A 288358-nucleotide genomic window follows, 5' to 3' on the forward strand; every position below is an offset into this window, starting at 1 on the left:
TGGTCTGAACCACGAAGCCTCTCGGGCTTGCCAATCAGAAGGTCGGTGGTTCAAATCCCCGCAATGAAGTGAGCTCCCGTTGCTCTGCCCCAGCTCCTGCCAACCTAGCAGTTCGAAAGCACGCCACTGCAAGTAGATAAATAAGTACTGCTGTGGCGGGAAGGTAAACAGTGTTTCCATGCGCTCTGGTTTCTGTCACAGTGTTCCACTGCACCAGAAGCAGTTTAGTCAAACACCGGCTCCCTTGGCCTGAAAGTGAGATGAGCGCCACAACCCCAGAGTCGCCTTTGACTGGGCTTAACCATCCAGGGGTCCTTTACCTTTACCTTTTACCTCATGACTTGGTTGGATGTCGTCCCTCCACCCCAAATATTTGCCCTCTTCTCATTTCATTTTGTATATTTCCTCCCCCCAAAAGGCAAAAAGAACATTGCACAGTACCATCTAGATAAGTATTCTCCAAACTTGACAAGCAGCAGCTATCCAGGGTTTCAGAGAACAACCGAATTTGGGACCGCAGGAAATTGAACATGGGGCATTGTGCGTGCATAGCATGCGATCTACCAACAGAGCTCTGACCCTTTCTTTAAATATACAGCTGCTCCTATTTTAAAGTGCTAATGTAACCTGCTCCAAGATTACTTTCAGCAGAGAATAAACATTTTAAGTAAATGAAATACTTGTACATAAGTAGAGGGCCTAATATAGGACTCTCAGGTTGTGGACAGAGAGAGAGATTTCAGAACTTGTGCAGATTTGAGCATGCATTCCCAGGTTAAACATTTTCACATTTCACGTGAGGAATCCATTTTTACCCTGCTACCCAGTGGTGGTGCCCAGTGCCCATTGGGAGTGATAAAGCAGAAGGAAGGGAGGCCAACATTAGATGGAGCCAGAGCCCCCACTGGCTGGTTGTAGGTAAGAAGATAGGCTGGTGGTGGCCAGAGAAGCGGTGCCTCATTTACCCTCATGCACCAGCCTCCATTTCTTCTCCCCTAAATGTAAAATAAGTGCTACCTGATGTTCTACCACTCTCTTGATTTTTCCTATTGTTGAAAATTTGTTTCCTCCCAAAATATTCATTTCCCTGCTTCTAATAGTTCGGGATACATTGCGCCCATCGGTGCTGCAGTTCTGCCTGCATTTATCTGATCTTCTGAGAATCTCTGCCTAGTCCCATGAGTGGCTTTGTGAATGCTCTATAAATGTGCGAAGAGGTCCTGCGTTTGTTGGTGTGGATGCTATATTTGCTCTAGAGAATCAAGCCCAATAGAAGGGACTAATAGGTACTTAATTTCATGTAAGTAAGATATATTGCGAGGGACGTGGGTGGCACTGTGGGTTAAACCACAGAACCTAGGGCTTGCCGATCGGAAGGTTGGCGGTTTGAATCCCCATGATGGGGTGAGCTCCTGTTGCTCGGTCCCTGCTCCTGCCAACCTAGCAGTTGAAATGTACGCAGTGCAAGTAGATAAATAGGTACCACTCCAGCGGGAAGGTAAACGGCATTTCTGTGTGCTGCTCTGGTTCGCCAGAAGTGGCTTAGTCATGCTGGCCGCATGTACATGTACATCAGCTCCCTCGGCCAGAAAAGCAAGATGAGCACAACCCCAGAGTCGCCCGCGACTGGACTTAACTGTCAGGGGTCCCTTTACCTTTACCTTTAAGATATATTGCAGGCCTCATCACAATGCAGATTGGAGTATGCCAATCAGTTCTATTTTCCTAGAAAAATAGGTGCTGGAGCTCACCACGAACTTCTCCCTTGTTCTCTTAGAATTGCAATGGTGCCCACCTGAGAGGTGCCAGAACTGAGCTCTGGTGAGCTCCAGCTGAAGAAAAGCCCTGATGGCAATTAGTGCCATGTAAGAGGTTGTCCACGCTGTTGAGACCCTCCAAGTCTCCCTGTTTTCCAGGGGCACTCCCAGATTTACAGAAGCCGTCCCAGTTTCTGATTTGATCCCAGAATGTCCCGCTTTTCCTTAGGACGTCCCTATTTTCATCAGAGAAATGCTGGAGGGAATGGAGCTAAGCTACCCCCGAGCCAAGGAGACAAGTAACTACACAACCTTTAGAAAGTATCTGAAGGCAGCCCTGTATGGGCAATTTTTAAAATGTTTAAGGTTTTATTATGTTTTTTATTTGTGTTGGAAGCCACCCAGAGTGGTTGGGGAAACCCAGTCAGATGGGTGAGGTGATAATGATGATGATGATGATGATGATGATGATGATGATGAATAGGATATCCCTATTTTCATCAGATAACTGTTGGAGGGTATGAAAGTTACAGATGTCATAGAAATGTTAAAATGGACATGTGCAGGACATTTGGCAAGAGACGAATCGGGTTGATGGAATAAAGCAGTGTTAGGATGGAGACTCAATAATTTCAAAATCCAAGGGGACATCTACCTATGTGATGGATGGTTGACATGTATTTAAAGAGAGATGTGAGATGTTGCAGGGGAACTCCACTAGGGGGCAGCATTCCAATAAACGACCTTTGCACACAGTGGTGTTTTAAGACTATATAAAAATGTAAATCTGGGAAGTCTACTTCTAAGAGGAGGCACACATTAAGCAAAATGCTGCAAGCAGGTGAAATCTCCCCAAGATATGAAGTGTGAACTTCCTACCCCTTGTAGTAAGTAGGATGTGGATGTCTGGATGAGCTATTCCACTTTTATGAGTGCCGTAAAATATTTACCAGGCCTACATCTTTGTGGATTTTTCTCTATGAATTCCGCATGCAAATAGTATTGTCATGGTCAGTTTATTCCTATGCTGCATTCTGTACTCAAAACAGTTCACGAAAAGTCTAATACAACAAAACATAATAAGGCATGTAATGTACCATGGCAGCATATCACTAAAAATTAATAATCAACAATTAATAGTTCATTTAACATATATAAACATTTAAGTAAGCATACAGCTTACTAAGAGGTCAAGTCAAAGTACAGTCATACCTCGGGTTACAGACGCTTCAGGTTGCATTTTTTCGGGTTGTGAACCGCCAAAACCTGGAAGTACCAGAACGGGTTGCTTCCCGGTTTCGGCAGTCACACATGCGCAGAAGCGCTAAATTGCACTTTGCGCACGCGCAGAAGCACCGAATCGCAACCGTGCATGCGCAGATGCGCAGACGCGGGTTGCAAATGCTGCGGGTTGCGAACGTACATCCCGCACAGATCACATTCGCAACCCGAGCGTCCACTGTATCCATTAAGCAGTTCGGAAGGGGAAAGGTAGGTTTGCCATATTTCAAAAAGTAAAGTTCTTGAGCTTTTAGGAAACAACCGCCAAAATTGTTGAGCTTTCTTGGGGGGAACCTAACCCCAAAATTGTGATTTTAAGCTTTTTGAGCTGTTTTCACTGCGTTGCCATACATCTGGGTTTTCCCTGACATTTTGCCAAGTTGAAAAGTGTGGAATGAAGTTATCTGACAATCCCCCCCCAAGCCGTCTGAAGGCAATCCTGTATAATGATCAGAGTGCTGGGACAACCCCATACAATGTGTGGGGCATAAATAGTAAAATTATCTTTATGGAATGGGACCTCCCTATTTTCATCGGAGAAATGTTGGAGGGCATGTGGGTGCTCTGCTGCTAAAATGTGTGGCCCTGCCCCTTGCGCAAGTCAGTCAGGATGACCGTTTACTACAGTAAATAAGTCCTGCAACCTCTGGAGGGCCACTTCCTTATGCATCCGCTTTTCTGCATGGAGATTGTCCATGTGGGGAAAACTGTTGTGTGTGACACAACCTTGAGGACTGAATCTTTCCTTACACCTAAGAACTCAGGACCAAGCAAGGGAAATTATGACGCTTCCCATCCCCTCCACCCCCCTTTAGCCACCAGCTAGATTTCATTCATATTCAGCATCAGCAAGGAAGTGCACTCCAGGCATCCAAAGCTACATACCCAGGTACCAGTTTGTGATTTGATTAACCAGCTTAATCCCATTAGAAACTGATCTTTTAAACAGCAGGAAAACTGCTGACAAAATGCCAACAGGAACATTAAAATTCCATCCGTGGATGGAATTTAATATCACAATTAGCTGCTGCAGTGCACAAGCATGGCAGGCGTTTATTTGTATTTAGCTGTTGGCTCAGTCAGTTCTGGGGTGGAGGAAAGGGTGCCTCTGGTTTTTTATATCTGCTCGTTGTCCAACAGAATTGGAGGATTTTAGAACTGGAAGGAACCTCAGAGGTCATGGAGCCCAACGGCCACCCTAGCGTAGGCTCTAAAATGCCAGATGCAACTGCAGCATCCTTGACAGGGCATTCTGGATTTTCACACAGTTGAAGGTCCTGTCTGAGTGCCTGGAGGTGGTTGGTGGATGGATGGTGGCTAACAGATTGAGGTTGAACCCTGACAAGACAGAAGTACTGTTTTTGTGGGACGGGGGCGGGTGTGGAGGATTCCCTGGTCCTGAATGGGGTAACTGTGCCCCTGAAGGACCAGGTGCGCAGCCTGGGAATCATTTTGCACTCACAGCTGTCCATGGAGGCGCAGGTCAATTTTGTGTCCAGGGCAGCTGTCTACCAGCTCCATCTGGTATGCTGGCAGAGGCCCTACCTGCCCGCAGACTGTCTCACAAGAGTAGTGCATGCTCTGGTTATCTCCCACTTGGACTACTGCAACACGCTCTACATGCCACTACCTTTGAAGGTGACCCGGAAACTACAACTAATCCGAAATGTGGCAACTAGACTGGTGACTGGGGGCGGCCGCCGAGACCACATAACACCGGTCTTGAAAGACCTACATTGGCTCCCAGTATGTTTCCAAGCACAGTTCAAAGTGCTGGTGCTGACCTTTAAAGCCCTAAACGGCCTCAGCCCAGTATACCTGAAGAAGTGCCTCCACCCCCGTCATTCAACCTGGACACTGAGATCCAGCGCCAAGGGCCTTCTGGCTGTTCCCTCACTGCGAGAAGCGAAGTTACAGGGAACCAAGCAGAGGGCCTTCTCAGAAGTGGTGTCCGCCCTGTGGAATGCCCTCCCATCAGATGTCAAGGAAATAAACAACTATCTGACTTTTAGAAGACATCTGAAGGCTGCCCTGTTTAGTGAAGTTTTTAATGACTGATGTTTTAATGTATTTTTAATCTTTTGTTGGAAGCCGCCCAGAGTGACTGGAGAAACCCAGCCAGATGGGCGGGGTATAAACAAACAAACAAACAAACAAACAAATTATTATTATTATTATTATTATTATTATTATTATTATTATTATTATTTTCAATAAATACCTCTGGTGATGGAGAGCCTGTCACCACAAGAGACAGACTTGCCTAACTGTTGAATGGACTTTACCAATAGGAAATTTTCACCCACTGCTTCTAGCCCTGTCCTCTAGAGCCAGAGACAACAAAATGCTGAGCTGCTGCCAGGCCAAGTCTGGGGTGATGTTATGAGCATATAATGCAACCTTGGGGGCTGCAGGAAGGGAGTCCAGGAGGGCATCTGGGTGGTGAACATAGTTTGTTCCTGGCTTTTCGCCTACCCGGGTGTTCACTCTTGGCTGACCTATGCTGGTGCCCTGGGTCAGTGCTGCCTGCAAGGGTGCAGGGAGCTAGTCGAACCAGAGCCTATGCAACCACTCACATTCTGTAATCAATAAAGTTGTGGCCTAAATTCTGCCGAAAACCAAAACTGAAATTTGAGTCATGTGTGAATTTATTTAGAGGGGAGGTCTCTGGGTCTGAACACACAACTCCATGAAATGGAAACTAAAGCTCCCATTATTATTTGGGAGAAGTCACATACTTCAAACAGGCTTTAAATGTATGGGGTGGCTCTGCCCATTGTCTCCTTGCTTTCATTCATGGAGCTCAGTGCAGCATACCTATGGGACAGCGCTAATGCAATCATGTTCTGCATGCAGGCTTTCCATAGGAACCTGGAGAACAGAAGGTGAGAACAGAATGCTGGACACCTTGGACCTTTCATTGGATTAGCAGGGCTCATCTTACATTGTAAGGCAAGTTAGACTAAGGATCTCCCAGTGGGATCCATGATTTAGCAAGGATTTGAGTCCAGGTCTTCATCTTTTAACCCTCTGGGTAATACCCAGTGTTCGTCACACGCAGAGTAGATCCATTAAAATCTATGCATGCAAGTAACTTAAGCTCATTTATTTCAGTGGATTCTACTCTGAGTAGGACTTAGTTGGATACTACCCAGATTCTTACAAGTCTTATGGCCCTTTAACAGCAAACTAACCGAAACATCCCTCAATCAGAATCTTTGCTTTGTCAATAAATGGAACAGGGAAATACAGACCTAAACCTAAAACTCAACCTTACAGCTTTAAAATAGGAAGCATCTTTCTGTTTTATTGAAGCATACGTTCTGTGCAATACACTTCTTAATGCACAGCACTGAATTATATACCTTTGTTTTCTTAACTAGATTTTTCATAATGGGCCCTGTAACCGAGACCAGGAGCAGAAGAGAATAAATCAAGCAGCTTCTGAATATGCATACAGACCTCCTTCAATGCATGTGGCTTCTTAGAAAAATGGGACTATGGCCTTGGAAGTGTGTGTATTCTGTAGAGCCCTGAATATAATTTACCATGTCTGTACATAAACATTTTTATGCTTATAACGTTGCACTGCAACCACCTGAGCTTTTGAGAGCTCTTTTTTTTTATTATTAAAGAGGAAGAGATATAAACCACACATGTAACCTATTCAGTGCCGGCTACTAACAAATCTAAAATATCTGCAGGTCATTTACTGCCCTCTTTTGGATCAATAATACGAAGTAGGGAATTAATAAGCCTCAATTCATCAACTGTTAATAAACACTGCATATTCAGGCTAAGCCAGGGGTCTGCAACCCGCGGCTCCCAAGCCGCATGTGGCTCTTTTACACCTTTGCCGCGGCTCCGGGGCAGATACTAGCGAGGGGAGGAGGCGCATTGTGCGCCCCGACACTCCCCACTGTGGAGGGCGCTGTACTGGCTGTGACGTCGCATGGGGGCGGTGTGTGCGTTAGTCACGCACCGTCCCAACGTCACCTTCCCGCCCGCCCGCTACATTGTAAGGGGCATGTACGCTGGTCACTGCATTGAAGGGGAGTGAAGAACACACACACACAAAAAGGTAACTTGTTAATTTAACATTTATTTCTATGAGGAGGAGTAATTCTGAGGGGTCAAACAAAGAAATAATAAAAAAGTGACAAAAAAGTTATTTTTATAATGACGAGTTTTGCGGCTCCCAGTTTTTTTTCCTTCGGAAATGGGTCCAAGTGGCTCTTTATGTCTTAAAGGTTGAAGACCCCTGGTTTAAGCCATAGTATTCTATACAGTAAATTGATCGCTCTTGTTTAGTTACAACAGCACTTCTCAACCTTCCAGATGTTTTAGACTGTAACACATCAGCCCCAGCCAGTATGGCTGTTACAGTCAAAAACATCTGGATAAGTATGCTGTATAGTTATGGGCTTAACAGCCCCAGCCAGTGCTATTTTTCTAGAAAAAGAGGTGCCGGAACTCACCATGAACTCCTCCCTTGTTCTCTTATAATGGCAATGGTGCCCACCTGAGAGGTGCCGGAACTGAGTTCTGGCTGAAAAAAAGCCCCAGCCCCAGCCAGGAATGATGGGAGTTGTAGTCAAAAACGTCTGGAGGGCCCAATTTTTGAGAAAATAGTTGCACATGCCACCACAGAAATCTTAAAACCAGTTGCATAAAGTGCAAGTGTCATGTACACACAGAGATAAAGTCTAGAAGTTCATTTTTAGGAGGCTATGCTGTCTGGGCCAATAGTTTGCTAACACGCACTAACATAAAATCTAACTCTTTTGCAATGGGCTTCCAGAGAATTGCAAAAGTATTTTGCCCTGACAGGTCCCACCAAGGTAGCAGAATTTTCCATCCAAAGAGTTACAACACGGTTACTGTAGCGGGCATAGGATAGGAGATATTGCAGAAAATCTTCAAGTTTTGGGAACAATGGCCAGTCATTCCTGAATAATTGTCCCTTCTGAACTGGAGCCAATGGATGAATTTTAGTTTAGGAGGAAAAATTAGTCATAAAGCGGGATTCCATATCAGAATATAAACTGCACGCTTTGTTGCCTGTTTCTCCGCAAGGAGAAAAACATTGGCCTGCTTGCCAGAAGATCTATTTGGGACACTAGAAGGAGAATAACAGTAATAAGTTAGGACGCTGGCCAAGGACACTGTGATTAATATCAGCAGCTCAAATTGCCCATTAGGCCATCTTGCAAGAGCCTGTTTTGAAACAACTGCATTTCTAAATTAAGGAGATTGTGCTACAAAGGACAGCTTGCTAAAGATAACATTATTGTGTGCTTAAGGAAAGGCTGTTTGGGCCACTTCTGAGCCACCGTGTGGTGCATAGGTTCAAATGGAGTGCTGGACTGTCCAGTAGAATCTGTTATGCTCCTTGTTGTGGGGAAGAGGGGAAGAGGAGAAAGCATTATCTACGTCTTCCCCTGTTTTACAGCTGCCTAAGCATTTCCTATATTTCTGTCTTTTATCCTAAACAATGAGTTCAGGGGCTAGAGTCACAATCTCAGGAGATATAAGCCTCTTTGCAAAAACACTTGCCAGAAAGGAGGAGTTCACAGGAACATCACAGTCCAAATGAACCAATGTGAAGCATAAAGAATCATAGAACCCCAGAATGGATCCCCAGGGTCATCTAGCTCAACCCCCGGCAATGCAAGAATCTATATAGAGCATCCATGACAGTCTTAAAACCTTCAGTGAAGAGTCTACAATCTTCCAAGGGAGTCCGTTCCACTGTCAGACAACTCTTACTAAGAATGTTCAGTGTAAGTCTAAAATGTGATCCAGATACAAGATCATTTAACAGTTCCAGATCAATATCACCCAGAGTTCAGGAATCATACAGGACTATGGTATCTGTCGTCTCAACCAGCAGGAGACAAAAACCTATGTTATTTCTACCAACTGGAAGGTTCAAGAGAGACCTTATATGGTCTGGCCTCCTTTAAAAAAAAAATAATTAATGTATACTTTTTATTTATATACATTACAACACTTATTCAAACATAATTCTAACATTTCAAACTTTGACTCCCTTCCCCGTCTTTTTGCGGTACTTTACATTTATTTTCATCCTTTCCTGCATACTCCAAATTATCTTAATTTGTTTTTTATTCACCTATTCTCATATGTATCTCATATGTGTTTTTAAAATTACAGGTTCCTACAATACTTCTGCCAGTGTCTTAATCTGTTTACAGCTTGTTTGTAAATACTCAATAAACCATTTCCATTCCTTTCTAAACAGCTTGTTATCTTGATTTCTTATTCTTCTGGCAAGTTTTGCCATTTCTGCTTACTCCATTAATTTCTGTAGCCCTTCTTCTCTCGTCGGGACTTCTTCTTCTTTCCAGTTTTGGGAATACAACATTCTTGCAGCTGTAGTTGCATACATAAATAAATTTCTAAACTGTTTAGGTAGTTTTGATCCCATAATTCCCAAGAGAAAAGCTTCTGGTTTTGTTTTGCTTTTTATAAATGTTATCTAAAAAATCTTTTTCGAGGTTCAAGAGAGAGACTTATATATCCAGTGGTCTCCTGGATCACACCCTAACTACAGCTGATGGCGGTGAAAGCATTTAAGGGATTGCTTAAAGGTAAAGGTAAAAGGACCCCTGACCATTAGGTCCAGTCGTGACCGACTCTGGGGTTGCGGCGCTCATCTCGATTTATTGGCAGAGGGGGCCGGCGTACAGCTTCCGGGTCATGTGGCCAGCATGACTAAGCCGCTTCTGGCGAACCAGAGCAGTGCACGGAAACGCCGTTTACCTTCCCGCTGGAGCGGTACCTATTTATCTACTTACACTTTGATGTACTTTCGAACTGCTAGGTTGGCAGGAGCAGGGACCGAGCAATGGGAACTCACCCCATCGCGGGGATTCGAACCGCCAACCTTCTGATCGGCAAGTCCTAGGCTCTGTGGTTTAACCCACAGCGCAATGAAATCCCTTACTTATAATGACTCAGGGTCCTTGGATGTATGCTTGTCATGATTCTGTGGCCCAGACCCAGACTTTTTGGAGTTGGTGAGGATGCTGAGCATTAGGATGGGTGCTCTTGCAATCATGTCCTGCTTGCAGGTTTCCTACAGGTACCTGGATGACCACTTTTGATAACAGGATGCTGGACTAGATAGGTCTTGGCCTGATCCAGCAGGGTTCTTTTCATGTTCTTATACACGTACCATGTGATTTTCATCATGAAAAAAGAGCTAATCCTAGTTGCTTCCCAGAATCTTCCCCCCATCTCTTGTAGCTACCATTAACGCAGGTGGCACTGTGGTCTAAACCACTGGGCCTCTTGGGCTTGCCGATCAGAAGGTCGGCAGTTCGAATCCCTGCAATGGGCTGAGCTCCCGTTGCTCTGTCCCTGCTCCTGCCAAGCTAGCAGTTCGAAAGCACACCAGTGCAAGTAGATAAATAGATACCACTGCGGCGGGAAGGTAAACGGCATTTCCATGCGCTCTGGTTCCTGTCACAGTGTTCCATTGCACCAGAAACAGTTTAGTCATGCTGGCCACATGACCCAGAAAGCTGTCTGTGGACAAATGCCAGCTCCCTCAGCCTGAAAAGCGAGATGAGCGCCGCAATCCCACAGTCGCCTTTGACTGGACTTAACCATACAGGGGTCCTTTGCCTTTACCTTTTACCTATCCCATAAGTTGTCGTTCTATGTATATGTGCCTCTCTCTCTCTCTCTCTCTCTCTCACACACACACACACACACACACACTATCTTGGCTTGAGTTTGCTTAATATGGAAATGCATTCCTCGGGTTTTCAGAATATTTTCTTCCTTTTCCTTTGTGTGTGCATTTTTAAAATATCACCTTTAGAGGAAACAACTGGAAAAAGACCCCAATCTTAAGAAAAGGAAGTGATTATCTTGTGCGAACTAAGGTCTCTTCTTTGGTTGCACAGCATCATAGCTCTTTCATTGCCATTCCCAGGCTGCGCCTTTTTTTAAGAAAGAGGACATCCATTGTCTTTCAAAGAATGTTAGAACTAGTGCTACTTTATCACATGTATAGTCAGTATAAACCCTATAGTAGCTTGTGGATACTCAAGGGGTTAAGATAATAGGAGAGAGAGAGAGAGAGAGAGAGAGAGAGAGAGAGAGAAGGTGAACCACAGCTGTCAGCTATTTTATGCTCAATTCTAGTTTCCATAAGGGGTTTCAAACTGTCACTGTGATCAAAGGCTTGCCACTTAAGGCAGCCCCTCTGCAGCAGAAGGAGAGCAACACTGATCTCTTTAGTGTCTTCTCTATCAGAACCCATAATCTAGAGGTGGTGCATAACCTTCATCTTAACAGCATTTCCATATTGGAAATAAAACATATTGGCAAATGTATGCCTTGCCACAAATATGCACTTTTCCTGCATCAGCAGAGTAGCAGCAATATGGAATTATAGCTCAATATAGTGAACAGCTGCCATTTATGCAGGTATGGGCTCAGCCCATCATCTGTGCTCAGTGCGGAGGCGAAGGGAAAATGTGTGACACTATCTTTGTGTTCCACTAATCCTGGAAATAGCCATTACCCAGCCATAAATCTAAGCTGCAACTTTCCATTTTTACAATGTGTGCCTGCTTTGGAAAGCCATCGCTCAGTTAAGCCTGCTGCTTTCAGAATGGTACTGCTACCCAACGGGACAGCTGGCTGAAGTTAGATACAATGCAATGCAAAGGGGGGAGGGCGGGAGAGAGAAAAGGGTGCCAAACAACTGGTATATTGTAATAGCTACAGGGATGTCTTTGTGCCAAAGGCACAAAACCTAACAAAAATGAGATTGTGAAAGTGGATCCAGCTCTCACCTAACTCGGACTGAATTAATTCAGACTGCAGAGGAAAGTCCTTTACTGAGAGATACTGTCACCTCAAGCATTCCGTCAAATGTCCCATAGTACTGAGGTTCTGGAACTAAACCTTGAATTAATCCCTGCCAAGACAGCCTCGTGCACTATGGATAGCCATAGTGAACTATAATGGGTAGCCAATGATCTTCCACCAGCAAGGATACAGAGATGACTGGGCTGGTGTGAAGTGACTCAGCAAAAGCAACCTTCTTGGAGCAGTGCCCAATTTGCTGGCCCAGTCCCATGGCTTGGGATGCCAACCACACAAATGACTGTGCCCACCTCACTCTTCAAAAGGAAAGCTTTGAGGCCATGTCAATTATTGGATCAACATCTTGAGAAATGACATGAGAGCCATTTTCAAATATCTAAACAGGCCTTTGGCTGTTAAACAATCTATGGCCTTTTGAATGTGTGTGTTGTGTTATTGTTTGTTGTTATTATGTTATGCATTTTGTGTTTTTATGTTGTAAACTGCCCTGTGCTCTTTGGATGAAGGTGGGTATATAAATGTAATTAATAATAATAAACGGCTGTCACGTCGCAGTGCCGGATTTACATATAAGCTAAACAAGCTATAGCTTAGAGCCCCACTCTCTTGGGGGCCCCGAAAAAATTTAGAGGGAAAAACTGGATGTACATTTTCAAAATATAAGATAAAAAACAAATAAAACCTACATACAGTTAGAGCTTAATAATTATTTCACTATTAATATACTTATTAACTGTACAGTTCTTCACTATTAATATACAGTGGTACCTCGGGTTACATACGCTTCAGGTTACAGACTCCGCTAACGCAGAAATAGTACCTCGGGTTAAGAACTTTGCTTCAGGATGAGAACAGAAATCATGCGGCTGCGGTGCAGCAGCAGCGGAGGCTCTATTAGCTAAAGTGGTGCTTCAGGATAAGCACAGTTTCAGGTTAAGAACGGACCTCTGGAACGAATTAAGTAGAAGAAGAAGAAGAAGAGTTTGGATTTGATATCCCGCCTTTCACTCCCCTTCAGGAGTCTCAAAGCGGCTACCATTCTCCTTTCCCTTCCTCCCCGACAACAAACACTCTGTGAGGTGAGTGGGGCTGAGAGACTTCAGAGAAGTGTGACTAGCCCAAGGTCTCCCAGCAGCTGCATGTGGAGGAGCGGAGACGGGAACCCAGTTCCCCAGATTACAAGACTACCGCTCTTAACCACTACACCACATTGGCTCTCAGTACTTAAGCAGAGGTACCACTGTACTTCTTATTAATTGTATTTCAGTTCAACAATTACTTTGATAAAATACCTATTTTGTTATGTGCAAATGACTTTAGATACCTATTAGGTCCATAAATTACCACATAGCATATATTCAACACAAAAAACAGCGACAATTTGTTGTTGACAAAGGACAGCTGGACATATAAAGGGCCCCATTACCTTCAGTAACTTAGGGCCTCACCAAACCTAAATCTGACCCTGGTCACCTGGAAGATGGAGCAAGCTTGTTTTCCTCCGCTCCAGAGGGTAGGACCCAAACCAAGGGATTCAAATTGTAAGAATGGCAATTCCAACTAAACATTAGGGAGAACTTTCTGATGGTAAAAGCTATTCAACAGTGGAATGGACTCACTGGGAAAGTGACAGACTCTCCTTTCCTGGAGGTTTTAAACAATGGTTGAATAGCCATCTGACAGGGACTCTCTGGCTGTGGTTTGGACTTCCAGTGCTACAATTCTATGATTCTATTATCTTAGCTTAAGCCTAGCCATGTATTTAGACTGCTGTCACACCTGTAAACCTGAACAGCCACCCCTGACTCAAACTGGCCTACACATTAAAGTTGGGAGGCAAAGTACTACACCCACCAGTGAGGGCCAGGACAACACATCTGTACTTGAAGCATGTTTGAAGATCAGGGCAGATGGGAACAAGCCAGAGAGTGCACACAGTGCTTTCATATAAAGAAACACTAGCCTGTGAGTGCTCCAGTTGGAGAACAGCCTTTACTAAAGGTGTCATGGGCTTTGAAGACAATCGAACTCAGGATGCAAGGGAGAAACGTGCTAAGAGGAAGGCACGCTTGGCAAATCCACACCATGATCAACTCCCACTCAGAAACCAATGTCCCCACTGTGGAAAGACGGGTGGATCCAGAATTGACCTCCACAGTTACTTATAGACTCATTGTTAAAACCGTGTTTATGGAAGAAAATCTTACTCGGCTACGAGTGATCGCCAAAGAAAGAAGAAGATAAAGAATCAAGAATCCCTGAGAATTCCTGCACATCTAGAATTAGGGAAGAGCTAATTGACTGCACACTTTCCAGTCTGAAGATATGAGTTTTAAGTCCTCAGCACTAAGAATGGGCAGATCAATGTATTTGCAGTTCATGCCAGTTTTGCATGTTCAATCATCAGTCCATCCCCTCTTATTTAACTGCTTTTCTTTTGTTTTGTTTAAAGTGCATGGAAATCTGCATTTAAATAGCATGCATTCCCCCCTAAAAGTAGACCATAGTGATCTACTTTACAGGATTGTGAAAGGGATGTTTGTGTTAATGAATGTGAAGTTTGTCACACTTGATTCAAAATGGCGCCTGGCATCCCAATGTACACAGATACCACTGCCTCTGCCTTGGGAAGCCTCATACCAAGATTGCTGCTAATATCGTGAAAGGTGTTTATAGCCACAGACGGACAAGCTGCTTTATAAAATATATAGCTGATTAATAATAATACCTTGTGCACATCATGGTGTTTTGTTTCCAGAATTCTAAATGTTTTGTTATGTGGGGGGTGGGGTGTAGACTGTAGAAGTAAGAAGTTTCTGGTTCTCTTTTGGGGAGAGGAAAAATGTCCCTTTTTATGGGAGGGAGGGAATAGCTCAGGCCGCTGACATTTCAAGAAATTGCTGCTCACACTGAGAAGGCCTCCTGCCTTTGTTAGGCAGTGACATTACTGTCGCAGCTTGGCACTACAATATAAAGAAGATGTGCTATTGACATCTTCCTTTGAAGTGAAGTCCCAAAGCTTTAATGCTGTTGGGGGTAAAAACAAAAACAAAAAAACCACCCTCGCTGAAGTGTCACTCTGGTCCTGTTTCCTGTAACTCAAATATATATAGTCTTCTCCACAAATCTATCAAAGCCCTGGTAGAAATCCAATAAAAGATGTTAAAGGCTGCTAAGACTATTTCAGTGCCGTTCTAGTCTCTCTCTCCTTCCTTCCTTCCTTCCTTCCTTCCTTCCTTCCTTCCTTCCTTCCCCTCCCAACTTTTGAACTGTTTTGTACAAGTTTGCAAGAGCTAAGTGCTATGGCACTTCATGTCATCCCCTGATTGGCTCATTTCTGTCGTGCTACGCTAGATGGAATGTGACAGAACTTTCCATAGCATTAGAAGACAACAAGGCCCCATGGAACTCGGGACATAAGCAACTTCGCTTCAGTGCTTCTTATTTTCTACCCTCCAGATAAAAGTTTAGCGAAGCTTGTCGGACATCATCAGTCAACTCAAATGAGTGATTTCATGACAACGTCCGGCATAATTCAGCACATCTGGAACTAACAGCAAGTAGTTTCAAAAACAAATGCACTGTCTGAGGTACAGGCGAGAACGTATCACACAAATGGAATGGTATTGGTAATATGCACTTCAGACTGGGGCATGAGTGGGTTACCATGGTTGGTACCCCAATAGTGGACCCCACTGGGTCTGTAACATACAGGAAGAGGAGGGAAATCACCACAAGAAATCAAAACAGAAAGGAGAACAGGCTCTGGTGCTTGCTGGTACAATAATTTTATTTTAGCTCTATGCATTGCAGAGTGAAATGTTCTTTCTCCAGATGCTTGAAAATCTTGCAAGTCGTGTCCTCCATCATGGAAGGCGCGTGTTGCGGTGAGATCACCAAAACTGGCTCCTGGTTGTTGGGGTGGGACCATATGGATAGCCTCAACACCACATTGGACGCCCCTCGGTTGCTGGGGCAGAAATTTGGCTTTGGGGAAGGCTATTGGCTACCAAGGGGCTATTTAGGCAGCTGCATGTCGCGTGGAGCTTCCTCTTCGTCGTGATGTGTATCAGATCACCTGCCCTCCTCTCCCTATATTTAGGGTTGTTTTCTGGCCTTGCTATGCCTGTCTAGGGGTCATCTGTTTTGGAGCAGGGACCCGGTAGGAATTTTGCCATTTGGCTGATTGGCTGGTGCCATTTGGTTTTTGCCTACCGTGTAGCAAATCGTCACAACTTTGTAAGGTTGGCGGTTAGGCATTGGTTCAATGTTTTGTGGAGGGGAAGTGGCTGGCTGTGCCTGCCCCTCCATTGCTGCTGCTAGGGAATTCTGTTAAAGGAATCCAGGGGCTCGCCTTGCTTTCATCCGAACCCTGTCACAGGGCTAGAGCCACAGCAGAGTCTCTGATAGCATCTGGGGTGAGCTGGAAGACTGAAGCCAGCTTTGGGCTCCCTCAGAATGTTTTCCCTTACTGGCATCTGGAGGTGCCCAGTTGTCAGTGCTGACCTGCTGAGGTCAGGTGCAACTAGTCGGGAACCATTGCCTAAGCAACCACTCACATGCTGTAATCAATAAAGTTGTGGCCAAACTAATGCCAAAAACCTTAAACTAAAATTCTGTGTCTCTTTTGTATTTATTTGGGGGTGGTTTTAGGGGTCTTCACACACAAGTCATTTAAATTCAGAAGCAGCTTGTTCTGAAAATCTAAACTTTGAACAAATTGTGAGGCAAACCTTTCTTCTCTCCTCATGAACTCAGTGGAAAGCTGTTAGGGACTGGAGCTGTTCTCCACTCTTTCTGACGTTCCTCTCCTGCTCCCTTTTGCCACTGCCACCTTCCCCCTCTCTCCTTCTCTCCTTCTCTCTCTCTCTTTCTTGAACCCTGGTTTCCCCCTTCTTGCTAACCACATGAAATTAAGCCAATGACTACATGGAAATGGGCTGAGGCTGAAATTTCAAGTTGCCCACCTGTGATTTAAAACAGCCCTTACCATAAAATAACATAATACAGTAGTAATGGGGGGAGGGGGAGAGAACAAGCACAAACAAAAATCAATAAATGAATTACAACCAATTCACAAACCAAATACCTTTCCAATGAGAAATATTAGTTCCAGATTGCAGAAGACTATTAAAGAAGAGGGCTTCTTTAATAAAGGGGCAGCCATCTTTATATTATACTTAAAATGATCTAATTTTATATCACCTTAGCTTATTTAATAAGGCCATGAAATCATTAAAATAATGTATTTTTAAAAGCTACACAGTCTTTGGGATTGCCAACATAATGCCATATAAACTGATTTGGACCCTGAGATCCTCATCTGAGGCACTTCTTTGTGTGCCGCCTCCATGAATGGTCTGGAGGGTGGCAACATGAGAACAGGCCTTTTCTGTGGTGGCCCCCACTTGCAGAATGTTCTCCCCAGAAAGGCTAACCTGGTGCCTTTGTTACATACCTGTAGGCACCAAGCAAAAACATTCCTATATGGGTCCATCCCACCCCTTCCTTATCTCTTTGTGTTCTTTTGCTTGTGTGCAAGGTGTGTGTGGGGGGAGTTAGGTAGCTCTTGCCATTCATGGCCTTGTTTCTGGTACTTTATCGGTCTATCAACAATTTACATTATTAGTTCAGGGGTTCATTCTTGATGTGTGTTTCGGTGGAGGTGGAGGGATCAGGAATCAAAAGTTTTGTGTCTCTTTTGTAGGAAATGTATACTTGTTTGTGCATTCTGCAATTTCCAGTGAGGGTGGAAGCATGTTGTAAAATTAATGGGGGGAAATGTCAGTAGAATGTTGCTGTTGTTGTTGTTTAAAAAAAGAATGGCTTGTAATTTAATGCTGTCTGAAAGACAAAAGCTGGCCACAATAGCATTCTATAGATTTTGTTTGTTTGTTTGTTTGACGTATATATACTGCCCATCATCATAAGATTGCAGGGCAGTTCACAAGATAAAAAAATACAAGGCAGGGGTGCCAACTTGAATAAAATATTGTGGGGGCCCAGGTAAGCCCCCACACCACATAACTGATCACATGACACAGTGCACACACACCATTTGAATGAGGATGCCCATCAACTTTGTGGGGGCCCAGCCCCCTGAAATACTTTATTGTGGGAGCTGAAGTCCCCAAGGCCCCTAGGAATTGGCTCCTATGTTACACGGGAAAAGCACAAATAAATAAATGAAGCTGTGCTAAATATATGTGAACAAATATGCGCCTTTTTTTTAGCATCTCCCTATAACATTTATCATGTTAATTAACTAACTGCAAGAAGAAAGAAAAAGTCAAAGAAAAAGAGCATGTGCTCATCAAGCGGCTGATGACTGCAAGTTACTATTTGTACTTTTTCTGGGGAACTCTCTCTCTCTCTCTCTCTCTCTCTCTCTCTCTCTCTCTCTTATTATGATTACCATTATTCACACCCAGGGCCGGTTATGACTGTACTTCAAATTACAGTAAGAGACAAAAATGGAAGAGGTCTGTGGAGTCGTTCTGCGGGAAGAACATTGTGTCATGCAGCCCAACAGCAAAATAGAAAAATTGCATGTAATTATTTCCGAAGCTGAGCTTGATGATGATGATGATGTGCATGGGAAGAACTAATGGTGATGCACTCTGCTTGTTAGACACCTTCCTTCCTGGCACCTCAAGGTTACAATAAGTGCACTTTGCGGGGGCTATTCCCCCGCCCTTCCTGCTACAGCCAGAATGTCACATCCACAAATAAATTCTGCATAGAGGGGGTTAATAATAATGTCTCCAAGATATTCTTAAAAATAATTTTAACCAAAGTCTGGTGCAATGCGAGGCTGGCAGCAATTCCTCCTCCTCCCCGCCTCCCCCTTTAACTTCAGGCATCCTGTATTGATTGATTAATTATTCTCCCAATGAACTAACAAATATTGACCTCATACAGTTGAGCAGCATTTAGCCAAAAGTCCATAATCTACATTGATCACTTAATGGAACATCAAAGCTCAGCAGCTCTGACAGTTTTATGTCATTCAGCAAAAATCCACCCAGGCCTAGACGATACCCTGACCTTTCCTGTTAGGCATCCTTCGCAGTAAACTCAAGCAGTGTAATAAAATTAAGGATTGTTGTGGCTAACGCTTTGTTGCAGGGATAGGAGCTGTTGTTGCCCTGATCCCATTGGCCATCCCAACAGATTTACCACCAAGTTAAGATCACGGAATTTGCGTAAGCAGGCAGCGACCACCCCAGCCCCCAGGGACCACCAGAAAGAAATAATGACTCGTGAAAACGTGTTGTGGAATTAAAATCTGGCCACAACTTTATTAAACTTTCAAAGGTAGGAAGAGCTTGGCTTAGGCAATGGGCATGTATCCCTCCCAGCCCCCGAGCCGGGAGAACTGGGGCTCCTCAGTGTAAATGGGATATGGGGGTGTCCTGCAAGACGCATGCGTACACAGGCAGCCCACCCCCATATCCCCACACACAGGGTAGTTCGCTGACAACCTTTCAGTGTATGGCCAGTGACACCCATATTACAACCCCTTTAAGAGGGGACCCTGGAATCACCGCCATGGGGTGTGTGTGTCACCACTTTACGCCCGCCCCCCCATTTTAGGGAAGAAAAGACAAAAGGATTCCACCCAAGGCCTTAAACCATCAAAGTTGTGATGAATTGCTACAGGGAAGATAAAACCTGCCAATGCAGGAAAATTTCTTCCTGGTTCTTCAACAGCAACCAGTCGAAAGACCGTAGCAGCGCCCGCTAAACAGGAAGAAAAAAGGTTAAGAAATTTTATTTTTAAGGAAGGGTTGGGTGGGTGAAACTCCTGAGCTGACTGCTCCTATTTATGTGACTGGCTCCAACTCCCAGCCGTGTAAACTGACCTCCAAAGAATAATACTGAGAGGCAGGCCAGCCCATACAATCTGTAAGTTCCCTGTGGTCTGAAGCGCCGTGCGCGATCCTGCAAAGGGCACCCACGGTGTAAAGTGTGAGTGCTCATTATCTTCAGACAATGTTTCTCTCCCTGAAAGTGGGAGGGTTTTTAAAAAGCAAAAGGCGGAAGGAAATCACTGAAATTTTGAGTTGGAAAGGACCAGTCAGGTCATCTTGTTCAGCCCACTCCTCAGTGCTGGAATGTAACTACACTGCCTGCGACAGGCGGCCACCCAGCTTCTGCCTTAAATGAGAGGACGGGACAAGCAGAGCTCATCTAGTGCAACCCATCTTGGAATGACAAAAATGTTTATAGGCTGAGTTCTTATGTGGACTTAAATAAGAAGCATGGGTTGAAGTGCTGTATACAGGAGATCTAGTTTATGCATTCTTTGGAATCACAAGTTGCACCAAGCTGGGCTGCTGGTGGGTCACATTTTAAAAAATAATAATCTGTGTATAGGAAACGAAAATCCTCAGGAAAAGTGGGACATTCTGGTATCAAATCAGAAACCGGGACGGCTTCTCTAAAGGGACGTCGCTGGAAAATAGAGACAGTTGGAGGGTCTGTGACTGATTGACTGCATGTATATACCACCTTTGATTATACACACACACACACACACACACACACACACAACCACACACACCACTTTTCTGTCAAGGCACCCAGGGCAATTTACCATTTAAAAATACTAAAACACACACACATACATATATAAATGTAAAGTGGGTCTGGGGGGTGGGCACAGCCCAACTGAAAGAGGCCCTAATATTGCCTGGCCTCTTCCTTGCTGTCCTCTTCCTTCCCACAGGGCAAATTATAACCTTCCTACTCAAATCTCCCTCTCTCTCACCCAACTAACCTGTGAGTCTCTATCCTACCCAGTCATCTGCGCAACTTGCTACTCTTGCCTTGACTCCGGCTCTGGAAGAAGAGGGGCCTTTCTCTTTCCTCCTCTCCCAATCTCCCAAAACTTACGGGACTCCCATAAGGCTTACTGCTGAAAGTTCATGAAACAGTTTAAACAGTCTAAAGCATTAGATAAAGCGTGTTCTCATTAAAGGAGAGCACGTGTTGCGGCTGGGGCTAGGCAAAGCACCCTGTAGTTGCCAGGCAAAATTGAAGGAAAGGGCCTGGCAAGGATTGGTGATGGTGTTGCTGGGGCAATTTGTATGTTGCCACTTTGGGGGTGGAGATCAGAGGATATTTAAGGAAGGCCCACAGAGAGTTGCTTTCTCTTTCGCTGTGGGCATCGGATCGAACACAGCTAAAGACCGGTTGTATAAATCTATATCTCATTCCTCATTTTCTCCTATTTTATTTTATTTATTTATTTGATCTTGGCCTTTTGTGTTTATCTCCCCAAAGTCTACCCCCCCTTCTTTAATTTATTTTCCAGGTTCTTTGTCTTTAGTTTTCAATTTTTATTTGTTTTTGTTCTGACTCTTGTTTCCATTTTACTAGCCTTCCCCCCCCCAACTTTCCTCGTGGGCTTTTGGTCCCGTGGGGCTGCTGGGGGTGGCCGGGAGGGGGGGGCGGACCCTAGGCCTTTCGGCCCGGTTCGTAGCCGAGGCGCCGGGGACGGGGCTGGTTGACCTTCGGGCCCTCGGAGCTTTACCATTCCCCCCCCCCCCACTTCGTAGGGTTACTAGAGAAAAAAGCGGGTGCTTACCGTAGTCCTCCCCTGGCCTCTCACGGCGGCGGCCCCCTTTTCGCGCGCTTCGGCGCGCTCTTACTAGCCGGGGCGGGCCGGCTGGCGCGGAGGCTCCGCGCAGGCGCCGTTGGAGCCGCCGATTCGCACGCGGCGCTCGGCGCTTGCTTATTCGGCCCTGTTCGGGCCGGGCTTGGGGAGGCTTAGTCAAGCCTTTCCCCTCTTGGCCCGGGTATAGCGGGGAGTGCCTGGGGGAGCTGGGGGAGGCCGTGGGACGTGCCTTGGGCTCGGGGCCTATTTGGGCACCCCCCCCACCCGGCTCCGAGCGGTAGCGGCTTTTGCCGCGCTTCGGCGCCTGCGGCCTGCGGAGTTGGGCCGTTTTAGGCTGCGGGGGGGCCCTCCTCAGACGTTCCAGCTTTAGCCGGTGGCGCTTAGCGCGCACAGCGGCTTTGGTGGTTGGAGGCCTGCTTGCGGCCTGCTTTGGGCATTGGGGGAGGCCTTCTGCCTGAAGTCAGTTGGGAGGCCTCCATTTTGGGGAATTTTGGCGGGAGCTCCATTTTCTACTGCCTCCTCATTGCGTGCTGGCCTCTAGTGGCCGTTTATTGAAACGCAGCTATACCATTGGCCTTGATTACTGGCTGCGCCACCTGCTGGTGAGCCATATAGTTGCACCTATCGGGATTGATTGTTTTTCAGGCTGATTGACTATTCATTATAACAAAGAGCACTGGTGTAGCCTTGCATTAATTCTATTATTTGTCTTTTTTACTAGTAGCAGGTATGGCTCCAAAGAAGAAGGTGTCACGGAGGCTTGATCTCGCTTCCTCAGCGAAGCGGCCCATAAAAGGCCCGTCCCAAGCTTTGCGTTCTCCAGTGCCACAGCGATCTTTGAGACGCCTTCAGTCCATGGTCACTGGCTTGGCCAGTGACCCAGTGGTGTTAGCACGTGTTGAGGCTGAAATGGATGGTTTGATTCAACGCTGCTCGACTCCGACGACTTCTTCTGCTAGTCCAGCTCCGCCTGTTGACGCACCTCCTTCGGTGTCATCTTCGGCTGAAGATGAGGGGGAGGATTTGTTAGCTGGGGGTCTTTCGCGTACTAATCAATTGTCCCAGTCGTCGGTCTCACCTGTCTCCCAGGCTGCAGCGCCAAGGGTACGGGGCGGCCCCAGGGGTCCGACCAGGCGGAGGTCATCCGCCCGGATTCGGGCGGCACGGGGTTCAGTTGTACAGTCCTCATCAGTGGTGAGGTCTGTTCCTGGTCATTCACCTGTAGTCTCTTCTCAGTCAGTTCCAGGCGTTGTGCTGCAAGGCGACGCATCTGAGTCTTCGGTGGAGGACAGCCTTCCTCTCCCTCCAAAGTCCTCTTCTGGTGGGCTCCGTCGCCGGAAAAAGAGTTCCAAGAAGCGTGCTAAGAGGAGACGGAGAGACACCTCATCCTCTTCCGCAGGTACTTCGTCTCAAACCTCCAGTAGTGATGAGGAAGCTTCGCTTTCGCTATACTGGGGCTTTGGGGAGACATCGGGACTTCCAAAATGGGCTTGGGAGCGGAGGGCAAACTCTCACAGGGCAAAGTATGGGGCGGTGCAGGACTGTCTGGAAGGGGTCCTCATGCCTGATGTGAAAGTTTCCACCAACTCAGCTAGGGATATTATACCAGGTGCCCACTTGACTACAAAGCTGCGATCTAGGATTCTGGATGGCCGTTACATTGATATATTTAGCTTGGCACCCCCTCAGGAGTGTCAGGACTCCCAGGATAGAGGTTTGGCAGCCACGAAAAAGAGGGTGGTTTTGCCAAAGGTTGAAAGGACCTTCGAGCGATGGCTGGATAGTTTCCAGGTGTTCGCTGGAGTGGTGGCAGCGGCCTACCCACGGAGGTCCATGCATTTATGGGTTTATTTGTCCATAGTTCGCTCAGCATTTACGATGGCTGGAGCGTCTGCTGCGATTTCTTATGATGAGAATTTCAGACGCAGGGCTGCCAAGATCCCCACTGCCCGCTGGGACCGAAAGGATTTAGATGTATGGACCACTTATGTGGCTCCACGTATTGACAATAAGATCCCTGAATCGCAAAAAAACTAGGATTGTGCCAGCTAAGACGGGTCGCAAGTTCTTTTGTTGGGATTTTAACAAAGGAACCTGTCAGCGCCAATTCTGCAGATATTCTCATAGTTGTGAGAAGTGTTCAGGGAACCATCCAGCTTCTGCCTGTGCAGGGGTTCGACGGCCCTTTCGGAAGGGGTGGGGCTCACAGCAGCCCCCGAAAGCCGCGCCCCAGGCTGCAGCCGCCGGTGCAGGAAAATAGTGTACTTTCCTCCTTAGCTCATACCCCGGTTAGGCTACAGCCGTTGTTGTCATTGTTACAGTTATACCCTCTTAGCATCTTATTTGCGTGACGGTTTTTCCCTGGGTTTTCGAATCCCAGTGGCGGCAAATCCTGTAGCTAGAAACCCTTCAAACCAGAAGTCTGTGAAGGATATGCCTGACGTGGCGCGTAAGAAAATTGGGAAAGAACTGGCTCTACGCCGTATGGCAGGCCCTTTTGCCGTTCCACCCTTTCCTAATCTGCATATTTCACCCTTAGGTATGGTTCCTAAAAAAGCTCCGGGGGAATTTCGCCTGATACACAACCTTTCACACCCTAGGGGCACATCAGTAAATGATGTTATTCCCCCGGAGCTTTGTTCGGTGAAGTATGCCTCGCTTGATCAAGCGATCAAAATGATAAGAAAATTTGGACAGGGTGCCCTGCTAGCCAAATGTGACATTGAGTCTGCATTTCGGCTGCTTCCAATTCATCCTGATGACTTCTGGTTGCTGGGATTTCAGTTCGACGGGGAATTTTACTTTGATAAGGCCATGCCCATGGGCTGCTCGGTAGCCTGTGCGGCCTTCGAGTGTTTTAGTTCATTTCTGGACTGGGCTCTGCGCAAAAGAACTGGTTTGGGCGGAGTCACTCATTATTTGGATGGTTTTTTATTGGCCTCAGCTAGCGATACGGGGAATTGCGTGGTGTTGCTGCAGGCCTTTGCTGCCTTAACCGAGGAACTGGGCGTGCCGTTAGCTGCGGAGAAAACTGAAGGTCCTTCTACGCAGCTGACTTACCTGGGTATTTCGTTGGATACGGTGGCGCAAACTTCCAGTTTGCCGGCGGATAAGATACTCACGCTGAAGGGCGTCATCGCTGAACTCATTCCCATGAAAAAAGTTACTCTGCGGCAGCTGCAGTCCTTGCTGGGCCACCTAAACTTTGCTTGCAGGGTGATCGCCCCAGGGCGACCTTTCTGTTCCCGCTTGGCCAGGCTTATGTCAGGTTTGAGGTCCCCGAGGCATAGGGTGCGCCTGTCAGCTCAGGTGCGTGCTGACCTTCGTATTTGGTTGGAATTCCTGGAGGAATTCAATGGGGTGTCTCTTTGGCAGGACACCTTGAACCTTTATACCGATTTTCAGGTGCACTCTGATGCTGCGGGGTCGTTGGGTTTTGGTTTGTATTGGGATGGCAGGTGGTGTGCCGAGCGTTGGCCTTCAGCTTGGCGTGGGGAAGCTATAACTCGGGACTTAACTTTTCTTGAGTTTTTTCCCATTGTAGTGGCAGTCCATTTATGGGTCGAGCATTTCAGGGACCGTCGTGTATGTTTTTGGACAGATAACCTGGCGGTGGTGAACGTGCTAGCCAAGCAGTCTTCACGATCACCTAGGGTATCAGCCCTGCTGAGGGTCTTTGTTTTGCATTGCTTACGTTTTAACATTGTATTTTCTGCTCGTTTTGTTCCTGGAGTGTCTAACGAGATTGCTGATGCTCTGTCCCGTTTTCAGATGCAGCGGTTCAGGTCCCTGGCGCCAGTGGCTCGAGACCGTCCGGAATTTTTCCCGGATCATCTCTGGAACCTTGGCAGCACTTAGTTTTACAGGGAGTAGCTGCATCTATTGCCCCCTCCACATTGAGGTCCTATAAGAAGGCTTGGACCGATTTTTTGCATTTCACTGGGCAATCCGTGGTAGGGGGAACATGCACACCTCATTCTACTGCACAGGTGCTCCAATATTTGGCGCATCTATTTCAGATGCGGAGGGCAGCCAGGACGCTGAGATTGCATGCGGCTGCAATTTCCTTCTTTAGCAAAGTTTATTTTAATAATGATCCATGTGGGAAGTTCGTGGTGCGCAAGGCTTTGGAGGGGTGGGGGAGGCTTTGCCCCTCCAGACCAGCTACAAGGAGGCCTATAACGTTTGGATTGTTGACCAGGATGCGAAGTAAACTAAAGGGCATCTGTTGGTCCAGGTTTGAGGCGCGGTTATTTTCCGCAGCCTATCCGTTAGCCTTTTTTGGAGCCCTGAGGGTTGGGGAGGTGGTGTGTGAACCTAAGCAGGATGGAGGTTCGAGAGGTTTGTTGCTGCAGGACGTGAGCTTGTCTCAGTCAGAATTGCAGATCCTTGTCAGGAGTTCCAAAACTGATCAACTGGGTAGAGGGGCAGTTATTCGGCTCCCAGCAACTGGGCTAGGGGGCCCTTGCCCAGTCAAGGATCTCCAGAAATATATGGCGTTGCGGCCTCCTGGGGGAGGGGCCCTGTTCATTCATGAAGATGGGCGTCCATTGGCACGCCATCAATTCACTGGTGTTTTGCGCAGGGTCGTTGCTGCTTGTGGCCATGCAGCCTCTGAGTTTGCTCCGCATTCCTTCAGGATTGGGGCTGCAACAACAGCCGCCCATTGGGGCTTGTCGGCAAGGAGGATTAAAGACCTGGGTCGCTGGAAGTCGGACGCATATAAGGGTTATGTGCGGAAATGGTGTTGATCTCGTGTACTCACATCTTTTGTTTTACCCTAGGTCTACCCACTGTCCGGGTTTGGATAGTGGGGCACAGTATTGTGCATTGGGCCGCTTGCAGAGCTCGGCAATCTGAACTGGGAGTTGGCCTCGGCCTTCCGCAGCACGTGCGAGTGTCCTGGATCTCCAGAAGGGGGATGCGGTGGAAGGAGTTCTTACCGCTAATGCAGAGGCGTGTTCTTCTGGAGGGCCCCCCTACGGCGATTGTGGTGCAGCTTGGGGAAAATGATATGGTTTCTTTTTCCTGTTATGTTTTACGTGCTGTTATTTTGCAGGATTTGAGGGACCTGGCGGCCTTGGTGCCCGCTACTAAGCTAATTTGGTCACAGTTGCTTCAGCGTTGCATCTGGAGGGGTAGTCCCTGCCCTGCGGCCACCGAAAGGGTGCGAAAGCGTATTAATTCAGCTGCGAGCAAGCTGGTGTCTGATCTGGGTGGGCTTGTGATTCCCCACCCAGATATTAATGTTAAAGCCACTGATTGCTACAGGTTTGATGGGGTTCATCTTACCTCTGTTGGGAATGATGTATGGTTGAGGTCAGTGGTGGCTAAGTTGAGAGTGTGTTTAGGTTTGTGAGTGGTTGGCGGTGAGCGTAAGGGCTCAGGTGGCGGTTAGGCATTGGTTTAAATTGGTTGGTGGAGGGGTATGGATTGGCTGTGCCTGCCCCTCAGGTGATGCTGCTGCACGGGAATTCCGTTAAAGGAATTCAGGGGCTTACCATCCTTTCGTCCAAACCCCTGGAATCGGGTTTGGGCCGTGTAAGCCCCTAGGAGCATGTGGGGAGAAGCTGAGGGTCTGTGTCGCAGCTCCAGTTATCCCCTGATCTTGTTCCTCCACACTGGCTTTCGCTGGAATCCGGAAGTCAGTGCTGTCCCCATGGCGGGGGGACAGCTAGTCTTAACCAATGCCTAAGCAACCACTCACAATTTTGTATGATAATAAAGTTGTGGCCAAAAAATTATGCCAAAAACCTTAAACAAAAATTATGTGTGAAGTGTGAGTTATTTGGGATAAGGGTGTTTTGGGGGACCTCAGCACGCAAAGCGTGTTCTCATTAAAGGAGAGCACGTGTTGCGGCTGGGGCTAGGCAAAGCACCCTGTAGTTGCCAGGCAAAATTGAAGGAAAGGGCCTGGCAAGGATTGGTGATGGTGTTGCTGGGGCAATTTGTATGTTGCCACTTTGGGGGTGGAGATCAGAGGATATTTAAGGAAGGCCCACAGAGAGTTGCTTTCTCTTTCGCTGTGGGCATCGGATCACCCGCCCGCCCTCCCTTGTTGGGCTTCCGCTTGACCTTGCTATGCCTGTCATGGGGTCGTTTGCATTGGTGCGAGGGCCTGGTAGGAATTTTGCCATTTGGCTGATTAGTGTGTGCCATCTGGTTTTTGCCTACCGCGTAGCAAATCGTCACAACTTGTAAGGTTGGCGGTTAGGCATTGGTTTAAATTGGTTGGTGGAGGGGTATGGATTGGCTGTGCCTGCCCCTCAGGTGATGCTGCTGCACGGGAATTCCGTTAAAGGAATTCAGGGGCTTACCATCCTTTCGTCCAAACCCCTGGAATCGGGTTTGGGCCGTGTAAGCCCCTAGGAGCATGTGGGGAGAAGCTGAGGGTCTGTGTCGCAGCTCCAGTTATCCCCTGATCTTGTTCCTCCACACTGGCTTTCGCTGGAATCCGGAAGTCAGTGCTGTCCCCATGGCGGGGGGACAGCTAGTCTTAACCAATGCCTAAGCAACCACTCACAATTTTGTATGATAATAAAGTTGTGGCCAAAAAATTATGCCAAAAACCTTAAACAAAAATTATGTGTGAAGTGTGAGTTATTTGGGATAAGGGTGTTTTGGGGGACCTCAGCACGCAAATGCTAAGATGGTGACAATGATCCCACTCGGATCAACTTATTTTATTTCCAGAGGACTCAGCTTTCATTAATCTTCTCGGGGACCATTTCATCGTATTTAGCACATGTGAAATTGCAGGCTATTTTCAACACCTGGAATAAAGGACATTGTTTGTAAATCACCTGCACAAAAGGCACAAATGACCTTTTTGCATGCTGCTGCTGCTGCTGCTCAAGTGCGTCTTTTGTATTTTCTGCAGGTTGCAACCCCAACACAAATCTGTTTGGGGGTGTGTGACTAATTTATGTTTGCCCAAGTTGCAGTCTTGAAAATGGTACATTCTGCTGCTGCCTGATGACATCCAGCAATCAGTGTCAATTACGCGTGGTTGCCATGGTGACTAGAGAGCCAACAGTTCTTAAATCTTCATTGGACCACGAGTTTTACAAATACAGTGCCATTACGAAGGGCCTGCTTACAATGGGCAGGAATAAAATTGCTCCCAGGTCTTTCGCACGAAGTTTAAGAAACTGCTTTGTACAAATAATTCTATAAATAACGCCATTCATTTCTCGAATAAAAAGGATCACACTGTGTTGCCTCGAAGATAACTGATGGGTCATCATCCCCCCACCTTCCCAATGAATGAAATAAATACCATTTAATTTTGTATTTTAGGGTATTGTAGCTTAAGAAGGTATCAGACAGACAGACAGATATTAAGAGTCAGTTTTGAGAGTTTGGGCAGTGTGACTAAGAAAACGAATTCTGTATGGGGCTATGCAGATGCAAGTGTTAAGCAATACAGAGAAGATCAGGCTCAAATTGCAATCACTTATATGGGGAGGAGTAACCTGAAGTGTAGGTGGGTTCAGGCATTCAGCTCAAAAAGGATTTATTGGAACATCAGGAACAAGAACAACAAGAACGACAAACATGGGCACTTGCCCATTATATATACCTTAAGCCGGCCCAGGCAGATGGGATGATTAACAATAATCTAGGACCATCACCTCCTGGCAAATAGAAGGGGAAGAAATGGAGGCAGTGAGAGATTTTACTTTCTTGGGCTCCATGATCACTGCAGATGGTGACAGCAGCAACGAAATTAAAAGACGCCTGCTTCTTGGAAGAAAAGCAATGACAAACCTAGACAGCATCTTAAAAAGTAGAGACATCACCTTGCCAACAAAGGTCCGTATAGTAAAAGCTATGGTTTTCCCAGTAGTGATGTATGGAAGTGAGAGCTGGACCATAAAGAAAGCTGATCGCCGAAGAATTGACACTTTTGAATTATGGTGCTGGAGGAGACTTTGAGAGTCCCATGGACTGCAAGAAGATCAAACCTATCCATTCTTAAGGAAATCAGCCCTGAGTGCTCACTGGAAGGACAGATCGTGAAGCTGAGGCTCCAATACTTTGGCCACCTCAAAGGAAGAGAAGACTCCCTGGAAAAGACCCTGATGTTGGGAAAGATGGAGGGCACAAGGAGAAGGGGACGACAGAGGACAAGATGGTTGGATAGTGTTCTCGAAGCAACCAGCATGAGTTTGTCCAAACTGCGGGAGGCAGTGGAAGACAGTAGTGCCTGGCGTGCTCTGGTCCATGGGGTCACGAAGAGTCGGACACGACTAAATGACTAAACAACAACAAGAGGAACTGAGAAACACTTGAGAGAATAAAGTATTTATAATGTGACCTATTGCCATCAATAACATGGCATTCCTGTCTCCTTTGTTGTTTGTTTGTTGATAAGGGGCTTTTTCTTCTGTTCTTCTTACTGATCTGCTCAAAAAATGTGTGCTTCACAGTGGGTTGGTGTATAAAACATCATCTACATGCTAGGTATTCTTTTATTTGTCCTGAACTTACTGCCAAACTTCATTGGATGGTTTCCAAATTCTAGAGTTCTGAAAGAGAGACGTACACAGAGAATTATTTCTTCCTATTAGCGCTGCCATACCGTTCAAGGATGCACACTAAAAAGAAAATAGCCTTCGTTAGGATTCCCCTTGATTTCTTTCTTCCCTTGCCTGCAAGTTGTAGGCAAATACAATGGCAAGGGATACATCAAAACCCACTAAAAGGCTCCGTAGTGCAACCATTGTCAAACCACTTTAAGGATTTTCTAATACGCAGCTCCTATTTTTCTCAATTGACATCATAGTGGGTGCAGCTAATGGAAGGAGACATGGGACATAATGGACCAACTAGCTCCTGGCTGGGAAGAAGCAAATGGATCATGAATCCAGCTCTGCTCACTAAAACAGGCCTAACGCTGAATAGGAGAGAGGATAATTCCCAGCCCCCCGCTCCTGCCAGCCACATTCCCTTCCAGACAGAAACCAAAAAACTGCCTCAAAGTGTTTTGCTTTCCTCATTATCCACCTCCCCACTCCATCATAAAAGCCAGCCAGGCAAGCTCAAGGCTGTTTGCTTTTAAATGAATCATAGCAGTACAATAAAGATGCAACACAGAGATTAAATATAAATCAATGACATAAGCTGATGCTCATATCCAAATGTACCAAAGAGCAAAAAATAAATAAATGCTCACAGTCATGAAAGGTTCACCCAATAATGTGCCACAGAGGTGAGCTTTGAGTAGTATGGTGTGTCCTGTATCAGCCCTGCTGCTCCTACGACATGATTAAGGGACTTGTGGGGATTTGGTCATGTGATCCTGTTAGCAGTTCACAACATTTCCTGCCCAACATGGAGACGTGATAGCTGTTTAAGGAAGACCATGAGTTCTCATTAGCTCAGGTAATTTGGACTCTGTGCAAAAAGACCTCTCTCAAAAACACACCAATCATGGGCAGAAGAATCAGGGTGTGTGGCCGAGGGAACAATTTCTCTGAATTTTTCCAGGGGGTGGAGAATTCGTTTGTTTGTTGGTTGGTTTGCAGCATTTTTTAAATAACATTTTATTTAATTTTCCAAAAATAACAAAAATAAAACAGTAACAATAACAAAACAAAACAAATTGACTTCCCTCTACTCCCTTCCTTGGTTCCATTGTTTATCAACATACTGCATATCTGTTGTAAAGTTATAAACCATTGTATTACTTATTATCCATTCAAAATTAAATTACAAGTAGTATTAAAACCCTGCCAATGTACATTGCTTTTGACTATATGCAATAAACTCCTTCCAGTCTTCCTTAAATTCGTTGTCGTCTCTTCTTCTTAGTTTCATTGTCAATTTTGCCATTTCAGCATATTCCATTAATTTAACTAGCCAGTCTTCTTTAGTTGGGACACCTTCTTCTTTCCAATGTTGTGCTGATAATATTTGTGCGGCCGCAGTTGCATACATAAATAAGTTCTTTAGTGATCTTGGTAAAGCCACTCCAGTAATACCTAGTAGGAAAGCTTTTGGGGGGTTTTAACAAAAGTTGTTTTAAACATCTTCCTCGTTTCATTATAAATCATTTCCCAATATTTCTTTACAATTTTTCTATTTCACCACATAGAAAAAAGCCCCTTCTGTTGTTTTACATTTCCAACACTTACTTTTATACAATTTTGCTAATTTCACTGGAGTTAGATACCATCTACACATCATTTTCATATAATTTTCTTAATGCTGCAAACAAACAAACAAAATTATATGTTTGCAGCATTTATACCCTGCCCTTTAACCAAAAGGGCTTCCAAATGGCTTGCAAAAATCTTTTCTAAGACTGTTCCTCCCTTGAGGCTCGTGGCAGGCGAGGAAAAAGGAACAGGCGGGAGAAGGAGGGGAAAGCAAGCTCAAGCTTATAGCTACAGGGTCAAATTAAACATTGTGCTATGACAAAAGTTCTGTCTGCACAAGCATTTCATCTTTCCAGACAAAATAAGCCCCCCAACCCACCACACCACATACTGTTCTTGGGGTTCTTCTGACATCCCCAGCACCACCACCATGAGAGGCACAGCGTAAGGAGGGGGGGGGACCCACTGCACAAGTGGAAGTCCGTACACAGGGCTCACACCGACATGCTTGTGAGGCGAATCCTGCCCACAGTTCTTGAAATCACAGCCGATGTCAGTGATGGTTCTGCTTGCCTTCCCTTTGATTTGGCCTGTGTCATGTTTGGAAGGTATGCGGTCCTCCTGCCCACCATTCAGAGTGGCTCATGGCCATAAGGCTGGCCCTAGCATGAGGTAGGGGCATGTGGCTGCCTCTGGTGGCAGCATATTGATGGAGGGTGGGGAGAAATGGGATGGTTTTAGAAAACATCTGAAGGCAGCCCTGTTTAGGGAAGCTTTTAATGTTTAATAGATTATTGTATTTTAACGTTCTGTTGGAAGCCACTCAGAGTGGCTGGGGAAACCCAGTCAGATGGGCGGGGTATAAATAATATATTATTATTATTATTATTATTATTATTATTATTATTATTATATTGTACCATTTGGCCTCTTAGCCAGCCTGCCTTCAGGCATGGTGAAGGACACTAAGCATGGCCAACTGCAAGAGTAGAGCCCTGCCTTTTGATAATACTAATTCTTGATGGGGGTGCAGGTTTTGTCCCTTCCCCCTTACTACCCTCCTTTTAAAATTGCCCAAGCTCTGAATGCAATGGTTATCCCTTTAAGACCTGAAAGACTTGTACATATATCAGCCCTCACAGTGAACTTGCCACATGCTGCCACAGAGCTTTATTAGCCTGCTTTTCGACAGCCTTTAGCCAGATATTCAGAAATAAGAGTCCCTGCCTTGGCAAGTAATATGTAGCCATCTAGGTGGTATGCCCTGATTTACATTTGGCTTACTCCATATTTTCCATGAGCGCATAACTCTTTTCTAGGTTTCCCTGAGTAAGTAAATTTAACTCCTACTGAAAGCTCCAGTAACTGCTTTAAGCAGGATGGATTTAGCATTTGCAAATGTTACCTTTACAGCACTTTTTGCAGCCTCTGCATTCCTGAAATTTGCGAAAGGACAGTGATAATGGTTGCCGCAAAGATTTTTCAATAGCAGATTTTTACTAGTTTCTTCCTCTGAAACCGTCAGTAACAAATGATTCAGTAATAATAGATGCTTGCTCTCGCCGTACCCTCTTATGTTGATTTCTTGTATGGTACACGCAGCTTTGATTTCTTGGGTGCCTTTAAAGCACATTTCTTGTAATTGTTTTCTCAGAACGACACCAGCAAGATTGTCAGATAAAACAGTGGCCTCGTCCTCCACCATTTCTTTAAGGCCAGAGGTGGGGCAGTGCTGTGAGGTGGGGCGGCTGCAGAGCTCTGGATAAATGTTAAATGGTAAGAAATGTTCACATACCCTGGGCCACCTCACAGCAATAAGGTAAGCTGAAGTTCAACCCCATGCCCGCTAAAATTATGAAGAAATAAAGTGCCCTGTAAATGATGCAGAAAAAACAGAAACATCTTTTGTGGGGAAGAAACCTTTAGAGAAATTAGATAAAAGGTTTTGGCACAGCACCGACACACATGGTAGACTGGCCATGTCAACAGTTCATTATAAGCCTAGATCACAGGCAAATTGTTTACTCAGACTAGAGTTTCACTAAAGACACATTCAGTCCATGCAAATGGAACATGTCAGCACCAGTGGTGGGGGTAGGGATGGGGTGAAATTTCAATTCCGTTTGCCTACCTAATTTGGACTTTCCAAAACAATAGGTGAACCAAAACGCTGTCATCCTTCATTATTTGCATTTCTCTGACTTTTGCAATACAGTTCTCCAGTCAAGTAATGTGTGCAAAAATGCATAGACTGCAGTTGAGTGTCGGTGAAAATGCATATATTGGTGCAAATAACATGCAAAAGTGCATTAGTTTAGGGGAAATTGTTTTACCAAAAATGTTTATTTTAGGCAAAATTGCATAGAAAGAAAATCGTGGACTTTTCTCTAAAGGAAACTGATGGGGGAATGTGAAGAACTGGATTTAGGACTGGAAAAATAAAATAAAAAGTTCATGCAACCAAAACTGACAGATTCATCCATCTCTAGATGTGTGCATGGAATCCATAATACATACTAAGGAGTACCAATTCTGATGGCTTTAAAAGGAATTTAGACAAACCCATGCAGAAAATGGGCTATCAATGACTATTAGTCTGTATTGCTTTCAGATATCTTTATGTTGCTGTACACTTCCCCTCTGCAAGAGGGCAGTACATAAATACTTACATATATGTTTATGTGTGTGTGTGTGTGTGTATGTGTGTGTGTGTGTGTAATATATATATATATATATATATATATATATATATATATATTAGTCATGATGGGTTTGTTCTACACCCTGTGTCAGAGGCAATATTTCTCTGGGAATCAGAACTGTGGAGACTTCTACTGCACTTTGGTCCTGCTTCTGGGCATCACCACTGGTGGAGGAAGAGGAGTGCAGGGGGAGCGCACCACCCCCGGTAGCGCAATCCCCAGGGTGCCTCCCCCGCCCGCACTGGGTGCCCCGCCCCCACAGGTGGTGCGCCAGCCCCGCCCCTGCCTGCTCTCCACCCCCAGTGCCGGAGCATGAAGCTCTGCCTGTTCTGGCTTCTGGGATAGCTGCGCAGCCTGCATTCGCTCCATAAGACGCACACACATTTCCCCTTACTTTTTAGGAGGGAAAAAGTGAGTCTTATAGAGCAAAAGATACGGTATTTGTTTTAATATGGATTAAAACGAAATTGTTGTCTGAGTGCAGTTTTATCTACCATCTAGAGTTCTTCTCTGCACTTATGGTCAACAGAAAACTGACTACGTTTCTCACCAGTTATGATAGCTATTCCATAGTGTCTCTCTTTATTTTCTTGGGAATTAAATCTCCTCTTGGGAAGTGCAGTGGTCCACACGGAAAGTCAAGGCATACGGCTCTCCAGCTTGTCAGTGAATACAAGACTAATTTCCTCTGAGTATGGAAAACCTTATCAGATGAAGGTAGATTCTCTGCTCACAAACCGAGGAGGTGGGGAAAACACCTGCTAGGTAAATTGGAGTCATATTATTAATACATAAATTTAAAATCCAAGCAGAGAGTTTCTCCTTGGGAAATTAACATTGCCATTTTACTTAAAGTAAAATGAATGGCATGAGGTTACTCTTCTGCATATCAGATGCATCGAACACAGGAAGGGGGTGGGAAAGAAACTCATTCCTTGTTCCACTGAATACAGAGAAAACCCTGAAGTCACCATTGGGTCAATTGAATCAGGGATGATCCGATCGTCAGAGATAAAAACAAAACAAAACCACATTAAACAAATGAGGGTCTTTTACAACCGGCTGTGTGATTTAAAATTCACCTTCTCCCAACTCAAGGTGAAACATGTGGTTAGGGGTTGATTAGACGAGTTGTCAGATTTATTAATAAAGCATTGGGTTTTTCAGGTACCATTCAGGACCAAAGGAAACTGGACTTTAACAGCAGTTGTGCAAAAACTGAAATAGCACTGCCCATTTAAACAGATGGTTGTTGGTTTATTTTGCTAATTATGCTTAGTATTAATGGTGGCCAACAATTTGGTGTGATATATTTTTCGTTTTTTACCAACAACAACTATTCCTATCTGGTAGAACCTCCATTCCTACCTGGTCGAGCATATTGGGTTGAAGTCAGTGTCACACAATTACAAACATTTGCTCTGCACAAGCATTTCCCCTCACCAGGTGGAGTGAGTCCTCCTTTCCTCCCCCTATGTGCTGTTCTGGAGGTTCTTCCAACCACTCTAAGCTAATTTCAGCTACTGCAGGAGAGAGGGGCAAAACCCCATTGAGCTCTGTTAGCTGCAGATAAGTAAGGACTGGCAGGTGGGACCATTAATGGTGACCAGCAAGCCAGAAGTGTTACTGTTCCTGTTCTAAATGCATCAAAGGCTCTGTTGATCTCAAGGTGTTAGAGCTTCAACACTCCTTTTATATGATTGGCTAGGGCCAGTTCTTACACTGTAGGATTGCCAGGATTGCCATTTCCCCTTTCTAGATACAACCCACATCATATACACTCCAACATACCAGGACACATGTCATTCATGACTGTGCTCTTGTGGCAGCCAGTTGACTCATGCGAGAGCACGGTCCCCAAAAATAGGTGTCTTTGGGAGCCGTGCTCTCATGGGAGCCAAAACAGGACAATCAGAAGCAGGGGTGGCTTCTGTAATTCCAGCATGTCCTGCTCAAAGCAAGGCAATAGATGGGCTAGTCATGTTGATATTTTAAGATGGGTGTGGGACCTTTTTCAGTCTGAGGGCCTCATTCCCTTCTGGGCAAGGCCAGTGGGGCCAGAGGCAAACGTGGGTAGAGCAAAGAATGTAAATGTTACCTTTGTGTAGCAGGTTAGCTTCTATATGCACCCCTCTGTATCCTCCATACAGGCAAGCAAAGGGCATTATCAGAGTTTAGGGACACATTTCAGCCACACACAAATCTTCCAGGATGGTATAAAGCAGGGGGAGTGAAGGATGTGACCTTGGAACACGGGACGTGGCATGGGAAGATTTCCAAGGGCCCAGTGCCCTTATGAATGGTCATTGCAAGGTGGTGGTGGTGGTGGTGGTGAATGGGTGGGTCAGTGCAGTGCAGGCAAGTGACTACTTAGCAGCCAGCACTAACTTTGTGATAAATAAATACGGTAGAGGGAAAGACAGACAGAGAATGTGTCCCACTCATACATTGTCATTGGTAGGTGGCCAATAAATCCTTCCCCCCAAGGGAATGAGGTCCTCAACTCCACAAAGGTACAGTTGGAGATGATCATAAAATTTATCAGTGGGGAAATTGGCTGGCCAAGGGCTTAGTTAGTTGTTTTCTTTGTCTAGCAACAACCACAACGTCCTACTTTCTTACAACGGCCATCCCAGCATATAGGAGCGTGATAAATCCTCATAGAAGGTGAGTGTTATTTTCAATAACAATGAAATATGGTCTTCCCACTTCCACCCCCAAACCAGCTAGATTCCTCATAAATATTATACTTCCATGCTCTTGCATTTCGTAACACTTGGTAATCTAGAGCACATTGCTGTGGAGATGCAACACCTCCCTCCCCAAAGCTCATATGTAAATGCATGGCACTGCTGAAATTTATGAAGGTGCTTTAGGCTGTCTTGAAGTATTTACTTGGAAGGAGACCAACAGAGATAAATTTAGTTGGTACTTTCTCTCAAAAATGGAGTTATTTGTTACCCAAATAAGCAAAACTTTGGCCAGAAGTGGACAAAGTACTTCAAATTTATTACTTATGCATGAAGTGTGACTTAACTTATATTTGGGGGGGGGGTTCCATAGATGTTCCTGGTTTTTAACTTTTTAACTTGCTTTTTTTTCATTGCGTTCTAATTGTTATGGTTAAGAATGGCCTTTTGGGGGTACAGTTTAAAGAGAAACTTGCAAAGAAATGAGGGTTTAGGCCATCAAAAGTTTAATTTGGCAGACGTCAAGGGAAAGATAACCCTACCACAGCAAACAAATAATTATTCAAATGCATAGTTTGAGCATCCTCTTACTTAGTCATTGTATATCCAGTATTGTAATTAACGCTCCTATAGGGCAGGATTCAACTAATGAGTCCCTTTCAGTGGAAGCCCTGTAATTTGTTTGCACAATGGGGTTCCCCCCTTCTCCTCTCCAGCGTCCCCCTTGCCACCCCCCAAATTGGGAGTCAAGAGAACCCCAGTGGGGGGGTGGGGAGGAATCAGTTCATCCAGCGAACCAATGACAGAACCATTGCCTTAGCACAATGTTCAATTCCTCCCATAATCCTTCGTGGCTGGTTGCTGCAACTTACCTCAATTTAGCATAGAGTTGCTCCCCTTGAACCATGAGTCCCAACGCACTTCCTGGAGTTTCTGTATTTATTCATTTATTTCCCTTCTGTTATGTACTGAAGTTCTCACCCTGGGCCAGCAGGGGGATACTGTGGATAGTTTTCACTCAGGTCCACATATGCAAATAAGGGATTGAAAGTGACATTCAGTGATTGGATAGTTACAGAAAGTGGTTACAGTTACGTTGTACTGGAGCTCTATATAAGCAGGCTGGCTGAACCCTTCAGTTCAGTTCTTTTCTGGCCTGTGAATAAACAAGAGCTTTTCGAAGAATCGCTGTGTCGTCTGATATGTCCACCCACAACTTAACACCTTCTTCCCAAGAGCTCAGGGTGGTGCACTTGCCCCTCTTTTATTATCACAACAGCCCTGTCAGGGAGGCTAAACTGGGAGGAAGTGACTGGCCAGAGGGTTTAAATAAGGACCTGCCTACTTAAGCTCAGCACTCTTAACAACTGCACCACGTTACACTGCCTGATTAGCAAATGCAGACTTGAGCCAACCTCAAAGGAACTGAAAATGTCATGCCCTAATGTGTGATACATGTGACATATTTTCCTGAGTTCAGTCCCAGAGCCCTGCCCTGTACATAACAGATAATAGAAAAGCAAATTTTATGTATTATCACACATTTAATTATTAAGGTTTCCTAAGTTTCCAGACATGATTTCCAAATCATGCACAGCAGTGATCGCACAACTGGGGGGGGGGGGGGAATAGCATGTAAATCAGCTCTTTGTATCTGAATTCTTGGAAGGATTTACAGTAAATGGAAAATCTGCTGGGAATTACGTACGTATCTCAATTCCCAGTACAAGCACTAATATAAAGTAGTAAAAATGCAGACCGAAATTCCAGAAGAAGTTGACTAATACAATGAGATATGTAAAAGACTTCTTTTATTTGCCGTAGTTCGGTTTTTCATTTCCTTACTTCCCTGATTGTTTCATTCCTGACTGTCATTATTAAGTCCCAGAGTGGAACTTAACCTTTGAAATTATTTGCACAGACCTACAGGAGCTGTAGCAAGTTATAGATGCACAAACACTGGTGGAGCACTGTACTTCCTCTGTGCAGAACTCTTGAGTTTCTCTTTGAGCAAAATATGTAATTCTGTCCCTGTCTTTCTCAGTTCTACCTGGAAATACCCTGGATTGCACATGATGCCTTTTGCATACAAAGTGTGCTCTCTGCCAGTGAACTATGGGCCTCCCTTCAAAACATCACATAACTATCAAAGACAGCATCATAATCAAACTTAACATCTGCATAATGCATAGGTCTAGTGTCAAAACAGAATCCAGAGCCCAAGCAAAGTCGTCCTTAATATATTTTACTCTGTAAAACTAATACCAAGTGCGAATGCATTTCTTTAAAATCTGGCTCTTGCAAAATCTTTTTATGGTGCTCATTGGAACAAAACTTTCCATTGGAAATTGTCAGTTTTAATTACAGCTGGAAGGGCAGCTGCAGGACTTTTTATAGACCAGCAATGAAAACAGACTAAGCCACCTACTTAGGCAGAATGATTACATAAAACATAGAATATACTGAAAACAGTAAACGACCCTAACAGGCCAGGCTAAGGCTGCAACAGCAAAACGAATCAGATTTGGGCAGGAATGATGACAGCGTTACACATTTGTAGGAGAAGAAAAGCAGGAAAAAGAAAATACCAAATGATAATTAAGATGAGGATGGTATCTCATTCATATATATATATATATATATATATATATATATATAATCAGTGGGGAAATAAATTGAAGGAAATAAAGAAAGAGAAAAGGATGAAGTGCTTGAAACTGTCATAAGTGCAATATATGGGTATATAAGTAGTATGATTATTCCAATGAATATAAAATTATTAACAAGATGATGATGGTATCTTAACAGGAGGAACGCCACAACATGTCTCTCACATGGGTTAATACTTAAGAAATAAAATGATAGGTAAAACCAAAATATGAAGATGTGAGTCCTGGTGAAATAAATGGGGTTCAACTTGCTCCAGTCAAGTTTATTTGCCTAAAACTGACCTGGAAATAGATCAGTACAGTATAATGTTCATCATAAAGAACTGCATTTATGATGGAAACCTTTCAGAGCTAAAACAGCCCAGTGCCCCCTAATCTGAGACAACAATCTGTCTTATTTATTTTCCATTATATAACAACCGGCACTGCTCTTATCTTGAAGCAATTAGCTTCAATTTCTGATACTAAATCCCTGCATTAGGGTTTTGAGGCAATCAGAAGGGCATATGGGAGCTGCCAAGGTTCCTGTGAACAACATGATGCTGTGGTGAGGATATATCTTTAATCACAAGCACCTGATCTGTGTATATGAAATAGTACATGTAACCAGGGTTAGGGATCAGCCTTAACTTAACTACTGAGTTGAAAAAAGGTTGTTTATATGAAATTAACCAGCATACAAAATGAGACCCAAAGCTGTGAATATGAGGTATTGGGGTAGGAAAGGAGAGGTCAACAGGAGGTAATGTCCTTCACCTTTTCTTTCCTAGCAAAAATGCAAAACAGATGCAGTACAAGGTTGTTGTTTTTTCCTTAATGTTGTTGCACCCTGAGGCCCCCAAGCCCTTCCCCAAGTAAATAACTTGACACTGACACGCAATTTTGGTTTAAGTTAATGGAAAAAATTTAGGCCACAACTTTACACCAAAGTGAGTGGTATTGGCTTAGGCACTGGCAACAGACTATAACTGACTCCTGCCTCTCTGGCTGCCCTCCGGAAGCTTCGGGTTGCCTTCACTGAAGGCGACTGAATGCACCTTGAACACACTGGACACACCTTGTTTTAGAGGCGGAGAACAAGAAAAAAAATCTCCCCCTCTCTGCGCAGCATCCCTTCAGCGAGGAGGCAGGAGAAATGGAAGGGGCTCCGTTTCTCCTGCCGCTTCGCTGAAGGGGCGCTGCGCAGAGAGGGGGAGAATTATTTTTTTCTTGTTCTCCCCCTCTAAAACAAGGTGCGTCCTATGGTCGGGTGCATCCTATAGAGCGAAAAATACGGTATGTATGCGACCACTGCTGCTTGGATGTTAATCGCCCAGAGAAGGAAAGAAGATAAAGTCTCTACCAGAGAAGAATGGCAGATTAAGTTGATGGATTATGCTGAATTGGCAAAAATTACCAGAAGAACCATAATAAATAAATAAATAGATTTGTATACCACGCTTCATCCATAAATCCCATTATGCCTCTGTAAAGCAGTTGCTGGCAATTGCAAATCTGGAGAGCACTGTTGTTCTCAGTCCTGCTATCACCGTCATCTTAGCAATACCCTTGGTGCCTTACATATGGCAGAACATGGAGGCCAGTGGGGTTCGAGGATATGCATGTTTTAAGTCAATATATACAGTACTGTAATTTGGTGGTTCTGACCTGATCAAGCTTTTCCCCTATCAGCCCACCTCTTGCACTGAGAGCCCACTTATGTCTGAACCGCTTATGTATTGCCAGTTTTTTAAATAAAAAAACCTGAATAATTATTTTGTGTGTGTAAAATTTTGCATAGAATTTTGCATGCATAGAAGATTTACATGTATATAATGCATATGAAGGATTCAAGCTGCATGCATAACTTTAGAAGTATTAACATACGTATTATTGCCAATTATATGCATTGTTGTATGCATTTGTTTATGTGCTTCTACTTTGGGAAACCTCAAGTAAGTATGCTTATAACAATGTGTATTATATACATAATACATATTATAAACATATAAAAATGGTTTGGATTTTTGGTAGAAACGGTGGGTGGGAAACCTCATTTCTCTTCAAGTTCAAGGAGCAAGAAAAAATTGCATGGATAAGCTCAACATCAAGATTGCTCAGAAAATTCTATCTCTAATTATCAGCATGGGAAACAGTTCCCTGTATGGTTGTCAAGAATCATGGATTGCAGTAGGAGACTTGTCTATGCATGCAGCTCTGAATCAAAACTCCAATGTAGTCATCATTTTCTGGTATGAGATCTAACGTTTTAGAGAAAAAGTTGTAATTCCATGATTATTACATGCAAAAGCAGGCAACAAGATGTCACAGCATGGAACAAAGGAACATTGTGACATTATTGGCAGGTTCTTGGGAGAAATGTATAATCTCCTGTTTTTGTTATTATTTTCAAATCCTCTATAAATCAGAAATCCTCTATAAATCAGAAAAAAACTGGTGATCTATGAGTATTTCCACTTCTTAATAAACAGCTTCCTGTGTTCTGCGTACTTCCTGTTTCAACCCTTTTAGGCTGAATTGTCTATTATTATTTTTCAGTGTGGATTTAATTGGGTCATGCTGCTATCAAAAAGTGGGTCACTTTCTCCTATACCGAATCTGTTTTGTGCCTGCCCATTTATAGTTCAGTGGCTCTATTGTTTATTGGCCAAACTCTATTGTTTGTTGGCACTGTCCTCTAGCTTAGCCAAGAGGCACCGATGTCCCCAAAGAGCAGTATATGGATTGTCACATATTGAGAAAAGGGTATGTTTCAAACATGCCGAAGACTTGTGCATGTTATAGGACAACCATGAAACATGGACAAATCAGAATTTGCTCCAGGCTGACCCCACAACACCCGCTCTCTTTCAGTATAACACAATGCATCATCTGAAACAATGCCTCCCTAGATTGCCAGGACCAATGGCAATGAGCTCAGTTTTAGGTATATCTTGATGTGACTTTGGCTTTGCTGTGACTCCCAGAACTTCCAGACATGCTCAGCCAAACCACAAAATTGGTAATAAGCAACTTAGTCCTTCTGATGGGGAACCAGTGTGCCTATTCTTTCTGCAAAATACTTGCCTTTTTAGGTGATGAAGACAGAAAGACATATATTATTATTTGGAATACAACTAAATAATACAACACTAGGTCCCAGCCATGCTCAGTCTTGCACCAAACTCCCTTCCAATTCTTGTTTATGTAACAATTCTGGTTTTTTTGGAGGGATGCTGGAGGCTGGCATAAAACCACAACTAACAATAAACCACAGAGACTCAGCTGCTGTTTGGTGCCCTTTAACTCAGGGCAAGGTACATCATCATCTTTGTCCCAGCTCCTGCCAACTCAGCAGTTTGAAAGCATAGTGGCGCTAGTAGATAAATAGGTACCACTGCAGCGGGAAGGTAAATGGTGTTTCCATGTCATCATGGTATTTTGTGCACCAGAAGCAGTTTAGTCCTGCTGGCTACAGGACCTAGAAAAGCTGTCTGCAGACAAATGCTGGCTCCCTTGGCCTGAAAGCGGAGATGAGTGCCACACCCAATACTCAAATTCAACTGGACTTAACCATCCAGGGGTCCATCCATCATCTACTATTTAATATCCATCCTCCATAACAAGGTATTTGTATCTAGCTGAAAGGATATCTGGTAATCAAATGGATTCTTCCCACTGTGTCTGCTCTCTTCTGACCTTCAACAGACCTTAACCTTCCTGTATTTTCCGCCCAGACTCGACACCTCTGGTGCTCTGTAGCAGGGTGGAGAGGAGCCAGTCAAGAGCCATGGCAGTGAAGTATCCATGTAAATTGGTCAGTCTGCCACAGAGTCTTAGGACAAATATTTATCACAAGGATGGGGAACTCCAGATGTTGCTGGGATACAGCATCCATTATCCCTCACCATTTGATATGCTGGCTGGAGCGGACAAGAGTTAGGGTACAACAACATCTGGAGGTTTATGGAAATGTCATGTTCCACAGAAGCTTTTGAAAAAGAAAAAGGTTTCCATATTGATAGAGGCTACCATTAACCCAAAATTCAGGTTATATATCTATTTGCTTAACATCTTACTATGGGAAATCATTTTAATAGTACTTTAAGTCAACAACGTTATCATGCTTTTATGGACTGTTTGACTGACATAAGCAGCAACTCTAGCTTGAAACTGAACCCACTTTTTCAAAAGCAGTATAAATCATCAGCTTTTACAACTTCTTGATTACCTCCTAATGTTCGCAGAAAACAAAGATAAAAACTAAACAAAAATCACCCTCTGATGAAAGCCTGCTGAGCACTCGAAAGAAACTTTTATTAAACAATATCTAGTTAGCAACACCCTATTGGGCCATCAGTGAAGAGTGGTGATTATGGAGTGCTTTTCTGCATAAACAGAATACATTTCATAAACTGTTGATGAAGGCTCTCTGGTGTATCATATATTACCAACTTGCTCCCAGTAACAGAGGGAAATTTGATGCAGTTTGTTGCACTTTTAGGACATGCAGTAGCATATAAGAAAAACCCTGCTGGATCAGACCAAAGGCCAGCAGCAGACTTTGGTAATAGGACAAAATTTGGTGCCCCCGCAACTTTGAGTAGGTACTCATATAAATATGGGTAGTAGTAGTATGATGCACCCCCTCGATTCGGCACCCTTTGTGGGAGAACCACCCACACCAACCTAAATTTGGCAATGCCAAAAACCCATCTAGTTTTTACAGCAGCCAAACAGATGCCTATGCAAGCAGGACCTGAGTGCAGAACTCTTCCCACTTGCTGTCCAGCAGCTGATATTCAGAAGCCTTCATAATGGATATGCCACTCAGGGTAGAGAATTGCACAAGAGAGATCTTCCTTGGACGAGTGGCTGAGCCACCAGCAGTCCTCTTTATGGAGGGCTATCAAAGGACATCACTCTAGTTAAAGGCGTTCTCTTTTTGAAAGTTTGTCTGGTTTGAGGATAAAGAAGAAAGGGCAAAGGCATGGAAGTTGCCCATCCACAATTAGAACCTGGGCAGCAAACTCATCAGGCACACAGATCAACAGGTCACACCTTTCTTTCCTCAGTATGGCGAGATGTATTTTTATTTAAATTACAATAAATGTAGAAATTATCTCTAAACTTGCGTCTCCTTACATAAAATAGCATGTGCATATATTATGCAAATCACTGTCATCTTGCATTATGCATTTGCTCTTTGAGAGGGCAAGTGGCAACCCTACAGACAGCTAAAGCACATATTACATTTGCCATGGGAATGCCACCTAAAACCACCTCCTTTTGGTGACTGATCCACGCCTCCATAACTTACAAAAGTTGTCACCATGTGAACCATGTCCAGAGTGTGTGTGTGTGTGTGTGCGTGTGCATCCGCACGTCTTCAACAATTGCCTGGAACATGGAACAGGTAAGTGGAGATTCATAATGTGAACTAGATGGTGAGAACTTCCATCTATTATAGCAAGGAGAAGGTCAGTCATCCTAGAGAGACTGTTTTCCTCAGCATAAAATCACAAGGAAAGCCCTGGAGGATCAAACCATAGATCTATATCATCCTGCTTCCCACAGTGATCAACCAGCCACCTTTGGATAGCCCAGAAGCAGGTTGTGACAGCAATACCTGCTTTAGTTCCCATAAAATGATATTCAGAGATAAGCTGCCTCTGATCCTGGAGGTAGCATAAAGCCATCGTACGTAGTAGCCTCAATAATTTGGCTTACCCCCTTTTGTAGGTTTGCACTGTATGAAGAAGTGCTTCCTTTTGCCTTTTAGTTCTGGATCTCCCACCATTCAGTTTCACTGGATGACCCTCAGGTCTTACAATATGAGGGGCAGGGGACTTCTCTCTCTCTCCACTTTCTCTGCACCTGCCTCCCCCAATTTGGTGCGCTCCAAATGTTTTGAAATACAACCAGGAGTGACTCACCCAGTGGGGCAGATCCACAGGTTGCAATTTATAAAATTATTTAACCCATATCTGCTTCGTAGTACCATTTTTTAAAAATTCAGTTGCACAACTCGGATGAAACACAAAATCCATACCGTGGAAATCAACACTTGGTCCTTAGAATACTATCCAATGGGTCCTAGACTTGTTTGCTCCAAGTCATATCCTACTGAGTTCAGGAAGACTTATTCTAGTTCTTAGGACTGCAGCTTCAATTCTTACTAATATTCCTCCACTGACTTCTGTGTTACTTTGGCACGATTCATGACTCTGCACAACACCAGCCATATAATTTAGCAAAGAAATATGTTGGTGGATGAGATGAGAATGGACAGAGTCCAACCTGGGCCTGCAGAGGTATGCAGAATGTAAAGGCCTGATGTCCTTGGCTGATGTGGGAAGGCACAGTACAGAATAAATGCTTGAAAAAGCAGATCTATCCAAGGAGAAGGTGTCATTGCCCCCAAAGCTATTGTTTCTGGGTTAGATATTGATTTAAAGGACAGCTGATAATCCAGCACCAGAATTTCGTGGTTACTGAAATTACAAATGATGCAATATCCCCATAAAAGCTGGAAGCTGCAGTGACTCCAGAAAGGTCACCTTATTTTTATAGAAATACAATATTTATTGTATGGTAATACCACCTGTCATTCTGAAGCCCATATTTCTTCATTCTCATGTGCTGGATCCATGCCTAGTTTTTGTTTCTATTGGAGTGGCGAAAATATCAGGTTTTCATCAGAAGCATCTGAAGGGGGAAGGCAAGTTACTCTAGGCTTGAAGTTAGCAGGACACACAGGAACAGCAGGAGAATGTGAATTCGGCCTATTTGATCAGTCCCATAAATTGATTCTGTACCTTGTCACTGAATTGACCAGTGCCCTGCAGTATTTGCTTAAAGGAAATCACTCTACTTGAGATGGGAAGAAGAGGCAGGGAGTTATTTTTGCTGGAGAATTAACTGCATACCATGAGTGATCCAGGGTTCAGGAAGGACTCTGATCGAGCACTGGTCTGTTTGACAATGATAGCTCCCATGCTTCAGCCCTCCACTGCTTCTGAGGCATTGGTATTTTACAACAGAACTTTTGCAAAACATAGTGCTATATTATTTACCAATGTCACTGTCTTTATATAATATTTACTCTCAAGCACATCCTGCTCAACAAAGTCCCCTTCCAATGTGAATTAAAGTTGCCTGTTTTCAGGTCCTGCTTACAGAAAACACTGGACTGCGACATTGTTTTCTAGAGGCGAGTGAGCAAAACAAAAGTAATTTCTGAGCAAAGGGCTTGTGTGGAATCAATAAGAGCAGAGGTGGGGGAACATGCTGTATTGTTATTACTATTAATATTGATTAGATTTCCCACCCAACCTTCACCATAAGATTCCAGGGTGGTTTACACAACGGTAAAATTAATATGAGTCAAAACAGTTTACAACCAAAAGATTAGGGTGGGATAAAAATACCAGGTGTCAAAGCCAGGGTAAAGAGGTGCGTCTTCAGCATATGGCAAAAGCTATATGATGAAGGTGCCATTGGCACCTCTGTGAAGAGGGAATTTTATAGTTTAGCTGATGTCCTCTCTGGACTGCCACCACCACCCCCAAACATCTGAGAATGGCCAGAGATGATGGAAGTTGCAGTCCAACAATGTATGGAAAGATACAAATTCTCCATGCCTGAACAGGAGAGGCCAACGAAGAGCTCCTACCAGCACAATCCTTGGCAAAGTTGGCACAATGCACATTGCCAACTTTGACCTCCCAGTGCTGAAACAGTGCTATTGTCCTCCATAGTGCATCCCATGCCTATTTACATGTTTAGAAGAATGCAGTCCTAACCCACTCATCTGGGAGTAAACCCCACTGAATTCAATAAGACTGATTAAACATTCTGTATCTATCTCTCTATCATCTGTCTATCTGTTTGCCACCCATTTGACATGGTTGCCCCATCCACTCTGGGCAGCTCCCAACAAAATATTCAAAACACCATCAAACATCAAACATTAAAAACTTCCCTCTACAGGTCTGCCTTCAGATGTCTTCTTAGGATTGCTTTAATTATGTCCATTGGGTCTAGTTAGGGTTTAGACTGCTGCGCTATATATTAGTTGTCCTCTGTGGCAGCTTAGAACTTTGAACAACTTGCTTGCCTTCCCTGTCAGATGATCCTATTTGAAACCTGATATTTTAGTCACTCCAGTAGAAACAAAGGCTAGGTACACACATTTACTCCCATTTACTCTACATCTCATGTGCTCCCACCACTGGTTTGGGAAGTTGTGCATATGCAACATTACCCGCAACTCATATCCTTCCTGTATCCTTCCTTTTGTTTCTTATGGAACACTGTGTTTTGATGTGTTTCCCCTCCCAAACCAGCTTCAATCCGAATTGAGTAAAAGAACATCCTAGTTGCCTTTTTAGACGGTAATGTGTACACATCCAAAGTCTAGGCACAGATGCAGTACATGAGGTTGAAGAAATGGGGGCCTCAAAATAACAGAAGCCATCACCAGACAGCAGTTTCATGTGCTGACTTCCTCAGCAACCTGTTAGCAAGAGGCTTCTATCTGTCTCAGCAAGACTCTGCAACTATGTATGGAGATTTTAGCAGGGGGTCAAAAAACACCTCCCGTTCTTCTTGCTTGCTTGCTTGCAATAACAGGGGGCTTTCAAGAAACTGGTAGGCCATAATTTGATGGTGGTGGGATGTTTTCAGCTTGATGGTTCACGAAGTGTGCAGGCCTTTGTCTGAGGGATTGTTATAAATGTGCCCAGCAAGCTAGCTTAGAGCGTAAGAACATAAGAAGAGTCTTATGGATCAAGCCATTGGGCCCATTGGTCCAGCGGCATCCTGTTTTCACAGTGGCCAATCAGATGTTCCAATGGGAAGCCTGCAAGCAGGAGCCAAACACAAAAGCAGTCTCCTCTCCTGCAGATTCCAGCAGCTGGTATGCAGAAGAATTACTGCCTCAAGCTTCTTCTCAATGGTCTCTTTTGCCTGAAATTTCCTGCTTTCCCCAGGTCAGCCTTTGATCCATCTCAAGTAACCGTTAGCTTTTACCATTTGTTAGACTAGCTGCTGCTATTAACTAAGAAGACATGCTTTACTGATTTGTATTGGGAGAATCTAATTAGACATTATTGTGTCTGCATTGATTTTAGCTAAAGTAGTGGAGCTCAGTCCCTCTCTCTTTTAATCAGAGCCTAATCTAAACAAATGAATGCATCATTACTTCAGGTGTCTTTGAGAAACAAACTAATTTTGTTTGTTTTATTTAAAAAAACTAAACCCACCACCGTTTAGCATTTAGCACTTGAACCTTAGTGCATAGCAGCACTTTTCAAAGGGTGTGCGTTTCTTATAGATTACTAGAAAGCAATTGCGTAATTCAGAATTATATAGGCTGTGATTCATATGCCCACGAGCATGTGAGTTCCAGCTGTAAAAAAAAGCCCTGCATTTAGGGCTTTAAACACTGCTATAAGCACCTTGAATTCAGCCTGCAAACAAGCAGGCAATCCATGCAGCTGTTTTAGAACAGAGACTACTATCATCATCATCATCATCATCATCTCTCTCTCTCTCTCTCTCTCTCTCTCTCTTTCTTTCTTTCTTTCTTTCTTCATATTGATTTTATATGCTGCCCTATACCCGCAGGTCTCAGGATGGTTTACAGAATAAAATCAAAATATAAAACCACAAAATCCATAATCAAAATAAAAACAACAACAACCCAATACCCCCCCCATTTTTATTTTTTTTAAGGCATGTCAATCAAATCAATCAAAGCTTGGTTAAAAAGGAACGTTTTTGCCTGGCACCTAAAGGTGTATAATGAAGGCACCAGGTGAACTTCCACAGATGGGGAGCCACTGCAGATAAGGCCCGTTCTCGTGTTGCCACCCTCTGGACCTGCACAGCTCTGGCTATGTGAAGTTTCCAAAAACTTTGCTTCACAATAGATGAAAAACCCTTCCGTTTTCAGAAGTGCCTTAGTAAAGTCCCTCAATTTCTCATCCAAGACCTTGTCACTAAAAGGAAGTCTGCAAAAGCCCTCAGATATGACTGTCACAGAGAGTTGGGAAATTTAGGGTTAAGTTACAGAAAACACCTAAATATTTAAATCCTATCGTAAGTAATCTGTGGATAAAGCTTACTGAGAATATATAAAGGAGTGTCACCTAAGCTTTAGCTCAGACAGGAGCTTTGTCAGACAAACTCAGGGATTTCACAGCTCCTTTATGCTCAAGCCTGAGGCACCGTCACTAAAATGTGCCCTGTAGGCTGACTCAAGGACTACATCATTTACTAGAGCCTTAAGAATCAGCCTTTAGGGGCTTTTGCACAGCTCTTCACTGTGATTATTACTTTCCAAGATGAAAGGTGCTCAAATCTGTCAATTTTGGTTTTTCTCGGTGTCTCATTTTTTCCAGTCATAAGTTCAGTTTTGCACATTTCCACATCAGTGTGATTAAAACTTCCTCAGGAAAATTAATTTGCGAATTTATCCCGATATGCACATTTTTGTGTGTATGCAACTTGGCCTAATGTGCACATTTTAGCAAAGCATACTTCTCTAACCTAATATATAGGAATGTTGTTCTCGCTAACATACACTTTTTTTGTTCACACTACATTCATTTTTGTACACATTACGTGGTAGAAGAACTGCATTGCAAAATTCAGAGAAACTCACATTTGGTTCGCATGCTATTTGGAAAGTGTGGAGTAGGTGGGGATATCTTTAAATGTGAACTGGGTTGAATTTCTCTCCCACCCCTATCCAGGATTTGGATAAAAAGGAGGTGTACACTTTAGATTTGTGTGTGTGTGTGATTTGATTTGCTGTTCTCTCTCATCAAACATGAATGTGTTGGCATACAGAAGAGAGAGAAAAGTGAAGTGCACAATATTTGGCTCACCTCTAGCACAAATCAAACTTCATTTATGAAGCCAGTATAATTTCTTGGACTCTTAAACAATGGCATGTGCTAGTTTGGTTTGCTTCCCTTTTAGCCCTGGTAGGTCCTGTCTGAATGTTCATTTCAGTTGCCTTCATATTAAGCACTGGCATGATGGCAGCCTCTTTAAATAAATGCTGGCCCTGCTTTTCCACCTGACTGGAGATTACTCAATGACCTCTTGCGAGCACATCCAGCTCTTCAGACACACAAATCCTATTAAAAGGAAACAGAATTTATGTTTGTGCTGCACACAGACTTCTCTGCAAAATATTCACTCTGCATCTGTGTGTCTGTGTGTGTGTGTGTGTGTGTGTGAAAGCTTACAGCTTGCAATCCTAAGCGCGCGCGCACACACACACACACACACACACACAATCAGGAGAAAGTCCTACTGAATATATTGGAACTCACTTCCAAGTTAGCGGGTACTGAGCTACTTCCAGCATCTTATTGCTCAGAAAGCTGAATGCAGCTGAGCTTTTTGCCAGGATTTGTAATAAATAGTGCTGAATTAGTAACTTCCAGAAAAGGGGGGAAGAGAATCTCCTTTAAAGCACTCCACCCTTTCTGTGAACTCCTTGCTTAATAACACAGTCTCCATCCCCTCTTATAAGCATTTTCATTTCTTGCTGCTCTTCTTTCTCCTGACCCTCCTATTCCCTCCCATCTTCTATTCTCTCCCCATTGTTAAAATGTATGTTGGTTGTAAGGGCCAAACTGGCATGATATGGGAGGTGTGGTCGTCAAAATTCTTTGTGTTTGTAAAACAATAGCAGCTGACCTCTCCCGCTTCCCACTACAACAATGCATACCTTCCAACATTTCTCTGAAGAAAATAGGAACATCCTATTCCATAATGGTGATGGTGGTGATGATGGTGATGATGATGATGATGATGATGATGATGATGATTTTATTTTATTTTATTTTTTTATACCCCACCCATCTGTCTGGGTTGCCCCAGCTACTCTGGGCAGCTTCCAACATATATAAAAATATTTTTAAAAAACATTAAAAAAAACTTTCCGCATACAGGGCTGCCTTCAGATATCTTCCAAAGGTTATATAGTTACTTATCTCCTTGGCTGATAAGTCACATAACTCCATACTCTCCAGCATTTCTCAGATGAAAATCGGGATATCCTAAGAAAAAGCGGGACATTCCAGGATCAAATTAGAAACTGGGACAGCTTCTGTAAAAAAAAAAAAAAATGCATTATAAAAGGGGGGTTTGTTTTAATTTTGTTTCTTTAACAACATTTATATGCCACTTGATAGCGGTTTACTAGAAATGTTTAAATTATCAGTAAAAAGCATCGCTTTTTTTTTTCTGTGATAAACAGTGTGCAGGTTGTGTGGATAGTGAGAAGAAGCTCTGAAAAGGTTAAATGCTTTCTGGCATAATTATATTTATTGAAAAGAATAGCTAGCACAATTTCCTCGGTTCAGAATATGGACCATTTCACGTGAACTCCCAGAACATAACACCTGCACAAGGTCCCTTCTTCGTCCTGCCATCAGTCACTTACATGGCACAAAGACTGCAACTTCAAAGGTCGATACTCCCACCTTGTGGCTGATGCAAGTAAAGTATATGTTAATAAAAGTCCTGAAATGAGCAATATCACTGCAAGCCACGGATTTCTATTGTTTACCATTAGGATTGCATGAAAAGCAAGAGGTGGGGTACTATAGCTGTCAAGAACATTGGTTATGAGCTATAAAGTCTCTTTGTTCAAGAAAGCCCTCCTGGTGTGTGATCTAGTCAACCATGGAATATTGTTTGCATATATGTAAATATGGTTTTATCGCTTTTAGAGCTTTTTAGAAGTGATTATATTTGATTTTTTTATTTTTGGGTGCTTTATACTATTTTTACTGCGACGCGGGTGGCGCTGTGGTCTAAACCACAGAGCCTAGGGCTTGCCGATCAGAAGGTGGGCGGTTCGAATCCCCGCGACGGGGTGAGCTCCCATTGCTCAGTCCCAGCTCCTGCCAACGAAGCAGTTCGAAAGCAAGTCAAAGTGCAAGTAGATAAATAGGTACCGCTCCGGCGGGAAGGTAAACGGCGTTTCCATGTGCTGCTCTGGTTCGCCAGAAGTGGCTTAGTCATGCTGGCCACATGATCCGGAAGCTGTATGCCGGCTCCCTTGGCCAGTAAAGTCAGATGAGCACCGCAACCCCAGAGTCGTTCGCAACTGGACCTAACGGTCAGGGGTCCCTTTGCCTTTTTATACTATTTTTATTTTGTACACCCCACTGATGGCCTAGGACCATGAAGCAGTCTTTATATCTGTTAAATAAATGCAAATGTAAAGTGTCTTCTTCTATCTCACCTTAGCCCTAAACTCACTTAGGCAAGACTCATTCAGTTTACCATGCCCTCCGACATTTCTCCAATGAAAATAGGGACATCCTAAGGAAAAGTGGGACATTCCGGGATCAAATCAGAAACCAGGGCGGCTTCTCTAAATCAGGGACGTCCCTGGAAAATGGGACACTTGGGGGGTCTGATAGCAGTGTAAGTCACAGCTTGGTTTGCTATGTTACTTAAGGGCATTTATAGGATTCTTTCTGAGTTCAATTGCTGAAGAATTTCTGCATAAAATATCACTGGGAAGCAAACCCTTGATTTATCTCCAGAGCACTTTCAGAGCACAGCGGTGTCTCGTCCTGCCAGTGTGGCCTAGCTATCTTAGAATATATGAATCTCTGTCAAACTAATGAATAAGTATCATGTAAGCACCTGAGTTGGAGAGCCTTTTTTCTACTTAAAGTGTTTTCATATTTTAAAATAAAAGGAAGCATTTGAAGACTTGAAAATGAAGACATACGTATAACCGGATCCTCCTGCATGTTTGCAGGAACTGAATTCTTGAGGAACGTACAGAAGTCTACTTGCTATCTCAGCTGACAGAATATTGTTGACCATAACTTACATAGTGTATTGGCAAGGCAGCTACAGCAATGGCTCACCTCTTCAAAAGGGGATGGGAGAATGCAATGCTCATGTTCAATACCACGATGAAGGTCAACCAGACTTGGGTGTTGAGCACGCTGCTTCATGGAAGTGAGTCGTGGGCAACTTACAACAGTCAGGAGTGACGCCTCAATGCCTTCAACATCAGGAGGATTTTGGGCAGTGCCGGATTTACGTATCAACTAAACAAGCTATAGCTTAAGGCCCCACTCTCTTGGGGGCCCCAAAAAATTTAAAGGGGAAAAAACTGGATGTACACTTCCAAAATATAAGTTAAAAAACAAATAAGATAAAACCTATATACAGTGACAGTGTTTTGTGTTGTGTAGGCTCCTATGATGTAAGTAACGGGCACTACCTGCTCCCTAAAATATCACTGGTTTGCTCATTTCTATATATACGGTGCCTACATTCTGCATGTGCAAATGGCTTTAGATATCTTTTAGGTCCATAAATTACCACATAGCATATATTCAACACAAAAAACAGCGACAATTTGTTGTTGACAAAGGACAGCTGGACATATAAAGGGCCCCATCAAACCTAAATCCGGCCCTGATTTGGGGTTTTACATGACAGGACAGAATTTAAAACAAAGATGTGCTCTCCGAAGCCCACATTCCTAGCATGTTTGCACTGCTGCCTCAGCAACTTCTGTGCTGGCTTGGTCATGTCCAAACCTTGGTCGAAAAAGAGCTCTGCCTTGGGCCCAGGGAATATTTGCCACCTCCAATAAGACTGAGGTGATTAGCATCCTGTTGACCTCAGTCCTCCTCAAAGGCATCTGAACAGGGGCTCTCACTTTTGCAAGAGCCCCATAGCAAACGATCGCAGCATCCCTAGGATAAAAAGCACCTAGAGGGCAGACTACAGGAATAAGGGCAGTGGGTCCAGCACCCAATTGGCCTGCAAAAGAACAACTCGCCCTGGTTTCACCTGCCTGAAGGGCCTGCTGTCTTCACATGCACCTTAGGCCTATGGAAGGCTGAAGGCAAGAGAAAAAGAGCTCCACTTTGAGCTGCCAGTCTCTTGTCTGCTAAGAGAACACAGATGAAGGACCCGTTATTAGGATTAGTCCCAGAGCCCAGATAACATGCTGAGACATACACAATGACCCAATTACAGCACCAAGACCGAATAATTTCAGTACACGTCGTGCCTGGAGAATTACACTGTTACCATTTTACACTGAGAGTAGAATTGCACACTTGTTAATTAGCATTCCTACTCTTCTTTTTCACATATGCAATTATAACATATTTTGTACTCGGGTTGAAAGAGGCATGCATGGTGTGATATGGGAATGGCCCATGCCAGTCTAATTTTTGTCACAGTGTTTGCATAGCAGGCACAGGAAGGAGGCATGACATGGGCCAGCTGCCTGAAGACACAACTGTGGAAAATGCTGAACTGGTTGAATTTTTTTGCCTGCCATTCAGCTGTTAAAGACATCACCTCTCTAGAAGAAAATGAAAATGTGACCGCCCTTTTTTGTTACTGTCCTTCAACTACAGAAGGTCAATGGGTAATGCACACTATATACACCTTAGGCTTTCTTTTTTTTAAAGGAAGGTTTAAAATCTAGCCTTGGTGGAATGTCTCTGTTTATACAGAATCATAGAACTGTAAAGTTGGAAGGGATCCTCTGAGCATCATCATTCTAGCCCAACTCCCTGCAATACAGGAATCTTTTGCTCAACATCAGGCTCAAACGCACAGACCCTGAGATTAAGAGTCTCATGCTCTACCGACTGAGCTATCCATAATTAGGCAAATTGAACATGGAGAACAAAATGGTCATGGGAGAAGGAGGAAAAAGAAATCATGTTGTGGAGAGTACAGAAAGAACCTACAGACTTTGGACTAGCAACAGCTCCTCTCCCAACCTGTTGCCCTTCAGATGCTATGGACTAGAACTCGTGTCAGTCCCAGGCAGCATATCTGGAGGGCACCAGATTGCCAAATGTTGTTCTACAACATTGTCTTCTCAGGTGTGATTATAGTTCAGCAGATATTAATGCTAGAGTCTGTGTATCACATAGCAGGAACAGAAACCAGCTCTTCCACTGACTTAACCTTGCAGGTTAAGTGCCACCTAGTGGCTCATCTCTAACTGATGTCACATCTATTTAGGACCGTTGAACACAATCTTTATCTATATAAGGACATGGTTTCTAAATGTAAGGGATAAAACCATAGTTATTTTGAGGTAGGCAGGTATTCAAACCATCAACTTTATTTTAATCGCATATACCAAATATATGTGGATCCCTAGTTGTGACAGCAGATGTCACAGAACATGTGCTTTATTCATTCAGATAGGATAGTTCCTCCTGGCTCCTCCTTTATGTTTGTGTGCCACTTAAAATGCTGAGAAACTAAGATGGGACAATCTTTTGATGGAACTGTACCAGCTCCAGATTTTTTTTTGTTTAAGGTGTTGGAGGTTAGGTGTTTCGAAGCATGATGCCACAGGAATCTTTTTTTCAAATCTGCAACCATTTCCCACACCAACATTTCCCACCTGATGCTCTCCTGATCCATGGTTGCATTAGCTGGAGCAGATGGGAGTTGTAGTCCAAAATATCTGGAGAACATCGGGTTGAGGAAGGTTGTCCCACACAGACACATGGAGCAGTAGCACTTACCGTACTTTACGTTATAGGTGAAATCATAACTTTACGGTTTGTGCCCAGAGAGAAACCAACAATAAAATCAAACATCCCCTACAAATAATAGTCATTCCAAATCAAACTGTTCTTAAAAGCACTCAGGTTAAATGTTCAGGGATTTGTTTGATTGTTTTATATCCCAATCCTTCATAAATTGCTCTGCACACATTTTCCTAAACGTGGATAAATGTCATCCAGGTTCACACTGAGGACTGGGAAAGAGGAAATTGTAGCTCTTTGAGAGGAATAGGGGTCTCCTAACAAAACCCGGAACCCTTAACAAACTACAGCTCCCAGAAATCTTTAAGGGAACCCATGACATCACATGTGTAGTGTGAATGTAGACAGTGGGCCTCTGAGATTTCACAAATCAAACCGAGGACACATTTACTAAGGTGAAAAGGAAAACGACATTAGTTCCTAGAGATGGTTGGACCAATATTGTAATCACATGCAATATTAAGCACGGATCTTTCCCAAATGCTAAACTAGAATGTGTGTGTGTGTTGATGTATGTTGACAGATGTACAGAAAAATACAGAGCGATGATAAATATGCAGTCCACATTGCAAGCTCAGTGTAATTGCTATGGTCGCACTGCAAAGAAGCTCTTCCACCTGAGGACAGATCACTCAGTTCTTCCTTTACTGGCAAAGAAAAGATCAACATGGCTTATTTCAGTATTAGTGCAATAAACACAATATCCTAAGGAAACTGGCTGGGCTGCCATCTGGATAACAGGTGTGCTGCCATTTATACAGTCCCTTGGCAGGGGTACATATGCTATGCCTATCTCAACTTCCATTTCAGATAGCTTCTGCCCTGTGTCACCTTGAGCTCAAGAAGGTGGTACTTAGTTTCAACAGCTGGATCTTGTTTCCACTCCACCAAGAGCAACTTCTAGGAAGTACAGAATTTGCTTCCTAGTTTTAAAAAGTAACCATTTATATCCTACTTGAGGAACAAACCTATTGACATGTTGTGTACATCATATATTTAACACAGAGAGAGAGAGTTGTTCTTCAAAACAGTAGTAATATCCTGAAGAAGGAAGTGATAAATAATGGGGATTTCCTCGGCCTCTTTTAAACAAGAGCTTCCATGGCTGTCTTCTTAATAAGTTTCAGGTGCAGCTGATCCCTGGAATCTGCCAGAGGAAGTGAAAGCTTTTAAGATGCCTGCAGATAAAACACGCCAGGACAGGAGAACAGATGTGCTTCTTTCTTGTGGTTGCATTGGGAGATGCCGTAAACATAAAGTGCAAGGAAAAGATGAAGCATCATTCATTGAATCCGTATGACCTTCCACGGTCACACCCTTCAAGTTTGGTTGAAACATTGCCATCCTATTTGGTGATCCAGTCAACACAGAATCAGAAGTATGCATTTGATTCATCAAACTTGGTTTGGTTTGCTTGATTATTAGTGCAACTGACAAAATCTGTAGGCTTGGGGTGGCATTCAACTACCGCATCCCAGAATAGGATGCTGGATTAGATTGGCCTGACAAGGGAAGTAATAGTGCCACTGTATTCTGCTCTGGTCAGACCTCACCTGGAGTATTGTGTCCAGTTCTGGGCACCACAGTTCAAGAAGGACACTGACAAACTGGAACGTGTCTAGAGGAGGGCAACCAAAATGGTCAAAGGCCTGGAAACGATGCCTTATGAGGAACGGCTAAGGGAGCTGGGCATGTTTAGCCTGGAGAAGAGGAGGTTAAGGGGTGATATGATAGCCATGTTCAAATATATAAAAGGATGTCATATAGAGGAGGGAGAAAGGTTGTTTTCTGCTGCTCCAGAGAAGCGGACACGGAGCAATGGATCCAAATTACAAGAAAGAAGATTCCACCTAAACATTAGGAAGAACTTCCTGACAGTAAGAGCTGTTCGACAGTGGAATTTGCTGCCAAGGAGTGTGGTGGAGTCTCCTTCTTTGGAGGTCTTTAAGCAGAGGCTTGACAACCATATGTCAGGAGTGCTCTGATGGTGTTTCCTGCTTGGCAGGGGGTTGGACTCGATGGCCCTTGTGGTCTATTCCAATTCTATGATTCTATGATTCTATGACCCAGCAGAGCTCTTCTTATGTTCTTAATAATGCAATCTGTATTGATCTGTGGTCCCTGCAGCTGCTCCCAGTTACCAGTCTAGCTGCCGCATCCTGGATTAGTTGTAGTTCCTGAGTCACCTTCAAAGGTAACACCACGTAGAGTGCATTGCACTAGTCCAGGCATGGCCAAATTTGACCCTCCAGCTGTTTTGGAACTACAACTCCCATCATCCCTAGCTAACAGGACCAGTGGTCAGGGATGATGGGAATTGTAGTCCCAAAACAACTGGAGGGCCAAATTTGGCCATGCCTGCAGTAGTCCAAGCGGGAGATAACCAGGGCATGTACCACTCTGGTGGGCCAAAACTAACAAAATGGATTTCAATACAGTCAAATGTAAGGTTCTACACACAGGCAGAAAGAATCAGCTGCACAAATATAGAATGGGGGGACCCCTGGATTATCAGTAGTATATGTGAAAATGATCTAGGGATCTTAGTAGACCACAAGCTAAACATGAGTCAACAGCAGAAAAAAAAGTGCTAATGCTATTCTAGCCTGCATAAACAGAAGTACAGTGGTACCTCGGGTTACATACACTTCAGGTTACATACGCTTCAGGTTACAGACTCCGCTAACCCAGAAATAGTACCTCAGGTTAAGAACTTTGCTTCAGGATGAGAACAGAAATTGTGCTCCGGAGGCACAGCGGCAGCAGGAGGCCCCATTAGCTAAAGTGGTGCTTCAGGTTAAGATCAGTTTCAGGTTAAGAACAGACCTCCAGAATGAATTAAGTTCTTAACCCGAGGTACCACTGTATAGTGTCCCAATCAAGAAAAATAATGGTGCTGCTCTATTCTGCCTTGGTCAGAATACACCAGGAGTACTGTGCCCAGTTCTGGGCACCACAATTTAAGAAAGATATTGAGAAGCAACAACGTGTGTAGAGGAGGGCGACCAAGATAATTAACGACCTGAGAACCAAGCCTTATGAGGAACGATTGAGGGAACTGGGTATGCTTGGCCTGGTAAAGAGGAGACTGACAGAAGATATGATCGCCATCTTCCAATATCTAAAAGGCTATCATATGAAAGATGGAGCAAGCTTGTTTTCTCCTGCTCCAGAGGCTACGTCCCAAACCAATGAATTCAAGTTACAAGAAAGGAAATTTTGGCTAAACTTCAGATGTTAAGAGCTGTTTGACAGTGGAACAGGCTCCCACAAGAGGTGATGGACTCTCATTCCCTGAAGAGGTTGGATGGCCAACTGTCATGTATGATCTAGCTGAGATTTCTGCATTGCAGAGGATTGGACTATATGATCTTTGGGGTCCCTTCTAACTCTACAATTCTATGATTCATGATGTACAGGCTCCAGGATCAGACGTACCATGCCTCGGAATACCAGTTGCCGGAAACACAAGCGAGAGAGTGCAGTTGCATTCATGTGCAGCTTGTGGGCGACCCAGAGACATCTGGTTAGCTATTGTGAGAACAGGATGCTAGGCTATGTGGGCCTTTGGTCTGATCCATCAGGACTCTTCTTATGTTCATGCATCCATATGGTGAGCAGGAAGTTTGTGAGGGAAGCCAGAAATATATCCAGTTACAAAGGATGAACCCTAGGAAATGGATATAACAATAAACATATGTTCAAGGTACACCATCAGTATATATGAGAAACTTCAACAGATATCAGACTGCTATACAAAAGACTTGGCCCCAGGAATACATTGTTTAATATCTGTTCTATTGTGCATTTCTTGTGGCACATTAAAGGCAAGAAACACAGGGACTTAGGTGGTCTCCCACTGGCCAGATTCAGACCTTCAGCAAGGTTCCTGTATCATGGGCCTTCAGCCCATACCTTTAAAATACATAAAACAATTGTCAGAATGGTTTCTCCACTTCACCACTTGGTTTCTTTATGGATTTGAACAACTTCTGATTGCTCAGTTGGGTGCTGATCATCGTAGGCACCTTAAAATCATTGTAATCATGAGTTGGTAGATTAAATCAGGAGTTTATCTGAGGTGGCACTAAGCTTAATATGTCTTTCACAAACATAATGGTAGAAGTCTGCTGAAGCCTATGAACCTGTCAACAATAGTTGCCTCTTCAAATGTATAAAGTTACAGAAAGCTTATTATGGAACCACTCAGATACGCCTTACAAGGTATAGGTGTATGCAACTGAAATAGAGTAGACCCATTGAATTCAATGCATCTACTCTGAGTAGGACTAACATTGGTTATAACCATTTGTATAATGAGGGAAGAAAAGTGAGTGTAATGGTTATTATAGACTTGGGCTGTTCTTGTTTTCTAAAAAAGATATTGCATCCTTGGGTGTTGTTTTGTGCATCCTTGGAGTTCCCCCAAGCCTGCTGCCACCTCCCTCTTGTTTCTAAGTGTCCCCATTGTGGCCCCTACCCTATCAGCACTACAACTCACATTCACTACGAGAGGGAGCAATATTGCGGATGAAGGCTGAGACTTAGAAAGTACGTCTTGCCTAAAAAAACTACTAAATGAGTCTGTGGCTAGCGTAAGACTTTCTGCCTCACACTCTTAGCCACTATAGACTGTATAGCATAAGACATTCACTCTGGATAGCTTTAATTTAATGTTTATGCTTTTTTTACAATGTGGCATTACCAGCATGAGCCTTCAAGAAAGGGTTAAAAACCTGACTTTCATAGATTCTGATGCTGAAGGTTTGGCAAGGAGTCAAACGCAGAGATACATATTAGATGGAAGGGAAATTGTCTTCAGCAATTGGGCTTCTGAGTTTGACATTTCACTTTACAGCCACCAGATAGCAGAAGAACAGTTGACTTGATCTGAATTCTGGATGGAGCAGGAAAAGTTTGATTCTAACGCAAAGTGAAACAAAACATATCCCAGACATTCCTGAGTGACCTGCATGCCAATATTCTGCTGTGCTTGGAAATACAGTGGTGGGAACCTTGAACATGGTCTAGGTTACTGTGTTAATCATAGGAGCACTTCACTTTACTACTTCATAATCCCCACGTTGCTGTGTCATTGCCATGTAACACAGCATATGTTTACAGTGGGGAAGGAATTCCATTCTCTTTGAATATGGATTGAAATGCAAGTTCAAAAGAACTCATCAATTATCCTTCTGCATCCATCCTGGAATGAGCTTTGTGTCCTGATGACTGATACATAAATGACACCTTTACTGGATCTTTCACCTGTGTTTGTTTTTAGTTCAGGGTTGGGGAAGGTTTTTTCAGCTCAACAGCCACATTTCCTTGTGATTGGCTTGCCTGCCTTTTCCACTAATTGGTTCTAGTACTGCCCTCTAGAGCAGCAAAGAACAAGACTGTTCTCTCTTCTGTGTGTCGCAGCCCTTCATATGTTTGGTCCTCATCCAGCCTATCATTCAGACACTGTGTGCAGCTGAAGACGGAGAGGGGAGTTCCTTACCAACCATTTGTCAAAGAGAAATAAGTGCTTTGTCTAATACAAGCACACCTGAGTTCTCTCCCTAAATCACACCCCACCTATGTGTGAACTGTCCTGCATCAGTTTTGTATTAGATAGTCCTATGTGGCAATGGCATTGCAATGGCCCTACAGTATATTGGGGGGGGGCTGAAGATTGAACTGTTAGGGGAGGCCCTTCACAACCAGCAACGAGGTCTGGGTAACCACTCTTCACTTCTTCAATGGGGTTGTTCCATGACAGATATTGTTATGTACTGAAGTTCTCACCCTGGGCCAGCAGAGGGATACTGTAGATAGTTATGCAAATAAGGGATCGAAAGTGACGTTCAGTTTTAGAAAATTGTTACAGTTACGTTGTACTGGAGCTCTATATAAGCAGGCTGACTGAACCCTTCAGTTCAGTTCTGTCCTGGCCTGTGAATAAACAAGAGCTGTTGAAGAATCTCTGTGTCGTCTGATATGTTCACCCACAACTTAACAGATATCACCACAAATTTTGTGTGAATTTGTATTTTTGTGAACTCGTCGTCATTCCTCTAGGGTCTTGACCTCTGTTAAAAAGGGGAGGGATACATTAGCCACAGCAGAGCAGCCAAATTACTGCAACACTCCACCTTTACAACATCAGTGCTACTGACAGATGCTACTGACAGTATTTTTGTTGTTGAAATAAATACTATATATATATATATATCAGTCAGACTAGACCCCCAAAATTTAAGCAATGTGGATTAAAGTCATCTCTGGAGCCCCTCCAGGATTAGGGGCCCTGAAGCTTAAACTTCATTAGTTTCATAGTAGCTCTGGCCCTGATTGCAACTGATATGCCACATATTATGAAGGAAGCGTCCCAGTGGCTTCAGATTGGATGCTTATGCAGTCAATGATGAAGCATGTTGCTGTTGGCACTGCAGCAGCTACAAAAAAACTCAGGGAGAACATTTGTTATATTTTCCCTTCCCGTTTAACACACAAATGTAGCTCTCCCTTACTTCAAAGACAAAAAGAACACTTCTAAGGCTTACCCAAGTGCAGCATGACACAGGGGCCATGAAACAGAAAGTCTGAAACCTTGTTATGGTGTGGGTGGGAGATTACAGCAGCAGTAGCTGAACAGTTACACTGTCCAGTCCCGGAAATGAGGAAATGACGTTTAATCAGATGCAGATGGCAAGCAAATGCACCGTTTCCAACTATAAAGCACACGATTCTTCTCTTCCCCTGGAAACATGTATGCTGGCGCTGCAGAACCTCTCTTGCAAAAGTTCCAGGGAGGGGGGAATTGCAATGTGGGTGACCGTTGCCAACAGCGTAGGTCCAAATTAAGAAGCAGTGAACTGTGTTCCCAGTATCGAAAGTATAGCACAGCTTATTCTACGTTGGGAGCGGGGAACCTCAACCTCCCCAAACAACTTTATGCTTACCATGGGAAGTCAGCTGTGTCCTTCTGATCCAGATTGTAGAGATCATTGTTTATTTATTCCACACAATTTATACACTGCTTGACTGAATGCTCAGTACAATGATGTACCGTATTTTTTGCTCTATAAGACTCACCTTTTCCCTCCTAAAAAGTAAGGGAAAATGTGTGTGCATCTTATGGAGCGAATGCCGGCTGTGCAGCTATCCCAGAAGCCAGAACAGCAAGAGGGATTGCTGCTTTCACTGTGCAGCGATCCCTCTTGCTGTTCTGGGTTCTGAGATTCAGAATATTTTTTTTCTAGTTTTCCTCCTCCAAAAACTTGTGGTCTGGTGCGTCTTATAGAGCGAAAAATATGGTAATTGATAACATGCCATTTTATAGATTCTGCCCCAGCAAAGAACTCTGTGTAAAATGTATACTGCAAGTCTCATTTTTCCACAAGCTTTGGAGAGAACCTGTAGCTTTGGGTGAAAATGTCCGGTGGTTTTTCTATTCTTGTGCACTTAAGAAAACACTCCAATAATCTGCCACAAAAGGTTTGGGCCTTGAACCAGAAATGCTGGTATAACAGAAACACTCATAAGTATTCATACAAGGAGACTCAGATGCTCCAGAAGGCAGGACTGGAACTAAATGGGTGGAAATGACAAGGAAGCAGATTTCAGCTGAACGGTAAGAGTTGTTTGCCAGTGGAACAGGCTACCTTTAGGTGAGGGTTTGCCTTCCTCTTAGCACATTTCTCCCTTTTCGTCCTGAGTTCAAGCATCTTCAAAGTCCATGACACCTTTGGTAAAGGCTGTTCTCCAATTGGAGCACTCGCAGGCCAGTGTTTCCCAATTGTTGGTGTTTATGCTACATTTTTTTAAGATTTTCCTTGAGAGAGTCTTTAAACCTCTTTTGCTGGCCACCAGCATTATGCTTTCCATTTTTAAGTTCAGAATAGAGTAGTTGCTTTGGAAGAAGAAAATCAGGCATCTGTACAACATGACCAGTCCAACAAAGTTGATGTTGGAGGATCATTGCTTCAACACTGATGATCTTTGCTTCTTCCAGTACACTGGCATTAGTTCACCTGTCTTCCCAAGTGATATGTAAAATTTTCGGAGACACTATTGATGGAATCTTTCAAGAAGTTGGAGATGGTGTTTATAAGTGGTCCATGTTTCACAAGCATGCAGTAAGGTTGGTAGTACAATAGCTTCGTAAACAAGCATTTTGGTTTCCCTGTGAATGTCCCGGTCCTCAAACACTCTGCAGAGTTCTGATGTGTAGCCTTGATATGACAGGTAGATTTTACTTCTAGCATTCATGTGTTACATTTGTACTCTCAAAGCAACATGCAGAATATTAAATAAAAATAAAAATCACAAGGAAACAAATGATCAAAACAGGTAATAAAGGCAACATGGAAGCATATAATTCATCAAAGTGATCAGTGGAACTGTCTCTCTCAGTGGCTGTGGACTCTCTGTAGTTGGAGGTTTTTAAAGCAGAGGTTGGATGGCTATCTGTCATGCTTTAGCTGAGATTTCTGCATTGCAGGGGGTTGGACTAGAAGACCCTTGGGTCCCTTCCAACTCTATAATTCTGATTCTGTGATCAATTACATCATACAGATGACTTTAGAAAGAAAGTTTGCTTTGGATCAAAATCACATGTGGAATGGTCAAACCGAAGGGAGATCCAAAGGGTAAATGTTACAACTGCAAAGCCCCCACTGTTGACCCCCTCCTTACTATTGTAACCAGACTAGAAGGAAGGTACATCAAAAATCCCAAAAGGTAACTCAGATTAATGTCTGGTGAGATCCCCAAGTCTTCTTAATATACACTTAAATCAATAGGTTCTACTTCTAACTAGCCTCATGCATGTTTGTGTGTCTGTGTCCTCAATGTATGTGTGTTCTCTATATGCATATGTAGGAGCTCCTTGGGTGCTCAGTGTCTGAAAACAATCAATAAGTAGGAGAAAGTGTGTTAACACAGATGCTTTGTTAGGCAGATTTATGGGAGAAAACAACTTTCTCATAGATACTCAAGACACAAAGGGAAAGGAAGTGGAGGAAGCTGATGAAATCAGATCCATCGTAGCTTTGATATCTCATTCAAAAACAGAACTGGCTCAGTTTCAGAGGCAGGACCTTATGATTCCATGTTTCCTGCTTCACTGGAATCATTGACAAAGGACAATGACTATCTATTCCTTAGAAGCAGGGGGTGGAGCAGAGAGCCATACATGGGCCATCAAGCCAATAAGAAAACAGAAAAGAAGCAGAGAGACTAAGCCCAGTAATTTCAACAAACCATGCTGGATTCTAAATGCAGGCAGCTGCTTTTCATTCATCCACCCATTTTAATTGCTTCAAAATCTACCTATTTCTTAGCATGCCAGGGGCTGTGTCGATGCCATTAAAAAATACTTTCTAGATCACCACACACACTTAGTTGTGTTGAGTTCAGTAAAACTGCACTCCACAGATGTCTAGAAAAGCTTTAACTCAACAAATGTGGTAGTGTTGTATTGTCTTATTTATGCAAATTGATTCTTGCTGGAGTTAAAGATCTGACTGGGACAAACCTTGCTATGTTGAGCTCGTATTTTGCACAATTTGTATACGGTGTCTGTGTGACAATGTGTTGTTTGCTATGCCTAATAAAGGATTAAAAAAAATGTTAAAAGGCTAATGCAGCTTCTTGATCCTCTGCTATCAAGGTGTTTTGAACTGTAACTCCTACCAATCCCAGATAACTGTAGTTGTAGCCTAAAATACCTACAGTAGAAGGAACTAGGTTGGGGAAGGCTGGGTGAATGGTTTCTCCTCAAGGATTAAAAAAACAACAACTGACTTCATGCAAACTTTATGGTAAGAAGCATAAATGAGCATAAATGAGCCTGCATAGGGTATATGTGCAGTGCTTTGAGATAAAGGACAGATTGGATTTGAGTTAACAGCTGGAATGCCTGTGGAGAAAAAGCAGAGGGGTTGGAGAGTAGTCTTCTGCCAGATGCCAATGAGAAGGAAGTGATAAAGGGGAAATCCTAGGGAGAACCAGGACCACAAGAATTGGTCATGGTAGAAGACAGTCTTCAGCAGCCTAAAACACAGGTGAAGGGAAGGTGCAGGAGCAAGACATAATAATATTTAATGCTGTATTGTTTTTCACTTGATTGGAAGCCGCCCAGAGTGGCTGGGGAAACTCAGCCAGATGGACGGGGTATAAATAATATATTATTATTATTATTATTATTATTATTATTATTATTATCAGACTGATTGGTAAGCAGCAGTGAGGAGTGTCTTTGTCACAGTCCAGGTTACAGGCAGTCAGAGTCCCGGCTTCGTACGTCGGGACCAGAGTAGAGGTCAGGAAGCGGGAAGCAGCAGTCTAGGATCAGCAGTCCAGGAGTCAGGAAGCCAAGAGTCCAAGGGTCAGGAAAACAGTGGTCAGGAAGCCAAGTGTCCAAGAGTCAGGATACCAGGAGTCAGGAAGCCGAAGCACAGCTAGATGGGTAGTGTGTTGCTGTGGCAAAGAGCCAGAGGGAAATGCTGGTCTTATATACTCCTCCCGGCCCTTGTCAGCAGGTGCTATGAGTCTTCTGTCAAGCTTCACCTGTGCAGCCACCGACCCTTGTCCTTCCAGGCCAAACTCAGGAAGGCCCCAGTCCTGTGAGGCCCTACCAGTCACAGGGCCTAGCTCCTGCACATACTCCTGATAGTCTTCAGCATATTGCAAGATGTGATGAACCTCAAATCATGAAGAGCAAAGGATATTCCAACTCCAGGTCTCCAAAGAAGGGTTGGAGACCCTTCACTCTATTCATCTGATCATTAGGAACCACTGTCTCCTTTAAAGTACTCAAAGCCCACCATGCTACTCAGCATAAAAGAGGGCTATTTCACTCATGTCCTGCTTTAAATGTAAAATAAAAACATCAAATATTAGGCACAAATGCCTAGACTTTCTGGAGAATTATTTAGCCTCATTTATGTCATCTCTCTCCTGCCAACCTAGCAGTTCAAAAGCACATCAAAGTGCAAGTAGATAAATAGGTACCGCTCCAGCGGGAAGGTAAACAGCGTTTCCGTGCGCTGCTGTGGTTCGCCAGAAGTGGCTTAGTCATGCTGGCCACATGACCCAGAAGCTGTATGCCGGCTCCCTCGGCCAATAAAGCGAGATGAGCGTCGCAACCCCAGAGTCGTTCGCGACTAGACCTAACGGTCAGGGGTCCCTTTACCTTTACCTTTATGTCATCTTTACTAGGTACGAATCTGAATGCTTGTTTGCATTGATTTCCAATTTGTTCTATTTGTCCCATTCGTTTGCCTTTTTCTTTTAGTTAGATGTTCATGAAAATGCCATGAACTTGCCATAGACTGAAAAGCTTTCACAACTGCATGACTTCTACATATGCATATAGAGGACACATATGCATAGAGGACACATACACACAAACATACATGAGGCTGGTTAGAAGTAGAACCCACTGATTTAAGCATTTATGAAGTCTCAAAAAGACTTGGGGATCTCGCCAGACATTAATTTGAGTTACCTTTTGGGATTTTTTATTTACAGCTATGTGAAACTGTGATTCACAGAATTTTTGCAATACCCACCTCTCTTTTTTTAGTAATTCTGTGCTTATTAAGAAAAGGTTTTGATCTATTTATCTATATATTCTTATTAAAATCAAAAACTGCTTCTGATTCTACTATCATTTCTTTTCATTTGTAACAAAGTGTCCAGGAGTGTGGTGCTTACAAAAACCACATGCTACAGAATAGGTCCAGGATTTGGACATAGTCTAAACAGGAGCAACCAATGTGGCGTTCTCCAAAGAGGGGCAGATCTAATATCATATATTATCAATTAAATCATCACATTGTGCTGAGCATTCATTTACTCAATACATATCTATTACAATATGCAAACTTCAACATGGAAATAATAATGTAAATGTAAATCTACTGCCAAAAAAGGAACCAACATCACGGGGATCATTTGGGAGGATACAGAATGGTTCATAACATAAAGCGCTAAGCCCAAGTTCAGACCTTCCCCCAGAGCTGCCATTCAATTTGCATTGATGAGCAATGTGGGACTCTTCTATCCTCCAGACACTGAATATCAATGGTGAACTAGACTGCATAAACACCTGATTCTGTTGATGAATCAGTCCTTCAAGTGGAGTTTCTTATTCATGCTCAGTGTTAGGTGCATACTAAGAGGGAATGAACTTGCACTGTTGCTCCATCACACAAATGGAACGGGTGAAAAAGGGGCATGTGTAGCAAACATGGCACCCTCCAAATGACTGCAACTCCCATCAGCCCTAGTCATCACAGCCAATGGTCAGGGAAGGCAGAAGTTGTAGTCTACCACCATCTGGAAGGTGTTGCATTGGCTGGTCCAAAGGTACAAGCAAACTTGTGGGAATTAAGCAGGCCTAGGTCTGGTCAATGTCTGGATGGGAAACTACCAGAGAACGATATGTGTTCCATTATGACACAAAAGAAATGTAATTAACAATGCATAGCTTCCAACTTTTGATGGATAGAAGAAATTCATGGTCAATTTTTATTACCAATTTCTTGGTGTAGGTGTATGCAGTCAAAGATCATTTGAAACATTATCCTCTAAGTGTACACTTCCCAGTGGATTTTTGCATATATTCATTTCATTAAAGACAAAAATGCTTGTACATATTTAGTGTCCTTTAACACTCTAGTTTAAACATGCTGAGTTCTCAAGGAAAACAGAAAGTGGTGTGCCATCAAAACTAGCTTGGTGACTAAACTCCAGTATTAGCTACAGCTTCAGAACATTCAGAGCCAGTGTGGTATAGTGGTTAAGAGTGGTAGACTCGTAATCTGGGGAACCGGGTTCGCGTCCCCGCTCCTCCACATGCAGCTGCTTGGGCCAGTCACACTTCTTTGAAGTCTCTCAGCCCCACTCACCTCACAGAGTGTTTGTTGTGGGGGAGGAAGGGAAAGGAGAATGTTAGCCGCTTTGAGACTCCTTCGGGTAGTGATAAAGCGGGATATCAAATCCAAACTCTTCTTCTTCTTCTTCTTCTTCACCAACTGATGCAGCCAAAGATAAAACATGACCTGAGCAGCTTAAATAAGTAAAGCATGACAACATGAGGATGGATCCTGAATTAGATTGTGTCACATCCACTGCAAGTAGTTTCAGCTTCTTATGGGGTTAAGAGATTCACCAAGCATCCCCAAAAAATGAAACCAAACATCCAGATGAGCAAATCCTCCTCCTCCTCCTCCTCCTCCTCCTCCTCCTCCTCCTCCTTCTCCTTCTTCTTCATATTGTATGTGGCTTAGAGCCATCTCTGTGAGGACCTACAATGACTCCTCTTTAAAAGAGAAGATCCTCGCAGAGAATTTCTTTCCCTTTTGGCCCACCACAGGAGGGGCCAATCACACCCATGTTTAGCTTGTTTGTGTTATCAAACCATCTGTAAAAACAGCACAAAGTTCAGAAAAGGACTCTGGGGCTCGGTCACTTGGAGACATTTCCTGTGCAACACATTTCCTTTGGGTAACAGCAAGCATAACATGGGAAACAGTTTGTTTACCTATTGTGACTCCCCGTGAGGTTATAGCAGCCTTCCCCACACTGATGCCCTCCAGATGTTGTTGGAGTACAATTCCCATCATCACTGGCCACTGCTCGTGCTGACTAGGGCTGATGGGAGTTGTAGACCAACAACTGGAAGGCATCCCATAGCAAAAGGCTGAGTTTTAGTAACTGAAGCTGAACACCTCAGGAAAGGTACTGGGTATTCTTATGTGTTTGGTGCAACAGTCAGTCACCATGGAGGGCAGTGACTATCCTAAGAACAACTTCAGTAGCTCAAGCCTTGGGTCTCAGTGATAATACTGTAGATAGAAGCTCTCCACACATTCTGCTGATGGGTGAACTTGGAATCACCTTAGCAATACCAACTTTCTTGCTTTTTTAAAAGATTTCATGAAGGTATGCAAAATACTGCAACAAACATGAAATAATGCCATGTTCTATCACTCAGGTTCTATCACTCAGATAGCATCAAAGCATATGGCTATGTCAACGGGAGAAGTCTTCAGATGTCCATACTTCATGCATTGGGAAATTGAGAGAGTTATGGAGATCCTTTGAAGTCGTGCAAAAAATAGTCCCACCGTGCAGCCTGGAAATGCTCTGTGTTTTGTAGTCCATTAAAGACTCTCATATTCTGCATTGTTCTTTCAGCAGTTTCTAGATTCCAGATGTTCTCCTATCACAACAGTATTTGCAGACCTTACAGCACCAACAACTTTCTCAGAGAATTCTTGGGCAAAGCTCAGCTCTTTTCCAGGATTATGCTCCTCCCATCTCTGAGTGCTTCTCCCACTTCAGGGTTGATGGTGCTGTGCACATGTGGCTAATCATATCACACAGTGAGCAATTTACAATGATACACCAAAAGCCAACTGAGACTAAGGGTATGTTCACATCACCACTTACTCAACATCCAGCACGCTCCTCTGCTCGTTTTTAAAGCAGGCATAGGCAACCTTGGCCCTCCAGATGTTTTGAGACTACAATTCCCATCATGTTAGCTAGGGATTCCCAGGTCCTGTTAGCTAGGGATGATGGGAGTTGTAGTCCCAAAACATCTGGAGGGCTGAGGTTGCCTACGTTTTAAAGCTACATTCAAACAACATTAGCCACAGTCCATATAGATCCTGTAGTTTATTGAAAATAGAAACATTTTCTTTTTCTCAAGCCAGCATCAATCCGACCAGAAAACTGAATGTGGCGTAAGTGGTAAAGTGAACATTTGAGACAGCCATCACACGTGTGTACATGAGTTCGAATGCTCAGATGACAACTCCATAAATAGAAATTCAGGGTGTGGGGTGTGCAGTGGAACCAAAAGGGTCATGCCGTTGGGTGAAGACATCCCCACCCCCTCTCTGGTGAACAACAGCATGTACATGCAGCTTGAAATGCAGTGGAGGGAAATGTGAACATACCCTAAATTTAAAGATATGACAGTGGCATAACAAACACTCTGTTACCATAAAGCACCAATGCTGCAGCAAGCAAAGGCTCTAGCAGCTCAGCCAGCTGCTTGTGGCTGGAAAGCCAGACAGGATGTTTGTGACTGTTGCCATGGGAACAAAGGGGCAGTCCATTCTGTACTGAGCACCGGATGTTAGCTCAGTGTGTGTGTGTCATATGACCCGTACTGGATGTACTTGGGAGGAGTTTCTTCTTGCTGTTGTTGAGTGCAGACATGATTCTCTGTACTGATGTAAGAGGCAGAAATAAATGATGTAAATAGTTTTCTGTCTGCTTCTTTCCCCTCCCTGGGGACACCAAAGGGGAGAGAGGAAGAACGGTGTGTTCCTCTCATACATCTGAGAAGAATCGCCGGACCTCGCCTGCTTATCAGCATAGGTTGGGAGACGCGGGGAGGTCGACAGGAATATCTGCCGGTGCCTACGCTGTGGCACATTCCTCTGACCCAAGCAGAATTCCAACAGTGGCAGCCTTCGGATGGTTGCGCTTCATCGGACATCTGCATGATAGGCTGGTGGATTGTCCTCCTCTGCTCCAAGGAGGAAGAGAAGCGTCTGAAAGCAGCCAAAGGCTCAACAGACAGCTGGTGGAAAGAAGAGGTGTTTTTCCAGAGCAACGGAGCTCAAGGTATGCTGCATTTCGGGCTAAAAGTGTGAACGCAGGAAGATTAATTCCCTGGTTCACGGAGCTGCGTTTCAAAGAAAACAAAAGCTCCGGAGGAAGAGGCCTGCAGCTTGAAGGCTGAAGCCTGCATTCCACAAATTTTTGTGGTAGATAAGATGTCCTATTGAAATGCATTGTTGCTAGGTAACGGTCCTGGAAAGTTACTGGCAAAGGGGCTGGACTCTGAGTGTGAGCCTGGGAAAGCGAAACAAAACCAGAGAATGTTTTGGCTACAAAGTTTACGTGCTCTTGGAAGGGACTTTTCATAGCAGCCAGAGTTTAGCTGCCAGGTGCAAAAGAACGTAAACAACTTGCAGTTTGCTGCGTGAGAAAGGAAAAAAACGACTGTTGGATTTTACAGTTTGTTTGACAGTGTGAGCTGGAGGCTTGGATTCAAAAAGGATGCCAAGAAGGGGGAGACTTGCCTGTTCATCTCCCCTGACCAGAGACAGTTATTCATCAGGGTCTGGATGGATAACTACCCCAGAAGGGGTGAGCCAAGATGATGCTAAGAGCTCAACGAAAGCTGAGGAGAGCTTTGACCCCAGAGGGGAGAGTGCAGGAACTGTGGCTGTTGGAACTGTTGGTGTTCCTGAACAAGGTGCAATGGGTGTTGCTGACAGGGGGAGGGAAGAACGGAGTTCAAATCTCCCCACTGCTGATGCTACTGGAGAGCATGGTGTAGCATTGAGTGCTGTCCGATGCTACAATTGTGGACAGACTGGGCATCTACAGCGAAACTGTAAGAAGCCGCGCCAGTCAAGAGGAGCAAAGAGCAGCTCTACGAAGCCTCAGGCGTCAGGCAAAAGCCGTACCAAGTGCCAGGTGAAACCTGCAAAGGCTATGATGGCGAAAGGAACCACGCCAGATGTTGGGAACTCCTTCATAATTGACACGGGCACGACGGTTCATATGTGCCCACACAGAGGACTATTTTCGACGTTGAGGAAGCAAAGCTTCACTGTGAAACAGCCCAACGGTCAGGAGTTGGAAGCGACTGGAATTGGGACTGTGTATCTTGAGAGTCTGAACTTGACTATAAGTAATGTTTACCTGGTTCCAGAACTGAGATTTAATCTGCTGAGCGTGTCGCAGATTGCAAAGAAAGGACTGAAACTGTCCTATGATGCTAAAAGCTGCAAGATCTACAAAGATGGAGAACTGTTTCTTACTGCCAAAGAGAGAGATGGACTGTATTTGTTGACTTTTGATCAAAGTGATTACATGAAATGTAATTCTTCTGATTCTAACGAAATCTCTCTTGCAGGTGTGACCAGTGTGAGCACCAGGAAGGTGACTAAGACCAAGAAGGTCGACAGAGCATTTCAGCGGGTGTATGCTGATGTGATTGGTCCTCTAGAACCATCTAGAGGCAGTGCAAAGTATTACCTTTTGTGTGTGGATTGTTTCACTAATTATTCTTGGGTTTATATGATGGAGAAACCGCAAGAAACTTTAGAAAAGTTTCAGGAGTTTTGTGACAAGGTTAAAAATATGCATGATGCTAACATTGATTGTCTTTTCACAGATGACAAACAAGTTTTTCTGTTACAGAAGTTTCAGAAGGTCCTGGATGGAAAAGGGATAGACCACAAAGTGGCAGTTTCGCAAGAAGCGTGGAACAGGGGGGTCTGTGTGAGAGTGAACAAAGAATTGCAAAAGGGGATGAATGCGCAATTGCTGAGTTCACATTTGCCACATGAATATTGGGCCGAATCGCTAGCGTCCTATCTTCATGTGTGGTTGAGAAAGGTCTCAACAGAGTTGGGATGTTCTCCTTTTGAGAAGCTGTTCAATAGAAAACCTTCTGTTGCCTACTTTAAGGTTTTCGGGTCTCAAGTGAGAACAGAAGCTCCAGGTGGTGTAAAGAATGCCAGAGGCATTTTTGTGGGATATGAAAAGGGTCTCTACAGAGTAATTTTGTCTGAATCTGGTCAGGTGATTCTCACAAAGTTCCTAGAGAGTGCTCCAGAGCGAGAGCGGGTTGTAGAACAAACTTTTCCCACAGGAAACGATTCAGATGATGATGATGAGTTTGATCTTATTGAGTTCAGTAGTACTGATGATGACAGCGATAGCTCAGTTAGCTCAGTTGTCACAGTCATTGAGAGGAAATCTCACATAATGACTAGACCCTCAGAAGAGGAGGATGAACCATTGATTAAGCTTAGTACTGGTTCTCCAGAGAGTTCAGAGGCTGAACCAGAAAGCAGAGAAGAGCAGCAACTCATACGTAGGTCTGAGAGAGCAACGAAGGGTGTACCACCCAAGAGGTATTCAAAGGAGTTTGCTAACCTTGCATATGTTGCTATTGTAAACGACCAAGGACAGATTGAAGCTGTGTCTGAGTCAGAGACAAAGGCACAACAGAGAGGTGTTAGCCAAGGTAATGCGAAGTCACACAACCAGAGAGATACATTGGTTAAACCAGTGGCGGGTAGTTCCAAGGGTGGAACTGAAACAACAGGGGAATGTTATAAATATAACAACTGTTTGTTTTCTTCTCTGGATGACGCTTTGCTCGCGGCACACATTGATACTTTAGGGGGAGTATGTTACCATAAAGCACCAATGCTGCAGCAAGCAAAGGCTCTAGCAGCTCAGCCAGCTGCTTGTGGCTGGAAAGCCAGACAGGATGTTTGTGACTGTTGCCATGGGAACAAAGGGGCAGTCCATTCTGTACTGAGCACCGGATGTTAGCTCAGTGTGTGTGTGTCATATGACCCGTACTGGATGTACTTGGGAGGAGTTTCTTCTTGCTGTTGTTGAGTGCAGACATGATTCTCTGTACTGATGTAAGAGGCAGAAATAAATGATGTAAATAGTTTTCTGTCTGCTTCTTTCCCCTCCCTGGGGACACCAAAGGGGAGAGAGGAAGAACGGTGTGTTCCTCTCATACATCTGAGAAGAATCGCCGGACCTCGCCTGCTTATCAGCATAGGTTGGGAGACGCAGGGAGGTCGACAGGAATATCTGCCGGTGCCTACGCTGTGGCACATTCCTCTGACCCAAGCAGAATTCCAACACACTCATCATGGTCTAGTTTTCTTCCTGTGGTTTCTAGAACCACCCGTAGTGTAGTTCAGCTTAGCTTAGTCATTGCCCACAGGCTTTCGGGTAATGTCTGTGTCCATGGATAGAGGCAATGCCCTTGAACTCCTTGTAGATGCATTAAATAGAATATAGCAAAAAGACTAGGCATAGGCAAACTCGGCCCTCCAGATGTTTTGAGACTACAATTCCCATCATCCCTGACCACTGGTCCTGTTAGCTAGGGGTGATGGGAGTTGTAGTCCCAAAACATCTGGAGGACCGAGTTTGCCTATGTCTGGTCTAGACCTTGGCAACTTTTGACCCTTCCGTGGGCTAATTTCATTCAATCTAGATTGACTATTGGCAAAGAACTGCAAATGGTCAAAAGGGAATTTGTAGTGAAAGTCAATCCAGGCTGAATTCCACTTATGGTGAGGGCACATACATAACCACTTCATTGTGAGGCGATGCAGTTGTGAGCCTGTATGGACCTGTATGTTTGCTGCAGCCATGATAGACTAAAGTGGCTGTAAAGATGAGGCCATAACTCATTCTGACTTAGAATGTACAAGGAGGGGCTTTCTTTGCTAAGACTGCCATTAAAGAAGTGCAAAATAAGACGGCCTGCCGCTGTGCAACCCATATATAACCACCTCAGCTTCTCCACTGTCTTCTTAAGGTGAGCTCTCTTAAATTGCTTAACAAAACAAAACCTTTCAGTACTGGCAAAAAAATAAATAAGGAAATAAAACTGCTCCTATTCCCTCCTCTGACACTCCCCCAAGGGTTTTTATTCATACCCAAACAGCATGGGATTTATGGCTGACACAAAGGAGTTTTTTCTTCCAAATGAATTTCATTTTTATTATTCTGCCTCTGTTTTCTTCTCCCTGTCAGGCTATTGCTCAGCTAAATCTTCATTTTATTACCTAGGGAAGTTGGGCTCTATGGTGGCCTATCTGCTCCAATATCGAAAGAGAATCTTTCCCACCCACCCCCCTCTCTGTTTTGAAAACTCATTCATCACAATGGAGACGGCTCCATAACGAATCCTTCAAGCAGCTATCACCACAGACATTAAATGTGCAACACAAGCCTTAAAAGGCAGGTTCGGATGCACTTTGATGCTTTGCTATAATCGTTTTATTGGGCCTGCAATGGGTGTCCAGATAGCTATCATGGGGATCTCTTCTGGTTGATGCACTGCTACCATAAAACTGGCATTTAGTTTCTATGAACTAAAAGCATTTGGGAAATTTAGGCAGCATGTCAGGCCATCAGGAATGCCGTACAATAAGGAAGGATACACTATTGTATTTTTCAGCAGAAATATGTCTGGTGCTATTTATGTTTTTATTTAGGCACATGACAAAACAATGTCCCTAGAATCCTTCCCCAATGTAATTTCACATGTGGCATGAAGCATCATCTATAGTGCGAGAGACACCCGAGCTTGTCAGATGCATGTCCTTACATTCTGAGGTCAGCCAAGAAAAAGTGTGAGAGATAGCATTCCTGGGTCTTTCAAAGAGTGGGAAATCTGGAGACTGGGTTTTCCCTACTTTCCCAGGAGAAAGCATAAATATTAAGCCAGCCTATTTGAGAGACAGAAACAAACATCTGGAGTTTAAGAAGAGCACCGCTGCTTCACATGTTGGCATGAAATAGAGCAGCCTTCCCCAACCGGGTGCAATCCAGATGTTTTGGAACCACAACTTCCATCAACCCCAGCTAGCGCAACTATGTTGGCTGAGGCGGATGGGAGCCGTAGTCCAAAACATCTGGAGGGCACCAAGTTGGGGAAGGCTGCATCAGAGGTTTAGATGCTTCTGTTTGTTGCCATAGTTGTCAACATCACCACCGGCATTGGCTTGGTATCAGCAAATGACAAGTGTCAACAGAACTGTGTCACCAGGGAATGGCATCTACTGTTCTTTGGGAGTTCTTTGGGAGAAGTCATGTGGTTTAAAGCTGTATTGGATGTGCTATAAATGTGTGGTGTGGACCCACCAAAAGGAGATGGTAGGAAGTTTGTTGTCCTAAGCAACTGGTTTCCAAAGGCAAATGGGCACAATTTTATATTAAGGGAACCATAAAGTTGTTGCAGAGGAAGAAGCACCTTGAGAAGCTTCTATTTTCCTTTTCTTTTGAAGGGCAAAAAGGATGCATTGATGTTCCTTTCTGAAAACATTTCAAAAGTCTGCAATGAGGATACAAAACTTCATTTCATTAAGTAAATTCCGGAAGTAACATTCATATCTATGGGTCATAGTGGTGTAATAAGTTAGTTAACCACACAAACTATTATGTTTAAAACAAGAAATCCACATCTTTTTTCGTATGATCCTTGCTTTGTGATAGAAGCAAATGTTCAGACATAAAACTAAATACTCTTTTAGTAAGTAATTAAATCCAGCAAGCCAAATTAAATTATGTAGTAAATGCAAGATTGCCAAATAACTGTTCTTCCAGTATCTTTAATATGGAGCGTTTAAAAAACAACAACTTGATTTCAAAACTTAAGATGAACATTAATTCAGTTTTCATTTTCTTAAGCTTTTAAGAAGAAAAAATGACTCAAAAAACTTGAGTGCTTTGAAACCACAAGCAGATACAACTTGTATACATGATTCACAAATACATTTTGGCTTTGAAGGTTTTCGGGCTGCAAATTCTGCAAACACTTTCCACATGCCTGCTAAATCAAACTCAGTTGCCTAAAAGAAAAAAGGAAAACACATGGGTACTTAGAGGGGACTTAGAACTCAGAATGAATAATTTCCGCAAACACATTTCATGTTCCAAAATTTCATCTGGTTACACAAGCCTAACAGACTGTGGCTGGTATGCACATTTCATCGCAACCAAGTTACAAAAAGGACCAGCAACACTTTGCGTAATTTGGGGGGGCACTAATGTTTTGCATAAACATCAAAATGTTTCCATAACTTCTGGAAATGTATCTTACGCGATGTTTAGGAAATCATTGATGAACAAGACATTATGGGAGCTAAGCTATTGCTTTCCATTGTATTTCTCCTTAGCAATAAGAAAACATGAATTCAGGTTCTCACCTATCTATGAACTCTGCAAGATATGAGCTTTAGGCTGCAACAGTCCCACTGAAATTATTTATTAATCACTATTATTTATATCCTGCCTATCAGGATCCAAATCCTTCCAAGGCAGCTTAGAAAAAAAAATAAACTACATTAAACACACACCCCAATTTATTATTAGCATTAAAAAATCATCAGCATGCTTTCCAGCAGGATACTTAATATGTGTCTTATTTTTATTTCTTTAAAAAATTGCCTACTCCCTCTTTGGAGGAGAGGAGTGATGATTTGGTCGCATCCTGTTTGGGAGGATATGAGCTGTTCACCTTTCCTTCTCACCTTTACTATTTTATAATAGATTGCTACTTATTTTAATAAGCTGACCAGTTTGATCACTAGGAGATTTAGTTTTGCCCTGCCATTACCTTCCATGTAGTATTTTGTGTGTTCTCAGCTGCACGTCTGCTTTGTATCTCTTTTTGGCGGGTGAAACGCAGAAGAAACAGGAAAGGCCAGTCAAATTATGGATGTTTTAAGAGGTCAGTGTAATGCCTTTCAAGGCATGTGGAGGAATTTTAAGTATATAAACTCATTTCATGTTCTGTTATGGGTAACTAAAACAGAAAGGAACATGACATGACCTCTTAGTCTTGCAGTCAGTGACACTCTGGAATGAGAAAGAAGACAAAATTTTGGATAATATCACTGTGTCCATAATCCCAGCCTTGGCTGCTGGCTCAGTCTCAGTAGTTATGCAGTAACTAGCATATACCTAGGGAAGGGAGAGAAATTTGTTCACTCTTCCCAAACCAACATGTTAAAGAAAATTCAGGGTGTAAGACCCATTCAACTGTGTAAATAGCTAGGTTGGTTGGTTAGAGCATCGTGCTTAGTGCTTTTTTTGCTTGGGTACTCAAGGATCTGCAATAGCGGCACTTTTTTTGTTGTTCTTAAAAAGTGTGGCACTTACTGTAACAACTTCATGGTGAGTACCAGCACCTATTTTTCTAGGGGGGAAGCACCGATCGTGCTGAAAATGCCACGGCTGCGGGTTCAATCCCCATAAGGAACAGCTGCATATTCCTGCACTGCAGGGGGTTGGACTAGATGATCCCTGGGGTCTCTTCCAACTCTATAATTCTATGATGCTAGCTTTCCTCTGAGTAGATTGCACTCTCAAAGACTGTGTTCTTTCATCTTTCATCAAGCCTTTTAGCTCTGCATGCTTTCTTAACACGAAAACCAGACATTTCTGCTGTTTACTCCCTCTTTGATCCACAGCAATGCTGATCTGTGGGGCTGAATAGCTACTTTAATTACGAACTATAAATAAATCTTTAGAAAGCCGTACAAAAATGCAATATAATCTTAATTGCCACTGCAGATACTAATAACTGCCTTCCAGGAGAGAATATATATCATCTTCAGCAGAGCATACTGTAACTGGTAGTTATGGAGCAAAATGAGATGTATTGGAGAGCTAAATGAGCATTTCCTCTTATTGAGTGCTTGCCGCTGCTCTCTGAAATGAAGCATTTACTGAAAAAGAAGCAGATGAAGGAAGCTAGAGACCTAACATTATGCAGCAAGAGACTGGCAGTCTCATACTGATCAGGTGTTCCAGATCACTTCTTATTGTACCTTCCTAACCTGAGTTCACAAAACATGTGTAGGAAAAACACAGTAAATGGCCTCCTTTCCCTCTACAAAAGTACATGTAACTGCATGTTAAACACAAGGAGAACCCTCTGTGTGTTCAGGGAAGGCCCAGCTTCAATGCTTGGTGATAGGAGCACAGTGACTGGAAAAGGAGCCCTAAGTGGGTGGAACAGCTCATGGTTTACATGCAGGCTTCCCAGGTGGGCTGGGCTTTGCATTCTCTTCATAGGGAAGTCCACAACCACATTTCTTAATTTGCTGAGGTTAATCTGGTGCATGTGAAAAGTTGCCAAGAGGCAGTACAGTGGTACCTTGGGTTAAGAACTTAATTTGTTCCGGAGGTCCGTTCTTAACCTGAAACTGTTCTTCACCTGAGGTACCACTTTAGCTAATGAGGCCTCCCGCTGCTGCCGTGCCACCGCTGCGCAATTTCTGTTCTCATCCTGAAGCAAAGTTCTTAACCCGAGGTACTACTTCCAGGTTAACGGAGTCTGTAACCTGAAGCAGTTGTAACTTGAAGCGTCTGTTACCTGAGGTACCACTGTATCTGTGACATCAAGGTAGGTTTGCCACAGACTCAGGATCTCATTGCCCTGAAATCCCAGGCCAACGGTCCATGTCTCCAGGCTGTCATTCAGACATATGGACTGATGGTTTCTTCTTGAGATGCAGCTTGTGAGGACATTGTTGGAGACTTGCAGGGGGCAGGGAGAAAGCCAGCCCTGGAAAATGTGAGCTCAGGAGAGTGGGGTGGTCCATCATGCACCTACTACCAAGCAAGAGGCGCCGTCACAGTTTGAGGACACATTGCAGCAGAGGAAAGCAGTGGAGAAGGGTGCAAAGTAGAGCTGGGGTGGGGTGTGTTCTAGGTTGAGAGCATGGCCATGGAGAATCCCAAGGGCCCTAGAAAGGCCTGAAGGGTTGCACTTGGCTGCTGTGCCTGACATTCCCCACCTCTGCCTTACCATAAAATATAAATTGCCAGTGTGGTGTAGTGGTTAAAAGTGGTAGTCTCGTAATCTGGTGAACTGGGTTCGCTTCCCCACTCCTCCACATGCAGCTGCTGGGTGACCTTGGGCCAGTCACACTTCTCTGAAGTCTCTCAGCCCCACTCACCTCACAGAGTGTTTGTTGTGGGAGAGGAAGGGAAACGAGAATGTTAGCCACTTTGAGACTCCTTCAGGTAGTGATAAAGTGGGATATCAAACCCAAACTCCTCCTCCTCCTCCTCCGGACTAGTCCTTTTATTCTAGGCGATAAATTGAATTCTTGTACACACACACAATAGTTGTAGAATAGCGTCTTAGAGCACTTCCTTCCATGTTCTGGGTCAATTTTAACAAAAGGAGCATTTGTATCCTGCATTTCAGGAAAAGGAGTGGCTGGCTTTCGGCACTAACTTTCAGCAACTGCTGTTTCCTAGGACTTGCTTTTTAGTCACAGTTGCCACAAAAGAAATGTTGAATGCCTCCTCCACAGTTCTTCCGAGTGTATAGAATCCGTCTGTCTTGTATTTCCTGCAGCCAAATAAGAAAGACGTGGATTCCCTGAATGATATTGCTAGCATGTGAATAATCGTTATATGAATCATGTGATAAATTCAAAGCCAGCCAAGGCACATCCTAAATGAAAACTGTAGTTTATTTCGTTTTCGTTAGCATGACTGTGCTGTGTCTGATGGGAGAGAACAAGATTAGAATTTCTCGTTCTTTATGTATTTGGAAATATTTATAAGCTGTTCTTCATGTAAATCAGGTGTGGGAAACCTTTGTCCCTCCAGAGTTGCTGAGCAACAACTCCCATCAACCACAGCTAGCAATGAATGCTGGGAGCTGTAGCTCAGCAACACCTGGAGGGGCAAAGGTTCCCCACACCTGATCTGAATAATACCAGAGCTGTTGCGTGTCGAGGTCCCCAGGGCCACCCCAATAACTCACACATCACACAGAATTTTTTGTTTAAGATTTTTGGCATAATTTTGGCCACAACTTTATTAAAATACAAATTTGTGAGTGGTTGCTTAGGCATTGGTTGCGACTATCTGCCCCCACCATGGGAGACAGACTGACATTCCGCACGATGCAAAAGTCAGAATAGGGGAATACACTTGGGGTAGCGATGAAGCAGGGAACCTGCCCTCACCCCAAATGCAACCAGGAGCTCATTGCTATGGCCCGAGCCCCCTTGACAGAGTGGACAAGCAATAGTTAGCCCCCAATTCCTTTAATGGAATCCCTTGCAGCAGCAGCATTAGAGGGGCAGGCACTCAACCTACCAAGGGCAGGCACTCAACCACTGCCCCTCAACCAACCAAACCATAAACCAATGCCTAACCGCAACCTTACAAGTTGTGACGATTTGCTAGGCAGTAGGCAAAAACCAAATGGCCCCAGCCAATCAGCCAGATGGACAAAATTCCTACCAGGCCCCTGCCCCAAGAGCAGACGACCCCATGACAGGCATAGCAAGGTCAAAGCGAACAACCCTAATTCTAGGGAGGGGGGGACGGGCAATCCGATGCACGGTCGAAAAGAGGAAGCCCTAGCCTCGTGCAAGGAGTTTTAGCATTTCTGGCTGTCAATCAACGAATGGCAACATTAACTTCTTCCCAACAACAAGGGAAGCCCCAATCGCATCAGTGGCCAACGATCAATTAGCCCACCCCCAACTTTGGAGTGTCCTGGCGGCCCCCACCGCAACACGTGCTCTCCATGAAGGAGAACACGCTTTCACAAAATGAAATAGGATGAAATACGCATTAAAGCCAATTTGATCAAATCGTATTGATTTTTATTACCAATAGCGCAATGATGCCACATACTTAAACCAGAAGACCTGCTTTCAGAAACCATAGTAAGTTAGGCAGATTCCAGAAAACTGAAAATCTACGTGTAGAGAGCTGACTCATTGCTATGCTTGTTTCTATGCCCTTATTTGCTCTAACAATTATCTGTTCAAATCCTAACTGGTATTTTATTATATGTTTTCCTTATACTGTCTGTGACTGTAATAAAGTTAAGAGGAAGAAGACTCATTGCTAGATTGAATGTGGGTGTACAAGCACCACCAATCGTCGTTGTTGTCACTGGCAATTTTTTTAATATATCACATTCTCCACAAGTAAATCTGTGCTCAGAGCAGTTCACACAAAAATCTAAGTCTAAATACAGGAACACAATAACAAAACACAAGACAATCATAATGTTTAGGGAAGCTTTTAATATTTGATTAATTGTTGTATTTAATATTTTGTTGGAAGCCACCCAGAGTGGCTGAGGAAACCGAGCCAGATGGGCGGGGTATAAACAAATTATTATTAGTAGTATTAGTATTAGTATTAGTATTAGTATTCTCTCTGCCACTAGAGAGGTCTGGGTGTCTGGCTGACTTATGAACAGCCATGTACAGGTTTGGCAGGAACACTGAGTGGCCACCCATCCCATTTGGGCTTCCATTCATGGTTGCCATGGCAGCTGAGCCATGTCTCCCTATATTCTAGTTTCCCTCTCAACTAACCTCAGTTCTGCCTTTGCTGACCAAGCAACTGGAACATGGTTGGATTGTTGTTTTTTTTAATAAGATATTTATTAAGGTTTTTTGAAATATTACAGTGAAAATGAAAAAGAAAAAAGAAAAATACAAAATAAAAACAATTAAAAACACACATATTTTCTATTACTTATTTTCCTTTAGCTTGTTTCCCGGACCTCCTCATACCTCCCTTTTTTGTATTCCACTTCAATTTATTGGTTCAGCAAATCCTTACCATTAGATTTTAACCCATTTATAACCCTTTTTTCATATTCTCTTAAAGCATTACAGCTGGAAACCGCTTAATTACTATCCAACATCATTCTATCATTCATTAATTTTACAATATTTCTGTAAATAGTCTTTAAATTTCTTCCAATCTTCTTCCACCGACTCTTCTCCCTGGTCTCGGATTCTGCCAGTCATTTCTGCCAATTCCATATAGTCCATCACCTTCATCTGCCGCCAATTTTCTTATCCAAATTATATGCCTCCATTATCTGATAATAATGAAGCCAATCTCTCACTTTGTTTTTTAGTTTCTCGAAACTCTGCAATTTCAATTTGTCTCCTTCTTGTTCCAAAATTTCCCAATATTTCGGCCATTTGGCCTCCATATTGAGCCTTTTCAGAGCTTTCGCTTCCGTCGGTGACAACCACCTTGGGGTTTTATTTTCCAATAAACCCTTGTATCTTATCCAAACATTAAACAGTGCTTTCCTGACAATATGATTTTTAAATGCTTTATGTGCTTTGATGGAACATGGTTGGATTGAATCCTTCTCCTATTGAACCATGAGGGTGGTCTTCTGCATGATCACTGGCTGACCATCATTAGAGTCCTAGCAGGAAACTTCTTGCTGCATCCCTGCATGGCTCACTACTCTGGCTTTCTCTCTTTGCAATTGGGTTCAACAGAAGGTGAGTAACTCTACCGTCACTCTGCATCAGTTTTGAATGGAACATTTAAGCACGTCAGACTGGCTGTGCATCTCTCATCGCGTTTTCGACCATTGCTTTTCCAACCAGGACGCATTTACGGAGCACTAACTCACACAGAATGCAAGGGGTGTGCTTTTCTTAGGGAAGGGCTCTTACCAGTTCCACATGCTAAAGTCAACACTGGAGATGTTAGCAATGAAAAGTGCTGCCAGTTATCAAGGCTGATCCTGATACATTCTGGTGCCCTTCTCCCAAGCCAAGGTACCTTAGTACCTAAGGCTAGTCAAATTATTTTGGTACCTTAGCGGAAAATCCTCACAGGTGCTTCTCTTCAGTGGACAGTAAAAATATACAGATATTAAATTCCTAACAATCTCCTTCCCTTTCATGATACCCGAAATAGCTGCCTGCAGTGGCCACCTCATTCTGCAGAATGAAAAAGGAAAGGAAAGAGGAAGAATGCCTGCTTCAGTTATCAGAAAACAGGGGAAACACTAGGTTATTGTCTGTGACAACATTAGTGGATAACAGTGCAGTTTGCTTGCCTCTGTGGACTTCTTTTTTCTCATTTTCATGTCCTTGGTGGCTGCCCCAGCACTTGAGGAATTGAGTCTCTCCCACCACCACCAACGCTTACAAAGACCCTTAGTTCCTTCTTGTCGTTCCTTATTTCATTTTTGTCCTTGGTGCCTTCTTGTACTACAATAACGGAGCAAAGTGGTGGTTCAACCTTACCTGCCTATTTTCTGATAACTAATATTAGCACACTTAACAACCACTCCAAAGAAACTTGAATGCAGCAATTCAAGTTTCTGCTAAGCCGCCTACATGCAAGTATTTGGAAAATTGTAGGTGACCTCTCAAGTCAGCTCTCATCTCACCGCGAGTCATACGTATTGGCAAAGCCTGAATGTTGAAGGTTAGACTACCAGAGCGAGTGGAGGGACCTAATGCTTTTTCCTACAATGTGAAGAGCAGAAGTGTGCCGTGCTAATAAGCTTTGTAGATCACATTTTCCCCCATAATTTTATTTTCCAAAGGTAAACAATATTCAGTTAGCAATAACAATACAAAATAATAACCAAACAAAAACAAAAACAACTCATGTGGCTTCCCTCCCCCAATACTCGTCATCTCTTAATCTTTAGATTTATAACATTGCGTCTTTTGGTCATCCTTAATATCCTTAATATATTACTTTTTTTCTAGTTCTGCTTTACAAATTTAGTCTATACAGATCAACATATTATCCTTAGAACAGTGTTTTTTCATGTAATCCTCAAAGCATTGCCATTCTGACCTTAAATTCTGATTAGTCTGATGCCTTATGGTTGCTGTTAACTTCGCCAACTCTATGAATTTGCTTAATTTACATATCCAATCTTTGTGGGAATAATATTTCCTTTCCAGTTCCTTGCAAGTAGTAGTCTAGCATATAATGGCATATAATGTGAAGAGCAGAAGTGTGCTGAGCTAATCTGCTTTCTAGATCACATTTTAGCCCCCCTTTTCCTAAAAGTACCATAGAATGCTTCTCATCCTCATTTTTATGACTTTTCATAAGAACCTAAGAAGAATCCTTCTGGATCACGCCAAGGGTCCATCTAGTATAGCATTCTGTTCTCACAGTGGCTAACAAGATGCCTGTCAGAAACCCATGAGCATAGGGTTACCTTGAGCTTTTGGGGGCCAAAGTTGTTGAGTTGGTTTGTTTGTTGTTGTTGTCGTTTGCAAAATCTCCCCCCAAAAAGAAGTTTTTGAGCTATTTTGGGGGGAAATCCACCAACAAATCTTTACTTCTAATGTGGGCTGCCTATACATTTTAACCAGTTTTTGAACATTTCCCCCGGATGCTATTTTCGACAGACGAATCCTAGATATGTCCTGGAAAATCTGGACGTATGCCAACCCTACATGAGCAGGAAATACAATACTTCTCTCACACTCACCCAAGCAACTGATGTTCGGGATCAAACTGCCTCTGACATTGGATGACAACATAGCCAGCAGCCTTGAAGCCATTCTCTTTCATAATTTGTCTAATGTCGTTTTTAAGCAATCCAAGTTGGTGGCCATCCCTGCATCCTGTCACAGCAAATTCCATAGTTTAGGTGGACACTGTGTGAAAAAGGACATTCTTTATCTTGGATCTTCCAACAGCCAGCTTCAGTTTCTCTCTCTCCATTTACTCCACACCACACATGATTCTATACCCCTCTATCATGCCACCCCTGACCCTCCATGGCTTTTTTCACAGTGAAAAGGCCTCAGATGTTGGAACCTTTAGGATGCTAAAGGAGTTCCTTTCTAGGACCTTCTTCATGCAGTGCAGATGCTCTGCCATTGAGTTACAGCCCTTCCCTAATGTCTGCCCTAAGTTCTCCCACCATTTGCCTTCATTGAATGGATAGCTCCTTGGGAGCCAACTCCTAGGGTCTGAGCTCCCTTCGCCCCCCCCCCCCAATAATATATTTGAGGGGGCCAGCAACCCCCCCAAGTTGATAGGCACTGACACTCAAATGGTGCATGTGTGCCATGTCTTGTGATCAGTTATGTGTAGCGGGGCTTACCTGAGTCCCCCCCAATATTTTGTTCAAGTTAGCACCCCTAGATAGCTCAATCTATGATTCCAGGCTCTGGTATTTCTCTCCCTGTCCATTATGCATATTTCTATAAGCCAAAAAATCTATTTTTATTGTGGTTTGTCAATTTGGGGTCAGGGGGAACACACACCATGTTTACTTTGGCTCTACAATTCTACGATACTTCAAATCAATGTCATCAAGCCACAAATATTCACAAGCTGAATGCACAGTCTGGGTTTAGGGTTAATGAATAGCTAACCATAATTCCTAAAACAGTTTAAAAAAAAAAAAAACATCAATGCTACGTACTGATTTTTAAACCAAATATTGCATGTATATTAACAATGGGCAATTTCCCCCAGTCTTGGAATGATCTGACAGCCCTGAATGAATATGGATAGACGTAAGAGCATTCATTTCTCTGTACCTTCTGGCAGGGTATTGCAATTTAGTCTTAAATAGTTGCAGATTCCTGAAAATTGCCTCTTTTGGAGCACTGACATAGAGAAAGTAGGTTCAACATGTTCTCACAAAATCCAAGACCGAAATAGCAGCTACATTTTAACTAGTGCTTGCAGTCATTAGCAGCCGTTTTTTATTACCCTCAAAGGAGAAGAGGAAAATTCCATGAACTTCCGATTATTCGCCAAAATCCTGGCTCCAGCTCAGGAGGGTGTGGGTGAAGAGAGTCATTACTAATCCCAATATCTCCAAATATTTGAGATAAGTCTGGTTTGAGCTGCATGCTTTTGCAGCGCTGCAAAAAGATGTGCTCTTAGCTCCTACTGTTTTGCAAACAATAATACAATGAGATCAAAAGCTGAACTGCAAAAGAGGCACTTTGAAAGGAAAGTGATTAGAGAAAGGACTGTATAGAGAAAGTTTGGGTGGGGGAGAGAGAATTGCAAACTAGAGAGCTAACATTGTGAAGCAAACATTTAAAAATGGCCAGAACATGATAACAGCTTAGGAGTTTAATGCTAGCAGAATATATGGAGAATTTCCAAGAGGAAGGGTTTAAAGGACCCTGAAAAGGAATCTAAAATCTGTATACTGAGTTGAGTTAAGTTTTGGTTTTTGCTTTTGTCCACACTGCAAAGCATGTCAGAATAAGAGCAACTATCTCTACTGACTTCAGGGTTTGGGGGGCCCTAAGCTGAGACATGGGTGGCGCTGTGGTCTAAACCACAGAGCCTAGGGCTTGCTGATCAGAAGGTTCAAATCCCCACAACAGGATGAGCTCCCATTGTTCGGTCCCTGCTCCTGCCAACCTAGCAGTTCAAAAGCATGTCAAAGTGCAAGTAGATAAATATGTACCGCTCCGGCGGGAAGGTAAACGCCGTTTCCATGCACTGCTCTGGTTTGCCAGAAATGGCTTAGTCATGCTGGCCACATGACCCGGAAGCTGTCTGCAGACAAATGCTGGCTCCCTCAGCCAGTAAAGCGAGATGAGCGCCGAAACCCCAGAGTCGTCCACGACTGGACCTAATGGTCAGGGGTACCTTTACTTTTACCTTTAAGGTGAAAGAAGTTGCAAACTGAGAACTCTCTGAAGCTGTATCTGATCTCCTTGAACAACCTGTGCAAAGTGGAAACAGCACTCTGAAGGCAGTGGGCTCACTGTGGGTTTTGGGGTCCTGGCACATGCCCAACCCTATCATCCTCTAGAGCCAGCCCTGGCAACTGTGGGTAATGCTGGATAAGATCTGGGTTTCAAACACTATATTCTCAAGTTGATTCTTCAAATGGCTCTGGGCAATGTATTGTTAAGCCCAAGGATAGCACTGCCCTGTTTAATTACTTTTAGATGAGAGAGATCTGGAGACTTAGGGTGTCTTTGTTATATTTAGGTTTCTTACATTCAAAGCTGGAGAAAGTTAATAAATCATATATCCTTAAATCTCCCAAAGCAGCAGGAGCTAAGGCAGCAGTTATGACTTGCCCTGCCTGTCCCCCTTCCCCAGACATGTAAGCAACCCCTTCCCCCAACCTGCTATAACTGATCAGGCATGGAAGCTGTAGAGAAAGGCTGCATGAGACTTACTGCAGTGCTTCGTTCCCTGCCCCTTTCTCTGTTCTAGGTCCATTATTTAATGTATTGTCTAACATCAATGAATTTACCAATGTGGTTACAGCAAAGTGTAGACATTCTCTCTTACTACCGAGAGCCCTAAATATCTGTGCCAACCCCCCTTTTTTTCCTGCTGCCCCCAAAGGCAAAACATTTGGCAAGCTAAAGCTTGCAATTCCTAGGCATCCCAGTGCTCTATTGCTGGGAGCATTGAGCACCACCATCCAAACACATTTCCCCATGCAGAGTAAATTACTCCACACTGGCACAAATATCTCAAAAGGGTGCCAGCAAAATCCTTTGTGGTCGGTTTTTGAGGCAAATGCATATTCCCCCTCCCAGGCTTTTGCTATCGCCAGTCCCCTGAAATGTATCTTTGTTCCAGTCGATAACTTCTCGTTTGTCTCAAATGTCAGTTTATGATGATTCTAACATACCCCATTTAAATCGGGTGGGGAAGGGTTGTGTTCACCCAGTACTATTCCCTTGATGAGCTTTGGCTTCTCTTCACTTTTGTCCTTTGGCTGAATAGAATTGTTGTATGCTTGTGTGTGATTCCTGATGCTTGGCAAATGATCTCTGGCTACATTTCCATCATAATCATCTAAAAATTCCAATCACATTCTCAGTGAAGTGGTCTTTGCCAAGGTCTTCCATCATGCGTCGCAGCAGGCATCTCCATATGCCCCAAAATCACAGGACTCCTCTCACCTACTCCGAAAAGGGTACCTCTTTCTTTCTCCTGCTGCTCCTGAACTGATTCCCAAGCCAATCTAACTCATACCCTAAAACCAGCTGTAGATCTAAGGCAGCCTTCTCAAAAACCGGTGTGTCCCCCAGATGTTTCAGCTACAACTCCTATCAGCTCCTACCAGCATAGTCACAAATGATGGAGGTTGCAGTCCCAAACCTCTGACATGTGCCAGGATGAGGAAAGTCAATCTAAAGCCTTGAACAATTCCTTGCCCTGGGGTATGCTGTGCCCGACTAGCAGACCAAGTCCATTCTGTCCAAGCAGCTGCAAGTAAACTCATTTTCTCTCCATTGTCCCAGTCCCTAAAGGGGCAAGGGTCTCTGCTGAGGAAGATAGGCTTTGGGTCTCATTATTCTTGCAAAATTCATGATTACACGAAGGCGAGATACCAGCTCAGTTCTGTTCAGAAATGCGCAACTGAAATCAATTGACTTAAGTTATTTAAGTCCATTCATTTCAGAGGGTTTGCTCTGAGTATGACTGACACTGGATATCACCCTAGGCACCTGCCAGTATACATGAGTTTTAGGGAACTGATCCCACCCACTAAAATACTCAGAGGAAACAACTGGATTAAAAAAAAAAAAAATTCTATGTGGTCTCTTTCTTCAGCCAGGTCTGCAGTCTGTAGCTCAGAACTTGTGGCTCTCCAGATGTTGCTAGACTATAATCCCCATTGTCCCTGACCACTGGGCATCCTAGCCAGAGTTGTTGGGTGTGAATCCAACAACATATGGAGGGCCACAAGTCACCCATTTCTGGTCAGCTGGTCCCTTCTTCCATGCTATTCCCTTAACGAGTGGGCTGCTAATCATTTATCTCTTCCTGTACTTTGATTTCCTAGCAGCTTCCATTTCTTGGGATTCTTCCACCACCTTTGCATTCCCACCACTGTTGGCAGTCTCCTGATTAGATACTGCCTGTAATATTCCACAGTCCAAGCCTATCAGTTGCTGATCCACCTCCTGGAATTCCTCAGCCAGGCACAACTGGAATCTCTCTAGCTAGATGTTCACCCTTCTCTTTAACCCCCCCTATTCTCCTTCACTTTTATTTGGGGTTCTTCCTCAAGTGCCTTACTTGCTTGGTTTCTCAAGGATGCTCAAATTTATGTTGACTGCTGTGATTCACTCCATCCTGCTGCACACACCTGCTCAGTTACTTTCCAAGGTTCCAGAGCTATGTGATCCACAATCCCCAGTGGTAAGAAGGACTACGTTGCTTGTTTTGAATTATTTACGGATACAGTATACAAGCAGTACATATTGGAAGTGCATAAACAGACTATCCATGTGCCAGATTTTCAGGCAAAGATTCTGAAAAAGACAGCTGTGTTGATCCATAAGGGACTCCACCCCCACCCCAAAATCCATAGTTGGCCCATATCTTTATTAGGTCCAACAAAAATGTCACACAATAGTTAGCAAGTTTTTTAGTTCACCAGACTTCTTCCTCACATCTAGCCTCAGGAATAGATCTGGACAGTTCAGAAGCCTGCTTGCTGTTTTGGTTGGTTCCTTAATCCCAAGGCACTTCATCTGAAGGCAAATCACACCTCTCTGCCCATCTCTCTGCCAAGAGGGTGCCACCTTCACAAACACTAGTGTGTTTTTCATTCTAGGCTGTGCAGGGACTCCAAGCTGTCAAAGAACACTGAAGCAATACTATGGCAAAATCAGAATGACAAATTGGTACAGAAGTGGATTGAACATTGCTGGTCACTGAACAATTCAGAATATATGGGCTGTCATGGGGGGTGGGGGTGGGATAGTAACCAAACAGGAGACTAGAATTTTCATTAATGATATAGCACTTTACTTGGTCTTACTATAGCTCTCTGAGAACTGTCTCTGTTTTTCCCAATTTACAGCTAGGGTAACTGAGGCTGAAAGATAGCAGCTTGACTGCAGATTTAAAACTGTATGTGACAAGGCCTGTAGAGCAATTTATGGTAACATGAATGATCCAAATAAGCAGTAGGTGTTAATCTTAAATACAAATTGCATGAGAGAATTTGCAGTCTCCGCCACTGCCACCGCCTGTATATACAGAACAGAAACATTTTTAAAGAGTGATGTAAGTGGAGGAAAAATTAGACCCACAAAGGGCAGCTTCAGCGTGGAAGTGTCTTGAAATCTGAATTTGACACACACACTTAATAGGGACCTCTGCAGTCTTGCAAAGAAGAGAGTATTATTTAGGACCGCTGTTTGGGAAGAAAGGTGGGGGTGGAGGGAGAGAGAGAGAGGGAGAGAGAAGAGGTTGTTCCCAAAACCTGCCTTCTCACTGTCAGCATTTGGTAGAAGCTGGCTGGTAGCTGGAGACACCCATTAATTATAAGCATGCAGATGTCCCTTTAAGGTTTGCTTCGCAGCCTGCCGACTTCAGCCTAAACACGAGCTGTTAAAGATCTGACTTTATTTGTACATGTCTCTGAGCTCCGGGATCCAGCCACGTGGGGGTTTCAAAGGCTCAGAGCCCACTTGGAGCAGGAGAGGGAGGGGGGCTGGGGAGAGGGGGGTGCAATTCATCTTGATGTGTAGGGGGAAAGAAACTTAAAGGGCTTGAACAACAAACAGGAAATGCCTGGCTGGGCTGCCGCCGCTGCTGCTGCTAATGCAGAAGGGACCAGAAGCAAGAGCGGCAGCGGCAGCGGCAGCAGCAACAGGACTGTGAAGTTATAAGCCGAGCAAGAGAACCCCTGTTGCTAACAAGGTTGCCTCGTTTCTTTCTTATTTTCCCCCTGCACGGGTTCCTTTTGCAATTGCAACCATGGGCTCCTGTCCCAGCGGCAGCATTCCAGGTGTCGCTGTCCCCTGCTTGGTACTGACAGGTGAGAACATCTTTCTCTTCTTTCCGAAGGCTTCGCATCTGCCCAACTCTCCTTCTGCTTTTGGATTTCCCCCAGAATTGAGCAATTCGTCATTTCCACTTCTTTCGGTCTGTCTGCTTTTCAGCCAATTCCACACACACCCCACCCCGAGTTTTAAGTCAACTTTACAACCAGCGATTCAGTGATTTTGGCTGACAGAAGCCTTAAAACTAAACAGAAAGGTGCAAAGAAAGAGGAAAGTGGGAAATAAGAAATCATAGAACTAGGCAAGCAAGGAAAGGGTGACCGGGTTGAAATGTACTGTTGTGCAAGCTTGGTTTTCACTTTTGCAAATCATTTTGGACAGTGAAGCAAATTGCGCCCCCTTAACTGCACAGGAGATAAGGGAGCTGATATACTCTTACTTAGCATAACACTTACAGATGGGTAGCCGTGTTGGTCTGCCATAGTCAAAATAAAAAAATCCTTCCAGTAGCACCTTTAAGACCAACTAAGTTAGTTCTTGGTATGAGCTTTCGTGTGCAAGCACACTTCTTCAGATACACTGAAGAATGTGTATCTGAAGAAGTGTGCTTGCACACGAAAGCTCATACCAAGAACTAACTTAGTTGGTCTTAAAGGTGCTACTGGAAGGATTTTTTTATTTAGCATAACACTGCCAAGGAAACATGTGGTGTTTCCATTTCAGGATTCCGTGTTCTCGAGGATTTCTTAGAGCACCATAGACTCAGGGGAGTTCAGCTTTTCCTGACACAAACCATTTTCTGTTTTGGGGTGGTGGAATGGGAGGAAATGGAAATGGAAGTGGGGGTGGGAGAGGAACTGAACACAATTGCAATTGCTCGATGCTTTGTGGGTCTCGGAGGGATGGTTTTGCTGAAGTATGTGGGCGAAGCAAAAAAAAAAAAAAAAATAGTGGGGAGGGGAACATCACATTGACAAAGGCTGAGAGTAGCCAGGAAATCTTATAGTAATCACCCCAAGGGGAAATGAAAATATTATTTTCTGTTGCTTGTGTCTTTTGTAATGTTTGGTTCTAGTTTGTAACTCACTTTCGACAGGCTGGTTTTATTTATTTTTAATGAGACAACTCTGGGATGAGTGGTTTAAATTTTCAACTTTTTGTCTTTGCTTTGGGGGGTTGTTCTTTGGAAATGTGCACTGCAGTTGCAGCAATGCCTGATTATAGTGATCCCAGCTTACCAAGCAATGGCAGCACAAGTCATATTATTATAACATCCAGAAATTATAGCATGGTACTATTCTCCTTCCTATACACGGTGTTGGCGATGTTTAAGGATGTTTTTCATACAGATAATGAACTGTTTTGTTACTCCATTTCTGGATTTCTTTTTCAACAAGCTCTGCAACACCTTCCAGCCACTAGTAGTTGAATAATTTACTGTTGAATTTACTCTGAGCTCTCTGAGCTTAACATCTAAATACAAAGGTAGGCCACTTGGTTGAAAGGAAGTATTGGACCTGTACAGCAGCATATAGTCAGTGCATAGATTGTTGGTCATTAGGCTCCTGGAAGATAGCAGAGAGTAAACACAGGGTGGAATATTCCATTATTGCTTTAGGTGGTTGGTTATTTTCCTCTTCAGTATACAGTGGTACCTCGGATTAAGTACTTAATTCGTTCTGGAGGTCTGTTCTTAACCTGAAACTGTTCTTAACCTCAAGCAACACTTTAGCTAATGGGGCCTCCTACTGCTGCCACACCGCCGGAGCACGATTTCTGTTCTCATCCTGAAGCAAAGTTCTTAACCTGAGGTAATATTTCGGGGTTAGTGGAGTCTGTAACCTGAAGCATATGTAACCTGAAGTGCATGTAACCCGAGGTACCACTGTAGTATCCATTTATGTCATTGTTGAAGACAGGATGGAAGTTAGAATTTCTAAGAATTGTGAACGTCTAAAAAGTGTGGGCTGCCGCATGTCACGCCCTTCTCATCACTTGATTCGCCAGTTCTTGATAACTTGCAAGCTGGATGTCTAAACTGTTTACCAGATAATGTTTAACATAATGTGAATACAGAAATTTAGGCTGGTGTCGTGTCTTCAACTGATGAACAAAAGTATGAATTGACCTTCAGGTTAATTTTTTGCTTGTTTGTTTTCTCTCCCCCCCCAACTGATGCTTTGCCTGGGTTCAGTTTTTACGTTCCTTATATGCAGAACCAAAACTGATGTAGCTTAAACATACTGAGTAAGAGATGGATATAGGGTAAAGGAAGTATAGAGCAAGATACCCTTGTTGATTATACTGAAAGACAAAATCTGATAAAAGCCAGCTCTTATCAGACCATCAGCTCAACAGCAACATCATAGCCATTGCCAACATCTAACTGAACAAGAGTTGAAGCTAAGATTACAGATCTAAGAATGCTTCATAGAAAGCCGGTCAAATATGTCTAAGGATTGAGCTATAGGCCTGATAGGGTCACTGCCTTCCAATTTTCCTTCCCCTTTTTGAAAACCAAACAGAATATAAAAGTTAAGGATTTGCAGGATAATTCTGCACACTTGCCATGGTAGTTTCTGAACCGATGCTAAGCAAAATATAAACATGAACTTTAAAGATTTTCAAATGTGACTGAACAGGAAAGGGTACACAGCAGACATAAATGAAACTTTTTTCTTAAGGCCAAATTCTGATCCCAAATACAGAAGCCCCATTGTGTCTTTTATTAGGCCAAAATTATAGTCCAGTAGAAATCAGCTATTTGGCATTTTTGAGGATTTTATTTAAAGTTCTCCAAATCTTTCTTTTTAACGTAGGCTCATCGACTTGGTATCTTTCTCAGAATATTTATTTCCCTTTTCCCTGTGCATGTGAAGAACTGAGCTACAGGTGATGAAAATCTGTGTTTTTCTGTACTGAAATAGCATATTGTTGCAGAGGTTGCATGCCACCCCCAGACGTTGCTGAGCAGTAGCGAGATTCCAGGGGGTTCCAGACATTTACCCAGGGCCATGTTTCCATTGGGAATTCAGGCCTGTCAGAAATGGTAGTGTTTTAAGATGTATGATTTATTTTACACCTATATACACCTGGGTCTAGGTGGAGGAAGAGAATTCACAGCATTATATCTCAAGAGGGGCTTGTTCCCCATAGCAGCATAGCATTGGGGTCCAAGGCATTTTGCACACCATTACTGTGCCTCTAACCCAGCCTGGTAAGATGGTTCTGCCCCACATGCCCTCTGCCTCCAGTTCTAGCACCATCTTTCTCCCTCCCAAGAACCTTTGCTAAGTGGCCCCTCCCCTTCTCCAAACCTGTTTCAAAAGGGACACATTTTTCCTGTTTGGCACCACACACACCCGGTAATGGCAACCCCCATTTTGCACAGACTCAGACTCAGGGTTATTTCTTCAATGTGTTGATGACTCACCATTGTTTCATCACCATCATAATTTATTACTTGTACCCCACCCATCAGAATGGGTTGTCCTAACCACTTCCAACAGAATACAAAAAACACACGATACATCAGACATTAAAAGCTTCCCGATACAGGGCTGCCTTCAGATGTCTACGGAAGGTTGCATAAATGATTATCTCTTTTGACATCTGATGGGAGGGCATTCCACAGGGCGGGCACCACAACCAAGAAGGCCCTCTGCCTGGTTTCTTGTAACTTCACTTCTCGCAATGAGAGAGCTGCCAGAAGGCCTTCATAACTGGATCTCTGAGCTGAACAATGGGGGTGGAGATGCTCCTTCAGGTATACAGGGCAGAAGCCTTTAAAGGTCAGCACCAACACTTTGAATTGTGCTCAGAAACATACTGGGAGCCAATGTAGGTCCTTTAGAACTGTTATTATATGGTCCCAGCAGCCTCTCCCAGTCACCTGTCTGGCAGCTTGCATTCATCTAGTCTGGCCAGGCTAGTTTGTAGGAGAATTGCTGAAGCCTGTATATTCCCTTCAATATCCCAAGTTTTAGCTAAATTCTGACATTCATTAATTTATAACATTCACTGACTTCCTAGAATTATGAGCGCCTTTGCACCCCCAGACTTGTTTTAAGAAGTATAGGTGGCTGAACTGCAGAAAATGTTACAAATTTCTACCGTAAGACCATCTGTTTCTCGACAATCTCCTTTCCTATCTTATTTGCTACTTATCAAGTATTTTCTATTCCTATACTGTATAACAAAAGAATAGTCTAATAATTTGTTGCTATTTCTCCCTCCAGCAATTGTTTCCAAGTTTGGGTTTCAATTGAGATAATATCATGATGTATCTCCATAATAATGGCAATAGTATTTCATATTAAGCCTCAGTACTATTATTGTTTTGAAAACACGATCCTCTACTTCTGCCTTTAAAAGCTGTTTGTTTGTTTTTAAAAAAAGTAAGCTAAATGACAAAAATGGCTTTTGAAATGGCTGACGTTACAGCTGTAAAATAATGCCATCAATTTAAATATTTGTCAGACTAGGAGTTATAATAAAAAGTGGTGAACAAAGGGGCTGCCATATGCTGCAGTGGAATAGCTTCACTGTTTATTACCTGTTTTTAAAAAGAAAAGATGTTAAGGCACATCATTTTCTATTCAAATGTTCTTAGAACTAAAAAACAATGACTTGCAATGAAACCAATTACTAATATATTTTGAGACTGTTGTTTTCAGCTGAGTCCTCTTTTGCATAGCTGGTTTTCCTAATAAATAAACCAAAGTTATTGCAAAAGTATTTCCTAATCATTTTCTGAACATTGCACAAGGGTCAACTGAACATCTTCAACTGAAGACTGCATAACCCACTTCTTATAAAAAAAAACAACCACAATTTTCTGGGTTACAAAGTAGATCAGAAACCTAATCTATTACCTTGAACAGGAGGGCTAGTCCTGCAAAATTTTTTACTTATTTAGTTAGTTTTTATCACAGATTGTTGATTGCACCATTCTAAGAGTTAGAATGAAATCACTTGCAGACTACCTGTTTACTGGGCACTGATCCTGATTTGTTTGCACAAAGTTTGTGGGGAGGTTATATGATGTTGCCTCAACTACCTGTCTTCCCACACTTTCTCATGCATTCATTGCTGCAAATGTCTGTTTTTAATTTTTTTGAAACAGGGTCCGTTGTGCAAGAGCCCAAATCTATTTTAAATGCACAACCTGAATTTGCGGTTATGCGTGGAATCCCACTAGCAAAAAGCAAGTCAGGAAGCACACTGAGATTCACATAGAGCTACAGTTTTTGCTTTCAGAGTAATTTATATCGGTAATTTATAGCACAGGATGCTTAAGATTGGCTGTTTCTATTGCCTTTATATGGCAAGCAAGGCACTATGCAGAAACAGTGGCTCTGCCTCAGTGGTTCAGCAGGTTTCCTACTAATGTCATCTCTTCCCACAAGCAGGATCTGAGCACACTGGAAAGATGGTGCAAAGCATAGGGTTGCTGTGCATATAACATACATTTAAAGCACATGGCTTCTGCCCCCTACCAAATTGTAGTTTGTTAAGGGTGCTGCGAATTGTAGCTCTGTGGTGGGTAAACTACAATTCCCACAATTCTGTGGGGGAAGCAATGTGCTTTAAATGCATGGTGTGTATGCAGCCAGTTTTTCCAGACCAGCGGTTAACAGATCATTTAAATATGGCAAACGGGATACTGGAAACCAGTTTTGAGTTTTTTATGGATTTTCCATAGAAAGGATGAGGGGGAATATGGTCTAACAGTCTGATGCTATCAAAGTAACGTGGACGCTGTGAAAAACGTGCATGCATGAGCAGCGGCAATCCCTTATTAAATACCAGTCTTTAAGCATCCAGCGGCACTTAAGCCAGAGTATTACCAGCTCCATTTAAATGTTTTGCTGTTCGGGGGCTGTTAAAGCAAGAAATCAGGAGCTGGGAATGTACAATAGTTCTAAAACATAACTGTCAACGTTTCCCTTTTTTTAAAGGAAATTCCCTTATTCCGAATAGGATTCCTCGCAAGAAAATGGAAAAGTTGACAGCTATGGTTTAAGAACCAGCTATGCCAGGAGAAGTGCCTAACAGCTGAAAAACACCTTATTTTAATCATATTTTTGGGAAGAGGGGGGGCATAGCCCGCTTCTCCTGTGCATATTTGCGCGCAAGCAATTCTAACTGAATAGGGCTTACTCCCAGGAATGTATGCACTGCAGAAACAAAGTCTTTCTGGAAATTATGAGGCAAGAATAAACTCCATTGCATGTAACGGGATCTATTCGCCTTGTGGGCGAGCAAAAACTCGCAGTGTCACGCAGCTCGAGCGCATTTCCTAGAAGAGGCTATTCCCTCTTAAACTATTTAAACCAGCAACTTGCGCGGCGGAGGGCAAACGATGCGCATGCGCTGTATAGCACAAAGTCAGCGAGCCGCTCCCAACTCTGCTGCGACCGCGATTCCCGGGCAGAGCCGGCCGGCCGCTCCGCGCATGCGCCGCGGGGCGCGGCTGGCGGAACGTCCGGCCGCCTTGCCAGCCGGCGGCTTCCCTCTGCCGGATGACGCGACGCGAGGAGCACGGCGCAAGCGCTCCCAAGGCGGCGGGAGCGCAGTGACGCCAACGCGCGTGCTCGGAGGGAGGGGAGGAGGAAAAGCCGCCGACTCTTGGCCTATCAGGACCCGGCGGGCGCGCAGGCGCAGGGGAGAAGCGGCCGGAGCGCGGCTGTTGGGCCGCCGATGCTGAAGGGATGGGTCACTGAGGGGAATTTTCTCTCACACGCCGCATCGGGAGGCCTCGCCCTCGGCAGCCCAGTCATGAATAGCTGACCCCCCTCATCCTTTTCACTCACTGAGAGGAACCAGGCCTCTGAGGCGGCGGCCTGGCGTGTTCCCCTCTTCCCGGGGCTTGAGCGGCGGGTGCGGCAGGGCCGCCCGCCTGCCCCCTGAGGCGCCGGCAGGATGAAGCTGGTGCGGAAGGACATCGAGAAGGACAACGCCGGGCAGGTGACGCTCATCCCCGAGGAGGCCGAGGACATGTGGCACGCCTACAACCTGCTTCAGGTCGGGGACAGCCTGCGGGCCTCCACCATCCGCAAGGTGCAGACGGAGTCGGCCACGGGCAGCGTGGGCAGCAACCGGGTGCGCACCACCCTGACGCTGTGCGTGGAGACCATCGACTTCGACTCGCAGGCGTGCCAGCTGCGCGTCAAAGGCACCAACATCCAGGAGAACGAGTACGTCAAGATGGGCGCCTACCACACCATCGAGCTGGAGCCCAACCGCCAGTTCACGCTGGCCAAGAAGCAGTGGGACAGCGTGGTCCTCGACAGGATCGAGCAGGCCTGCGACCCGGCCTGGAGCGCCGACGTGGCGGCCGTGGTGATGCAGGAAGGGCTGGCGCACGTCTGCCTGGTGACGCCCAGCATGACCCTGACTCGGGCCAAGGTGGAGGTGAACATCCCTCGGAAGCGGAAGGGCAGCTGCGCGCAGCACGACCGGGCGCTGGAGAGGTTCTACGAGCAGGTGGCGCAGGCCATCCAGCGCCACATCAACTTCGACGTGGTCAAGTGCGTGCTGGTGGCCAGCCCGGGCTTCGTGAGGGAGCAGTTCTGCGATTACATGTTCCAGCAGGCTGTGAAGACGGACAACAAGCTGTTGCTGGAGAACCGCTCCAAGTTTTTGCAGGTAAAGCTCAAGGCAGCGTGCTCCGTTTAAGTTCAAGGGAGGGGTGATCGTTATTTGATAGTGGAATGGATTATATATATATATAAGTTGGCAGGTGTGCAAAGGTGGTTTGCCAGAGCATGCGAAATATCAGCACGTGTCTACATAGAACTAGGTGACTACATCTAAGACATCCACACACACACAAAATGTTCACAGTACATTAACGGCCGTACTATAATGGTCACTTGTATTAAGTAATGGTAATAATAATAATAATTTATTATTTATACCCCGCCCATCTGGCTGAGTTTCCCCAGCCTCTCTGGGCGGCTCCCAATCAAGTGTTAAAAACAGTACAGCATTAAATATTAAAAACTTCCCTAAACAGGGCTGCCTTCAGATGTCTTTTAAAGATAGGATCCAAATCCTTTCACAAATGCTTATTCAGCCAACTTGGGCATCCCAGATTCAATGCTGTGGGTTGGATGTAGATGCAGGCCTTATCTGTGAGTAAGTACCATTGATTTAATGGGGCTCGCTTCTGAACAGACATGCATTGGATTGGGCAATTAGATTTAAAGTAGACCTGTCAAGATAAATGGGATAAGGTCCTTTGAAACGGGACGCGGGTGGCGCTGTGGGTAAAACCTCAGCGCCTAGGACTTGCCGATTGCATGGTCGGCGGTTCGAATCCCTGCGGCGGGGTGCGCTCCCGTCGTTAGGTCCCAGCGCCTGCCAACCTAGCAGTTCGAAAGCACCCCCGGGTGCAAGTAGATAAATAGGGACCGCTTACCAGCAGGAAGGTAAATGGCGTTCCGTGTGCTGCACTGGCTCGCCAGATGCAGCTTGTCACGCTGGCCACGTGACCCGGAAGTGTCTGCGGACAGCGCTGGCTCCCGGCCTCTAGAGTGAGATGAGCGCACAACCCTAGAGTCTGTCAAGGCTGGCCCATACGGGCAGGGGTACCTTTACCTTTAAGGTCCTTTGAAGGCTTGCTTCCCATCCAGTTGGGATAAGTATCTGTAAGACTGATGCTTTGAATCCCATCCTCTAAAGGCTTCAGCCCTAAGCATGGTTACTTTTAGGTAAGTTGACTAGCTGTTGTGGAACTTATTTATGAAAAAAGCATGTTTAATTGGCTGATATACATCAGTTGCAGATGCCAGTCTAATACAATCTCACCTTGTTACTTTGGTTGCAGTCCTGTGTCCCTTTACCTGGGGATAAACACCATTGACCTTACTGAGACTTACTTTCTCAGTTGACATGTGTAAGATTGCACTGATAATCACTTCTCCAGACCTTTCCCTTTTTTGATGCCAGTTCCCTTGGAACTTGTATTTAGTGTACATTGATTGAAAGAACCAGAAAATCAGTTTGTGCCTAAAGCCCTGTCATGAATGATGGAAGGAGACCCCTCTTCAATATTTATTTGATACATAAATCTGTAATATTTATGCATGCTAATATAAGTTGCATTGCATTATTAGATTGCTCAGATTTATTAATTTCTGCTATGCAGTATTGTACTTTGTAAACTTAGTATCTTTGAAACTATATGCACTGTCCTCTGGAAATTAATGTACTTGTAGGCATACATGACAGAGCTGAAACTTTTGGTATAAGAAGTAATAAGTTTAAAACAGCTTTAAAGCATGGCTGAATAAATACTGCTCAACGAAAAGAACAAAATCTGGTGGGTTGTGTGTAAATCCATCAGAAGTATTATTTAACTTTACTTCTAACTGCATGTAGCTTATGGAAAGAAGAGGTGCAAGCATGCTGCAAATGCCAATGAAACCTTCCCAAAATTTAAGATTCTTTAACTATATATGTGAAAGGAGAGGGGCAGTATTAAATACCAGTTTTTTATTCTATATTTTAAAAATGCCTGTATGAACATGAAACGTTTGAGCTTTTTCAGGCAAATTCTCATGCTAATGAAACTCTGTCCTATTGTGCTACTTGCACTTAATATCGAGGATGTGATTAAGAACTCTTCCTAGCGGGCCATAAAGTTTGTGAAGTAGTGTATGATTCTACATATGTTTACACAAAAGTTATCCTGAGTTAAATTAGACTTAAAACTAGTAAGCATGCTTAACATGGCAGTCCTTCTGATGGTTGTAAAAAGTGAAATGCTCTGCAACAGTGTTGGAGAACCTGCCACCTTCCAGATGTTGTTGAACTACTATAGGCCCAGCCAGCATTGCCAGTGGTCAGCTTGTGATGGAAGGTGTAGTCCGGCAACATCTGAAGGGCCATGCATTCTCAACCCTTACTCTGTGGTATGTGCGTGACTGAAATTTGTTCAAAAAACCTTATTTGTAGGAGGAAGTCACCAGTAGCACTGTTGTTTTTAACGCATCTAGCAAAACTAAGCATAGGGCATAGTTACAAATGGTAGGATGTAATCTCACAACTTTCCAGTAACCGAACATAAAAGCTTCCTTGAATGATGTAAATAGCTATCATTATCGTCAGTCATCATGTCTCACCACAACAGACAATTCTGTAACTCCAGGGGCTTTTGCATTTGAGAATCTTTACCTGACGTGAAAACAACTCAAATTTAAGGAATTCAGTTTTCAAGAGAAATAAAAGTCATTATCGAAGTTGTTTCTTTTCTTTCTTTCTTTTTTTGTTCTAGGTACACTCTTCCTCTGGACATAAATATGCATTAAAAGAAGCTCTGTGTGACCCAGCTGTGACTAGTCGACTTGCTGATACTAAAGCAGCTGGTGAAGTCAAAGCCTTAGATGATTTCTACAAGATGCTACAACATGAGCCTGACCGGGCTTTTTATGGTCTCAAGCATGTGGAAAAAGCCAATGAAGCCATGGCTATTGATACCTTATTGATCAGTGATGAACTTTTTAGGCATCAGGATGTGGCTGCACGCAGTCGTTATGTCCGGCTAGTTGATAGTGTGCGTGACAACATGGGCACTGTTCGCATCTTCTCCAGTCTTCATGTATCTGGGGAACAGCTTGGACAACTAACAGGTGTGGCTGCCATTCTGCGTTTTCCTGTTGCTGAGCTCTCTGATCAGGAAGAAGATTCCAGTTCTGAAGAAGATTGATGATGGTGTACTCATTCACCCTTCTCATGTAATGACTGCTTCAGCAGGGAAGGGGGTGTCTTTGTCCCAAATATTTTATGCTTCTGTACCATGCCTTACCGAAAAGAAAAAACAATGGGAACACTATTTTTTAAAGTGACTGGTAAGGTGACCATTTAGTGTGCTGCTCTAGAATATTGCATATTTATACATTTTCCTTGTGTGAGTGGTAATGATTATGATAGTTCTCTCTTAGCAAAACTGGACTGACATAACTAATTGGAAAACATTGCTGGTGCTTTGTGGAACATGTGGAAAACCAATAAACTGAAACCATGAAAGAAGATAATGTTTTGCTTAAGTATTTTCTGTGTTTTGCACACAAACAAAAGTTTCTCTCCCCTCCCCCCTGTTATCATGGGAACTTGTTTAAATGCTACAATGTTATAACTGATTATATTTGAAGTGTTTATTAAGTTGAGATGGTGTGACATACTGTAAGTGTAATTGTGTTTTATTCATAATTTGTGTGTCTGAAAGATTGTGGCTGATTTTGCACAATCCTTTCAACTTACCACTAAGATGGGCACAAGCTACAGGCACTCACATGTAGCTGTTTTATTCCTTTCTTCACATGAGTGGCAAAACAAAGGTTAATGGCTTCCAGACAAGCCAGTGTACAAAACCACAATTTAAAATTGTTTGGAAGCCATTAATTATAGATTCAAGTACAGTGGTGCCCCGCAAGACGAAAAACTTGCTAGACGAAAGAGTGTTCCGTTTTTTGAGTCGTGCCGCAAGACGAATTTCCCTATGGGCTTGCTTCACAAGACGAAACGTCTTGCGAGTTTGTTTCCTTTTTCTTAAAGCCGCTAAGCCGCTAATAGCCGCTAAGCCGCTAATAGCCGTGCTTCGCAAGACGAGAAAACCGCAAGACGAAGAGACTCGCGGAACGGATTAATTTCGTCTTGCGAGGCACCACTGTAACAGGAAGGCATGGGTAACTGGATTCCAGTCTTGTTTCCTAACTTACATGAACAGAGAAGTGAAGTGGGAGCAAAGGGGCTGGATATGGGTGCATGATGCTTGAGTATATATTGCTTATTACGTCGTGCCAACACAACCATTGATTTACTCTGTTGTTGAATTGAGAATTTTAGTTGCAACAAATAACCATTTTTAAAAATGAAAAGCAAAAATAATATTTGATTTATTAAAAAAAGGATTTTAAGCAGAACTCCATGGATACTGTTAAGGCAAAAGGTGGGTCATGTGTGGCCTACCCGTATTTTATTAAATATTGTTATTGCTGGGTTAATCATAACAATGGCACATTTCTCATGGCCCCCTAGATCATGAAAGGCAGTTTTCATAGAATAGTATAATCACTAAAAAGCTAAAACATGTGTTTTAATAAAACGTTGGCAACAAACTTATTTTGTGAGGATTTTACTAGTCTTGCTCATGTGTCCTATTAGTTTATTTTATTAAGAAGTAAGCACGGATTCAATAAGTGAACAGCTAAACAAAATCAGTGGAAGAATGAGCTGGGAGATGGTTGGGTTGGGGCAGGGGTCTGCAACCTTTAAGACAAAAAGAGCCACTTGGACCCGTTTCCGAAGAAAAAAAAACCTGGGAGCCGCAAAACCATTGTGACATTTAAAACAAATATATCTCCGGAGCCACGATCTGACAGCGGGCGTGAAGGTGACGTCGGGACGGTGCGTGACTAACGCACGCACCGCCCCCATGCAACGTCACAGCCAGTACAGCGCTCGCCACAGTGGGGAGTGTCGGGGCGCACAATGCGCCTCCTCCCCTTGCTAGTATCCGCCCCGGAACCGCAGCAAAGGTGTAAAAGAGCCGCATGCGGCTCCGGAGCCGCGGGTTGCAGACCCCTGGGTTGGGGGAACCAAGTCTTTGTTCCCAGTGTGCAGTCTACTGATCTAAGGCCTCAGTTCTAGGCACCTTTCTCTAAAGATAAGTTCCATTGAACTCTGTGGGCTTACTTGCAAGTCAACATGTATAAGATTGGGTTGTTATTCAGGAATATTTTCTCCTCCTTGTGGGATTGGATTCTGCAATCCCAAAACTTATCATGTGTATGTCTAATCTTCTGGATTTGGGATTATAGTCTCTTTACTTGAACTCTAGACCTAAGACCACCAGAGGAATACTGATAGCCATTTCCCTCTCTAAACTTGGTTGATTAAAATATTCCTACACTATTCAGTACTTTCAAGGACCAATTAGTGTTTTTTATGAGAGATGAAAACTTTTACAACACACAGGTAGCCTCTTTGGACTAGAACAATGTTTGCCTTGTGCTAGGTAAGTTTTCACCAACCTGGCACTTTCCAGATGTTTGGGATTACAACTTCCATTGGCCCCAGGCAGCCTCAGTTTGGTAAAGACTGGGCTAGACTATAAAGAAGGATGTTGCTGTGTCAGGTCCATGATATATGTATTTTGTTGATGTTTAGTCGCGTCCAACTCTTCGTGACCCCATGGACCAGAGCACGCCAGGCACTCCTGTCTTCCACTGCCTCCCACAGTTTGGTCAAACTCATGCTGGTAGCTTCGAGAACACTATCCAACCATCTCTTCCTCTGTCATCCCCTTCTCCTTGTACCCTCCATCTTTCCCAACATCAGGGTCTTTTCCAGGGAGTCTTCTCTTCTCATGAGGTGGCCAAAGTATTGGAGCCTCAGCTTCAGGATCTGTCCTTCCAGTGAGCACTCGGGGCTGATTTCCTTAAGAATGGATAGGTTTGATCTTCTTGCAGTCCATGGGACTCTCAAGAGTCTCCTCCAGCACCATAATTCAAAAGCATCAATTCTTTGGCGATCAGTCTTTATGGTCCAGCTCTCACTTCCATACATAGTGATGTATGGGAAAACCATAGCTTTAACGATATGGACCTTTGTGATATTTGTATTTAGCTATATTACAGTGGTGCCTCGCAAGACGAAATTAATTCGTTCCGCGAGTTTTGTCGTCTTGCGATTTTTTTCGTCTTGCGAAGCACAGTGTCAGGAAAGTTTTGGAAAAGCTTCAAAAATCACCAAAGTCTTTAAAAACCTCAAAAAAGGCTACCACACCGCGTTCTATGAGTTGCTCCTCGAAGTCAAGTCGCAACTGTATTAACAGTGTTAAGAAAAAGGAAACAAACTTGCAAGACGTTTCCATCTTGCGAAGCAAGCCCATAGGGAAAATCGTCTTGCGAAGCAGCTCATAAAACGAAAAACCCTTTCGTCTAGCGAGTTTTTCGTCTTGCGAGGCATTCGTCTTGCGGGGCACCACTGTATTTACATTACTTAGCAATTACTGAGGTCTTAAGTTAGTCATGACTACTGATTTCAGTGGGCCTACTCTGAATTCGACATACTGTAGTTGATTCCTGAAACTCGTGAATGTTATTGCAGTTAATGATCAATTAATAAGCATATTAGTATTTTAAATGAAATATCTGAATGAAAGACCACATGTAGGCTATGCTAGTTGCATTAACATGACAAGATGGTTGAGATATGACTAGAAAGAATAAAAACAGTATGTAATATCTCTCCCTAACTTTTTGTACCAAACAGGTATTTGTTAAATATTCCCAAATCTTTTTTATTTTGATTTTTGGGGAAATAGCATTGGGTTAAGAAAAAGTCTAACTTAACAACGCTGCTTTTTGTGGCCCTTTTAATAATTAATTTAATAACCTGTCATTGAGGAATTCCTTAATGAATCTACACTCTGGTACATTTATTCTTTGATGTATTCCGTATTTATTAAAACGTATTTGCTGCAAGTAGTTGCTTCTGTGGAAGGTGATGTAGGCCACAATCCAATGCACACAGGTCTCCATGGAAGGAACCTTTGCATGGCTTAAATTTATGATTGATTTTTATTTATTTATTTATTTATTTATTTTGCAAAAGAACTGTTAGATAACTGCCGTTAACCTCCGCTTTACCTCTTTGATAGTTATCCATTTATTGTTGAGGCGTATACTTGTATCAGTTTCTCAAAACAGTTTTTCAGATAGTTCCTTCCCTTATTTATTGTACTTGACCACCTTGCTTTTAAGGAGCTCAAGACGATGTCTCATAATTTTTCTCTGCTCCTCCCAACCTTTATGTACCTTTAACAGCTCTGTCATACAGTGCCCATCACCTTCATTCCTTCCATCATCCTTGACTATTGACCATCCTGGTTGGACCTGATAGGAGTTTTGGTCCAAAACATTTGGAGGGCCACAGGTTGGGGAAGGCTGGTATAGGTCAAGAGACTGGTGAATATTCAGCTAACTTCATTGCAGAAAAGCTTTATTCACTGGCGTATACTGTTATTTGCAGTTCTCATTGCTTACCAATGCTATGTTAAACTGATAAATGTACTAAATCAAGACTTTGTATCTTTTCCCAAGCTGAGAAAACTGGGAGACTTTTTTGTGGGGGCCAATAGAGCTCAAGAAAATGAAACTCAATTAACTGTATACCAAGGCCAGTATGACCTGGTCATCTGCAAGATCCTTAGCTCTGTTTTGCTCTCGTAGACAGTTGTCTACTTTTTTACAAACAGCATTCTAATTCTTTTGTATAGTTTACTGGAAATTCTCCAGAATCTTAGTTTATTATTCTGCAAAGGTTAAAGATTAAGGCAGAGAAGCTCAAACAAAAGTTCTTTTATGGTCTGTAGGGGGGGGAATTGGCAGATTTGAACTCTGAGCTGGAAAACTGAAAGATTTGTATAAGGTTTTATCTGAAATACTGGTGTTTAGTCACAAATGAAATTAATTGCCATATGAATTTCAGTTGCAGCATTTTGAGAGAGTGGGTGTGGCGTTTGCCCTCCTAGGTGTGTGACATCATACTGGGTTCATAAGGAAAGGGTTAACTTATTGTAAAATGACTAACCAATGGGAACCCCAGGGGGGCAGAGTTAACAGCTTATAAGGTTTAAGCACAGAGGGTTTTTGGAGGAGTTAGAGTTAGGGTGGTAGAGAAGACAGTCTGGAGTTAGAAGAGACAGAAGATAAGTCTGTGGGTTGAGCTAGTCTGGTGTGAACGAGTGAGAGAATTTGTTAAGAGGCGTCAGACAGTTGAGATAATCAGTTGGAAGGTATTGGGAAGGTATAGGCCGGTAAAGAAACTAAAGTTAAGATACTGACAGGAATATTATCTGAGAAACCGTAAATTTGTTAATGTTTGTAAAATAAACTTGGCTTTTTGGTTCGCTTTTAACAACTGACTGGACTCAGTGTTTTACTCGAGAGTAACTGGTTGGTGGCAGCAGGGAAGCGAGCACAGTGGTGGCACAGGGATCAATAGACCGTTAAACGTCCAGGGACCCTGTGTGATCGCCACAGTGGGGGTTACAAGAGCTCTGAAAAATCCACATATTCTGTATGTGATGTACATTTTTCTGGAGGAAAGCTGGGGTTAGAGTAATATTTGACAACCCAGAAATGCTTACTGTTGCATTATTATTGCATGTTGAGCATCCTCCGCCCCCCGGGAACTGCAGTGTGCTGTGAAGTTGATTGTATCAGTGGTGCAGTTAAGGACTGGAGGAAGTCAACGAAAGAATTAATGGTTTCAGTGTTTAGGAGATGTCTGGGTGCCAGGTGTAACAATGGAGGAGTAGATTTAGTGTACAAGAGAAGGCCAGAGCTCAGTAGTACAATATCTGCTCCACATGCATAAAGTCCCAGGTTCAATCCCTAGGATTTCCAGGTAGGGCTAGGAATGTCCTGTTTACATCGAGCTAGTGCAAACAAACACTGTTAGATGGACCAATTCATTTCTGTTGCTAAAAAATAAAAATCCTGCAGATGTCCCTGGGTGGACACACTGTTGCTCAGCTGACAATTGCAGACAGCCCTATCTTTTATCCCTGGGAACAATAGTTTTTCAGTATGAAGCAGGAAATTGCCTAGCGAGGCATGGAGATAGATTCCTCCCCCCTTTTTATATCATTGTCTTTGCTTTGCCCTTCAGGTTCCTCAAATCCATTGCCTCCTCTCACCCTTTTGACAGTTCCCCATGTGGTGGGTGTCTCAACATCTGATGCCATTAAGTTCTTATGCAGCTGTTTTGGGAGCTCTACCGCAAAGGGATTTCTTCCAATATATATGTGTGTATTTCTGAACACCTTAAGAATACCCCAAATTTGCCGATGCTTCCCTCTTGTTTTGGCTGCATAAGCATTGGTGCATGAGGAAAATTAGTTGGCAATAATATATAAGTAACAACAAGAGACTTCACTTTTTCAGTGGCTTTTTCTCTCTAATGACAATAGTTTTCTTTGCATTCAGGTTTTTACTTCTACAGCCTTCTAGCGGGCTGCCACCTGAAAGTATTTTGTTAGAGAATACGGTAAATAACACAGCAGTGTGATTCATTTTCCTTTTATTTATTGGTCAAAAGAGCAGAGCCAACAAAACGTCTGTTCCTCTCTCCTTTACTGACAATAACTTTTAAAACTACTTTTTTGCTATTTTCTGGGGATCATAAGAGCACTAATGGAAACAACGAAACTTTTACAAGCAATGATTCTGTTCTTTTTATCGACTTCAACTACTGTAAAAGGCACTGGAAAGCTTGATCATGGCCTCATAAAATGCATTGTGAATCCTAGCATCACTTAATTATCAACAACTTTTTATGAGATGCACTCTTCTTCTCCAGAAAACATAACCTACAAGAAACACCTTCATTACAAGGCCCATTAAAAGTAAAGGGAGGAGCAAAATAAACGTGATCATACTCCTTTTGCATCTCTTCTTCATTTTATTTTGGCTTACATAAGACAGGGCCCTTTGACTCTTAGCCTTTACTTGGAGATCCTGTAGTCCTCTAGAAGTTTTGCACTACAACCCCAGAGAACCAGTGTGGTATAGTGGTTAAGAGCGATAGACTCGTAATATGGTGAACCGGGTTCGCGTCTCCGCTCCTCCACGTGCAGCTGCTGGGTGACCTTGGGCCAGTCACACTTCTCTGAAGTGCTTCAGCCTGACTCACCTCACAGAGTGTTTGTTGTGGGGAAGGAAGGGGAAGGAGAATGTTAGCTGTTTTGAGACTCCTTCTGGTAGTGATAAAGCGGGATATCAAATCCAAACTCTTCTTCTTTAATCAGCAAGGCCATCATTTGAAGATTGTAAGAGTTGCCGTGCAAAACATCTGGAGGGCACCAGGTTGAGGAAGGTAGCCACTGAAGAACAGAGTCTGTTGTTTAGATAAAACACCATGTTAGGCAGTGTGGTCTTACTTTGTTCCACTTGGATCAATCCTTGGAAACCTATGATGCTGAGCTTCTCCCATCAAGCCCCTCCCCGCCCCAGCCTCATGCTGTTTTCCCACTGGGTAAATGAAGCGCTGGGCTTTGGGAAAGGGATGTAAGGGCTCTGACAGTCCTAAAGTCCTTCATCTTCCTTTCCAAAGCCTAGTTAGTGCTTTCCCAGCTTTGAGAAGGAGGTAGAAAAGTTATAGGACTCAGACATGAGCCTCACGCCTTCCCAAAACCCAGTGCCCTCACTTAGCCAGCTTTGGGAAGACAGCATGAAGGTTGGTGCGGACACCAAATTTTGGACTCGCTTCCCCCCTTCCGACACGACAAGGCAGTGTGCAGCCCACAGGTTCCATGTTGAAATACTCTTGCGGCCCACTTGGTATGCAATGTTGGACCGCCCTGGTCTAGCCACTCGATAAAACTGGCCATAGGCTGTCAGAAAGGCAGAGTAATCACATTTGCACATACACTGAACACACCATGTGTCATCTGGTTCCATATCCTGCTCTCATAGTGGCCAGCTGTGACTACGATGACTGTGGGAAGCCGCCAAGCAGGACATGAGCACAACAGCCCCCTCTCTGCTTGTAATTCCCAGGAACTGGTGTTCAGACATTGACCCCAACAGTGGAGTCACGGTGATTCATATTCTTTCCCCTACATCTTCCTTTTCTTTTACACAGTGCTGCTGCATCTTGTTCTGTCGTTCAATGTTGATGTGAAAGATACAATGACCTTCAGTGGCCCAGTGGAAGATATGTTTGGATACACTGTTCAACAGTTTGAAAATGAAGAAGGAAAATGGTAAGTTTTGGTTTTTTGGGATTCTTCCCCTGCCAGAAAAAACATACACACACATACATAAACATAAACCTTTCTCACCTATGTTTTACTCTGGGAACTTAGCTCTGCATATTATTTGTTCTGTGCAACTGATCACATTTATTTTATTTTATTTAACCTATTTATACACTGTTCTTCATCTGAGCAAAACCAGAGCTGTTAACAGTATGTAAACGTAAAACAACAGCCCCACACATATTAAAATATTTAAAGCCACATTAAAATTACTTCCATTGTGACACAATATATATATATAGGAAGCTAAGGAGTTGCAGTCCAGAAATATCTTCAAGACCACGGACTCCCTGTTCCTGCTTTATAGGGAACCACAGTAAAATTACCCGCTATATTGAAAAGATGACAGGCTCTTTTTTTGTTTTTTTCAGGGTGCTTATTGGTTCTCCTTTAGCTGGCCAACCTCAGAAGAAAACAGGTGATGTTTATAAATGCCCTGTGGGACAGGGCCATGGTTTGCCATGTGTAAAACTAAACTTACCAGGTAAGAATGTAAGTGGCTGGCAGAAATTTGGAGTAGATCCAACATAGGAATGTTTAAGACCTTGTCTGTATTTTCTTTGTAATTCTCTGCATCATCGCAGGGTTGCGTCACGTATGGCATTCTTCCTCGATCTATATTTATCCATGGAAAATATTCTCATGTGCATCACTACATGTAAAATATAATGTGAATGTTTCTTCTCTCATGAAGGCCCATGTTTGTTTTTAAGGCCAGTTTGCACCTTTTAATTTTCCCATATGCATGCAGATTATCTGACGTTGTGAAAAAGTACAAAGCAAGGCAGTATTGGGACGAACCAGAGCAATTTGTGGAATGGGGTAGCTTGGGGATAAATGCAGCTGAGATCACAGAGGAACATCTCCATGATGCTGCAGTCTTAAAACTAATGCGCCTCCTTACAGTCAAGCACCTGAATGCAATAGTGTGGAGAAAAATAAGCAGGCCTTGAACTAGTCTCTATGAGATACACACAATATAAACAAGATATTTTGTGGTTCGTGCATTTTGCTCTCCCTTTGTTAGATCCCTCCTTTTGTTACTGTAAACAACATGCTAAACCTTGGCTTAATACTGCACACAACTGCTGAAACAAGCCTGATCAAAGCTTTGGGCTTGTGTGTTCCCCTTACATCTCGCGGGCAGCTGGGAGAAGCACTTTGGCAAAGTTTAGTTTCAGTTTTTGCAGAATCCTGATGAAGTTCAGTGAAAACAGAACAGTGAAAGTTCTCGCTTAATACTAATGGGCAGGGAGTTCCAGAGCATAGGTGACACCATACTAAAAGATTGATTCCCTGCAAGTGCAGAAAGAATATTATATGGAAGTTGTAAAAGTGCCACTTCAACATATCAGTTCAGTCCAGTGGGTACGTATGATGTAAGGCGATCTTTTAAGTAAACTAGTCCTAAGCTGTTAAGGGATTTATATTCAAATAGTAACACCTTGCTTTTGGCCTGGTAACAAATCAGCAGTCAATGCAGATCTTTGCACAGAAGTGTAATATGCTCTGTGTCCTGTTGACAGTCCTGCTGCACCATCCTGTACTAACTGCTTTGGCTGCTCTCTGCCTTTCTTCCAGAGTGTGAAAAACGTTTAGCTATCAGGCAGGCCTCTTAGTTTTCAAATCATGCATTAAATTGCTGCCTGTTTCTTTTCTGGAACATTTGCAAAGCTGTTGACAGTCCTGACTTCACAGGACTTTTATGACTGCACAGTTATACATAAAAGCAGGAACAAGTGTTTTGGGGTAATTTTTTTAAAAAAACTTTTTGACACCTTTATATATACCTGGCTCTAGAGTGAAATCTGAATCAGCTCTTAGAGAGGCTCAAGAGGCAGATTGTTTACTATGCTTTCAGACTGCTCCTGCCAAAGTGGCTGGTATAGGGTGCCAATCAACTAATTCTTACTAAGTCCTACTCTTAATTTTAATGATCATGACTACGGTAAGTTTGGTTCATTTCAATGGGTCTACTTGAGTATAATGTCGTTGAGTCCAAGCCATATGACAGCCAGATAGTTGCATAATATATGTGGGCTCAGCACAGGCTGATCATCTTAGAAATACGAATTTATTCTATCCAGAGCTGAAATCAAAGCTCTGGCTCTCCAGCCCAGATTCCATTAGCCTGGAGGCTGTTTTCTCCTGGAGATAATGTCATTAGCACACCACCCTCTTCCATGGATTGAGAACAAAGACTCATACAAAATGGATGCTCACAGATTAACATATGCATAGGGCTGAAATTCAGTCTTTTTCATGTGATTTAAGTTAAACACCTTGTGTCAGAGCAGCAGAGATACATTAACAGTCAATAATTAACCTGTTAGGCGCTCTGAGAGATTTTGTAGCCGTGTTGGTCTGCCATAGTCAAAATAAAAAAAAATCCTTCCAGTAGCACCTTTAAGACCAACTAAGTTAGTTCTTGGTATGAGCTTTCGTGTGCAAGCACACTTCTTCAGATACACTGAAACAAAAGTTGCCAGATCCTTCTATATAGTGAGAAGGTGGGGAGGGGTATTACTCAGAAGGGTGGAAGTGAGAAGGTGGGGAGGGGTATTATTCCCACCACCCTTCTGAGTAATACCCCTCCCCACCTTCTCACTATAGAGAAGGATCTGGCAACTTCTGTTTCAGTGTATCTGAAGAAGTGTGCTTGCACACGAAAGCTCATACCAAGAACTAACTTAGTTGGTCTTAAAGGTGCTACTGGAAGGATTTTTTTTATTCTGAGAGATTTTGTTTAGCTCAATAGATGTTTCCATATTATCCCTCTAGCAGTACACATACAGAGTTACAGTGGTACCTCTGGTTACAAACTTAATTCGTTCTGGAGGTCTGTTCTTAACCTGAAACGGTTCTTAACCTGAGGTATCACTTTAGCTAATGGGGCTTCCCACTGTCGCCACGCCGCTGCTACGCGATTTCTGTTCTCATCCTGAGGTAAAGTTCGAAGTACTACGTCCGGGTTAGCGGAGTCTGTAACCTGAAGTGTTTGTAGCCCAAGGTGTTTGTAACCCGAGGTACCACTGTATTTTCCATTTCAACGTACAATTAAACAATTTTACTTAAGTGTGTCCCTTGTGTCAACTTACTAATAGGGGGACTGGTGTGAATTCTAATACATTTCCTGTCCAATAACTATTTCACCTTTCTACCCATTGAACTGTCACAAATGCTGCTGATCTTTTAATATCCTATCAAATAATTTAGTAGTTTTACAAGTGAGGAGTTGGAAAGGTTTGATTTGTTCTCATTTGTAATTTATGTGAATGCTTGTCTCCTGCTGTCACTGCATTGCTGTTTTGACATCCTCTTTGAATATCAAGAAAACTATGTGAAGCAGTGTCCCAGACAAAGTTTCTGGGATGAGGGCCAGGCCTTTGACTTGTTCATCAGAATCTGAATCAAGAGGGAGGAGGAAGGGAAACAGAAAAAGACTGTGTTTTATATATAAAAGGTTGGGTGTTTTAGTTTAGAGAAACTGCTACATGATTTAACGTCTTGCTTGCACGTTTCCACATATTTTACATTTCTGATCTATTTATAGATGACATCTCCATTCCTCACGTTGCGGAAGTAAAGGAGAACATGACCCTTGGAGCAACTTTAGTGACTAACCCAAATGGAGGATTTCTGGTGAATGAATAAAGTATTTTAAGGAAACAAGTGACCAGCAGCCTCATACCCAGCATTGCTTGGCAATTCTGAGCGGGGGGAAATCAGGGCAGTTTTGAAATTAGGGCAGTTTTGAAATGTTCAGTCTGCCATATTGATTCAAAATGGTGTCCAACTGTATAGGGTGTCCAACTGACGTATAGATGAAAATCTACTCCTTGATCTCATGAACCTACAGACAAAACCTTGTTACAGTATCTTAAGAAGTACCCAAATGCTCCACAACCAGAAAACTGCTTTCCAAAATATTTAGCAGATGTGTTTATATAATGGCTTGGACCAGCAGAGTCCTTCTATTAATGGAGGGAGTCATTCAGCTTAAAGAAATGTCCCTTCTCTTTGCAGCATGGGCTTGGATCCAATAGAGTTTCTGCAAAAAAAGTATTGGAAAGAGGCAATTTTCACCAATACTCTCTTCCCCCTGCCCCCTTTGTCACCTCTGGGTGGTCCCCCAGCCCAGGGTTAACTGTGTGATACAAATTTGTTTCCTTGTGCATATTAATGTTGGCACTAAGCTAGCCTAGTAGGTCTATTGACTTCAGTGGGTCAGTCTTGAGTATGAGTGAGGCAGATACAACTCAAAGCATGGAACATCTGTTTCTTACAAGTTGACTTTTTATATAATGTTGCTGGTTGTGTTTCCCTTATAAAAATCTGGTAGAGATAAGAGGGTTACAAGTTTTGTGTATATATATTTAAAATTAATTTTATTTTCACAAATTGTTATGGGGAACAGATCTGGTTCATGGGTCGTCTATTAGCCAGTCCAGCTGTAGTTAAGGTCATCTCTGCCTGACAATTACATTTATTTTATGTTTTCATATACCACTTTTTATCACCAGAAGAACTCAAAGTGGTTCACATAAGGATATATAAATCATAACACTGAAGCAACGACATGATCCTTAATGTGGCATCACACTGGTGTTGCCATGTGTTTTATGCTGCCATTTTGTGATATCCCCAGACCTTGAATTATTATGAAGTAAGCTGACTTGTTTAAACTGTAACCTTTTTCTCCTTTACTTAAGGCATGTGGGCCTCTTTATGCTTACAAATGTGGGCGCTTACATTACACCACTGGTATCTGCTCCAATGTCAGCTCCACTTTTGAGGTTGTAAACTCCATCGCCCCATCTGTACAAGGTATGTATATGAGAGTGCTGCTCTTCTACGTGCTGAAATTATTGAGCACCGAGGGAGACAAACGTATACACAGAAGCATACCAAAAAGCAGAAACTATTTTTCAAGGCCACCAGCATTACCAAGTTAAGTAAATGTTATCATTGTCTGTATATTACCTAACTGCTTGCTGCTTCTGGCTGCTGCTTAGCATAAACAGAGTTTGGGATGCTATGTCATGAGCAAAGATCAGGCTAAAAATAATCTTTATGTAGTCACAGCGAACGGAGTGCCTCTTTAGATTAAGAAGACAAATGCCCTCATAAACTTGTTTTGTTGACTATTGTTTGATATCTGGAGTGCGAGAGGTCCTGCTCAAGTTTAGATCCCAGAATAAAACTCCCTCGAAAACAAGGGGCAGTGTCTAACTCACTTGTTCCATCAGTTCAAAGATTTCTGCTTGCGAAATGGAACTTCCACTGCCTCTCCTACCCCCATGTGTCCCCTAAATCTTTTCTGGGGTTTCCCCCAGTCCCCTAGGGAAGATTTGGGGAGGGTGCAGGAGCAAAAGGAGACAGTAAGTTCTGTTGCAGAAGTAGCAATCCTTGTGCTTACAGAACAAATTGGTTCTGGTGCAATTGTGTGCATTTGGGTGATTGGAAGGTCGGCGGTTCGAATCCCTGCAATGGAGTGAGCTCCCGTTGCTCTATCCCAACTCCTGCCAACCTAGCAGTTTGAAGGCACACCAGTGCAAATAGATAAATAGGTACCGCTGTGGCAGGAAGGTAAACGGCATTTCTGTGTGCTCTGATTTCTGTCAAGGTGTTACGTTGTGCCAGAAGCAGTTTAGTCATGCTGGCCACATGACCCAGAAAGCTATCTGTGGACAAATGCCGGCTCCCTCGGCCTGAAAGTGAGATGAGTGCCGCAACCCCATAATCGCTCTTGACTGGACTTAACCGTCCAAGGGTCTTTTACCTTTACCTTATCTACCATTAGTAGTAGTAGTACCCACCTTTTCCCTTGACAGTAGTCCATAGAAAGACATGTGATTCTATCTAGAAAGCTGGACTAGATGGCAAAAACCCACCTTTTCCCTTGACAGTAGTCCATAGAAAGACATGTGATTCTATCTAGAAAGCTGGACTAGATGGCAAATACATATTTTCAGCTGCTAGAACTTACCCATCATGAAACATCATGGCTATATTTCAAAGGAAGCTTTTATTTTATTTTTTGTTCCTAAGATTTATACCCCACACTTTTGCCACCAGGTAGCAGGGCAACTTATAAGAGAAAAAGTCCAGAATATATATAATAATGATACAATAATAATTCACAACACAGCAACAATTTAAAACAGCAGTGGAATGCAGCACATAAAACCCAACAGAGCATAATAAACATGTTAGTTCTCAACAGCTTCAAATAATTCAAAGGCCTGGGAAAATGTCTGCGCCAGACACTGAAATGGCATCTTCACAAGGGGCCAGGCAAGCTTCCCTTGGGAAGGCATTCCACAAGCTGCAGTATTTTTGCATAAAATGGCCTGGCGGCTGCCACTGCACTCTCATTCTATCTATTTCTGATGTTCAGGCTGTGAGCGCCATTGGTTATGTTGCCAAAAGGGCACCCCATGCACAAAATAAGATATCAAGCAGGCTTGGGGGAACCCCAAACTTTGCAGAGAGATGTGAAACCTTTGAAAGAAAATGCTATGTGAGGATTAGGAATGCGGAAGAAATTTGGAACCAAAACACAGCCATCCTTCAAAATTTGCATTTGCCTGAATTTTGAGGTGTGGTTCTCAAGCTAAGCAGCGTGTACAAAAAGGCATATAATGGAACAAAATGTCCATGAAAACAAATATTTTAGTAAAAAATAAATAAATACAAAAATGCATTATTGTAGGGCAGACATCCCCAAACTCAGCCTTTCAGATATTTTGGAACTACAATTCCCATCATCCCTGACCACTGGTCCTGTTAGCTAGGGATGATGGGAGTTGTAGTCCCAGAACATCTGGAGGGCCGAGTTTGGGGATGCCTGTTGTGGGGGAACTGCTTTTGAAAAATGTGCTGGGTAAAACAGGATGCAGACATTTATATTTTAGGAGAAATTCCCAGTAAAATGCTGGTGAATTTTCTTGGAAACAAGAGGAAAAAAATCAGAAACTGATGTGGAACACTGAACGTTAGATTGGGAAAAAATGAGAAAATGAGAGAAACAAAAATTGACAGTTCCATCCATTCCTAGCGAGGACCCAAAAGAATCTCTTTAGGAGTGGGCATACTCAGTGGCCGTGGAACTCTGACTAAATGTTGGAGGTGGAGGAATTTACAGGTGGCACTAGATTGGAGTGGCTGGAATCCTAAACAATGGTACTTCATCCTGCAACAGTACATTTCAGATCCCACTCATATAAACCCTACACTACTAGAGAGGTTTTTAGGTTTCTCCTGGACTTTTCCAGTATGTGACTTGACTGGTCTGCAAGGCAAGATGTTCAACACATTGCCAACCTGTCCTACTGTTATTTTGATAGCATTCCATTATTTATATTGATTCCCAGAGGTAGATCCCATTGAAGAAATGCACTGCCTTGCTTTCAGAATTACTTTATGATCCGTTTCCCAGAGAGCATGCTGTGGGAACATATGGTTTTGCTTCTCCTTTCTCTGAATTCTTCTTCTTGCTCCCTGGCTGAGGACAATTATAAATAATGCCAGACTAACCATATTTCTTTGGTTTTGTCTGAGTCATCACTGAGGAAGCCAGAACAGTTGTTTTCTTGACTTCGGGCCACTTTGAATGTTGCATACCTCGCACCCCCCTGACATATGTGACCCATCCCAGACATTTTTGCACATGTCAAAGTACGTGAGAGCCAGGAAATGCTGGATGCTATTAGTTGCTGCAATTCCTGTGATCTTGGAGGCATCATTTCTATTGGAAATCACAGACATTTCATTCAGCCAGTAACAGCAACTTGGATCACGTGCTTTATTTATGTGCATAATCACATGCTCTGGGATAGCCAGCAACTGAGGAACTTGTGGCAAGTGTAAAACATCTGAACTATCTATTGAGGATGATCACTAGTGTAAAATGCCCTTTCTGAAACAACTGGGAGCTAGAATCCTTGCTGATCTACTGCCAAAACAGTCAGATACCAACATCACCTTTGCAGTTTTGTGTTCATCTTGGTTCCCACCCCCCAAAAAATGTATGTGTTTTTATGCAAACATTCCCTAGTATACGCATTTGTGAGCACATTATTTGGCTGCAAAATAGCATCACAAAATTTGGGGAAGTGTGAATTTCAAAGGGTAGCTGTGCTTCAGTTCAAATATTGAACTGGGTAGTTTCTCATTTGGAATGCCAATGAAATCCTGAGCTGTAGTGCATTAGGGATAAGGCCAGCTGTTCCCTCTGCCTGCAACACGGTTCTAGTAGCACAAGGAAAAAGGCACTAGTGTGCCACTGCCAAAGTGTCTGGGTTCACACTTCCACTGCCTTAGATACATCCCAACAGAAGTATCTTCTTCTATGTACGACTACTGTAATAAATTTACTGTTCCTTCCTAAACGCCACCCTCAGCTGTATGTCCACTATCTGGTTGGCAAGCATGCATGTGACAATTATTGCACACAGTGACATGCATCGGAATATCATCTATCAGGGAAATTGGATATTAACTTTTCTACTCAACTTTGTCATCCTAATGCTCTTGCCCAACAACCAAGCTTCCCAGGCTGCTCTAGGCACTGACTTTAAAGGTCAACAACTGAGGATCTTCTTCTTCATTAGCTCTGGGATGGGAAACCTGTGACCTTCCAGATGTTTTTGGACGCCAACTCCCATCAGCCCCAGTTAGCACAGCCAGGGGTGATGGAAGTTGAAGCCCAATAAGACCTGGAAGGCCACAGGTTTCCTCCCTATACTCCTGCTTTCAGAGTTCCCATCTAGAATCTCAGCAAGTCTCAGTTGTAGAAATTAGCTCCAGAGGAAGAAATGTCAATGGGATGCAGAAGAAGAGTAACGCCATCAAGACCGAACAATTAAATGTTGCAGCCTGTGATATCAGCATATTTACCTAAAAGTAATTTCCCCTGAAAGTAAAGGGGAGGGGTCCTTGCAAGTAAAGTATCGAGAGTGCCAGCTAAGATTTAGTTTAGTTTTTTTAAAGGCATTATTAATTTCCTCCTGATGCATTGGGGCACTTCTTTAAGATCCAACAATTCACATTGCAGAATGCAAGACCCAGCTGGACATTGTTATTGTTCTTGATGGCTCCAACAGTATTTACCCATGGGAGAGTGTCACTGCTTTCTTGGACAGCCTGCTGAGAAATATGGACATAGGCCCCAAAGAGACACAGGTATGGTGAAAAACACGTTTTGTCTTCCATTTTTGATTAGGGATGAAGGGAAAAGAGTAAGGCTGAAGTCCTGAATCTACTTAGCTGGAAGTAAGTCTCAATGAACTTGATGTAGCTTACTTCTGAGTATTTGTTAAATTTCTAGCTAAAAATGTGCAGCATTACACTGTAAGCTAGATAACCAATGATATTTATGTTCCAGGCATATAGGGTTGTATCCAATGAAGTCATGTCATTAGCGCAAGGACTTCTGCTTATGCAACAGAACTTCCCCTCCCTCTCCTTCCAGCCCCCTCAAATCTGTTTTGGGAGAGAAGAGGAGAGGGAGGGGAGTCCTTATGATAATGCTATTAAAAGTGTTGGTTATGGCTGAAAATATCCTTCACCGACCTGAAGGACACTTTTCTCCAATATTTGGCAGCCTATGTCCTACCTCAATCTAAGGTACGTGGTGAGGACTTAGAAGAGGGCCTTTTCAGCGGCTACATCCAGGGTCTGGATCTCTTTTCCTAGAGAGGTTCATCTAGCCCCTTTACTGAATTTGTGTTGTTATTTACATGTTTAGCCACCTTTCTTTCAAAAAACAAAACCCCAAAAAAGGTCTCAACACAAAATTTGAGTACATGGAAACAAAGATCTCAGTAAACACCAGAACAAAGGTTATGTGTTGTGGGTCTCAAATCTACTACTTTTTTGTTACTGGTTCACGCAATCCTGAATTCTAGTATAACTGGTGGAGGAAGAATCTTTGTATCTAATTTCTTTTCTGCAGTAATAATGTGAACTTGCTCCTTCTCATCTCCTGCACCCCGGTCTTCAGCCTGCTTCCTTTTTCTTCTAGCTGTAACGCATTTGTAAAGGCATGTCACACCTGAAACAGAAACCTCATAGTGAAGGGTGGAGGTTGGAATGACTGCAACTTGCTCCAGGAGTTTCAGATTTGTAATAAAATAACTATGAAGTGTCATACTAACATTTTATTTTCGTAACTGTGGTTTTCATATTTCCTTCAGGTGAAACTCTATAATTGCAGTAATAACTGTGGTATCATTATTTTAATTTTTGCAACCGTAAAACATTTGTGCTTCCGTTGACGTTATTCGGTTCAAATGGCACCAGTGAGTGCCAGTAAACAAAGATGTTTTTACTAAAAAGAGATGGGTTATAAAACTGATTTGGAAGCACATCTGCAAAGCCTAAACTAAAAATGCAAACTGGCCCGGCTGTAAAAGAATACGATTAGATAAAACCTGTAGAGGCCTTATTGATATTCAATCTGTCAATGTTACAGGGCTTTTAATAATAGATGAGGAACAGATAAATATGCCAAATCAAGGTGCATTTTCACCCCACAACTGAGCAGCGTGTACTCAAAATATCAAAGGCAAACATAAACTTGAAATATGCTAATGGAACATTGCACAGATCACCTCTAGTCAAGAACCTCCCATAACATCAAAGCAAGTGGAGATGAAGAAAGAGGTTATTTTTCGGGGTGGGGAGAGAGTTGTTTATCTTTCTTTTCTGTTTCATCTTTCTTTTACAAGCGAAGTTGGGGAAATTAAGGGACTTCGCGTACAGTGTGTGTTTGATGAGCACGCACACGTGCAACTGTACTGCCGAAAGCGCAAGGGGTCAGCTGCCACCAGCAGTGATTTCCTGCCATGTGTTCATGTGATGGATATGTAAGGATTTGTTACAAGTATGATCCATGCAAATGTCCTACCCAGAACAGGTTTTCCATTAGGAAGCTTTTGCCAAGTGTGAATCAGTTTTCCCATTTTAGATGGCTTCTTTGTCTTGAGCAGAAAGCAAGAGGAACCCACTATAAGCGCATAGATGTGGGCTCTGCACAACCCCATTTGGGGCCCGATCTGGTGCTCTGGAGTGGCCTTGATTTGAAGGCCTTGCACTTCTTTAGTTGGGACCCTCCAAGTGTCCGTATTTTCCAGGGACATCCTTGTGGCATTTGCCTCCTAGGTGGGTCATAAGGAAAGGGTTAAAATGAGTGTGATGTGATTGGCCAGTGAGAATGCAAGGGGGGGAGTAAAAGTTAGAGTGGGAGGTTTTGAAAGTCAGTTGAGGTTTGGGAGTTGAGAGTTGAGGTTTGGAAACTGGAGAAGGAAGAGGGAGGAATAGACAGTGGGTTGGTCAAGTTGTATTGTGAGATAGTGAGAGGAATTGTTAGGGAGAGTCAGATAGATAGTTGGAATAATCAGTTTGGAGTTGTTAGGAACTAAGATTAAGAAACTGACAAGAGAAAAATAAACTGAAACCATACTCTTGTTCCTCTTGTTTAAAAACAAACTTGATTGTTTGTTAATGTTAACAACTGTCTGGACTCCATGTGTCCCCGTGAGAAGCGGGGTGGTGGCAGCGAAGAAAGCAATCACAGTGGTGGCACAGGGTCAATAGACCGTCAAACGTCTGGGGGTCCTGTGTGATCGCCACAATCCCTGATTTAGAGAAGCCATCCCGGTTTCTGATTTGATCCCAGAATGTCCCACTTTTCCTTAGGATGTCCCTATTTTCATTGGAGAAATGTTGGAGGCTATGGAGATATCCGAACCCTGAGCCTCCTGAAGGCAATCCTGTATAGGGAAGGTTTTTTATGTTTAATGTTTTATTATGTTTTTATATAAGTTGGCTGGGCAAGCAGCCCAGTAAGATGTGTGGGGTATAAATATTAAAATTATCATTACGGATTCAAGATGTTTAAAGCTAAATTAGAAAGAATGAAAGATGTTAAGTGATCAAGTTAATTTTTTGAGAAAATCGATTTTGGAAAACTGTTAAAATGATATATAATGAAATTCAACCAAGGCGATTTGAGGAAGTCACTTAATAATGTTACCAAGATTTAAACAGGATGTATGTATGTATGTATGTATGTATGTATGTATGTTTGTTTGTTTTGAATTTTTGGGAAATCTATAAAAAAAATGGAAAAAAATTATCATTACGGAATGGGACGTCCCTATTTTCGTCAGAGAAATGTTGGAGGGTATTGGCATAAAGCATGCAGTTTGGAGGGCAGGAGAAGGAGATGCATGCAGGCTACCACTGTGTGTCTCCTTCTCTCCCCCCCCCCCATTTGTCAGAGCAGGTGCCAAGAGTGGTTCTATTGTGTTTTTGTATATTCTGTTGGGAGCCACCCAGAATGGCTGGGGCAACCCAGGCAGAAGGGCGAGGTACAAAAAAAAAAAAAAACTTCTTCTTCTTCTTCTTCTTCTTCTTCTTCTTCTTCTTCTTCTTCTTCTTCTTCTTCTTCTTCTTCTTCCTCCATCATTGCAATGCTTACTTTAGCAGACATTATGTATTACAGGTTGGGATTGTTCAATATGGAGAAAATGTCACCCATGAATTTAACCTCAACACATATACAACTACGGAAGAAGTGCTTGTTGCAGCAAAGAAAATTGGTCAGCGGGGAGGACGCCAGACCATGACAGCTCTTGGAATTGATACAGCAAGGTAAGTACTGCATACAGTGCAATATTTATCAAGGTTAAGATGCAATACGAGCCCCCATGAGCTACCATGCTGGTTTTTCATATGCTCGCCAATTGTCACCAATTTACAAGTCGGTTTTGTGCAAGTTGATATTTGTAATGCGGTCCTGTGATACTGGAATTAACTTGGTCTATCTGCCTTGAAAGTAGGGTTGCGGGATCTGGAGGAGTGTGGTGAAAGGAAGGGGGAGGGAAAATTCTGATCCACAAGTGGAAGTACTTGCACCAACTTTGTTGGATATAACTCCAAGCTTGTTTACTTATTTAGAACATTTGTTTACTGTTCTTCATAATACAAAGTGGGTAAGGAAGGGTGACTGACCCAGTGAGCTTCATGTTTCAGCAAGGATTTTAACCCAAATCAAACACCTAATGATGGGGAGACTGTGACCTTCCAGAGGTTTCTAGACTACAACTCCCATGATCCCTGACAAGTGGTCATGCTGGCTGGGGCTGATGGAAGTTGGGAGTCCAGCTACACTAAAGGGTGACAGGTTAGTCATCCCGGTTGCAGAGACTCTGTTCAGCCAATATAATTCTCTTGGTTCTACAGATGTAGTATTAGGCTTTAATAAATGGTTACTTATTGCATGTCATACTAGCTACTGTTGATCCTGCTTAGTTTGGTACTTGCTGCTTATAATTGGTTACAGCCCTTAGCTGGGAGAATGCCTGCAGCTGCTTTTCTCTTGTGCATCGCTCTCTTTCTCTGACTTTTTTAGGAAAGAAGCTTTTACAGAAGCTCGTGGAGCACGCCCAGGCGTCCAGAAAGTCATGGTAGTTGTGACAGATGGAGAATCTCACGACAACTATCGATTAAAGAAAGTGATTGAAGATTGCGAAAAAGAAAATATACAGAGATTTTCGATTGCTGTAAGTGGCACTTTCAGGAGCCTAAAGATCCATAGAATTTTCTCTTTCCATTCTCCTCAAGTTTATCTGGAAACATGCTACATTAGCTGCATGACCATCTTTTCAGAATAATGGTGTAGCACTTTGCCTACAGCATCTCAGTAGTTCATACCACATACAAGGTAGATCTATATTATTTTCTTCACTTTGCAGATAAAGAGCTAAGTGAGGGAGGACTTTATGTGCTTGTACAAACTGTGCACATAAGTTTGATTCTCTTCGTTTGGGTCTGAATAGAGATAATGGCCATGGAGATCTGTTTGGCAAAGCTTAGCTCCTCTTTGGGAAATGGATATGTTTAGCTTTGGGCTTCTCCCAGTTCCCACCATAATAAATCCATGTAGCACATTTCTATAATATAGATCGTATGGATGATTTCCATAGGCATCTGGTTGGCCACAGTGAGACCAAGGATGCTAGACTAGATGGGCTGTTGGCCTGATCCATCAGGTTCTTCTTATGTTACATGGCCAGCTCCCCTTGTACAATTACATATTTGGCACCCACAAAGCTTTTCCTTGTTGGGGTATATTGTTTCTCAAAATTACAATGGCCAGTGAAGCAATAATGGTACAATACGGTTGGCTTTGCAACCTTGGACAGTGCTCTCTAGATCATGGTCAACATCAACAGATGACATAGCCAGGCATCTGCCAAGGACACACACCCCAGCAGAAGGTTCAGTAATGGGAGCCTCCCAGACTTTCTCCATCATGCAACCTGATTGCTGATCTCCACAGGCCAGGTCCAGACTTGAGTGGTGTTTCTGTCTGGGCTGGTCACAGCAGGGCAATTTATATAGTTATATAACATCCATGGCTAAGCGATCTCCCAAGGCAATGGTTCCTGTATTTGCTTCTTCAGTTTTCCATGTGGTACCACTTGTGAGCTACAGGAATGTCTTTTTGAACCTTGCAACACTAGCATGTCTTTTTGGAAATGCCATAGATTCTTGGCCACTACAACAGAGGCAACCTAAGCACTGAAAAATTGGTTGAGGAAATAAAATCGATTGCAAGTGAGCCAACAGAAAAGCATTTCTTCAATGTCTCGGATGAATTAGCCCTGCTTACTATTGTTGAAGCTCTTGGAGAGAGAATATTTGCTCTAGAAGGTATGTTTGGTCACCTCTTTTCTTTAATTTAAATGTTTTCCTGCATTATATTCATGAGGGAGAAATGGTTTCCTGCTGCTGGAGTTTTCCATTATGCAGTTGAATCAAGAAAGGGCAATTCTGGAATTCATCTTCTTTTCACTCCAGGGTCAACAGTGAAATTCCTTTTTTTCATTTTTCAGGAATACAATAAAATAACAATTGCTGCATGAAGCCAGACTGATCAGAGCTGGTCCTATCATTAGGCGGTTTGAAGCATCTGCCTCATGTTGCACAGTGTCTTGGCCAATCCTGTGACCAATGGTCCATTTGGTCCATTTGAACTTTCATGATGTGGCAGCAGGATTCAACATTGGCTAAAAACTCTTTGTTTTGGACTACAAGTCCCATCAGCCCCAGCCAGACTTCAGCTAGTAGGGAAGATGACACAGGGGGTTTCTGCCACAGATTCAATGACTGTTCTTAGGCTAGTTGGTTAATATTATGCCTCAGTGTTCCTCAGCTGTTAAATGTCAACTTAAGTGACATAAATGCAGTTTAGTGTCTGTGCAGGATCTGCTTGCAGCTTGCAGCTTGCTTCCCTGCTTTTCTCTTCTGTAACCGTGTTCTCGCATGACTTTTAGTTGTTACTTTCTACTCAGGGTGCTGTTGAGTCTGGATTATGTCTTATCGCCCCCTTGACATGGTGCTGGATTTGATACTAGCCCAACCGCTAAATAGATCGTCATCAATCTATTACATTCCAGAAGCCAGAAAAATAAAAGCATCCAGTATACATACCTTCATCTTAACAACAGAGCAAAAAAAAACAAAGCAAACCATATTGTAAACACCATCAGCTCAAATATTCACATAATGATTATTCCAGCTTCAGATGGTTAATAGGTTCTCACTACTATTGCTAGAAAGTTGGTCGCTGCTAACACCCATGGGATTTTATTTCCCAGCAAATATTTAACATAGCATTGAGCTGACCTTCCTGCTACTTGGGACAACAAGGGGAAATTATTTGATGACGAGCTTCAGCATTAAAAGGGCAAAACAATATAACATGTTGTACAAATTCCATCTCCTGGTTATACAGGAGTGACCCTCATCTGTGAAAAGGTGGGGAGGGTATGTACTTTTTGTCATGCCACCCTTGCCCACAAGGCTACGTGGTGCCTGGCACTACTCAGACTCACCCCAATGCACCTGTTCACTCTTCGTAAGATGTACAGATCTGAGCTGGGTCTCTGATAGAAAACCTGTTACTGCTGCCACCACAGTACCTCGACATTTCCCACTTCTAACCATCATGTGCTATAATCCAACAATTTATTAAGACAAATTGTCAGGGAACTGCCATTGACTCAGGGGCGAGAGGGTAAAAGCTGGATGGATTACAGAGATCGTGGGAAGCAGCACTTCCTCAGTGGAGGAAGGAAGCCATACCTCTAGTGGAGAGGAGATGCAGGGCTCAGAGGAGGCAAGGCGGTGCCAAGACACATTGCCTGAGCAAAGCGGGGAGGAAGGAGGTCCTCCTTTACCCAAGCCGTCCATGCGCAGTAGGCTTCCGCGCAGAGAGGGGAGGTGCAGACTGGGGGTCAAGAAACTACTCTGCTGGGGAAGATTTAGGCACCGCCCACTCTCAGATTCTGCCAGTGAATGAGCAAGACACGGAATAGAGGCCCTCTGCATTCTAAAGGTTTTTACCACCAATAAGAAAGCTTTAGAACAGACTAACTGGACCATAAAGAAGGCTGATCACCGAAGAATTGATGCTTTTGAATTATGGTGCTGGAGGAGACTCTTGAGAGTCCCATGGACTCCAAGAAGATCAAACCTATCCATTCTTAAGAAAATCAGCCCTGAGTGCTCACTGGAAGGACAGATCCTGAAGCTGAGGCTCCAATATTTTGGCCACCTCATGAGAAGAGAAGACTCCCTGGAAAAGACCCTGATGTTGGGAAAGATGGAGGGCACAAGGAGAAGGGGACGACAGAGGACGAGATGGTTGGACAGTGTTCTCGAAGCTACCAGCATGAGTTTGACCAAACTACGGGAGGCAGTGGAAGACAGGAGTGCCTGGCGTGCTCTGGTCCATGGGGTCACGAAGAGTCGGAGATGAATAAACAACTAAACAACAACAATTGAGGCATATTGCCTGATTGCTCTCGAGCAACCAACTGATACATCTAACACAAATAAATAAGCATTTTTAATCACTTAGCGTACAGAGACATATGGGGTCAATTCTGTATTATTTGATTTGTTACTTCTTATCACAAAAAACAATGACTGATATAACAATGCTGAAGTTACTATCAAACCAATCCTGCTGCCATCCAAATGCTCTCTCCACCTACAGCTTTCACTGCAGCTACCACCCATTCCCAAACTCAGCTGACTCTTAAACTGTCTCCCACCAGGATTCAAACTTTCTAACCCTTATCCAATCATTTCCAACTTTCCCAGATACCCTCTCCCACCCACCTACCCCCAACCTACACCTACATGTTATACTTACAAACACTTTCACCCTAAAGTCACTTGTATTGTTACATATTGTTGTCATCCATCTGTCTCAAGAGACAATGGAGTGTGCCTCCAGGGGTGAAGTCAAACCACTGCGTAGCAGCATCAAAGTGACCTCCCTGGACGCAAGCCTGGGCAGTGTGTATGGAGGCTCTGGGCTGCCCAGGTGACCTCTTGGCCTAGCTGATGTGGTCTAAAGGAAAGCAGAGCAATCACGTTTGGCACCAGCTTGGCTTCAGGAGTTGCCAGAAGGAGGTGTAACAGGGGTCATCCAATTGTCTTAGGGACTCTACTCTGGATTTGTGCAGTTTACTCCTTAGCCTTTTCTTCTCCTGAAAACATCCCACAAGGCAGCAGAAATATTACATATGCACACAGTATTATTTACAGAAACATCAGAAGATCACAGCGTTGCACAGGCGGTGTTATTGACAGATATCCTTTGGAACCAAGATTCAGGGCCTGCTATGACCCCAAACCCTGGCATGTTAAATATCCATCAAACTTCTGTTCTTGTTAATCTTTTGCAGGCCTCTATTCTAATCTGTCCATTGCTTTCTAAGCCATCTTGGCAGGAACAGTGTTGCTTCTGTGTTCTTTCTAGTGCTTAATGTGCTAGTGGTGCTTTAAAATGTTAGGCAACAGTACAAGTAATTTGTAAATGATTATATTTCCTAGCAGGGAAAACATCTGTGGATACTTCACATTTAAAAATCTCAGTCTTTCCTGAATAATCATTATAGACTTGCTTGTGGGTGACATTTGCAGCAGTGTCAACAGAGAGCACAAATATAGGAATTCACTTATGAAAATACACAAATTAGCATTTCATTGCTAACAAATAATTTTTTTTTTTTTTAAATAATATTTATTAAAATTTTCAAAAAAAAAAAGAAAATACAGAAAGCAAGAATTTACATATTTTCATATATCCTTATTTTCATATATCCGCTTTCTGGGACTCCCCCCTTCCCCCACCCCTACCATATTCCTTTTTCATATTGTTGGCTCCACAAGCTCTCAGTTCTAATTAAAAACTTAGTTTGTTAAACCATTATTCGAATTTAAAATTTCTGCACTCCACATCAATACCCTTAATAAAACACAAAAAATTTCTTTCCCAAGGCCCACCCCATTTTCATTCCACAATTTCCCTTTTTTTAATAATAAAAACTCCCCACATAATAAAAGTATCAGAAATAAGAAATAAAGAGTATAATAGATAAGACAAAGCTAGTTCAAAAAAAGAAGTTAACAAGCCTTTGGATTATAGTTCTCCCCCCCTGTCCCCGGTTTAATTTCCCCCTGACCACCAAACCATGTTATCCGCCTGGGATTCTTACAATCCATAAATCACCTATTTCCCCCAACTCCTTGCTGGTTTTTTCTTTTCTTTTTTTTTTTTTTTTTTTTCCCTTTCATAAACATTTTTAGAACACTTAACTTCAGATCTGTAATAAAACTCCCCCCATTGTTCTTTCCAGATTGTAGTCCAGTTTCCTCTTGTTCCGCTGCTGAAACGTTCTAATTCAGAAGCTTAAGAAGTCTGCAGGGATTATTATTATTCAGGAACAAAAACTTGCGTTCAGTCCCTTCCTTTCTTCAATAGAAAATTCTATTGTCTCCTTTAGCTGAACACCCTGTAGACAGAATATTGTTTCCGTTTCGCAGCTTTCCCAGAAGATAACCAGTCCTGTAAAATTCCAATGGTGTTTTTTTCACTTACAACCATCTTTGTAATGTCCCGAAACTCCTCTAGGGGGATTGTTATAACTTTGTCTTCTCTAGTCCAAAAGTCCGATTGTTATCCATATTTTCGCCATTTTGTATCCAAGTTTTAACAAATTGTAGCAAATTGTAACAAATTCAGCCAGCAAAGTTCTCATAATAAAATCCTCTCTGCTTTCCGACTTTGACAGCTACTTTGACAGCTGTCAAAATCTCCGACTCTTTTCACCAGGCTCTCTCTTCAATCACCCCGGTTCCCAGGGGGGGGGGGTTACGTTTCTTCTCCCACAGTTCATCCTCCAGCACAGTTCTTGTAATTCCCCATCGTGAAATTCTTAATTTTCATCAGCAATACAAATCTTTTTGGACCTTGGTTGCCCCGTCCTTGTCTTGAAAGGTTTACAATAGGGGGGGGGACTGACTTCCTTTTTGGATCCCCCCCCGCTCGTATCCAATTCAAAAAGAAATTCTTTTTTTCCTCCTTTTAAACCCAGTTTCCAAATTACTCACGGGTTGTTGTCTAAAAGTCCGAATTTTCAATAGAAGAAGTCAGCGCTCTCCGCCGGATGGCATGCGGCTGCGCTCGGCAGGGATAGCAGAGGACTCAAAGCACCACGCTTCTCCCCGGCACCCGATCCTTAGCCTTTAAAAAGGCTCCTTCACGAGTCGGGAGGGCGCTAGCGGTGCCAGCCGAGTCTCCATGTCCACGACCCTCGTGGCCGTGGTTTTTAAGGGTCCCCGCATCGCCGGTGCGGTAGGACCCAGCCCCTGCCGAGCAGACTCCCTCCGGAGCTCGGAGGGAGTCCGCCATTCGGCGATGGCGCCAACCCGGAAGTCCCATTGCTAACAAATAATTAGGAACCTCATTAGAATGATTGGATTTGTACAGAAACAATGTTTGCGCACAATGGCTTCTCAGCATTGCAGCTTGTTTCAATTAAGGGGGATATATATATTCTTGGCTAGTGAAAAGTATTCATTTCCTCACTTATAAATTGGTTGTATTCCAACCAAGCTCTGTGTATCTGTATGTGCAAATGGAAAACAATCTATACAGCCAGATATTTTGTTGCCATTTCCACAGCAGCGCTTCATGCTGCTGAAGAGGACAGCTGCATTTTCTGCAGAACCATGGCTAGCCTCTTCAGTGGTGTGACGTGGGGATTAAGCAGAGGCTGGATGGCCAACTCTGAGCGATTCTGTAGAAGTAGTAGAATTCCTATGGCAGGTGATGTCCTTTGAAGTCCCTGTCAAGTCTATGAATAGCTGGCATAGAAATTGCAAACTGTAACGTTTTATTTTGTAAATGACTTTCAGCTTCTTGACTGGAAAGAAGACTATTAATGATTTTAACAAATAGCTAGATCCAATATTATAGTCTTCCTCTCAACTTAATGAGACTGCCCTTAGTTCAATATACCAATGCCTATGAGTGAATCTTCCAGTTGGATTTCTTTTGATGTCATAACTTCCAGCCCACAACTGGTTAAGTTGCCTGGTAGTGCAATCCATAGATAATAATTCTGGTAATACATGTGGTGTTCACTCTCAGCATTTATAGTCTGCTGTTTAAAAAAACAAAATTGCAAAATAATCCAGCTTCATGATATTCCTATCCTCTCGTCCTACATGTAACTGGAGATGTTAGTCAACTTAATGACCTGATAAAAATAACTTTCAAACCGCAAGATAATGAAACAGAGAACACATCTGTTACTTATTATCCCTGATTGTACTTTTGAAAATTAATAGCTTTGGCACTTTTAAAGAAGGGAGACAGTTTGTGAGTTGACAAAAACAGTGCATCCTCCCCAAAGGGGAAGACAGGGCACAGATTTGCATAAAATGTTTGAGTTGTATTCAATTAAGTTTAACTTTGAGTAGACCCTACTCAATGGTTTTGAGTTAATCATCATGCTCTCCCTTAAATGACTATGTTTAAACCAGACTTGGACAAGACACCTTCAAACATTTTATTTTCACAGCAACCCTGTGAGGTAGGTTAGTCTGAGAAGTAATGACTAGCTCAAAGTCACCTAGAGAGCTGGGTAGGGATTTGAAGACATCTGATGGATGACAAGGCACCTGATGGGAAGAATTCAGGATTTTGCTACTTGAGAGAACTGGATAGATTTTTGACATTTCTTCTAATAAAATATATCTGTTTGAAATATTTCTCTCAGTGTCCAAGTTAAGGTGCTGGTAACTCTTAATAAACGGTCTAGTCTTTCCTCTAGTTTGGAATTATTTATAGTCAGCATTTTGATCCATTTGTGTTGAAACAATAAGCATTTCCTGTTTTATAGCTACGAAAGACCAGCTGGCATCCTCTTTTGAAATGGAAATGTCTCAAGCTGGAATCAGTGCTCATTATTCCCAGGTAAACTAACCAGTCATCTATGGCTATAGCTATTCTTTAAAATAAATTGTTCTTCAGAAGGAAGCTCTTGAATATCCTCAAACAGAAAGATCACTGTAATGCTTTGGCCAGGTTTGTGTTATTTAAAAAAATTGCCATTAACCCACAATACTGATACCTCCCTCCTTTCAAACTCCATACTGTACAATTTCTAAACACTTCCAAACAGTATCATTGCACCATTCAGACACGTCTCATTGCATTGCTGCACGATACAACTTGATGACTTTTCCCCTTTTGTTCCCGCATATGAACATGGCAAAACATTGGGTGTGTGCACAGACTGCATTTCTGATGATCTGGGGACACAAGCCCTATTCAAAACTAATGCTCAAGCAAGAAGAAGGGAAGCACTGATGGGTCCAACCCCCAATGGCTTAGCATGACAATATGCAGTGGGGTAGATTTCCTGTATACATCTGTGCATGCAAAGTCATCCATGCAACCTGGAATCCTGTGCAAATGGGGTTGCAGATCACATGGACAATTTTGCACATACAGTTGCACATGTTGCTCCCTGCAGGCGTTTGTGCTGAATGTACAGGTGCCAGGCATGGGGCAAGCTGGCATGTGCATGGTTAGGGCTGGAGCTAGTTGGCATTTTGATTTACCACATGAGTGTTAATTGGGGGGAAAGTGTGGAATGAGAGATTATTAGCCACCTTGAAAACAGGGGCAACATATCGTAGTTGAAAATGAATAAATAAATAAATGAAATTTATATCTCATCTTTCTACCATCATGGAACTCAAGGTGGCATGTGCAGTGCTTTTTTTCGGGGGGGGGGGGCGCCGACCCCTAAACATTTTGTGAAGCTAACAGGAGAAGAATCTTAAAATTTTTAGTTTCTTCTCTAGCACAGTGAATTGTCAGTTCCGTTGCTACCCCTGACGGTAGCCTCATTTCCTGTCACGGTGTTTCCTCAGACGGAATGAGAATACCCCTAAACATTTTATTTTATTTTTTAAGAAAAAAAGCACTGGGCATCTGTACGTATAATTCCTATGAGGTCACCCGCATAGGGTTCCTATATATCCTCTTTTTCCAGGACACGTCCTCTGTTTCATGGATATGTAAAATGAGAATTGTCGTAGAGATACATAGTTAAAAGTAGATGGTTTATGTAACTAATTGATTTCTCCTGCTATGTAAGGATTGGATTATGCTTGGAGCAGTCGGAGCATATGACTGGAATGGAACTGTCGTCATGCTAAAGGACAATGCCTTTCAAATCCCGAGAAATGACACATTTTATAACAAGTCTTCAGAAAGAAACGAGCCTCTTGCAGCATACTTAGGTGACTCCAATATTCCAGTCCATTCTTTTCTCTCAGCTAGCCAACCTGCTGTATACCCTTAGTTAGGATTGCACTGCATTGGCCTATTGGAAATATATTTATGCATGCTTTTCCTTTTTTTTTTAAAGAGGCACAAGTAGCTATTATCAAAGTATCCTGAGAATGAACGTTGTCTCTCCCATTCTTTATTTTAGGTTATACAGTAAATTCAGCTTCAGTGCCTGGAGATGTGCTGTACATTGCTGGCCAGCCTCGATATAATCACACTGGTCAAGTTATCATATATCGAATGAGAGGAGCAGATATAGAAATACTTCAAAGATTAAATGGGGAGCAAGTAAGTAAGTGGGGTTATTGCAATTCACATACTTCAGAATGAGATATATTTGTCCCATACTGAATATTGCCAGAAAAAAAGTGTAGAGAAAAACCAACAGAGCATGAATCATTGCTACAGTTCTGAACAATTCTACCCTGTGTCTGAAGCCGCTTATAAATCAGTAATGCTGAATGTGTGACTACACAATGTTCATTTCAAGTATTAGACACAGTCATGTATTCAGATAGTAAATTCAGCAACAGATAATTGAAGGAGGTGGTGCCCTAGTGGTGACTCTCTTTGGGATCATACCTCCAGAGTTCCTACAAATTGTAGGAATTGAGCCTCCAGGGTTAAGCCAGCAACAACCTACCACACTGCAGCAACCCTCTTATCTTTTTTGTGGGTGGCACTATGGGTTAAACCACTGAGCCTCTTGGGCTTGCCGATCAGAAGGTCAGCGGTTTGAATCCCCGCTACAGAGTGAGCTCCCGTTGCTCTGTCCCAGCTCCTGCCAACCTAGCAGTCCGAAAGCACGTCAAAGTGCAAGTAGATAAATAGGTACCGCTCCAGCGGGAAGGTAAACAGCATTCCTGTGCACTGCTCTGTTTCGCCAGAAGCAGCTTAGTCAAACTGGCCACATGACCTGGAAGCTGTACGCCGGCTCCCTCGGCCAATAAAGCGAGATGAGTGCCGCAACCCCAGAGTTGTCCGCGACTGGACCTAATGGTCAGGAGTTCCTTTTTCCTTTACCTAGACAAGTCAGTAGCTGCCGCTGTTTCCACGCTCCACTTCTAGAACCAGAAACAGCATCCTCCTTCTTTTACTTTTACTGAGTATCTTTTCATTTTGAACACGCTGCTTTGACATCTTTAATGATACGTGGTTTATACATTAAATAAGAATAAAATGCGTATTGAATACAAACAGGAGGGGATCCTATTTTGTACAATTACAGATTGGCTCCTATTTTGGAAGTGTTATCACAACCATTGACATTGACAAAGATACATTTACTGATATTCTTCTCGTGGGAGCACCTATGTACATGGGGACCGAAAAAGAAGAACAAGGCAAGGTGTATGTTTATTCATTGAACCAGGTAAGGAAGAAATGAACTGTGTTGGGATTTAAACGTCAAGAGCATAAGACAAATCCAGCTAGATCTGTTATATTAGGAATCTTAGGTGAGATACCCATGCAGTGGAAGTTGCTCCCAGTACCAGTCAGAAGCAGAGGAAGGTTCAGATAGTTTACTATTGCAGAAGATAAGGCTCAGTAAAACAGTTCTGAATGTAGATATATATAGCTTGTAGGCTTTTGCAGATACAGATATATATATATAGATACATACAACGACAAAATATCTCCATTGCACTAAATAAGTTCAGCAATTCAGGACATATCACTGGAAAAGTAGTACCAACAAAAGACAGACTAGCTTCAGTCTCACAGACTGACTCACCGTTGAACTGACATGCATTAATCACAGATATAGTTGGGATCCTGTTCCATTACCATAGCAACTGGCTTAGCTGAACTTGCACCTGCAATTAGCTTATCCATGGCGAGATTTATGGCCATTAAGCCTTTCTCATGTCTGATTACTCCAACATGTCCAGCATCCTTTTCTCACGTTGGCAACCAGATGCCTGTGGGAAGCCTGTACTGTAAGCCAAATTTGGGTACAATGATGCGCTCCCCAATTGTGATTCCTAGCAAGTGGTTTGAAGGTAGAACATTACTATTGTGGCTAGTAGCCATTGATAGCTTTATCCTGCATGAATTTATCTAGCCCTCATTTACAGCCATCCAACCCTGGTGGCCAGTCTTGGAGGGAACAGATTCCATAGTTGCATTGTGGAAAGAAGATCTTCTCTGGTCTGTTCTGAATCTTCTAAATTAGATGACTCCTAGTTGTAGTATTATGAGAAGGATTTCTAGAATTATGGGTGAGATGCACTAGAAGAACATCTACCAGGAAAAGTTAGCAAAGTAGACAGAAATCCATTGTTATTTTTTCCACAGAAGACATTTGAACATCAGATGACCCTTGAGCCTATAAAGCAAACATGCTGCTCGCTACTGAAGCACAATGACTGCACAAATCACAACAAGAATGAACCTTGTGGGGCCCGTTTTGGAACTTCAATTGCTTCAGTAAAGGACCTCAACCTTGATGGGTTTAATGATATAGTCATAGGTGCCCCCCTTGAAGATGATCATCGAGGAGCTGTGTATGTTTACCATGGCAATGGAAACACTATAAGGAAAGAATATGCCCAGGTGTGGAAGAAAATTAATAGTATGTCTAGATACAAGAATGGGGTGGGGGTGGGGGTTGATGGTAGGAGAAATGGGGGACTGTTAGAAACTTGGGAGTACTCAATTTTGTAATATTCACAGATTTGTTTATAAAGTCACTCTAGACTGACTTTTTATGTTTAGATTAATTTAATATGTTAGCAAATGACACATTTTGATGAATATCAATCTGAACTTGGCTTAGATTCACCTCTGAATGTCAGCATTAACCAGATTTTAGATACTTCCTGTAATGTGAATATTTGGGTATTTATAAGGCTCTAAAATTCAAGGGACACGGGTGGCACTGTGGGTTAAACCACAGAACCTAGGGCTTGCCGATCAGAAGGTCGGCGGTTCGAATCCTAGTGATGGGGTGAGCTCCCATTGCTCGGTCCCTGCTCCGGCCAACCTAGCAGTTCGAAAGCACATCAAAGTGCAAGTAGATAAATAGATACTGCTCTGGCAGGAAGGTAAACGGCGTTTCTGTGCGCTGCTCTGGTTCGCCAGAAGCGGCTTAGTCATGCTGGCCACATGACCCGGAAGCTGTGTGCCAGCTCCCTCGGCCAATAAAGCGAGATGAGCGCCGCAAGCCCAGAGTCGGCCACGGCTGGACCTAATGGTCAGGGGTCCCTTTACCTTTACCTTTACCTTTACCTTTACCTTTACCTTTAAAATTCAATTTAAATAGTATTTTTGGGACTTGGTGCCTGTCTGGTTTCATTCATTTTTAAATACAGGAAAGGATTTAATTCTCCAAGAGTGTTGAACAAAAAAGTAAAGAAATAACTATTATCCCTATCCAGAATGCCATCTTGAAGTGTCAAACCTTCTGTATTTCCCTGTTGACTGTAATAAAGTCATTATGCTTTCCACAGCGCATTGCATCAGGTGGCGATGGGGAAAAGATGAAATTTTTTGGCCAGTCGATACATGGTGAAATGGATTTGAATGGAGATGGACTGACAGATGTCACTATTGGAGGCCTTGGAGGGGCAGCCCTCTTCTGGTATTTATGATAAAGCTTTCACTTTAAAGAATCCTCAGGTTGTCAGTAATTGTTACCTGGGACTTTTAGTTAACTGGTTCCTTAAGTGTGTGGATCCTTGTCTTGCCAAAACAGCACAAACATCATTCATATTGGCTAGGACAGAGGCAAAATTATCTACACTATTTCTGGGTGGCAAAACTGCAGCGAGAGGCCAAATATTATGAAGGGAGAGGTGAAATTCTCCAGCAGTTTTGCTCCAGAGACACTCTTGTCTGAGAAATTTGGGCTCGTTTAATTCTGTATTAAAAAATTATTGTTAGTTCATATTGGTAGATGAAGGAAGGACTGGGGGACAACTGCAGAAATATAGGATAAGCCCATTGCATTACATTCAATGTTAATCCTACTCAGAGAAACATGACTAAGGGGGCAATTCTAGGGCAAAGATCCACTGGGATGAGTAGATTAGGAGGCAGCAGATTGGCTGAGCTGAGAATCAGCTGACTGAGCCAGCAATCTCAGCCAACATCTGCAGTTCTGGCTCAGCCAAAGATGCATCAGTGTAATTTGCTCATCCCAGCTCAGCCAGGGCTCAGCTACCTAAATTGAAGCTGGCTGATCCAAGACTTGTGAAAGTCCCCCAGAAGGGGCATTCTGGGGGTGTGGCAGGGCAGGACCAGAGAGGGAGGTACTTAGGTTGGATCCTAAGCCCATATTGCTTAGTCACATGACCTGGCGTAGAACACTATTCTAAAGCAGGCATAGGCAAACTCGGCCCTCCAGATGTTTTGGGACTACAATTCCCATCATCCCTAGCTAACAGGACCAGTGGTCAGGGATGATGGGATATGTAGTCCCCAAACATCTGGAGTGCCGAGTTTGCCTGTGCCTCTTCTAAAGCCTTGTTTTCCCTCTGCTGAATGGGGTTTGGATCTAGTATAACTTTATGCCAGCTAATTTACACTAACTTGCTTTATGATAGCTTCTTAGCCATAAGATTGCTCTCTACCTTAGGTCCATTAATTTCAATGGGTCAACTGTAACTTAGATGGATGCAACAGTTTTGAAAGTGGGTCCACATTAAAAATGACAAAATTGGGGAGTCCATATCTGTTATAATCTGGAGGAGGACTGAAATTCACCAATAGGAGGAGCTCTAAGAAGAAAGAGCATTTTTAAATAAAAAAGTTAGAAAATGCTTTTCTGAGGAAGCTCATGTTTGTATTTCATGGACGGCATCTGTCTTAGGTCTCGAGATGTTGCTGAAGTAAATGCTTCCATGGAATTCACACCCAGCAAAATTAATATCCAGAAGATAAACAATGACATGCAAAAGCAACGGGTGTTCATCAACGCCACAATTTGTTTTAAAGTCAAATTAAAATCAGAGGAGGCCACAATGAATGAAACAAGTAAGTAGATTGCACTGAATTTTGCTATATAGATTGTCTACCAACTATTTTTTTTAAAAACCTCTCACTTTAGAGCAGTTCCTCGAGAATTCGCTGGAGAACATGCAGGTAAATGATTGTAGGTCAAAGGCTTTACTGCATTTTCATTTGCTGCATGCAAAGATACAATAGAATTACTGTTTTATAAACTGTTCTTTCTGTTACAATATTGTATTTCATATTAGACTAAAGCAGCAATCAGGAGATTCCATCATCTAAAGCATGGTAAACATTAATAAAGAGAAGGTCAGTTCCCATGTCCTAAAGAAGCAGAAATAAGGGAAACGTTATGGATTTGTGTTTCCATTTCCATGCTTGATTGAACCTGGACTGTGGGGTTTAAGCTTCACACAGGAATTCACAATTTAAGTTATTTTTTTACAATGTTATGTAGAGCTCCCAGGCCTGGGTAGAGATTCTCTTAAGATGGGACACAGAGGAAGGCCTCTCCACTAGATTCTAGGGAGCAGGCAAGTCAGCATGGAAGATGACAGCCTTTTAGATGGTAGTGTTTGTTACTCATGCATCTTCTGTCACTCCTTCAGACTATCTGAAGTGGCTGAGAAAAGCAAGAAAGCAAAGGACAGCGAAAGAGACAATGGGCTGTACCCAATGTTGTCATTCCACTCTTGCAAGAGACTTCTCCAATGACACTTCGCCCTCGTCTCCTCTCGCCTGCAACTTTCACACACCTTAATTTCTTGTCCAGGGAGTTGGGGAACCATTTGGAGCAGATTTGGGGGGGGGGCTTTCAGTGAGGAAAACTGTTTTGGGGTCAAGCTCTACAAATGCAATTAATTGTACCTGTTCACCCCCCCCCTTAGGTATCCAGTATTGGATTACACTTGATGCCCAAAGAAAGTTGTCACGAAGCCTTTTCACAGAAACTCTTGAACGGAAGATGCAAAAAAATATCACAGTCAAAGGGTCAGAATGTGTTAACCATAACTTCTACATGTTGGCAAGTAAATCATATCAAGTGGCAACCCTCCCCTCATTGCCTTCTCTCTCCCCTTTTTTTGCATTAGTGGAAAGGATGCATACAATTAAAAAATAATAGTGGTTTTTATGTAAGGGATTAGTTAGAGAGAATTTATACTGTTTTTGTATGCGGACAATATTCTCTTTACTCTCTCGTTTCATTTCTCTTTATCAGTGCTTGCAAACACCCCAACAAGTTTTCCATGTATTTCTGTATATTAGACTGATGATTTTTTGACAATTCCTGATGTCTGCTTGGTTCCTTTTTAGTATGAAATGAAGCTGCGTATAATTCTAAGCACCCTATCTTATGCACACCTTTATAATATAAGCATTTTTGTACAAATGATTCGATTGGAGGACTTAACGGTGTTATTTTTATGGTGTTCAAGTTCCCCAACTCATTGAGGAGTCTGATTTGCATCCCTGTGTGGGACAGGCAGAGGGTGACATGCTCTTTTCATATGCAGCTTCCTTGTGGGATGGGATGGCTCACTTTGGGAGGGGAGAGCCAATCCGCTACAGTTCTTGGACTTCCCAAGGCAGGGAGTGGACCAGATTGAAGACTCCGTTTGGTCTGGTCCAGTTCCAGATTATAAAAGGGATTCCCCCCCCCCCAATTGTGATACATACTCAATTGTGGTACACAAGTAAATTGTATAAATAGATAAATGCAAACCGAACCAGATTTCTCTCCATCACTTTTATATCCCAGACTAGCTATATCTGAAGACAGTGGGACCCTCAAGAGTATCATTTTATTTGATGATAAGGGTTGTTACCAAAACAAAACAAAATCATTACACAGGCACTTTGTACATGCTTGAGCTTCTTAGGACCCCAGCCTTAAAAAAATTCTGTTGGTCTCTTACTGAGACCCAGCCATCTTCTTTGGGATGCAGAAAAAAAGAGCTGTGCTCCTGGGGATTATTTTCCATTGTTGTCATAGCTGGCACACCAGACTGCATCTTAAATTCTCTCCATTTTTAAAAAGTGTTTGTGGTCTGAGGCCTGCTACGATGAGCCTAGCTGAAAAACCCTGAAGGTTGCTTTTTATTCAGTGAAACCTGGGCTCTGACTCATAGTCTGCGATTTCAAGATAAGAAAAAGGGTCAGTTGGAGTCCATAAGGGAAAATCCTTTGGCTATGTTGTTTAGTATGGTCCTTAAGCTCCCTGTTTTGTCTTGAATTTGCTGTTTGGCATGTTTCCTTTTAGGTGAATAATGCAAAGTATAGACCACCCACCAATAGTCATTTTAAAAGCATGCCTCTTTTTTTTTTAGTATTCTGACGATTGGAAGAAGGGGAAAGGTTGCAATGACTGTTTTCTTTGCCTTCACTTTGTCTCTAGGACCAGCCTGACTTTCGTGATTCTGTAAAGGTTTTGTTGGACTTCAACTTCTCTGATCCAGAGAGTGGACCAATCCTGGACAGTGCAATGCCCAACTCAATATATGAATATGTGAGTCGCTACAATGTGGAAAGTGGTCTGGTTTCTTGATCTGATGTGTGAATTAGTGCATCAATATATTTCTGTATTTATTTAATTTATAAACTCACATAAAAAATACCAAGGAGGTAGAGAGCATAAGATACCATAAAACAATACAAAATGATGCAATAAGATACCACAAAACAATGCAAAATAATCACAAAACTGACTGGCTCAACTAAAAAAGAAAGGAAAAAGAACTGAAGAGCCTTGTCAACATTAAAACATTAAACATTTTAAAAAATATATACAAGAAATATCTAAGGGTTAACATTGAGCTAAGCTGGAGCAGTAATGTCCCAAATTATTAGTACAGTGGTACCTCGGGTTAAGAACTGAATTCGTTCTGGAGGTCTGTTCTTAACCTGAAACCATTCTTAACCTGAGGTACCACTTTAGCTAATGGGGCCTCCTGCTGCTGCCACGCCGCCGCCATGCGATTTCTGTTCTCATCCTGAAGCAAAGTTCTTAACCCGAGGTACTATTTCTGGTTTAGTGGAGTCTGTGACCTAAAGCGTCTGTAACCTGAGGTACCACTGTATGCTCTTCGGCAAGAACTTCTGAGGCATAGAGGAACTTGTTGCAAAGTCCATAAACTGCTTTGTAAACCACTTTGAGGTTTTATTACAGTCAAGCAACATATAAAGGTTGTGGAATAAATGAATGAATGAATGACTAAACTTCTTGCAGATCCCTTTCACAAAGGATTGTGGAACCAAAGAGAAATGTATTACCGATCTTCAGCTGACTGCCAATGCAGCCATAGAAGGAAGCAGGTAACATGGACAACGCTACCTTTTTATATACACACGTAAAATTATGCTTGTATAGATATCTTATACAACATTCAGCATGGTTGGGTCAATGAAACTATTGTTACAGAAATCATAAGCCAGAACTGTTTTAAAATTGTTTATTACTTAAGAATGTTTTGATTTCGACTGATTAAATTGATGGATTATGCTGAAATGGCAAAATTAACAGGTGTGCTAGGAAACCAAGAAGGGGGCAAATTATTAAGGAGTGGGGAATATTTGTAGAATATTTAAAAAAAATCATGGTATAAAACTAAGTGCATTGGTAGGGTTGACTTAATTGTCAGATAATTCAGAAATGGAATAAAGTGGAAAATGCAGTGTTAAAAATTTAGGTAAGAGATGGAACCACAAAAGGGGGCGAGGGAAGTCTGATATGTATTTGTATTGGAAGTATGTGACTGTAAGATGAGTATTTGTAAACTCTTGAAAACTGAAAATAAAATTCATAAAAAATAAAAAAATAAAATGTTTTGTTTATTTTTCAGTTCATCACCATTCATTATCAGGGCGAGCAATCTGAAGTTCTGGGTCCGGATGCTTGTTAAGAATAAAAAAGACAGTGCTTATAATACCAGAGTCATTGTTCAGTATTCTCCAAATATTATTTTTGCTGGGATTGAGGTACATGCTTTAATTTTAATTTTAATAATAATAATAATAATAATAATAATAATAATAATAATAATCATCCTCTTGTCTTGTTGTGATGGAGAACTAGTAGAGCCAGCTTGTCTGTTTGATGGAATTTATATGTATAATAATTCAGGTTAGAGAGCCAGGGATTCCTATGCAATTGTTGATTTTTCCTATAGGTAGATATTGGTACTTTGCTCTGCAAACAGTACTAAAGAAAAATATGTGTGATGTAAGAAAGACACATATAACTGTATATTATTGTGTTAGAGCCAACATGAAGAAGTTCAGGGGCAGGGAACTCATGCCCCTCCAGATGTTGGCCTCCAACACCCATCAGTCCCCAGCCAGCATAGTCAGTGTTCAGGGATTATGGGAGTCACCAGAAGTTGTTGGACTACAACTCCCATAATCCCTGAACACTGACTATGCTGGCTGGGGACTGATGGGTGTTGGAGGCCAACATCTGGAGGGGCATGAGTTCCCTGCCCCTGAACTTCATCATGTTGGCTCTAACACAATAATATACAGTTATATGTGTCAGTGTTCAGGGATTATGGGAGTTGTAGTCCAACAACTTCTGAAGGGACCTAAGTTTCCCAGCTCTGTTGTAGTGGCTTGAGTGTTGGACTTGGACATCGGGCTGGGTTCAAATACCTGTTCATGTATGAAGTTGACTTAAGTCAGTGTCTCTCAGCCCAGTTCACGCAGTGTTGGTGAAGATACCTCTTCACCATGAGCTCCTGAGAAGAAGAAAAAGGTGGCATGCAAATATGGCTGTTACAGTCTTCTTTGGGGATATATTACTGAATTTATGGGATGCGGGTAGCGCTGTGGTCTAAACTACTGAGCCTAGGGCTTGCTGATCGGAAGGTCAGCGGTTCGAATCCCCACGACGGGGTGAGCTCCCGTTGTTCAGTCCCTGCTCCTGCCAACCTAGCAGTTCGAAAGCACATCAAAGTGCAAGTAAATAAATAGGTACCACTCTGGCGGGAAGGTAAATGCTGTTTCCATGCGCTGCTCTAGTTTCGCCAGAAGTGGCTTAGTCATGCTGGCCACATGACCTGGAAAAACTGTCTGCAGACAAATGCCGGCTCCCTCGGCCAGTAAAGCAAGATGAGCCCATGACTGGACTTAACTGTCAGAGATCCTTTACCTTTTTTTATTTTTTAACTGAGTTTATATCTTCAGATTTTGCAGGTTTTCACTCCAAAAATAAATCAGAAATAACTCACATTACATCAAGATGAAATAATTTCTGTCATTTTATGTGCAGAAAATATCAAAAGATAGCTGTGAATCTGGGCCTAATATCACTTGCAAAGTGGGCTACCCTTTCCTAACACCTGGAGAGGAGGTAAGTTGTTGTGAATGGGCTGTTTTGGTTAATTATATTTTTCTAACGTCAGGCTCTTTTTGAGCCAAAGCTTGCTAATGTGTTATTAATGAAAAATATGTATGTCCCTGTCTTCATGCCCCACCATTGGCAGCTAATGACATTTAAAACACCATAATGTGAAAACATATACCATAGATCAAACATTCAATAACAGTACAGAGGCTGAATTCTGACCCACCTAAAGACTTGAGTAAATAGAGATGCTTTCTATATTACTTTTTATTCGTACAAGTAATAAATACAGGAAAATGTCACTTTTCAGAGATGAAAAGCTCTGTAGATCTGTGGTAGAGCATATGTGTTACAAGCAAAAGGACCTTCACTGTCACGCCGTGGGCAGAATCCTGCTCTCTAGTGCATGTTTAAGAGTATCTATGGTGATTCTTGTGCCACTTTCCCTGTCCTATTCATCACCTGTTTTCATACCATCAGAACACTGGATTGGAATTCCCACTCTACTTTTAATTGTATACTGGGAGCTTGATTGAATTTGTGTTCCTTTAGTATTGCTGCTTGCTAACCACCACAATTTTTCTCTCCCGGTTACTTTGAGTGGCACCCATGAACCGTGAAGCATACATTTGGGACACAGGAAGTGTTTTTACAACAGGGCTGAAGAAATAGCGTGTGATGTTTGCCTTGGACATTGCTTTGAAGCTCTGACTGTGCCAGAATTTGAATCCTAGGAGCATGGTGTACATGGGAATATATAAACAGTAGCTTCTAGAGTGGTCCTAGTATCTGACGGCACCATCCTGCAGCCAGCATATTTATTTATTGTTTAATCCCTAAGTCAGAAAGGGTCCTGTTGCAGAAGTCAGAGGACCTTGTAGTCTTTGCCTTGGGATCTTCTTAGTCTCAGCAGCTGCCCTTGCAACTTTTGTACAACGGAAGAGTCTCGTTTCTGCAGATGGACAAAGTTTATGCAAAATATCCCTTCATTCAGCGCTTCTGCTGAAGAACAGAGATCTTATTTCAGTGTATGTAGGAGGAAAAATGCACTTTAGCCTACATGCGCACACAACAAACTTTCCTTGCATAAGCTACTTCCCGGGAGAGAATGTTAGCAAGGCTTAGGTCACATCATTTATCCTGTGCAGAGGACATAAACCAAGCCCATTCGTCCAACCAGTGGAAATCATATCCAGTGATTTCTCTTCATTAGGCCTAGCTGACATACTTCGAAGCTTATCTTCACTGCAGTAATGGCTAGAAAACAGCCAGTATGGATTTGAAAATGAATCCCTAAGGCAGGAATGGGAAGTCACAGGCCTGTGAACCATATCCAGTGCTTGAGACTCTTCCCACGGCAGACACTCGCCAAAGCCACACTCTTCACAAATTGCCAGCATGGGGGCCCAAGCAGTTTCAGGATCCTAGCATGGGGTGGGTAGAGGCTCCAAGCCTACAGTGTGGGTCGGGGAGCTACATTCATTTCAATTCAGATGACTCAGATATCAGGTCTGATAAACGCTGACACCTTGTGTTTCTGTATTCCGCCTGAGGGTCTAACAGATGACCAATCAGAATCCTTCAGCATGTCATCTTTTTTTTGCTCTGGGGGCACAAAAAAACCTGAATTCAAAGATTATAGCACACTGTATTGGCCATATGCAATAACAGGGGTACGTTCTTAAGGTGTGAAAATACAGCCTGAAAAGGAGATTTGTGTAGGAGGTGAAGCTACCTATTACTGTTGCTAATAGGATTTCTCACCTGCCCTCAGGTCCCAGGGCAAGTTACAACAATATTAAAATGCAGTATTTAAATCAGTAGGGTAGTTCGCAAAATATATTGATCTGAACACCCCAGAGGGTCTGCAGGGAAGGAGTCCGTCTTTCGGGTATTTGGGGCCTCAGTCATGTAGGGCTTTAAAAAGCAATGTGAACACAGGTGAACAATGCAGCTAGATCATGGAAGTTCTGGAACCCCAGCCAGCAATCTGGCTGCTGTGTTTTGGACCAGAGAAAAATTCTAAGTTGTCTTCAAGGGCCATCCCACATAGGGCGTAATGCAGTCTAGAAGATACCAGAGCATGGAATAATACTGTGGCCAAGTCACCTCTGTCCAAAACAGGGCATAGCTAGAACCACACACTCCTGAGCCTCCAGTGACAATGGTGGAGCCAGGATCAAAATCACAATCTAGGAAAGCCCCTGACCAGTCCACCAAAGCCTCTGCTAGAAGTTTAAAAGCACTAGGAATTAAAGTGCTCAATGTGTTAAAACGTTAGCTTTATCTGATTTTCTTCACCCTGGTTATCTGGAAAGGCTCTGAGGCTGAGGCTGACAGCAGCTCTACTCTGGTGACCTCAAATATTCAGCTTTTATATTAGCCATGGAACTCATTGCTCTGTTTTCAAAAGTGAAATTCTACACTTCGCCAAGGCTTTTAATAACCTTACAAAAACAACTCGTGTGGAATTTCAATTTATTCCCAGTTCCTCATTCTGTGACCTGGCTCTGTTCTCTTGACACTAAATTGGCTGACGGCAAACTTTCCCACAACTTCTTCTCCAGGGACTTAAAGGCAACACGATTAAACAATTGCAGTGTCTCTGTGCATTGTTTGCGAAATACTTTTTAACGGCCCTGATTATGCTGTGGTAATTCAGAGTCAATGCGAGGGAGATAAGAGGTTGTATCCATGCTGCAAGAATGGAAAATAGGCTGCCAATTGCCACTGGCCTCTGTATAGATCCAAAAGTCTCTCCAGGCGGTTGCAGGAGAACTACCAAATGTTGTGGACCATTAGCTTATGGAGTAGTAGTGCGAGAGGGGAATTGTCGAAATTGGGCACCTGTGTGGTATCAGGCAGTTCCTCTGCTTACTGTAGCCTTGCAAGACACAGCCTATGATGTTTGGAGAGTTCCCCCCACCAGCCCTCTGGATATGCTTTCCCACTGATAAAGGGGACTCCGGGGGGGGGGGGGAGAAGGGAAAGAGCCATTGTGAGCTGCCTTCCAGGACAGATAAAAGAAATCACGACTTCATGGGTTGCATGGGTATGCAATCCACACTCACAGGAGCCGGGGTGACCACCAACTTGGATGGCTTTAAAAGAGAAGTCAACAAATTCATAGAGGATAAAGGCTATCATTGGCTGCTACCCATGATGGCTATGCTCTGTCTCCACCGTTGAAAGCAATGTGCTTCTGAATACTAGTAAACTGGAAACTGCAGGAGAGGGCTCTGGTGCTCAGGTCCTGCTTGTGGATTTGCCATGGCATCTGAGCGGCCACTGGAAGGACAGGATGCTAGGCCGTTGACCTGGTCCAGCAGGCTCTTTTTATGTTCTTAGGTTCACTCCTGCAATCTTCGGTACAACTCGCTATGCAGTGGTACCTCTGGATGCGAACGGGATCTGTTCCTGAGCCCTGTTCACATCCTGAAGCGAACACAACCGGCATCTGCGCGTGTAGTGATTCGCCACTTCTGCGCATGCACATGACGTCATTTTGAGTGTCTGCACATGTGCGAGCGGCGAAACCTGGAAGTAACACATTCCGTTACTGCCGGGTCGCCGCGGAGCACAACCTGAAAGCACTCAGCCAGTGTGGTGTAGTGGTTGAGAGCGGTAGTCTTGTAATCTGGGGTAACCGGGTTCGCGTCTCCGCTCCTCCACATGCAGCTGCTGGGTGACCTTGGGCCAGTCACACTTCCTTGAAGTCTCTCAGCCCCACTCACCTCACAGAGTGTTTGTTGTGGGGGAGGAAGGGAAAGGAGAATGTTAGCCGCCTTGAGACTCCTTAAAGGGAGTGAAAGGCGGGATATCAAATCCAAACTCTTCTTCTTCTTCTTCTTCTTCTTCAACCTGAAGCATATTTAACCCGAGGTATGACTGTATAAAATTGGAACCAATGTTTCGAGTTAAGATATTGTACTGACTGAAAATGCAGCACAACATTATGCTAGAGTAATTTTCCTTCCCCTCCCTCCTTCCCTCCCTCTCTCTCTCTGTAGGTGGGAAGGTGGTAGAGGAAGGTTACCATATTTTTTTCAATGATTCCGCAGACACTTTTCAACTTCAATGGATTTTGTATGGGGACTGATTTGTAAATCTGGGGACTGTCCCTGGGAAACGGGGACATCTGGTAACCTTATGGTAGAGGAGAGAGAGAGAGAGAGAGAGAGACCACTCTAATTAGGAACAAATGAAATGGATATTTCCCCCATTGAGGTCTTATGGGATACAACACTGCCCCTTCCATGTTTAGATTTTAAAATACTACTGGAAAGGTCTAGACATGCATCTGTAGATGAGAGCCACATTTTCTTTGGAGTTTGTGTCCCTCCTTTCAGACCAGCACCCAATTCTAAATGATCAGAATTTGTGGCTGTATCTCCTGTCTCCAGTCTTGTCATTTACAGTCATACCTTGAGTTATGTTTGCTTTATGTTGAGTTTTTTCAGGTTACAAACACGGCAAACCTGAAAGTGTTTACTTCCAGGTTCACCACTTCACGCATGCACAGGAGCGCTCTATCGTGTCATGTGCATGCGCAGAAGTGGTGCTCTACTTACGGACTTTTCAGGGTGAGAACAGCACCCCGGAACAGATCTCATCCATAAGTAGAGGTACCACTGTAGTTCCACTAATTTACCGTTCTGTGTGGCTGCACATAGGACACCTGATTTATTAATATTTTTTATTTCTACTGGGGGATTTCCAGCTGCAGATAAGGATTCTGAGAACCAGAGATTGACCTTGGACCATTTAAAAATGTTGACAGGAGAGGCCATTGTGACTGTTTTATGTAAGATAAGCTGTTCGCTGGGACAGCTTCACAAGAAGATGGATGACATGACTTTTAAAGTTGATAATTTGGAACAGAAAGTGACTAATTTGAGTCAAAAAGCGAACACCAGCACAGAAATAATTCAGGACTTGGTACAGGAATCCATTTTGGCAGGACAAATGGTGAAGGAGAAGGAGGAGAAGGAGAAAGCTGCTGTTGTTGAACATAAAGTAATACAAGCGGGATCCGTGGCTTTACAGAAGCAAATTGAGGACTATAAGTTGAGGCCTTTTATGATTGAATCTAGGAAAAGTCAGACTTTGAGGAATGGATCCCGGCTTGGATTAAAGAAGGAAAGTTGGAAAGATCCCTCTATGCAGGGATTAACTGACTTTTGGGACATGAACTCGGGCCTGGAGGAGATTGAAGTTTTGGGGGCCTTTGGATTTGGAGGAATCTTGAAATATGTCCTGAAATACTTTATGGACTGTAGCTTCAACTATGGAAATTTGGCTGATCTGTTCAGAAGGAAGAAAAGGGTTGACAGGTTGGAGTTTGCCCGAGATTTGCTCTTTAGCATTAAAGAAAATGAAGAAGACTGCAGAAGGGACTTGGAAAAGAGTTAAGAGCCTCGGACATAAGATCACCAGGTTGATGGACTTTATGGAGTTGACGGACAGGACTGGCAGAATCCGAAACCAGGGAGAGGAGATGGTGGAAGAAGATTGGAAAATTTAAAGTTTATATATAGACATATGGTAAAACTAATGAGTGATAGAAAAATGGTGGAATGATTTTTTATGGGCTTAGCAGAAATGTTATAAGGAGTTAAGCATATATAAGTATTTTAGTTTTAATGGAAAATAAGGTTAAAAAATACGTTATTTACAATATGATAGAAAATGGAGAAAGATGGAAAGGATTTGCTGAAACAATTAATAGAAGTGGAATACAAAAAGGGAGGTGAGAGGAGGTCGAGGAAACAAGCGAATGAAAGATAGAGTACAGAAAAGGGATGATGTATGTTTTTAAATTGTTTTTGTTTTGTTTTATTTAGGGTTAAGGTTAGGGAGTGGGGTTTGTTTAGTTTAGTTTAATGTGTTTAGTTTTGAGTTTAGGTTGTGTTTTGTATTGTCTATATACAGTACTGTATTGTTTTTTTGTTTGTTTTTTCTCCTTTTTGCTTTCCTCCTTTGTCTTTTTTTCTGTTTTTCTCTTCCCTTTTTGTAATCTATAAAAGTAATAAATATTATTTTTTTTAAAAAAAATATTTTTTATTTCTTAAATTTCTATACCGCTTTATATTTTTAATAAAAATCTCAAAGCAGTTTACAGCATATTAAAACAATAAAACAATAGCCGGGCAATGTTGCTCTGGCCTCATGAGGAGCCTCTTTAGAAGGGCTGATGAGTCTGGATCATCACCCTAGGCCAGGTGGGGCCATTTTTAGGTGCTATTTTCATCCTGTCTTCTGTCATGGAACGCAAGGCATTGTGCATGGAGTTACAAGGCAGTCATCCATCCACATAATCACCGAACCCAGATCTGCTTAGCTTTAGCAAGGTGGTAGTCTCATGTGCTTTCAGCCCATACTCTGGGGAGTGGCTATAAACTGCATTCTATTTCTATTAACATTATTTTACAATTTAGACATTTTGTTTCAAATAATTGTGAACACCATTAATTCAATGCCCTTTTCCTTTAGATCTTCTTCGATATAGCATTCCAATTCAATGTATCTTCGCTTCTGGAAAATACTGTGATTCAGTTTTCTGTCACCAGGTTAGTTCTGACCGTTATTTGTAATGTATTGTTAATCTCCCCACCAATGCCCCATTTTGCTTCCTAGGCTACTAAGTGAGATACCATTTCCATATGAACGTTTATGAAAGCACCATTTATAAACTGACAGTAGCTGTTTATTACATGGATGGTAACAAATCAAGTAGGTTAAAGAAATAGACTCCGGCTAAATATTAGGAAGAACTTTCTGACAGAAAGAGCTGTTCAGTGATTGAATGGACTACCTCAGAAGGTGATGGACTCCTCTTCAGAGGTTGGGTGGCCTTCTGAAAGGACTCTTTAGTTGTGATTCCTGCATTGCAGTGAATTGGACCAAATGATCCCTGATATTCCTTCCAACTCTACAATTCTATGTGTCTGTATTCTTGAGGTACAAGTGCATCTGGTTTCATAGCTGCCCCTTGGCAAAGTGTTCAGAAAACTGATTTATACTTTAATATAATTTAATGTCTCAGTCAAGTTGAGCCCTGTGGTTCAAACAACTGCTCAGCTGTAATCATTTTATTTCCTGATGTAATATTGGTTGTTGCCAGAAATTCCAGAGAAGAAAATTATTGGGTAGTAGGACAATTCTATGTCTTCAGCAGTTTCTTACCTGAATGTGGAGCTTAGTCCAATATAACTTATTTTTGGACACATATCTCATTTTATGCTGAAAACTGTTGTAGCTTAAAGCAATGGACAAATAGATGTGTTAATCCACAACAGCAAGCATTTCAGTCTAGCAAAACCTGACCCACCTGTAGTGCATGAATTTCATATTTGATCTTAACAATTTTTTGTTTCAGTGACAGTGAAGAACACGAAGAGACTCTTGCGGATAACAGAGGAAGCATTGCAATACCAGTCAAATATGAAAGTGGATTAATATTTAAAAGGTACCTCTGTATATTTTGCCAGAGCAAAATTGTCCTACAGCACAATTCTATACATATTTACTCAGAAGTATCATCAAATGGGGCTTGCTCCCATGTGGGTATAGGATTGCAGTCTGGTTGTATAATTTTTATGCAATTTTACTTAGATATAACTCCCACAAGACTTACTAGAAATGTAAGAAGCATTGTTTTCTGTCCCTCCCTGTATTGGTCACATGCAGCACTGTTTCCATTCTGCTGCAATTCATCTGACAAAAACTACATTATTCTACTTGGTGTCTGTTTCGGTGTATGTAAGTTACATCATTTATGTGATTAATTACATACGTTGCTGCGTCATTACATGATTCCACCACATAAGCTTCAGTGCAAAGGAAACACAATGCAAATACTGTACACATCAAACTGAAAGCAAATTTCTGCTCCCATTTCTGTTTTCAGCCGAATTCTCAGACAACCTTACTTCCTAATAACCATGTTTAGGATTTCAGCCTTAGAGATAGCTTCACCTGAAGCAAGGCACATATTCTATCCCACATAAGATGTAAGAAAAGCCCTGCTGGATCAAACCAAAGGCCTGTCTAGTCTAGTCCAGAAATCTGTTCCCACGGTAGCCAACCAGATGCTATGGGAAGCCCTCTCCATATTTTCATTATTTATTACCTGTCTTTCACCCTAGCGTCCCAGGGCAGGTTACAACATTAAAACAAAATATTAAAAACAGTTTAGAACAATTTACAGTTGCAGAAATAAGGTGAGGCCTAAAAATATACATCTCAAGTGTCAAAGCCAGGATTAAGAGGTGCATCTATTCTCCATGTTCACTAGAAGCTGTATTTGACATCTATGGCTGATAGTGAAAGAGCATGATTTTTGTTTAATTACTTCATGGTTTTCTCAGCATCAGCACCAGCCCCTATCTAAAAACATGGGTATATTGAACAGTGATCTACCTTTTGATTATTTTATGTTACTGTATTGATGTATGTGGGATATTTTGAAAACTCTAAATAGTAAGATACATTTTTGTTTTGTTATGTTTCTTTTTCAGAGAACCCAGTTCATTTCACATCATTATTGCTGCAAATGATACTTTCCCTAAATATATTAATTCCACTGAGAACATCGGAGATGAAATTAACATAAACTACATGGTAAGAAAAAGCCTGCAAACATTTACTGGCTGCTGTTCTTTTCTCTCTCTCTCTCTCTCTCTGTGTGTGTGTGTGTGTGTGTGTGTGTGTGTGTAAAAGTGAAATTTTACCTATGTAAATCTACCCTAGCCTCTGACGGTTGAAAAACAGGTTGTGGTGATCAACTTTATAATTGTAAAAATGTGGGTTTTGTTTCATACACTGTTTTTATTTGGTTTTCAACTGTATCACTTGTGTTTTGTAACCCACTCTTAGGCACCTTAGACTGAAGGGCCATTTTCGATTTCAGTCAGAGTGTTGGCATGGGGGAAAAGAGATTCAGTGGGAGACTGATAGAGTGACAGCAAAGTCAAAATCCCCACTCGTGAATATATTCAAAATTTAATTGCAAACAGAGCCAAAAGTAAGATAATTAATCCCCACTTACATTTTAAATGGATACATCCATACATTCCTGGTTACATATTTGTACCTCTGTGTATTAATCCAGGAATAGTATAGTCAGCCAGAAAAAAGAGCTGAGATACTTCTTGGCACATCTTTCTTAGCCATTTATTTATCAAAAAGTATGACAGCTGTTCTTCTTTATAATTTACCCTTTTATGCCATTTAATTTACCATTTATGAAATTATATAATTTATACAGAGTATACTATGATCTGATGTTGTAAGGCTTTGGGATTGCAAGAACTAATAATATCCTGTGGGCAGGTGTCAAACCATAGCTAGTATTCTGTATTCTGCACATTCAATAGGCATTGCCCCCCAGCTTATAGTTCAAAGAGGTCTGGAGTAGGATGGTGCTGGATATTGATGAGGTCCTTAGCACTGAATGAATGGACTAATCAAAGTGAAACTTCCATTCTTTTGTCCATAGATTGAAAAAGGTGACCATTTTCCAATGCCGCCGCTTACACTGCAGATCTTATATCCTAACCTGACTTCAGTCGAAAACTATATCCTCTACCTGACCGCAATATCTTTCTCAGAGGTAAGTTAGTTACATGCAAACAGCATTGCCCAGTAACTGGAAGTTAAGCTTCTTATCTGAATTGTATGGATTTAATATTGTGAATGACAAGAAGTTCCATGTCTCTTTCCTTTCACTTTTCTAAATGGAAAATGGAAAACGGTCATCTTTAATATTTATTGCAAAACGCTTAGAAGTTTTTGCTACAGTCAAGTGGCATATAAATTTTGGTAAATGAAATTAAAACTTCTAGAAAGTTTAAGGGATAAGAATAGAACAGTCTGCTCTGTTCAGGTTAGAAACCAGAAAATCCATGATGTCGTATCCAGCTTTGGACCAAATACTTTATTGTGGTCTGGGCAATGTAGAACTATTTGTGCTCTGCTTTAGTTATAAAAAAATGCGGAATAGTGATTAAAAATAATCTGCCCTGTTCACTGTACCCTTTTCTGTTTATTATGGTATATTTTTCTTAGCACTGGGTTATTCTGTTATTTCTGTTTAAAATTATTTTGCTTTTTAAATTACTATTTCCTGATCCTTTATACAGCTTATAACAACTGCAGAGACATAAGCCAACTTATTTGTGAAATTAACTTAAACATGATTAAAACTGTCTTGGACTGCCAATAATATTTGTTTCCTGGTTGCTTTCTCCGCTAACAGAATGTAAACTGCAATTCCAGCCACTCCACAAATCCTTTGAGAATTGGTGGTGACCCTCCCTTCGAGACATCAGGAATAAGACACCCTCTAAAGGATCCAAAAATAGTACGTTTTTCTGAATGTCTGTCTGCTTGGGGAGGCTGAATATTATCACAGACATGACTAGTTTCAGTTTGGGTTATGTTAGGAAACATTTCCCTGTCATTGTTACCTTTAATCATAATTATATTTTTCTTAGTCTTTGCTGGGAATATTATGCACAGGAACAAGAAATGCATAATAAGGAGAAGCAGGTTAGTGGGAGGGGCAGGAGGGGGGCAGGTGAGATGATAGGGAGGTATGTACAGTGCAAATGTACATAGAGCCAATCCAGCTCTCCTGCTGGTGCATTTGCACCATGCTGACCTCACCGTTGCCTTGCTGCTTCCAATAACTCATACCTACAGGACCACTTCTCCCGGTATGCCCCACGGAGGACCTTAACGTCCATAAATAGCAACACCCTAGTGGTCCTGGGCCCTAAGGAAGTCAGATTAGCCTCAACCAGGGACAGGGCCTTTTCAACACTGGCTTCGGCCTGGTGGAACGCTCTGTCTCATGAGACCTACGGGATCTGATTTCTTTCCGCAGGACCTGTAAGACAGAGTTGTTCCACCTAGCCTTTGACATGGAATCAGCCTGATCCCCTCCCCCTCTTTCCTTTTCCTTCTGTGATGAAACCCCTATTTGGGGACTTCCCTGGCTTTTCTCTGGCCCACGTAGGACCAGTCTGGATAGTTGGCCTTGGTGAAGATTTGACGTTTTCTCCCCCAAAACAGTTTTTGATCTGGGCTTCCACTGAAATGGGGCTGCATTTTAAGTTGTATATTAATCCTGTTTTTAAGTTGTATTTTAATCAATTGTTTTTATACTTGATGTTAGCCACCCTGAGCCCAGTCTTGGCCGGAGAGGGCGAGGTATAAATAAATAAATAGGCAAAAGCAACTCACCTGCCTGAAAACAAGCACTGTGGCTCTGCTCCACCCAGTAAGCCACTTCTGATAACCAGCACATGCAATTACAATAGCCCCACTGACAGACGTTTTCACCTCATTTAGATATGGTGAGCATATACTCTTAGGAGTATAATTTTGAGTTTTGAGGGCCTTTATAGCTTTTTGGCTCTGAGTTTCCTCCATCTTTCCATTGCAGTGAACAGAAATACGCACTGATTATTTTTTCCATTATTTTATGAGTCAGAAATATGCGTACTGGTTTAAGTTGCTCTCTGTCTCAGAGTCTGTGGGACCCTTTTTCACCACATACTCTATATGACTGCCACTCTATGCATTTCAATAGAAATAATATATAATAATAGATGTTGAGTGACATTTATTTCAGTGGGGTGACAGTCAGAAAATGGCTGTCAGGATATCTGAAGTAAGGCTATTTGAGGCAGTCATGTTTGGCAGAGGTTTAATTAATAATGTCTGTCTATGATCCTTCAAACAGAACTGTGATTTTTATCGCTGTGAATCTATTAACTGTACGGTGGCTCCGTCGAATATAACTCATGTGAACATTTCATTCCGAATCTGGAAACGTACCTTTAAAAAGGTAAGTGAACCGCCAACTTTGTTACAGTTGTGAGTCCAAAACGGTGTTATGCCACTGTCACAGTGGCATATATGTAGGTATAATTGCACAATATATCTATTAGGGTTGCGCACTGGATTTGGCCAAGGCCTGAGTCCACAGCCGAAACAGCTCTTACCTAATTTGGGTGTCAGCTGCAGTGCCGGATTTATGTATAAGCTAAACAAGCTATAGCTTAGGACCCCACTTTCTTGGAGGCCCCCCCAAAATTGTGGTTTTTATGTTGATCTTTTCTGTGAACTGCCCTGAGGCCTCTGGGTATAGGGCAGTTTATAAAATCAATAAATAATAATAATAGATACTGTTTTGTTGTTGTTTAGTCATTTAGTCGTGTCTGACTCTTCGTGACTCCATGGAACAGAGCACGCCAGGCACTCCTGTCTTCCACTGCCTCCTGCAGTTTAGTCAAACTCATGCTGGTAGCTTTGAGAACACTGTCCAACCATCTCGTCCTCTGTCGTCCCCTTCTCCTTGTGCCCTCCATCTTTCCCAACATCAGGGTCTTTTCCAGGGAGTCTTCTCTTCTCATGAGGTGGCCAAAGTATTGGAGCCTCAGCTTCAGGATGTGTCCTTCCAGTGAGCACTCAGGGCTGATTTCCTTAAGAATGGAGAGGTTTGATCTTCTTGCAGTCCATGGGACTCTCAAGAGTCTCCTCCAGCACCATAATTCAAAGGCATCAATTCTTCGGCGATCAGCCTTCTTTATGGTCCAGCTCTAACTTCCATACATCACTACTGGGAAAACCATAGCTTTGACTATACGGACCTTTGTTAGCAAGGTGTTGTCCCTACTTTTTAAGATGCTGTCTAGGTTTGTCATTGCTTTTCTCCCAAGAAGCAGACGTCTTTTAATTTCGTGGCTGCTGTCACCATCTGCAGTGATCATGGAGCCCAAGAAAGTAAAATCTCTCACTGCCACACCCCATTATACATCACTCATGCTGCAGTTAGCTTTATGGGAGAAAGGCATCATTGGAGCATACCGGGATGTTCATTGGGATCACAGCTGTGTGAGAAAGGGTTAACCATCAGTACAGTCCCAGTGAAAATTTCCCACCCTCTATCCTGGTGCCTATGATTGAATAAAATAAATACACTGGTGTAGTTCTGGTGGCAGTGGAGGGGAACAGCTGGGGCAAGTGTTACAAAAAGGCACATAACTGAAGGAACCACTAACTTGCTCCTTTATTTCCCACATTTTACCAGTAAGGAAGAGGAGCTGTTCAACAAGACAAGAAGCAAAGTGCCAAGGCAATCTCAGCGAGACAGATGACAGTGGCAATGAATGTCATAAATCAAGGGTGGCCTACTTTTATCAGACAGAGGGTCAACACATGGCAAAGTTCTGTGCCAGAGTGCCAGAGACCAGACAGTGGGTGGGATAAGAACTGTAGTTCTCAGACCACCTCTCAAGCAGGTTTTCCACCTGCTGTTCTACACAGTTTTAAACAATTTCCTCTTAGAAGCAGAAATCATACTCTGTTCTGATTCATCTCTGGAAACCGATGCTTCCTCAAACTGCTTTTCTTCTGCTTTATTCTAGGCAAATCTTCATAGTGCAGAGGTCAACGTAAGAGCATTACTTAGGAGTGGAAACTCATTACTAATATTGAAAAAAGAAAATGAAAGAATAGAGGTAAGTCCCATCAGACTCTTGCAAACATTGGAAGCTCAATCCACAAACCAGTTAAGGAAGGGGAAAAGGCTGCCATCCTAATCTTATGAATTATGCCATAAGGCTCACTGAATTTACTTCTAAGTAAACATGCAGACTGGCTGCTCATTTCTTCAGAAATATTTGTCCAGATTCACAACTACAATCAAATGGAAAGGTAGTAAAAACATTCTGTTCATTGATTTTCACATGATGTGGAAAATTAGCCACCTAATTTCTTCTCTGCCACTGCACTCTTAATTAAATTAGTGCATAATGAGGGTGCTTATTTTTAACATTCGCAGCTTTGCAGCACAATTCTCTGCATATTTATCCAAAAGTAAGTCCAATGGGGTTTTCTCCCAAATAAACACTTACTTCTGAGTAAACATGCCTGTGGTTGCATCACACAACAGCTGCTCAGATCTCTTGGGATGCAGTTCTTTACAAAGTTTATCGGAAGGAAGTCTCATTAAATGTATTTGGATTCACTTCTGAGTTAGCGTGTATAGGATTGTGCTCCTAGTATGCCTTGGTTGCGAATTCAGCCTGAAGTGATTGGTAATTGCATTTCATTGACTTCAGTAGTACTTGTGTACACAAAACCTTGAGATCAATTGCAGCTGTTTTTATTTCAAAACACTTTTTGGGACAGCACTAATTTGCACAGGTAACTAGTAGAAGCAAAACTCTCACACAGCTTTCCCCTGGATATTATCCCACGTAATAGGCCTCTTTTTCCCCTTCACTTGCTTTTGTGTATTTGCATGAAAACTTCAAAATTAAATACAACTAAAAGTTTGTGTGTGTTAAGACACAATTAAATACAGATTAGATTAGACCTAGACCCTTGTTCTGTCATTACTGAAATACTGATTTATTTGTGTGTATATTTTCAATTTTCAGACCATTATTAAAATTTCCAAAGAGCTTCTTCCTGGTCATGTGCCACTATGGGTTATTCTGCTGAGTGTTTTTGCTGGACTTTTGATTCTTACACTGCTTATATTTGCATTATGGAAGGTATGGTATATGCAGTGTTTGTTCCATATTTGAGTTTAGTGTTTCAGAATTATTCTCCCCTCAGTGAAATTCAGAACAAGGTGATCAAGTATTAAAGCAAAATCTAATTGCTCCCTACATATTATCTTACTGATAAAGGCTGCCTTGTGCCTCTATTGTTGCAGCAGCAATATCATATGAAGGAATAATGATCTCAGTTCCCCAAATGTCGGTTCTTATACAGCCAAAATGGCACCATCCATGCATAAGGAGGGAGGTGTTAGCGGACTTCAACAAACCTGAAGTTTTGCAGAAGTTAAAAAACATATTTTAAGGGAGGGGGGACCCTAAAGCGTGAGGAGGGCTCCTGAAACAGAATGCTGACAACAGCTACAGAATGCTGACTAAATGTTACTCATACTCATCCACTGATTTCTAACATTGAATATCACCCATAGTACATAGTATCTGATTACTTCCATTGCAGTAAGCATCTGGGTGGCATTAAGCATTTGACCACAAGTGGGAGCCCTTGTCAAAGCCAAAGAAAGAAAGAAAGAAAGGGAAATAACACAAAGCAGATTTAATATGTATACAGTGGTACCTCGGTTTAAGAACAGTCCTGTTTACGAACAATTCAGTTTATGAACTCCGCAAAACCAGAAGTAGTGTCCCAGTTTGCGAACTTTACCTCGGTCTAAGAATGGAATCCAAACGGTGGAAGGGCACCGGCGGCGGGAGGCCTCATTAGGGAAAGCGTGCCTCAGTTTAAGAACAGTTTCGGTTTAAGAACGGACTTCCAGAATGTATTAAGTTCGTAAACCAAGGTACCACTGTACAAAATTTGAATCAAGTACCTTAGGAGTTGCACAATGATCGTCTTAATTCAAGTCTTTCTGTTCTTTGCGTGACTGAGTGTCCTATTTCTGATGTTTTATAACAACTAATTGGTTATTCCAAACTGAATTTTGATGGCAAAACCTCTCTTGACAGAGAAGTGCATGTTAAGTAGATTGGCCTTAAATACAAACAGAAATGAATTTCTCCCCCATCCCTGTACATCCCTGCAAGTTTTCAAAGCTGGATTAAAATGTTGTTACCACTTTCCTTTCAGGCTGGGTTTTTCAACAGGCCTTTAAGGAAGAAAATGGAGAAATGAAAAGGGGAAACCCTCCAGAAGAAAACTAGGAATTCTACAAGGACTTGTCCTCAGGTCTTCCTCAGAAATGTGACTGTAAAACACTGACTTGGAGCAATCTAGGTGGTCACAAAAGTTTTCTTGAACACTAACAGAAAGTGCCTAACACTAAACACACACACACAAAAACACACATACAAACACATGAAGCCAACAAATCAATGATAGAAAAGGGCACACAGCACATTTTGTGTGTCTAAGGAGACTTTGGGCTTCTGCATCTCAAGCAACCCATTTCCATGGGGCATGCAGACTCCTTTTAAAACCGAGGAGAGCTTTAAAAGCAATTTGGGATATGGCCAGAATGGAGAGTGGTCTACAGAGGAAAGGAAACAACAGTGGAGTTGTGGGTTGGGACCAACTGGCTGAAGGTAGCTTAGCTTAGCTCTGCAGCTCTGTAGATCCCAGTCATCCCCCCCCCCCCCAAAAAAAAAATTGGTGTTTGCTTTCAGAGCAGCACTCCTCTAAGGCTGTCACATTTATAAGGCAGTGTGTTCTATTGAACTAAATGGGATGCACTTCCTAATAAGACAGGTTTCCTACCCATCTGGCGCTCTCCTGATATTTTGGAATACAGCCACGTTAGCCCCAGACAGCACAGCCATCCGTCCCCAGGCTGAGAGAGAGTATTGGATTTGGGATCAGTCTCTGATACGTACAGGAAATGTTTTGTAAAGTTGTTGTTCTGTTGTTCCAAAAGAGGGGTGAAGGTGCAGAATCATTTCCCATAAGTAAAAGAATTCAAAGCTTGGTACTTCACTGTAAGCCTGAATTTCAAATCCTGAACATAGCTGTTGGTTTGAGCGGCAAACATTTGCTTCAAAGAATAGCACTCAGAATGCATCGTTTTGAAAAGGAAAGTTTTCCCTGCTCTATTTATGATGAGACACGCAGATGTGTTTCGATCACTTTATTGTATGACCATCTATATATATATATATATACAAGTGCAGTGCTGGTGCTGTCCATTCCTGACGCCACCCAAATTTTTCATTCATTCACTATTGTACAAAAGGAGGTTTTGTGCCTAGACAAACTTAGTTTTTGTGGTTTCACTAAGATTTTTGAAAGGATAGTCAAATCTGCACACACCTTTTTTTAACATTTAAGAGATGGGGAAATATATATGGGTGGTTGTGAGCTCTATGGTGCTGGTGGGCATTTAACCGTGGTTGTCATATATTTCCTCCATTAAGCTGGCAATTATATTGGGGGTGGGTAGGATTGTAGGCAATGCTGTTGCTTAAAAATAAAAAAGCAGTGCCGGTCAGAAAAGAGCCTCTCATACATGTGGCTTGTAATGTAATATTTGCTTAAATATTTGTTTCCAATTTAACTGGCACATTGGAATTTTGAAAATGTGAGCAAGTATTTCATGGAATGACCAAATATAATTATGTCTATTGGAGGGAGTGGGGTCCAAACCCAAAACTTATCTATGTTGCCCTATTGCTATAAGGTTACAAATCAGCTGTATTAGCATATAACTACGTGAAGATTGCAAGTGGCCATAATTGTGACGTGTGAGGAATTCACAGCATGAATAATCACACATATTTGTTTGGTACGGCATACATTTCACACTGGAGATTCTGTTGTTTGCCATTTAAGACATTGTCAGAAAAACTCACCAAGAATCCTGTTATTTGCACATAAATTAAAAGGAATGGAAACTCAGATTTGGGATTATACACTGATTCCTACAGGGAAATGCATCACAGTATCAAGCAATTAAAAAGAAGCAACAGTCTAGCGCTACAATGAAGCAAGGTTATCTCCCTTGGTTTTCATTTTTTGCTACTTATGTGTCGAGGAATTATTTAAACAGTAGCTATGTTAAGGGTCTGTCTGAAACACTATTATGTACACTGTATCTATAGAAATACACTGAAATAGATAGAATGTTTAAAATCCTAATAGAGCACAAAACACAGTGGCCCAAATCCCACTAAATTTAGCCACAGGTGACTGAAAGCACAAGGTTATTTAGATACAACTAACTTGTTCCAATTAGCCGTTTTAAAAAAAGGGAAATCCATTCATTTTAATGGAACTCAATTTAAAAGTAAACTTGCTTAGGATCATGGCCTGAAGATTGCACTCAATGGCCCATTTAGTCTAATTTAAGACAGTGAAGCTCTACTGGAGAAAGTTGCCTGCATATTTTTATCTAATACTGTTTAATGCAAGTCTAATTGTCTTTCCCCAAATATATCACCTTTCTTCTGCACTAAAATGTTTTGCTATACATTCACAATTTGAGTATCTTGGTGTGTATATAAATGTGGATATTTTAAATGTAAGCTTGGTACATATTGTTTAACTTCAAAAGTTTTATCTCTTTTATGTTACCCTATCTGAATTTTTCACTATTCTTGGTTGGTAGGTTATTCCTATCCCCAAGAATGAACACGTACATGAGAGCTAGTTCACACATGACAGCAAACCACAGGAACCAGCCTTGTCCCATCGTGTTTTCAATTAGTTACTTACTGTTTGGCAATAAATAAATAAAAGCTTGCCATTACATCTGATCTGGGAAATAACAGTTTGCACTAATCCTTCAACCTAGGATTGTAGAGCCAACTTCAAACTGGCTTACAATCCTAGTTCAGAAGGAAAGCACAAACCATGGTTTACCGATCTGGGTGCAGCAGCAAGCTATGGTTTGCACTGAAGTGAGAATTAACTAATTGAAATAGAGAGCACAAGGAGACAGGAAGAAGGGCAAAACAATGTGCTAGCTCAAGGTTTATTCCAGTAGTATCAAACCGTTAGTTTTAAATATATTTGAGTATACACAGAGTTAAATAAATTTTCATTTATTGTTTTAAGTGATTATATCAAATTGATGTAGTGAGTCTGATTCATGCTTTATAGTATCCATAGCATTCATAAGTCTGAAGCAAACCATGAGTTCATTCCTGAATGCATACTGTTTGTTTGTGTATGCTTGTTCCTAATACAATTTCACAATCCTGTCTGAAGATGAACAGAGCCCTTTGTTTAGTGACTATAACTTAGCAGAAACCACAGACAGACCCACAACTTGAGACTTCTGAATAATTATGACTCTGTGGGTTGCCAGTTCTTGAGCAATTCCTCAAGATCAGTCAGCTGTGCACCTGGAAAGATGAGGTAGTGAATCTTGCCCTCATTCTATTTCACCCTCCTTATGTGTAATTTCTAGTATCGTAATGAACTGGATCCAACCTCACAACACTATCATTCAGTTTCTGTTCCGAAGCAAGTTCCACTGAATTCAATTGGGATTACATTTCTAGGAATGAAGTATATAGCATTTCAATCCAAATCAGCTGTACCTGTGACCCAATGAAATCAGTGGGAAGAAGTCGTGACTTAATTTTACTCTTTGGATTGCTTCACGTGAATTATTTCATGCAACAACCCTGTCAGGTGTAGGTATTGTTGATGGGGCAGAGAAAGTAATCACCAGGTGGCCTTAGGCAAGCCAGAGGTGAGAGATCTGAACCACAGGAGAGGATATTGCTGTTGCACCCAAGCATAGGCATCTGGTTGGCCACTGTGAGAACAGGACGTTGGACTAGATGGGCCTTGGCCCTGATCCAGCAGGGCTCTTATGTTCTTATCTTCAACTCTGCTTCTTCACCATAATGCTAGAAGGGACATTGCTCAGTGATAGAGAACCTGGTTTGCATGCAAAATATCCCAGGTTCAGTCCCTGGCATCTATACACCCCTGTCTGAAACCCTGGAGAGCTGCTTCCAGTCAGCACTGATGATACTGTGGAGTGACATGTATGATGCTTTAAATGTTGAGTGCAGAGTGGAAGAAGAGGAACAGGTACGAATGAGCATTATGGCATTGGTGTTGTGCAACTTATCTGAGAAAGCTTATACCCAGAGCAAACTTAGTTGGTCTCTAAGGTGCTACTGGACAATGTTTTAATTTTTATTTATTTATTTGAGATACACATTTTTAAAGCTAGAGAACAGTAGAAAAGAAGAGCTTGCTTCTGCACAGGTTTTTTGTTTTTATTTTTGGTCTTTCTACATTCTTCTTGGAATTGCTCTATTAAAAAGAAGGAAAGCACACTCTAGGTATTTGTGTGTCATTATATGTATATGTATATGCATATGCATATGTATATGTATATGCATATGCATATGTATATGTATATGTATATGTATAAATCCCCTCTTTCATGGAAAATGTGTTTTTCCAGGAACAAAACATTGGTGTTGGAGATTTTCCCACAACAGAAGCAGCTTTCTTGATATTTGAAAGTGTAGAAATTTGAAAGTGCAACACTAAAAACCTTTTGATCACAGGTGCAGAATATGAAAAGGTTGGCATAATTAAAAGGACAAATGATTGTTGTTGCATGTAAGCGTCCAAATTCAAGGTTATCTTTTGCATGAATTTCTAAGAGTTTCCTTACTAGCACAGATCTAAATGACTCACTGACTTCTCCCACACTGCTTAACAATGTTCCTCAGAAGAAGTTGCAACATTCTGTGTTGATACAGGGTGAGCATGCATGAAGGGGGTGGCCTTATCAGATGAGACGCGTATCTTGAATCACTGCATCTCCAGGAAAACATCCTGCCCATTCATGGTGTGCATTTCATCAAGTTCTTGCTGCATGAACCCAATTTTTAGAGGGCAGAGCCATTATGAAAAAAAGTAAATAAAAGAAGTGGCTTGTTTCTTAAAAATAAATGTCAGAAATGAAGTCCATTTGGGGGAAAAAATATTCTCTTAGCAAAAAGATGTAACAAAAGTCCACAAAAGGTGTAAGAATGTGTATTTCAAAAAGTGATAGCCAACATTAGATATACCCAGAGGAGACCTGTTAAAATCAATGAATTTAAGTAACTTTATTTCAATGGATCATCGTCCATTGTGATAACATGGTAAAACTGTACCTTTTTTTGTATGGAAATTGTCACTTGAATAAACACTCTTCTCCTTGTTGTAGGTTTCCACTCCTTTTTTGTTCATTCATGAACTGGTGACATTAAGCCACCAGTGTTATATTTCAAAATATTAATAAGCTCCTTCAACATTTGTTTAAAGATGAGCCAGAAATTATTTTGGCTTTGTGTCTTGAAATAATCCGTAGAGTTTTTCAAACAGAAATTCCATCCTAAAATGAAAAAGGCAAACACAAAACATTTGGTAAGACATAAATGACACTTGCTTCATAGTGTGCTAAGAGAGTACCCACCTCAACCCAGCTATTTACTATGAGATTTCTATGGCAAGTGTTTCTGAGTATTCTGTTGACCAATGGAATTGTATCAAAGTTAACATTCAGCTAAAGGTCTCCAATATGGGCAGGAAAATTTGTTGTTGCTGTTCTTTCTGTTCATCTATTTATATACAATATGGGTTTGCATATGCACCATACATTTAAAGAACTATTACACCACTTTAATAGTCATGGCTCCGCCAAAAGAATTATGGGAGCTGTGGTTTGTTAAGGGTGTTCCGAGTTGTCAAGAAACCCCATTTCCGCTCACAGGGCTACAATTCTCAAAGTTCCCTGGGAAGAGAGGATTGTTAAATCACTCTGGAAATTTCAGCTCTACAAAGGGCACTAGTACTGGTGTGCATATTTCAGGGAACTCTTATTATGGTCTCTAGGGTGCACCTGTCAGAAGAACCTGAGCCATGGACGCAGGTGGTGCTGTGGTCTAAACTGCTGAGTCTCTTGGGCTTGCTGATCAGAAGGTCGGCGGTTCAAATCCCTGTGATGGGGTGAGCTCCTCTTGTTCTGTCCCAGCTCCTGCCAACCCAGCAGTTTGAAAGCATGCTAGTGCAAGTAGATAAATAGGTACCACTGTGGTGGGAAGGTAAACAGCATTACCGTATGCTCTGGTTTCTGTCATGGTGTTCCGTTGCACCAGAAGCAGTTTAGTTATGCTGGCCACATGACCTGGAAAGCTGTCTGTGGACAAACGCTGGTTCCCTCAGCCTGAAAGCAAGATGAGCACCACAACCCCATAGTCGCCTTTTACTGGACTTAACCGTCCAAGGGTCCTTGACCTTTCCCCCCTTTTTTTTGTAGCATGTGAGGAGCACTTCTTGTCCTCATTTCTATTGTGTCCCTCTAGGGCAACACTTTCCACCTTCCCAACTGCAGCCCCTTTCAGAAAGAGATGATTTGGCCACGGTACTCCACACTCAGTTTACTTCCAGACTGGATTATTGCAATAGCTCTGTGTGGGACTTCCCTTGAAGACAACTTGGAAACTTCAACTAGTTAAAAATGCAATAGCCAGATTATTAGCTAGGGGTCCGTTTAGAACTGACATAATAACCCTTGTTTTAAAGTGCCTGCATTGGTTGCCAGCGCATGTCTGAACCTAATGTAATCCTCACAACACCCCTGAAAATTATAGGCCAGTATAATTATGCCTATAGTGCAGGTGGAAAAGGCGACACTGAAAAAGTATGGCTTGGAAGGCCAGCCAGCTTTGTGATGAAGGCAAAATTTCAGCCTTGGGACTTCCAGACTCACATCATAGATCCCAACACTAAGCCAGTTCTCAGACAGAGGAAGGAGCTTCCTTACATCTGTTTATGGAAGCTTAGGTGACGTATATCTCAAAGGAAACTGTGGTACAAAAATGGTCCTCTGCTGGGCGTCTCTTTTGCATGCAGTGGCAAAAGTGGGCATGAACAGGCAGGTACAGCATACTAGGAAAATTCTGTGGAGAAGCGGTAACAAAAAGCCCACACATTCTTAGTCATCCCTCCGCTCAAGAAGGCACTAATGGGCGCATTAAGGAATTTTACACGAGTCTTTGCCAACCTGGTGCCCTCCAGGTTGTTGGACTACACCTCCCATCATCCTTGACCATTGGCCCTGCTGGCAGGGGCTGATGGGAGTTGTAGTTCGAAAAAGAATCAGGCTGGCACCTCAGGGTTGTTTTAGACACAGAACCTCCTTTTTTTGATGTTCACTTTAGATGTTACTTCACTGACTTTAAAATATAGTTGCGCTGAATAGGGTCCTGGCCATCCGCCCTAAAGTCCTGCCCTGGCAGCACCACGGGCGCCAACCGAAACAGCCGCCCGTTTTCGTCACTCCTGGCCGGCCTGTGAGGCGAAAAAGTTGAGCTTTCAGAGGGGGGCGTGCTCGGAGTTCGAGTTATGAGGCAGGTGAATGAAGAAAGCTCGCGCGTTTGTGGCGGGAAAGCGCGGGCCCTGAGAGACTTTTCGTCTCTGGGCGGCGACGTCGGTCCGCAGGAGGTGTTTGTTGGCGAGGGAAACGGGGAGGGGCTGTCGCCTTCTCTCCCTGGGGGCTCCTTCCACCAGCAGGAGCGTGGCGGGGGTGGCCGGCGGTGGGCGGAGCTGCCCTGCCCTCTCACGACTTCCCGTGGCTCGCGCAGCTCGTTTCACTCGCCTGCCGCGGCCGAGCTGCACCTTGCGCCCTCGCCTCGACCCTCCTCCCCTCTCTCTTCTTTCGGCTTGGTACAGTCGCCAGCGCGGACCCTTTTCCGCTGGGAACTATGGGCGCGAGACGACGCTGCGTGAGCTGCCTGGCTGTGAGGCGCCTGCTGCTGCTGCTGCTGCTGCTGCTCAGCTCAGGTAAGTCAGCGGCTTTCTTGTCGGGCAGGTGGGAACTCGCCCGCTGCAGCGGGGCAGGAGCTTCTGCTGTCGCCTCGGGACGCGCTTCTTCTGCTTCTTCTGAACTGCGGCGGGATGCGCGGCGCTTGCAAATCAAGGGCGCCTCTCTGCTTAACCCCCCCCCCCAATCCAACCAGCATCGGAAAGAAAAGTCTCATTTTGGGCTCCATTTGTAAATCTCCCCAGGAGGAAAACACAAACAAACCTTCTCTTCTCTGCTGGTGAAAACGCAGGATGCCATTCAGCTAAGTTTTACTTAGAGTAGGCCTATTGAAATTAATGGGCTTGACTTTTGGTGGATCTGGAAAACTTAGTCGCACTGCTGTCAATCGTGGTGTGTGTGAATGGCGCTTTTAACTCTCTTCTGTTGAAACCTGTGAGACTTGACAGTCTTTTTGGATTTGGGCAGGATCTTCATAGACTATCATAGAATTAGTTACAGGTAGGTAGCCATGTTGGTCTGCCATAGTCAAAACAAAACAACAACAAAATCCTTCCAGTAGCATCTTAGAGACCAACTAAGTTTGTTATTGATATGAGCTTTCGTGTGCATGCACACTTCTTCAGATACACTTCTCATGTGTATGCACACGAAAGCTCATACCAATAACAAACTTAGTTGGTCTCTAAGATGCTACTGGAAGGATTTATTTTTATCATAGAACTGTAAGTGTTGGAAAGGAACTCGAGGGTCATCTAGTCCAACCCCCTGCAATGCAGGCATCTTTTGCTCACTGTGGGGCTTGAACACACAACCCTGAGATTAAGAACTTCATGGTCTACTGACTGAGTTGTCTTTATAACAACAACAATAAATTGTTGTGGATAATATACAGACCAAGGGTGTAGATGAAAAGGAAGAGATTATAAATCTAGGCAGCCCATGTGGATGCAGGGTTTCTTCTTGGACTAAGACTGGGGAGACCAATCCCCATGCAGACATGACACTTGCTTGGGGGCCTTATCCCAGACACTCTCAGCCTAGGTTACCCTGCAGGGCAGGTGTGAAGATAAAATGGGAAGAGAATTGGGTATGCTGCCTTGGACTCCTTGGGCGGAATTATTATTACTAATTTGCTTTTTGTTTTTAAAATAACCCCTGTAGCATTTCTGTACTGGCATTCAACTGTTGAAACCATTTTAGCTCAGTAATTATTACACCATTCTTGCAAGGTAGTCCAGTATTATTATATCCATATTGCCGTGTGGTCCTTAATGTGTTACCTCAGGAGTAAGCCACCCATGAGACTTACACCCAAAGAAGCATGTAGGATTGAGGTCCTAGTGAATTAATGGCTAAAGTGAAATTTTGAACAGGGACTTCATGGCTCATACTCTTAGCCACTACAGCAAACCAACTCTTATCTCCAGCTGATGGCCAAAAGTCTGGAATCAACCCTGCAAGGGGATGCCAGGGATTGAATCTGGGCAATGCAGATGCTCCACCACTGAGCTACAGCTCTTCCCTAAGAAACAATAAAGCAACACTTTGGTTATACTACTGAGAACTAGATGAAGTGGTGTTGTTGCTTTTGACTTTGACATATATGACTAGGCTTCCTTGCACTACTTGTCTAGACAGCAGACTCTGGGGTGTTCCTTCAGCTTGTGTTCCTCACCTCCTCGCACAGCAGCATTCAGCAGGGCAGTGATGCTTGCCTGACCTCCTGTCACCAGTGCTGTTGGAGCACACCAGGAGGCAGAAGAGTAGGGCTGAGACAATGGTGAGGGCAGCACAGTGTGAATGCACTGGCAGAGGCAGTCCAGCACCCCCAGCAGTACATTTGCACCACGCTGACCTCACTGCCAACTCACTTCTCACCCTTTTGCTCCAGATACACCACAGTGTTGGGAGGTCATGTAAGCACTTCCACCACACCAACTGCTGCTGGTTTAACATCTAGAAGTCTCACAATACCCTGTAGCCAATCATGGTGGGGGAGAGGCATTCTGCACAGGCTCAAAAAGATTCCTGTCCTTACTGTTATTTCATATTTTCTGGCCTGGAATAGGAGTTCATGTTGTAAAATGTCAACAACAACAAAGCTGGGAGTGATGGAGTCCAACAAGATCTGGAATGCCCACCCCTAACTTAAGCAAACCACTGTATTCTTTCAGCTCCTAGTTCTGAAATAGGGAGATATTGGTGTAGTGATGATCATGTAATTATAGGTTTAAGAACCTTAAGGTGGTTTTTAAAAAATCCTTTATAGCTGAATTACTTTAAATAATAGAGTGGTACCTCGGGTTAAGTACTTAATTTGTTCCGGAGGTCCGTTCTTAACCTGAAACTGTTCTTAACCTGAAGCACCACTTTAGCTAATGGGGCCTCCTGCTGCTGCCGTGCCGCCAGAGCACGATTTCTGTTCTCATCCTAAAGCAAAGTTCTTAACCCAAGGTACTATTTCTGGGTTAGCGGAGTCTGTAACCTGAAGCGTATGTAACCTGAAGCGTATGTAACCCAAGGTACCACTGTAATCTAAACTTGAGGTTATTTTACATGCCATGTTTATCCTTGGGCCAAGATGAATGTAAAGTTTGGAAATCTAAGCTGCCTTGTGCTTTTGGATAAGTTTACCCATATTTTTATGGGAACAGCAGCTGCAATATTCTCATGTCATAGCATTTTCCTTCAATGTTTCCAGATTGTAAAAATCAGATATTTTTTTTTAATCCATCTGAGCTAAAGGTGGAGTTGGATGGCATGCAAAAACATTTACCTGTAAGAAGTTCCAACATGTTATTTCAGTAACTATGGGAAACATTGTGGAATGCAGTGCCAGAGGGAATGAAATCAGATACAAAAGACATTAACCTTTTGGAAGAATTGTGGCATGAAAACCACCCTGTGATTCCCCCCCCCCCCCCCAAGAAAGGATGAAGTCTCAGTTCATGAAATGTTCTATCTGCATTTTTGTCTAATCTGCCTTTTATTCTCATGGTGAGAGTATTTGGACTGTAAACAAAAGCACCAATTCACGCTGTAAAAGCACCCAGCCTAGAGTGACAGTGTGTACCAATACTGTCAAAACAGTGTAGATCAGCAGTTCTCAAACTTTGTGTGTGTGTGGACCACATGGAAATTGCTGGGGGACTTGGTGGACCACTGTTTTTGTTCTACAAAGCAAACCACAAACCACAAATTTTAACAGCCATAGTCTTGCTTTTCTAATATGATGGATGTGCCTGTTTTTGTTGTGAGAAAGTTCTATGAATTGTCAGCTTTCACCTCAGGTCAGGTTCAGCATTCACCCTGCTTTTGCATTTAGACTTGAGGGTGGCAAGTGATGAAAACCCAATCTTTCACCATTATGAGAAAAAGAAAATGTTTTTTAACCTTCAGAGCCAAGCGTTATAATTAAATCCATCATAGGAGCCAACTCCTAGAGGCTCAGGTCCCTTCAGCCCCCCAATAAAACATTTGAAGGGCCTAAGGGCCCCAAAGTTAATTGGCATTGCCATTCAAATGGTGTGTGTGCTGTGTCATGTGATTATGTGGGGTGGGGCTGATCTGTCCCCCCCCCAATATTTTATTTAACTTGGCACCCCTGAAACACATCACCATGTTATGAATCCATGGACCTTAGGCCATGTCACTGAGGAAGACTCTGCCCCTTTCACTGATAAATGTTGCGGGACAAGGCCTGCATAGCCCGTCAAAAAGCCTAGCCCTGGTCAGAACAGCCATGATTTCCATTGTCAGTAAAAACAAATCCAGTGCAAATACAGATGTTCTGGGTTACTTGAATTAAGTGGTTCACAGACCACAATGGTTAACCAGATGGCTGTGGGAAACCCGCAAGCAAGACCTGAGTCCCACAGCAGCATATTTTGCAAATGAAATCAGATAATTTGTAAAGGACAAGAAGTACAGTGGTACCTCGGGTTACATACACTTCAGGTTACAGACGCTTCAGGTTACAGACTCCGCTAACCCAGAAATAGTACCTCGGGTTAAGAACTTTGCTTCAGGATGAGAACAGAAATTGTGCGGTGGTGGCACGGCAGCAGCGGGAGGCCCCATTAGCTAAAGCGGTACCTCAGGTTAAGAACAGTTTCAAGTTAAGAACGGACCTCCAGAACGAATTAAGTTCTTAACTCGAGGTACCACTGTATGTGCTTTTAAAATGTATCTAGGCAACCCCTTTTCAGATAATTTCTAAGCTGAATTGCAACTTTATTAGCAGGCAGATGTAAATATTAAAAAGGTTTCAAAACAAATTGAATGTAATTAAATTTGGGGGCAGAGGGGATATGTGTGTGTGTGTGTGTGTGTGTGTGTGTGTGTGTGTGTGTTTCTAAGTTCTTTTTACTTCAGAAGGCTAGACCAAGCCATTAGCACTCTGAAAAGTCTTGAACATTCACAATTCCCTGTTGTCATTTTCACTTACTCATTTCAAGGTTTCCATTGTTTGGCTTTGTGCAGGCTTGTCCCCATTTCCATGGTTACCGTGTTGAAATGCAGACAGGACACAAGTTGCATTCCGATCAGAGTTCTACATGCTGCTCCATGCCAGCAGCATATGCTTCAGTTGTTTTGGGGCATATTGTTTAAGGGCCCATGTATGCAGAGCAGTCAACATTTCTGTGTTTAATCCTTAAATCATTGTTAGCCACTGAAAGAGAGAGGGTTGTAGCCGGTGTTTCGCTGGCAGAAAGCCCACGTAACTGATCTTCCCCTTCCCATCCTCCCCACTGCAGCCTCCTGCACCTTTCCCCCAAGCAAGTCTCACAAGAGAGCTAGGGGAACCTGCCCAAACATTGTGGGCCAGGTCTTCTGCAGCTGCACTGGGAGAAGAGACTTGCTCTAAATCAGGCATGTCCAACTTAGTTTGCAGGTGGGCCATTGAGATACAGTACTGCAAATGAGCTGCTAGCAACAGTTTTACTTTTTACATACAAGATTTCCCCTGGAAGGCAGGAATTGGGGAATATAGACAGGCATTCTCATGCCAGCGATCTTGTGTAGATGCTGAACAAAACATGTATGCATAGAAAGTGTCAATGTGTTACTATTAGTATAAAGGTAAAGGTAAAGAGACCCCTGACCATTAGGTCCAGTCGTGGCCGACTGTGGGGTTGTGGCGCTCATCTCGCTTTATTGGCTGAGGGAGCCAGCGTGCAGCTTCCGGGTCATGTGGCCAGCATGACTAAGCCGCTTCTGGCGAACCAGAGCAGCGCACGGAAACGTCGTTTACCTTCCCGCTGGAGCAGTACCTATTTATCTACTTGCACTTTGACGTGCTTTCGAACTGCTAGGTTGGCAGGAGCTGGGACCGAGCAACGGGAGCTCACCCTGTCTCGGGGATTTGAACCACCGACCTTCTGATCAGCAAGTCCTAGGCTCTGTGGTTTAACCCACAGCGCCACCCATGTCCCACTATTAGGATACAAAGCCCTTAACAACCCTAGAACTAGTTTACCTGTGAGCTGTATGCCTACTCAACTGCTTCGATCTGAGGAACTGGCACTGTTACAGGTGTAACATAATACCCATTCTGCATTTCAAAGAAATTGATATTTTAGTGTGACTTTAAAACTCCCTGCTTATTGATTTCAGACAGGTGCCTTCATTGTACTGTTTTTGGTGCTTTCCAAAACAGTATTTGTTTAAGTAAGCCTACGCAGATATCTAGAAAGTGGATGCATTTTTAGTTTATTGCTGTTTTTATTTTATATTCTAAATAGTTTTTTAAATCATTCTTACCAATAATTTTATTGCTTTATGCTTTTTGTAAACTGCTTTGAAGGTTGTTGCTTTTTTTTTTTTTTTACAATCAAGTGATATATAAATTTAATGGAATAAATAAAAGCACCAATCTCACAATAAGCACCCATTTAGATGCACTAGGAAGTTGATCAGAAGGTATCATCATTTTAGCCTGTGCACTGTTGCAGATTGTGTGAGATTGTTTGGAGGGAAGCAAGAGCAGGCATGTAAAAAAGCCACTTTGCTGGTTTCTTGTGATGACTAAGATCAGGCAAGGGAACATAGGTGTAGTGGGGGGTGAGGAAGTGTGGTTACTTCTTTACATTGTACTTTTATCTGTTATCTGTGGGCTTTTAGCTTTTGTAGACATACATGCAAGGTTATGCATGGTTATCTCAGTACCCCCTCCCTTTAATTCATTCTCCAAATGAGAAAAATATTTTTGATAAATACTTTTATCTATCCTGTAGAAGAAGCATTCTAGATAAAACATGGCACAGGGATGTATTTCTTCTGGTTTGGGGATGAGGAAACACGTTCTGATGCATTTGGTAAGAGCTTCCATTTAAAGGAGATAACCTGAAGGAAGCAAGTTTGTGATGGGTGCGACTATGAATACTCATGTTATTATTATTATTTATCTACCAGAAACACATTGCATTTTTGTGTGGTTGCACTACTATTTTTGGAGCTGGCAGCAAAGCCAGCCTTACCAGGATATTTTATGCGTTTTGTTTTGTTACCTGTAATATCTGTATTTTCTTCCTCGTTTTCTGAAGGCTGGCTTGGGGTTTAAGGCTGGATTAGAGGCAATCCAATACTTCATAATCCTGAAAGGTTTACCTAAAAGTATTTTAGACAAACAATGTACAGAAATGTTTTTTTTCTGCTGGTTTCAGTATGATGAAACACATTTCCTTTACTTCCTTTTGAGGGCAATGCTTCATAATTCCATGAGGTGCAGCATGAGGTTACAACACAAAGGGAACATCAGCAAATTATTATTATTATTATTATTATTATTATTATTATTATTTCTACCCTGCCCATCTGGCTGGGTTTCCCCAGCCACTCTGGGCGGCTTTCAACAGAACATTAAACTTCAAACATTCAGAATAAAACTTCAAACATTAAAAATCACTTCTCTCTCCTTCCCCTGTCCGCTTCCAAGTGGTCACTTGGAAATGCTTTGCATACATGTTCGGACTTCTTTGGACCCAACCATTTGTATGGCGGTGAGCATTCTGCACATGTCCAATTGATGCGTGGCCACTGACACATGGGTATTTTGGGACCTGGAAGGGAGTGGAACTGGGGCAGAATGGGGGCAGGGCATGGGCTCCACCAACGCATGCGGGAGCCATTAACGGACCAGCCCCGCAAAATGGTTGCTGCCTATACTACGACTTTATTGAATAGTATTAATCATTTTGATGAATGATTTCTGACATTTTGAATTACTACGACTTTATTGAATTGTATCATTTTGCTGAATTTGTTGTTGTTTTCTTTATTTATGTTATTGTGTTTAACAGTATAGTAGTTGCAATGTTTGTTTTTAATGGTATTGTGATTATTGTGAGCTTCTTTGTTGGAAAATTGGAATGTAAATATAAATATTAAATCATATTTATATGCTTACTATTTTTAAATAAAGGTGTTGGACTCTCCTTTGCTGGAACTGTTATTTATTCGTCTATAACATTTATATCCTACCTTTTCACAACCACTCAGTAAACCTTATGGCCAGGTGGGGATTTGAACCCTGGTCTCCCAGTCCAACTCTTAATAGCTATGCAGGAGGAGGGTATGTGGTCAGGGATGCTGTAGTTGTGAGATTCCTGCACCGAGCTGCTTTATCATTCTGTGATTCTAAGTTATTTTTCTGGCACAATATTAGAAAGTTGCACATAAAGTCAATTGACTTTTGCTGTTATCCAGCAAAACAATGCCTTACTGTACTCTGACAACTGCCATTCAACAGTAGGAAATAGGAAATAAGCACCTGGTGTTACTAACAGGTGTGTACAGGGTACAAAGTACAGGAAGGTAAGAAGGGAAGGTTGAGGAGAGAAGGATATGTAAATTCAATTGAGAGAAATCTAAGTGTCACAGTACTAGCAAAAAATCCTAGCTTGTAGATCTGTATAGTATTATTCCTTGCTTGAAATTCAGATGCTCAGTGACTTGGCACTCTATAAATGTAAATTAAAAAAGAAGAAGGCCTTATTTGTTTAGAGGCTAAAAATAAGTATGAAGCAAACTTAGCTCGCTTTTTTTTTTTTAGTACAGATATTAAATATGATTTCCTGAGCATTGCAATTTAATTCAAAAGTACAAACCAGTTAAAAAATCCTAGAACAAAATATACCCACATTCCGTTTGCATCACATTTTGTGTACATTCAGCAAACCTACAGAGTTATAAATAATTTCTAGCAAACAGTTCACTTCTGCACCATTACTGTTATTGATCATTTTACTTAGGAAGGCAACCGCTGTCACGATGTTTCACTTCATTTGTTTGGATTCACTGGATCAGGTCATAAACAAAATCTTGCCAAATTGATTAAGAATGAGGACAGCTCTTCACCTCCAGTTGGTTTTTATAAAGACTAGTTTTCAAGTTGTGATTTAGGAGCACTCTCTCAAACCATTTGCAGCATGATTAATTGCAGGCAGACTCTCATAATAATCCATACAAAACTCTAATTCAGAGGAGACCTCATCTAACTTCAATGATTTTAATTTTTTAATTTAATAATTTTTATTGCGCTAGCCAAAGGCCATGGCAACATCCAAAGAATGAAAAAAAGCAGTCACTACATATGCAGTAGAACCATGATTAAATCCACCAAAAATTTATTGTCACGCAGAATAAAAAATAATTTTCAAATAAAATGTGCAAATTAGATCTCACAGTCCCCTTTGTAACTGACCACTAACCCATTCAGTTCTTAATCTTCCTAGCTGCCAAGGCATAGAGAGCCACCTTATAAGTCACGGAGTCATCAGTATCACTCAACTGCCATTTCACCCTCTCCGTCCTGGTTAGATTTGTTTCCTTCATGAAAAGGGTTTTATGAATCAGTTTCTTGGGTCTGTATATACAGTGGTACCTTGGGTTAAGTACTTAATTTGTTCCGGACATCCGTTCTTAACCTGAAACTGTTCTTAACCTGAAGCACCACTTTAGCTAATGGGGCCTCCCGCTGCCACCGCGCCGCCAGAGCACGATTTCTGTTCTCATCCTGAAGCAAAGTTCTTAACCCGAGGTACTATTTCTTGGTTAGCGGAGTCTGTAACCTGAAGCGTATGTAACCCGAGGTACCACTGTACTGGACATTGTAGTAAGTAATGGCAAATGTCCTCTGCACATGGTTGCCCACACAGACAGACTCTCTTTTCATAAGGTATTCCGTTGCATCACCCATCTAGAACCACTGAGGGCATAGATTGAAAGCGTAGTTCTGTGAAGGTGACTCTTAATGAGGCAGAGGGAAGATTTATCAAATATCTGGCTTGAAAGTGCATCGTTTTAATAAGTGGAAACCATGGTGAACACTTAGAAGAAGTAATAATAATAATAATAATAAAATCTATTTCTGCTTCAGTCATATAAAGGTAGTCCATTAAATGCCTCTTTCCCATGTTCAGGGACACCTGGAGCTCTTGTAGGTGATATTGGGTCAAGTAGCGTTGGATACCAACCTTCAAGTGCTGGGTCTGATCCAGTTCTTTGCGGCACGAGGTGGGAAATCTCTCATCTGAAAAGGATCTAGGTCCTTTCACATAATTTAAGCACAGATAGTTGATTCTAGCCTGTATTGTTGTCACAAACGTCAATGAATTTAGAATGGGTCTGTGTGCACTGGTGACTGCTCTGATGACAATGGCTTCTTATTTGTTTGTGCACTTGCAGCAATATGCTATACAGTATACAGGAATGATACGGCTAACAGATTGCGGTTGACTCCTGACAAGACAGAGGTACTGTTTAGGGGGGACAGGGGGCGGGTGGGTGTGGGTGGGTGTGGGGGACTCCCTGGTCCTGAATGGGGTAACTGTGTCCCTGAAGGACCAGGTGCGCAGCCTGGGAGTCATTTTGGACTCACAACTATCCATGGAGGCGCAGGTTAATTCTGTGTCCAGGACAGCTGTCTACCAGCTCCATCTGGTACGCAGGCAGAGACCCTACCTGCCCGCAGACTGTCTCGCCAGAGTGGTGCATGCTCTAGTTATCTCCTGCTTGGACTACTGCAATGTGTTCTATGTGGGGCTACCTTTGAAGGTGACCCGGAAACTGCAATTAATCCAGAATGCAGCAGCTAGTCTGGTGACTGGGAGTGGATGCCAGGACCATATAATACTGGTCCTCAGAGATTTGCATTGGCTCCCAGTACATTTCCGAGCACAATTCAAAGCATTGGTGCTGACCTTTAAAGCCCTAAACGGCCTCAGTCCTGTATACCTGAAGGAGCGTCTCCACCCCTATCATTCAGCCCGGACACTGAGATCTAGCGCCAAGGGCCTTCTGGCAGTTCTCTCATTGCGAGAAGTGAGGTTACAGGGAACCAGACAGAGGGCCTTCTCAGTAGTGGCGCCCGCCCTGTGGAACGCCCTCCCAGATGTCAAGGAAATAAGCAACTATCCTATTTTTAAAAGACATCTGAAGGCAGCCCTGTTTAGGCAAGTTTTTAATATTTAATGCTGTATTGTTTTTAATACTCAATTGGGAGCCGCCCAGAGTGGCTGGGGAAACTCAGCCAGATGTGTGGGGTATAAATAATAATTTGATATTATTATATTATTATTATGATTTATGGAGGTAAGGAAGGTAGAAAAAGTCAGGGGCTGACAAGTGGTGGGGATGGAACAGGGTTAAGTCAGGAAATCATGGTGGAGTCTTTAACAAGGTGGCAGGTGGCTCAGGAAAGCTGTTTACTTTCTTAGTTTCATTTATGAATTGCTTCCAGTAAAACATCCCCAAGCAATTTAACCATAATAACAATCACAGTAAAAACAATTTCAGGTCTCGCACAGACACAGACTGGCATTAAAATCTTCATTCTAAAGTCTTGTTGGAAATAGAAGGCCCTAAATAGGCACCGAATAGATAATTGAGATGGTGACTGTTAGACGTGTGAACTTTTCAAGTGTTTAAAGTGATGGGGGATATGAATGTTCTTTCTGTGATCTCTAATGGATGCTTCGCACATAAAAGACATAGCTGTTGTAGTCAGATGCACATATGAACTTGACCTTAGCTGGTTGTAGCTAAAGACAGCTATAAATTCAGCTTTTAAATTCAGCGTTTGCTAAGCAAGGGTCCATGCTCATTGAATGCTGGAAACATAGTGGGCTTGAAAGGGGGGGGGAGGCATTACTAATTGATAACAATAAAGGACATGACTATATTTTTAACTGTGTGCTGATGGGAAACAGGTCTATAATTTTATAAAAAATATGCTAAGCTGTAGTCCCAAAGCCTCACTTACAAACAAGAATACATCTTAAAAATCAGCTGAAAGTATACCATTTGTTGGTGATAGCAGGCAAACATTGGAGCTTCATAGAGTACTACCAACCCAAGACTTTAAAAAACAGTTTACATCTTCAGTCCAGACTGTCAACACAGCATAGCCTTGACTTGCCTGGGAATGCCAAACCGTTGTGTTGTCCAGGAAGCTCTTATATCTAAGCAGTTTGTGTCCTCATTTTAAAAAGTCCCCAATTCCCACAACAAATCTGAGTGTTTCGTTCTTGGAAACACTAGTTGCTTCATCAGATCTCCCTGTTTTCATTTTATTTTCATGAGGTCTTCCTTGGCCACTGGGCGCAGCTTGAACCAATCAACATATAAACTGTGGGTGCCATGTGCATATACTATGCATCTTAATAAGGGTCACCACTCTTAAAAGAAACAAACAATTCTTCTCTGATCAGCTGCCCTTGTGTTATATTGAGTAAGGAAAACAGTGCCTGGCCTTCAGGGCTTTCAGTCTGAGTTGTACAATTCCCCACAGGAGCCCAGTGGTTATTTTCCAAGAGCTGCTCATTGACCAACCCCTTGTATCTGAAACGTCAGTAAAAGATTTGTAAGTGGTTGTGACTATTTCAAGGAGGACTGTTTGGAAAATGACTGCATTATTATGTCTCTTGCTGTCCTCCTACACAATTCCAGTCCAGCAGTTAATGAGACAGGAAGTGGGGTTGTGTGCTTTTTTGGTGGTTTATCTTTAGATGACAAATTATTTCACTCCGTAGCAATTTTGTACGAGCCCATATATAGATATGCTTAGTGTTATTACTGTATTACTTCCTGTGGGCAATAAAAGCTAACATGCTCCAGCTTTGTTGAATTTGCTTCCTGTGGGCTGAGTTCAACGTCACTCTGTGAAGAAAGGTCTGTCTGCACAAGCATTGCCAGCTTGCTGGAAGGAATTGCCTGTCTTCCCTTTCCCCTTCCCCCTACAAGCTGTGCTGGGAGTTCTGATCCCCTCCCCTCGAGAGAATTCTGGGAGAAAGACCCATTGGATGAGCACAAGCCCCTGTGGCTTTGTTTGGTGAATCCCACCCTATATCATGAGTTCCATAGAACAGATGGTATTCAATGCTAGTCCTACTCAAAGTAGGCCCATTGAAGTTAATGAATATGGCTAAGAGGTTCCGTAATTTCAATGGGTCTACTTTGAGTAGGACTTAGTTGACTACAGCCTCATAATTAAGGGCTGAACTCAACTGACTGTTACTCAAAGTAGATCCATTAAGATTGCTGGCCATGTCCAACTTTAGACCCATTATTTTCAGTGGGATTACTCTGAGTAAAAGCTAGTGGACGATAACCCTGTTAAATAGTCTCAGAGACTTCCTTTAGCAGAGAAAATGATAGCCTGGAGGGTGTACCATTTATTGTTAGCCTGGAGTGTTTACATTCTGATCCTTAAAAAGCATACTGTGTGCAAAGTGCATTCTGCTGTTATAACTAAGGTGGAATCTACACACATATTAAAAGAACACACTGAAAATGCTTTTAAAAAAACATCTTGAAATATATGTTGAATTTTGCATAGCTGATTGTCACCATCTAGTGTCACATTTGTATATTGGTGTTGTGGGTTAAACCATAGAGCCTAGAACTTGCTGATCAGAAGGTCGGCAGTTCGAATTCCCGCGATGGGGTGAGCTCCCGTTGCTCGGTCCCTGCTCCTGCCAACCTAGCAGTTCAAAAGCACGTCAAAGTGCAAGTAGATAAATAGGTACCACTCCGGTGGGAAGGTAAACGGTGTTTCCGTGCCCTGCTCTGGTTCGCCAGAAGTGGCTTAGTCATGCTGGCCACATGACCCGGAAGCTGTACGCCGGCTCCCTTGGCCAATAAAGCGAGATGAGCGCCGCAACCCCAGAGTCGGTCACGACTGGACCTAATGGTCAGGGGTCCCTTTACCTTTAACTGAGTCCTAATTCTGCATACTGTTGAAGACACCTCTTATCTTGCTTTGTTGCTTGCTGTTTCTCATTTATGTAATACCTTTTACATATTACTAGTTCTGGGCACCACATTTTAAGAAGGACATTGACAAACTGGAGCTTGCCCAGAGGAGGCAACTAGGATGCTGAGTGGTCCATTCTAGTCCCCATAGGGTCTGAGGAACAGTTGAAACTGCTGTATTGACAGGACAATACAAACCCAAGACCTATCGGGATAAGGAAGTTAGGATCTGGTCTTAAGCCAGCCAATCCCCTGTGCAGCTGAGCTATGCCAGCATAAGCCCAACATCTTGGCTCAGCTGGAGCTATACAGATGCAAAACCCTTGTCCCTGGAGAGCAGGGACTCAGCCAACTGAGCTGTGATTGGATGACTTTATGCTGGTGTAAAATGGTTGGTGGAGGCAGGACCATGCAAGGGGGGTGGAGTTAAGTCTATTCAGCTTGATCACATGAGAAGAGGAAATTACTGTAATGTCTTCAAAAGTCTGGAGGGCACACAGAAGGCGGAACAGACTTCTTCTATGTTTCTTCAGAGGTCAGGACTAGAACCAGTGGGAGGAAATGGAAAGGAAGCCACTTTCAGATAAACATTAGGACAGACTTCCTAACAGGAAGAGCAGCTTGACTGCCTTGGGAGGCAAGCTCATCTTTGTTGGAGATACTTAAGCAGTGGCTGGACAATTGTATTTCAAGGATGCTGTACGCCCATCCTTCACTTACAGAATCAGCATTTTAAGATCCTATGTAGGCAAAACCATCCCTTGAGGCAGAGTGCTGTCACTTCCGTTTTTCACATGAGGAATTGAAGCCAGTGTCTTTGACCATGCCCATCCACTTACAGAGGTTGTTTTCAGGAGTACAGAGGCTATTTATTCAGAAATATATCAAACTGAGACAAACCTAGACAGCATCTTAAAAAGCAGAGACATCATCTTGCCAACTAAGGTCCGTATAGTTAAAGCTATGGTTTTCCCAGTAGTGATGTATGGAAGTGAGAGCTGGACCATAAAGAAGGCTGATCGCCGAAGAATTGATGCTTTTGAATTATGGTGCTGGAGGAGACTCTTGAGAGTCCCATGGACTGCAAGAAGATCAAACCTATCCATTCTTAAGGAAATCAGCCCTGAGTGCTCACTGGAAGGACAGATGCTGAAGCTGAGACTCCAATACTTTGGCCACCTCATGAGAAGAGAAGACTCCCTGGAAAAGACCCTTATATTGGGAAAGATTGAGGGCACAAGGAGAAGGGGACGACAGAGGACGAGATGGTTGGACAGTGTTCTCGAAGCTACCAGCATGAGTTTGACTAAACTGCGGGAGGCAGTGGAAGACAGAAGTGCCCTGTGTGCTCTGGTCCACGGGGTCATGAAGAGTCAGACACGACTAAATGACCAAACAACAACAACAAATATCAAACTGAAATAATGAGAATGACTTATGTTTATAGCCTAGGTAAGCCAGAATGATTCATATGGATGAAACTAATCATACTGTATTTTCATTCCTTCGACACTGGTGATCTCTGCTTGTTCCAGTACACTGGCATGAGTCCCCTGAAGAACTACCACTGGACAGGCTATCCTAATCCAATGAATCACAGCTCCCTGTGTCCCTGCTGCACTCATATACCGTATTTTTTGCCCTATAGGATGCACTTTTCCCCCTCCAAAAATGAAGGGGAAATGTGTGTGTGTCCTATGGGGCGAATGCAGGCTTTCGCTGAAGCCTGGAGAGCGAGGGGGGTCGGTGCGCACTGACCCCTCTCGCTCTCCAGGCTTCAGGAAGCTATCCGCTAGCCGTGGGAGACCCAGCTCTCCCACGGCTAGCGGAGACCTTGCCGGCACTCATAAGCTTGGGGCACACTGAGCTCCGCACGCCCCAAGCTTCGGGATTAGTGCAGCGCTCCGCTAGCCGTGGGAGAGCCGAGTGCTCTCCCATGGCTAGCGGAGACCTTGCCGGCACCCGGAAGCTTGGGGTGCGCTGAGCTCCGCATGCCCCAAGCTTTGAGATTAGCGCAGCGCTCCGCTAGCCGTGGGAGAGCCGCGTGGCTCTCCCACGGTTAGCGGAGACCTTGCCGGCACCCAGAAGCTTGGGGCGCGCTGAGCTCCGCATGCCCCAAGCTTCGGGATTAGCGCAGCGCACCTGGGGGGGAAATAAAAATTTTTTCCTTTATTTCCCCCCCAAAAAACTAGGTGCATCCTATGGGCCGGTGCGTCCTATGGGGCGAAAAATACGGTACTTTCCATAAGCTTCATTTTATGGTACCTATGGGACCGCCTCTCCTGGTATGCCCCGTGGAGGACCTTAAGGTCCATAAATAGCAACACCCTAGAGGTCCCAGGCCCTAAGGATATCAGATTAGCCTCAACCAGAGCCAGGGCCTTTTCAACACTGTCTTTTCAACAGGGCCTGTAAGACAGAGTTGTTCCGCCTGGCCTTTGGCTTGGAATCAACTTGATCCCCTTCCCCTCTGTCCTTTTTCCTTTCTCCTTCTGTGATGGAACTCCTACTTGGGGACTTCCCTGGCTTTTTTCTGGCCCACGTAGGACCAGTCTGGATGAAGACTTGACGTTTTCATCCCCCCAAAAGTTTTTGATTTGAGTTTCTATTGAGGCTGCATTTTAATGTTGTATTTTAATCTTGTTTTTTAAGTTGTATTTCAATCAATTGTTTTTATACCTTGTGTTAGCTGCCCTGAGCCTGGTCTTGGCTGGGGAGGGTGGGGTATAAATAAAATTTATTATTATTATTATTATTATTATTATTACCGTATTTTTCGCACCATAGGGCGCACCGGACCATAGGGCGCACCCAGTTTTTAGGGGGGGGGGGGAAATCAATAAAAAAATATTCCCCCCCCAGCCCTGCCTCCCCCCTGCATTCGCTCCATAGGACGCACACACATTTTCCCTTGCTTTTTAGGAGGGAAAAAGTGCGTCCTATGGTGCGAAAAATACGGTATTTAGAACAATAAAAAAATCTGGCTGCTTTATTCAGCCCCAATACCATTTGTGGGAATACACTAATGTGCCATGCCCTGCTTGGGCATCTGGTTGGATGTCTGATATGAACAGAATGTTGGACTAGATAAGCCTTTGGTCTGATCCAACGAGGCCCTTCCTGTGTTCTTATGCTGGCGCCTTTCCCAGCGCAGTTGTGGAAATGAGATATATACCCGCAGTGCTGTTTTTCTAGGAAAAAGAGGTGCCGGAACTCACCATGACTGAGGCCTTGTTCTCTTATAATGGCAATGGCACTCACCTGAGTGGTGCCAGAACTGAGCTCCGGTGAATTCTGGCTCAAAAAAAAAGCCCTGTATACCCACATGCTGAGCAGAACTGGCATGAAGAACCAGGAGTACGTTGGCTTATTTTCTTAATTGTTCTGTTATGGTCATATAAATTACTCTTCCTCTCAATAGGCATCTTTGAAAACCGCTGTGAAGCATACAACGTTGGGCTCCAAGGAGCAAGAGTATTTTCTGGCCCCTCGAGTGAACAATTCGGATATACAGTCCAACAGCTTTTAAATCAAGAAGGCAAATGGTAAGCATTTCCTGCTCTTCATTCATAGTGCAGGGAGAAAAGCAAAGGGCAACTATATTAGGAACACAGGAAGGTGCCTTATACCGAATCAGACCCAGCAGCCCATCTAGTTCACTATTGTCTACACTGACAATTTCTGATGGGAGTCTGGGGATCAAACTTGGGAACTTCTGCAAATCGGTTGGTTATGTAGGGGAGGATGTAATCTTTCAGGATACCTGAAAGATACCTGCCCCAGTGAGCAGTTGAGCTCAGGCCCAGGGGTTAAGTATGACTTTTCTCTCTGACCCATAGGGCTCTCCTCAGGCCACACATCTTGCTAGCTCATCTTGCCTTCCTGGAATGTGTCCTTGATGCCTCTTGCTTGCCTGAATAGAGGGAAGTGTGTGGGCATAGGCGTAGAAATTCTACTTCTGCATGGTGGAAATAAGACATGCTGGACAAAGGCATGTGATGCTCCATCTGCTTTTGCCTCCAGCCATGCCAGGACTGGCTTGCAGGCCCTGGAGCATTGTCCATGAGGGACAGTCCCTTGGGCTGTAAAATAATGTTTCCCACCCTTGTGCTAAGGCAAACTACCATTGGATGCAACCCCTAGTAATGCTAATCTGACCTTTTCGTGCTAATATTTTACCACATAAGAACAACATATTGAAAATGGGGGTTTTCAGAACTAGAACTGTTGAATTTAAAAGTCTACGCTAAACTTTTTAGGTGTTGGTTTTTTGCTTGTTCAGTGAGTGTTTCCTGATTGGGCCACCCTGGCAATAGAAATTAACTGGTGCTTCTAAATTGCATCACCTTGGCTTGTTGATTAATTTCTTTGTCAACTTTCTTCTTTAAAACAATGCAAGGAAAAGAGAAAGGAGTGCCAACAACTGCAGATTGCAAAGGATTCAAATTCAACTTTGTGTTTGCAAAGGATTTAAAGTTGACTTTGTGCTGCACCCTTTTCTGATTCGGAGCTACGTCACAATTTGGCTCCTACAAGTAACTCATTGCACTTTCATCTTTTCCCTCCCACGGTCTCCTGTATGTTTGCAGTTGCGTCTGTTGACTTCCTAAAATCCAGACCCATTAAAAGAATATTTAGTGGAATGATGCTTAGAAAGGTGACTAATAGTACTCTACAGTAGTCTTGTACATTTAGTCATAGCATTGTGTAAGGTAGGACAGGAAGTTCATAGAACAGCAGAATCAGAGTATAAAGTAAACAGCAAGCAAGCCAAATTATATGAGAATGGGGAACCAGTGACCCTCCAGGTATTGCTGAAATGCATCTCCCTACGTCTCAGACCCTTGGCTATTCTGTCTGTGAGTGATGGGCATTGAAAAGCCCATCTGAAGGCCATAGGTTCCCCACCCTGAAATAAACAAATAAGTAAATTTAGCTTCTGAGATTAACTGTACTTAATTATCTGTATAGATATGGAAACTAAGATAGATGTTTCCATATTCTTTTGAGATCTTCTCTGTCTCTCTGTCTCTCTCTCTCTCTGTCATGTTGTTTTTAAAAATCAAGTTGACTTTCAAGGTATTTTATGTTCTTCTGTTCTGGATTTTAAAAAAGCTTCACAAACTGGAAATCATTTTAATCAACAGGGTCATGATTTGGTGTACTGCTATATAAAAATACCCTTTCAAAGCTCACTCTTCTGAGTGACCATGTGGTGTAGGGAGAGAACTTTTTTGGGTGGGTGGGGGGAGTTTTCTGGGTGTTAACTTGGAAATAGTCACAGTGACAGATTTTCCAAGTTTCCACTACTGGAATAGTAAGTAACCTTTACTTACTACTGATTTCATTGTTTGCATAGCAAAGATTTAACCCTTCTTTGCAGAGAGGGAGGTGTGCCTCAAGTAATAATTATATTGTCACTAATGCCTACTCACTAGGGTCCCAAACCCTTGGTGAATTAGGGACTTTCCCTGCATGTGAAGACAGGCTCTAGTGCATTGAGTGGATGAGATCAATAGTGGGTCCAATGGTCAAGAAGGCAGTTTCTGCATGTGCTATAGAGGGAAGTAAGGGGCAGATGGGGCTCATCAACCTGGAAAGGTAGCACATCTAGGAGAAGGAAAACTCTGATCCTAAACCTCCACAGCCTTGTGGGATATCTTCATGAGAAGAAAAGGCTAAGGAGTAAGCTACAGAAATTGGGAGTAGAGTCCCTAAGACAGTTGAATGGTGCCTTGTACACCTCCTTCCTGCAACTCTTGCAGCCCAACTGGTGCCAAATGCATTGCTCTGCTTTCCTTTGGACCATATCAGTGAGGCTGAGAGTCAGGTCTTGTCATCTAGGCAGCCCAGGACCTCCATAAACACTGCCCAGGCTTCTGCCCCAGAGAGATCACTCTGGTGCTGTTAACACAGCGGTTTGACGTCACCCATGGAGGTGCACTCCATTGTCTCTTGAGGTGGATGGATGCCAACAATAATGCCTACTCCCTAGTTGAAGCAAGTCACTCACACAAGTGAAAATGAGGTAGTAAAATTGGCTAGATGTTACCATGTAAAAAATGAATTGGCCAGAAGGAACGCAAAATTATAAATACATTTCTGCCATATGATGAATACTCAGTATGTTTGCATGACAGATGTTATGGACTACATGTCCCATGATTCCTGACCATTGGCTGTGCTGTTGGGAATTGTGGTCCACAGCATCTGGCGTGCAGCATGTTGACTACCCTTGTTTTACAGAGACCAAAGAAATAATCATAAAGATAATTATTGTAGTAACCTTGAGCTCATACTTTCAATTACTGTTTTCAGAGTAGAGTCTTTCATCTGAAATGACCATACAGTTTGTAAAGATATGTCTGTTTTCCAGGTTGCTTGTTGGTTCACCCTGGAGTGGATATCCAGGAAACAGAATGGGCGATGTGTATAAGTGTGATGTTAATCAACCGGGAACCCAATGTTCAAAGATGAACTTGCAGAGTAAGTTCTAAATTCAGCAAATAAATTAAAGAATAAATTGTATAGCCTGCCTTTCTTTCCATGGACCTCAGCATACGTAAGCATCATCTTGGTTATTGTACTTCTTATTATTATTTCTTATCCACCCAAAGTTGGTTATAGCTTATAAAAACACAATGCACCACCCATAATTGCTAAACAGGGATGGCTCTGCTGTCATCTCTACATATATGTAGGCTCAGTTCTATTTAGAGACTGAAAACCTACATTTTGTTTTGTGAAAGATCTGTACATAGCATGTATGGTCATATATTTTGGCTGCCGAGTGCAGGAATAAACTTTGAGCACATCATCGCAACTGCTGGGGGTGCCAACTCGAATTTCTGCACATGGCAGAAATCTATGACAATTTGCCACAAGTTGGGAAGAAATGCACATGGACTGTGTGATAGAATTAGAGTCCCTAGATAAGAAGTGAGGAACATTTATTTGAGCTTGTGTTGTGCTCAGTAGCTCAATGTGTTTAACGCAAACCAGGGCATGGTTTGAAGGCACATGATGCAGCTAATCAGGATTGAGTATGGTTGGTGTCTGGATGGGAGATTCCCTGGGAACCTCATGTATGCTATCCTGAGTCCTATGATGGAAGAATTGCGGGATCTAATGACGGTACTAAATAAATGAAATACATAACCTTCTATTACTAAAAATAAAGCTTTTTGCATTATTTATCCCGGCCTCAAATGGTAGTCAGAACAGTAAGGTCCTAAGTTGCTCCCTGTGCTGAGTTTCTGGGGGAAAGCAACTTCATGAATGGAGGATACTTGCCACAAACAATTTTTGAGAGCCAGTGTGGTATAGTGGTTAAGAGCGGTAGACTCGTAATCTGGTGAACCGGGTTTGAGTCCCTGCTCCTCCACATGCAGTTGCTGGGTGACCTTGGGCTAGTCACACTTCTCTGAAGTCTCTCAGCCTCACTCACCTCACAGAGTGTTTGTTGTGGGGGAGGAAGGGAAAGGAGAATGTTAGCCGCTTTGAGACTCCTTCGGTTAGTGATAAAGCGGGATATCAAATCCAAACTCTTCTTCTTCTTCTTCTTTTTCTAATAGTTCACAGATGATGCTTATTAAGAGAGCACACATGTATTGTTTTAGGGGATTATATGGGGCATAGGTAAGAGATATACAGGGTTCTGGCTGCTTACATTGAAAATGGTAGCTTGAATTTTTCTTGATTGTGTGTATTGTTGTATTGTGTCTTTTTAGCTTTCGCAAGTGTCCCAAATGCCACTGAGATAAAGAAGTATATGAATCTAGGATTAACCCTAGTAAGAAACTCAATAACTGGAGGATTTTTGGTAAGTGCTGGAGGTGCAATATAAAATATAGCTTGTTTGGCAGTCAGTGGGGAAACTATAACCTTTTCTTGGGTCCCTTCTTCAGTGCAGTTCATCCAAATGAGTTAAGATATAAATTACAGTGATAAATGGGTTTGCTTATACGTACATATAATGTCAATCCTGTTCCGACTACTCTGGCTGTTAATTAGTTTCTGGGCTCAGTTCAAAGTGCTGGTTTTTACCTATAAAGCCTTAAATGGCTCAGGACTGCCTCTCCGCTTGTAAACCGACCCAGAGCCTGCAATCATCATCTGAAGCCCTTCTTTATGGGCTTCCTTGTGAGAGGTCCAGAGGGTGGCAACATGAGAACGGGCCTTTTCTTCGGTTCCCCACTTTTGAAATGCTCTCTCCAGAGAGGCTCGCCTGGCGCCCTCGCTACATACCTTCAGGCACCAGGCAAAAACATTCCTCTTCTCCCAGGCCTTTGCCTAATGAAGCAATCTATGGCCTTTTAAACTGATGGGGAGGGTATCGTTTTTGTATGCTACTATGTTGTGCATTTCTGTGTTTTTATATTGTTTCCTTTGGAGGAAGGACGGTATAGAAATTCAATAAAGAAAATAAATAAATAATAAATAACATTTCCCTCTAATTTAATGTTTTTTATTGTCTTCTAGTCAGCTCCAGACAAAGGCTGGAATTTGATTGTTGTTGTTTTCCTGCTGCTGTAGGTGTTGTTTCATTAGCTCATTGTTTTCATATTGTAGCATTGCAAGCAGATGGTATTTTATTGTACATACTTTTGTATGTTTCATTGCATTCATGTAAGTTGCCTTGAGATCTTTGGAGTGTAAGGCAATGAATAAAGAAAGAAATAATAATCACTGACCTAGTCTAAAATTCCATATATCTCGTAGTGGAGGAAGTGATTAATAATAGTTGCTCCTTTTAGTGCTTTGCTGCTTTTCAGAAGGATCATCGAATAGCAAGGTACTTATCTAACATATCCTACCCACAGTTGAGAAAAGCTTTCATGGAATTAAGATTTCAACAGATGCTGTCTGCTTATTTGGATGGCAGATATAATCATGAAGAATGCAGCTGTTTAGGCTGGTAACTGGGACAACCTGATGGGACCATTTGCCACCAGTCCTGAAAACGCATTGGCTACCAATGAGCTACTGGACTCAATTCAATTCAATTTCTTCTTGGAATTTCAGTTTATTGTTTCTGGTGGTTTTCTAACTGGGATCAAGTCTTGCAAAGCCAATTGTCCTTAGATAAGAGAAAATAATTTCAGCTAAATACTTGGAGTTATTGTTGGCAGGGAAGAGTTTGAGTTAAACTTCTTTTTCCACCATCTAGAGTCTAGACTTTAAAATGGGATTCGTTCTTTGTTGTGCATATTGCTGATGCACAAAATTTACAAACATTTAAAGTTGTGATCACTTTCAGAAGCATTCCCTGTGATTGTTGATAATGAAGTCTGAAATTATATTCCGAGAAACCTTTTAGTGCATGTTATTTGCATAGTCTTGAGAAGCGTATTCAGTGTGTTGAGCTTGCATGCTGCAGATGCAACGAAAACAAGTCCCTTGTGACTTGTTTGCATTATGCACAATGTTTCTTATGCTATAGAGACCAGTCTAAAGCTGCTCTAACATTTGTGGGAATTGTTTTTTTTAAAAAGCAGATGTACCAAAGAGTTATGCATATTGCAATACAAATACTTAAAATTTCGAACATGAATACACAATGGGAAAGGACTAATGTGCTGATGATATAGGAAATCAAGACAAGGCTGTAATTTTATCTGTGGCATGGATGAAAAATAGCCATTTAAATAAAAGTTTTGCAGGAGGCATACTATGAAGGCTCTGTGTTCCAAAATTCCTATCACTGCTATGTGCCAACTCCTCCATGTGCCTATTCAGCAGAAATCATCCGGAAGGCAAGGCACTCCAACACACCATTGCTGTGCACATATCTGAACCAACAGACCTTTACATTGCAATCCAATACCCATTTATTCAGAAGGAAGGCCCATTAAATCCAATGGGACTTCCTGCCACGTAAGCAAGTATAGGATTTCAGCTATAAACGTAATTACAGTATACTGCCTACCCTTTCCATACTGTTGTTGCCTCTGCTTTTTAATTATCATTATTTTAAAAAACAAGTTATTTGATCTATAACATTGCAACTGAAATACTTTAATAGAACTGCAGTCCAGAATCTGAAGCAGCTTTCATCGCCATGGCTCATGGAAGGGTTGCCTCTATTTCATCTCGCAGCCAATGCAATAAATAACTACAACATTATTGTGCTATTTCTTGTGCTCCAGATATTTTAAAAGAGGCCTGGGGAACCTGCGGCCCTCCAGGTGTTGCTAGACTACAGCTCCCATCATCCCTGATCATTGGCCATGCTGGCTGGGGTGGATGGGAGTTGGGGTCCAGTAAGTTCTGGAAGACGCAGCTTCCCCATCCCTCTGTTAAAACAACAAAAGAGCTTAAGGACACGGTCCTAAATATGCTTAACAAGGGAGTGACCCCCACGGAACTCAGTGGAACTTACTTCGAGGAACAATACCATAGGATTACACTGTTGCAATGCAGTCCTATACAGTGGTACCTTGGGTTACAAACACCTCAGGTTACAAACTCCGCTAACCTGGAAGTAGTATCTCGGGTTACAAACTTTGCCCCAGGATGAGAATGGAAATCACACGGCGGCAGCGGGAGGCCCCATTAGTGAAGCGCGCCTCGGGTTAAGAACGGTTTCGGGTTAAGAACGGACCTCCGGAACAAATTGAGTTTGTAACCCGAGGTACCACTGTAAATCAACATACCCTCAGATTATTGAGGATTCTTCTCACGTTCTGCCTCCACCATCTGTTCCCTTCCATTATGGTCCTAGTGCTATTCAATGCTCAGCCCACCAGGATGCACCAAAGCCCACTTCCACAGGCATTCACATTTGCTTTATAAGTCCAATTACAAGATAGAGTTGGACAGGAAGGCAGTGGAACCTTTCCATGGGATCTCTCTACAGCTAACTCTATCCTGTACACTCAGAAGTGAGTTCCTTGGACTACAGTGGGGTTCACTCCTTTGCAAGTGTGCTTAGGATTGTAACCTAAGTGATCTGTGAATAAGAAAAAAAGATATATTAACTTCCTTTCTAAGGAAAGAAGCAGGACATTTTCCTGAAAGTATTGCTGCACAGAAAGGAGTAAATGTAACCCATTCTCCAGCAGAGCAACCTTCCCCGACATGTTGCCCGTCATCTGTTTTAAGCTACAACTTCTATCAGCCCTAGCCAGCATGATGGAAGCTGTGGTCCAAAATATATTGAGGGCACCAAGTCAGGGAAGGCTGCAGGATTGCTATAGAAGAATGTCAGACTTGCAGAATACTTTCGCCTAATAATTAATTACACCCCTGATTGTAGATTTGATTCGGGGGGGGGGGTAATGTGGCTACGCCTGCACCTGTTCCTGGGCTTTTACAAAGCATGGCATGATCTGAAAGGTTAGGGCTGAACTTCTTTATTGCTGGTCCTCATAAAAGAATGCAGTGAATTGGAAGTAATGGAGAACTTACTAGTATAAGCTCACTAGAATGATGCCATCTTCTGGCCAGTTCCAGTTAATGTGAAAGAAATGCCGGGGGGGGGGGACTATCTATGGCTGAGACAAACAATTTCAGGTGACCTTTACTGATCTGAAATGAATTTGGGGTTTGTGGGCATGAAAGATTTAATGGAAGGGCCCTTGCTGGTTTTTTCCTGCTGCCTGCTTGGGGTTCTGGTGGTGGCAACAATCCTCGTCTCCACCGCTGATGGGCATTTCCCCCCTTTGCCTACAAGATGCCAGAATTAGGGCAGGAACTGTTGGCCTCACTCTGATTTGGCTTCATGCCAATACTATCTGGACCCAATTGGAATGAGGGCAATGCTTTCTGGCCTCACTCTGTGACTTGTGAGTATGATACAAAATCGTGCCCACCAGCTGAAGGAATGTCAGGGCTGCTGGTGCTGGTAAGCAGAGCAAACATAATGCCCACTTGCAGAGTCTACTAGAAATCATTAAAATGGGGCATCACCTTTCACAGGTCTTGAACAGGGTGCTGAAGTTGTGTGGCAACAGTACAGCTTAACCTAATATCTGCTTTGAGATGCATAGCTTTTTACTGCTCTGCAAGTACATTAGACTTGGTATGTAGTACAGAGATTGTAGCTATTTTAGATTCCTAACATGTGTGAGCAAGACCCAAGGGCTGTGTTATTTGTCACTAATATACTGTATTTTAGGTTTGAAAGGATAAGGCTTCTGATTATCAGGGATAAAAAAAATTCTGAAATTACTCTCCCGGGAACTGCTGTGATAAGAATGAACCAAATGGTTTTCAACACAGGCTTGGATTGATTTCCAAAGTATTTTAGCTCTAGCATGATTTGTGAACACAGCCAGTATGCTAAGTGGCAAGGATCTCCTTTATCAATGTCTTGAAATATGCAATGTTTATAGTGTTGAACTGAGAAATGTGTAGTATCATGCCATAGAAGCAAGGACTAGTGCACCAAGCTACGCATGGTTTAGAGCCATTTATCATGCAAACTGGTCCACTAGATGATCATTGACAAGGTGCAGAAAATACTAGCTTAAATGCCTCTGTCAGCCATACAATCCTGCCTATATGCTAATATCTGTTTCAGGGGGTCCTTCTCAAAAGCCCACCATTACATTAGGCTAAGCTGTTGGTGTGACCTTCTTGGTGGCGGCCCCAGAGCTATGGAATCCCTTCCCATTGACTTGTGCACATCTGTACAGGCATTTAGGCTTTCCTCTTCAGTGTTGCCTTTAACTGAGATTCTTATTAACAGGGTTTTACACAGCAGCTACTTAAAAGTATACCGTATGCTTGGTAATTGAGACTCCTGCATACTGCCCTGCTCTTGCATGCTGAAGCCTGAAAAAAGTGATAAAACATATTTTAAATAAACAAACAGCAGGCATCCAATGCTTAACTGAACCTGGAACCACTAACTGATTCAAACCTACACTCTGGCTTAGGGCTCAGATTTTGCCCTCACAGGAACTGCAAAACCAGGTGCAGATTCCTCAGTAAATTGCACTTTGTTTACATTTGAATCATTTGTTGCTTCGAATTGCAGAATGCACAAAAGCTATGCATTTCTTACAAAAGGGACACAAAACTTTTGATTCCTGAGTATGCCAAATATTAGAAACTATCCAATATACATGTCAAGAGTACATGTGGAGATGCAGGTGGTGCTGTGGTCTAAACCAGTGTTCCCCAACCTTGGGCCTCCAGCTGTTTTTGGACTACAACTCCCATCATCCCTCGCTAGCAAGACCAGTGGTCAAGGATGATGGGAATTGTAGTCCAAAAACAGCTGGAGGCCCAAGGTTGGGGAACACTGGTCTAAACTACTGAGCTTCTTGGGCTTCCTGATCAGAAGGTTGGCGGTTCAATCCCCATGACAGGGTGAGCTCCCGTTTATCTGTCCCAGCTCCTGCCAACCTAGCAGTTCGAAAGCACACCAGTGCGAGTAGATAAATAGGTACCGCTGCGGCGGGAAGATAAATGATGTTTCCGTGCACTCTGGTTTCCGTCACGGTGTTCCATTGCACCAGAAGCGGTTTAGTCATGCTGGCCACATGACCCAGAAAGCTGTCTGTGAACAAATGCTGGCTCCCTCGGTCTGAAAGCGAGATGGGCGCCGCAACCCCATATTTGCCTTTGACTGGACTTAACCGCCCAGGGGTCCTTTACCTTTACCTAACATGCGGAGCACTTGTGCATGGGTGGTCCAGCCTTGTATTGAGAGAGAGACTGCACAATGCACCTTCTAGCACAATATTTCTGTCCCACATTGTAAGAGGGAGATTAAATGCTTTTTTGTAATAGGTACTTCTAAAGGCTTATTCTTCTTCCTCTTCTTTTTAAAGACTTGCGGCCCTTTGTGGGCACAACAGTGTGGGAGCCAGTACTATGCAACAGGGATCTGCTCTGAGTTCGGCCCAAGTTTCCAGATCATGAGAAGTTTCTCCCCTGCTGTGCAAAGTAAGTACTTAAGTATGATTCAGTAAGCAATTTCATTTGCTTTAAATACGAGACAAGATGCTGCTAAAATAACTGGCTCAGACTTTTTCTATCCCCTTCTTTTGCAGAATGTTCTTCTGCCATAGATGTGGTGGTGGTATGTGATGAGTCAAACAGCATTCATCCCTGGCATGCTGTATCGGATTTCTTGAAAAAGTTTGTTCAAGGTTTAGATATAGGTCCCACAAAAACTCAGGTGCGTAGAATTGGGGCACAGGGGGTAGGGTCAGCAGAACTGAAACGCCATGCCTTATTGGGGGGGGGTGTCTTTCCTGTTACTGCAAAGCCACCATTGGATACAGCCCATTATGTATGAGTTGGCAGTGTAAAGCTTCATTTTTTAATGTTAGGCGTGGGGGACATGTGTCCCGCTCCCGCCCCCCAGATTCTGCTGAATTTAGAACTTCCATCTTCCCTGGCCATTGGCAATGCTGGCTGGAGCTGATGGGAACTGGAGCTTATAGATGTATTGCACTGGTTTATTTAGTTAGTACTATAACACTTTTTCCTCTTAATTTTATCTGAAATTTTAGGTAGGCTTGATTCAGTATGGTGTTGACCCAAGAGTAGTGTTCGACCTGGGTACTTACCAAGATAAAGGAGATGTTGTACGAGCAATGTCAGAAACCTTTCAGAATGGAGGGGTCCAAACTAATACATTCCGCGCAATTGAATATGCCAGGTAAAGCACACCGAATAGCAGCTGACGCTCAGCTAAACAGAGATCCTCTTTTTAATTTAAAACAGAACAACTCTATCACTGACAAAAATATATATCTGTATGTGAGGGTAAATTAAAACAATGTTTGAATACAACTTTGAATGCTAATGTACTTGATATCAGCTAAGGATTTTGTAGTGATGCTGTTTTTCTGCATCTTCACTCTGTTGGTGGTAAAAGTACTACGTGAAAGCATGCGTAAAAAGCAGTATTTGTATATAGTAAATCACACATGCTGTTCATTACAGACGTAAGGCTTTTTCAAAAGAAGCTGGTGGGCGGCCAACAGCCTCTAAAGTCATGGTTGTTGTGACAGATGGTGAATCACATGATGGCTCGAATATGCAAGAAGTGATAACTAAATGTAATGAGGACAACATCACTAGGTTTGGCATAGCAGTAAGTAAGGCTTTCATTATTGCGACTGTAACTTTAGCCCTTGCTATCTTTAATGCATGGATTACAAGGGGACTAAAATAATTGTGACAATGAGTCTAGAATGTAGCTCTTCTGTGAGGAATATTCATAAGGGATGGGGGGGCGGGGGGGGCGGAATTGTTTGAGTCACATTTTCATGCAAACCTGCCCAGTTCACACTTCCCAAACCAATAAACAAGATGGACCACAGCTATCCATCAGATTTTGAACTTCTCCAAATTTTGGGATGCAGTTCTCCAACCCAAAACTCTGCAGAAAGATGCATGTATCAGTGAAACTATCATACAAAACTACATTATATTAGGAGAACTTGCTTGTAAACGTGTATATATTTGAGAGAGTTGCATCCATATATGTACATATTAGGATAAAGGTGCATGAAAATGCTTTTGAATTTTAAAGCAAAAATTTGCAAATTGGTGCAGAAATGGAGTGAACTGTACTTAAGCTTGGAAAAATGGGAAGCACAGAGAAACTGAAATATATGTTCATCCCCAATATGCCTTTGTCAAGTTCATAGCTCTATAGATGCTGCATTCTTCATACAGAAGTCTTCAGTGTGGTCTTCTAGATCCATTTCAGTCAAAAGAGATGCTTTGCGTATTCATCTTCACGCAGTTATCTGCTTCTGTGACCCACCTAATTGTAACCTCACCAGCTGATGGTAACAACATTAAGTCTAACCACATCAGGAAAATGTCACATTTTTAAAAGTTTCCCTGATTGTGGTTTACACAAGGAAATAATTTATAGTGAGGCACACATGAAGCAATGTCTGAAGTGGGCATCAGTGAGAACTGCTGAAATGCCCTCAAAGTGCTATCCCCCCCCCCCAACCAGTATGACCTTAGCAGAGAAGTACATGGTGCCAACACAGAAGTAGTAACAGGAGATAGAGGTAGTAAGAAAAGTGTAATTTCCTTTAGCAAGTCACTTCCCCTCCAAATGCATGTACCCCCCCCAACATGCTCACCACTGGGTTAGCATGCGGTGACTAGGTAGACAGCCCTTTTCACTTGATCTGCTATGCCCAGTAGAGGTTGTGTGAAGGGACAAAATGGAGACAAAAATGTTCTGTAACAAGTACGTAATACAGATGTATCTGAATGCTTCTTATTAAAATTCACATGATCATTCTTTCCCCTCCCCCTCAAGGTATTAGGATACTTAATTAGACAAGACATGGATACTAGAAATTTAATCAAAGAAATCAAAGGAATTGCCAGTGTTCCCACATCAAAATATTTCTTTAATGTGTCATCTGAGGCGGCACTTTTAGAAGAAGCAGGAACGTTGGGAGAGCGAATTTTCAGCATAGAAGGTACTAAAATAAAGAGTTTCCCTTTCTACTAATCAATCCTATCCAGCGCTAGCTAACCTGTTACTTGCCAGATGTTGCTGCGTTACAAACCCCCTATCATCCTTGGCTTTTGACCATGCAGGCTGGTTCTGACAGGAGTTGGAATCTAACAACATCTTTGGGGGGGGGCACAGGTTTCCCACCTACTGAAATCAGTGTGTCACAAAATTTATTTGTAACTGGTGATAGACATATGAGTAAACATCATTTCCCCCCCCACCAGGTACTGATCAAGGTGATTTATTCCAGATGGAAATGTCACAAGTGGGATTCAGTGCTTCATACTTGCAGCAAAAGGTAATGAACAGCTTGTAAACCAACACTGCATTTAACTTACATTGCCAACAATACTACCTTTTTTTACTTGAAGAAGAAACTGTTAGAATGGTAGATAATCACAAAACGATAGAAATGTATAAGTAGAAAAGTATATTGAAAACTACTTGTGTTGGGGATGTGTCACTGCCTCTTGTATCATTGAAAATCATTCACTGAAAATACCTGAGTATATTTTAATCCCCGTTTGCCTTTGTTTTGCTTTCTCTTAAGGAAGTTCTGATGCTGGGGGCTGTGGGAGCCTATGAGTGGACTGGAACGGTGGTGCAGGAGACAGCAAAACAAGCTGCTATATTTCCCAAGGAAGCATTTGAAAAAGTTTTGCAAGACAGAAATCATACCTCCTATTTAGGTGAGGGTGGTGGTTCAAAGGGCAGAGTGAAATATTTCTCAAATGTTCTTGGGTACTCTTTATCACATTCCTGATTTAGAACTGTGGAAAGCCAATTAAAGATTTATCATTCCAGAGCATTTTCTTTTCTTTTAGATACTTGAACTTGAGAACTGTTGCCAGAAGTTTCAAGCATTTGCTCTCTTTAAATGAACAGTAATTTGTCTTTTATCTAATTTATTGGTTAATAAAATACAGTTTTCTAGAAACCAATATGGGTGTTAGGAACTTGTTTTGACTCTTATCTACATGCCTTTTGAAGGGGAGAGCCTGCAGACTCATGGGGGTCCTTGAATATTCATGTGGTTTACAAGTACAAAATGAGTCTCATAAGGCAGTCACTTCAGAATTATATTGGCAAGTGATGGAGAATTCTTTCTCCTGATTTCTATGATTAAATATTCTAATGGGGAAAACATGGACTTCAGAGCTATTTTCTTGAGATGTTACCAAGCCCTATATGCATCCATAAGCTTGCTAAAACTCTAAAGAGTTCTCAGACCAAGACTCTGGACAAGAAATAATCAAAATAGAAATAGCTGAGGCAAAAGCTATAAAATGGATTATGTGGCAGCTAAGTAAGGGCTGTGTCTGGTGGATAACTTTGCGCTAGCAGAAAGCACTTTCACTCACAAAAAGCAGGACACCCAATTCTTGCCAATCCCTCTTACTGATTGCAGCCCCCCTCCCCAAGCCAAGTCCTGTACTGTTCCAGAGGATTTCAAACAGCTTTTCAGTGGGTACAATGGGCTGCAGAGAGTAGGAAATATTGTCAAAATTGGGTACTTAAGGTTCCTAAAGCCCAGAATCTGGGAAAGAAAAAGACCCATAAAATCATGGGGTAGTAAATTGTGTATTTGTCAAACTAGAAATAAAGTGGCACTCCACTTCCTGGTCCATTCAGGACAAGAACGGAGGTTCCCCAGTGTCTCACCTGAGGGCTATGGAGTCTTCACATGTGTGTTAATAGTGCCACTGTGCATGTGTATCTTGACATGGGTCTTTCTGAATGCAATTGCGTTCCACATGACAGAGAACATGAAGCTGTATGTAGGGGGAACATAACACCCCCTGCTCCATTGTTCCATCTGTTTCAGAGCCTGGCATTTAATGTGAATGGTCCCAGATCATCACTTGTCCTAAAATATATGTATCAGAGTGGTTACGCCAGCCAGCAGTGCTCGCTTGTGAAGTTTTTTTCAGCAAAGGTTGCAGCTAATCAGAACCTCCTTTCTATAGCTGTACCAGAAGTCATAGGACCTTGGCATGCAGCAACCGAAATAGAATCTACATTTCAGTTTTAGAATACTTTTCATGCTCGGTTGCCTTTTTGAACAACTGCACCACTGTTACTTGATAACGATAACTATGACTTTGCTTTTCAGGTTATTCTGTTGCTGTTCTTTCAGCGGAAGACACTGTCTATTTTGTTGCTGGTGCTCCACGGTCCAACTACACTGGCAGAGTGGTGGTTTATGAGATTGATGTTCACGGCAATGTAACTATTGTTCATTCTCAAAGAGGAGAGCAGGCAAGTGCAGAAGTTGGCACTGAATTTTCTTGTTTGTGTTATATATGTATAAATGTCACAGGCACCAGCTGTCGCAAGTAGGGTTTAAAACTGATATTTACTTGCATTGCGAGTTTGCCTTTCCAAAGTTGTGTATCTTGTCTGTACAAATCCAACTACAATGTATGGCTGTAACTGGCACTGACATGCGCCGTCTGATAAAAAATGTTCTATCATTTCAGATTGGTTCCTACTTTGGTAGTGTGCTATGTTCCGTGGACGTTAATGGCGATTCAGTAACAGATGTGCTCTTGGTTGGCGCACCGATGTTCATGAATGAGTTAAAAAAAGAAGAAGGGAGAGTCTATATGTTTTCCGTCAGAAAGGTACATAAAATATATTGGGATGCCAAGAGAGTAGCTCAAAGCTACAGAGGACTTTTTAAAAACAGTGAAAGGAATAATCTGAGAAAAATAGAAAGATTTCTAAAATGTAAGAATATAAAAAAGATTTCCACAGTGGAGAAAGGAAAATTGAGTGCCCTAATTGAGGTAGAAGAAATCAAAGAAGCAATAAAGGAATTAAAAAAAGGGAAAGCCCCAGGTCCAGATGGGTTTACTGGTAGCTATTATAAAGAAATGGAGTCAGTCTTGCTGACTCCATTGCAAGTAGTAATGAATAATATCCTTAAAGAAAGAGAAATACCAGAGACATGGAAGGAGGCACTAATCACACTAATCCCCAAACAGGATTCAGATTTACAACAGATTAAAAACTATAGACCGATCTCCCTATTAAACATAGATTACAAGATTTTTGCGGGAATTCTGGCAAGGAGACTAAAAAATATATTGGTAGAAAGTATACACAAAGATCAAGCGGGCTTTTTGCCGGGTAGGCAAATGAAGGACAACATAAGAAACATAGTAAATATTATAGAATATTTATCTGACAGGTGTGATAAACAAGGTTTGTTGTTGTTCGTGGATGCAGAGAAAGCATTCGATAACATAATCTGGGATTTCCTGCTGAAACAATTGGAATATATGGAGGTTGGCACTGAATTCTATAACGGGGTAAAGGCAATCTACACGGAACAAAAGGCAAAACTGATAATAAATAATGTGGAGACAGCAGAAATAAGAATAGCAAAAGGAACAAGACAGGGATGTCCACTGTCCCCATTGTTATTTATAATGGTGTTAGAAGTCCTCCTAAATTCAATAAGAGAAAATAAGGGGATAAAAGGAGTAACAGTTGGGCAGAACGAATACAAAATTAAGGCATTCGCAGACGACCTGGTTGTAACAATGGAGGATCCAATAGATTCAATAAAAGAGGTACTCGAAGAATTTGACCAATTCGGAAAAGTGGCTGGCTTCAAATTAAATAAAAGGAAAACAAAAATTATAGTAAAGAATATGAATACAGATAAAACTGAAGAATTACAAAGAGAAACGGAAATAGAGGTGGCCAGAAAGGTGAAATATTTAGGAATATGGGTAACGCCAAAAAACATAGACTTATTCAAAAATAATTACGAGACAGTATGGAAAGGAGTTAAGAAAGATATTGAAACATGGGGCAAGCTAAAACTGTCATTTTGGGGCAGAATAGCCACAGTGCTTCCAAAAGTGTTGTTTCTGTTCCAGAACATTCCTGTAATTAAGGGTATAAAGATATTTAAAGACTGGCAGAGGGTGATCTCAAAATTCGTCTGGCAGGGCAAGAAACCAAGAATAAAATTTAAACTGTTGACAGATGTGAAGGAAAGGGGGGGCTTTGCCCTGCCAGATTTGAAATTGTACTATGAGGCGTCATGCCTATGCTGGGTCAAAACATGGATAAAACTGGAAGATAAGGAAGTGCTAGACCTAGAGGGATTTAACAACAGATTTGGGTGGCACGCCTATCTATGGCATGGGAGGAGAAAAGTACACAGGGGCTTCGAAAATCATATTTTCAGAGGTCCACTGATTGAGGTATGGGAGAGGAACAGAGATATGTTAGAACCTAAAACACCCCATTGGCTATCGCCACTAGAAGTCATGAGCGTTAAAAAGATTAACATGAGGGACAATTGGGCTACCTATGAACAACTGTTAATGAAAGAAGAAGGAAAGTGGAAAATGAAGCCGTACGAACAGGTCAAAGAGAAAGTCTATGATTGGCTGCACTATTTCCAGATAAACGGAATGTTCAGGAAAGATATTAAAGACAAAGGATATGCTGATAAAGATTCTAGATTCCAGATTGAGATATTGAATAACAACTATAAAATTTTGTCTAAAATGTATAATCAGTTATTGGAATGGAATTTAATAGACGAGGAAGTAAAGTCGGTAATGATATATTGGGCTAGAGATATCGGTCATAATATATATTTTGAAGAATGGGAGAAACTTTGGAAAAAACATCTCAAGTTTACAGCTTGCGTGACACTAAAGGAGAATTTAATGAAAATGTTTTACCGATGGTATATGACTCCTGCAAAATTAGCCAAAATGTATGGAACTTGTAATAAATGCTGGAAGTGCAAGGAAAGGGAGGGGACCTTCTACCATATGTGGTGGGAATGCCAAAAGGTTAAAGGGTTCTGGGAGAGTGTATATAACGAAATGAAGAAAATTCTAAGATATACTTTTGTTAAAAAACCCGAGGCTTTTCTGTTGGGATTGGTAGGAAGGGAGATAAAAAAGAAAGATCACAAGCTGTTCCAGTATGCAACAACGGCAGCAAGAGTCTTATTAGCTCAAAACTGGAAATCAGAGGGCCTACCGACAATTGAGGAATGGAGAGCAAAACTATTAGATTATGCGGAGATGGATAAGATGACAGGGAAAATTAGATATTCAAAAGACCAGAGGTTCATTAAGGATTGGGAAAGTTTTACGAAATATCTGGAAAATTTAAGTGATGGACAGATAACACTAGTGGGCTTTAAAGGAGCTCTGTAAAAAGAAAAGAGTATTGTCTAAAGAGAAATGGAAGAACTAGAATGATTAATGGCATTACAAATTAAGAAATGCGAACTTTTATAAAAGATTATTACGGATGATTTGTGGAAAGGTTGAAGGAAGTCATACTTAAAAACCTGTGAAAATGAGAATCGAACTTTTATATTTTGTTTTTGTATTTTGTATTATGCAAATTAATAAAAATTATGCATGAAAAAAAAAGAGAGAGTAGCTCAAAGCTCTGATGTTTTCTTAAATACTTGGTCTGTGGTTAATCCAGAAATTCCATTTGGCTCTCATCCATCCAAAGCATGTATATGGGGTAACTACATGCATGGATACCTTTCAAAATGTTTGAAATTCTACTAATAGGTCATTTGATGGGCAAGGGAGAATGGGGAGATGAAATCCACTCCTTGTTACCCCTTGCAAATAGCTGATAAGTGGTGTTGTGTTTTTTTTTAAATAAATAAATAGATTTCAAGCTGTCTGCATATCTTGGTGAGCTCTTGGAATGAATGGAATGGCAAGAGACCCATTTGAACACAGTATCCTTCAACCCACTGAGGATGACTTTCATTTAAACAGTCCCCTTAGTTGGATCAATTAGCCTGATAGAATGACTGCGCTATTTTACGCAGACAGCAATAATTACTGATAATATTGGGAAGTATGCAGAAGCTACTTACCTTAGCAATAATTCCTGAGATGCTTAATGGAAAGTTTTTATTACTTGTGTCTGTTTTTAGGACTTCCTATATAGTTGGCACAACAAAAATAGACAAGGGAATAAGATTTTCCACATCTGATTTTTCAATTTTGTAAGAACTAGGAAATTCCATTTCTTTTTCAAAGAATTGCATTCAGGTTCAAGAATATTTGTCTAGTGTGTTTCATAAAACTCTAATGCAAGACCCCCCCCCCCCTCTTTCTCTGGCCTTTTCTCAAAGGGCATTTTGGGCAAGCAAGAACTTCTAGAAGGGCCTCAAGGGACTGAAAACGCTCGGTATGGATCTGCTATCGCTGTTGCTTCAGATATCGATTTGGATGGTTTCAATGATGTGATAGTTGGAGCGCTACTAGAAAACCAGAATGCTGGTGCTATCTACATTTACAATGGTAAACAGAGGACAATACACACTAAATATTCCCAGGTAAATTACTTTTTTTTTACAGAATGCTATAAATTAGGTCTGAACCTAATTACCCTGGTCTGAACCGTTCTCTGGTCTGAACAATCATACCCAGTCATTGGCTGTGTTGGCTGGGATTGAGGGGAGCTAGAGCCACAGATTCCCCAACCCTGATTTAGAGTTTGGTCCAGGCTCTGAGCATGGTTATTTGTCCTCTCTTTTTGTTGGTATCTTGCATGTTTTATGGGGCCTTTTCTGTCATTACAGTGGTACCTCGGGTTAAGTACTTAATTCTTTCCAGAGGTCCGTTCTTAACCTGAAACTGTTCTTAACCTGAAGCACCACTTTAGCTAATGGGGCCTCCCGCTGCTGCTTTGCCACCGGAGCACGATTTCTGTTCTCATCCTGAAGCAAAGTTCTTAACCTGAGGCACTATTTATGGGTTAGCGGAGTCTGTAACCTGAAGCGTATGTAACCGGACGCGTATGTAACCCAAGGTACCACTGTACACTGTATGACTCTGAGGAACAAAATCTTTCATTGCAAATCCTAGTTCCTGTTCCCATGTGAACCTCCCTGTAGTTTAAGATCAGATGAGGAGGCCCATCCAATAGGACCTCAGATCAAATGGCGCTCAAATGATCTAATAATCCCCAGCCTCTCATTAGAATTGCTTGATAGGGCTGGTTATGAAGTTCATTGTGTGACTTGGCTCAGTTTCTGTCTTTCAGCCTAATGTACTTCACAGAACTGTTGCAAAGATAAAATGGGATAGGAGTACAATGTACACCAATTTGAGCTCCTTAGAGGAAAATGGAATATAAATGTAGTTTAGTAATTAAAAAAACTATAATAATTAACCATATAGCTACTGATTCTTCTTCTTCTCCTTCTCCTTCTCCTTCTTTTACTGTTAAGGTATTGTGGCACTTTAAAGATGAACACATTGATTGTGGAATTATGTTTGCAAGGCTAGATACTACTTTGTCAGACACATGTGCTTTTCAAACTAACTCAAAAGCCAATGATGAAAATCAATAATGACGACTTCATTGCTAATATGAAACATTTGAGCAAGGGAGAATCCTCAAAATAACCCATATGTGAATGAAAACATCAACATGCCTGATACAAATATTTCTCTTCTCAGAAAATTTTGGGATCAGACCCTGCGTTTGGACAGCAGCTCCAGTATTTTGGAAGATCAATAGATGGCCATAGTGATTTAAATGGTGATGGGATCACTGATGTATCTGTGGGCTCTGATGGAAACGTGATTCAACTCTGGTGAGACATGGATTTTTTTTTTTAAAAAAGCAACAAATATCTTTAATCGGCTCTGGATCCATTCCAGTCCGGCTTCCGCGCTGGTCATGGGGCCGACACGGCTCTGGTTGCCCTAACAAATGATCTTCGTAGACAGCTGGATCAAGGTGGGTCGGGGCTGCTGATTCTTCTAGATCTGTCAGCAGCTTTCGACATGGTCGATCACGAACTTCTGGACCACCGCCTTGCCGACATGGGGATCCAGGGCACAGTCCTTCAATGGCTGCGCTCGTTTCTCTCTGGTCGGGGACAGAGGGTGGCGCTTGGGGGGGAATTGTCATCGCACCACTCCTTGGTGTGTGGAGTACCTCAGGGTGCGATACTCTTCCCGATGCTTTTCAACATCTTTATGCACCCCCTCGCCCAGCTTGTCCGGAGTTTTGGGCTGGGTTGCCATCAGTATGCTGATGACACCCAACTCTATCTGTTGATGGATGGCCATCCTGACTCGGCCCCAGACACACTGACCAGATGTTTGGAAGCTGTGGCTGGATGGTTACATGGAAGCCGGTTGAAGCTAAATCCTTCGAAGACAGAGGTCCTGTGGCTGGGACGGGACGATATGGGATTGGGGGGGCAACTCCCATCTCTTGCGGGGGCGCAATTAGTGCCAGCACCGTCTGTTAAGAGTTTGGGTGTAATCTTCGACACCTCCCTTTCCATGGAGGCGCAGATTGCAGCTACAACAAAGGCAGCATTTTTCCATCTCCGCCAAGCTAAGCAGTTGGCTCCTTACCTCTCTCGCCCTGACCTAGCCACTGTGATCCATGCGACGGTCACCTCCAGACTGGATTATTGTAACTCGCTGTATGTGGGGCTGCCCTTGAGACTGACCCAGAAACTCCAGCGGGTGCAGAATGCTGCAGCGAGACTCCTTACGGGGTCTTCGCTGCGAGATCACATTCACCCGGTGCTATACCAGCTGCACTGGCTCCCGGTGGAGTACAGGATCAGGTTTAAGGTGCTGGTTTGAACCTTTAAAGCCCTATACGGCCTAGGACCCTCGTACCTACGGGACCGCCTCTCCTGGTATGCCCCACAGAGAAACTTTCGGTCTTCAAATAAAAACATCTTGAAGGTCCCAGGCCACAGAGAAGTTAGGCTGGCCTCAACTAGAGCCAGGGCTTTTTCGGCCGTGGCTCCGATCTGGTGGAACACTCTGTCACAAGAGACCAGGGCCCTGTGGGACTTGACATCTTTCCGCAGGGCCTGCAAGACCAGGCCTTTGGCCAGGGCACAGCCTGACTCCCTCCCTCGGCAATCTTCGCGGAGCTCTGGCCCAATGGTTGCCAGTGGCTTGAATTAATTAATTTTATAATGAATGATTTTAGAGTGTTGTTTGTGCTGTACTTTTGTACTGTTTTATTGTTGTTAGCCGCCCTGAGCCCGGCTTCGGCTGGGGAGTGCGGGATATAAATAAAATTTATTATTATTATTATTATTATTATTATTATTATTATTAATGGCCCTTCTCCCACTGCTTCTCTTCCAGTCCCTAACTTAATTCTGAATGAGAGAAAGAAATTTAGGGTGGTATTCAACTCAGTGCTGAATATATGTTTAGCCTGAGGTCCCACTATATTCTATGGGACTAGCTCCCTATTGTGTATACGAATGCAGCCTAATTGACTGTTGATTTTGTAAGTATAAATTCTAGATAGATGCCTCCTCAGAACAAATCTCCCTTTTTTGCAATTAAGTTTACAGGCAAATCTGCCTGTTTGTATTTCAGGTCTCAGAGTATTGCTGCTGTGTCCATCCATGTATCAGCTACACCGAAGAAGATAAGCTTGCTAAACAGGAATACAGAGGTAGTTCTCCACATATGTTTCAGTGCAACCTTTAGACCTGCTCACAGGACAAATCAAGTGGGTAAGTATTTCTACAGTCTTGTTTTACATGATTATTATTTTTTTTAAAAGAGTATTACTTGTTGGGGCAAGATGACCTACTACTGTAAGGCTGCAATTGCAAGATCCCCTTATGGGCATAAGCTTCACTACACTCGGTGGGATATACTCCCGAGTAGACATGTATAGGGTTGCATTGTTGATTTAAGTAAAATTCTTACTTCTGATTAAGGCTGGGATGAAAATATTTTCAATAATTGCAAATAAAAGAATAAAGGAGATATGTGTGGTTGTGCCACTGAAAAGCTGTATCAAAAATGCAAAATTTCTTGTCCTTCTGTGGACAGCACCAGTGCATCACCAGGGTAGGTATAGTACTGAATATTCCAGTTATTTGTGTATGAACAAATATATGTGAACTTAGGCTCCCCCCCCCTCACAGTAGGGTAACCAGATGCTCCTTGAATAATTGTGTAGGAGAGATAATTTTATCTGGTGTTGTTGACAGTTCATAATAGCTGAAATTCCCTTTCCTTCACAACTTTTTCTCTTGTCTTCTTTTTCACTGGGCTGCCAAAGAGCGGTTATAAAGGATCATGAAGATATGAAGTGTTTTTCAGCTGATGTTTGAAGTTGTGTTTTTTTTATTGTTGTAAGCTGCCCCGAGTACGTAATACATTTGCATTAGAAGGTTGCGATGTAAATTTCTCAATGAACAAACAGATTCCTTTAAAATATGTACCTTTCCCCCCCCTTTTTAGATATCAGATACAACCTGACATTGGATGCTGATCTCTTGTCTTCTCGAGTGACTTCCCGAGGATTGTTTAAAGAAAATAAGGAGAGGTATCTACAGAATAATATCCTAGTCCGCTCCACGGAGAACTGCAAGGAGCATGTTTTTAATGTTCAGGTAGATATTAGCTAACTGATCTATATGTTATGCATATTTGTAGAAATGAATGGTTGTGGCCTGGCCCTTGCAAACAGCAGGTAACAGTTGCAGCTTGTAGCTACTCTGCCTGTACAACTTCAGACAGCCATTGAGAGATCATATGATGGAATGTTCCATTGGCATCTGTATATAAACTCCATCACCTATCAATAACAACCATCGCAGACCTTAGGATTGGCAGAGGAGGTGCTGCTGCCACTGGGGGCTGCCCAGTTGGTGTTGACAGGGCCTTTTCAGTGGACGTTGTGGGATGCTGTTCCTGGTGTGGTGTGCCTGTCTCCCTAATTGTTGACTCAGGAGGAATATAAAGACATCCCTGTCTAGGCATTTGGTGGCTTAAAAACACTGCTCCTGGTAACCCTGCGGGAGCTAGCAGAGATAATGTTTTTAACTGCAACAGCTTTTATTTTTTATTTTTTATTGTGGAGGTGTTGGCCACCTTGGGCAGGGCCGTCTTTAGCATATGCGGCGCTGGGAATTGTAGTCCGGAGTGTCATCTCTTTACTAAAACCGCCGTGTGTTCAATCACTCAGCCACTCCCCACCCATGGTTTGGGTAAATGTAATTAGGAAGGGGTAGTACTGTGATAAGTTAGTCTTGTACAAAAACAAAATGTTCGGCAGAATGCAGTGTATTAAAAAAAAATATTCAATATTATTTATCAGAGCCAGAAACTCCTGTCTTCCACTGCCTCTTGCAGCTTGGTCAAACTCATGCTTGAAGCTACCAGCATGAGTTTGACCAAGCTGCGGGAGGCAGTGGAAGACAGGAGTGCCTGACATGCTCTGGTCCATGGGGTTATGAAGAGTCAGACACAACTAAACGACTAAGCAACAACATCAGATCATTTGGACCACTGAATTACAGGTATTCTCAGCCAGCAGTTGTGTATATGAGAAATATTAACTGAACAGATTTCAGTTGGTGGTTTGTATTTCTATGTTTGTGTTTATAGGAGCCCTCTGATGCTGTCAACTCTCTTAGTGTGCGTGTTGATATTGGCCTCAATAATCCTGGTTCAAGTCCTGCTCTTGACAAAACTTCCCCTGCATCTGTTACTTACAGTGTAAGTATATTAACACACATTACTCTTGCTGCATAATCAATAAGTTGACACGTGATCAATATGAGTCCCACTATAGTAACAGAAAACTAGGTTGTTTTAGTGGCACTGATCGGCTAAATCTATCAGTGCTATGACTAGACTAAAAATATAGAATTTGTTAACAAGCACAGGAGTCAGCATTCTTTGGACCCATATACAAGGTTCAGGGACTAGCAATGCCTCAGTTGAGAACAGCTTTACAAGCCCCCAAATCCTGACTCACATTGAAAATTTCATCAGAGAATACTTCCTGACTTACCATCCATTTGCAAACTGTCTGGTGGGAGCAAATAGCAACCTGCTGCTGTCAGAAAAAGATGGCCTTCAATGGCGAGTTTCTGTCTGCTCAGCAGCAGCAGCATGTCAACAAAGAGAGCTGTTAGTCTCCTTAAATCGGCGCTGTGGTCTAAACCACTGAGCCTCTTGGGCTTGCCAATCAGAAGGTCGGCGGTTTGAATCCCTGCTCCTGTTGCTCTGTCCCAGCTCCTGCCAACCTAGCAGTTTGAAAGCACACCAGTGCAAGTAGATAAATAAGTACCGCGGTGGCGGGAAGGTAAACGCCGTTTCCGTGTGCTCTGGTTTCCGTCACGGTGTTCTGTTGCGCCAGTATTGATTTAGTCATGCTGGCCACATGACCTGGAAAGCTATTTGTTGGCAAATGCGGGCTCCCTCGGCTTGAAAGCGAGATGAGTGCCACAACCCCATAGTTGCCTTTGACTGGACATAACCGTCCAGGGGACCTTTACCTTTTTACCTATTGAAATGTATAGAGAGATTGATTTTTCCTTTGATTTCAGATTGACTCAGGAAAAGGCTGGGCCATTTCCTCCCTCACCCACCCACCCAAGGAGGAGTTGGGAAGCTCAGTTTATTTCTGAGTGTGAATTGAGATCTAAGTGTGAATTTAGATCTACTGAGATTGAAGTGGAGCTTTCCCATCACTGATCCCAAAAGTCTCAACTTCCATTTAAAGTTGAGGTTTATTTATTTATTTAATTAAAGTACTTTTAAAAATTTTAATAGTTATATTTTCAGAAAACAAAAAAAACCCAACCTCATGATACACTTGAAAGCAGACCAGGTGAGGTCTTGGAAAGATACTGGGAGACAGGGAAAGGATTTGGAGAGGGTGGTGAGAGGCTTAAGTACATTCAACATCTCTTTGTCAGCCTCATTACAATAAAAGCAGAATAAATGATACGAAGAAAGGCGAAGCGAGCATATTTTCTTGAACTTACATAGTTCAAAAAAATTTGAGTAGTCTTCGGGCAACACTTGGGTTACAGAATTATAAATGTGTTAATTTATTAGCATAGAATAGACAGAGAACCATAGAGACCCTTATTATGACACTTAGGAACTAGTAATAACAGCTGTTTGGATTTTTATTTCATTTTTATTCAATAAATTTATTTCCCATTCTTGCTCCCAAAGACGACCAAAAAGAAATATAGATTCCCCCTACCTTGAACAAAGAAGATGGGAGTAATTTTTAATTTTATTTTAATGTTATTTTGTAGATACCATTTGTTAAAGATTGCGGTGAGGATGAAGTATGCAATACGGACCTTGTGCTTTATGTTCAACAGAAAGGAAATAATGGGTAAGACCCAATTTTGCATCTTGGTTCAACATTTCAGGTTGGGTTTTGTATTACACACACACACACACACACACACACACACACACACCGTGGCGGAGCTTCATGCTCCGGCACCGGGGGGCGGAGACCAGGCGGAGGTGGGGTTGGCACGCGTCCCGGGGGCACGGCACCCGCAGGGGCACGGGGCACGTCCTGGGGGCGGGGGGCGCCCAGCATGGGCGAGGGGGCACCCACAATGGCACCCTACCAGGATCGCGCTATGGGGGGAGGTGCGCTCCCCCCGCACTCCTCTTCCTCTGCCAGTGTGTGTGTGTGTGTGTGTGTATATATATATATATATATATATATATATATATATATACCTTGTAAACTCGAGTTCAACCACATTAACTGTGTGTTTCTGTTCTATCTTTTTCCTCCCTGGCAACAGCAAACAACACTTTGTTATCAGCAGTAAGAACAAAAGATTGATATTCAGCGTGAAACTGAGAAACCAGAAGGAAAATGCATACAACACCAGAATTCAAATTGCTTTTTCCAAAAACTTGTTTTTTGCTTCATCTTCTTCACCCGTACGTGTAATGTTTATTTCAGTTTCTACCGCTGTCATTGGTGGTAGTGATACAACTTTTTATTTTTAGAAGAGTATTTACCGTACTTTTCCACGTATGAGATGAGGGTTTTTTACTCTAAAATAATGTTTAAAAATGGGGGTCGTCTTATACACGGATAGTGCATGGGGGGGGGTAATTGGTTGCAGCCGCGAGCAAGAGCTTGTCAGCTGCGATTTGGTGGTTGATTGGTAGCTGCTGCAAGGGCTGCTTTGGATTGGCTGGTGCTGTGGTAATTGGGTGGGTGATTGGTTGCTACAGAAAGGGCTGTTGTGGATTGGCCGAGATTGCGGGTTGCTGTTTGCAAGCGGGCAAATGCTTGTTTGATTTGGCAACACGAGGGATTGTAAGCATTTTGATTCTGGTTAGTGATTTTCATCATTCCCCACCCCCCAAAAAGCTCAACAGCTCTGGGCCATCTCTCCCCCCCCCCCCCCATTTTCTTAAATTTGAGTCCCCAAAAATAGGGGACGTCTTATACAGGGGGCGTGTTATACACGAAAAAATACGGTACTTTTAGATTTGTGCCCTTTTGTTAGAGTGTGAATCCCACCCAATCTCTTCACCATTGAAAATATATGCCCTGAAATATCAAAACTGCATAATGTTCTATTTTGTCACAAATCAGACCTGTGCAGTGTAGTCCTAAACATGTTTACTCAGAAGTCCCACTGAGTTTAGTGGGACTTTCTCCCTAGTAATCATGTTTTAGAATTGCAGCCTAATTCTAGTAGTTCAGTTTGCCAAGCTTAAGAAAGAAACGAGCCAGCCATCTTAACGCTTAGTGGAAAAATCAACTGACTTGTGCACTTTTTCTCCCACGCCAGTATCTGAGCCTTTCAGTATTATAACCACTTACTTCAGAGTAAGCACTACATAATGCAAGCATCCTCTGTTTCTGTTCTACAGTTTAACACTGAAAAATGTCTGCTTGTTACTTTTAGGTAGACGGAACTGAAGTTTCATGTCAGATGACCACTATCCAACAGCTTGTCGTCTGCCAAATCAGCTACCCTGTGTTTAAAACAGGACAACAGGTATGTCTTAGAGTTCCTGTGCATTTCTAGGTTTTGCAGAAACAACCAGCTTTGACTTCATGCATGTGTATTGTAGCTCTGCTGACGTAAACAAGCATCCCAGAACTCTCTATGCCTGATTCTAACCAATTGAATTTCCTTTGTGGAAAAATTGGCTCCATAAGATTCCTAGTGAAAGAACCATAGTCTCCTTATGGTGTGCATGTCACAGGTGAGGGGGGATAGTTGCCCTTATTCACCTTAGGATAAAATTCAGAAGTATAATGCACCTCTTGGCCTACCAGTTACAGCCAACAGGGTAAGTATTAGGAATCAGTGTGGTTTTCATTGCATCAGTGTCAATGCTTCTGATTTGGTGGTGGTGGGAAAGCAATGCATATTTACAGCTGACTCATCAATATTTCTTTAAGATAGGCCCCTCAGTGTTTAGCTTCAGCACAAAGTAACTTGCTGAAATATTTGATGGCTAAAAGCTGAACACAAACTATTGCAATACTTTTACTATTAATAGTTATAGGTGAAAATTAAATTCTAATGTAACAGCTGTGATACTTTTATTTCCACGGATAGCCCCTGCTTTATAACTAAAGTAACAAGTTGATACTAGTATAATATATCAACCTCAGATCAGCTGAAGCACAGAAACCAACTGTAGTATGTACAGGTATATGTACTTAGAGCGAGACAGACAGTGAACCTGGGTTCAGGTATAATGCTAAGCCAAACAGTGGCTTAGCCCCAGGCAGCCTGGCAGCAGTGGGACTGGGGAAGGTGCTCTGAGAACTCACGTTTGCTCATTCATTCCAAGCCAGGATTTGGCTTAGTGCTATGTGCAAACCAGGTCACTGTCATAAATGATAATTGAAAGCAGCTTTGCTTATTTTAATTTCATCTTTTATCTCTGTTTTTCATAGGTAACTTTTGATGTTCATTTTGACTTTAATTTGAAAAATCTTCAGAATCTGGCAGTTCTGCGTTTTCAAGCTCTGAGGTATGGTATAATATTTCGTATAACATTTTTAGCGCGTTACTTGCAGCTTATAGCAACAGTTAAGGTATTATTATCAGCCTGTGTTTATAAATGCATTGGGCGTTTAAAATATGCAGTTCTTTTTGTTACTGATAGTGCAAGCAATGAAGAGGATGATACCAACAATCAGGTCAACCTAACTGTTCCACTTCGCTATGATGCAGAAGTTCACTTAACAAGGTAACTATAAATGACCAACGTTTTTTGCATTAACAAGACTAGTCAAAATTCTGGGCAACTGTAAAAACTAGTGATCCCACTTGTGATTCTAAGCAACTGGCATATAGAGGCATAGGTAAAGGTAAAGGGACCCCTGACCATTAGGTCCAGTCGTGGCTGACTCGGGGGTTGCAGCGCTCATCTCGCTTTATAGGCTGAGGGAGCCGGCGTACAGCTTCTGGGTCATGTGGCCAGCATGACTAAGCAGCTTCTGGAAAACCAGAGCAGCACACGGAAACACCGTTTACCTTCCCGCCGGAGCAGTACCTATTTATCTACTTGCACTTTGATGTGCTTTCGAACTGCTAGGTTGGCAGGAGCTGGGACCGAACAACGGGAGCTCACCCCGTCACGGAGATTCAAACCGCCGACCTTCTGATCGGCAAGCCCTAGGTTCTGTGGTTTAGACCACAGCGACACCCGCATCCCTATATAGAGGCATACTTCTGCCAATACTGGACACAGTACACTGCCATCATGACTAATAGCCACTGATAGGCTTATCCCCCATGATGGCGTAAAGAAAGAAACCAATATATAAATAAATCTCTTCCAGATATGTTTCTGAACTCAGTGACTCTGATCTAATACAAAAAACATTAAGATTTCCAAAAGAATGCTTATTGATACTCTTATTTCTGCTCAGGTTTACCCAAATGAACTTTTATGAGGTTTATTCGGATAACCACATACCTTCAACGGTGAACACTTTCAATGAAATTGGACCTGCGTTCAATTTTTCTGTTAAGGTTGGTAAATATTTCTGCTAGCTTTTAAATGCCTAAGAAATATTTGCTGTATTTTTCGCTCTATAAGATGCACCAGACCACAAGACGCACCTAGTTTTTGGAAGAGGAAAACAAGAAAAAAAATATTCTGAATCTCAGAAGCCAGAACAGCAAGGGGGATCGCTGCACAGTGAAAGCAGCAATCCCTCTTGCTGTTCTGGTTTCTGGGATAGCTGTGCAGCCTGCATTCACTCCATAAGATGCACACACATTTCCCCTTACTTTTTAGGAGGGAAAAAGTGAGTCTTATAGAGCAGAAAATACGGTAGTTTTTGCATTTCCTCCTAAAGCATATTGAACTAAGCACTAAGCCAAGGGCAGCTTATTGGGCTGGAGCGAGAATAAGCAGGGCATGCCAGTCCCAAGGGCAACAGGGCCATGGGTAGGTTGCCACATATCTGCTTCTGCACAGCTCTGGGCAAAGGTGGGAGGGAGCAAACTTGAAAGTCAAACTTACCCCATCTGCTCAACATGGTCTACTTTTGCTCTAGACTTAAGGTCTTCCACCAGTGGCACTGCTATTTTATGTTTAAAAAGGTAAAGGGACCCCTGACCTATTTTATGTTTAGGTTCTTAATTTATCTGCATTTATTAATATGCTGCCTTTGCTGCAAGTATCTGAAGACCACATACATGGCCTCACCCTGTTATATCCTCACGACAATTCAGTGAGGTGTGTTGCACTAAGAGAGAAATGACCAGGGATCTTCATCGTCTGACACAGTGATGATGGGTGTGTCTGACAAGACTGTGCTGAAAGGACTCATTGAGTTTCACTAGTGAACATCTGGGATCCTTTCCACGTTGCAGCTGTGCATACAAAGCCCTGTGCCTATGCTTTGCCTGAAGGCATAATGTTTTGGAAACTTTGCCAGTTTTAAGCCAAATGCACACATGTCATCACACCCTGACTTGACACCCAGAAAACCCAAACATTCTATGCTTAGAATTTTTTGTTGGGATCCAACGGTTTCTGAATTTTGTTTTTGAGAATCCAATGTCTTAACAAAAAAATGACATGTTAAATAATGAGGAATGGGAGGGTATATGGGCCAAGAAAAGCATTATAGAGAATGAGAAGAGGAGCTAGGAAAACTGTATGGAGCACTGAAATCATATCCCTTGGCTGCTGGAAGCTTTCTACAATCCTCATTCTGAATTCAGTGTCTTGAGAAAATACTCCCTGCACATCTTCGTAGAATTGTTTTGACACTGAGAATTAGAATGCTGTTTTTCTTTTTTTAAAAGGTTAAGTGAAAGCTTTTAGGAAGGCAAATTCTGCCCTAGAGTCGAAATTCTGCACTGTGCTTTGATTGTGGTTCTACAAGTTCAGTTCATAAGCACATATATTTTCTAGTAGTAACCATTTTTAAAACTTGCACTTTCCCACTGTTACTAATAACAGAAAACAAGTCTTACAATATAAACCAACATCTGCAGGAGGTTATCCAGATAATTATTTGTTTTTCAGGTCACAACAGGAAGTATTCCAGTAAGCATGGCATATTTAAAGATCCGTATTCCAGAGCACACCGAAGGGAACAGTCCATTGATGTATGTGACAGCTCTGCACACCAGTCAGGTGAAAAGATAGTCTAGATATTTTAATTACAGTTTACAGTTTGGTCATCTACCTACTATCCCTTGCTTTTTCCTGTAGGACTAATTGCAGTCGTCAACAGGTTTACCATACCCATTGAGTCAATCACCCATCTCCTACTACCCTTCTGAGAAAAGCCCCACCCCACCCTCCCACTATATATAAGGGTCTGGTGACTTCTGTTTGAGTGTATCTAAAGAAGTGTGCATGCACACGAAAGCTTATACCCAGAACAAACTTAGTTGGTCTCTAAGGTGCTACTGGACAATTTTTTAATTTTTTTAATTTATTTTGACTCCGTTAGACCAACACTGCTACCTACCTGAATCTAGTTTACAACACGGTAATAAAGGTGACATGAATGCAATGCAGTATGGAAAGATTAACAATGCTAGGACATCCTGCACCACCATTCCATTGTTTTGCCACTGATTAAGGCTGCAATCCTATACATACTTACATGGGAGTAAGTTCCCTTAAACTGGTGAGCCTTAATTCTGAGTAGGTATGGATGCCTGTAGTTCAAGGCTGCCATCAAGTATGGGAGTAAAGCTATCTGTGCTCAATTGGACTTTACTCTTAAGAGATTTGAAAAGGATTGAACTTAATGCAGCGGGGGCTGCAAAACAGAAATGCTGCCTTCTGCTTGTGTGAAATGTCCTGTCAGTTCTAGTTCAATAATACATTTTTTATTTGACACATGCAGTAAGGCCATTGCATAGATAAAAGCAGTGGGCATGAGCTAATCAGCTAGATAAAATCTCCATGTGCTCCTTCACATCTATTATTATTATTATTATTATTATTATTATTATTATTATTTATACTCTTTCTAGGGTACTGATATCAGCTGTGATGCACGGATCAATCCATATAAAATAGGACAACAAAGCCATACTGTGTCATTTAAGAAGGAGAACTTCAAAGCTATGAAAGAACTGGTGAGTTGAATTTATGATAGCAGGAGCTGAGACCCTAGTTATTTCATTGTTATTTATAGAAAGTGAATACCTAGACACTTCATAGTTCAGTTTAGGGGCTTCTTACACCTCACATGTCAATCTAGCACCTATGACTTAAATCATCATGTGGTTCGGGTTAACCAGCTCTGTCTTAACTAGAAATTGTCCTGTCTGAGAGGAAATGGAAAATTCAGGTTGACTATATGTCAGAATTTACAGGTTGCTTGTAGTAACCCATGGAAAAATTCTTGCAGCTGGAAGAGTTGGTGCTTTGGGTAGCAGACTAGAGATGAAATTATATGTTTTCCTCCTTTGCTATCTCAGGTTGTTTACCTGACATAGAAATATGATTGTAAAACTATACTTTGATATATTCATTTGCCATTGATTTTAAGGTGTTGCTATAAGTGCACAGTTAGATTTAAATGCACACTTGGAATTGTAAAGTGTGAATGAAACAAACATAAGTTTGAAACACCTGTGTCATACAGGCACACTTATGAAGAGCCCAGGATATTGATAGTATGTTCAGTGGCAACCCAGATCTGTTAATGTATAATGTGTGGAGCTCTTCAAATCAGCAACATAGCTTTATGTTCTACAACGCTGCAGGTTTCTGCTGAACTATGGAATAACTTTTAATGAGAAACGATGAATTCCTAAAATAGAATAAAATTAGTGAATTGCTATACTGATGCATTTTAATGTTATATTATCATCATCTCCCCCCTTTTTTTGCAAAAGAACTGCAAGAATGTCCGATGTGCTACAATTACTTGCACACTAAAAGACATCGCACTGAAAGCAGAGTATTATGTTAATGTTTCTACCAGAATCTGGAATGGGACGTTTGCAGCCGTAAGTAACATCTATGTTTTAATGAGTTACTGGATATTTTCTGTTGTTTGATATTTATGGAGCTAAAAAAAAAAGAAGGTAAAGGACCCCTGGATGGTTAAGTCCAGTCAAAGGCAATTAAGGGGTTGCGGCGCTCATCTTGCTTTCAGGCCGAGGGAGCCGGCATTTGTCCACAGACAACTTTCTGGGTCATGTGGCCAGCATGACTAAACCACTTCTGGTGCAACAGAACACTGTGACGGAAACCAGAATGCACGGAAATGCCGTTTACCTTCCCACCACAGCGGTACCTATTTATCTACTTGCACTGGCGTGCTTTCGAACTACTAGGTAGGCAGGAGCTGGGACAGAGCAACAGGAGCTCACTCTGTTGTGCAGATTCGAACTGCCCACCTTCTGATCGGCAAGCAGTGGTTTAGACCACAGCACCACCCGCATCCCTTTAGAGCTAAGCACTAAAACACAAAGTTTTGTCTTCTGTTACTTTGCATAACATTGTAAAAAGAAAACATAAATGTAAATGGAGGCTAAATTAGGTGCAATTAGGGGGGAAACTTTGTTGCTACTTTAAAACGGGAAGAGATGCTTTGAACTGCTAACTTGGAGACATGAGCTACACAAGCCGTCAAATGGGATGTTGGAGCCCAGAAAGCTAGAATGGGTTTTGCCACTTTAGTCTGCTATTGAGAGACATCACTTTTAGATTCAGTCTCATCTTAAAAGCTTCCTGCATGTTGGAAGCTTGCATATCAGGGAGAAAGGTTCTAGCCTAGCCCTTTACTAATTATGCTGGCTTTCTCATTTACAGGGAGAGTTATTTATTTTTTTAATGTAGCAGGTGTGATTTCCTGCACATGCAGTCTGAAGTGGTGCTGCCAATTTTATTTATTTACTACATTTGTATACTACCCATCCAACCAAATTCTCTGGGTAGTTTACACACACACAAAATAAAACAAAATGCACATTACAAATACAATATAAATTGCAACAGCTGAAAGTCCAACCAAAAAAAATCCGACAACTGATATTAATTAAGCACAGAAGCTAAAACAATGTGAAACAATGTAAATTAGGCATAAAATTCAGCAAGGAGAAACTTAGTATAATAACATAAGCATTGAATAGATTCTGCTTTAAAGGAAGAACAAGAAGACCATTACCTAGTACATGAAATACCACCTGCAAGTGTAAATCAGGCCAAGATGTTCAAATGTTCTTCCACAGACAAAGCTGCCCAATTTATAATTGCTCGGAATGGGAAAGATGCCTCGAATGTCACAGTGGGACAGTTAGCTTAAGAAAGTACTATATGCATTGCTATCCTGGAACAAAAGCATTAAGTGGAAACACAGATCCTGAAGACTTTGCAGCTGTTTGGTCGACTTTTATGACATATATGAGCAATTGTCCCCATATGAATGTTGCAGCTGCCAAATATGACTGTATATGGAATTATTCACGATATGCCTTGATGTGCAAACAGCCTTTAAAGCCTGCTGTGTCTTTGGTCTTCTCTTGGATCATATGGTGACCTCTTGCCACCCATGTCTAGATGTTCTCTTTTCTTCCAGAACAAGGGAGAGGGGCAGTTTTAATATCTCACAGCACATAGCTTTAAAAGAGGTTTAGACCAGTGTTTCCAAAACTTGGGTCGCTAGCTGTTTTTGGAGTACAACTCCCATCATCCCTAGCTAGCAGAAACAGTGGTCAGAGATGATGGGAACTGTAGTTCATAAACAGCTGGAGACCTACAGAGGACAGGGCAATCCATAGCTTCTATCCCTGGCTGGCTGTGTTTTGCCTCTACTGTTGGAGGCAGCATGCCTCTGAATGGCAGCTTGGAAACCACAGGAAGGAAGAGTTGCACTCAGGCTGTGCTTGCAAGCTTCCCATAGGTATTTTGTTGGCTGCTGTGAGAACAGGATGCTGGACTAGAAGGGTCACAGGCCTGATCATAGCTGTCAACGTTTCCCCTTTTTAAAGGGAAATTCCCTTATTCCAAATAGGATTCCTTGCAAGAAAAGGGAAAAGTTGACAGCTATGGGCCTGATTCAGCGGGATCTTCTCATGTTCTTATCAGATTTACAGTGCAATCATATAAATGGCTACGCAGAATACCGCTGAAGTCCCATTACTCCCAGATAAGTGTGTATAGGATCGCAGTCTTAAATCCTTGACAGACTCAGCATGGAGCTTAAACGAGAAGCCAAGTTACAGGGAACCAGGCAGGGGGCCTTCTCGGTAGTGGCACCCGCCCTGTGGAAGGCCCTCCCACCAGATGTCAAAGAGAAAAATAACTACCAAACTTTTAGAAGACATCTGAAGGCAGCCCTGTTAAGGGAAGCTTTTAATGTTTAATAGGTTATTGTATTTTAGTGTTCTGTTGGAAGCCGCCCAGAGTGGCTGGGGAAACCCAGCCAGATGGGTGGCATATAAATAATAAATTATTATTATTATTATTATTATTATTATTATTATTATTATGCCTCCTAAGATGGAACAATAAGCACTATGACCCCTTTATATAAAAGTTGAAAGTCGGGAGGTAGCTGTGCATGCCGTTTCTCTAATACCATTGTGTTCCTTTTTAAAAAGGCTCTGTGCCTTAAATAATTGCCTACACTTTATGAAAACCATATATACTTTAATTGGGATATGCTACATTTTTCTGTTGCAGTCAGCGTTCCAGACAGTAGAGTTATCGGCAAGTGCAGAAGTGGATACAAACGATCCAGATCTATTTGTGATTGGAGAAAATGCTTTATCAGTGAGTCTGACTGTTTTATGCTCCAGTCTTGCCACGCTAAAAGCTATTATTGTCATTTTCACGCTCATTTAAAAACACATGGCGCGCTGTATCTTCCTCTTATAAAAAGGCTACACTGCTGTTACCGACATGTATAAATTGTTGTGTGAGTTTTAAAGTTACTGGAAACTTAACAGTTTTATGGCATTTCATCTGGCCAAGTTTTGGCTCAAAGGAAACCTAAAGCTATCTATAAAACTTTAAAACTTTGTTATTCAAGACAGTTTTATTCAAAATGGATGTTTGCATGGATCTGATAAAAGTTGGTACAAAAGCATATTTTTTTATATTAAATTAGGAGCTTGCAAACCTTCAGAAAAGAAGGTGGCTTTAGATGAATAGATAGAAAGGAAGCAGCAATGGGATATGGAAGTTTGATTCCCAATGCTGAGACGATGTATGGTAAGGTCTACTTATGGAAAAGGGCTAACTTGTAGTGATGCCTCTCCATTCTGCCAGATCTTCAGGAGAGACTGTAGTCTGTCAGGTGTCTCTCTCTATGTATTATTGGGATATATTATATAATATACTGTATAATATACTGCCACATTGAGCCTGCTGTCCAATGGTGTGATGGAAAATGAAAATGAATAAATGATGGGTGTGTTGATTTCAGAGCAGGGCTTAAAGGTTTTACCCAGTTGTTTCTCTCCACTCAAGGAAGACACTTCATTCTAATGATGGTTCCTTGAATGGAAGGAAAAAGCATGGGTGGGCCATGGTAATATGGTAATTGGAGGGGTGAGGCCATCTACATGCCCTCTTGATCCCTGTCCGTCAAGACTCAGGAAAGCTAGTTGGATGGGACTGGCAGGATGGGCTAGTGTATCATTACACGAGGCATCATCCTGAAGCAGGGAGTAGTGTCCCCACTCCTCAGAGTCCTCCCAGGACCTGGAAGAGCTGAATAACTACCACTCGGTCTTGAATACCCCTATTTCTTGTGTAGGTGATTGAAACTGCTACTGTGGGAAACAGCCCATCCCCTCTGGCAGATCCCTTTGCCCTAAGGGTCTGCCACAGGAGGTAGGCTTTTGCCTCCAAGTCCCAGTTTGCCTAGGAGCAGCCCTTTGTAGCAGCAGCTATCAAGAGCAACGGAGGCATTTGAAATGCTGCAGGAGGGCAAAATGTCCTGCATGGACGCCGTTGCCACACGGGTCTCCTGTTCCCCAGTGGGCAGCCATTGAAAGCAAGCCTAGGCAAAGCAACAAATGTTGATTTTGTTTTGCATTTGGTACTGTGTTGAAGGGCTGTCTCCCCCAGCATCCCAGTGAAACTGGGACTGCTGGATAACTGACTTTCTCTTCCCTTTGCCCCTGATGCCTTTTCCTTGCCTGGATGGAGGATATAGAGAGGCAAGAGACTGTGTATAGTAACTAGCCTAAAATTTACATTCATTGCTGTGCCCACTTTTGCCTCTGAACCCCTCCTTACTGGCATGTCACACACACACACACACACACACACACACGCAGAAGGGGTTGAAAAATGTTTCCAGCCCCTGCTCTATATAAACCAGGCATAGGCAAACTTGGCCCTTCAGATGTTTTGGGACTACAATTCCCATCATCCCTGACCACTGGTCCTGTTAGCTAGGGATGATGGGAGTTGTAGTCCCCAAACATCTGGCAGGCCGAGTTTGCCTATGCCTGATATAAACCTTCCCATTTTTAGATCTGCATCAAGGCCTCACTCCCAGTGTCTTCAGAGCCGAGCAGGGACTTTTTCTTGGTGGGACGCCGGGTGTAAAATGATTTCACCAGAGATGCTCAGCTGGTGCCTATTTTCCTGTCTTTTCAGCAGTATGTGAATATAATTACATCCCTCGCCCAGTATTTTAATAGATAATTGATTACATTAATGCTGTTAAAGCTGCTTTTACTGCGGCTTTATAATTATATGGTTTGTAATATTAAATGCTTGATTTTATTTTTATTAGCCACTTGGGAAGATTCCCCCACCCCCAAAGATGGAACAGAAATCTCTTTAGCTAACTTTAAAAAACAAATAATTTTCAATTTATTGTGATTTAATTGAATGTAATTGCTGTGAGAGAAGTCTTGATGCATGAATCAAATTAAGGAAATTGTTGTGGTTTCCCACACAGAGAGAGCGAGAGTTAAAATGGGCTATTTGCAGACTGCAATAATGAATGATTCCGCCTCTGCAAAAATCATTATCATGGTCATTTTGTTGCAAAGTACTGTATGTAGAAGACAGACACAATGAAATGTATCAGTGTGTCCACACCCAAAACAGCAGAATAATCATAACCATAAAGCTCTACTGGCAATACATCTGAAATATCTAAGTGGTTTACAGGGTGGAATTGGCCATAAGTTATGAGATTATATTTCATCAAGCAATTTAATTGTAACTTTGCCTTTGGAAGTGAAAAATACATTAAAATGTCCTTCCAGATTTTCAGAGCTAAACTTGAATTCTCATAGATCTTTGAAAACCCTAAATATATTTCGAAGCCAACAAGATCATCTGTATTTATAATTATATTCACTTTATGGAAAGGCTGCCAGCTCCTTGGTTAATGTCAGGATATATTGGATGATGAAGAAGAAAACAGCAAATCCTTAAAGTTATATTCTTCCAATTATCCAACCTGTGGGTACAATGGCTGTGCCTACAAAATGTTTAGGAAGGATTTATTCCATATATTTGATTTCATTCATTAGGTGCATCCTAAAATATTCTCTAGGTGGAATACATTGAAACAAAATGCAGTGACTATATCAATTTGGAAATTAAATCATTCACCACCCAGCAACAATTCAACAACAACAAAATCCAAGCAGAGCAAATCCTGCAGCCTCCCATTTTCCGTTCCCCCCCTCAAAGGGAAATACTGACCCCAGAATTTCTGAGTTCAAGGAAGCCTGTTATGTAGGGATGCTGCTGGAATCTGCCTTCACTGAAATTCCGTCATGGAGTCTGGAGTATTTTAATGGGATAAATTTGCATAGGTGAAATGTAAAAAGTTGGAGTATCTTATTCCTCCAAAGGTGCATTTCTAATACTTTGCAAGATATTTGAAAGCAAATAAAAATGATAAATGGCATACTTTTAAGTAATTTTCAGCACCCAGCATAGTTCCTTCTTTTGTTCTTGGCAGATTAATAATAATAATAATAATAATAATAATAATAATAATTGTGCTTTTTTTGTTAAAAGTTGTGAGTGTGTGTGTCAGTTTCTGCTTTCTTCCTTTTTAACTTGTTTCAACAGGAACACACAGAGACCTGGTTCACACTACATAAGCCAAGCTATCTGGAGATGAGCTTGCAGTAACTTTGCTGTTCCTTTTTACTGCCACAGAGTTAAGACACACTAAGTTTAGCTTAGCAGGTCATCTAAACCCAGTCTCGTAGTTGACCTTTCTCCTCACTAACTACCAACTGTAGCCAAGAACAAACCCCCCGATACATTTTGTGGTTAGTGAAAAGAGAGCTTCTTAACCGGGTTTGAACAACATGATAAGCCAAACCTTGGTTTAGCTCAGTTCAGTGTGGTGGTCAAAAGAAGCAGTAAAGAGGGATGCTATTGCTAGCATCTCTCCTGCAGCCTTCATATTCCCAGTACGCTGAACTTCGGCTTGCTGTATCGTGTGAACCAGGGCACAGTGAAATATTTTTGCATCTTAATTATTATGAAAGTGCAAGTGCAAAATTTATTACCAATGTTCTGAAACCCAGAATTTCTGCTGGAATTCAAACGAAGCAGAACCAAAAGGCGAGAGCACAATTACACTTGCCGTTCTCCAACGAGTGGCCAAAGAATGCATGCAGAATGCATTGATCACTTTTGTTTGAGAATTGCTGCTGCCTTACCTTGTCTAACTACAACCATTCTTTCTTTTAAGATTCCGCTCACAATAACAAAGCCCAATGAGAAAGCAGACGTGCCGATTGGAGTTGTGATAGCAAGTGTCCTGGTCGGTCTCCTCTTGCTGCTAGCTCTAGTTGCTGCCTTATGGAAAGTAAGTTAACGATTAGGAAGCAATTGTAGGGGAGAAGGCAAATTGCCACGCAACTCCCACTTGTGAGGTGAGAGGCATAGATCCACCACTAGAGGCAGAAAGCTCCTGCACAATCCACTCCACTCTAGTGGTAAACAATTGAGCTGTGCTGCTCTTATGTCTTGTAGTCATTTTCTCAAATATATTTCATTTTGTGGTTCCTGCTCAATAGTAACCCAGTCATTCCTGGCATAGCAGAACTTAAGAACTGCTTTCCAAAAATTTCCAGAAACCACTGAGAAATCAGCCGTGCCTATCTTGAATTAACATACTATAGCTTTATCTGTGGCTGGATTTGAGCATAATGCTAAACTAAGGTTTAGGATTATGTGCATGGAACACCCATTTTCATGGTTTGCCATTATGTCTGAACCCAGAATTGTGATTAATCTTAACCTTGATTTAGAGAAAGAAGCAAAGGTCAGAAACCAGAGTCTGATATTGGCTTGTTTCTGTAAGCCATAGTTTTCTGTGACAAACCAAGGTTAGTTGAAAACGAAAGCAAAATCTTCCATTCTCATAGCATGCTGTAGGGAAACAGGAGCCCTTGTCTGAGGCTCATGCACATAGAACTAAGCCTTTAATTAAATGTATGAGCTAGCCTTAAGTATCATATACCATACATAAGGAAATTATTTTAAATAAATGTATTTCAGTGGTGTTTGCTAACCGCCTTAAAAACTTCTCAAAACATTTTCTACAGCTCGGTTTCTTCAAGCGAAAATATGAGAAGATGGCAAAGGATGTGGAAGATGTGGATGAAATTGCAGAACTCACTAAGGACAGAGAATGAATATAGCAGGAATAGCACTGTGTACACTGACCTTCTGATTCACAAACATTGCTTGCATTCACACTGGTTCAACAACTTGGAAGTGCCTTATGGATTATTTTAATTTCTTATTTTTTTTCAATGAAAATGTCCTTTTTTATAGTTGGGGAAAATTTTTACAGGTACTATTTTATTTTAGCAATAACTGCTGGTCAGTTTGGGGTTTTGTTTACAAGGGTTTAAAATATGTTTATTTTTCTTGTTTGTATTTTTTGTATTTTATTAATAGCTGTTCTGAATCAGCAGGACCAGAAGCAGTAAACACTGAATTGTGCCAGAAATACTATGGTATATATATATATATATATATATATATATATATATATATATACCATTGACTGTCAGGATAATCTTTGTTAAAACATTAACACAGCTGCAGTCTAGAGCTGCTGGATGTGTTCAAAAGGCCTACAGCAGCGTACTCTCCAACCTATTCACACCTAACACTAAGCCAAACTTAATATGAATAAGCAGGAATAGTGTCATACTCAGATCCTGCTGATGGACTTCTTGTAAGCCTCTGATTGGCTACTATGAGAACAAGATGCTGGATGAGATGAGCCACTGGAGTGATCATGCAGGGCTCTCTTTATGAAGGCTGTGGCTGGAAGCTCTAAGACAGCAGGAAGTATCCACTCCTTCTGCTGCGGCTATTCTCTCTTGCATTTGTGGGTGACCGTTTTTATTATCACCCACAAATGCAAGAGAGACCATTTTTATTATCTAGACAGCATCTTAAAAAGCAGAGACATCACCTTGCCAACAAAGGTCCGTAGAGTTAAAGCTATGGTTTTCCCAGTAGTGATGTATGGAAGTGAGAGCTGGACCATAAAGAAGGCTGATTGCCGAAGAATTGATGCCTTTGAATTATGGTGCTGGAGGAGACTCTTGAGAGTCCCATGGACTGCAAGAAGATCAAACCTATCCATTCTTAAGGAAATCAGCCCTGAGTGCTCACTGGAAGGACAGATCGTGAAGGTGAGGCTCCAATACTTTGGCCACCTCATGAGAAGAGAAGACTCCCTGCAAAAGACCCTGATGTTGGGAAAGATGGAGGGCACAAGGAGAAGGGGATGACAGAGGACGAGATGGTTGGACAGTGTTCTCGAAGCTACCAGCATGAGTTTGACTAAACTGCGGGAGGCAGTGGAAGACAGGAGTGCCTGGCGTGCTCTGGTCCATGGGGTCACGGAGAGTAGGACACAACTAAACAACAACAACATTTTTATTATGTATTTATTAAATGCTTCCTGGGACAGAGTTCCATGGCCAAAAGACCGTGTTTCACCAAAACATGCATGGGAGCCCATGGTTATATCTACATCTGGGGCCATATTCTAGAAGTATTTAGGCTATTATTGGGCTATTGTTATTGCAAAAAAATATCTGCCTGATAAACTGTTGGGCCCTTCCAAAGGGATACAGCCGTCCAGCCTCCAAATTTGTGTCTTTAAGATCAGGGAAATAACTTTTGTTGAAGATTTGAAATGATAAGTTTTCCAGCCCTTGAAGCTGGAAGTTTGCAATCCTGCAGCTTTCATTTCCATTAAGCCACATGTTGCAATTTACATACTCCATAGTTTCTACTGCCGATACTATTTTATTGCACTTTTCAAACTGGCATGAATCTGCAGTCCTGCTGTAAATCTAATGTAAATATATAGGTTTATAAACATGCACACCTTTAAAAAAAAGGTATTTTAAAATGTGTTTTTGTACTAAAGAATTCAGTAAGGCATTATTTTAGTGGAATTTGAAGCAATGTTAAGTGTCACAACAGAATCAGATGTTCCAGAGGCAAAGGTCACTCAACTGCACAATTGACTTTCCCTACATATAGCTCCTCTTTTGTTTGTTTCTCAGGTGCAAATTCATCCAACTTCCTTTACAATGGCTTGTTAAGGATAATCCTGTCTGTCCAACTTTACCCACCCAGAGAAAGCAGGGCACATTCTGAACCCAGGATTCCTTAACCCTATTTAATGGCAAAGCTAGGATTTCAACTGCACCAGCACTGTTCATTACAAACTAGTGTACTGAATACAGCATTTATTGGAAATTGTAACTCCAAGGAGCCTGGCTCTACTAATATACATTCTGCTGTGTCAACACCAATTGAAATTACCAGGAAGCTGTGAGCAATTCTCATAAAGGCTTTATTTGTACAGGGCAAAACTTACCTCTGTGAAACTACTCTAGGGTCTTCTGCAAGTAACCTGAAAGATGGTGCTGGCACAAGCTGAACTCTCTGCATTTGGGGTTTGTGCAGAAGTTCAAAGTAAACCTTGTCCTCCCCACATTGTTATGTACATTTGCACTACCTTTTAAATCCATTGTATATAGCGTGTTCTCATTTTTTATATGATGCATCCAGGTGTAATAGTATGCCTTTGTGTATGTATATTTTGCACTTTTATTTCAGAACGGAAATAAAAACGGATCTGCCTTGAGTAAAATTGAAACAAACCTGGTGTAGACTACACTGAACTCTTATTTTATATGCCTGCAGTTAGTTAGTTTCTATTCACTGTGCTGGGCATGTAGCTTAGGAAGACTTAGCCCAGCTCTGCCTGCAGATAAATATGCGTTCCAAGTGACGAGATTAAGTTATACAAGTCAAAACTTAACTGTAAATTGATAAGATGTCCTTAAACATACAATTTGCTTTAGTTATCATGGAAACAAGCATTGTTTTACACCTTACAGTGGAAACAAAAAAAATCTGCTTTTCTTTTCCTTTGGTAAACATAGAAAGTATGTACTGTATTGTCACAGGCTTGTTGGCACTGCAGTTTCTCCACTGACCCCTACTGGTTGTTCCCAGTACAGGACCAAGTACTGCTCTTCCAGATGTGTATTGCAAATTCTCTTAGAAATGTTGCAGGGAAATTCAGAATGTGTCTCTTTACAGCACTGTACAGAGTGGTGCTCTGTTGTATCAAAAATTCACATGTCTGGATATGCAAAGCCTGGCAATTCTTCCTCCCTTACTATCGTTTTAATGTAATTCAATGTATTTATAATTTAAATATAAATATTTACCATTCAGATCTTAAATAAGATATATATTTTCACCCTCCTTTTTAAATTTAGGATTCTTAAACTTCAATAAAACATGCTGATCACCCAACCAGGGAAAAACTGTAAGGCTTTGGCCAGCATTTGCATCTGATTTTATCCCACTGAGTGCAGTAGCTCTTTTAAAGTGCATACCCATTTACCTGGGAGTAAGACCCACTGAACGGGACGCGGGTGGCGCTGTGGGTAAAACCTCAGCGCCTAGGACTTGCCGATCGCATGGTCAGCGGTTCGAATCCCCGCGGCGGGGTGAGCTCCCGTCGTTCGGTCCCAGCTCCTGCCCACCTAGCAGTTCAAAAGCACCCTTAAGTGCAAGTAGATAAATAGGTACCACTTTATAGCAGGAAGGTAAACGGCGTTTCCGTGTGCTGCTCTGGTGCCGGTTCGCTAGAGCAGCTTCGTCACGCTGGCCACGTGACCCAGAAGTGTCTGCGGACAGCGCTGGCTCCCGGCCTCTAGAGTGAGATGAGCGCACAACCCTAGAGTCTGTCAAGACTGGCCCGTACGGGCAGGGGTACCTTTACCTTTACTAAGACCCACTGAATTAAATAGGACTTATTTCTGAGTGGACATGCATAAGACGGTGGTTGCCTGCATTACTGCAGGTCCACAACACATTTACACATGGCTTCACAAAACGTATTGGTGCATCAAATAAATAAACAAATGTAAAATCTGTTGCAGGCTTTTGGGCACAACTGAGTTTAATCTGCTTCTAAAGAAGAGTTCATATTTTCAGAAATAAAGGAATGGGCTAGACATAAATAATGGTTGAACAAAAAAATTAAAATTAATTCAGTGCTTTTACATCACATTTTTAACCATCTAAATCTGTCCACAACTCCCGGCAGTCTTATGTTTGAAACCAATAATCAAAACATGAATGCATGATGACAGAAGTATTATCTTCAGACACTACCAAAAGGCACTTAAGTTTATTCTGTTATGAGGCAGCACTTTTAAAAAACAACAACACACTTTTTACTCCTTAACTGTTCCCATTGATTGTGATTATCAGCCTAACCCTTTTGACCTACACTACTTCTAGGGTTACAAACGGCTTGCGCTTCTGTAGCTGCAAATTATCCTACACATAGTCAAATGAGCCAAAGTCACCTTCCCATGGCCACTGGTATGTACTAAACCCATCTGAGAGTTATGACAGCATTCGGACTCTAATAAGCCCCAAAAGCTCCACCCAGTGCTGGAAAAAGTCCATATGCTGCTAGCAGCATGGCAGAAGTAGTTGCCCTAATAACTTTACAGGGAGCGATGGCTCAGGAGTGCCTGTGGCTTGTGTTCAGCAAATGCGATTCAGTCGAACTGCAACTATGAACTATGATGAGCCCCGGTAACCCAGCAGAATGCTGGGCTGATGCTTCGAACTAGCAGCATTGCAGACATCCCATTGTTACTCAGAACGAATCCGCTTTAATGAGCAGGTTTGAAATAAGAATTTGCTAAGTGTGAACAACTCCACGGGGATAGTAACTTTTATGTTTACATACCTTTGACCCCTAGAAGAAATCGCTAGAATAAATATATATATATTCCACAACCATTAGTGTATTTCCAATTAAATGTTTGACAATCTTTTTTTTAAAAAAAATTGACTGTGTAGGCTATGAAGCTGCCTTAATCAAATGACAGAAAGTGGCTTAGGGTCCAGTTGTCATGTGAAAGAGTTGTTAATCTGAAACAGAAGCTTCTGATCTTATCCTTGCAGCCATGCTGTATTATTTAAGCACAGTTAGGTAGTCTTGTCGGCAGAGCTTTATTTCAGTGTCTTGGCCCAAAAGCACTCCTTGTTTTCTTTCCAAGAGGATTCCTCTTCATAGACCTCCTGCAACCAGAGAGCATCATGGATGATAACTGTTGCAAAGGTGATCACACAGATCAGCAAACACAGATGAGGAGAGAGAAAAATGTTCCTGTGACTGCAACCAACCTGAAGCATCTAGATTTTTAAACTTCCTGTTGATGATGGGTTCTATTAAAACCTTAAAAACAACAACCCCACAGCACAATTCAGGAGAACAGCTAAATGATCAATTTACAAAGGAGCCCTGGAGAGCAGGGAAACTGACTGCATATATGGATGAATGCATAGACTCCCAAAAGCAAAGGTCAGTGTCCTTCAGTGAACAAGCCTGAAAGGCAGCTCTAGTGGAGCCCAGAATCTCTGCCCCATTACATATCCTCATTCACAAAAGATATCTTTTATATATTAAGATTAATCAAATACCTGGATCAAACTGATGGGAGCTTTGGTGTGTGTGTAGCACATGTTTTTAGAAGTCGCAGCAAAATTTGGCGGACACATGTAGATTGACACTTTTGTTTGTTTGTTAAATAACCCTTGGACAAACTTCACCCTTCTTGCCAAACTGTCCCTACCAGGCACACATGGAATACATGTAGTTTATTGTATTGAAAAAGGAAATATGGGAGAAATGACACATACACATACCTTTTTCCATATAGGGACAGTTGCTTTCAAAGTGTTGATGCCATATTGCACAGCCTCAAGAGACTCTGCTCTGTGAGGCGACGAGATTGCGACCATCACACTCGCTTCACTAATGGGAACCGAACTACAGAGAAAAGCGAAAGGAAATATTAGTTGTTTTTATCCGTATTCGCTTAATCTTTAGAGGGCTAAATAAAATCCACTGTCTTTCTGCTAATTATTGCACACTCTCACACACTGCAGGTAAGCTATATCCTAGGAATCTCTAGTCACAACTGTCATGTCCCTCTCTTATACTTTCTGAGGCAGGATTCAACAGGAAAATTAAGAAAACAAGAGACAGAAATTACAAGAGCAACTTGACGTGACAATAATCGGATCATTGGTCATACATACCCAAGTCTATGGTGTATAGCTATATGTTTCACCGAAGGCCATTTTAATCTAATATCTGTGCATATTTTCTTGATTTCCGCTTCTGCCATCGGTTCATATGCTTCATATTCTAAGTGTATGACCTTTCTCCCCTCAAAGTTATTTCTGGTAGTGCCTGAAATGAAAGGACGTGTTCAACTGGCTGGTTGGAAAAGGTCAACAGGACAAAAACATTCACTTCAACAGTTTTGTTAAAGTTGGTTAACAAGGTTATCAATGATTTCCCAGACAGTGGTTCCAGGTCCAAATGAGACCAGTCACCTGAGGAGGGTCCACAGCACACTAACAGAACAAAAGCTCTGTACATGCAAGCCTAGTCCCCAGCCCCGGAGAAGTTGCAGCACTTCTGCTTGTGGCTGCAGACATGAAACTGGCACAGTGTTGGAAACCAATAGGGTTCACCATGAAAGGTTGTTTTGACAGGGTTTGGGATATACAGTGGTACCTCAGGTTACATACGCTTCAGGTTACAGACTTTGCTAACCCAGAAATAGTACCTCGGGTTAAGAACTTTGCTTCAGGATGAGAACAAAAATTGTGCTCTGTTAGCGCGGCAGCAGCGGGAGGCCCCATTAGCTAAAGTGGTGCTTCAGGTTAAGAACAGTTTCAGGTTAAGAACGGATCTCCGGAACGAATTAAGTTCTTAACCCGAGGTACCACTGTAACTGTCTCTGGATGTTCACATGCTTAGAGGGGTAACTAAAAAGGACAATTCTGACAGAATATGGATGATTCTTTATTTCTGGGAACCAGCTGCAACCACCTATGTAAGTTCTGTAAGGGTGATTTTAACAGGGGTTTTAAAAAAAATAATACTGGGTTTCTCTCTTATTCCAAAATTCATACTACGTGCATCAAACCTACCTATAAATAAAGAGACAGCTCCACAGCAGGGGGAAACCACCAGTGCCGATATTTCATCTGCCGAGAGCTTCTCGTGGTTCAATTTTATCAAGTCCTTGGGCTCATCCTCACTTACGCTCATGGCTTCTCTAGGAATAAGCGGTGATGAAATGAAAGTTATTACCATATTTTCCCGTGTATAAGACGATATGTTTTCCTTAGATATAATATGCCAAAAATGCAGGTCGTCTTACACACGGATATCAGGCAATTGGTGGCAGCAGCCAGCAAGAGATTGGCAGCGGCGATTGGGCATGTGATTGGTTGCTGCGGCAAGGCCTGCTGACGAATGGCTGCGGCTGCAGCAATTGGGCGTGCTATTTACGACAGAGGTGAGGCGTGCATGCACTCGGCTGTGGTTGTGTCGAGTGGGCAGGTGGGCTGTTGTCGATGAGCGTGCAGACGATTGGTGGCTGCGGCGATGCATGCTATTTGCATTTGCGGGCAGGTTGTAGAGTGATTGGGGGTGGTGCCCCTCCCCCCAAAAGCTGAACAACTCTGGGCAATCCCCCCCTTTTTTGTGGTCCAAAAAAATAGGGGTCGTCTTATACATGGGGGTGTTATACACGGAAAAATACGGTACTATAGTTAATGGGATCATTTGCAAAAATGCTTCTTGACCTGCTACTAGAATAATAGAAATTCCAGGTCAAAGCCTTAAATGAGTGTATTTAGAGTGTGGATGCTGGAAAGAGAGAGAAACCAGCACCACACTGTATCTGGCATGTGCAACTTGGGCCTCATCTGCATTGTACATTTAAAGCTGTGTCATGCCACTTTGAATAGTCATGCAACCAGTTCAACCAGTGTGCTGTGACAGCCTGGGGTGCCTTGAATGATGGTCAGGGGTGCTGCGGACAACACTGGCCCTCTTTCCTCCCCTCCCTTCTCTGATGCCCTCTTGTGTCTCTGCCTGCCAAAGGCTTGCATAGCTGTTTGTTGCAGCAGCCCTGGCTAGAAGCTCGAGGGACGAATGGTGCCTCTGGGGCTGGCCAGGGGGCGCTGGTTGCCAGGAGCTGAGGTGGCCTCAGAGTAAGCAAGCAAGCAGGCAAGGGTGCCCAGCCAGCCAGTCCTATAGCCCTTGCTGTTGGGATTGGACAGACAAGTCCCAGGCCCCTGTTGGGCAGTGTGAGGAGGCACCTCTCTTTGGGGCAGGGGCAGCTCAGAGTCCAGGGGTGGCAGCAGTGGCTGCCCAGAGGACTCCCAAGGAGAGGAGGCTGAGGGAACCCTCCACAAGGGAGTGTGTTTGAAAAAGGATGAGAGGCTGCCAGCTCTGCAGGCAAGGGGTGACATAACTGGGCTCCTGAGCCCCGCAGGGGTGCCGCAGAAAGAATGTAGTTGGTTAAGAGAGCCATGGACTCAAAAAGGTTGAAAACTTCTGTTTTAGATTTAGAAAATCAGGGATTTCTCCTCCTGTGAAATTGTGCGGGGAGCTCCATAATTAGAGCTAGCTTCCTACTCAGAAATTCATCCCCAAAATGTGGAAAGTAGAAGGAACATGGTTGAAGAGGGCAAGTCTGCCTAGTGGGACTTTGTTTCCCTGCTTCTAAATCACACAATTGGAAACATATGAAGAAGATCTGAACAGGGATTAGGTTATTCTCCTGTTTGTGTAGAGAATCGTAATTTTGGCACCTGTACCCATATCATGTGTGCAGACACACCATGTTCATACCTCATCGAGTGCTGAGAGGCTCGTTCACATGTTACACTGAACACAAGAAAAGCAGTCTCGACACATGCACAAGCACTGGTTTCCAAGGGTGTACACTTGTTGATTTGCACAGCTCAACTACTATGTATACACGGGACACAGAATGCATATCCACTGAATGTTACCTGTGAATAACTGAACCAGTGTACAGCACAACTCTTTCTGTGCACTCATTTAACGTAACATGTGCACTCCCCTAATCAAATCGCCCTTTAGGAAGACAAGAGCACACACCTGATGCCGTCTTTCCAGAGCTAACCTCCACTAATAGGGGGGATAACGGCAACCTCGTCCCCTGGGTTGAGGACCACCAGCTGATCTCCAAGAAGCACGTACTCCTGGCGGACAGCAAAGACGACTTGATCCTGTATAGCAGCGAGCCTAAAGAACGACATCAGGAGAAAGAGTAATGTTTCCTAGGACACCACGGGCCTGAGGCTAAACAACTCAAACCAGCTGAAGCGGAATCAGGTATCCCAAATGTGAAACCGGTTCCTGAAAAGAGCTAGTGGCAGAAGAGACTCACAAGGTGGGATAGAGCTGCTATGCTAGCTTTCTAGCAGGTAAGCAGGTGTGGCTTACCAGTAGGGAGAAGGTTAACGCAGTCAGGAAGTCCTGGCTACCTTGCCCATCCTGGTAAGCAATAGGGAACCACCTGCCAGGAAGCTAGCATAGCAAATCCGCTCCCTCTGGTACGCCCCACAGGCTCTGTGACACTCACTTATCAAGACCAGTTCCTAAACTCTGATTTCCCAAGCAACCAAGAATTCAAATGGACAGTAACAATGCTGTTTGCCACTTGTTTCTTTGAGGAGATCATCTGCCTACAAGGAAATAGAAGGACCACCACTACAAGTGGTGGGAAATGGAATCTCAGTGTGATGGTCACAGTAGCCTTTTCTAACCTGGTGAATGGGTGTAGCCGGGGGGGGGGGGCAGCTGCCCACGAAAATCTATAAAAATATGTAAATAACTGAGTTTCTGCCCCCTCCCCAACATGAAGCCTCCCCCCCAATAAATCATGACCTGGTGCCCTCTGAAAACTACAAGTCCCATCAGCCTCTGCACTACCTAGGCCTGATTATTATTATTATTATTATTATTATTCAACTTAACACCTCCCTATACCTGGAGGTCTCAGGGCGGTTCACAACAAGACCACAACATATAACATCAAACCAAAAGCAGTAACCCAATAATGCCCCCCCCACACACACACATGGCATGCTAAGTCTAGAACATCTGGGCAGCACCAGGTTGGCAAAGGATAAGTTAAGAGGGTCAAACAAGGACCAGCAGACCCAAGTTTGGCTACGATGTTTTCTGGGTGATCTTGGGCCAGTTACACACTCAAGAGGCAGCATCTTTTACCAGTCAGAAGTCATCATACCTTGAATGCCTCTTGACAATTTCTTCCCACAGCTGCAGGGATGTTATCTGTTGGGGCACGGAAATGGTCTCAGTGCGGACACCGGCTAATTCGGCACTTTTTGCAAAGTACAGCACTACCACCTGTTTTAGAAATGCAAACCAGATGGATAATGATAGTTACTCACCTATGCCTATACAAGCTACTATGAGTTCTTCAGAGGAACAAGAGCAGGGTTGTGAGTGAATAAACCTACCCTTTTCTTAGTTGCCCACAACATACGTTATCTCACAAATTCGTACAACAGCCCGGCACGATCAACTAGCATTATTATTCCCATACCGGCTGAAGATCAGGATAAAAATACATTCTTAAAATTGTGAGACTACACATTGTAGCAATGGCTCACCTAAGGCCATAGGGGACTGCGCTGGACCATCAAGAAGTAATTTTTTTCCGCCTTCCTTGGTCAGCAAACCTGCTTGGAAGCAAGTTCCACAAAGGCCAAGGCAGTCAAGTCAGGCTTTTTAAACACAAGCACATCAGCAGTGCTGCATTATTCACTGGTCTCCAGTGTAAACAGACCAAATGCACTCAAGGAAAATAAAATGAAAAAAGATTCCCCGCAGCTCGGTTCACATCAGTTAAGAGCATGGAACCAATGTATATATGGATAACTTCCAATAAAGGCATAGTGGATAAATGTGCAGAATTGCAAGCTTTTATTAATAAAATGGGAAGTGCAGAAGTCCTTCTGTGCACACCTGTGGGATTGAACTGCACAGCACAATGCCAGGACCAGATGCCAAAACAGCATGTTTACACCCACTTCTAAATGACGGATCTGGGTTTTTGAGCTGTAATTTAACTCCTACTGCTGCTGTTTCTCCATGACTTTATTCTGAGGCTTTTCCCGAGGAAGAAATTGTTGCTGTCGGTGTGGAACTTCTACTTTATTCTCTTAGTTCGTTTCACGCTACGAACCACCACCTTGGGCAGCTCCGTGATGATGCCGAAAGGCAAGACGCGGAGCTTGCATTTCAAGCAGCGCTCCCTAAAGCCCAAACCCCGGGGACCAAACTGGAGAAGCTCGTGCCTCTGAGCGCATGCAGAGGGCTTACCGCCCAAGCAAACCGACGCTCCCCTCTCTCACCAAGGCTTCCGATCAGAGGCCAAGGCTAACCGGGAACCAGGTGCCTCCCCACCCCGACCCCTGCTCAGAAATGCCCTCTCCGGGTGGCAGGGAAGGGGGCGGCGTCTCATGGCGCCTAGAAGCCGAAGGCCCAGGGGCGGATCGTGATCGAAGGGACCGAGAGGGGATCGCAAGCCAGCGATCGCGGAGGGAGGCCGGGAGGCTTGCAGGGGAGCTCCTCCTTCTGCGTACCTCGCAGCTCATGGGCGCGCCGTCCCGGGCAGGCAGCTGCCCCGCTCTCCTTTCTCAGCGATCGGCTTGCGGGTTTCTCCTTTTTTGCGCCTGCGTCGGCTCCGGGAAAGGCCGCGGAGGCGACTAAGCCGAGCCGGCCTCTTTCGGCGCCGCCTCCCAGCGGCTCCACCTCCCCGTGGGCTGGCTTCTCGGAGCGGAAAAGCGGGGGAAAGCTCGGAGCGGGAGGGAAGCCGGTCGCTTTGCTGCGTCTGCAGTCCAGGGGAAAGGACGGAAGGCTGCGATCCTGCACCCACTTACCTAGGAGAAAGCCCGGTTGAACTCCGCGAGGCTTGCTTCCGAGTAGGCAGGCGCAGGATTGTGCTGTAGGGCTGCAGCCTTGTAGAGATCGTGGGGAAGCACTTGCGAGTATAGATGCGTAGGATCAGGCTGCACAACCCGGGCTTGGCTAGGATATGAGCACACGCGTGCAACTAAACCCCAGCTTGCTCCTTTCTTGCGGGATATTTCTACAAGGCCCGGAAGGCGTGTGTCCTTGTCATTTCATACGCACGTGATGTAAGAGATGTGCTGTAATCAGGGCCGGATTAAGAGGTCCTAACACTTAAAAGATTTTGGTGCCCCCATATTTATCTGAATCAAAATATAAACAATAATGAACCGTGAAATATATATATACACACACTGTATATGTGTATATATAAATTTTTCAAAATAAAAAAGCCTACAATAAGATGGAAAATCATGTTTATTTCTGTATACTTCCACTTTGCAGTTAGAAAAAGTAGGAGAACATTTTTCAGATATAAAGTCTTTGATCAGAGCCTCAAAACTAATCTTACACAATACACCTGCTTCTATATTTAGTTGAGATATTGTATCCAGCCTCTCTTGTCGCATAGTTGTTCTGTTGATATTTTTAATATACTTCAACTGAGAAAATGAACACTCATCTGAGCAATTTGTGACCATTAATGTTAAAAATCTGGCAATGGAGCATTTCCGTGGTGCCCCCCCTTGCCTTAATGTCCTAAACACATGATTATTATGCTTAATGGTTAATCCATCCCTGGTTATAATCCACACACCATATTTATATAGATTGCAGCAACTAATAACAATTTGTAGAACGCTTCTGCTCTCTATGCCTACCTCACCTGAGGGAGGTGGAACTGCCAAGATCTTACTGATCTTAGCATCCAGGATGGTTGGTGGGGAAGGAGGTGGTCGCTCAGATATTTGGAACCGAAGTCATTTAGGGTTGTAGAGCACCTTGAATTGGGCCTGGGAAAGGCCAGGCAACCAATGCAGCTGTATCCAAGTCATCTTCAAGGGCAGCCCTATGTAGAGCACATTGCAGTAATCTAATCTAGAAGTTACCAGAGCATGGAGTACAGTGGCCACTTCTGCCCAAAGGAAGCCAGAGCTGGAGATTTTAACAAGAGAACATTTTCTTTAAATAGGGAAGGAAGAAGTGCAGAGTGGACCTTTCCTCCAGGGCTTCCCCAACCTGGTGCCCTCCAGATGTTTTTGGCTACAATTCCCATCAGCTCCAGCTAGCATGGCAAAGCACTGGTGCTTATGCTTTGTTTGTTTGTTTGTTTTAGCAATCTTTTTTATAATTTTTATTAAGTTGTTCTGTTTTACAATTTGGAATAGTCATTTAAACAACCTTAAAATATCAGTGACTTCCCTTCTTCTTTCCATGGTTCATTTTACATATCATAAATCCCTGCATATTTTACATAAACTAAACCATTCCATTATTGCATCCATCAAAACTTATTTACACTGATGAATTTATATTAATGCTGCCAACATTTTCAAATGTACATAATTTTCACCCATATATTCAACAAACATTTTCCAATCTTTAAACATATGTTCTCCTTGTTCCCTTATTCTATATGTTAAGTCCGCAAGCTGCACATATTCCATCAACTTAAGTTGTTTTAGCAAGCCTTAAATGTTTTTTGTGGGGAGGGGATAGCATATATTTAGCTGAAGTTTTCAAACTCCACCAGTTTTAATTTGTTTTAATTTGCAAGCCCTACGAGAGACAAGAATAATTCTGCACGCAGACACAATGCGCAGACACTGTGATTCTCTTAAACTTCACCCCATTTTTGTTCCCTGTTTGCAATTTTATTTAGCTGTGACATGTTTTATTGCCCATTTCATTGCTATGAATGACAAAATTGAAAATGGGAGGTAGAAGGTGCTGAAAGTGGGTGTGCTGGATGGGGATGGGGAGAATAAACCTATTTTATTGACTAGTGTCCTGTCTAGATCATTAAAATAGTGTGTGTTGCTGCCAGAATATAGTTGTGTCTCTTTCCTTGATATGGTTGCCCCTTTGCCCTGGTTCTGCCAGTTCCCATCGCTTTAACAATGGAGGTACTATAGAGCTTATTTATCCATTTTGACATTTACTGTAATATTGATTTCTTGCTAAAGTTCCAACTACAGTGCACATTTTATGCACTGCCCACGTTTTGACTTGTTTATATACAGGTCTGCAGTAAAGGGATAAAATAAAATAAAAAAGCTGGTGGGGGGTGAGGAGCTGAGTGCAACAAAGTGTTCAGGTGAAAGAGAGAAAATGATGCCTTTTTTGAAAGCTTGGATTAATGGTATCTGACAGCATTTGCTGGGAAGGAAGTTGCCCATCCCATTTCTTGCAAATGCCATGCAAATACCTCTCTTAATATCTCTTTGCTGACTAGAAAACTAGACTTTGCTGAGCAGTTTTGCATGTGCACCGAATCTTCATATACAGTGGTACCTCTGGTTATGTACTTAATTCGTTCCGGAGGTCCGTTCTTAACCTGAAACTGTTCTTAACCTGAAGACCACTTTAGCTAATGGGGCCTCCTGCTGCTGCTGTACCACCAGAGCACGATTTCTGTTCTCATCCTGAAGCAAAGTCCTTAACCTGAGGTAATATTTCTGGGTTAGCGGAGTCTTTAACCTGAAGCATATGTAACCCGAGGTACCACTGTATATGGAAATGTTGGTGTATGGTTTATCATATACAGTATTACCCAGTGGCGTGTGGTCCAGTTGGGTGAATGGGGCATGTGTGATCAAGCTTCATTCACATCTCGCAGTGAGGGAACCACCAGGAGGCCCTTGGAGCTGGATCTCAGTGTCCCAGCTGAACAAGGGAGGTGAAAATGCTCCTTCAGGTATACAGGGCTGAAGCCATTTAGGGCTTTAGAGATCAGCACCAATGCTTTGAATTGTGCTCAGAAACGTACTGGGTGCCAGTGCTGATCCTTTAGGACCTGTGTTATATGGTCCCAGCAGCCACTCCCAGTCACCAGTCTAGCTGCTGCATTCTGGATTAGTTGTAGTTTCCAAGTCACCTTTGAAGGTAGCCCCACGTAGAGCGCATTGCAGTAGTCCAAGTGCAAGATAACCAGAGCATGCACCACTCTGGCGAGACAGTCTGCGGGCAGGTAGGGTCTCAACCGGCGTACCAGATGGAGCTGGTAGACAGCTGCCCTGGACACAGAATTGACCTGCACCTCCATGGACACTGTGAGTCCAAAATGACCCCCAGGCTGCACATGTGGGGCACAGTTACCCGATTCAGGACCAGGGAATCCCCCACACCTGCCTGCTCCCTGTCCCCCCAAAACAGTACTTCTGTCTTGTCAGGATTCCACCTCAATTGGTTGCATTAAACAAGAAGAACAAAGTACACATGAAAATCCATTAGCGTTTTAGTGTCTACTTTTCTAAATATGCACATTCTGGCAGGCAATTTTCTCTAATGTAATGCATTTTTTAATGTTATTTTCACTAATACACGCATTGTTGTGCATACCTTCCACTGCTATATGGACCTTTTGTACATTTTGGAGTCATAGAGAACTGCACTGCGACATTAAGAAAAGTGAGACTTTTGAAGGATACCTGTGTTTCTGTTTTGTGTTTTGTTTTGGGAGGTTAGAATGGTTAGGATTCTACTGAAATACATTTTTTTCCACCAATCTGTGCTCAGAAGTAAGCCCCACTGAATTCAGTAAGGCATACCCTCATGTATGTAACACAGACAATCCCAAGCACACCTACCTGTGATTAAGCTCTATTGAACAGAATGGTACATTCTTCTGAGTAAATGTGTATATCGGATTCCCCTGTGGGGTTGCAATCCTGTACAGGCTTTACTTAGGGGAAAGCCCTGTTGAGCTCAGTTGGACGTCTCCATAAACATACTCAGGATTGTGCTCTAATTCTATTAAATGAGGAGACATTTTGGCAGAAACAGGATCGGCTTTTAGTTTGACATGAAGCGAGTTTTTTAAAACACACGCACACACAGTCCAGGAAGGTTTGTCAGCATCAAGCTAGCCATGCTCTGTTAAACCAGTGTGATCTCTGTCCAACTCCCTCAGGTTAGATTAACTCTGAAGGCCCTAGATTTAGAATGTTACCCTTTTGTGTTTTGATCTCCTGTACGGAGAATCTGAAGAGGTTAATTTTGTTGCAGTGAAGCATGATCTCCCATTTGTAAAAGACATGGATGATTAACTGCTGTTACAAATTGAGCTCTGCTCAAGACATCATGTGCCGGGTAAAAAAAAACACTTGACCACTTGTAACCATGAATAACCGTTTCCTTTTATTCTTTGCCGGGCTGCATAATCTTGGATCTAAACATCTGACATTAAATCCATCACTTTCTTGGGAGGCATGGAAACCATCCACAGCTAGGGTCGCCAACTGACCAGGAATAAAGAAGCAGAAGCTGGTTAGGTCTGCTCTCGGGCCTTTACCAAGTGGCCTCCTTTGCAGAAATCTGCTTTCCGTGGCCACATGACATGGGGAGAATGACTGCCTGCCAATGTCTGTAACTCAAGCTGCCATTATAGGCAGAGGAGCAAAGCCCATTAAAAAGCTGGCAACTGTGCAAGAATTCTATAGAGATGGGAAGGAGAGGGCAGTGCCAGTTAAACTGAAAAACAGGAGGCAGGTTAATTACTCAAATGTCCAAATTGCATAGATTCTCATGAATAAGCATTTCACGAAAGCCTTGCAAAATCCCACCCGTCTCTCTTCTTCAGGGAAAGACAGTAACTTTAAAAGATTTGCAGTCTTTGATGGATGAGAGCCAGGTGTCTCTGAAACATCGTTCCATACCACCCTCACAGTTGATGCACTAGCTGGAGGTTTTCTTGGAGGGGGCAGTGCAAAAAAATAATAATGTTGCGGTTTGAAGTGCTGGGAAAATGTTCCACTCCTAGTCTTCCAAATATTTTGGACACTGTGTCTAAGCTACTTAGATTAAAGCAGGGATGGATCAGATTTTGGTTTAAGATAGAAATCGCACTCGTGGAAGAGATGATGCTGCTAAAAAAAAAAAGAGAGGAAAATGATCATTTTCTGCAGTGTAACCATTCGGGGAAATTAATGAGATAAAGCTTTCTGCATCGCCACCCTGCTGGCAAGGTTTCGGTTCAAAAAGTACTAGAGCAGGGACAACTGTGGCTGTTATCTGGGTCTTCAAACAGCAGTTTGAACTGCAGGCATTTTCAGATAAAATCCCCTTTCAGAGATGCTATTCTGCATGTAGAAGGGAGAGCAGATCAGCTACGCACGAGCATGCCTGTCAGCTGCAGCTATTTGACCAACCGTCTAAACAGAGAGCTTATGCAGGGGTAAGCAACCTTTTTACATTCAAAGGTTATTTAACCTTTAGGAATAGGTGTCTCCTAATAACTCTCAGGGGACATGGGTGGCACTGTGGTCTAAACCACAGAGCCTAGGACTTGCCAATCAGAAGGTCGGCGGTTCGAATCCCCGTGACGGGATGAGCTCCTGTTACTTGGTCCCAGCTCCTGCCAACCTAGCAGTTCGAAAGCACATCAAAGTGCAAGTAGATAAATAGGTACCGCTCCAGCGGGAAGGAAAACAGTGTTTCTGTGCGCTGCTCTGGTTCGCCAGAAGCGGCTTAGTCATGCTGGCCACATGACCCGGAAGCTGTACACCGGCTCCCTTGGCCAATAAAGCGAGCTGAGCGCCGCAACCCCAGAGTCGGCCACGACTGGACCTAATGGTCAGGGGTCCCTTTACCCTTTACCTTTAACGACTCTCAACACCCTTAACAGACAAGAGGCCTAGTGCTATTTTCAGATCTCTCGCTGCTAAAATGCCACTTGAAAATAACAAATGGCAATAGCCACATCAACATGCAGATCAATGTAAATCCTGATGACTTTCCTTAAGGACCCATCGCATTGGCTTCAATATTAAAATGAGCACAACTTTTTTCTTTCGGGCAACCTGTTCCTTTGATCCTGCTGCAAAAGGGTGTCATTGATGCACAAGAACCGTTAGCTCAACACAGGATCAAGTCCTAAAAGCAAGCATGATATAAGATTTGCTGGGAAGCCCTACCTAACTAGATATTGGAGCATTTATTATTATTATTATGGCCTGGCTTTTATTTTTGCCAGTGATTCACTTCCTATGAGCAATATATTGGATAGGTGTCTTTAAGACTATAGACTGCCTTGTCAATTATCCCACTGGAATTGTTGTCTCACAAATCACCCTGCTACTCCGCTGGTTTTGTTTGTGCTTTGTGTTCCTCTTGGTTTTAACAATCTCTGACCTTTGACAAAAGAAAATGGAAATGCTTCTTCATAGTAAAAGGAATACAGTGGTACCTTGGGTTACATACGCTTCAGGTTACATACGCTTCAGGTTACAGACTCCGCTAACCCAGAAATATTACCTCGGGTTAAGAACTTTGCTTCAGGATGAGAACAGAAATCGTGCAGCAGCAGCAGGAGGCCCCATTAGCTAAAGTGGTGCTTCAGGTTAAGAACAGTTTCAGGTTAAGAACAGACCTCCAGAACGAATTAAGTTCTTAACCCGAGGTACCACTGTAAAGGGTTCAAAGTGTGGTAATAAGAACATTATTACCATACCATGTAGAGCTGTGAATGGCCACTGAATGTAGAAAATGTGTGTTTTGAGATTCCCAGTCTCCTCTGGCTGGTGCACCAATGAAGTGATCTGAGGCAGCTGGCTCGGGGCAGCATGCACCTCCAACTCCCCTGGGGCATGGGCCCAGATCTTGGAAGGGTATGTGTCAATGGCATGTCTTGCCTCAGGTACCAACAGATCTCAGGCCAGCCCTGGTGCCAGGGACATACAAACTAAACTTGGATCAGGTGCGAGAATGCACATCTCCAGTGCTTATATTCAACTCCCCATGTTGAATTTGCCACCTTACTGTATTGAGAGGCAATAGCAAACTAGAACATGCTCTCTCTCTCTCTCTCTCTCTCTCTCTCTAAATCCTTACTGAAGACTAAGAATTCTTCCCAGAGTTTCAATGGCAGCTGGATGAACAGCAACTTTAAAAATATGAATCATACCAAGGTTCTGTGACCACAGTGTTTTTTATGTTTAAAAGAGACATCCATAGTCCGTTGACCCATGTTATTAACATTGCCTTGGCACCCTTTGATTTTGTCCATTACCAAACAGATGGTACAATAGTTACTTTTTGAAGGACTAAGCTAGTATAATAACCACATCTGGAACTAATTTGTAGCTCCCTAAACCAATAGATCACCCAGGTTTAAGAGGGCCCTTTGGTCTAAAAGTCTCAAACAAGCACAGTCAAATAATCCAAAAGCCTTATGGCTGGTTTCAAGTTGTATCTTGCAGTCCAAACATGGGTGCTTCCCCTCGCCCTCATGTGGACGATGTTTTGACTAAAAATGGAACATGGATGGTTCTGTTTTCTTGGAGCTTGAATTTGTGGCCAGTAGGAGTGAGTTGGGTGGGGGCAGGGAGAGCCAAGGAAATCATCAGTCATTTTTTCTTCACAGGGTATTCTGAGAATTGTAGCTCTGTGAGGAGAATAGGGGTCTCTCAGCACCCTTAACAAACCACACTTCCCAAGATTCTTTGAGGGAAGCCATGACGACCTTAAATCTATTGTGTAGATGGGACCTCAGCCACTTGGAGCAGACTAACTTAACCGAAACATTATTCATCCATTGAACAATAACTTGTCAAATCACAGAGTTGTAGAGCTACCCGGCGACCTGTCACCATGCTAAGCTTGCTGCCCTTTGACTGTCTCCCAGCAATTTGCAGTGAAGTTGGTGGCAAGATGTCAGCTAAGCCCAGTTGCCCTACGAACCTCTATTGTAGGACACCCATAAGATGACAAACTACTCAAGATGCAGCCTAACCAGTGCAGAACAGAATGGAAATAGTGACATTTCATTTTCAAACCTGAGGCTTGTTGACTTTTAAAAATCAGAAATATAGTAATTCCCCACGCCCTGCCGATGATGTACAGGAGGTTTGGCCTTTGTATTTGTGATTGGGGGATGTGGGTTTTCTTGCAATCTGTGGCTTACTTATTATCATTTTCTCAAGTTCCATTTTGAACTAAAGACTCCATCTTGGAGTGCCTTAAGCAGCTGGCTCCAGAAAGCTGTTTCTGCTACACATTCTCCTCGATTGGCCTTAATGTTGAGAAATTTTCTATGCTTATTAATGATTTTTTTAAAAAAAACAACATCCCCTTACAGTGTTCTTATTTTTAACAAATCCTGGAGCCACCACTATTTTTTCATCTTAGCATAATGAAATCTATCACAGCAAGCACTCAAGTACATCCATATTGCCACTGCCTCGTGTGTCATCCTGGTTCACAGTAGCAGCAGCAAAAGGTTGGCCGGGGGCGGGGGGGGGGGGGAGGCACGACCCAGTAGACCTTGGACTGGCTCAACCTCACCTCTTCCCATCCTCAGAAACCCTACTTTGGGGCTTTCAGCCTACAAGTTTGGTGGCTGGCAGGAGGCTGGCAGAACCAGCAAAAGTGAATGGAGGGATGCCACTGCCTTGTCCAATCCTCTCACATCCCAGAGTAAGGGGGGTGGATGGATTGCAGCCTACGATAAGTGACCTACAATAAATTAAGAGTCAAAAAACAGCACAAAAACAAAAAGAATACATTAAAACAAAACCAGCACAATGATGCATAAACAGACACAGCAAAACACGAGCAGGAGAAAACAGCACCTTTATTTCTGGTATTTACACACCCGCTAGAGATGTTCCCTGGACCATAAAGAAGGCTGATCGTCGAAGAATTGATGCTTTTGAATTATGGTGCTGGAGGAGACTCTTGAGAATCCCACAGACTGCAAGAAGATCAAACCTATCCATTCTGAAGGAAATCAGCCCTGAGTGCTCACTGGAAGGACAGATCCTGAAGCTGAGGCTCCAATACTTTGGCCACCTCATGAGAAGAGAAGACTCCCTGGAAAAAACCCTGATGTTGGGAAAGATTGAGGGCACAAGGAGAAGGGGGTGACAGAGGACAAGATGGTTGGACAGTGTTGTCGAAGCTACCAGCATGAGTTTGACCAAACTGCGGGTGTCAGTGGAAGACAGGAGTGCCTGGCATGCTCTGATCCATGGGGTCAAGAAGAGTTGGACATGACTAAACGACTAAACAACAACAGAGATGTTCCGCTTCCCATCAAATACCTGGAAGAAGAGGTGTTAATGATGGCACCAGGTGGCACTCACTGTAACCACATCAAGATTATTATGTGCAAAAAAAGGGGGGTGTTTAAGTTGGGCCTTTGCTCCTGAATATTTGGCATTTCTTTGTACACTGCAGAGGCTGAACATTCTAGCCTGCTACCAACCTTGGTCAGGACACCCATCCTGCTCAGATAAGCACAGATAATAATGAATCCTGAACCTGAAGCAGCTCCCTGCTTTATCTTTTCGGGATCCCAATTCCTAGTCAACCCATTTCGTGTTCCTGCAGGCTGTTTCCTGTCACCAAGATCTAATGAGGGATTCTCAAGGTCTAATGAGGCAGCCCAGAACTGCAGATAGTCTTACAGTGGGCAGGGAAGACTGGTTTTATTGGTTACATCTGCCCTGCAGATTGCCCATGAGTCATTGCTTGCTCTATCCATTACTTGTTCTGTGGTTTCTCTTTAATAGAAGAAAAGAAGACTTGTGCAAAGCCTTTCCTCTTGCTTCTGTAGGCATTTCCATGTGCAAAAAAAGTGGTATTGGCTGCATCCAGATGCAACAATAAAAGCAGGGTCATCAACATGGTTCTCTCTAGATGTTTATGGATCTCAACTCCTATCCACCCATGCCCATTAGCCATGGTAATCTGGCCCCAGATCTGGAGCAGATAAGGTCTGCATGCTCAAGATGTACTATTCCAGTGAATAGGACATGCTGGAAGAATCTTCATGTCTTGATTGTGGGCTTCTTAGAGGACTCTGGTTGGCCATTGTAGAAAGCAAGATACTGGACTAGTTGAGAATGTCATCTAATCCAACTAGGATCTTCTAGTGATGTTGAGGTTCACACATAAATACAATTTCCTAGAATATCATCTTCTTCATCATCATCATCATCACAACACTAAAATCCTAACAAGTGGGAATGTGGTAAAGAGCCAGCTGGGATAGCTTGTCAGAATAAAACTTTCTGGAAAGTGCAGATAGTGGACCCCTGTAGAATGTCAGCAGGACTGTTGTTCCACAGAATGGGGCAGCCACACAAAAAGCCCTGTTCTTAGTTATTGTGGTGTCAGCTTCTGAGAGCTTTGGAAATTGCAGGAGAGACTCTCCCACAAACACTGCCAGGTGTATAAGGGATAAAGCAGTCTCTCAAGTAAGCTGGTTTTGAGTGTTATAGGGCTGTATATGTTAGGACCGACAGCTTGAACTTGGTGCAGTAGCAAATTGGCAGCCACTGCGAATTGTGCAAGAAAGGTGTTCTATGCTATGGTCATCCACACAGAATGGGACACAAGTTCTACTACAGTGGTACCTCAGGTTACAGACGCTTCAGGTTACAGACTCCACTAACCCAGAAATAGTACCTCGGGTTAAGAACTTTGCTTCAGGATGAGAACAGAAATTGTGCTCCGGTGGCGCAGCGGCAGCGGGAGGGCCTATTAGCTAAAGTGGTACCTCAGGTTAAGAACAGTTTCAGGTGAAGAACAGACCTCCGGAACGAATTAAGTTCTTAACCCGAGGTACCACTTTATTTAACCCAATTTGTCGGTGTAACTTGCTGGCATCTGCTTAGGTCTATGAATAGATAATTGTTTGTGAGGCGGGGGATGCAACCCACAATTACACGGCACTTGAAATGGGATTGTGTCTCCAATATTGATCATCACTTTGTCTTTTAAAAACATATTTTTAGTTTGATTTCAAAGAAATAAAATTGGCCGTAATAGCTTTTATTCAGTTCACAGGAAACTGCTTTGTGGAACAATTTCACTGTTCTCATTCATGTGATCAATGAAGAGTTTCCACTTTCCTGAATGTAAGAATAATCATCTCCACTTGAGGGCACCAATTCACATCCTATTACCAGAGTTAATGGCCTCAAGTTGCCTCTGAAATGAACACACTTAGTGGCTATTCATATTCTTTTGCCACTTTCCCACAAAATTGTGGCTGAAGTGACTCACAACGTATCAAATGGATGACAATGAATACAGTGGTACTTCGGTTTTCGAATGTCTCGGAAATCGAACGTTTCAGTTTTCGAACGCTTTCCGGAAGTTGAACATTGCACGTGTCTTCCGTATTGAGTTTTCTGTAAATAAATGCTTTCGGGAGTAATTGCTTCGGTTTTTGAACATTTCGGAAGTTGAACGGTCTTCCGGAATGGATTACATTTGAAAACCAATGTACCATTGTATAACAATTTAAGAACACCTCACACACTAGGAACAATTAGATACAATCGCATTGTCAGTTATGAGAGCCAGTGCAGTGTACTTATCAGAGTGGCAGGTTAGGACCTGGGAGACTTAGCTTCAGCCAACATACCTCACAGGGCTGTTGTGAGGATGAAATGGAAATGACAAGAATCAGCAAGACCCCACCTTGAGCTCCTTAGAGGAAAGATCTTTGAGGTCCTTAGAGAAAAGGTCTTTTAGCTCCCAACAACAGTCTCTAGCAGGTGTAGGACCAGTTCCAAAGGCAACCCCATACGGAGCTCATTACAGCAATCCAATCTTAAGGTTACCACTTCATAGGCTACAAGGGGCAAATTATCATGAACCAGATATAGCCAGATGAAGCTGGTAAAAGGCACTCCTAGCCAGTGAGGTCATTTGGGCCTTGAATGCCAGAGATGTATTGAGGAGGACCCCCAAGCTATGTACCTGCTCCTTTAGAGGGAATGCAACTGGCCTTAACTTCTGGAACAACCTTACATTTATTAAATGTAACTATCATTTTTGCTTTGCATTTAATACTAGATTGCTCTGTTTGTATGTAACACTAAATTTATCTCATGCATTATTTTGAATTTTATGGTGTGTCCTGTATTCTGTATATCTGCATTTCCAGCGTTCTCTGTTTTGATGTTTTGAATGTTTACCATAAGCCAGTTTGGATGCAGCTCTTTGTGGGAAAGCAGCATACAAGTAAAATTGATTGATCTATCAAATATATAGCCCACCCTTTCCCTCAAAATAGCCCAGAGCAGCAAACCTTTCTGTGATTTAAAAAAAAAGATTAAAAATAAAATCATATTTAAAATGTTTTGATTTGTTACTCACCCATTGTTTTTAAATTGTGGATTAAAATACAGGGCAATATTCAACAAAGGTGTCCCATCAGTGCAAGGATTTCAGCTTGCACAATGGAACTCCCACTCCCCAAATACAGACCCTCCAAGTGTCCCTGCTTTTTCTTAGGCCATCCCTATTTTCAATGGAGAGATGTTGGAGGGTATGGAGTTATTCGACCCCTGGGTCTGAAGGCAGCCCTGGATAGGGAAGGTTTTTTTAAAATGTTTAATGTTTTGATATTTTATATATATATATATGTTGGAACCTGCCCAGAGTGGCTGGGGCAACCCAATCAGATGGGTGGGGTATAAATAGCAATATTATTATTATTATTATTATTATTATTATTATTATTATTATTGAATAGGGAAACCCTATTTTCATTAGAGAAATACTGGAGGGTATGCAAATATGCTCCATAGTGGTGGAACCCTTAGAACAAATTTAGGTGGGTGCACAGGGGTAAGGAGAGGGTGGAAGTTCTGTTGCACAAGGAGCAATCATTCTGCTAATGGAACATGTTAGTTGCATACCTTCCAATGCTTTTCAATGCATTCATCTGTAAAATACACATTCTATACACATGCACATTTTTTGCGAACCCTTAGGGCATTGCAAAGTCTAGAGAGGTGAATAATCTGACTGGAAGCATCAGGCACCTGAGGGATAGCTCAGTCGGTAGATCAGTCTAATGTGAAAAGCAGGCCAAATTCACCCCTCTCCCCATCCCTAGAAATAAGCATATGTGTGAGAGGGGTGTGTGTGTTTGTGTTTCATGCCACAACCACTGATGTATCCTCAGGCCAAAGGAACTGAAACTGATCCCATAAAATGAAACCAGACAGTGCTCTGGAAATCGCCAGTGGTACAGTACCAACAATTTCCAAATGTTTCCACACCAATTTCCCATTGCCCACATCATGGCTCCTACTGAACAAATGCCTTTGACTCAGCTCTGACTTTAATTAACAGGGAATTGAAGATGTCATTTCCCAAACATTTGTGAGAATGTTCTGGCTTGCTGGGCTTTGGGAGAGTAGTAGCCATCCTTCTTTTCCGCATAGTTCATGAGAGCAAATCAACAGTCAGTTGAATATGTAGCCTTTGTATTAGTGACTTATATGTTCTACATCTGAAATTTGTTCAGAAGATGAAGGAGCGGTGATGGTGTGTTTGTTTCAGTTTATTATATCCTGAAGCTGAGGCTCCAATACTTTGGCCACCTCATGAGAAGAGAAGACTCCCTGGAAAAGACCCTGATGTTGGGAAAGATGGAGGGCACAAGGAGAAGGGGACGACAGAGGACGAGATGGTTGGACAGTGTTCTCGAAGCTACCAGCATGAGTTTGACCAGCTGCAGGAGGTAGTGGAAGACAGGAGTGCCTGGCATGCTCTGGTCCATGGGGTCACAAAAAGTTGGACACGACTAAACGACTAAACAACAACAGCAATCCAACTTGTGTCACTGGACGTAAAGGTGGGATGGGCACAGAAGTAAAAAATTTAAAAAAGGAATAATTTGGGACTGGGTTCAGCTAGCTAGTCCTGCTAAGGGAAGCCCTTGAAAGGACTTCTGCTGCCACTATGGGGCTTCCCTCATCTCTGTCCTCCAAATTCGCTTGGGGTGAGTGGGAGAACCCCCAAAACAGCACACAGGGGAAGAGAGTAGGGGAAATAGTTCCATCAGGCAAGCAGAAACGCTTGCACTGAAGGAGCGAATGCCTTAGCACTGTGTTGAATCCTTCCCATGGTCCTCAAAAGAATAATAAAATTAAGACAGAAAGGACTCCAAATGTCTCAAAGGCTATAAAATACATTTCTGTAAGTACTGGGAATGTAATATGTCTCAAATAGATGAAAAAATCCACACAAACACACACAAAAATGATACTTTGTTTTGTGACATGTCCAGTGTGGTCAGTTTTACTCACAGAACATGGAGAAATATTATTTTGCTGTGTTCCCATTAAGGGATGAAGTTGCCGCCAACAACAATGAAAATCCAAGAACAAATGGGCTGTTCAGTTCTTTGTCAGAAATTCAAACCTTCACAGATAATCACCTTTGCCTTACCACTGCTCTGTGGGGTAAGATTTTTGTAAGCTGTTGCGATGATCTGCTGTATGCATTGCTGATTCTAGCGGCGAAAGCGTCGCTGGGAGAATTGCTCAAAGCATTTTCTGTCTGAAAAGGAAGGCTGATATTGAGTGCAGATCCATAGGTAGCACAACCTTGCCATATTGTGAACACGTGAAGAGACCTGCTGGATCAGGCCCATTTCGTCCAGTGGCCAACCATGGGAACCCTACAATGCAACAAGAGGAATAGGGCAAGATTAAATGAATGAGCCCTGCGAGGGGAGACCTGAGCAAGGACTTCTGGTTGTGAAACATGGCTTTCACCCCCTCTTCTGCTCCAAATTGGCTCTGGGGGAGTAGGGAGAACCCCTGGAAGAGAAGAAGGGAGATTGTAAAAATGCTGAATTCTTCCTCCTATTAGTGATGATGCTGGAGTATATTGTCATTGTGGAGCAGAGGTCTGCTGTTCATTAAAAATAGGGCAGGGGGAGTCCCTACGCCTACTGGGTGTACACAGTCCATACTTCAAGTGGTTTTTGAAACTAAGGGGATGGGAGGTCTGTGGCTCCTAGAAAAACAGGTGATACACACATGTTCTCAGAGCACCTCGTATGGTGCTTTAGTTTTGGATTAGTAGTAAATAATAGCAGCAATTATAATCACGCCTCACAGTAGTGCTGTAGGGTTGGCATAGAGTAAGTGCAAGATGCTTCGTGGATCTAGGGATTAGGACAGCACTCATCAATGCCGGGATCAATTTAAACTGCCCTTGAAAACCAGACGGTTTCATTTCAAGTAATGCCAGAGGTTATTAGCTTAGTCAAGCTTCCATGAGGCCCTGCTTCTTCTTGTTGTTTTTTTGAGATGAAACACTTTTAACCTTGTAATAGAATGACTCGCATCCCAAATGGCGTGTTTTGTGAATCAAAGTTCCCAGAATTTCAACATATCTCTGGAGGGAATGACGTCTCTGCTGGCGTTTGTTTTCCTCTTCCCACCTCAGAATACCTTGTTTAGTAGTACGTTGCTAAAGAGCGATTGATCTCTGTTATCTGGAAGGGAAGGGGAGCCAAGCAAAAAAAGCAATATTTTTCAATGTCCCGTTAGATTTGTCCTGTGTTTCTGCCCCATCCCGCTCCACAGATACATTGTAGATTACCAATGTCAGTGAATACACACACACACACACACACACACACACACCGTATTTTTCCGTCTATAGGACACCTCCTTGTTTAAGACACCCCCCCTATTTTGGGGTACTCAATTTTAGGAAAATGAGGGGAGATGGACCAAAGTTGTTGAGCCTCTCTCTCCCCCCCCCCACAGCTGTGGGTGGGAAACACTCCCTAGATCATTTCCCAAGTGCAGCGGCAGTGAGCACACAACCTGCTCTGATGCTGCCGCGCATGGGAAACGACCCAGTATTGGACAACCCCAGTTTTTTGACGTGATTTTTGATTCCAATACACTGAATATATATATATATATATATATATATATATATATATATATATGCACCTTTATTAAACAATGTGTCACAAAAAGTAGCACTGGGGTTCACTTGATGTCTCCATCCAAAGCCAAACTGTAGTTATTTCTGCAGGACTTCAGTCAGAGATACACATGCTGGCATGGCTGCTGCTTACTTGGTGAAGCTGGGGTGGCAGTGAGGTCAGAGTTGTGCAGTTCCACTGGTTGGACTGCCAGATCGATGCAGTTGGTGGCATCATGTGAGCCTGACCTGGCCGCCATCCCAGCATCAGGAGGGTGGCTCTGTAGTGGTGTCCCAGCACCTGTGCCCCTATATCATTTATGTACATGTCCCTTGACAAATAACGAATATAAGAGGTTTCTACTCCAACAATGGAGAATGGATTGGGAAGAAGACTCAGGGTGAGAGGTAGACTGTGTGCAACATGCTCAGGATACCACTATCCCCTTAAAAAAAACCCCTTCTAGTGTAGTGAATGTGCATGCAGAGAACAATTCCCTAGAATTACAAAACCTTTGAAATACAATAATGCAACACCCTTCTTGAAAATGCAATAATTGCATACTTTCCCTCCATTTGATACAGTGGTTATTGCTCCTCAAGGGGCTTCTTGTCCAAGGCGTTACTGAAACCAAAATCCTAGACTGGAATCCACCACAACCTTCTTGAATGGACCTAACTTTCTAATGAACCAGACCCAAATGCAATAAGACACTATTTCCCAGAGTATGAAGATTGCAAACTCTTGAAGACATCCAGATTTTGTGGCTCAGACTCTTCTCTTGCCAATTAACACTCCTGATAAAATTGTGAGGGTGAAAGAAAAGCAAAATGTTGGACATTAATTGTTCTATCTTGCCTACTTCAAAGCTCTCCTCTCAAGATGGTAAAAAAAAAGCATGTGACCATTAATAAACAAAACAATACCCCACCCAGACAATGAATGTGACTTCTTCATTTAAAAGGAAAGAATGAAAGAATACGAAGGACAAGTTCCAGATAAAGCATTGTTTATGACTGTATTATGCTAAGAGTAAATGACTTTAGACCACAGTAGATTAAAAGCCATGAGCGTTTATTTATATTAGTAGTCTGGTTTTTCTCCTTCAGAAAGGTTGTTTTTTTGTTTTGTTTTTTAAAAACCTATTGTGTTTTCGAAGCACACTAACATTGAAAACCACACTGACCCAATTCAAAGATATTTACGTATAACAAAGCATTGTGTGCAACTACTGACATGTATTAAAATCCCACATGCAAGCAACTACATGGTCATCAGATGTGGGTACATATTTGAATCCTCAGAGATCAAAGACTCAGAAAGGGATGACCTCATCTAGCCAGTGCAGGAGTACCAAATTGGAAAGTCACACAAGGGCTCAGTCACCAATTATACATTAGATAGATAGATAGATAGATAGATGATAGATAGATAGATGATAGATAGATGATAGATAGATAGATAGATAGATAGATGATAGATGATAGATAGATAGATAGATAGATATAGATAGATGATAGATGATAGATGATAGATGATAGATGATAGATGATAGATGATAGATGATAGATGATAGATAGATAGATAGATAGATGATAGATAGATAGATGATAGATAGATAGATAGATGATAGATGATAGATAGATAGATGATAGATAGATGATAGATGATAGATGATAGATAGATAGATAGATAGATAGATAGATAGATGATAGATGATAGATAGATAGATGATAGATAGATATAGATAGATATAGATAGATAGATAGATATAGATAGATGATAGATGATAGATAGGTAGGTAGGTAGATAGATGATAGATGATAGATAGATGATAGATGATAGATGATAGATGATAGATGATAGATGATAGATGATAGATAGATAGATAGATGATAGATAGACAGACAGATAATAGATAGATCCCATTATAAGAACAGGGTGAAGAAAACCAAAAACAAAGTGAAAGATATACATAAAAATGTGTATCAACCAATGATGGAGACAGATATGCCTCCTCTTGCTCTAACATCAGGCCTGAAGCTGTTTTTGCTGTAATTACAAGTACTTTGCCTGCATTTATTTTAATACTGTTGCTGATAAACAAATGCTTGACTGTGAGTAAACTATATGCTTTAAACTTACTTTTCAGTCTGCATCCTGCTTCTCTGATGAGCAGGGGAAACAAAGGGGGTGATCAGCCTAATGGCTAATTCCTATGCTTTCAATTAAACTGCCTAATAAAATGGGGTTGAAACTCTGTCAGTCCTGTGCTTTTAAGTGCAAGTGATAAGCTGATTCTTTTGGCATTTAGCTCACACATGTGGGTCATGGAGGATAAAATATAGTTAATATATCTCCTCATCTACCTAATAAAAACCCATCACTCATTAGCTCCAGCCAGCATGGCCAGTCAGGGATGATGGGAACTGCAGTCTGGCTTGCTGGTTTCCCGCCCATGATCTAAAATAAGAAACAACAGACAGTACAAACTTATTTTTTAATATGATTTTTTAAATTAAATTTCCTGTTTTACAAATTCAGATAAACATTTTACATACTTAAGATATCAGTGACTTCCCTTCTTCGCTTTCCGTGGTTCATTTTACATATCTTATATCCCTGCATATTTTACAAAAACTATGCCAGTCGGTTTTCCATTATTGCGTCCATCAAAACTTATTTACACTGTTGAATTTATCTTAATGCTGCCAGCGTTTTCAGCTGTACACAATTATTTTCCACATATTCAATAAACATTTTCCAATCTTCTTTAAACGTATGTTCATCTTCTTCTATTATTCTATATGTTAAATCTGCAAGTTGAGCATAGCCTGTCAACTTAAGTTGCCAATCTTCTTTGGTTGGGACAATTTTTGTATTTCTGAAGCTTGTGGTCTCAACTTGCAATGGTCTTCTTTTTTGAATTTCTCTTCAACTGGTGTAGTTGTTGGAAGATGAGGTGCATTACACTTAGAAGCATCTGTGTGGGGTTAAGGCAGATAAGAGTGGGAGACCTCCAGATTCCTAAATTGTCTATGTTTCTTTCATCTCTGTGCTGACCTGTCCTTTCAAGTCAAAGTGATGTGTGCTGAGTTGCATCTTCTATGATTTCTGGCTCTACTCTCACACACTTTTATTAATGGATAGAAACAATATAAATTTAATTCAGCTGCAATTTGGTCTCCTCTGAAACAACCCCGAAGATTCCCTTTGCGAGATTGCTACAACATCATTTCCATAGTAGTGTTTACAATATCATTACTGTTATTCTTCCGTACACATATAAAATGTACCTTTTCAAAAATCCAAGAAATTAGACAGATGTGGTTATCAAAGTTAATAAGACTTGCATCCCCGGTTTTTTAAAAAGTGGAAATAAACTGGTTCAAATTCGTTTCTTAGCTGTTGTCTTAAAGAAAAGAAATATATTTCTATTTGAAAAGAAACAGACTGGTAAAAAGCTTAACAAACTGTTTCATAATTTGCCAAATAGATTCCATCTGTGTAAGCTAATATAACATAAACGATGGTTTGTTTTATTCTGCTGAATAGCATCAATTCCAAGTCTGGCATATTAACATGTAGCTGTTCTTCAGATCCTCCACCGCACAGTCCATTGGTTAATGTATCGATTTACATGCATTGTGGTGGGTTTATTAACATATGTCTGTATTGTGCATTAATATCCCCCTTGTAGCCACATGTCTTAACTGCAAGGTCTGCGTGTTAATAGTAAACTTACTCTTAAAAACAAAAGGCAATATCTGTTCTCTCAATTAATGCTTTGACGTTGCTATTAATTTTGGAGCGTTTCCCTGTTAAGACACAAAAGAACAGGATCATATGGTGTTATGTAATATAGTCAATTCTAGGATCAAAAACCCCTTGGATTTAATGGGGAGAGGGCATTTACAAATTCACATGCACTGTTAAGCTATGAAACTAAAGGCACTTCCTTCAGTCATGCTAGAAGCAGGCATGTTCTACAGCAGTCTTCCCTGACCTGGTGCCTCCGCGTGTTTTGGGCTCAAGGACGGTGCAAAAGGATGTACTATGCTTTGCTGCTGCTACCCCAACTCCTGATCTTCCCCGCCCCCTGGGGTTTTTATCTTGTTCTTTTACCACTGGTTAGTGGTCTCTCTGCTGGTGAACCACCCATTCAATGAGGGTCTCTGCCACTCAGGTGACTTTCAACTTTTTTGTAAGTCTAAAGAACACTGCAAACCATAGCAGCAGCACAGGCCCTTGCCTGGTCACCTCACCCAGAATGCCTTGCGCTGTAGAAGGCCCCTCTTGACCTTTCCTATAGTGAGGCATGGAAGAGGAGGTGGTAACTGAGGACCAGCTCCAAATAAAGATATCAAATCCAAATGTCAGCAGAAAACAATCAGTAATTTTTGTTGCCATCTAGAAATTTACATGCTGGCTTACATATTGCCTTTTAGTTCCTTCTGCAGGTTCCCCACCACCACCACCTTGGAAGGACATCTTTGCCACATGCCTCTCTTAGGGGTGTGCAGATTTCAGTGAGGGTAAGAGGCTATTTATTTATTTAGGGACACAGGTGGCGCTGTGGGTTAAACCACAGAGCCTAGGACTTGCTGATCAGAAGGTCGGCGGTTCGAATCCCCGCAACGAGGTGAGCTCCCGTTGCTCGGTCCCTGCTCCTGCCAACCTAGCAGTTTGAAAGCACATCAAAGTGCAAGTAGATAAATAGGTACCGCTCGGGCGGGAAGGTAAACGGCATTTCCGTGCGCTGCTCTGGTTCGCCAGAAGCGGCTTAGTCATGCTGGCCACATGACCCTGAAGCTGTACGCCGGCTCCCTCGGCCAGTAAAGCGAGATGAGCACTGCAACCCCTGAGTCGGTCATGACTGGACCTAATGGTTACCTTTTAAGAGGTTATTTGCATGTTGTCTCCAAATTTGTTTCATGTGTGTGTTCGATTGTGATGTCCATTTGGACTTTTCTAAAAAGAGGGAAAATAACCAATTTGGAGGGGAAGATATGGTCCTTTCCTCACCCTGTCTCCTGCCTCTAAGTCCTCCCACATCAGTATATACTCTTCCACAATGATTTTTAAATGTGTGCCTGTCCTTGTAGGTGGGGAAAGGGGAAAGGGTTAAGCCCTCCAGCCATTTCGCTCATAAGTGCCCCGTCCAAAGTTGACTTTATTCTTTTTCCGTTGGCATTGGTCATGCATGCCTTTAATATTTGGCCAGTGCCTCCATGACCACTAAATAACATCTGCTTAGGGACCTTTGGGCTCTTTGTGATGAACAAAACAGTTGATGTGAGACTACAGCCTTCTCCAACCTGATGCCCTCCAGATGTTTGGGACTACAGCTGCCATTATTCATGGCCATTGGCCATTCCACTTGAGGCCGATGGGAGCTGGAGTCCAAACTGGCCAGTCCAGTCATTAGGCAAATTGGGACAATCGTCTCAAGCAGTGGGTTCAGGGATGGAGGAGACTGATGCTCCCTGTGTCCCTGCCTCATTATTTGCATCACTGCCCACCAGGCCCTGCTCCCATCATCAATGTAATCTACTGTAGGTATTAACATTGCCATATTACAGTAAAACAAAAAAAAAGTTTGTTGGAAAAGGGAGACTCCAGTTAGTACAAAGTCACTTAGTTGGAATTCGTTGGCAAATTGTACAGTGTTTATATTGGTCTCAAAAACTTGGGAGTTGATCGCTCACTACCAAAAGTACAGCTTCCAGAAAATGGGAACAACTGGAAGGGTTTCCCTGTGGGCTCTAAAATCAGGCCTACTCAGGCTGGAAGAGGCCAGTGGGAGGCCATGATGGACTCTAGCTTGAGCTATGCTGTCCATAGCACTGTGACATAAGAACAATATGAAGAACCTGCTGGATTAGGCCAATGGGCATCTCACAGTGGACACCCTGATGCCCATGGGAAACCATCAAGGAGGAACAAGCAGGAACCTTCCTGCAGTTTCCAGCAACTGGTATTCAGATGCATACGTCCTCCAAGCATGAAGACAGAGCAGAGCCATCGTTTACTAGTAACCATTGACAGCCTTCTCCCCCCCCCCCCGAATTTGCCAAATCCTCTTTTAGAATAAGGTTACCAGATGTCCCCGTTTCCTTGCGACAGTCCCCAGATTTACAAATCAGTCCCCTGACAAAATCCATCTATTTAGCAGGAAGTTGAAAATTGTCCCCGGATTCTTTGAGAAAAATCTGGTAACCTTATTTTAGAATCACCCAAGTCAATGGCCATCACTGCCTCCTCTGGGAGCAGGCACCGTTTGTGCCGTGCAAAGAAGCACTTTTTAAAAAATCTGTCCTAAAAGAAAATTAATGATGTATGTATCTACTAACTTTTGCATTGGTTGAGCTGTTGGCATAAAAAAACCACCCCCAAACATGTTCTTCTTATGTTATCCATATGTATCTAACACATGGCTCCTCCAGACTGATGGAGGCTTGTTTGTTTGTTTGCAAGTGTATATTCTGCAATACGTCATTGGAGCAACAATAGTGTATTAGTGGTGTATTCATGCTGGACCATCCACACAACATTTTGCTTTCTTAGTTGTTCTGCCTCCTCAGCATTATTGCATTGTTGCCATCTTGAGGGGCAATCTTGTGCGAGAGTGCAGCAAAAGTCGAACAACCATAATGAGTGCAAATCATCACAAAGCTCATGAAATCTTATGCAACAATAACAGTGCATAGGTCTACTCAGTAGTATGCCCCACTGTGTTCCCTGGGACTTGCTCCCAAGTAAGGGCACAAAGGGATGCAGCTTGACTGTGTTAGTCTTTAAGGAGCTAGAATACTCTGTTCTTTAGGCTATGGCCATTTGGCTACCCTTCTGGAACAGCCAAACATGTGCAACATCCATCATAAAAACATAAAAAGAAGACCTGCGTGCCTTGACCTGTCTTTGGCTACCAACATGGTGGGGGGGGGGGTTCATAAATATGAATGGTTAATGGCAATGGATAAGGTTACTTGTAGAGTGTCATAGGACTAAGTGCTAATCCCCACTCTTAAATTCCACATACGATTAGTAAATTTGCAGAGGATACAAAATTAGAAGGTGCTGCAGGCATGGGCAATGACTGCCAAATTGCATCATATTTCGAGGGGGGCAGGAAAGGAGCTGGAAGTCACAAACTGTGATTCAACACCAAAAATATGTAAGAGTACAACTGTAAAATAATGATCTACATAATAATGATATTCTTCGCGGAGCAGCGAAAAAATTAGAAAGCCGGTGTGAAAAAGAAAGGCAGTGTGTGATGATAGCTGGCAGCAACCTACGGCTCTGACAATCTGATCCAGCCACTATCCAGTCTGGGGTGGTGGTGGGGTGTTGAATCTGGCCCTGGATGGGAGTGAGAAATGTGGGCACGTGTTATATACTGAGTTGAATAGGATCCAAAATGCAGCAGTCTGATTGGTCCTAGAACAATAGGATCCAGAATGCAGCAGTCGGATTGGTCCTAGAGCAATAGGATCCAGAATGCAGCAGTCAGATTGGTCCACAGGAGCCACCCAATCCAACTCCAGGTGGAAGTGAATCCGCAACCTGATTGGCCTACAGGAGAATCCCAGAATTAGCCAATCATGTGGGGCCCATTGTGTAAATAATGTATATAAAGCAGACATTTTGGGGGAACTTCCATTCCTCACTACTATGAGCTGAATAAAGAGCATGAAATCCACACTCGACTCAGAGTATATTTCAGCTTGCATGCAGGAGATGGAGCCAGGAGGGCTATATAAGCCCAGCCCATTGCACACAGCTGTTTTGGTGCTAGCGAGATCAGCCATGATAATGAAGAAAAAATAGTGGTGGCCCAAGTGAGCCATGGCCGGCAGTAGGAGTCTGATTCCCCCCTATCTGCAGTGGAAAAAGCACCAGCAAGATTTAGAGTGGCAGGAACAAGCAGGTAGGGAGGGGGGAGAAGGGGAGAAGGTCTGAGGTTATTAGCCAAGGGATTCTGGGCACAGGTACTGCCATTGCCAAGTGCTCTTCCCCAAACCCCATTAAACTGTCCCAAAAGAGAGGTGGCAGCAGCTCAGAGATGACAGCAAGGGGAAGAATGGAACGATAGGGTGAGTTGAAGTGCCCAGAGAAGCAAACCTGAGCTGAGAGCCCACGGAAAGCAGATGCTGCCGCCGGGAGGCTATTGCAGTGGCTTCCCGCTACCCACACAAGGCTGGACAACCAAGTCCTATGTACCCTTTGAATGCTCCTCCATCTCTTTTGCCAGCAATGTATAATCTACATTGCCATCCACTAGAGTCTAAAAACTAGCTAGTACTACGAAGAGCATGCTAGTGCTGGAGTTAGTTGCTCTTTCATAACAGACTCTTTCCTGTTACACCAGTAACCTAGAATGACCTAGAGTGCATTTTTTTGAAAAAGAAAGACCTGATCAAACTCTGGTTTTTGTTTTGTTTTGTTGGATGAACCATCTGTAATCAGTAAAATGACATTACAACACTCCCGTTTGTTCTATTCGCTGAGTTCATCTAAGTGGGAGTTCAAGCGTGTTTGGCTTCTCTCTCTACGACTTTGGGCCAAGAGGTAAGTCCACAAGCCACTGTTGATTCTGAGACACGAAGCCCTTTGATGCATCATCGTACAAACGCACAGTTAAGTCACAGAACTGCAGGGGCTTGTCCTGGCTTTGGTACATGAACTGAGCCAAAACTACTCGCAGTTCCAGCAGTGTTGACAGACACTTCCACTTCCTGACAATTTTTCAGCACTCTCTGCGCACACAAACAGCAGTTCACCTGTATATTTCAGTTGCCTCACCATTGTACTGTTGTCCCCAAGACCTTATTCTGAGATGCTTCTTTGTGTTACCTTGCGGTACAGAATTGGGCACGCGACATAGGCATTCTCTAGTTGGGGTTCTCAGCACATGAAAGAATCTCACCAAAAAGGTCCTCTGGTTCCTTTGCTGCTCACTTTTAGATAGCGAGTGAAAATGGCTGGCAGACGTTTTCTGATCCCTGAGTGGATTCAGTCATATGACTAATCTAGTTAGAAGAAAGCAGCACCTAGACAAGGATACAGTGGTACCTCGCAAGACGAATGCCTCACAAGACAAAAAACTCGCTAAACGAAAGGGTTTTTTGTTTTTTGAGCTGCTTCGCAAGATGATTTTCCCTATGGGCTTGCTTCGCAAGACGGAAACGTCTTGCAAGTTTGTTTCCTTTTTCTTAACACCGTTAATACAGTTGCGACTTGACTTCGAGGAGCAACTCATAGAACGCGGTGTGGTAGCCTTTTTTGAGGTTTTTTAAGACTTTGGTGATTTTTTAAGCTTTTCCAAAATTTTCCCGACACCGTGCTTTGCAAGACGAAAAAAATCGCAAGACGACAAAACTCGCGGAACGAATTAATTTCGTCTTGCGAGGCACCACTGTAACTGTGATTTTAAAGATGAATGGGAACCTTTTACAAAATATTTGAAGAAGCAACAAAATGAATTGGACTCTTTGGCAGGTTTTGAATAAACATTCACAAACTCTTAATTGTAATATATAGATAGATAATTTGAGGATTTTTTACAATTTTACAACATGTAGACAGAAAGATGTGTTGAGAAACCAGAGAAAGGAGCTGAGGGAAGTCTGGGGTGGGGGTGGGAGGTTGGGTTCTTTGTTTGGGGGGGGAACAATGTGGATGATGTATTTTTGTTAAAATTATTGTGTTGAAATTTCTCATTAAAAAAAATTAAAAAAAGAAGATGAAAGCAGCACCTAGAAGGGAGGAAATGGGTGTAGGGAATGAAAATCTGGGGGAATGTCTTCCCACTTAAATTGTTAGCTTCTACCTGAAAAGCAGAGTGTATTGAATACAACACAATTCCCTTTGCTCAAGTCAAGAGCTGCCACGGTGTCCCATCTGCAAGAAGCTGACAGTAAACAACAGGCTGGGGGTAACTGGCTGTATGTGATTCAAGCCACAGGACCACCATAAATTATTTTCCTTTTTTAACCATATACTGTAGGAACTGCAAGCTGAATCTTACATTACCTGCAGAGTTTCCAAACAGCAAGAAAAAAAATCTTTATTGGGCTTTCAATGGCTGCAACAATGTTATACAAGTGATGTAGGAACTGTGCCTGCATTAAATTTTAACTGTGTGTGTGTATATATATATATAGTCATGGGCTTAAGTCATTTTAACAATAGCCTCCTGAAACACATTGCCAGATGCAGATAAGAAAAATGAGTTATGAACTGAAGCAATTAGCTCCTTAAAAAGGGAAACAATAGGAGAGTGAAGATGACAAATTTAGGAACTTCCAAATTTGCCCTGTAGTGGGATGATTTCTCTCTCTCTCTCTCTCTCTCTCTCTCTCTCTCTCCTTCCCTTAATTCTTTTAAAATTAGGGTTGAACCAAAACTGCCTGCTCCTTTTGCAAACACTTTTGTCAGCGTCAACACACTCCTTTTTGAGTCCCTTTTTGGCACTCTTAAAGAAAATGTTAGACATGTAAAGTATCTTCAGTACTGTTTTAAAATAAAAACCTTTTTCTTTCCAGTAAATCACATTTACATGCAGCCAATCAAGTTTGGCTATGTTCCTATTGATGGCAAACAAAGCTCAGTCAGAGCAAGGATAGTTATGCCTGGGTAGGCATTACTATCACTGAACTACTTTCATTTACCCTCCCATGACAGGGGATGCAGTTTGCCTGAATGTTTCTCAGGGATGGCACACAACTCTCTGCACCACCGCCGATTAAAAGCTGGTAGATTCATGAACAAGAGGGAATTAACTACCTGCGGGCTTGGAGTGCCCAAGGTTTTCAGTCCTGAAAAAATATAGGAAACATATGAAAGAGGGAGGGAAGCCCAGAGACAGCTTAGTGGGGAGTGAGTGTGCCCAGAGGCCATAGATTGCCGACTGATCGTTGGGGAAAATAAACTGAACACAAGTGGGAATGGAGTAGCGTATACCAGGGCATGGCTAGCTGGCTGGCATTCTGAACAGGAGCACTTGGCACTGCAAAATTTATTGCAGAAGCCACTTGTTCAACAGAATTCTAGTTCTGTTTGTCCATCTGGTTGATGCTATTCTACCATATTCCATTTGGTGGCAGTATTTGTTAAGAACAACCTTCTGTTGCTGATGGTTCTTTGCTTAATTTTAAGCCAAACTCTCTTCATTCCAAAAACGTCTGTCATTGCCAAACTGCCATAAAGCTGTTCAAGATTGTGCAAGGAGAGTAGGGTAGACCTTTTCTAAAATCCAGTTGGACATCATAAAACAAACTTCATCCAAACTGAGAGAGAGAGAGAGAGAGAGAGAGAGAGAGAGAGAGAGAGAGAGAGATGCTTTATTTATTTATTTTACAATATTACATTCAGTAGCACATGTTATCATTCTTTGCTTTAATATATAACATTTTCTTTCTATATATCCTTGTGACTTCCCTCCAACTGTGCTTAGCTTCATTTAATTATTTTTGTTTCATTTAATATTGTGTTAAAGAACTATATTTTTCCTATTAAGCCATTGTATCTTTTCGATCTACTCACCTTAACTTTGCGAACTTCAGTCCATGCATGTCAATAAATTTGTTTTGGAACAAGGTTTTCTCATGTATTCTTCCACACATTACCACTCTTTCCTTCATTTTTAGTTCGACTGGAATCTTAGCGCTGCCATCATTTTGGCCAGATTGATAAACTCACAAAGCTTATTCTGCCATTCCACTACTGAGGGGACATTGCCTCCCTTCCACTTTTCCGCTACTAGTATTCTGGCGGCAGCTGTCGCATATAAAAATATTTCTTTTTGTTTGTTTGCTTGTTTTCAATATTTTTTATTTTCAATGCAAAATTACAACAAAAATTACAAACATTGAATCCAAAATAAAGCAGTACAAACAAGCAAAAAAAATCAAAACACAAAAAAACACAAAAAACAAAGACGCATATCTACAAATAAAACCACATCATCATTCCAATCGCTACTTATGTATACACATATTGATTCCTTCCTTTGTTCTAAGACCTCGAATTTTTTACTCTTTCTAAATTGTTGTGTCTAATGTAGATTACCTCTATCTTTATAGTTTTTGCACCATTTTTCTCTTTCTTTAACCTTGTAAAGCTCCATTCATTACATACCGATATACTTACTCCAGAACAATGTTTTTTCATATACTCTTTAGCACATCCCCATCCTTTTAATAGTTTTTGGTCCGATTGTCCCCTTATGAATGCTCACTCACAGTAAAATTATTTCTTTCTTGTCATTGGGGATGTCCTTTGCGACTGTACCTAGAAGGAATGCTGCTGGCCTTTTCTCAAATGATGTTTTAAACATCTTTTTTAGTTCTTCGTGGATACTACAATAGAACTTTTTCATTTCCCCACATCCCCACCATACATGATACATTGTTCCTTCTACCTTATGATATCTCCAACATACGTTTGATTTTAATTTATATATTTTGGCTAATATGACAGGGGTCATGTACCATCTGTACATCATCTTCATCAGATTTTCCCTTATTGTATAACAGGCAGTAAATTTGATGTCTTGTTTCCACAGCTTTTCCCATTGCTCCCTCTGAATTGCATACCTAAATTCCACTTCTTCTTTTTTTGAAAAAAATCTACCTTTGTGACCAATGTCCAACTTGTCTTATAAACCACTGATGCTATTTAGTCCCTGTGTTTCCTTCTGGGAACATTTTAAAGATGTGCCTGAAAACATTACTGGGTGCACAGTTGCGTTTATTTAATTAATTGATGTGATTAAATAAATTTCTTTAATTAAAGAGTTTGAAGCCATTTTCAAGGCACATTGGATAATACAACAACTGCACAGCACAATATTGCTGTATGTGCTCTCCTAATTTTTATTACCTGAAAATTACAAATATGCTAAGGGCAAAAAAGTATAAGTAGGTAAGATTCTATGTCAGGATGTGCTGTAGTTTGTGAAGTTACTCTGAAGTCACACTTGTGCATGATCACTGGTTGGCACTATGCATCAACAGCCATGCTTCCCAGCACCTGCCTCCATGCAGCCGTTCTTAATACAGTTGTACCTCGAGTTAAGTACTTAATTCGTTCCGGAGGTCCATACTTAACCTGAAACTGTTCTTAACCTGAAGCACCACTTTAGCTAATGGGGCCTCCTGCTGCTGCCGCGCCACTGGAGCACGATTTCTGTTCTCATCCTGAAGCAAAGTTCTTAACCTGAAGCACTATTTCTGGGTTAGCGGCGTCTGTAACCTGAAGCGTATGTAAACTGAAGCGTATGTAACCTGATGTGTATGTAACCCGAGGTACCACTGTAATGGGCTATAAAAGCACACACTATGCAAAGCAGATAAATCAGCCAAATAAATAACTCAAACAAACAAATAGCGCTGATATGCTTTCGGGGGCATATTGGTCATGTTTAAGCCATAAAAATGTCTGTTTTTAATTCTAGTGTGTGCTTTATTTTATTAAAAATACAACATTTCACGGCCTACGTTCAAGGCACAATTCTGAAAGCAAGGAAGACCAGCTGGCTGACATCTCAGGGCACTCAGCACTGCCCCCTCTCCACCATCATAGGCAAATGCATTCTTCCTCAACGGAAGTACTGTACACTCTGCATAATTGTATGACCATTTCTATTACGTTCAGTATAGTTTGGTTAGAGAGAGCCACACAATATCCTGTTTTTAATGCAACGCAGGTGGACGCACAGATCATGTTTCCAAGCCCCATTAAATCATATATGCAATCTATTTTCTATTGCTTTCCCTCCCCCCAAAAAAACATTTATAAACTAGATTAAATTGTTAAAACCAAATCTAGAAGAGAGAAAGGAAGCTGGTTATAAAGCTCAGGGATTCCCGCCCCACCCCCTCCTTATCCTTGTTAATCTTTGTTTTGATCCAAGTAATATTTCATTTGACTGTTTGTTTTCCTTAAGATGCTTTTTGAACTCGTTTATTGAGCTGTGGTACGTTTTGGAAAGTGTTTCTGGCTATGGACAAATACCATCTGCATTAAAGTAAACTTGGAATTGTGTGTGTGTGTGTGTGTGAGAGAGAGAGAGAGAGAGAGAGAATAAAAGAAAGTACAAAGTAAGGAGGAGGAATCATAAAATGGAAGACAGTAAGTAGTCTTAATTCTGCAGCAAAAGGAAAGGAAGTCGTGAGGCTTTATTTCGAGACAAAAAAGAAGGCTTTTAATAAAATAATGGATTGTGTTAAACCGAGAGATTAAGCTGAATGCAAGCACAACACCTGTGGAATGGTCTCTAGAGAAAGGTGCCAGGAATTGTAGTTTAGCATGATTCCAGATTGCCACTACGACACTGCAAATTTTGCTCACTGTGGTGTCAGAGTCAGAAGAACCAGTCATTTCCCATGTTTTCAATTTACATTCTTGGAATGTGTGTGCTGGGGGGGGGGGAAATCCATTAGAAAAGCAGCAGACCCGAATAATGAGATTTTCAACATACACATGTTGCAACATGCACATGTTCCTACATATAATTATTTAGCTGTGATTCCTGCATTGCATGGGGCTGGCCTGGGTGACTTCAGGTCCCTTTCAACTCTGCAATTCTGTGCGCCTATAATTGTGCGCACACTTGTTGTTGTTTAGTCATTTAGTCGTGTCCGACTCTTCATGACCCCATGGACCAGAGCACGCCAGGCACTCCTGTCTTCCACTGCCTCCCGCAGTTTGGTCAAACTCATGCTGGTAGCTTCGAGAACACTGTCCAACCATCTCGTCCTCTGTCGTCCCCTTTTCCTTGTGCCCTCCATCTTTCCCAACATCAGGGTCTTTTCCATGGAGTCTTCTCTTCTCATGAGGTGCACACACTGCTAAATAGATATTTGGGGTGGAGGTCACAACTGAATCAAGCCACCACATCTTTCCAATTCGCCCCAACAGAATAAGTAAGGTCAGCACCGGTGGTTCAAGAGGGATACTGCTGTAGACAGGAGAGCACACACATGCAATGCCTGCTCCTGGATTTCTGGGGCTCACCGAAGTGTCTGCACACTTTCTAATACTCCTCCATGGCCATGTCTATTAAAATCTACAATTTCACTTGAATGCAGACAAAGCACATGATATATAAAATCTGAGTGCAATTCTTTTAAAATCTTATTAAAACACAGCTTTTTATATTAAAAAAAGCATAGAATTTGGTATTCAGTGCAGAATTTCAACATTCCATGAATCTCAGCTTTCATTTAAAAACTGCCCTTGTGATTGTGAAGATAGGTTTGGATTCTGAGAAGCCAGAAAGATGTGGTTGAACCAGATTCAGTTGGCTGGGTACGGGGGTCCCAATGGGTAGGGCTTTCCTTTCCAAATGAACGGTCGAAATGGTACAAATTTGCAAGTCAAGCACATTTGCTTATTTGTATAATTTATATGGGACAGGTGGCGCTGTGGGACGCGGGTGGTGCTGTGGGTTAAACCACAGAGCCTAGGACTTGCCGATAAGAAGGTCGGCAGTTCGAATCCCCGTGACGGGGTGAGCTCCCATTGCTCGGTCCCTGCTCCTGCCAACCTAGCGGTTCGAAAGCACGTCAAAGTGGAAGTAGATAAATAGGTACCGCTCTGGCGGGAAGGTAAACAGCATTTCCGTGCACTGCTCTGGTTCACCAGAAACGGCTTAGTCATGCTGGCCACATGACCCAGAAGCTGTACGCCGACTCCCTCGGCCAATAAAGCGAGATGAGCGCCACAACCCCAGAGTCAGTCACGACTGGACCTAATGGTCAGGGGTCCCTTTACCTTTTTATAATTTATATATGTTGGGATCCAATTTTATTTATCATTATTTTGGGCAATTTTAAACCCCTTTTAACATGTTCTCAGTGACTAAACTATTCTTCGTGAGTTTCACTAACAGTTCGCTGGGATTGGGGCTTTGCTTTTTTCTTGAAATGCCAGCGCTTTTTGAGGTTATGCCGCAAACCAATTTTGAAATGTTCCCTTTGTTTCCCAGGGTTGTCTGCCCTGCAACGTGGGGGTGTGGGGCTGGTGTTCAAGGAACATGCGCTGCCAAGAAGGAAAGGATTGTCCTCCCGCTTTGCTCAGCCCCCAACCTGTAAATTCTGGTGAATCACCACATGAGTCAATCATATTTTGTCTCTTCTAAGTTGATTTGAGATGTACGTGTTGAAAAAATTCAGCAGGAGGCACCAGACATTAAAATAAAAAAAGCCCAAGAAGTGCTTCGCAGGACTGGATAGTTCTTTGGATCCTGGCCATGGATTGCAGCTTTCCTTCGCTTGGAATCTGAGATTCATTGGCATGTCATTTTTAAGTTTTAGCTGGGAGTACAAAGAGCCCTCCATACATCCACAGCCATGATGACCTGCTGTCTCATGCTGCTCATCTACCTCTTGTGAACAGGCACACACATGAAATGAATTAGAGCACTCGGGATGACATACCCTCCAGTATTTCGTAGTTGAAAACAGAGACGTGCTTGTGACAGTTCTATTTTCACAACCTCCCTCCACTACTGTTACACATTACTGAAGGCCCTCTTCCAGGGATGGGGACCTGCAGGGCATACAGATGTTGCTGGCCTCCAACTCCCATCAGCTGCAGCCAGCATGGCCAGTGGTTAGGGATGATGGGAGTCCATCAACACCTGGATGACCACAGGTTCTCCATCCCTGTCCTATACCTAAAGCAGGGATAGTGTGTGATATAGGCTGTGTGACACATGATGCACTGGAATCTTCTCATCTGTACATTTGTGTTTTACAGTGGTGCCTCGCAAGACGAAATTAATCCGTTCCGCGAGTGTCTTCGTCTAGTGGTTTTTTCGTCTTGCGAAGCAACCCTATTAGCGGCTTAGCGGATTAGCGCTATTAGCGGTTTAGCGGCTATTAAAGGCTTAGCGGCTTAGCGGCTTAGCTGCTAAAAGGCTATTAGCGGCTTAGCGGCTTAGAAAAAGGGGGGGGAGCGAAAAAAAATATCAAGACTCGCAAGACATTTTCGTCTTGCGAAGCAAGCCCATAGGGAAATTCGTCCTGCGAAGCAACTCAAAAACGGAAAACCCTTTCGTCTCGCGGGTTTTCCGTCTTGCGAGGCATTCGTCTTGCGGGGCACCACTGTATCCTTATCAACATAAAGATTTAACTGTTCAAGATGAGTGTGAGCTGGAGGGGGGTGGAATAATTCTAAAAGATGGTAACTCTAGCAAGTCATTCTACAAAAAAACAACAACAGTTGTGTGTTTCTCAAAAGCAGAAATAAGAATAAAAAGGGGGACAGTGGTTTCTCCTGGACAGAAAACGAAGATAGTCAGAAGATCCAGGGTGATGCTGGATGCTTCCATGGGCTGCTTTCACAATGGAAATTTACTGGGAATAACCATGTTTCATTTACTCACTTTTTTTTTTTTAAGATATTTATTAGAAGTTTAGGAATTACAAAAAAAAGAGAGAAAACAACAAAAAAATTAACAAGACAAACATTACATTACATTACATAAAAAGAATAAAATAATAATAATAAAAAACAATACAACAATACAGTGAAAAAGAACAATAACATTTAAAAAAAAAATACATCCAGTATTCCATATCTTTACCTTTCATTTACTTGTTTCATCGACCTCCTCACACCTCCCTTTTTGTATTCTAATTCAATTAATTGTTTCCGCAAATTCTTTCCATCTTTCTCAACTTTTGTTCTATAATTTATCTTAACGGTCTAACCTTACATTTTTCTTTTTGGTCCATTATCAATCAACTTTTACTTAATTCTTTATTACATTTCTGCTAAAACCATATAACTTCATTCCAGCATCCTTCTAACATTCATTAATTTTACAATGTTTCTGTAAATATACTTTAAATTTTTTCCAATCTTCTTCCACCGACTCTTCTCCCTGGTCTCGAATTCTGCCAGTCATTTCTGCCAGTTCCATGTAGTCCATCAGCTTCATCTGCCATTCTTCCCGGGTGGGTAAATCTTGTGTCTTCCAGCGCTTTGCGATGAGTATTCTTGCTGCTGTTGTAGCATACATAAAAAAAGTTCTATCCTTCTTTGGCACCAATTGGCCGACTATGCCCAGGAGAAAGGCCTCTGGTTTCTTCAAGAAGGTATATTTAAATACCTTTTTCATTTCATTATAGATCATCTCCCAGAATGCCTTAATCTTTGGGCATGTCCATCAAAGGTGAAAAAATGTACCTTCAGTTTCATTACATTTCCAACATTTATTATCGGGCAAATGGTAAATTTTTGCAAGCTTGACTGGTGTTATGTACCACCTGTAGATCATTTTCATTAAATTCTCTTTTAAGGCATTACATGCCGTAAACTTCAAACCAGTGGTCCATAACTGTTCCCAGTCAGTCATCATAATATTATGTCCAACATCTTGTGCCCATTTAATCATAGCAGATTTCACCATTTCATCTTGAGTATTCCATTTCAACAGCAAGTTATACATTCTTGACAAATTCTTAACTTTCTGATCTAACAATTCTGTTTCCACATTTACTCACTTTTCATGGGACATCTGCATGACCTTGTGATCAAAACATGCTCATCCCATGTTTTCTGTGTTCAGATTCCAGTTTGGTTTTTTCAAAAGATGAATTAAAAAAAGACAACACATTTGAACACTTGCAGAATTTCCCCTGGTGCACATGGCTCACCCCACAGCTGTTCAGTAGGTTGTTTGGCTGGTTATGGCTTATATAGATTGATTTACCCACTCGCCTCCTCTTTAAGAATTAGCTCTATCACTTTAGCCCTTTCCTTCCCAAACAGCATTGTACATTTATCAATTTCTGCTCCTTCCTGCAGCTGGGGAGGCAATCAAGATTCTCTAAGGCCCAGTGTCCCTCTCTAGGAATGCATTATCTTTGACCCTCTCCTTTCCAAATATCTATCTCCCTAACCCCCACCCTGAAAAAAATGGAGAAGGATCAATTATGCTTGGGAGTCCCAATGGAAATTCCCCCCTCCCAACTTATTGGGGTGGGGAAAGGGCAAACTACCCTTTAGCTTCAGGCTGTTAGAAGTTTGGAATCAGAATTGCTATTCCACTTTCAGTTTAAAGTAGTATGGCAATGAATTGGCTCTGCTATGTGTGGAAACCCCTTTAGACATGTCTGTTTCACTGTAATATTGTGTCAATGACTACAGTTCTAAGAGCCATGCAATTGCATTAGAAGCGGCCTAACATTTCATCTCAAGTCTCCAGATCCTATGAGTGTGAGAATATGCTGGAGAAGGCCCTTTCACAAGTAGTGTAGTTGATCCTGGCCAATAAATTATCCCATTCCGACACTGATTAGGCATGAAATGCTGGAGCATTTGGGAATTCTAATGCTATTTACAAACAGGCGGACACAAGAATCACTTTCCACCTAAATATGAGTAACATATATCAACAAGAGGAAGAGAAATCCTTGGAGAGGAAGGTTGGCTTGTAGAACTCACAATCTGACCAGCTGAGCATAACTCATCTATCATGCACAAACACACAAGGACAGTGATATTTGCTCTTCCATCAGGCAGAGAGGCTCACTCGCAACCCATTCTACGTGACGCATGCTTTCGACTCGGTTTGGTGGGCCCCAAAGTTGTGCAGAAGATTGGCCAACCTGGTGCCCTCTAGATGTTTTGGACTACAACTCTCACCAATGCCAGCCAGTTCCTGGGCATTTGGAGGGCATTGGTCTGGCAATAGCTGCTCCACAGACTTGCTGTGTTTGTTTTACACGCCCAGTTCAGGACAGAAACAGAGCGAGAAAAGGGGGGTAGAGAGGGAAGGAAGAAAAGAGGGGGGGAAGTTGGCAAGAATAACTTGAAAAGAAGAGAGGTTGTTTATCTTCCGGCAACCTGGTTCTACTATTTAACCCCCGTGTCACAACTGGAGCTGTGCACAATATTTACCTCAAAACTGAAAACCCGCCTGGACTGAGGCTCTGTTCCAAGGTTCACTGAGTTCATGAACGTCAGCCAACGCTCATGAAAGTTTTGGCAAACATCAGCTGAGGTTATTCACTTAGCCTTGAATCAGGCAAGCCTACTGCCCTAGATAGCCTTGGAAAAAAACCCCGCAAACCTGACTTCCTCCGCCACTCCCCTCCCCATAGTAAATCTCAGCTCATCCACCACCACCCCATTGCCAGCCAATCAAAACGGAAGGCGAGGGAGCCTAGCTAGGGAAGCCTGAACATGGAGGCAGAGTGACTTCAGTCCAGTGTGTGTCAGTGAGGAAAGAGCTCACTCGCTCACCTCCCTGTCCCTGAGCGAAAGCTGAACAAACGCATACATGCACGCTATGCACACCCTGCGCTTGCCAGCTCCGAAATTAATGTTGCTGGGGAGGGAAAATGAGAAGTACTTAAGGGAGGGCTTGAAATGAGGTCATACACGTTGGGCCTGAAGGGCTAGAGGCAGCATTATGAGCTGTTCAGAGTGTGGATTTAGAGATAAGAGTTCAGAACTGTCCCGGTTTATGCAGGAAGGTGTAGCCATTATACTGTTGCACATAAGAAACCGTTACAGGTTCCAGAATCTGCCAGTTTGGTTTCTCTCAGTTTCACTTCTCCATATTTCCTTCTTTAAAAGCCCTAATTAAAATCCATCAGCATGTCAGTAAGAATTTCTCCTAAAATAACACATTTTTGTATGTCGTTTTCCCATAATACACACATTTTTACAAAGCATGTGTTCCCTGATCTATATATTTCCCCTAACATAATGCACTTCCCTATGTTATTCTTCACTAAAATATGCATTTTAATGCACAATTTATCCTAGCAGCTGAATTTCACACCCTACTTGGCCGATGAGCTGGAATGCAAAATTCAGAGAAATGCGAATTTTGAAAGATGTCTGTGTTTTGGTTCACATTTTGTTTCAGAAAGCATGAATTGGGTATGTTTGCCTTAATCAAGTGTCTTCCCCATCCCTACTCCAGAGCAATACTCTGCAGTGAACAACATAGACAGCAATGTCTGTGGTAATATCAGCAATGACTTGAGCTAGATGGACCAATGGTGTGGCTCAGAATAAATCAGCTTCCTTTGTTCCTAACTGTGAAGACACACCACTCAGTAGGCTAGATCCCAGGCTGGGAGAAGCTAGCAGCAGCTAGACTTAAATGCTAGACTACCTGAGCACATGCTCATATTACAGAGCTCAACTAGATCCTTACAGAGCAGCCGTGTAAAATATGCATGGGGGGCATAGCTGGAGAAAGTAAAGTGAGCTTCTCGTAGTCCACAGATTTCGCTAGCGCAGTACAGATTTATTGAGTGAAAATGTTATGTACTGAAAAGTGGGCTGCAGGTTTTAAAATATACGCACGCAATATTTCATTGCTCACTCTACGCGTGGATGGTAAAGAAGCAAAAACACCACACAGCTAAGTTTCTGCCCAAGGCTTCTTTAAGCTGCAGTCCTGAACCCACTAACCAGGTAATAAACCCCACTGAAGTCAGTGAGAATTATTTCTGAACAGACACATATAGGATTGTGCTGCAAATCAACATGTGCACATAGCAACGATGCAGGCATGAGGAACCTGTTGCTCTCCAGATGTTGTTGGAGCTTGATTTCCAATGGTCAGGAATGCTGGAATTTGGAATTTGGAATTCAGTGACATTTGGAAGGCCACAGGTTCCCCACTGTTGCAACAAGAGGCATCACTTCCTCATATGATATCAGCATCCACATGGTAGCGCAGGTTGCCTAGAGGCTTAATGAAAAGGGAAGAGGCATCTTAAAATGCTGCAAAAAACCCGAAATGAGAATCTAAAGTTATTGAGTTAGAAATGATTCCAGAGCCAGCATGATGCTGATTTAAGCTGAAAAGCCTTGGAAACTTTCACTGATTTTTCCGTAGAAAAATAGGTGCTGGTACACACCATGAAGTTGTTACAGTAAGTGTCACACTTTTTAACACGAAGGGGGGGTGGTACTGTGTGCCCTTGAGTACCCCCCTAGAGAAAAGCACCCTGGAAACATTCATTTATGAGGATTTTTTTACAGCAAATGCTTATAAAAATTAGGGTACTCCTGTACTTAGCCATGCAGAATTAATAAAGCATTTAGTTTACGTTACTTACAACCTGATAAAGAAGCAAAAGGGGGAAATATTTGTACAAATAAAGTAATATTTGTACTTGGAAGTACAAATGAAGATCAAGTTAATCACACTTATTCTCATTGAAATCAATGTGAAAAGTTAGTCATGGCATACTTAAGTCACCATGATTTCAGGTTTGACTCAGGCTGCATACACATCTTACATTTTAAGTACATCCTCCCCCCAAAGGATCCTTGGAAGTGTAGTTTCTGAAGGGTGCTAGGATCTATAGCTCTCTGAGGGATCAATGACAGCTCTTAGGATTTTTTGTTGTTGTTGTTGTTGTTGTTGTTGTTTAGAGGGGGTTGCTTTAAATGTATGGTGTGTATGCAGCCTCAGAAATGCAATATGATGTAATGTGCCTTAGCATTCAGCTCTTAGCATTTTGGTACGGCTGGCTGAGGCTCCAAAATATCAGGAAGGCTTCAAGTGTTCTGACCTTGGCAAGAACTCATTGCAATTCGATACATGCAGGATGACAGGGAGACCCAAGGGTGGTCCGTGAGGACTAAGCTTGTATGCACCCTTGAATGTGCAAAGAAAAGAACATTTCATGACAGGTCCTCTGCATTGCATGATGGGGGTTTTGCAAATATTATTTCAACACACTGTGGCGACAATGCCTCAATATTGGCAAACCCTACAACTGCCAAAATGCCACAATGCCAGAAGTCTGGCGAAGGGTGTAATCCCAGACTGGGACAAGCTGGGAGTCAACTCCAATAGGTTGCATTCAATGGCCCTCTTCCATGAATGGCAGAAATCCTTCCATAGGTAATACCTTTAACCTGGCAGAGGCCTCCATTAATGGAAAGTGGGGGAGGAATTTCCCTCCATGCCCCCTCAGCAGGAGCTTTCTCTCCCTCCAATGCCACCCTCCGCTTTTCGATCTGGGTGGGGCTGGTGTGGGGCGAGGATAATAATAATAATAATAATAATAATAATAATAATAATATATTTATTATTTATACCCTGCCCATCTGGTTGGGTTTCCCCAGTCACTCAGGGTGGCTCCCAACATCATCATCATCATCATCATCATCATCATCATCATATAAAACTGAATTGGACAATGGGGGTGGAGACACATCCCCTCCTCTTCTGCTAGCAGACACATCCATTGGGTCCAACGCCCTTCCACAAATGAAAGGACACAACTGGATTGAGCTCAATGGGACGTGCAACATGCAATCCTGTTTTATCTCCACCTCTCTGATGTTAAAGAGTGAATTAATTCCACTCATCTTTTACTGCTATTCCTCGCTGGTTTGATAAGCCTACCTTCGGGAAAGCTGGAACTTCCAGCGCGACTCTTCTGTTTTTCCTGATGAAGAAATTAAAACTAATTTGAAAAATATGGCAAACAACGCCACAGTGCTCCATTTGCATCTGGTATACTTTTGCGTGTAATTGCTTCACAGTTCTCCTCCCCCCTGCCCCCCACGCCATATTAAGTGAAAACAGAATGTTTTTAGAAGATGTGCAGTTGAAAGAATAAACATCCCCCAAAGAAATGAGGTTAATTTCTGTTTTATCCTCATTTTGTTTTGTTTCTTTTGGAATAAATAACAGCTCCCCCCCCTTCCCCCCTTAAGAAATGCACAAAGGCTTCACAACTATTTTCCAGGTCACTTGGACCCTTTGAGCAAGAAGACCTTCTCTTGCACGCTTACACTGGGGTATGTGGGACCAGCTTATGCTTTCATTACATGTTACTCAACTCCCACATCCCTACCATTAGGCAGAATGAGACGCCTGCCTCAGGCAGCAGGTGCTGAGTGGGGCATGTGTATCAGACAGAACTGTGTATGCCAGCACCCTGCAAGCTAGCCTGTTGCCCCCATGGGCTGTGGAGGACACTATCCCATTCCCTGTATTGGAAAAAGATTCAACAGTCAATCTGGTTGGCTTTTGTACATGGAATCTGGCATAGATGAATCTGCCAAGTATACCTGAAGGAGCGTCTCCACCCCCATCGTTCAGCACTGAGGTCCAGTTCCAAAGGCCTTCTGGTGATTCCCTTACTGCGAGAAGTGAGGTTGCAGGGAACCATCAGATGTCAAGGAAATAAACAACTACCTGACTTCAGAAGACATCTGAAGGCAGCCCTGTTTAGGGAAGTTTTTAATGTTTGATGTTTTATTGTGTTTTTAATATTCCATTGGGAGCCACCCAGAGTGCCTGGGGAAACCCAGCCAGATGGGCAGGGTATAAATAATTCATTCTTCTTCTTCTTCTTCTTCTTCTTCTTCTTCTTCTTCTTCTTCTTCTTCTTCTTCCAAATTTGTTTTCTCTCAGTTTTATCAGTCTTCCAATCCACATTTCCAATCAGTTCCTGATTATTTTCATCTTTTAAAAAGTGCTCATGAAAATTCATTGACATGCAGAATAGCATTTCAGTGCAAATCTCTCCTAGTATACACATTTTTGTCTGCAATTTTGCCCAATACATAGATTTTTGCAAGGCAACCTCCCCTAAAACAATGTGTTTTTCTGTGTTTTCTGTGTTATGTTCACTAACACGTGAATTTTGATGTACACTCTACCCTGGTAAATGCATCTTTGATAGGCAGGAGAGCCACACCGCAAAATCTGGAGACATGCGTATTTTGAATGATGGCTGCTTCTGTTTGCATGCTGGTCTGAAAAGTGCAAAATTTGGAGGCTTGTCTTTAAATGTGAACAGAATCAAATTTCTCCCCCATCCTTTAGAGGGAGCAATAACATGGTTGCAAATGCAGCTTGGAGGTTGTCAATAAGCTCTTGTTATGAAAGACTATAAACTCTTATGCATGAAGGGGTGGATACAAAAGGGAGGAGAGGGTTGTCCACCTGTAGGTATGCTCCCAAGGGCCCCCCAAAACCTGGAAACAGCCACCACACACTTAAGGCTGAGGGAGACTGCTTTTAAACTATTTCCTCTTCCTTTGGCTCAGTGCATTTTTAATATGGGTCACCTGGCCTCTCTAATTAGCTGGTGATTTATTTTCCAGCAACTCCAACAGATTATGTCAAGGTGTGCAAGGTTGGTGGCTCCCTAAAAGGTTGTCCTTGTCGCAGATGGAGCATGTTATGCGAAATGAAACCAGATCACAATAGCCTTATTTATTTTATTAGAAACAGCATGCACCCAAAAATGAGGCTAGGAGTGGAATAGTAGCTGTATAGCAGCCCAAGGAGAGTTATGTGCTCATAGAACAATAGAAAATGAGACAATGGAAGAAAAGTATTCCAAGCCTTCTGAAATCTTGGTTTTAATGGAGCCATGACAAACCTCCTAGGGAAACACGAATGACTGCTAGACTTTGCTTAGAGATTATTGTGATTCAGCAGTGTACAAATTTTTGAAATAAGTAAACAAAGCGCATGCTATTAGCACCAGGATTCCTGCTTATGCGACGGAATTTCCTCCTCCTCTCCTTACTTACATATGTCCTCCACCCTCCTCCAATCTCCTCCAGAAGGTTGCAGGGAAACCCAGAACACATTTAGAGGGCATGTGTTGGGAGGAGAGGGAGAGGAAGTTGTATTGCAGAAGCAGAAATCCCTCTGCGGATGGAACCAGTTAGTTGGATACCTCCCCATGGTTCTATTAATGCAGCCTATAATTACATTAGCATTTTTTTGCAGCTACATGACACTTCTGGCTCATGCTCAGCTTGTGATCAACTGCAACCCTCTTTTTCCCATTCTTCTAAACTGTTTAAATAGGCCTTCTAATAGGCCACCCCTAACCAATTATTCAAAATGCAAGTTCCGATTATTTTCATGGAACCAAAGTGCAAATGTTCTTCCTGTTAGGACAAACCTATCTGGTTTTTAAAAGTTTTTTCTGGTGTGATTACCTTCTTTGGCACCTTTTCAGCCTTTACAGCTCTCCGTCCTCAATTTGATCACATTTGTTAACAGGTTTCCTGAATTATTGGACCCAGGACAGAGCAGACTACTGACAAAGAGTTCTCACTGCATCCCGAAAATTCTTAGGCAAACCACTGATATGTCTCGGAGGAACAAAAAGAGAAAAGAGTGGAAGGAACGGGCCTCCCTTCAAAGTGAAACATATGTGAGTGGGCCTTTGGAACTCTCTGCTTTGTCTCCAGTAAACAAAACCTACTTTTGACAGGCCCCACATGGCTTTTATCCATTGACCTGCACACATAAGGGGTTGAAGATGGTATGCTGGTAGTGGTAGGTGCTCCTCTGACCTCACAACAGCTGAATCCCCACTGCTTTCTGGGAAGAAGAGGCAGAGGGGAATGTGGGGAGGTCAGTGAATTTCAAATGCACCAGCAGGACTGCTGAATTGGCTTTGCTGGTGTATTTGCACCTTGCCATCTTCTCTGCTATCTGCTACCTTGGCCCTCCCCCTTTCCTCCTAGTAAGTAAGCAACTCAGCTGTCAGGGCATCAGGTGAGCACTGCGGCCCACCACACATTCTGCTGCTGTGCTCATAAATCCCTTTCAAACCTCTGCCACGTATACCGTTACCCAAGGAATGGCCGCTGAGAGTGGTGGTCTGACGGTGTGTGTCTGTGATAAGTGAAACTATAGGCATGGTTGGCTTCATCTACCTAGTTTATCCAATGAAAACCCTGATATTGATTGATTGATTGATTGATTGATTGATTGATAAAGTGCAAATGGCACTTTATTTTCCCTCAAAGTGTAGCTTGTGTAGCAAATGCCACCCTACCAGAAATTATGTGTGTGTGTGTGTGTGTGTGTGTGTGTGTGTGTGTGTGTGTGTGTGTTTAAATACATCTGGCGGCCATTTGTAGTGAGCATAATAAAGACTTGTTCCAATTAGGCATGTGAATTTCCTCTTTGAAGAGTAAAAAAAATAGGTGTTACTTCATGCTCATATAAATTCTGACTTTACGCCTGCATAAAATCAGTAGTAAAAAGAGGCTAAATCCTAGACATCTCCTACGCGCTGATACTTGTAGAGGCATATCACATACTTCAGAGATGTTTCTATTCTGAAGTATACATTAGACAGACATTGCTTTATGGGGAAAGAAAAATGGTGTTAGACTATGTTATAAGGTCACAGCATATTTTTTTGTGCTGTTATCCAATCACACAGGAACTGGTTTCCAAAGAGCAAGACAGAGAATATGTATTGTTGCATGCCACTCCCAAACTCTGAGCAGTGTGAGATTCCAGGGGTTCCAGGCACTTATCCAGTGTTCTTGTTCCCTTTTGGAATTAGACACAGTGGAGATTGCAATGTCTTTGTGATATATGGTTTATTTGCACATATATACAACCTGAGCATATGAGGGAGGGGTTCACACTGACATCCCAAGTAGGCATTCTGTTCCTACAGTGGCCAACTTGAGGTCCACAAGAGGTAGGACGCGGGTGGCGCTGTGGTCTAAACCACTGAGCCTCTTGGGCTTGCCAATTGGAAGGTTGCCAGTTTGAATCCCCATGACAGGGTGAGCTCCCGTTGATCTGTTTTCAAAGCCTCAATATATACAGGTGACAATACAAAGTATTAGCTCTTTTCCTTCTGCTTGTTTTTAATCTGACATAAAGATCTTGGCCTTCCACCAACCAGCCAGGATGATCACATTGTGAGGTTCTCTTTGCGTTTAAGCAAATGCGCAATCAGTTAAACACTCATTTCTTTGTTTTGCCTTTATAGAGCCCTGATAATATCAGATGTTCAAAAGGGGAAGCAGAGAAAGGTTATTCTTGAGAAACTCTCGTGAAGAAGATTGGCATAGGGTGAAGCGTATTATGAGAGAGACCTCACTCCAAAAGGAAACATCTGGCATCCATCAGCCAGAGTTATCATGCTAGAAGGTTTCTGATGCAGGCACACTTTTGAACGTTAGTGGGAATTTTAGCACTAAGAGATGGATTGAGAAATATCAAGCCTGTGTGGTGTAATAGTTATTGTCAGAGCACGACAGGGGAGATCCAATTTCAAATTCCAACTCATCCATGGGGCTCCCTGAGAGACTTTGAGCCAGTCTCTGTTTCTCAGTTTAACCTACCTCAGAGGGGGGTTCTAAGGATAAATTGGGGGGTATATCATCTTGAGGCCCTTGGGGGGGATGGGGTATAAACAAAGTAATCAACTCAGAAGCAATCAAATTTTTAAGGATATAAACTACAAACTGAGATTTGTTGTTCAGTACTATGCAATTCCATCTTTGCTTATAAGGTGGTGCCACAGTAATTAGCAGTGCCACTTGTGCATTTCTGGCAATTTTGATAAAATCAAGGAATATGCTGGGTCCAAACCCCTTCGAACCTCAGTGCATGCCACCTCAGCAAGCGTTTTCATGACCAAAACCAAGTGAAAGAATAGCTTCAAAGCAGAAGGAAGTATTGATAGGTATAGGAACAGTCAAGATGTGACTCAGTAGTTGAGTTTCAAGAGAATTCAAACCAATTTCAATTTCAATTCTGATGAAAGATGCCAATCTTAAACAGCTACAGTTCGCTTCCTGGATCTTAAGCCTACCTGCCAGACTGCCACTCAATCACCTGTTTTTCTTCAGGGGAACAGCAGCATCATTTCTAGAGGAAGAGTAAACTTGAAATATTGTAATACACTTCCAATGAAGTTTACAGTGGTACCTCGTGTTACATACACTTCAGGTTACATACACTTCAGGTTACAGACTCCGCTAACCCAGAAAGAGTACCTCAGGTTAAGAACTTTGCTTCAGGATGAGAACAGGAATCGTGCTCTGGCAGTGCGGCAGCAGTGGGAGGCCCCATTAGCTAAAGTGGTGCTTCAGGTTAAGAACAGCTTCAGGTTAAGAATGGACCTCCAGAACGAACAAAGTACTTAACCCGAGGTACCACTGTACTGAAACTTTGGTTATTCAGGTTAGAAGTGGTCACAAGATTGGGATCTACTGGTTGGTCTCTGGATGATCTACAAGGAGATCAACAAGGGTTTCTGACTCCCGGCTGCAAGAGGGGTGTGTGTGTGTGTTGTGTGTGTTTCAGTGTGTAGAAGGACACTAAATATAGAACTGGAAGAAATGTGCTCTTGGAAAGCTGATAATGTTAAATTTGAAAAAATGGGGAAATTAGACACATTGGACATACCTGTTTATTAAGCATTTAAATGACAAGCAATGGCAGGGACAGTATGTACACAAATCATATAACAGGACTGTGGACCAGATTCAGCTGAGGCCACAGGCCCAAACCAAAGTGGGTTGAGACAGGTGGAAACAGCCCCAGATCACCAACCTCACCTTCTTTTTGCCAGGTCTTTCAAGCACCACTCTGTAAGACTGGATTCTCCTGCTTATCAGCACCAATCCTATGCGATGCTGGTTGCTCTTCTTTCACAAGCAGCTTCCCTTGTGTGCAAATCAAAGCAAATCCTACAAGCCTGAAGTTTGCTCAGCTCTGATCTTGGTCATGCTGCTTCCATTACAGTATCAGCCAAAGCTGTTGAGATGAGGATAGACAGGGATTTGAAAGAATGGCGATGGCGGTTTGAGCACCTAATTACTGCATTCCAATGCATTTGTTTTCAGAGAACATCACTTCCATCAACCCTAGAATGCCTGTCTGTCTTCGACCCTGGGAAACATTAAGATTACGTTATATGCTATGCAATGGTTTTACATAAATATAAGGGGGGAAACCAACCAAACAGACTTGCCACTTTTGCATCATTATTGAGGCTCACTGGTGGAGCATGGTGGGAAAAGTAAATTTAATCCTACCGCTGGAGGTATGTCGAATTCTCCACACCCAAATCATCCTTAACAAATTAATACCTGAAACAGAAGAATATGACTTGTGACAATGTCAAATTGCAACTTGCCAAAAGCAGAACATTGGGATTGTATCAGCACACGCAAGGCAGATGGATCACTCTTCAACAATTAACTTCTCTGGATGAGGGCATCCAAGCAATTTTGGCATGCCTCTTTGGACAGGCCTGCCTGCTTGCTTACTTCACGAAGGCTGCAATCTTAGACACACTTAACTGAGAGAAAATCCCATCAAACTCAGTGGGACTTGCTTCTTCTGAGCATGCTAGATAGTCAACATAATGTTAGATAGAGCTTCTTTTCACATTGGTAACAAAATCAGGTAATTTGGGAGTCTAAAATTGGGGCAGAACTTAAGGTTGAAAAAATTGGGAAGCAACCCTGGTTTCCCCCTTCAAACTATTTATTTGTTTGCTTGTTTGTTTGTAAAGTACAATCATGTGTGCAATTTTCTCCATGTAAAACCCATAGATATAATATAATTTTAATTTATTTTTTTAATGTACCGACCTTTCAGCCCCTTATCTGGAATACAAGAGCTACACCCTCCAGAATCTCTGTGAGCAGGATTGTACCTTGAATGGGGATCAGTGCTATTTTTCTGGAAAAAGAGGTGCCAAAATTCATCTCCTTCGTTCTCTTAGAATGGCAATGGCACCCACCAGAGACGTGCCGGAACTGAGTTCCCCTGGAAAAAAAAAGGCCCTGAATGGGACTAAACCTGTTTCGGTCTCAGTAAACCTTCTAAAAGTGGTTTGTTGTCTTGCTGGGATTAAACGTATTTTTTTCTCCAATTCACTTTGCTGGCAACTGCGCCACTAGTGATGGACTTCAGCAATCAAAACAAATTTTGAAGGATCTGAACAATTGCAAGGTTAGTTGAGTCAAAGAAGATGCTGTGCAGAACATTTCAAACAAAATGTGCGTGGTGGCAAGCATCTGTGTGTTTAGAAATCTCTGAGTTTCTGCTTGAGGAAGAAATTGAAGTTTATATAAACAAGAGCCTGTGATCTAATGTTTGAGCTTTTACGGACAAATGCAGTCAAACCTTTACAAGAGGTTAGAGACAGAAAGAGAGGTATAGAAAGGGATGAGACATTTTAGATGTCAAATTAATGTTTTTCACCCATGTAATCCAGTCTGGCAAAGCTCGTTTCCATCTTTCCACTCAGCCAGACCTGTAAAAGCAATTGTCTTTCATCATAACGTGAATCAAGCTTGAAAACTTCTGTGTTTCTGTAAAAGCTTGACAAAGTTAATTGAAATCTGGGCAACGAAGTCTGAACTTCCTGAGATAAGGTGTGTTTACAGAGGAAGTTTGTTGCTAAGTTGGCCCAGGCTAACAATCCTAAAGTCTCTTGTTAAAGGATTTGTGTTATTTCTGTGGGTGGATCATAGGCTCATCCAATTATGATTGCAGTAAAAGCCAGATATTGTGTCATATGCTTTACTAGTTCATACTGGTTTGCAAATTCCATTCACTCTGCAATGCATATGCAAAAAAAGAAAGAAAGAAAAAGAATGCCACACATTCAAACAGAAAAGGAAATGGGGGAAAATCCCACAAAATCCTATCAAGAGATTAAAGAACACTTCAGAAGTATATAATTTTATTAGTGCAGAAAAAGAAACAGTGTTTCAGATGTTGACAGTATTCCATTTAATAACAGAAGGATTTTTAAATATATATATAGGAATTGCATTTCCCTCCCCCCCCCCCTTGTGATACTCTACTATCAAATTAATAGACAAAAAGGCACATTCCTCACCAATGCTCATTATCGGCTGCTGTCTTCCTCTTCATCACCACACTTCTTAATTTTCTCACAGGAAAAACTTGTACCTCTTTAAGGAGATTGTCCCTAAACTGGTCTGGAGAGTAATAATAATAATAATAATAATAATAATAATAATAATAATTTTTATTTACACCCCGCCCTCCCCAGCCAAGGCCGAGCTCAGGGCGGCTAACAAGCAATAATAAAAACAAGTTGAATGAATACAACTTAAAAACAAGATTAAAATACAACATTAAAATATTGAAACATTAAAATATTCAAATGCAGCCTCATCACAGGAGGAGAAAGGAAAAAGGAAAAAGAAAGGGGGGGAATCAAATTGGTTTGCCTTCCCTGGCATTGCCTTTCGTCTTAATTTCCTTCCTTGCTTCGTGCTGGATTTATGACACGGCACACATTCAGCTGAGTCACTTGGGGTTCAGTTCAGGCATACTCATGCTTCAACGAGATCCACTGAAATCAGGGGACAGGTTAGTCACAACTAACCTCATTTCTATTGATTTGACTCCAAGCATGAGTAAGTCTGAACTGGATTCATCTTTTCATTAACTTCTCCAGTGGATTTCTGCTTAAGCAGAAGCTAAAACTTCACAGTCTCATTCTGAAGAACCAAACAAACTTCACATAATTCTGTCTTGGGCTGTGTACACACCCCAATTTACCCTGAATTCATTGTGTTCCCACCACTTAATTCATACTTATCCTGTAGCTATCCTGTTATTTCTTTTGTAATAATGAATATTTGACCAGCTTTGACCCAAATGGAGAAAAAGAACGACCTAGCTACATTTTAGGCCGGTTTATGTGTCTATAGATTCAGACAAGCAAGTGCTGTGATGGTAGAATCATAGAATCATAGAATTATAGAGTCATTTAGTCCAACCCCCTGCAATGCAAGAATCTCAACTAAAGCATCTATGACAGACAGCCATCTGACCTCTGCTTAAAAACCTCCAGTGACATATGAGCCTCTTTATTAGGGCCACCCTCTTCAAGACATGTCGTTTGTTGACAGAGTACATGAGTACTACAGTGGTACCTCAGGTTACAGACGCTTCAGGTTACAGACTCTGCTAACCCAAAAATAGTACCTCGGGTTAAGAACTTTGCTTCAGGATGAGAACAGAAATCGGGCTCTGGCAGCGCAGCGGCAGCAGGAGGCCCCATTAGCTAAAGTGGTGCTTCAGGTTAAGAACAGATTCAGGTTAAGAACGGACCTCCAGAACAAATTAAGTTCTTAACCCGAGGTACCACTGTATAGTATGATGGCATGATTAATTTTTGCAAATAAATATCAACACAGCCCACAATTCCAGCAGGAAGAAGCATGTGTGAACAGGGAATGCCTAGTGAGATAGCGGGGTGGAGTTGGAATAAAAAGCACTGCAGCAAGAGTGAAAGTCTGGAGTAAGATAAGTGATTGAAATGCAGCATCTTGAATAATATTCTTAGCACCAAAAATATATATAATTCATCCACATTTCTCTCTTTTTTTGTACTCTAGTGTCCTGCTAAGATGTTACCCTAAAATAGTTACTTCATTGTTCTATATAAGTAAGCATTGATCTATTTAGTCAGGCTAAATAGTATTGATCTGTTTGGTCATTTAGTCATGGAATAGACCCATAGTCCATCTAGTCTAGCATTTTCTTTCCCACAGCAGCCAATCAGCTGCTTCTGTGGAAGCCCACAAGCTGAGCCTCCTGATGAAGTTAGTTCTTGCCACATGCATTCATGCCCTAGTTGCCTCCAGATCAGATCAGTCCAAAGGGCTACCTTTGAAAACTACTCAGAATCTGCAAGTGGTACAAAATGTCATCTGGCCAGGAACCAAGCCTATCTTGATTGAGCTACATACTGGATCTTCATTTGGGCTCAGTCCAAGGCCTTGGTGTCAACCATGAAAGCACCGAAGGCTTGGGACCTGATACCTTAAGGACCACCACATGCTCATCTGCATGCTCCAGACATCATCAGAAGAAAGGGAGATATCAGTGGCCCAGCTAGTTCAGTATTGTCTACACCAACTTGCAGCTGCTGTCCATGATTTAAGAGCCATACTTAGAAATGCCAGGGATACAACCTGTGATCTTCTATATTCAAAGCATGTGGCCAGCCCAATGATGGGTGAACCTGTCAATTTCAGCTTCTGAGTCCCCCCCCCCCATCTTAAATTCAGTCCCCCACATTTCCACATTGCAGCACCTGTGCGAATTTCTCCTAATATGCACATTTTTGCATGCAATTTCCCCTACTATAACACATTTTGGTATGTTAATATTGCTAATATTTGCATTTCTCTACACACTTTAGTATATGTGTTTTTCTACACATTACATGACTGAGAATGACATTGCAAAATCTGGGGGCAATGTGAATTTTGAAAGATGGTTGTGTTTCGATTTACGTGCTATTTCAGAAAGAGCAAGTGAGGTAAGTTCACCTTTAAATACAAACTGAATCCATTTTCCTCACCCCATCCCCTGTCTCTTAATGGGAAAAGAATGTGTCACTCAGCAAAGGAACAAATAAGGTATTTTCCTAACTGCCTTGGATGGTTAAGTGCAAAATAATTTCTTCTGAAGCCACTATAGCTGCCACAATTCAAACCACTGTTTGCAGTGCCTGGGCTTAAGAGGCTAAAAAGGATTTCCTGGGCTACTTTACAAAGGTGTCACCTTTGCCGTGAAGCAGAAGCCGTTCGTGTATGTTCGAAAAATAATCTATTAACATCATTTCCTACTATGAAAATTTAATCCCTCCAAGTGCTTCATCTTTAAGTGAATCAATGTCAGAGAGAGGAAGAATGCTCTGGCAAAGAAGACAGAATAGTGTTATGGTTTGTGAATATTTAAAATACGATTCCTTAACAGGAAGATCCATTATTTTTGTGGAGCAGTTCCCATGGGGAAGCAACTTTGCAGGATTGTTAAAACCAGACAGGAAAAATGTAGGAAGCCAGACAAGATACTGTAGGAAATAATCATCCACTGGCAAAGGAAAAGATTGTATGATCTAATATGTTTTTCCATCTCTTAATTCCTATTATTCTATAATTGGTGGCCCTGGAATACAGTCAAAAGTGGTGTGGTTCAGTTCCTATTGGAAGGAGGAAGAGGAGGAGGAGGAGGAGGAGGAGGAGGAGGAGGAGAAATATTGTCTGCATTTTTCTAGAACTGTCCAGGGTTTGCACCTAAACACTTAATGTCATGGAAATCATGCAGGATTTCTAGAATATTCTAGCTTGGAATATTCAAAGTGAAAAGGGCGGTGTATGTGCGTGATTATTTCCTTGGGTTATGATCCACTAGTAGTTCTATGGAGGACATGGCAACTTTATTTCTAGAGCAGCAGTTCATGTGCCCCCTCCCTCTAAAAAACACCCCCATTGCCAGTGGTGTAATGAAGAGGGAACACAAGGGAGCACAGCTTTGGGACTATTTTCAGAGCAAGAGTGTTGGCATCATTTACCAAAGCACCATGGTAACTAATGGTCTCCTTGCTCTGGCGCATGAATGAAGTGGTGGTGGTGATTTTGTCATTTATACCCCGCCCATCTGGCTGGATTGCCCCAGCCACTCTGAGCTGCTTCCAACACATACAAAAACACAGTGCTTTTTTTATTTAAAAAAAAGTTCAGGGGTACTCTCATTTTGACTCAAGAAAATCACCATTTTATAGTCCAAATTGGGGAAAATAAATACAGTAAATGGACAAAAGTACAAAGAATCTGCATTACCTCATAAAGCACAACACATCCACATTCCACACTACTTCACACATTAAACGCCCGCTTCCATCTGAGACTCAAGAAACACCGTGACAGGAAATGAGGCCGCCATTAGGGGTAGCAATGGAACTGATGATTCACCATGCTAAAGAAGAGACTAATATTTTAAAAAATAAAATAGTTTTTCTCCTGTCAGATTCATAAAATGTTTAGGGATATGCGTATC

The 288358-nt window shown here is 42.6% G+C and overlaps 5 protein-coding genes and 3 long non-coding RNA genes across 14 annotated transcripts; 5 read left to right on the forward strand and 3 right to left on the reverse strand.

Moving 5' to 3' along the window:
* The first annotated feature begins 22242 nt into the window (after nucleotides 1-22242).
* Nucleotides 22243-27385, forward strand: LOC308458852 (uncharacterized protein). Its single transcript, XM_080973718.1, has 2 exons — nucleotides 22243-22927; nucleotides 26313-27385. The coding sequence occupies exons 1-2, from the start codon at nucleotides 22258-22260 to the stop codon at nucleotides 26885-26887; spliced, it is 1245 nt and encodes a 414-aa protein (XP_080829844.1). The 5' UTR covers nucleotides 22243-22257; the 3' UTR covers nucleotides 26888-27385.
* Nucleotides 27386-29819: 2434 nt separating this feature from the next.
* Nucleotides 29820-30782, reverse strand: LOC308458883. The gene is made up of 2 exons (XR_013977751.1): nucleotides 30707-30782; nucleotides 29820-30059 (listed from the first exon to the last, which is right to left on the reverse strand). It is a non-coding gene; the product is annotated as an uncharacterized lncRNA (long non-coding RNA).
* An 81-nt stretch (nucleotides 30783-30863) lies between these two features.
* Nucleotides 30864-34999, forward strand: LOC308457880. Its single transcript, XR_013977132.1, has 3 exons — nucleotides 30864-30915; nucleotides 33286-33450; nucleotides 34956-34999. It is a non-coding gene; the product is annotated as an uncharacterized lncRNA (long non-coding RNA).
* Nucleotides 35000-92112: 57113 nt separating this feature from the next.
* On the forward strand, nucleotides 92113-162820 carry ITGA1 (integrin subunit alpha 1). Its single transcript, XM_080972352.1, has 30 exons — nucleotides 92113-92399; nucleotides 111025-111145; nucleotides 111571-111683; nucleotides 114753-114841; nucleotides 115912-116026; nucleotides 120258-120385; nucleotides 123711-123859; nucleotides 124620-124770; nucleotides 125758-125923; nucleotides 132475-132548; nucleotides 133741-133885; nucleotides 134080-134222; nucleotides 135163-135306; nucleotides 136233-136490; nucleotides 137387-137517; nucleotides 138748-138911; nucleotides 139775-139911; nucleotides 141283-141393; nucleotides 142114-142199; nucleotides 142727-142862; nucleotides 144151-144231; nucleotides 150718-150794; nucleotides 151604-151693; nucleotides 152745-152847; nucleotides 153725-153838; nucleotides 154484-154588; nucleotides 155975-156079; nucleotides 157662-157754; nucleotides 158679-158795; nucleotides 159889-162820. Exons 1-30 carry the CDS (start codon nucleotides 92339-92341, stop codon nucleotides 159931-159933), a joined length of 3552 nt encoding a protein of 1183 aa, XP_080828478.1. The 5' UTR covers nucleotides 92113-92338; the 3' UTR covers nucleotides 159934-162820.
* On the forward strand, nucleotides 98974-104489 carry PELO (pelota mRNA surveillance and ribosome rescue factor). Its single transcript, XM_080972995.1, has 3 exons — nucleotides 98974-100014; nucleotides 102647-103829; nucleotides 104001-104489. The coding sequence occupies exons 1-2, from the start codon at nucleotides 99289-99291 to the stop codon at nucleotides 103076-103078; spliced, it is 1158 nt and encodes a 385-aa protein (XP_080829121.1). The 5' UTR covers nucleotides 98974-99288; the 3' UTR covers nucleotides 103079-103829; nucleotides 104001-104489.
* Nucleotides 162821-164115: 1295 nt separating the features above from the next.
* LOC308458579 lies at nucleotides 164116-166563 on the reverse strand. The gene is made up of 2 exons (XR_013977578.1): nucleotides 166481-166563; nucleotides 164116-165103 (listed from the first exon to the last, which is right to left on the reverse strand). It is a non-coding gene; the product is annotated as an uncharacterized lncRNA (long non-coding RNA).
* A 769-nt stretch (nucleotides 166564-167332) lies between these two features.
* ITGA2 (integrin subunit alpha 2) lies at nucleotides 167333-229804 on the forward strand. 2 transcript variants are annotated; one of them, XM_080972350.1, is made up of 30 exons: nucleotides 167333-167553; nucleotides 184212-184335; nucleotides 187167-187276; nucleotides 188521-188612; nucleotides 194572-194686; nucleotides 194794-194921; nucleotides 195259-195407; nucleotides 195695-195845; nucleotides 197040-197205; nucleotides 197468-197541; nucleotides 197794-197932; nucleotides 199357-199502; nucleotides 199724-199867; nucleotides 203389-203592; nucleotides 204722-204858; nucleotides 206630-206769; nucleotides 207509-207660; nucleotides 208658-208768; nucleotides 210328-210410; nucleotides 210841-210982; nucleotides 211966-212058; nucleotides 212973-213049; nucleotides 213185-213268; nucleotides 213954-214056; nucleotides 215567-215677; nucleotides 216532-216636; nucleotides 217402-217515; nucleotides 220196-220285; nucleotides 224199-224315; nucleotides 225058-229804. In XM_080972350.1, exons 1-30 carry the CDS (start codon nucleotides 167475-167477, stop codon nucleotides 225145-225147), a joined length of 3570 nt encoding a protein of 1189 aa, XP_080828476.1. In that variant the 5' UTR covers nucleotides 167333-167474; the 3' UTR covers nucleotides 225148-229804. The 2 variants fall into 2 exon arrangements, with proteins under 2 accessions (XP_080828476.1, XP_080828477.1); XM_080972351.1 differs by lacking the exon at nucleotides 167333-167553 and adding an exon at nucleotides 173790-173853.
* MOCS2 (molybdenum cofactor synthesis 2) lies at nucleotides 228939-236703 on the reverse strand. Of its 6 annotated transcripts, none has more exons than XM_080973297.1 (7): nucleotides 236540-236691; nucleotides 235177-235223; nucleotides 234021-234167; nucleotides 232034-232156; nucleotides 231131-231284; nucleotides 230735-230858; nucleotides 228939-230107 (listed from the first exon to the last, which is right to left on the reverse strand). In XM_080973297.1, the coding sequence occupies exons 4-7, from the start codon at nucleotides 232152-232154 to the stop codon at nucleotides 230039-230041; spliced, it is 468 nt and encodes a 155-aa protein (XP_080829423.1). In that variant the 5' UTR covers nucleotides 232155-232156; nucleotides 234021-234167; nucleotides 235177-235223; nucleotides 236540-236691; the 3' UTR covers nucleotides 228939-230038. The 6 variants fall into 6 exon arrangements, with proteins under 6 accessions (XP_080829423.1, XP_080829422.1, XP_080829424.1 ...); XM_080973296.1 differs by having other exon boundaries at nucleotides 232034-232161; nucleotides 236540-236689; XM_080973298.1 differs by lacking the exon at nucleotides 232034-232156.
* Between the last annotated feature and the right edge of the window lie 51655 nt (nucleotides 236704-288358).

The sequence above is a fragment of the Podarcis pityusensis genome (genome assembly GCF_964106645.2).
Source record: "Podarcis pityusensis genome assembly, chromosome: 11".
NCBI classification, from domain to species: domain Eukaryota; kingdom Metazoa; phylum Chordata; class Lepidosauria; order Squamata; family Lacertidae; genus Podarcis; species Podarcis pityusensis.

Bases quoted from the DNA above. Each gene is read 5' to 3' on its own strand.
- MOCS2 (XM_080973297.1), bottom strand. From the start codon at position 232,154: ATGAGCGTAAGTGAGGATGAGCCCAAGGACTTGATAAAATTGAACCAC. The intron at 230,859-231,130 runs GTATGTATGACC...TTTTCTCTGTAG, and splicing joins GCTATACACCATAGACTTGG to TTCGGTTCCCATTAGTGAAG. The intron at 230,108-230,734 runs GTATGTGTATGT...CTCTGGTTGCAG, and splicing joins CTGTCCCTATATGGAAAAAG to GAGGTCTATGAAGAGGAATC.
- PELO (XM_080972995.1), top strand. From the start codon at position 99,289: ATGAAGCTGGTGCGGAAGGACATCGAGAAGGACAACGCCGGGCAGGTG. The intron at 100,015-102,646 runs GTAAAGCTCAAG...TTTTTGTTCTAG, and splicing joins ACCGCTCCAAGTTTTTGCAG to GTACACTCTTCCTCTGGACA.
- ITGA1 (XM_080972352.1), top strand. From the start codon at position 92,339: ATGGGCTCCTGTCCCAGCGGCAGCATTCCAGGTGTCGCTGTCCCCTGC. The intron at 132,549-133,740 runs GTAAACTAACCA...CTGCTATGTAAG, and splicing joins TCAGTGCTCATTATTCCCAG to GATTGGATTATGCTTGGAGC. The intron at 157,755-158,678 runs GTAAGTCCCATC...TTCAATTTTCAG, and splicing joins AAGAAAATGAAAGAATAGAG to ACCATTATTAAAATTTCCAA.
- LOC308458852 (XM_080973718.1), top strand. From the start codon at position 22,258: ATGGCTCCAAAGAAGAAGGTGTCACGGAGGCTTGATCTCGCTTCCTCA. The intron at 22,928-26,312 runs GTACTTCGTCTC...GTTTTACCCTAG, and splicing joins CACCTCATCCTCTTCCGCAG to GTCTACCCACTGTCCGGGTT.
- ITGA2 (XM_080972350.1), top strand. From the start codon at position 167,475: ATGGGCGCGAGACGACGCTGCGTGAGCTGCCTGGCTGTGAGGCGCCTG. The intron at 206,770-207,508 runs GTAAGTATTTCT...CCCCCTTTTTAG, and splicing joins TCACAGGACAAATCAAGTGG to ATATCAGATACAACCTGACA. The intron at 213,050-213,184 runs GTATGGTATAAT...TGTTACTGATAG, and splicing joins CTGCGTTTTCAAGCTCTGAG to TGCAAGCAATGAAGAGGATG.